General features: G+C 44.2%; 1 protein-coding gene across 6 annotated transcripts; it reads left to right on the forward strand.

Moving 5' to 3' along the window:
- Positions 1-13,411: 13,411 nt before the first annotated feature.
- FAM126A (family with sequence similarity 126 member A) lies at positions 13,412-169,940 on the forward strand. Of its 6 annotated transcripts, none has more exons than XM_044293005.1 (13): positions 13,412-13,658; positions 76,311-76,499; positions 77,923-78,005; positions 80,388-80,489; positions 89,734-89,913; positions 112,923-113,003; positions 122,825-122,940; positions 128,576-128,671; positions 133,390-133,506; positions 139,223-139,310; positions 139,494-139,653; positions 164,519-164,727; positions 165,797-165,960. In XM_044293005.1, the coding sequence occupies exons 3-13, from the start codon at positions 77,955-77,957 to the stop codon at positions 165,809-165,811; spliced, it is 1,215 nt and encodes a 404-aa protein (XP_044148940.1). In that variant the 5' UTR covers positions 13,412-13,658; positions 76,311-76,499; positions 77,923-77,954; the 3' UTR covers positions 165,812-165,960. The 6 variants fall into 6 exon arrangements, with proteins under 6 accessions (XP_044148940.1, XP_044148938.1, XP_044148934.1 ...); XM_044293003.1 differs by having other exon boundaries at positions 164,519-164,805; positions 165,797-165,933; XM_044292999.1 differs by lacking the exon at positions 164,519-164,727 and having other exon boundaries at positions 165,797-169,940.
- The last annotated feature ends 54,764 nt before the right edge of the window (positions 169,941-224,704 follow it).

Raw genomic sequence — 224,704 nt, forward strand, 5'->3', positions numbered from 1 at the left:
CATAGCGCTGTTATGTCACAAGTTCACAACAATACTTAGTGCACCAATCACTAATAAGTAGTCAGACCTGTCAAAATGTGAAGTTGCTTGTATTGCGCCAAAATTTTCGCATCATTAGTGCCGATTTTGCAATCGTGAATATATTGGAGCAAGCTATCGTAATGTTCTGCCGTGCCAACCATTTTCTCCATTCTCAGGAAACTTCTAGCAGCTTGAAAAATTTAGCTATAGTGACCCACGCCTGTATTTCACGCGTATTACGCGAATAATACATTGCCGATTTTTTGAGATCAAGGAAATAATCTCGAATTCACAAATATATGACGAATATTCTACCAAATATTTGCTAAATATCGCGAATTAGAATTTTGCCCCTGCCGCTCGTCACTACTAATCACACTACATGACAAGTTACTTCACAACACTGAGCTAAAGAGCTACCTCATCCTCCTCTCTTACTTGTCAGGGATTGTGATCCTGAATACAGATGATAACTTCAGCTGAATCGCTGTAGGAATGGAGCAGGTGTGGCTAATGAGTGCAGTCTCCATTACCACAGCCCCACATAACCACAGTCTGTCCTATCCATCCTCTCTGTACTTCAAGTCTCCTCCTGAACTCCATTCCCACAGAGATTCAGCTGAAGATCTTATCAGCTGTATTCAGGATCATAATCCCTAACAATTAGGAGAGGAGGCTGAGGCAGCTCTTTATCTCAGTGTTGTGAAGTAACTTGTCCTGCTGTGTGATTAGGACAGGTTTTGTGTATACTAATAGGACAGCGGCCATTTTGTTTCTCCTAATCATTGCTCCCTAGACAAAACGAGCCATTCTAACTAATGAAAGGTACTTGGTAATATATTTATAATAAAGTAATATTTATGTATTTTCATTTTCTTAATTCCCGGAGAACCCCTTTAAGGCACGTGTACTAGGAAACTGGTTGGGGGAGGGAGGGGCCAATACTATGTTTTTCTATAGGGCACTAGAAGATGTGACTACACCCCTGCACACACTAATGGGAAAGTACAAGAATAATGCAAAGTAAAGCTATAGAAATACAGTGGCCCCTTAAGTTACAATATTAATTGGTTTGTAGTTCAAAATGTGCAGCAAAATAGGGATAATGCACAAAATTCTATCACAACGGAATGATGCTGCTTCTCAAACATTCTGTTATATTGTTATGGAATCCATAACAAATGAGTAAATCACTGATGTAACAGATGGAAAAACTGATGTTCCACATGACAGCTTTGTCATCCATCATCACATTTACTTCAAAGTAAAAAACATGAATGGAAAGACATACTGTCATTTTTTTCAATTAATCAACACTGTAGTCAACAGAGCAATGTCAGTTTTGCCATCCATAAATTTTACACTAAAATCAATGGGACAACTGCAGGGAAAAAAAAAAAGGATGTTATGCCATTTCCATCCACTGACGCGAAAATAAAAGATGCATTTCAAGAGAACTGGTTTGACTTTTTCAATAGTTATTTGGTTGTACAAGACAACAGAAAACCATTCTAGATACTTGTTAAGATACCATAAGCCAGCATGTCCAAACTGCGGCCCTCCAGCTGTTGCAAAACTACAACTCCCAGCATGCCTGGGTAGCTTACAGCTATTAGGGCATGCTGGGAGTTGTAGTTTTGCAACAGCTGGAGGGCCGCAGTTTGGACATACCTGCCATAAGCCAATATTTTCTATAAACTCGCAATACTAGCTACAATACAGATAAAATATAGCTTTTCTGGTGACAAGTAGCTAGTCCTTGTGAACCCTGCTAACACTGTCCACTTCCCTGGTGTACGCAAGGGCATCCTACTGTGTGTCCTGTCAAGATTTTTCTTTTTTTCTGGCTTATCTAATGATAACATCAGACACGCAGTGGCAACAGCAGAATTACTCTGGAGTAAAAAAAAAGGCATATTCACAAAAAGTTAGGAATATTTGGCATTAGGGTAGAATTTATGGAAAACTTCTAAAGTTCACACTACAGTGTTATTATATCATGAAGGTAGGGCATTTAGGTAGAAGCATGCAATGGTGATTGCCTCATCTCAACAATTTATTGAAACAAAAGCCAACAACAGTTGTGGGTATACCCCCACAAAAAATATCAATGTCGCAATAACTTGTCATGTGGCCTTGAGTATCAATTACAGCTTGACAACGACATCTCATGATACATGTCATCCCACTCTTCTTGAAGGGCGGCCCTCAGGTCATTGAGGTTCTGGGGTACAGAGTTACGCGCCTCTACAAGGTGACTCAGCTGATCCCACAGGTTTTTAATGGGGTTCAGGTCTGGAGAAAGTACAGGTCACTCTATTTGAGGTACCCCGGTCTCCAGCAAGGTTCCCTAAAGATGCGACCTTGATGAGCTGGCGCATTGTCGACCATGAAGATGAAAGTAGGCCTGTGCTGTGCAGAGGCACAATAACTGGATTAATGATGTTATTCAAGTAGGATGGGCTTGTCACTGTACCATTCACAAAGTGTAGGACAGTTCTGTATTTAATAGACACACCTGCCCACACTGTAACACCACCACCAAAGGCTCATTGTGACAGCAGTGGGTGATGCATAGCGCTCTCCTTGACATCTCCAACACCATTGCATAGCGCTCTCCTTGACGTCTCTAACACCGTTGACGGGCATCATTTCTGCTCAGCGTGAATCGACTTTCATAAGTGAACAGCACTGAGACACACTAGTCCCTTGTCCAGCGTAGATGCTCCCTGGGCAATAAAAGACAATGGCACCTGTGACTGCTGGTGTGAACAGGTACCCTTGCAGGTCGTCTTGCATGCAGACCACGCAGATATAAATGGTTTTGAATGGTCTGACATGACACTTGGGTGCCTCTTACCTCCCTTAAATTTGCCTGTAGTTCTGTGGCATTCATCATCTGGTTCCACAAGGCATTGTTCACAATGAAGCGGTCATCAGTGTAGAATGCGGCCAAAGGATGTCCACTTTTTGTGACTCTTCCAGTCTCCCTGTTGCAACCTGCTGATGACACTCTGTGACACTCTACGCTCAGTGGCCACTTCCATCTGAGAGCATCCTGCTTGAAGCCTCGCAATGGCAAGGTATTGTTTATCACTTGCTAGGTGTTGTCTTGGTCTCATGATGTCAAAATGAGAACAGCATGATGAGAAGGACTGTTTAAATACCGATTCTAATTGAATCAGGAAATGTATTAGGCGATTCATGGATCAAACACCTGTTGTGAATTTTGTTGTTAAGCTCCTTGTTAGATAAGAAGTTGTACAAAAAAGTAATGAAACAATGAGGAAATCTGCATTCAATAGTTTAGAGAAGGTCACATTAAGTTCACTTGTAAAGTTTAGAGTGCATTTTAGGTCCATCCTGAAATTTCACCCACAAGCCAAGTATCCCTAACATTTTGTGAGTAGTATATATCCAAATCCACCAGTTATTGCTGTTTTGATAACCAGAATCTAGCAATGTGTGTTATAAGCAGCAGATATTTCCCTGTTGCCTTATCTTCTCCTGTTTACTAACACTGTTTGGGGCAGTTATTATGCAACTGTCTTACACCAGATCTGGGTCAGACGAAAACCTTGTGTGGCTTGGTTAATGTAACTACTTGCCGACCACCTATTGACTATTTACATCTGGACAGTGGGCATACTGTATATCTGTGTATGGACATTTTAAAACATTTGTGCAGAGATCGCAGCTGTAACTAATCATGTAGCTGTGGGAGTGGGGAGAAAGCGGCAATGCCACTGCTGCTCTGGTCCAAGTGGTTATATGAATGATGGTGGCTGGGAGTCTGCATGAGCTGAGGGGCGTCATATCAGTGTGGTTGTACAGAGATGTAGTCCCCTCTAGGGGCTGTATTCTCCCTGTAAATGGAGAGCCCACGTCAGCCCCAGTTACATACAGGAGAAAACAGCAAAAAAAAAAAAGAAAGTTATTGGAGCACTATCTTCGGCATTTTGTTTCCGCTCAACATGACAACTGGGTACAACTGCTACCTTGGGCAGAATTCTCCTATAACAACCAAACTAATGAGTCAACTGGATCCTCTCCATTCTTTGTCATTTTTGGTCAGCATTATCGTACTTCTTTTCTTGTTTCTGCATCTTCTGGGGTACTAGCTGCGGATTTCTTTTTTAGAGATTTTTTGAAGATTTGGCGTGAAACCAAGATCTGCATCAACAAAGCGGTGACCTGTATGAAGACAAATGCAGACAAGAGAAGAAGACCACCTTAGCTCTTGTCTGGGAATAAGGTATGTCTTTCCTCCAAAAACATCAGCTTATGGGTCCCCATTTTTAAGTTTTCTCCCAGGTTCCTTTGAAGTATTGATGATCAACGAAGTGAGATACAAGCTACGTCTTCCTCCCTCTCTGCGTATTCCCAATGCCTTCCATGTCTCCTTACTGAAACCAGTGGTCCTTAATCGTTTCTCAGCAGCTCCTTCTACTCCAACTCCAGTATCAGAGAATGCTGACGAGGTATTTGAAGTCAAGGACATCAAGAAACGTGCTAGGAAGACCTACTATCTTGTGGACTGGAAGGGATTTGGTCCTGAGGAGAGATATTGGGAGCCACAGGAAAACATTCATGCTCCGGATCTGTCTTGTGGACTCAAGAAGGGGCGTAAGGGGGTACTGTAACAGGGACTGCTGTGTGATGCTGTTCCCCTGCTTATCGCCACAGTCCCGGGTGCCGTGCTCTTCAGTGATCGGTGGCCAGTGCTTCCCAGTTACCGCTGCAGTCAGGGACACTCTGTTTGTGTGAGTGATGTTGCTTGCTCTCCTACACATACTTATGGGGCTCAACTCTTTTCCAAGATGCCTTAGTGTCAAAGTCCTAGTTTGTTGCTAAAGAGCTTGATAACCACTTGTGTTCCTGACCTATACTTTGTCCCTGTACTCAGCTTATCATCTGATCCCTGCCTGCTTGCTTTGTTTCTCCCGTTGCCGACCCGTATTGCCTGACCTGTACCTGCCCTTCTGCCTGTCTGACTACATCTCTGCCTCATCCTTTGGTTCCCTCTTTGTTGCTCCTGGTAACGACCCTGCCTGTCTACCACGCCTGTCCTGCTGGTACCTATTTCAGGTATCTTCTAGTCCGCCTGGACCAGCTGCTACTGACTCTGGGACTGCTCTGGTGTGGCACCTGGCAACTACCCTAACGGCCCAAGTCTATCCTCACCATCAGAGACTCTAGCAAAGACCAGGTAGTTGCTTAGTCACGCCCCTCCAGGGTACAGCCAGTCAGTAGCACAGTGGGTTCACATCAGCTGATCTGTGACACAAATCTCCAGTGGCAGCAGGGTTTTTCTTTGGTAAAAAAAGGACACAGGTCTTCGGCCATGTCTGGATTTTCGTGAGCTCAATCGGATTACCGTCCTTGATCCTTACCCCCTTCCTTTGATTCCTGATTTGTTTATCCAGATTGTTGATGCCAAGGTGTTCTCCAAGTTGGACTTAAGGGGGTCAAGATCAAGGAAGGGGATCAATGGCACACAGCTTTTAATACCCCAGAGGGTCACTTTGAGAACCTGGTCATGCCTTTTGGTTCGACTAATGCTCCTGCTGTTTTCCAGCATTTTGTGAATTACATTTTTCATCACCTGGTGGGTAGGTTTGTAGTCATGTATTTGGATAACATACTAATTTATTTTCAAGATGTGGAGACTCATCAGGATCACGTTAGACAGGTATTATAGATGCTAAGAGATAATAAATTGTATACAAAATTAGAGAAGTGTGATTTTGTTGTACATGAGGTGCAATTCTTGGGCTACCTGTTGTCATCTTCATGTTTTTGAATGGATCCAGAGAAAGTCCGTGCTGTATTGGACTGGGATCGAACTGAAAATCTGAAGGCTCTTATGCACTTTTTCGGGTATTTCAACTATAACTGAAAATTTATTCAGAACTATTTGACAGTGGTGAAAACCTTAACGGACATGACTAAGAAAGGGACGAATGTTTCAGTGTGGACTGATTTGGCGTTGGGAGCCTTTTCTGCGGTTAAGGAGTGCTTCGCTTCTGCCCCTATATTGGTGCAGCCAGATGTATCACAACCCTTCATTGTAAAAGTTGACGCGTCTGAGGTGGGGGTAGAAGCAGTCTTATCACAGGGCACGTCAATTTGTAAATGGCGCCCATGTGCATTTTTCTTTAAAAAACTCTCTGCCGCAGAAAGAAATTACGATGTGGGTAATAGAGAGTTGCTGGCCATTAAGTTGGCTTTTGAGGAGTGGTGTCATTGGTTGGAAAGGGCGATTCATCCGATTATGGTGTTCACAGATCACAAAAATCTGGCTTACCTGGAGTCGGCTAAACAACTAAACCCCAGGCAGATCAGATAGTCTTTGTTTTTCACCAGATTCTATTTCATTGTCACTTATCTTCTTGGGTTTAAGAATGTCAAGGCAGATCACTGCCATTATGAATCCTGTAGCTTTTCGTCTTAAATTTCCTTAGGTTTGTTTCTGCTGTGGGGGTATAAATCATTTAGCTAATGTTTGCCCCTCTAGGAGATTCATGAAGTTTTCTGAGGGCAATAAAAACAAAACAAAACAAAAAAAAAACTATAAAAACTTTCCATTTGCTACTATTGGCAAGGTTGATGCGGAAATTGAAGGTTTGCAGTTTGCTTGTAGTTCCCGTTTTCTCCTACCTGCCAGGGTGGCGCTAGACAGCAAGAACATTGTTTGTGAGATTTTTGTAGATAGTGGAGCAGCTGTCAATCTCATTGATAATCAATTTGCAACAATGCATGGTTTCCAGGTATGTACTTTGGAAAAGGATATACCTGTTTTTGCTATCGATTCCACTCTACTTTCCCAAAGATCGTTAAAGGGCATAGTTCACAATATCCGTTTGACTGTGGGTGACACTCATGTTGAGGATATGTCATGTTTCGTCTTGAACGGATTACCTACTCCTCTAGTGTTGGGGCTACCCTGGCTCAACATAATCCCACCATTAATTGGCAAGCAAGGCAAATAAATGGTTGGAGTGAGTTTTGCAGAGAGAATTGCCTCACAGCATCACTTTCAGAGGTTGAAAGACTGTGCCATCTTTTCTCTCAGAATTTTCGGATGTTTTCTGAGAGTGGCGTCCAGGAGTTGCCCCCTCACCGGGAGTACGACTGCGCTATTAATCTCATCCCAGGCGCCAAGCTGCCAAAATCACGTCTATACAATCTCTCCCAACCTGAAAGGGTCGCTATGCGTACTTATATCTCTGAGAGCCTGAGTAAGAGACACATCCGACCCTCGGAGTCACCTGTTGCCGCTGTTTTTTATTTTTGTTAAGAAAAAATATGCTTCTTTAAGACCTTGTCTGGATTTCAGGGAGCTGAACCGTATCACGATTCATGACCCATATCCGCTTCCTCTGATCCCGGACCTGTTTAACCAGATTGTTGGGGCTAAAGTTTTTTCTAAGTTGGATTTAAGAGGGGCATACAACCTAGTCAGGGTCAGGCAAGGGGATGAATGAAAGACGGCCTTCAATACCCCTGAGGGTCATTTCGAAAATTTGGTTATGCCCTTTGGTTTGATGAATGATCCGGCCGTCTTCCAACATTTTGTGAACAGCATTTTTTTATCATTTAATGGGGAAATTTGTACTGGTGTATCTAGATGACATTTTGATTTTTTTCTCCTGATTTCAAGACTCATCGGGACCACTTATGTCAGGTCTTGCTGATTCTGCAGAGAATAAATTGTATGCTAAACTGGAAAAATGTGTGTTTGCGGTTCCGGAGATTACATTTCTTGGTTTTCTTCTCTCTGCTTCTGGTTTTTGGATGGACCCTAAGAAGGTCTGCGCTGTGCTTGATTGGGAGCTTCCTGAGAATCAGAAGGCGCTGATGCGGTTTTTGCCAATTATTACAGAAAGTTAATTTTGAATTATTCCTCTGTTGTTAAGCCACTCACTGATATGACTAAAAAGGGGGTGGATTTTTCCTCGTGGTCGGTAGATGCGCTTAAAGCCCTTTCTACTATTAAAGAGTTTTGCTTCCGCTCCCATTTTGGTACAACCTGATGTCTCTCTACCTTTTATTGTTGAGGTGGATGCTTCTGAGGTGGGTGTGGGTGCGGTCTTGTCTCAGGGTCCCTCTCCTGCCAAATGGCGACCGTGTGCCTTTTTCTCAAGGAACCTATCATCTGCAGAGAGAAATTAAGATGTGGGAGATAGGAAGTTGTTGGCCATCAAATTAGCTTTTGAGGAATGGCGCCATTGGTTAGAGGGAGCCAGACACCCTATTACCGTGTTTACCGACCATAAGAATCTGGCCTACTTGGAATCGGCTAAGCGTCTGAACCCGAGACAGGCCAGATGGTCTTTGTTCTTTTCTAGGTTTAATTTTGTGGTTACGTTCCGCCCTGGGGTTAAAAATGTGATGGCGGATGCCCTGTCACGTTGTTTTCCGGGAGGGGGGAACTTTGAAGACCCGGGTCCCATTTTGGCTGAAGGGGTGGTCGTCTTTGCTCTTTATCCTGATTTAAAGGCAGAGGTTCAGGCAGCCCAGGCAGAGGCTTGTGATCTTTTTCCTCCTGGGAGGTTGTTTGTGCCTCTCGCTTTATGACACAAGGTTTTTAAGGAGCACCACGATACTGTCCTTGCTGGGCACCCGGGGAGTAGAGTCACAGTGGATCTCATTGCTCGGAGATTCTGGTGGCCGGCTCTTTGTAAGACGGTTGAGGGTTTTGTGGCAGCCTGCAAGACCTGCACTTGTGCCAAGGTCCCTCATTCACGGCCATCGGGTTCTCTCCTCCCGTTACCCATTCCTTCCCGTCCTTGGACACATCTGTCCATGGACTTCATTACGGACTGCCTCGTTCCTCGGGGAAGACTGTGATTCTGGTGGTAGTGGACCGTTTTAGCAAAATGGCACATTTCATTCCCTTTCCTGGGTTACTCAATGCTAAGGCGCTGGCGCAAGCGTTTGTTGATCATATTGTCAAATTGCATGGCATACCTTCAGACATCGTTTCTGATAGGGGCACGCAATTTGTTTCCAGATTCTGAAAGGCCTTCTGTTCTCGCTTGGGGGTTCGATTGTCATTCTCTTCTGCTTTTCACCCGCAGTCGAATGGTCAGACCGAATGTGTTAATCAGAGTCTGGAGACATATCTGTGCTGTTTTGTGGCGGAGAATCAGGTGGATTGGTATTCTTTTTTGTCCCTTGCCGAGTTTGCTTTAAATAATTGTCGCCAGGAGTCCTCTGAAAAGTCACCATTGTTTGGTGCATATGGGTTTCATTCGCAGTTTGGGACATTTTCTGGAGAGGGGTCTTCTGGTTTATCTGATGAGGAGAGATTTTCCTCGTCTTTGCAATTTATTTGGCAAAAGATTCAGGGTAATCTGAAGAGGATGAGTGAGAGATATAAGCGTGTGACGGATAAGAGACGTGTGCCTGGTCCGGACATGAATGTGGGTGATCTGGTGTGGTTGTCCACAAAGAATATCAAACTGAAGGTTCCCTCCTAGAAGTTGGGTCCTACGTTTATTGGGCCTTACAAGAGTCCGTCATCAATCCCGTTGCCTTCCGTCTAGATCTTCCTCAGACTTGGAAGATCCATAATGTTTTTCACAAGTCCCTATTAAAACCTTATGTCCAACCCACTGTACCCTCCTCTTTGCCTCCTCCTCCGATTATTGTTGATGGTAATCTTGAATTTCAGGATTGTGGAATCTCGCATTATCCGCGGTTCTCTCCAGTACCTCGTTCATTGGGAGGGTTATGGTCCTGAGGAGAGGATAAGGGTCCCAGTGGCGGACATTAAGGCCACTCGTCTCATCAGGGCTTTCCATAGGTCTCATCCTGAGAAGGTGGGCTCTGAGCGTCCGGAGTCCACCCTTAGAGGGAGGGGTACTGTCACCGCCACTTCTGTGAGAAGGTCTGGCAGACGTTCTTCTCTACCTCTTGTATGATATTCTTTGTTTTGGTTTCACTTTCTCATCTCCTTTACTTCTGCCAGGTGTCACTTATTTAGACATAATCGTCTTCCTTTATATTCCCTCCCATACTGCCTCACTTTGCGGTTTATACTACTTCCTGGATGAAGTGTTCACTGCTGGAGGCTGCGTCTGCTGTTTGCTCAGATAAGTCCTTTACTTTATTGTATTTGCTTGCTGGCTTGATTCTAGGTGACCCTGACTCCCTCCGTATTAAGTGCAGAGAGCCGGTGGTAATGTCCCCTCACTATTATAGGGTTTTCAGGTGTCACACAGGTTTAGGTACGTGGGCATGCAATCGTCTACCATCGAGACCCTTGTATGTGCATAGCAGCCAGGGAGAGCTCTTAGGGTTTTATATGGCTCACCTAATAGCTCCTTAGTTTGGGATCAAGCCAGTCCCGCGTTTATTTATAAGTTCCAGCTATCTGCAAATCTCATCCATGACACCGGTTCACTTTGCAACAAATGCCGTCTTTCGCGCGGGCAGGTGGTTCTATGTTCAGCGGCTTGTAATGACCTCAGTATCTTTATTATAGATATTAATGCTGTACTGTAATGAAGGCCCCCAGTGGCTGTTCTCGAAACTGCCTGCTCCCGGTGACCGCATTTGTTTCAGACCAGCTCGCGACGCAGTCACAGGTAAGGACTTACCTGTGCCTCGCCGGACTTGTGATTTAAGATGGCAGCCCGCATGTGTTCACGGGTGAACGCGCCAAACTGGCCATCACTGCTGTTTACCCAGCTGCAGCAGTGACATCAAGTCACCTGCAGAATCATGTCGACCGTATGTTGCGGCTGCAGCCAATTACTGGTCTGAGCAGTGCACCAAAGTGGCCAGTGATTGGCTGCTGCAGTCAAAGGAGTTATCCAACCCTATAAAAAGCCCCCCAATATGCTGAGCCCCCCACACTGAATATACTTGCCGCTCCTAGACCCTGCACCGCCGTTGCTGCTTATCCTCGTGGGCGGATGAAAACATCCGATGTAGGGGGGGAGCAGCCAATGGCAGACGGGAACGGGGATGAGCCTCCCTAGTGTCACACAACCCTGGTCCCATAGAAGAGAATGAGGCTTCAGTGAAAAACGCACTGCATCCAGATGTAACCTAGATACAGTCCGGATGCAATGCGTTGTTTGCGTGAAAGAGGCCTAAAGGGACTAAATCCTGGAGAACCCCTTTAAGCCATGTTACGCCTTCTTTGGTTGTAGTGAATAATTTGGAACCTCTTTAGGATACTTTCACACTAGCGTTAATGTTTTTTAAGTATTGAGATCAGTCATAGGGTCTCAATACTGGAAAAAAGGGCTTCCGTTTTGTCCCCATTCATTGTCAATGGGGACAAAACGAAATTGAAGAGAACGGAATACTCCAAAATGCATTCCGTTCCGTTCTCATATCGGAGAGAAAAAAGCAGCATGCTGCGGTTTGCCTTCCGTCCTGGGATATGACCCACATTGCAAGTCAATGGGGACAGATCCGTTTTCTTTGACACAATCTGGCACAATAAAAAACGGATCCGTCCCCCATTGACTTTCAACAGAGTTCATGACGAATCCGTCTTGGCAATGTTAAAGATAACACAACCGGATCCGTTCATAATGGATGCAGATGGTTGTAGTATCAGTAATGGAATCATTTTTTGCTGAACCCTGCCGGACCCAGCAAAAACGTTAGTGTGAAAGTAGCCTTAGGGTCCATTCACATGTCCACATCAGTTCCGCAATTCTGCGGAACAAGTGCCGACCTATTTATTTTCAATAGGTCCGCAAAACACAGAGTCCACATTCGCACTTTCGTTCAGCAGCCCCGCAAAAAAATAGAACGTCCTATTATAGTGCCGGCAATGTGCAGTCCGCAATATGCAGAACGCACATATTTTGCGAACCACAAAATAGTTGCGGACGTGTGAATGGACCCTTAGGGCTCATGCACACGACCGTATGGCTTTTTTAGTGTTTTGCGGGCTGTTTTTAACAGATCCGTTTTTTTTTTCCAGTAGTGTTCCGTTTTTCCATATGGCATATACAGTATATAGTAATTACATAGAAAAAATTGGGCTGGGCATAAAATTTCCAATAGATGGTTCCACAAAAACGTAACGGATACAGAAGACATACGGAGTACATTCCGTATGTATTCAGTTTTTTTTGCGGACCCATTGACTTGAATGGAGCCACGGAACGTGATTTGCGGGCAATAGGACATGTTCTATCGTTGAACGAAACGGAAAAACGGATACGGAATGCACACGGAGACACATGCCGACCCATTGAAATGAATAGTTCAGTATAAGTAATGATATGGCCAGTATACTGAAAGCAAAAAACGCGTTTCTGTGCACACAACCGTATAAATCAGGCATGCTGGGAGTTGTAGTTTTGCAACAGCTGGAGGGACGCAGTTTGGACATGCCTGGTATAAATTGATCCGCATCCGTTCCGCAAATTTGCGGAATGGGTGCGGACCCATTCATTTCAATGGGGCCACAAAAGATGCGGACAGCACACTGTGTGCTGTCCGCATCCGTTGTTCCACAAAAAAGATAGAGCATATCCTATTCTTGTCCGTAACCGCGGACAAGCTTAGGCATTCTCTCTATAGCGCTAGTCATATAATTGCGGAATGCACGCCGTCGGTATCCATGTTTTGCGGATTCTCAATTTGCAGACCGCAAAACACTTACGATCGCGTGAATGCACCCTAAGGGCTCATGCACACCACCGTGCCGTTTTTTGCGGATCCGCAAAAAACAGATGCCGCCCATTTACCTTCCGCAATTTGCGAAACGGAACAGGAGGCCCATTATAGAAATACCTACTCTTGTCCGCAAAACGGACAAGAATAGGACATGTCTCATAATTTTTGGGGGGCCACGGAACGGAGCAACGGATGCGGACAGCACACAGAGTACTGTCGGCATCTTTTGCGGCCCCACTGAAATGAATGGTTCCGTATACGGAACACAAAAAAACGTTAATGTGCATGAGCCCTAAATCTGATTTCCGGTCACTATCCTCCCCTGCCCAAACCTGCGGCATCCTGAGGAGAAACCATTTCTTTACAGGAGGACACAGGAACAACAGGTTAGAGTCGTGGTACTTGCTTCCACAGGAGGGTGCGCCATATTCTCCATTAAACAATCTGAGGACAAGGTATAGCGCCACCCAAAGCTTCACCACAACCCCGTTCACACGTAGCGGAGCTGTAATAAAGCGCTGCGGAATGCGCCACATAAAGCACCGGGCGCAGTCCGCACGGACAATGAAGTGACAGGGATGCGGTTCACTACGCGACAGCTCGCGCCTCACAGCTTGGGGGCGTGTCCGCGTGACGTCACCGCCTTGCTCAACGTGCCCATCGGAACTCGTGGTTTGGTAAGCGCTCCGAGTCACGTGGTGCGCTTTGAGTGACAGCTGCGAGACAGGAGGGGAGAGACAGCGGCGGAGGCTAGGGTGCGGGAGGCAGATCCTCAGCTAGCAAGCAGTGTGTAACGCTGTGCGCTTCATCCTCCCCGGCTGCTGACTCCCCTCCTCTCCAGCCGCTTATGGTTTCTTCTCCTCGGACTTCTTTAGGGTGAGAGCACTTAGTGGGGAGGGGATACTTCCCTTCAGATGTCTGCAAAGTTACTTGTGCGGACCCGGACCGGCCTGTCCAGAGCGGGAGCTGCGCGGCTGTAGTGAGTGAGTACTTTGTTCTGGGGGACAGTGTATTAATGAGGGGCAGCAGCAGCAGCGCCCATAGGCTCCATCCTCCGCGCCACATTCCGGTGCTTTGTGTGCGTGCCCGGGGATGCCCGGGTGCTGAGGGTCTGTGCGGGGCATCATGTGAGGAGTGTGCGGGTTATTGGGGAAGTTGTGCCTCTCCAGCAGTGATGACCGCTATTGGTTTGGTGACTGGGTGACCACTGAGGGCTCATGCACACGACCGTAAAAAAATACGGATGACATCCGTGCGCATTCCGTATTTTGCGGAACGGAACAGCTGCCCCCTAAGAGAACGGTCCCATCCTTGTCCGTAATGCGGACTATAATAGGACATGTTCTATTTTTTTTTGCAGAATGGAAATATGGACATACGGAAACGGAATGCACACGGAGTAACTTCCGTTTGTTTTTTGCAGACCCGTTAAAGGGAATGGTTCCGTATACCGTCCGCAAAAAAGAAAACGGAACAGACACTGGGAAAAAAATATGTTGGTGTGCGTGAGCCCTAATTGTAATAATTTACTGGCGGCGTCTGGGTGCTCAGAGGACGGAGACGTGTACAAAGTGATGAGATTACAATGGAGTCTTCGTTTACGGGAGGTACATTTTGTGACCCCTTATTTTTGAAGAATAAAGTTCTGCTTTACCGGCAAGGGTTTTATTTAAAGGGGTCGTTTGCTTTTTCTGTTTATATATGGATGAGCTATCCTAAGTGATTAGGGTCTGCTACAGAAGTAACTCCGTTCCGATGAATAGTGAGGTCCCTGCTGTGCGTGAATACACTGAGTACCAGACTGTGACCCCGCGTCCACTGACGAGGCAGAAACCCGGTATTTATATGGATGGTCACGGGATGTTCCTTTCCTTCATGGATGTGATAAATATTAGGTGGCGGCGGCGGCTAGTGTGAGCAGAGTCTTACCTATCGGTCAGCCTTGATTAGAAAGGTGTCCTGGCCATAAGCTGGAGGGACCTGTTGTAAGCGCACCACGTGTGAACACGCCTGGTCTGCTAGGAGTGACGCTCTTTTACCGCCGGCTCACTAATTATACGGTGATCCCTATTTTATATCCATGCGTCCAATTGGACACCAGGGAGACCAATGTATTTTCATTTATGGGAAGTGTGATTCATTAGGAGTCGTTTTGCGGTCTGCAAGTTGCGAATCCGAAAAACACCGGCCATGTGCATTCCGTATTTTGCGGACCGCACATCGCCGGCGCTATAATAGAAATGCCTTTTCTTGTCCGTGGCTGCCGACAAGAATAGGATATGTTCTATTTGTTTGTGGGACCGTGGAACAGAAGTGCGGATGCGGACGGCACACAGTGTGCTGTCCGCATCTTTTGTGGGACCATTGAACATGAATGGGTCCGCACCCGTTCCGCAAAATTGCAGAACGGATGCGGACGTGTGAATGGACCCTAAAGGGAAGAAAATGGGTGGATCAGTAGAGACATTGGTGACGTATCCTAGCGATAGGCCACCAATCTGGTTCCCACCTCTGGACCCCCGCCACCTTTCTCCAGAAATAGATCCCAAGAAGTGGGTGGAGAGCGGACTGCACCTTCCATGCATAGGTGAGTGCGCTATTCTCTCCATTCTCCCCCTCTCACTTGCTGGGACCCATTTCAGCTGTAGGTGTAGGCCCCACCCATGAGACCTGCACCTATGCTAGCGATACGCCATTAAAGTGCCAGATGAACCAACCCTTTTTAAATGCCCGCAGATAAAGCCAGCGCATGTGGATAGGTTCACATGGCAAAAAACGGGTATTTTTTTGGGGTGGCCGATTATCTAATTTGGTGGTGGTTTTGGAGGAGTTTTTACAAGCTTTTTTTTTTTTTAAGATTTTTTTTTGGTTTTAGAACCTTTTTTGCCAGTGTTTTTCTAATCCAGTAGGATAATTTAGCAGCAGTTTTGGCAGCAGAACCCCGCTTCTAAGGCTATATATAGTGTTTTGCGGATCTGCAAAAAAAAAAGGATGACGTGTGTGTGTGTGTGTATATATATATATATATATATATATTTATTTATTATTTTTTTATTTTTTTTTGCGGATCCATTGTAACAATTCCGCAAAACAGACAAGAATAGGACATGTTCTATTATTTTTTTGCGGGGCTATGGAACGGACATACGGATGCACACACGGCGTGCTGTCTGCATTTTTTGCGGACATATTGAAATGAAATTAATGGATCTGCATCCTATCGGCAAAAAAACCCGGAACGGACACTGAAACTAAATACGCTCGTGTGAATGTAGCTTAAATCTTCTAGCGTATTTTCTTTTCTGTTTCCCTATTCAATGCAGAATGCACTCTCATGCCACTTCAAAAGCGGATCTCAGTTTAGTGGCGGGGAAAAATTATACCGGGTGCGCCTGCTGGCATTTTTCAATTGAAGTCAATGAGAGGCCGTTGGTGTTTTTAGATGGCGAATTCCGCTCAGGAAAACTGCCTTTTTTTTGCGATGGAATCCAGAGTGGATTTTACTTGTGTGAACGTAGCCTGTAAGTTAGACATATGGACGTTCCAGGGAATGGAGCGTCCGGGACGCCTTTTCTTTTAGCTGGATTAAGATCTAATGTAAAATGTTTGCATTTAATAATTTTCAAAGCATCTCTTCTTAATGATCCGTGCAACACAGATTGCATCTGTGGTTTTCACTGACCCCTAGACTATAATGGGTGTGATGGATCAGTAAACACGGACAAAATAGAGCATGCATCCGTGCTAAAAACACGGACTCGTAGACCGTGCTAAAACACTGATGTGTGAATACCTTAAAATAAATGGGTACGTGTGCTGTCCGTGGAGAACACGGACAGCACACGTCCGTGAAACACTGACGTGTGAATGAGGGTTTACTACTGCTCATGTGGCCATTGTGTGTGTTTTAATTATTATTATATATATTTTTTTTTATTTTTTTTTATTTTATTAATATTAAAGGGGTTGTCCAGGATTTTGATATTATCTATCCTCAGTATAGGTCACAATCCTGTGCTGAGGATAGGTCATTAATATAAAAGGGGTTATTCAATGTCTAACACATTCCCCCCCCCCCCCCCCAATGGCTGCGGGGAGCAGGTAAGTATAATCTATATGAGGGGCCTGGACATTGAGGGGAATGTGTTAGACATTGGATAACCCCTTTAAACTCCTGGACAACCCCTTTTAAAAATATATTAATATAATACAGTAATAGATATAGTATTATTATAAAAAATATATAATTTTTTTTTTTTAATATAAAACATGTACATAATAGAGCTTTTGCTAGCAATGGGTTAGGGTCATGGACATAAAGAATGAGAAGTTCAGTATTTTTCGATACAGAAGGAGTTAATAAAATGGCTTTGCAGTCAATAGCCGTGTATCCGATCTAGCTGTACAGAGCAGCAATTACAAAGTACAGTCCTGCACTCTGAATAGAGGCCAAGACTTGGCGGAAAAAGAGGTGGGGGCGTGTTCTGGCGTCCAGCTTTATAACCGAAATTAACACGGGCCGCGCCGCACGCATCCGAATAGAGCCCCGTTATTGATTCTTCTTTTGCATTCAGAGGTTTTTTTTGGTTGCGAAGGAGCCTCCTGGGGACGTTCATTTCGCAGTCCCTCGTGGTCCAGAGGATTTGCTGACCAGACCTTTGCATTAGCATGTGGCACTTGTAGCCCATCGGCTTGTCCGGGAGCCGGATCCTGTTCAGAGATGATTGTTCACAAATGAGCAATAGGACGAGAACTGGTTTAGCAGAGTCGTCCTGGTTCCACCCACACAGATGTGCCGAGGATGCGAGCTGCTCCATTGTGCACCACCTGAATCTCGGGATTGGGAAAGAGCTCAGGTTACACATGGTAAATCAGCGCCCGAAATACTTCCAGTGCTGTTCTGGCCGTGTGTGCAGTCATTTGACAGTATAGACAGCATTGGGGCGGCTTTCCTAATCCTGCCTAATACGTAGACCTAGTGTGAACCTAGATCAGGCGGTCTCAAGATGCCCCAGATTTATCACATTGTAAGGTAAAGGCGCTGCATCTTGCTACAGTTTAGACACTTTTGTGTTAAAGGGAATGTGTCATCACAAAATGACCTATTGTTTTGATCTTCTTTAATTTTTTTTAATTTTTTTTTTTCCATGTCAATATCTATATTTAAACAAAAAACATAAAATCCTGCAGTTTTCACACTGGCCACTAAGTCTAATAATTGGCGCCAATACTTGGTCTGTACAGATCTCTTTACTGCAGTTACCTGCTTATCTGTAATTCTAATCCTGCCTGTAATGATACCACCTCTGTGTACAGATAAGACAAGGTCCTCCATTTACAATAGGTGATTGTCAGAATGTATCTGTTCTTTCCTTGTACAATGACTAGTGTTGAGTTCGGTTTCAAGTGGTTTTTAAAAATCAACTACAGAAGTTATTCAATGAAGTCAAGCTCAACTTCGCGAATAACTTACTTCGGCTCATCGGAGCCCATACATTCTAATACTGTACGTAGACGGATCTCCGTACAGTTATATTCCGAAGTTTTGAATGAAGCGACTTTCGATGAAGCATCCAAAGCTCACTTCGCTCAACACTGCGGGTCCATTCACACGTCCCAAGTGTTTTGCGGTCTGAAAAACACTGACATTGGCTTTGTGCGTTCCGCATTTTGCGGATCACACATGGCCAGCACGTGTCTGGGGACAAGAATAGGACATGTTCTATTTTTGGCGCAACGGAAATGCGGATGCGGAGAGCACTGTGTGCTGTCTGCATCTTTTGTGGCCCCATTGAAAATGAACGGGTCCGGATCCTTGTCGGCCTCTACATAACTTTGGCGTATCCATCCCAGTCTCAGCTTCCTAGCTGTCTTACATTTAGACCAGGCGTAGAAAATGATGAATGAGATGGACTGCCGGCCCGCCCCCTTCCCCTCAAATGCCACGCCCACATTTTCAGACTTGACGTGAAAGGGGAAAAGTTAGATTGCGGCGCACCTAATTGTTGCACTGCAATCAGTGCCTGAAATATGTCTAATATAGGCAGATTTCAGGATAATAAATGACCCCCATAGTCCGCTCCTGATTCGTGTTTGAATATCTCCTAAATAGCATTATTGCCTCTTAATCCAGCATATGCACAATATTTTCTTTAATATTTGGCATTATTGCGTGTCTCCAAGGAGACTCTGCCTGTAGGAGACATTAGTGTAAAGTCCATAAATGTGATTACATTTCCTAATCTTCCCCTCTCGTTTCGCCTGCGTTTTAGATTTGGTAAAACAGTTTGAGCTTTAAATAGCAAGTTTATTGCATGATATTTCTTTATAAAAAAAAAAATAAAAAAATAAAATATATATATATATATATATATATATATATATATATATATATATATATATATATATACAGGTCCTTCTAAAAAAATTAGCATATTGTGATAAAGTTCATTATTTTCTGTAATGTACTGATAAACATTAGACTTTCATATATTTTAGATTCATTACACACCAACTGAAGTAGTTCAAGCCTTTTATTGTTTTAATATTGATGATTTTGGCATACAGCTCATGAAAACCCAAATTTCCTATCTCAAAAAATTAGCATATCATGAAAAGGTTCTCTAAACGAGCTATTAACCTAATCATCTGAATCAACTAATTAACTCTAAACACCTGCAAAAGATTCCTGAGGCTTTTAAAAACTCCCAGCCTGGTTCATTACTCAAAACCGCAATCATGGGTAAGACTGCCGACCTGACTGCTGTCCAGAAGGCCATCATTGACACCCTCAAGCAAGAGGGTAAGACACAAAGAAATTTCTGAACGAATAGGCTGTTCCCAGAGTGCTGTATCAAGGCACCTCAGTGGGAAGTCTGTGGGAAGGAAAAAGTGTGGCAGAAAACGCTGCACAACGAGAAGAGGTGACCGGACCCTGAGGAAGATTGTGGAGAAGGACTGATTCCAGACCTTGGGGGACCTGCGGAAGCAGTGGACTGAGTCTGGAGTAGAAACATCCAGAGCCACCGTGTACAGACGTGTGCAGGAAATGGGCTACAGGTGCCGCATTCCCCAGGTCAAGCCACTTTTGAACCAGAAACAGCGGCAGAAGCGACTGACCTGGGCTACAGAGAAGCAGCACTGGACTGTTGCATGTCATTCGGAAATCAAGGTGCCAGAGTCTGGAGGAAGACTGGGGAGAGGGAAATGCCAAAATGCCTGAAGTCCAGTGTCAAGTACCCACAGTCAGTGATGGTCTGGGCTGCCATGTCAGCTGCTGGTGTTGGTCCACTGTGTTTTATCGAGGGCAGGGTCAATGCAGCTAGCTATCAGGAGATTTTGGAGCACTTTATGCTTCCATCTGCTGAAAAGCTTTATGGAGATGAAGATTTCATTTTTCAGCATGACCTGGCACCTGCTCACAGTGCCAAAACCACTGGTAAATGGTTTACTGACCATGGTATTACTGTGCTCAATTGGCCTGCCAACTCTCCTGACCTGAACCCCATAGAGAATCTGTGGGATATTGGGAAGAGAAAGTTGAGAGACGCAAGACCCAACTCTCTGGATGAGCTTAAGGCCGCTATCGAAGCATCCTGGGCCTCCATAACACCTCAGCAGTGCCACAGGCTGATTGCCTCCATGCCACGCCGCATTGAAGCAGTCATTTCTGCAAAAGGATTCCCGACCAAGTATTGAGTGCATAACTGAACATAATTATTTGAAGGTTGACTTTTTTTGTATTAAAAACACTTTTCTTTTATTGGTCGGATGAAATATGCTAATTTTTTTAGATAGGAAATTTGGGTTTTCATGAGCTGTAAGCCTAAATCATCAATATTAAAATAATAAAAGGCTTGAACTACTTCAGTTGGTGTGTAATGAATCTAAAATATATGAAAGTCTAATGTTTATCAGTACATTACAGAAAATAATGAACTTTATCACAATATGCTAATTTTTTGAGAAGGACCTGTATGTATATATATATATATATATATATATATATATATATATATATATTTTTTCCTTAGTGGTCAAGCATACGACAAAGTTGTTTATAGGTCCTGTATGGCGGCATATGGAGTCCCCTACTTTTGAGAATTTAAGGTGTTTTTCAGGCTCCTGATATTGATGACCTATCCTCAGGATAAGTCTTTAACCACTTCAGCCCCGCTAGGTGAAACCCCCTTCATGACCAGGCCACTTTTTACACTTCGGCACTACACTCCTTTCACCGTTTATCGCTCGGTCATGCAACTTACCACCCAAATGAATTTTACCTCCTTTTCTTCTCACTAATGGAGCTTTCATTTGGTGGTATTTTATTGCTGCTGACATTTTTACTTTTTTTGTTATTAATCAAAATGTAACGATTTTTTTGCCAAAAAATGACATTTTTCACTTTCAGCTGTGAAATTTAGCAAAAAAAACGACATCCATATATAAATTTTTCGCTAAATTTATAGTTCTACATGTCTTTGATTAAAAAAAAATGTTTGGGCAAAAAAAAAATGGTTTGGGTAAAAGTTATAGCATTTACAAACTATGGTACAAAAATGTGAATTTCCGCTTTTTGAAACGGCTCTGATTTTCTGAGCACCTGTCCTGTTTCCTGAGGTTCTACAATGCCCAAACAGTATAACTACCCCACAAATGACCCCATTTCGGAAAGTAGACACCCTAAGGTATTCGCTGATGGGCATAGTGAGTTCATAGAACTTTTTATTTTTTGTCACAAGTTAGCGGAAAATGATTATGATTTTTTTATTTATTTTTTTTCTTACAAAGTCTCATATTCCACTAACTTGCGACAAAAAATAAAAAATTCTAGGAACTCGCCATGCCCCTCACGGAATACCTTGGGGTGTCTTCTTTCCAAAATGGGGTCACTTGTGGCGTAGTTATACTGCCCTGGCAATTTAGGGGCCCATATGTGTGAGAAGTACTTTGCAATCAAAATCTGTAAAAAAATGACCGGTGAAATCCGAAAGGTGCACTTTGGCATATGCGCCCCTTTGCCCACCTTGGCATCAAAAAAGTGTGACACATCTGGTATCGCCGTACTCAGGAGAAGTTGGGGAATGTGTTTTGGGGTGTCATTTTACATATACCCATGCTGGGTGAGAGAAATATGTTGGCAAAAGACAACTTTTCCCATTTTTTTATACAAAGTTGGCATTTGACCAAGATATTTATCTCACCCAGCATGGGTATATGTAAAATGACACCCCAAAACACATTCCCCAACTTCTTCTGAGTACGGCGATACCAGATGTGTCACACTTTTTTGCAGCCTAGATGCGCAAAGGGGCCCAAATTCCTTTTAGGAGGGCATTTTTAGACATTTGGATCCCAGACTTCTTCTCACGCTTTAGGGCCCCTAAAAAGCCAGGGCAGTATAAATACCCCACATGTGACCCCACTTTGGAAAGAAGACACCCCAAGGTATCCAATGAGGGGCCTGGCAAGTTCAAAGAATTTTTTTTTTTTTCGCATAAGTTAGCGGATATTGATTTTTTTTTTGTTTTTTCTCACAAAGTCTCACTTTCCGCTAACTTAGGACAAAAATTTCAATCTTTCATGGACTCAATATGCCCCTCAGCAAATACCTTGGGGTGTCTTCTTTCCAAAATGGGGTCAGTTGTGGGGTGTTTGTACTGCCCTGGCATTTGAGGGTCTCCGCAATCATTACATGTATGGCCAGCATTAGGAGTTTCTGCTATTCTCCTTATATTGAGCATACAGGTAATGAGATTTTTTTTTCCGTTCAGCCTCTGGGCTGAAAGAAAAAAATGAACGGCACAGATTTCTTCATTCGCATCGATCAATGTGGATGAAAAAATCTCTGCCAAAAAAAAAAAATGGAGGGGAAAGGCGTCTGCCAGGACATAGGAGCTCCGCCCTACATCCATACCCACTTAGCTCGTATGCCCTGGCAAACCAGATTTCTCCATTCGCATCAATCGATGTGGATGAATAAATCATTGCCGGGATTTTTTTTTATATATATATATATATATATATATATATATATATATATATACAAAGTGCTTGCCAAAGCATAGGAACGCCGCCTCCTCCTCAGCTCGTATGCCTTGGCAAACGTATCTGTCACTGCAGAGGAGAAAATCCCGTCTTGCAGCGCCGCATACACCGACTTGCGTGTAATCTGACAGCAGCGCAATGCTTCTGTCAGAATGCACATCGGTGCTGCAGCTAGTAGATCGGTTGGTCCACCTGGAAGGTAAAAAGACAAAAAAAAAAAAAAAAGAAAAAAACAGGCCACAACGCAATAATTTTATTAACTTTGGAACAGAACATGTAACTTTAACTTTTGGAACTAAACATTAACCTGTTTGCTTACCTGTTTTTTTTTTTTTTTTTTTTTTTTTTTTTACCTTAATAGAACAAACCTCTCCTTCCCCATGGGTCAATGTGCAAAGCGCAAATCGCCCAAAGATGTGGCGAAGTGCGTTATGCACTTTGTCCCATGTGAAAGGAGACGTTTGCAGCAGCAGTGAGTGAATGGGCCCTAATAGCCCTGTGTGCCTGTCCTGGTGAGATGATCCCTATGCTAATAGTGTACCTGTGAGTGGTACTTCCGGAAACACTCTCCAAAGCATAGGGCAGGGTGGTCCGGACAGTCAGGACAGAAATAGCGGGTGTCACGCCTTATTCCACTCCTGCTACAGACACGACATCTTTTTCGGGGTGACGGTTGGGTTGAGGTACCAGGAACGACATTGGGGAAATGTCGCTCGTGTAGACGGCTAACTACACTGGTGGTTGGGGCCACGGAACCTCCTGGATACAGGAGGTTCTCGATGATCTCTTCCTGAAATTTGAGGAAGGATCCAGTTCTCCCAGCCTTACTGTAGAGAACAAAACTATTGATTACAGAGCCAATTGAATTAAATATACAGACACCTTCTTATACCAGCGTCTGGTGCGTCGGGAAACTAAATACGGAGACAACATCTGGTCATTGAAGTCGACCCCTCCCATGTGGAGGTTATAGTCGTGGACTGAGAGGGGCTTTTCAATGACACGGGTTGCTCGCTCAATTTGTATTGTCGTGTCTGCGTGAATGGAGGAGAGCATGTAAACGTCACGCTTGTCTCTCCATTTCACCGCGAGCAGTTCTTCGTTACACAGTGCGGCCCTCTGCCCCCTTGCAAGACGGGTGGTAACGAGCCGTTGGGGGAAGCCCGCGCGACTAGTTCGCGCGGTACCACAGGCGCCAATCCGTTCTAGAAACAAATGCCTAAAGAGGGCCACACTTGTGTAAAAATTGTCCACATAAAGATGGTACCCCTTGCCGAATAAGGGTGACACCAAGTCCCAAACTGTCTTCCCACTGCTCCCCAGGTAGTCAGGGCAACCGACCGGCTCCAGGGTCTGATCTTTTCCCTCATAGACCCGAAATTTGTGGGTATAGCCTGTGGCCCTTTCACAGAGCTTATACAATTTGACCCCATACCGGGCGCGCTTGCTTGGGATGTATTGTTTGAAGCCAAGGCGCCCGGTAAAATGTATCAGGGACTCGTCTATGCAGATGTTTTGCTCTGGGGTATAAATATCTGCAAATTTCTGGTTGAAATGGTCTATGAGGGGCCGAATTTTGTGGAGCCGGTCAAAAGCAGGGTGGCCCCTGGGACGGGAGGCGGTGTTGTCACTAAAGTGCAGGAACCGCAGGATGGCCTCAAAACGTGCCCTGGACATGGCAGCAGAGAACATGGGCATGTGATGAATCGGGTTCGTGGACCAATATGACCTCAATTCATGCTTTTTTGTCAGGCCCATGTTGAGGAGGAGGCCCAGAAAAGTTTTAAGTTCGGAAACTTGGACTGGTTTCCACCGGAAAGGCTGGGCATAAAAGCTTCCCGGGTTAGCGGTGATAAATTGTGTGGCATACCTGTTTGTTTCGGCCACAACTATGTCTAAAAGCTCCGCAGTCAAGAACAGCTCAAAAAAATCCCAGGGCCGAACCGATCTGAGCCGTCTCAACCCGAACTCCAGACTGGGCAGTGAAAGGGAAAACTACAGGTGCGGCTGAAGTTGGGGACTGCCAATCAGGGTTTGCCAGCACCTCTGGGATTCTAGGGGCTCTACGGGCACGTCTTTGCGATGGCTGCGACGGGGTCACTACTGCACGTGCCACCGTACCAGCTTCAACTGCCCTTCTGGTGCTCGCTACTTCACCAGGTTGTACGGCAGTGCTGGTACTAGGTCCAGGGAGGGCTGGGCTGCTGGTGTATGCCTCACCACGTAATCCGACAGCGCCAGCCCCACTCTGCTGCTCTTGAAGCGGATCCTGCGCAACCTGCGGTCTAGCGACACGGGGCCGGGTACGCCTGGTGGTATCAGGGACCTCAGCCTCCTCGTCCGAACTTTGGGTCAGAGAGCCACTGCTTTCTACAGGTTCGTATTCTGACCCGCTGGATTCATCAGATGAGGGTTCCCACTCCTCATCCGACTGGGTCAGAAGCCTGTAGGCCTCTTCAGAGGAATACCCCCTGTTTGACATGTGGGCAACTAAATTTAGGGGTATTCCCTGAGACTACCCAAGAAAAAAAAAGCAAGCCTGTCTTACAAAGGGGAGGCTAGCGAAGTACCGGAGGCCGCTGCGGTTGATAAAAAATATCAAAACTGATTTTTTTATCGCAGCAGTGCGTGTAAAGTGAATGTGCAGTGATCAAAAAAAATTTTTTTTTTTGGCACTGCGGTGGGGCGGGTGTGGGCGAACGCACGTGTGGGCGACCGATCAGGCCTGATCGGGCAAACACTGCGTTTTGGGTGGAGGGCGAACTAAAGTGACACTAGTACTATTATAGATCTGACCGTGATCAGTTTTGATCACTTCCAGATACTATAAAAGTACAAATGCTGATTAGCGATACGCTAATCAGCGAATAACGGACTGCGGTGCGGTGGGCTGGGCGCTAACTGATCGCTAACTACCTAACCAAGGGACCTAAACTATACCTAAAACCTAACGGTCAATAACAGTGAAAAAAAAAAGTGACAGTTTGCACTGATCACTTTTTTCTTTTCACTTGTGATTGACAGGGGTGATCAAAGAGGTGATCAAAGGGTTAATAGGGGTTCAGGGGGGTGATCAGGGGCTATAGTGTAGTGTTTGGTGTACTCACTGTGAAGCCTGCTCCTCTGCTGGATCCAACCGACGAAAAGAACCAGCAGAGGAGCAGGCAGCCATATAACAGATCATATTTACAAATATGATCTGCTATCTGGCACTTTGATTGGATTTTTTAAAAATCAGCAACCTGCCAGCCACGATCATTGGCTGGCAGGTTGCTGACGAAATACCTCTCGATGAAATGCCGCCGCGAACTGCGCACGCGCATACTCGCGTCATCTCGCGTATATGCGTGACTGTGCGCAGCGCTGCCACCTCCGGAACGCACATGTGCGTTAGGCGGTCCGGAGGTGGTTAAAAAGGTTTTCTGAGAATTTATTTATTTTTTTTTCTGACGACTTATCCTCTGGATAGGTCATCGGTATCTGATCAGTGGGGGTCCGACACCCGGGAACCCTGCCGATCAGCCGTTTTGAGAAGGCTAAGTTATTCCTGTGATCGCCGCTGCCTTCTCTCAGCTTACTAAATACAGCGCCGTACATTGTATAGTGGCTGTGTTAGGTATTGCACTCAGCCCAATTCACTTGAATGGGGCTGAGCTGCTCCTAGGCCACATGACAAATGAACGAGTTATAACTGACCGAGGAAAAGCGGCGAGAAGGCCACGGTGCTCAAAGAGTGCTGCTGCCTTCTCAAACCGCTGAGCGGTGGGGGTCCCTGGTGTTAGACCTCCGCAGCTCAGATACTGATGACTTATCCAGAGGGGGGGGGGGGGGGGGGGGGGGATCGATCGATCCGTTTTGCATTGTCAGTGAAAATGAAGTTGTCCCCATTGCCTCCACATCGTCAGGCGGACACCAAAACACTGCAAGCAGCGTTTTAGGGTCCGCCTCCAAAGTGGAATAGAGGCGGAACGGAGGCAAATTGATGCATTAAGGGCAAAACTGATCTGTTTTGGACCGCTTGTGAGAGCCCTGAAATGGATCTCACTAGGGGTGGGCGATATAGGCGACATGCGATATAAATTTGTGCCACGATATGGATTTTGTGCATATCGCCGGACCGCGATATGATCGCGCTTTCGGCGTGCACCATGTTCTTCTGAGCCGGCCCAGCGGAGAAGGCGAGAGTCCCTCCCTCCCCACTGTGTGCGGCTGTAATAGGAACAGAGGAGGAGGGGAGGGACGGGACTGTGGCCAATGAATGTGCCGGCCATATCCCGGCCCCTATGATTTCACGCTGCGGGGGCAGTTCTCTCATGTGGCTCCTTCCCAATCGGATCCACCCACCAGCCGGCCGCAACATGGAGATGGTGGCGGGACGTCCACCGAGTTATTACAGAGCAAGACTGCTGTGTCACCACGATAGATTGAGGCGGAGTCCAGCACAGTGAAGGCCTTCACAACGATGTCTGTCAGTGGGCAGTTCCGATCGGAGTCCCAGCAGTGTAATGCTGGGGCTCCGATCGGTTACCATGGCAGCCAGGAGTCGCGCTACTGAAGTCCTGGCTGCCATGGTATGTTAGTGAGCAGCATTATACTCGCGTGCGCCGTGGCCGCTGGGCTCTCCTTCTTCTGTCTGTGCGGCGCATTGCTAATGCTTACGCATTGCTAATGCTTATAGCATTAGCAATGCGCCGCACAGACCTATGAGAAAAAGGAGAGCCCAGCGGCCACGGCGCACGTGAGTATAATGCTGCTCACTAACATACCATGGCAGCCAGGACTTCAGTAGCGTGACTCCTGGCTGCCATGGTAACCGATCGGAGCCCCAGCATTACACTGCTGGGACTCCGATCAGAACTGCCCACTGCCACCAATGATCAGGAGGGGGGAGGGGGACCCTGTGGCCACTGCCACCAATGATTAATACTGGGAAGGAAGGGGTGGGTTTGAGGTACCAGAGGGGGCTGATAAGAGGGAGAGGCTGGGGGGGGCGGATCAGAGGCTGGGGAGAACATGAGAGGCTGGCTGCCATGGTCAGCTCCCTGCTGTTGTGTGCACAGGGCAGCAGGGAGAGTGTAAAGTCCTATTCACCCTAATAGAGCTCTATTAGGGTGAATATGACAAGGGTTCTATCCCTTAAGGAGGCTAATAGTTATTAAATAGGAAAAAAAAAAACGTACCTGTGTAGTTCCGGCGGTGATCGGAACTGGGTGCCTGCTCAAATCATTGAACAGGATTGTGATCGGTGGTGCGATAATATACCACCAATCACCATCCTGCAATCCTGAGAGGTGATGGTGAAATCGCCTCTCGGGATCGGCTCTGATTGGTTGCAGGGGCGGGCGGGCCATTCAAATTAGTACAGCGCTCCTCTCCTCTTCCTTTTGTGTCCTGGAGCCAAGGAGAGAGGAGCGCTGCATCGGATCTCCATAACAAGCACCCCAGCACTCCCGTCTGTGCCAGCACCCCCATTCTGACCCTCCACAATAAAAAAATATAGTCGTTTAGGGTAAGTTCGTGAACACCTGTGCCCCCTCACACACTCACACCAAATAAAGTTTAACACGCATGCACATACACACTCCCCTATGGCCCACCGGATGTTCTCGGCCGAGGAGGCATATGCCCGGCTTGCCTCCGAGTCCGAGAGCCCCATTGAGGACGAGGATTACCCCACTTTACTTTTGTCATCCGCATTCTCATCATCTAGCGATGATGATGAGCCCCCAAGGCGGAGCAAGGGGACCGCCATTCTAGGGTCTTTGTGGCCCACACTAGCACGAGCAGCTCTAGGCCTCGTACTAGTTTTCCGTCCCACCAGATAAGTCCACCTGAGCCCCCTACAGGTGAACTTGTCTGGTGTACCCCAGAGCATTTTGAGCCTGCGATTCCTGATTTTGTTGGTCAACCAGGAAACCAGATTTCCACAGTGGGCTTCACTTAATATGACTATTTTTTTTTTTTTCTTCCAGTGACCACTTTGTAAATCTGATGGTGGAGCAGACGAACCTGTATGCCCAACAGTTCATTGCTCAACACCCGGGCTCCTTTTTGGCTAGTGCCGGTGGCTGGACTCCAGTTTTGGGGCCTCGTGCTGCACATGGGCCTAGTAAAAAATAAATAAATAAAAAACCTGTGTCAGGCATTACTGGAGTGGGGACGTCCTCTACCAGACCCCACTTTACAGTACGGCCATGACACATACCCAGTTTGAGGCCATCCGGAAATGCCTGCCTATGACCGCCTGTACAAAATCAGGCCGGTTATTGATCACTTTGGGGCCAAATTTTTAGAGGCCTATGTACCTGGAAGGGAGGTCGCGGTTGATGAGTCTCTAATTGCTTTCAAGGGGAGACTCCATTTCCGCCAGTATGTACAAACTTTGTGAGAGTACCTCAGGTACACTTACAAGTTTCGTGTGTATGAGGGGCGAGATTCCCGTATTGAACGCCTAGAATGTCCCCCCACTCTGGGTGTTAGCGGGAAACTTGTGTGGGACCTTATACACCCACCCGCCGCCAGATTCACGTCTGCTTGTAAGATCGTGCAGAAAAATTAACGCGGCCTCCCTACCCATCCCTAGGGGTGAGACCCGTGCCCTTACTAGTGGAAACCTGTTGCTGGTCAGATATAAGGACAAGAGGGATGTCCTTGTATTGTCCACAATTCACAGTAATGGCATCACCCCTGTCCCTATGCGAGGTACCGCGGCAATGGTCCTCAAGCCCGATTGTATCGTTGACTACAATTAGTATATGGGAGGAGTTCATCTCTCTGATAAAGTCCTCAAGCCATATAATGCCATGCGCAAAACCCGGGCATGGTACAAAAAAGTTGCGGTCTACTTGGTACAGGTTGCCTTGTACAACTCTTTTGTACTATCCCGGCGCGCTGGCAACAGGGAAATTCCTTCAGTTCTATGAGACAGTCCTCAAGGCCCTGATCTTTTCTGACCGGGAAAGAGCAGACCGGAGTACCTCGGGAACTGGAGGCGCCCGGATCGTCCCTGACCAACACTTTCCAGGTGTGGTCCCCCATACTGGAAAGAAGGGACAGACCCCAAAAAAGTGCAGAGTGTGTCACAGGAGGGGGATACGGAAGGACACCACTACTAAATGTGACACGTGCCCCGATCATCTGGGCCTCTGCATTGACTGTTTCTTCAGGGAGTGCCACATTTCCATGGAGTACTAAATTTATGTTCCCTTTCCCAATACGTTCCCAATTTAGCCACTGACAATCGGATAAAAAACTATGGTTCTCCGACTTGAGACACGAAAACGAAAAAATATTTTTTTCAAAAATATAATTTAGTAAAACTAAAATAAATTAATTTTTTTTTGGGTATCACCGCGTCCATAAGAATCTGCTCTATAAAAATACCCCATGACCTAACCCCTCAGATGAACACGGTCAAAAACATCAAATAAAAACGGTGCAAAAAGTGTTTTTTTTTTCTCACCTTACATCACAAAAATTGTAATAGCAAGCGATTTAAAAAGTCATATTCGCAAAAATTGAGCCCCTACCTAAGACATCAGCTTAAAAAAAAAAGACTTTTTTTGTTTGTTTATAAAAAGATAATATAGTGTAAAACCTAAATAAATTAAATTAAAAAAGTAGACATATTAGGTATCACCGCGTCCGTAAGAATCTGCTCTATAAAAATACCCTATGACCTAACCCCTCAGATGTACACGGCAAAATTTCCATTTTTATCAGTTTTTTTTTTTTCCAGTAACAAAGCAAGGGTTAACAGCCAAACAAAACTTCATATTTATTACCCTGATTCTGAAGTTTACAGAAACGCCCCATATGTGGTTGTAAACTGCTGTATGACCAAACGGCAGGGTGCAGAAGGAAAGGAACGCCGTATGGTTTCTGAAAGGCAGATTTTGATGACTTTTATATATTATTATTTAATTTTTTATTTTTCTGGGCACCATGTCCCATTTGAAGCCCACCTGATGCACCCCTAGAGTAGAAACTCGATAAAAGCGACCCCCATGTAAGAAACTACACCCCTCAAGGTATTCAAAACTGATTTTACAAACTTTATTAACTCTTTAGGTGTTCCTCAACAATTTATGGCAAATGGAGATGAAGTTTCAGAATTTCTATTTTTGGTAACCTTGTCTCACAAAAATGTAATATAGATAAACCAAAAATCATATGTACCCTAAAAATAGTCCCAACAAAACTGACACCTTATCCCATAGTTTCCAAAATGGGGTCACTTTTATGGAGTTTCCACTCTAGGGGTGCATCAGGGGGGCTTCAAATTGGACATGGTGTAAATAAACCAGTCCAGCAAAAATATGCCTTCCAAAAACCACATGGCGCACCTTTCCCTCTACGCCCTACCGTGTGCCTGTACAGTAGTTTACAGCCATATATGGGGTGTTTCTGCACACTACAGAATCTGGGCAATAAATATAGCATTTTCTTTGGCTGTTAACCCTTGCTTTGTTACTGGAAAAAATTGATTAAGGCTGGTTTCACACGGGCGTTGCGGAAAAATGTGCGGGTGCGTTGCGGAAACACCCGCGATTTTTCCGCGCGAGTGCAAAACATTGTCATGCGTTTTGCACTCGCGTGAGAAAAATCGCGCATGTTTGGTACCCAAACCCGAACTTCTTCACAGCAGTTCGGGCTTGGGATTGATGTTCTGAAGATTCTATTATTTTCCCTTATAACATGGTTATAAGGGAAAATAATAGCATTCTGAATACAGAATGCTTAGTATAATAGTGCTGGAAGGGTTAAAAAAAAATAAAAACGTTAACTCACCTTATCCCCAAGATCGTGTAGTTCCCGGTCGGTCTCTTCTCTAGCTGTGGGCTTGGGCTGAATGACCTTTGGTGATGTCAGATCACATGCTCCAATCACATGGTCCATCACCATGGTGATGGAGCATGTGATCTGACATCACCAAAGGTCCTTTAGCCACAGCTAAAGAAGAGACCGACCGGGAACTAGGCGATCATGGGGATAAGGTGAGTTAACTTTTTTATTTTTTTTAACCCTCCCAGCACCATTATACTAAGCATTCTGTAGTCGGAATGCTATTATTTTCCCTTATAACCATGTTATAAGGGAAAATAATACAGTGAATAGACTGTCACCTAGAACCCATGCGTGAAAATCGCACCGCATCCGCACTTGCTTGCGGATGCTTGCGATTTTCACGCAACCCCATTCATTTCTATGGGGCCTGCGTTACGTGAAAAACGCAGAATATAGAACATGCTGCGATTTTCACGCAACGCATAAGTGATGCGTGAAAATCACCGCTCATGTGAACAGCCCCATAGAAATGAATGGGTCAGGATTCAGTGCGGGTGTAGTGCGTTCAACTCACGCATCGCACCCGCACGGAAATCTCGCCCGTGTGAAAGGGGCCTAAAATGGAAAATTTGCCAAAAAAATCTAAATTCTTAAATTTTATCTCCATTTGCCATTAACGCTTGTGAAACACCTAAAGGGTTAACGATGTTTGTAAAATCAGTTTTGAATACCTTGAAGGATGTAGTTTCTAGAATGTGGTCATTTTTGGGTGGTTTCTATTATGTAAGCCTCACAAAGTGACTTCAGACCTGAACTGGTCCCTAAAAATTGGGTTTCTGAAAATTTCTGAAAAATGTCAAGATTTGCGTCTAAACCTGGTAATTTGCAAATTTTTCAAAATTTGGGTAAATTTCGTGTGTGTGTGTGTGTGTGTGTGTAAAATATATATATTTATAAATAAAAATGAATTAATTTTTTTTACTTCATTTTACCAGTGTCAAGAAGTACAATATGTGACGAAAAACTATCTCAGAATGGCCTGGATAAGTGAAAGTTCTCACCACATAAAGTGACACTGGTCAGATTTGCAAAAAAATGGCCTGGCCCTTAAAGGGACACTGACAGGCCCAATTAGCATATTGAGTTATATATATCACAGTACAGGTCATATAAAGTGTATTAGAATCATGTAAGTATCCCCCCCCTGCCCACCTTATAAATACGGAAATATAAAGTTTTATAACCTGCTTGTCCGGTCTCCAATCTGCCCAAGGGGCAGCGTTTCATCTGAAAATGCGCCCAGCCAGCCGCTCCCAACTGCCGTTCTGAAGCCCCGCCCAGCTCATCAATATTCACTTCACTGGGCAGCGGCTACAACTCTCCAGGTCACGATCCTGCACATGGGCAATCGAATCCTCCTGGCATCGTTCGTGTGTAATCTTATGCGCCTGCGCCCCGCCGTGGTTAGATCGCGCCTGCGTACACACCCTGCCTGCGTCCCCGAGCCTCTGCCTCATGCGCATGCGCCTGAAGCGCTGCTGCCATGAACAGTGTCTGGCGCATGCGCATGAGGCAGAGGCTCGGGGACGCAGGCAGGGTGTGTACGCAGGCGCGATCTAACCACGGCGGGGCGCAGGCGCAGAAGATTACAGACGAACGATGCCAGGAGGATTCGATTGCCCATGTGCAGGATCGTGACCTGGAGAGTTGTAGCCGCCGCCCAGCGAAGTGAATATTGATGAGCTGGGCGAGGCTTCAGAGCGGCTGGCTGGGCGCATTTTCAGATGAAACGCCGCCCCTTGGGCAGATTGGAGACCGGACAAGCAGGTTATAAAACTTTATATTTCTGTATTTATAAGGTGGGCAGGGGGGATACTTACATGATTCTAATACACTTTATATGACCTGTACTGTGATATATATATAACTCAATATGCTAATTGGGCCTGTCAGTGTCCCTTTAAGGTGAAATAAGGCTGTGTCCTTAACGCTGGGTTCACACCTGAGCGTTTTACAGCGCGTACGATCGCGCTGTAAAACGCCCAACGCCCCAAGAAGTACATGAGCTTCTTTGGGGCGTCTTGTCGCGCGTTCCCGTACATAGACTTTCGGGAACGCGCGACAACTGTCTCTGCGCGACAACTGTCTCTGCGCGATTGCAAACGCCGGTACAATCGCGCATACAGAGCGCTCCTTTCAGAACGCTCAGGTCTGAACCCAGCATCAGGAGTTAAAGAGACTCTGCAGTCCCAACAGAAAATCTGCTCATACGTTGCTAATGTATAGTCAGCATACCACCATAAATGGTTCGTTTGGAGGACCCTTAGGCATTCTACTTAACAAACTATGGCAGGGATGGCCCACCTGCAGCTCTCCAGCTGTAGGATGACAGCTTTAGTCAGTCTGGTCACGCTGGGAGTTGTAGTTTTGCAACAGCTGGGGAACCTCAGGTTGGCCATCCCTGTACTATGGCGACATGAATCCCTGAGAAAAGGAATACCGTCGGAGCTACAGTAAGGCCCCTTTCACACAGGCGAGATTTCCGCGTGGGTGCAATGTGTGTGGTGAACGCATTGCACCCGCACTGAATCCGGACCTATTCATTTCTATGGGGCTGTGCAGATGAGCGGTGATTTTCACACATCACTTGTGCGTTGCATGAAAATCGCAGCATGCTCCTCTTTGTCCGTTTTCCACGCAACGCAGGCCCCATAGAAAAGAATGGGGCTGCGTGAAAATTGCAAGCATGGTAATTTTTATTTTATTTTTTTTAAACCCCTCCTATTGTACTATGCATTCTGTATTAAGAATGCTTTAATTTTCCCTTATAACCATGTTGTAAGGGAAAATTAAAGCAATCTACACAACACCTAACCCAAACCCGAACTCCTGTGAAGAAGTTTGGGTTTGTGTACCAAACATGCCAATTTTTCTCACGCGCGTGCAAAACACATTACAATGTTTTGCACTCGTGTGGAAAAATCGTGCATTTTCCCGTGACGCACCCGCATACTATCTGGGTCAAAAACATGACGCCCGTGTGAAAGAGGCCTTAAAATAAGCCTTGCGACATGACTTGCATATTAAATAAGCCAGCACCTCATCTTCAGACAGCTGTTTTGGGGTGATTGCCCCTCATCAGTGCAGAGCAGAGATTACTGGTTTAACTGGGTGAGAGGCCTATGTCCGGGTCAGGGGGGAACTAACTCTCCTTAGGCCTCATGCACATGGCCGTGTTCCGCGGCCGAGAGCGGTCCGTGGTAGCACTGCCTGGATTCCTGTTGAGAGCAGGAGCGCACGGCGTGATTGGTTGCTATGACGCCGTGCGCCTCATGCCGCCGCTGCTGTACAGTAATACATTAAGCGGCCTTAATCAGTGTGAGGAGACTTATAGGCCATACAGGCTCCTCTGGAATTCTAGGAGGGAAGGGATGCAAATGAGCTGGAGTGGATGGGAATGTAAGAAATGCACTTTCAATGACATTGCAGCTCGTCTGTTCCCAAGGAAGTTCTGCACTACTAGCACAAATGCTTCCCAAGGTGCAAGACGCACTCACTTTGTCAGATTCTTGCGCTGATCATAACTAGTGTATTTGCCACATATGTAGCAGAAATTGGATCGTTAACACATTTTTGTTTATCCATCTAAGGCTACTTTCACACTAGCGCTTGATCGGATCCGTTCTGAACGGATCCGATCATATTAATGCAGATGGAGGCTCCGTTCAGTACGGATCCGTCTGCATTAATAACTTAGAAAAAATTCTAAGTGTGAAAGTAGCCTAAGCGGATCCGTTCAGACTTTCAATGTAAAGTCAATGGGGGACGGATCCGCTTGAAGATTGAGCCATAGGGTGACATCTTCAAGCGGATCCGTTCCCATTGACTTACATTGTAAGTCTGAACGGATCCGCACGGCCAGGCGGACAGCTGAACGCTGCAAGCAGCGTTCAGCTGTCCGCCTGTCCATGCGGAGGCGAGCGGAGCGGAGGCTGAACGCCGCCAGACTGATGCAGTCTGAGCGGATCCGCTCTATTCAGACTGCATCAGGGCTGGACGGAGGCGTTCGGGTCCGCTCGTGAGCTCCTTCAAACGGAGCTCACGAATGGACCTATGAACGCTAGTGTGAAAGTAGCCTAAGGCTGGGTTCACACCTGAGCGTTTTACAGCGCGTTCCTACGCGCTGTAAAACGCTCAACAAGGAGAAACCAATGATTCCCTATGGGAATGGTTCTCACCTGGGCGTTTTACAGCGCGTACGATCGCGCTGTAGAACGCCTGACGCATAATCAAGTACTTGAGCTTCTTTGGGGCGTTTTGACGCGCGTTTGTGGCCATAGGACACTGCAGTCAATCACACAAACGCGCGTTTACTATTACAAAAAACGCGCATAAAAACGCGCGACAAAAACGCGCGTAAAACACTCGTTTGAGAAACGCTCAGGTGTGAACCCAGCCTAAAAGGGAACCTGTCACCGGGATTTTGTGTATAGAGCTGAGGACATGGGCTGCTAGATGGCCGCTAGCACATCCGCAATATCCAGTCCCCATAGCTCTGTGTGCTTTTGTGTAAAAAAATAAATAAATAATTAAATTGATGCATATGCAAATTAACCTGAGATGAGTCAGGGACAGGACTCATCTCAGGTTAATTTGCATATGTATACATTTTTATTTTATTTTTTTACACAATAAAAGCACACAGAGCTATGGGGACTGGGTATTGTGGATGTGCTAGCGGCCATCTAGCAACCCATGTCCTCGGCTCTATACACAAAATTCCGGTGACAGGTTCCCTTTAAGTTTCAAAACTGATGGCACTATAAGGCCTCATGCACACGACCGTTGTCCGTTTTTTTTCACGGACCCATTGACTTTTAATGGGTCCGTGGAAAAATCAGAAAATGCGCGGTTTGGCTTCCGCGTCCGTGATCCGTTTTTCCAGTCCGTGGAAAAAAATAGGACCTGTCCTATTTTTTTTTCACGGACCCATTCAAGTCAATGGGTCTGTGAAAAATCACGGATGCACACAAGAGAGTCATCCACGTCCGTGATCCGTGTCCGTTTTTCCTATCATTTTCAATGCAAACTTGACAGTTTTTTTTTTTTTTTTTTTTTTTTTTTTTTTTTTTTTTAACTTTTCATGTCCGTGGATCCTCCAAAAATCAAGGAAGACCCACGGAAGAAAAAACGGTCACGGAACAATGGAAATCTGTTTTGCGGACTGCAAAAAAAAAAGGTCGTGTGCATGAGGCCTAACAGATCACTTTTATCAAAATCTGTCCAGCTTGACTTGTGTACTTACTGCTGACATGAACCTGAGTGCGTCCGAACAGGTCTGGACATATCCATTGGAATATCTCCAATATAATGCATTAATATTATAACTGAATAGGCTTTGCATGTATAACTTAACCCTTTAAATACCTCCGCCGTACATGTATGGCAGAAGTCCGATTTCCCCAAACATGGTGCCCGCACATGCAGCAGCCACCATAGCCGCAGCACATGTACATTTTCCCTTTCAGATACCATGGTCAAATGTGACCACAGCATCTGTGCAGTCCGGAAGCGGAAGTCGCGCACTTCTGCTACGGTAACAGCGTTGCCAATTATTGTCACCTAAGGTGACTTAAAAAAAAAAGTAATAAAAAAAAAAAAAAAAAAAAGTTCTAATCAACCACCTTTCCTTAAAATAAATATACTTAATAAAAAAAAAAAAAATCATCATGGGTATCGCCGCGTGCGAAAATGCCCATACTATTAAAATATAACAATATTAATGGCATACGGGGAAAAACAAAAAAAGCAGCCAATTTTGCAATTTTTTTGTTTTGTCACTTCAACGACCCAATAATAATTTTTATAAAAAGTGATCAAAAAGTCGCACACACTTCAAATTGGTATCGCTGAAAAGAACAGATCGTCCCGTAAAGAGTAGCCCTTACACAGCTCTGTACACATAGCTACAAAAAAAGTTATAGGGGTCAGAATATGGTTATAAATGTTCCCCCCCCCCCCCCCCCAAAGGTTTTACATTTTTTTTTCAGTATTAAAGCAAACCTTTCACCTCAATTTCACTTAATAAACTATCAACAGTACCTTATAGATCATCTTCAGTGTGTTGTTATACATCCTTGTCCCGCTTTCCTGCCATGTATATGCCTGGAAAAAAAACGCCTTATAAAGTAATCTTTTCCTGCTCCACAAGTCACGCTAGAAGTCAAGGGGGTAGCCCTTCCCTCACTCCAGGCTGTAACTCCCCCGCCCTAACCCCACCTCTATGCACTCTAATTGACACCCGGCTCAGTCGCCGGGACCGCGCTTGTACAGGCTGCACATGCGCCGTCGTCCTCATTCGCAGCGCGATCCAGTCTATCGGGCGGACTCAAGCGCTATCCTGTAATTCAGAGTGACTTCTAGCGTGACTTGTGGAGCTGGAGAAGAGTACTTTATAAGGCGTTTTTTTTCCAGGCATATACATGGCAGGAAAGCGGCACAAGGATGTATAATAACACACTGAAGATGATCTATAAGGTACTGCTAATAGTTTTATTAAGTGAAATTGAGGTGAAAGGTTCGCTTTAAATAGTAAGAGTAATATCGTAACTATGCTGACCTGGAGAATGAAGATAACAGGTCAATTTTACCGCATGGTGTACAGTGTAAACACATAAATAAAAACCTTTATCAGAATTGCATTTTTTCCTAATTCTACCCCATTTGGAATTTATTCCCGCATCATACTACATGTTATGCAACCGTAAATGGTGCCATTAGAAAGTACAACTTGTCCCGCAAAAAAAAAGCCCTCATAAGGCTATGTGAATTGAAAAATAAAAAAGTTAGGGCTATGGGGAGGCAGGGAGTGAAAACCGAAAACGCAGAAATGGAAAATCCCAGGGTCCATTCACACGTCCGTAAGTGTTTTGCGGCTCCGCAAAACACGGACACTGGCAATGTGCATTCTGCAATTTGCGGACAGCACATCGCCGGCACTATAATAGAAAATGCCTAATCTTGTGCGCAAATGCGGACAAGAATAGGACATGTTCTATTTTTTGGCGGAAACTGGAGCACGGATGCCGCAGTGCGGAACCGCAAATGCAGATGCTGACAGCACATTCCGGCCCCATTGAAAATTAATGGAACGGATGCGGACCCATTTTGCGGATGTGTGAATGGACCCTTAACGCTGGGTTCACACCTGAGCGTTTTACAGCGCGTTCCTACGCGCTGTAAAACGCACAACAGGCAAGAACCAATGATTCCCTATGGGAATGGTTCTCACCTGGGCGTTTTACAGCGCGTACGATCGCGCTGTAAAACGCCCGACGCTCAAACAAGTGCTTGAGCTTTTTTTTGGGCATTTGTCGCGCGTTCCCGCACATAGATATTTGGGAACGCGCGACAATGTGTGCACCCCTGTCTCTGTATGCGCGATTGTAAACGCCCGTACAATCGCGCATACAGAGCGCTCGTTTCAGAACGCTCAGGTCTGAACCCAGCGTAAGGGGTTAAAATCTAGACGGGTAAAGCAAATTCTGAGTGTGTGTATATATAGAGAATATATAGAGATTACTGTTCTGAGGGAGAACATATTTTCCTGTAAAGTCAGCTGACTATCGGGGGTGACACAAACCAGTGACCTCATTGCACCATGATGCTGGCAGCCTGTAGGCCACAGGTCTAAACCTGCCCATAGATCTGTATATTTTAACTTGATCTGCATCCTGAGGACATGGATACAATTAAAAGTGATGCTCTGCTAGGGTTCCACGACACCAGGGCAAATGTCTGGGTTTTCTAAGGAGTCCAACATTTCTATTCATAGTCCTGATGGAACCTTGGTTGTTCCTCAGAATAAAGGAGTCACAGCTTCTTCAAAAGTTTTCTGTACAGAGCAGCCCTTGACCACCCACTGTCCATGGAATTGCAGCACTTCTCTGGTCACTTGCAGAGAGTTGTTAGAAGACCACCACCATGCAGTGTAAAAATCCAAGGCACAATTTCTTCATTCTCTGGATTGGTGGGCTTCCCAAGATCAACCCTAGTCAGGATTTTATGGCACAAACTCTTATCTCTGGAACATTATAACATCGAAAGGCCCTCTTAAAGGTATTTTCCCATGACTAGGGAGAAGTGGTTGCTGTTTGAGGTGATGCTCCATTATAAGCTGTAGAAGATATCAAAATAGTCAGTTTGGCCATTGTCGGGTTCTCAGGATTGATGGGGGTCCCTGCAGTTGCCCCCCAAGTCATCATAATAGTTTAGAAAAGTCTACAAAACACAGACAGAGAAGCAAGAAGAAACCTAATGTTCTGTCAATGAGTTTCTCTTTGTATGGAAAGATTGTGTATGTGATGTGACCATTGATCTTGTGAACATGTAATCTGACCTCAGTTTCTCCACAACTGATTGATGTAATATATTTTTGCTAAAGATTGGTTACTGGCTTTTTTCCTGGGAAAAAAAAAAATTCTGTGCGTTTTGTGTGTAAGTAGGTCAAGTACATACATTAAAATGGGGATTGTGGTATTAGTGCATTTTGTGGATTTACGGTGTATGGATTATCTCTGTATGTTACTGCTCATCAATGTAATCTTTTACCTCTGACAGATGCTTAAGTTGTGTGTGTGTGTGTGTGTGTAATGTAATATATATATATATATATATATATATATATATATATATATATATATATATATATATATATATATATTAGTACAGACCAAAAGTTTGGACACACCTTCTCATTCAAAGAGTTTTCTTTATTTTCATGACTACGAAAATTGTAGATTCACACTGAAGGCATCAAAACTATGAATTACGGTAACACATGTGAAATTATATACATAACAAAAAAGTGTGAAACAGAAAATGTCATATTCTAGGTTCTTCAAAGTAGCCACCTTTTGCTTTGATTACTGCTTTGCACACTCTCTTGGCATTCTCTTGATGAGCTTCAAGAGGTAGTCACCTTAAATGGTCTTCCAACAGTCTTGAAGGAGTTCCCAGAGATGCTTAGCACTTATTGGCCCTTTTGCCTTCACTCTGCGGTCCAGCTCACCCCAAACCATCTCGATTGGGTTCAGGTCCGGTGACTGTGGAGGCCAGGTCATCTGACGCAGCACCCCATCACTCTCCTTCATGGTCAAATAGCCCTTACACAGCCTGGAGGTGTGTTTGGGGTCATTGTCCTGTTGAAAAATAAATTATGGTCCAACTAAACGCAAACCGGATGGAATAGCATGCAGCTGCAAGATGCTGTGGTAGCCATGCTGGTTCAGTATGCCTTCAATTTTGAATAAATCCCCAACAGTGTCACCAGCAAAGCACCCCCACACCTCCTCCTCCATGCTTCACGGTGGGAACCAGGCATGTAGAGTCCATCCGTTCACCTTTTCTGCATTGCACAAAGACACGGTGGTTGGAACTAAAGATCTCAAATTTGGACTCATCAGACCAAAGCACAGATTTCCACTGGTCTAATGTCCATTCCTTGTGTTCTTTAGCCCAAACAAGTCTCTTCTGCTTGTTGCCTGTCCTTAGCAGTGGTTTCCTAGCAGATATTCTACCATGAAGACCTGATTCACAGAGTCTCCTCTTAACAGTTGTTCTAGAGATGTGTCTGCTGCTAGAACTCTGTGTGGCATTGACCTGGTCTCTAATCTGAGCTGCTGTTAACCTGCGATTTCTGAGGCTGGTGACTCGGATGAACTTATCCTCCCCAGCAGAGGTGACTCTTGGTCTTCCTTTCCTGGGGCAGTCCGCATGTGAGCCAGTTTCTTTGTAGCCCTTGATGGTTTTTGTGACTGCACTTGGGGACACTTTCAAAGTTTTCCCAATTTTTCGGACTGACTGACCTTCATTTCTTAGGCTACTTTCACACTTGCGTTCGGGGCTCCGCTTGTGAGTTCCGTTTGAAGGCTCTCACAAGCGGCCCCGAACGGATCCGTACTGCCCTAATGCATTCTGAGTGGATGCGGATCCGCTCAAAATACATCAGTCTGGCACCGTTTGTCCTCCGCTCAGCAGGCGGACACCCGAACGCTGCTTGCAGTGTTCGGGTGTCCGCCTGGCAGTGCGGAGACAAACGGATCCGTCCAGACTTACAATGTAAGTCAATAGGGACGGATCCGTTTGAAGTTGACACGATATGGCTCAATTCTCAAACGGATCCGTCCCCCATTTTTTTGTTATTTTTTTTTTTGTTTGTTTGTTCATGGTAATGCAAACGGATCCGTTCTGAACGGATCTAAGCGTTTGCATTATAGGTGCGGATCCGTCTGTGCAGATACCAGACTTATCCGCACCTAAACGCAGGTGTGAAAGTAGCCTTAAAGTGATGATGGCCACTCGTTTTTCTTTACTTAGGGTACTTTCACACTTGCGGCAGGACGGAACCGACAGGCTGTTCACCATTCCGGCGGTGCACGGCGAAAGGCCGCCGGACTAAAATTGCTGCATGTCAGGCTTTTTAGTCCGGCGGCTTTCGCCGTGCTGCGCTGGAGCTCCGCCCCGTCCCCATTATAGTCAATGGGGATGGAGCAGCGGCACGGCGAAAATAGCCGCAGGACGGATCCGACATGGTAAACAGCCTGTCGGATCCCTCCTGCCGCAAGTGTGAAAGTAGCCTTAGCTGCTTTTTTTTCTTGCCAGAATACAAATTCTAACAGTCTATTCAGTAGGACTATCAGCTGTGTATCCACCTGATTTCTCCACAACGCAAGTGATGGTCCCAATCCCATTTATAAGGCAAGAAATCCCACTTATTAAACCTGACAGGACACACCTGTGAAGTGAAAACCATTTCAGGTGACTACCTCTTGAAGCTCATCAAGAGAATGCCAAGAGTGTGCAAAGCAGTAATCAAAGCCAAAGGTGGCTACTTTGAAGAACCTAGAATATGACATATTTTCAGTTGTTTCACACTTTTTTGTTATGTATATAATCCCACATGTGTTAATTCATAGTTTTGATGCCTTCAGTGTGAATCTACAATTTTCATAGTCATGAAAATAAAGAAAACTCTTTGAATGAGAAGGTGTGTCCAAACTTCTGGTCTGTACTGTATATATATTAGTTTAACCTTTTTTAAGTTGCATTATTGAAATAAATGAACTTTGCACAATATTCAAATTTTTCGAGTTTCCCATGTATATACACGCACAATTATCTGCAGGCAATATCTCTGTGAACTAGATGTTGTGCGGCTAAGTCACGTCTATCGGAAGCTATAGGATATACAGTATGCACTATATGGACAAATGTATTGGGGCACATACACCTTATAACCACGGGAGATTTAGTGGCGTACCATTTTTAATCCATAGACATTATTATGGAATTGCCCCCTCCTCTTTCGCCGCTAAAGCGGATCACAGTTTTCTGGTAAGGCTTTATACAAGATTTTGTATTGTCTCTGTGGGAATTGTCACCCATTCATCCAGAAGACATTTGTAAGGTCACACACTGATATTGGATGAGAGGGCCTGGCTTGCAATGTCCATTCTAGTTTATCCCAAAGATGTTCGTTGAGGTCAGAGCTGTCTGTGGATCGGTCAAGTTCTTCCACACCAACCTCACCCAACCATGCCTTTATGGACCTTACTTTGTGTTCTGGGGCATTGTCATGCTAGAAAAGAAAAGGGCCTTCCCCAAATTGTTCCCACAAAATTGGAAACATAAAAACGTCTTGGTATGCCGAAGGCTTAAGATTTGCCTTCGGTGGAACCATAGGGTCTAGGACCTCCCCTGGTTTACATGTAGCTGCTTGACCATGGAAACCCATGCCAGGGAAGCACCCATCACAGTTTTAGTGTTGATGTTAATAACAGAGGAGGAATGGACTCTGCAGTTATGGAGTCAGCAGAGCGTTGGTGCCTCCTTATTCACTATGTGCCTCAGCATTCGACGACCCCACCCTGTAACATTATATAACTGTATGGAGTTGCTGTGGTTCCTTAAAGGGTTTTTACCATCAGCATATCGCTAGGAAATGTCCCCATTGTCTGATGGGTGCGGGTCCCACCTCTGGGACCCGCACCTACAACGAGAACGGAGTGGGAAAAATGAGTGGAGGGCGCACTGCGCATGCGCAGCCACCCTCCATTCATTTCAATGGGGCCGCCAAAAATAGCCAAGCATTTGCCCAATAGAAATGAATGGGAGCAGGGGCTTTTATACACCTGTGGTTATGGGACTGAATGAAACGCCTAAATTCAGCGATTGAGGCCTCATTTACACTTCAGTGACTTGTGGGCGTGTGTTGTGTTCTCCACAGACAACACGTCGGTGGTTTTCCACTGACCATGGTTCAGTGGAAAAATAATGGAGATGTACACCAATTTGGTCTATGATGTGGACCAGACGCGCCCATTGAAGTCTATGGGTTTTTATAAACCACTCACAGAACATGCATGGCATCTGTGTTCTGTCAAGGGTTTTTAACTGACCATAAATTGGAGACCAATTTTCAGCCTAGCAGTGGACATGGAATACAGATGACACACGAACCTTCACAGACATAAATAAAAGACTGATTGTCTTGTCATCAATGTAGTCACATAAATGTGAATGAGGCCTAAGAGTCGTGTCCCAGTACCTTTTGTTCATGTAGTGTCTTTGATGCTGGTGCATGGCCCAGGAGAGGCTGCAGACTCACCATATGCAGCAGCATTCATGTCACAGGCAGTTTACAGAACTGCAGGAAAGGGTTGAGATGACTGGTCGGCAAGAGTCTTACAGTAAGCCTAGAGGTGATTCAGTGACAACAGGAGGATACACAAATTATGGGATCATATCATATGTGACTTGTTTAATTCAGAAACTGGAGCTTTACTTTAAATGGCATCTGTCAGCAGTTTTGTACCCATGAAACTGGCTGACCTGTTCGATGTGCGTTTGGCAGCTGGGGGCATTTGTGTTTGTCCCATGTTTATATGTGCCCACATTGCTGAGAAAAATGATGTTTTAATATAGGCAAATGAGCCTCTCGGAGTAATGGGGCGTTACTGTTACACCTAGAGTTTCTGCTTTCTCTGCAACTGCCGTACCCTCTCCACTTTGAATGGCAGGGCCAGGCAGTGTAAACCTCAGAACGCCTGGCAATCACAGATGGTGCAGAAGTTGCAGAGAGAGCAGAGCCTGTAGGTGTAAAGTGAGGCTCATTTACATATATTAACCCCTTAATGACCCTGCCATATTTCACCTTAAGGACCTGGCCATTTTCTGCATGTCACTTTATGTGGTGATTACTTTACTTTAAAACGCTTTTACTTATCCAGGCCGTTCTGAGATTGTTTTCTCGTCACATATTGTACTTCATGGAAGTGGTAAAATTGAGTCAAAAATTTTCTTTATTTATAAAAAAAATACCAAATTTACCAAAAATAAAAAAAAATCTAAATTTCAATTTCTAATTTTTTATACTATAGTAATACCTCCAAAAATATGGAGTTATTACTTTACATTCCCCATATGTCTACTTCATGTTTGGATCATTTTGTAAATGACATTTTAATTTTTGGGGACGTTAGAAGGCTTAGAAGTTTAGAAGCAAATCTTAAAGTTTTTACGAAAATTTCCAAAACCCACTTTTTAAGGACCAGTTCAGGTCCGAAGTCACTTTAAGAGGCTTGCATAATAGAAACCACCCAAAAATGACCCCATTTTAGAAACTACACCCCTTAAGGTATTCAAAACTGATTTTTACAAACGTTGTTAACACCCTTAGGCCTCTTTCACACGGGTGAGAATTCCGTGCGGGTGCAATGCGTGAGGTGAACGCATTGCACCCGCACTGAATCCTGACCCATTCATTTCTATAGGGCTGTACGCATGAGCGGTGATTTTTCACGCATTACTTGTGCGTTGCATGAAAATCGCAGCATGCTCTACTTTGTGCGTTTTTCACGCAACGCAGGCCCCATAGAAGTGAATGGGGATGCATGAAAATCACAAGCATCCACAAGCAAGTGCGGATGCGGTGCGATTTTTCACTCACGGCTGCTAGGAGACTATCTGGATGGGGACCTGATCATTATTATTTTCCCTTATAATATGGTTATAAGGGAAAAGAATAGCATTCTTAATACAGATTGCTTAGTAAAATAGGGCTGGAGGGGTTAAAAAAATAAAAATAAAAAAATTATATATATAGATATATATATATATATATATATATATATATATATATATATATATATATATATATATATATATATATTTAACTCTCCTTAATCCACTTGTTCGTGCAGCTCGGCTTCAAAGAAGAGAAGCCGGGCTGCGTGAACAAGTGGATTAAGGTGAGTTAAATTATTTATTAATTTTTACCCCTTCGGCCCTATTTTACTAAGCATTCTGTATTAAGAATGTATTATTTTCCCTTTATAACATGGTTATAAGGGAAAATAATACAATCTACAAAACACCTAACCTAAACCCAAACTTATGTGAAGAAGTTCGGGTTTGGGTACTAAACATGCCGATTTTTCTCACGCGTGTGCAAAACGCATTAAAATGTTTTACACTCGCGTGGAAAAATTGTGCATTTTCCTGCGACGCACCCGCATCTTATCCGGCCCAAAACCATCACGCCCGTGTGAAAGAGGCCTTAGGTGTTCCACAAGAATTAATGGAAAATGGAGATGAAATTTAGGAATTTCACTTTTTGGGCAGATTTTCCATTTAAATCATTATTTTCCCGCTAATAAAGGAAGGGTTAACAGCCATACAAAACTCAATATTTTTTACCCTGATTCCGTAGTTTACAGAAACACCCCATATGTGGTCGTAAACTGCGGTATGGCCACACGGCAGGGTGCAGAAGGAAACGAACGCCATATGGTTTTTGGAAGGCAGATTTTGCTGGACTGTCCCATTTGAAGCCCCCCCTGATGCACCCCTAGAGTAAAAGCTCCAAAAAAGTGACCCCATTTAAGAAACGGGATAAGGTGGCAGTTTTGTTGGTACTTTTTTTAGGGTACATATGATTTTTGGTTGTTCTATATTGCACTTTTTGTGAGGCAAGGTAACAAAAAAATAGAAATTCTGAAACTTCATCTCCATTCCCATTAACTCTTGTGGAACACCTAAGGGTTAACAAAGTTTGTAAAATCATTTTTTGAATACCTTGAGGGGAGTAGTTTCTTAAATGGGGGTCATGTTTTTGGAGTTTCTACTCTAGGGGTGCATCGGGGGGCTTCAAATGGGACATGGTGTCAAAAAACCAATCCAGCAAAATCTGCCTTCCAAAAACCATACGGCGCTTTTTTCTTTCTGTGCCCTGTCGTATGGCCATACAGTAGTTTACGACCACATATGGGGTGTTTCTGTAAACCATAGAATCGGGGCAATAAATATTGAGATTTGTTTGGCTGTTAACCCTTGCTTTGTTACACTTACAGCCACACTTAATTTTTGTCCAGTAATACAGTGTGTATTACACATACAGCTTCCTGCCTGTGAGAGCCAGGGGGCTGGATCTCACAGGCTCTCCCCCCGGAAGGCAGCCCTGATGCCTAAGGAAGGCATCGCGCTGCCTTCCCTGCTTATCTGGTCCCCGTCACAGCAGCACAGGGCCCTGATGGCAGCTCCGATCCCTGCCCAACATCACACATCAAGGGTTAATGTGCCGGTATCCGTGATTTCACCGATGCCGGCGCATGCAACAGGGGTTCGGCTATCGGACTGCCGGACCCCTGCCGCTGATCGGGCGGACACAGATCCTGAACCGCCCGATCACCATGAAGTACATGTAAGTCACGGGTCCTTAAAGGGTTAATACTTGCTTTTTTTTTATCAGCAACCATTTTCTCAGTGCTGGTGTGCGTCACTGTGGCTGACAATACATAAGAAAAAACTCAACAGACATTGAATACTTGGCTTATAAGCTGTGTGAGAGGCAGAAGTTTACCCACAAGGTATATTTATCACGCTGTCTTGACTCCCTGCGAAATATCACACATTGCTTTTCTCCTCTCCCGAGCACATTAATAAAGTAGAATAGCTCTGCTGTCATCGGTGCAGCGTCCAGAGGTTCAGTGACTTGGGAGTATTTTTTAAAACAAATAAAATTAACCCAGTTACCTAGGCTTTCCTTAGGATAAACCACCCTTATTGGATCACCTGTTTGATGGGGCTGCGCAGTATGGAGCAGTGTAAATCATTTAGAGCCGGCATGCTCAACCTGCGGCACTCCAGCTGTTTCGAAACTACAACTCCCAGCATGCCTGAACTGCCTACAGGTATCAGCCTACAGCAGGGCATTGTGGGAGTTGTAGTTTTACAACAGCTGGAAGGTTGAGCATGCCTGATTTAGAGGCTGCAGCACTCCCGGAGCCGCACCCCCAGAGATCTAATATTTTTGGCCTTTCCTAATGCCTTTTGCTTGTATATTGGGGAATTTCGTACACAGCAGTCGGTGTCTGTAGCATGCCTGGATTGGGTATTGGTGGGAAGGAAGCACTTACAGTGTTACAGCGGCCGTGCTGTCTTATTATAGCTTTTCATCCCTACCACTTGAATGGAAGAGGAAGGTTTAATAACTCTTCACCGCAGCTACAAGCTAGACCTCGTGCAAGTAAACATGGAAGAGGATGCAACACTTGTGCAAGCGCCACAGCCTCTTCAAAGAGCTGATCTATAGTCTGGCGGTCATTTATTAAGACCGGCGTTTTAGACGCTTGAACTGTTGAAGTTATGTAGAGGCAGTGGTCTCTACATAACTTCGGCGCATCCACCGCTGCTTCTAAATGACAGCTTCTTTGCTGGCGTAGATTTAGAACGTTTTGTATGCCTAAAACACGCATAGAAAATGATAAATGCCCCCTTCCCTGCCCACACCACACCCCCTTTTATTGACCTGGCATCAGTGGTAAAAAGTCAGATTGTGCTGCAAATAACCTTTGCAACATGATCTGTGACAGATATACGCCAGAAAATTGGTGTATATCAGTTAGCAAATGACCTCCTATGTTTCCAGGGTCTAACAGCACTCTAGAAACATAGGGAGTCATTTATTATACTGAAATACACCTATATTAGGCATACTTCAGGCATGCATGACTGCGCATCGGTTGGCCATCTGTGACTTTCCCCTGTTCACGCCAGGTCTAAAATTGTGGGCAGGGAAGGGGATGAGTCGACAGTGCGGAAGCTGTCTTACATTTTGAAATGGTGCTTAGGGTTGTTGCTGGTATCGAAATTTCGATACCCAACTGAAACTTTTGTCCCGGTATCAATACGATACCGGGATTTCCATTTTTTTAGATACTGGCCTGCGCTGCTGCGCAGTGTATTATCACAGAACATGAGCGCACTGACAGCAGCGTGCTCATGTTCCCTCGGCAGCACAGGGGAGAAGAAAGCAGTCTATCCCTCACCCTGTGCCGCTGCTGCCACCAGTGATGAGAGAGGGGCGGCGGAGGAGGGGCGGGCGCACTGCGCCTCCAGTGATAGCAGGAATTTATTTTATGGGTTCGGACTTAGTTAAGTTAGCAAGACATGTAGAGCGGCACCCAGGGATCTCCCTGCACCTACTATTATTCCTGGGCGCCGCTCCGTTTGCCCGCTGTGCCCCAGTTACAGTCTCCTGCTCCGTATGCTAATTACTAGTGATGAGCGAACTTCTGTTTTAAGTTCGGCGTCTAAAGTTCGGCTTCCGGTTAGCGGAGAATCCCGATATGGTTCCCGATATGGATTCCGACTTCCGTTGTGGTCCGTGGTAGCGGAATCAATAATCGGCCATTATTGATTCCGCTACCAGGGACCACAACGGTATTCGGAATCCATATGGGGATTCTCCGCTAACCGGTAGCCGGACTTTAGACACCGAACATAAAACACAAGTTCGCTCATCTCTACTAATTACTACAATAGGAGCGATGGGGAGGAGACATCAGCTTCTCTAGTGGGCGTTCCTTCTCCCTGGCTGTAGCGCTGTCGAATCACAGCTCAGGGAGAAGGAATGCAGAGGAGAGATGTCTCCTCCCCATCGCTCTGATATAGTAATTAACATACGGAGCAGGAGACTGTAATGGGGGCACAGCGGGCAAATAGAGCGGCGCCCAGGAATAATAGTAGGTGCAGGGAGATCCCTGGGCGCCGCTCTACATGTCCTGCTTAACTTAAGTCCGAAGCCACAAAAGGTCGTCTTTAACATATAATACATGAGGCAGGTGCCGACAGCAAAAATCACATAGCCGGCACCCTGCCTCTGACAGAGAGCTGCGATCAGCGTCAGTTAACCTCTCAGGTGCCGCACCTGAGGGGGTAACTGCCGCTGATTATCTGCCAGTAACCGCCTCTTGTATTAAAGGTTAATTATCATTGGTGGCGCAGTGTGCCCCCCCCACCCCCCAGTTCTAGAATCATTGGTGGCGCAGCGCCCCCCCTTAAACCCCCCAGTATTAAAATCATTGGTGACAGTGGCCACAGGGTCCCCTACCCTCCCTCTCATTGGTGGCAGTGGCAGCTACGATCGGTTACCATGGCAGCAAGGACGCTACTGAAGCCCTAGCTTTCATAGTTGGCTCCCTGCTGCTCTGTGCACTGTGCACAGGGCAGCAGGGAGAGTGTGAAGTGCTATTCACCCTTATAGAGCTCTATCAGGGTGAATAGGACAAGGGATGAAAAAATCCCAGGTTCTAGTCCCTAAGGGGAGAAATGGTTATTAAATTAAAAGTAAAAAAAAAAAAAAACACCAAAATATTAAGTATAAGTTACATAGAAAATAATATAAACAATAAATAAACATGTCACATATATCGCCACGTCCAAAAAGTCCAAACTATTAAAATGTATGCGGTAAACGCCGAAACAGAAACAAATAAATAAAAACTGCGCAATTTGCCATTTTTTTTAACATGCAGAATGCACGTGGCTTTTATTGGTTTATTTTTTTCGCGTGGTATCGAATATCGCAATACTTTTTTATGGTATTGAAATCTAATCAACAACTCTACGTGGTGCTAGATGCACTGGAGTTGGACTAAAATGCCGGTTTTAAAGGGGTTGTCCGGCTTCAGAGCTGAACCCAGACATACCCAGAATTTCACCCAGGCAGCCCACCTGACGAGCGTGTATTATTGTAAATAAGAAAGCCCTTACCCTGCGCGATCCAGCGCAGGGGAAGGGAGCGCATCAGAGCATGACGTGCTCCGATGCTAACATCAGGGGGGCTGCCTGGGTTAAAATATGGGTGTGTCCGGGTTCAGATCTGACCCCAGACAACCCCTTTAATAAATGTGCTCCATAGAATATATAAACTAATTTATTTATTTTATGCACTTGTGTAGCGCTAATATATTCCGCAGCACTTTACAGACATTAGCATCCAACTGTCCCCAATGGGGCTCACAATCTAAGTTCCCTATCAGTATGTCTTTGGCGTGTGGGAGGAAATCTGAGTACCCGGAGGAAACCCACGCAAACACAATGCAGATGTTGTCCTTGGTCGGATTTGAACCTAGGACCGTGCTAACCACTGAGCCACCATGCTGCCCAACTAATGCTATATTGACTATATAAAATAAGATACTTAGCAAATATATTTTGATCAAAATAATTTGTGCCCATCCACCATGGCAAGGTGACCTCATTATGGATGGGAACCTACTATATATGATGCCTCTATGTGCCAGGCTCCGCATGTATACTGTGTCTGTTCTGTTTATCTCTGTGCCAGCAGGCTTTAAGTGACATGTTACATTTTACATAATTTGCGGAATGGTCACGTGTGCATGGCCCCAGGAAATTCGATGGTTCAGCGTGTTATCCGCAAAAACTGTGGCTAACACACGGATGAAAAATGAGTTTATATGCAGCTTCCTCATGGACCCGTATAATTAGGTCGGCATACAGATGACTTCTTGGCTCCTACAATTCTACGTAAAAAGCTGCTTCTAAGTTCTGCAAATAATTAGTTTTCGCGTGCCACTATTGAGCCACCTCATTTTCTACCAAAGCGTTAATCCAGCCAGTATGTGTAAGTAATAATTAGTGCAGCCTCAGAGATGTTCTCATCTTAAATTAATAAATGCCCCGCATGCTTCCCTGCCTCCTTATTATCGTCTAAATTAGTAAGAGAATAATTAAAACGGCACTGCTTGTGTTTTCTGCTTTTCTGGGCCAGCAAAGCTTGCAGTGCGATCTGCTGCGAGACGTCCTGATCGCTGTGACAGCCGTCTTCCCTTGAAATGTTTTCTACGTTTTGTCTTTATAGCAGCTTTTTGTGCCATTACCATACAGCAAGGCTTTGTGCTGTAATAACAGCTGGCGTTGTAGGATAGTAAAATACTGACAGGAGCCATCACAACAGATGCATATAATATTTAGTTGTATTATTTTCTTATTTACGGTATTTGCTTGCATTGGGTGTAAATGGTATATAACACTATGGCCACGATAGCTGCTTTCTGTGCAGGCTTTGATATCCTTCTACGCAGCCAGAGGAGGCATTTCATTTGAGCGAGCGCGCACGCCTTGTCATAAATTTAATGCATTCTCTGGCAGTCGGTGCGCCTGATTGAAATCCGTGCCAGCTTGCAGCTGACGTAGGTCTCAAGTCATCCTTTATGGCAGAAAACTGGCATAAATGATCAATGTACCGGAGACGATGCCCCCCCCCCCCCCCCCCCCATGCGGCATTCTCCCTTTTAGTGGTAAAACGCCATAAAAACACCAATTGCAATGCAAATTAGTCGCAATGGCGATTAAAAAGTTGCAAACTCAGGTTTTGTGATTTTTTTATTTTTTTTTATTTTTTATGACTGAAAACTGGAGTAGGGGGAAAGAGTAAGGCCCCTTGCAGACAAGCATGTCCGTGTAAAAAAAAAAAAAAAATGCACGATTTTTGCAGGCAAAGTCATTAAGTTTTGCCTGCGTTCGCGTTCAGTTATCGTGCTGGTGCAATACGTTTTTGCACGCGTGTGATAAAAAACTCATAACAAACAACATCTTAACAACCATCCGTGAAAAACGCATCGCATCCTCACTTGCTTGCGGATGAGATGCAATTTTCGCCCAGCCCCGTTCACTTCTATGGGGCCAGTGTTGCGTGAAAATCGCTGAATATAGAACATGCTGCGATTTTTCACGCAACGCACAAGTGATGCGTGAAAACCAACGCACATGTACACAGCCCCAATGAAATTAATGGGTCCAGATTCCGTGTGGGCGCAATGCGTTCACACCTCGCATTGCACCCGCGTGGAATACTCTCTCGTGTGAAAGGGGCCTAAATCGTCTGTGTCTTTGCTGAACGCGGACATTTAATGGTGTCAGTGCTGCATTATCGGATAGGCGTCGCTTCAGTGCAGATCATTATCCAGCTTTGACACATATAAAGTGCTTAGTATTAGGATGGATCCCCGTAAGCCAGCGGTGTAGTAATCACTGCGGCTTCTGCTCTAGCTTCTTCCTTTGTAGGACCGACGGGAGCAGATACTTGACTCCATTGTTTAGTGTATCGCTGTGTTCTGTAAATCTATGAACCCTCCTTTGGAGAATAGTGTTTGTGTTTTTTTTTCCTTCTTCTTTGTAATATTTAATGCAGTAATTAAGCGGGAGAGTCTCCCGGGAAGCTGAGTCTGCGTTCTCTAGCGGCACACAGTAATGTAATGTTCTCCAGAGGTGTCTGGAAAGATTTCGGTTCTCGGGCAGTGAAGGAAGTTCTGTTATTCTTTACTTTTCTATGTAGTGCTTGAAATGACTCTAGTACAGACGTCCTACAGCTTCTCTTTCCTTTCATGGTTCCAGGGTTAGGAGAAAAAAAGGGTCTGCTTTGTCTGCAAATAGTCCAGCTGGTGTTATCATCCCCTTTCACATTATAGAGGGTGGGCTGCAATACCAGACACAGCCCCCAGGCAGGAGGGGCAGTGTTTCTGGAATAAAGTAGAACCATTTTTCAGATTTCGGGCATATTTTTATTTATTATTATTATTCTTTAATGCTATGTGCACACTTGCAACGTATGGCTCCATTGTATCTAAAATAAAAACATGTTTTGGTGAAAGTCTTGGTTAAAATATCCTACAGCCTTCTGTATAAAGCCCTAATGCAGACCTATGTGTCTCCCATGGTTACAGACTACAGTCAAATCCTGCGTGTAGTCTGATGATGCAGTCGTGTGTATCTGTTCTTTTTCTTGCTAACCTGGAGGCAGTAGATTGGCAAGAAAAGAGGGCAAATAGCAGATGGTATTAGGCGAATGCAGCATCAGACTACACACAGGCCTTTTGTGTAGTCTGTAACCATGGAGACGGCTATTCAAGCATGTATCAGAAAAGTGTTTCGGGCTTCAGAGTCGACTGATTTACTAAACTTTTCTGACCCTAGACTACGATACACTAGGTCCAGCCTGCTGGTAAATTTCCAGCTTGCACTTTGATAATGAATCTGGCCGCATGCTGTACTGAAGGAGAGGCTTGCAAATGGTTCTTATAGTGCGCCAGTAATAATAAATCTCCCTCTGTGTGTTGGCTGGTATTTTTTGGCTTTTCATGGGTCCTGCTACGCATTTTTTGTAGACACAAGATGTAAATGCAGACATTTGATATATTTATGTGAACACTTCCTGTGTTCTCTTCAGTCAAGCCTGTTAGTGTAGTGTTCTGTATAGGTGTGAATTTTTTTAATTTTTTTTTATGTGTAAGCTAATGCAAAAGTTTTAGGGTATGTTAACTTGTGGCCAATACACCATGGTCTGCAGTTTTATACAGTACCAGCTGAGTGGAAAAAAATCTGCAGCGTCCATAGGCCTGTGGTGCGGATTTGAAATCTGCAGTGGGTCAATTTATGCTGCTGATCTTCACTGTGGATTTCAACCTTTGCAATGAACGGTGAAATCCACAACCATTTCCATGCAGTTTTTGCAGCAGTCTTTGGCGGTATTTGCTGTGGATTCGTGGCAAACCCGCAGTTGACTTTTTCTCTGTGCATACAGTCATGTGTGGATATACTCTTAAACTTTTTAAAGCGACTCTGATCCAAGAAAACAAATTCACATTAAGGCCTCTTTCACATGACCATATGGCTTTTTAAGTATTTTGTGGTCCGTTTTTCACGGATCCGTTCCGTTTTTTTTGTTTCTGTTCCGTTTTTCCGTATGGCATATACAGTAATTACATAGAAAAAATTGGGCTGGGCATAAAATTTTCAATAGATGGTTCCGCAAAAACGGAACGGATACGGAAGACATACGGATGCATTTCTGTATGTGTTCCTTTTATTTATTTTTTTGCGGACCCATTGACTTGAATGGAGCCACGGAACGTGATTTGCGGGCAATAATAGGACACGTTCTATCTTTTAACCGAACGGAAATACAGAAACGGAATGCATACGAAGTACATTCCGTTTTTTTTTTTGTTTTTTTTTTTTTTGTTTTTTTTGCAGAACCATTGAAATGAATAAACGCAAAAAAAGTCCTGTATGCGTTACGCAAAAAACGGTTATGTGAAAGAGGCCTAATTAGGCAGTAAACAGAACACTTACCCTGCTTGTCATCTCTTCAGCTGCTGATCTGCCGATTCCCAGGATCCATCCAAGATGGCAGCACCATTTCTCAGACTACCTGATGCATTCTGTGCATTTGATAGTCACATGAATAGTGCAGGGCTGGTCAAGCGTCAAGTACCGTAGTCTGAAAAGTGGGCAGCACGGTGGCTCAGTGGTTAGCACTGATGATTAGCATTGCTGGGGTCCCAGGTTCGAATCTGCCTGGGTTTGTATGTTCTCCCTGTAGGGATGCTAATGTCTGTGAAATGCTGGGGAGTATGTCAGCGCTATATAAGTGCGTAAGTTGAGTGAGCCTGGGAATTGGTGGATCTGCAGCTGAAAAGGATGGCACTAGGTAAGGTCTCATGCGCATGACTGTATGTATTTTGCGGTCTGCAAATAGCAGAGCCAAAAATACGGATACTGTACGTGATGCATCTGCATTTTTTGTGGTCCAATAAATAGAGATGGAGGCAGCATGTCCGGTATAAAATGTCCCTTTATTGGGAGCCGCTACAGTGAATACACGTGCACTACCTTTTGCACGTGTATTCACTGTAGCGGCTCCCAATAAAGGGACATTTTATACCGGACATGCTGCCTCCATCTCTATTTATTGGACTACATATACAGGAGCCCTGATGGATCTTGGACTCCAGGCAGGCTGTTGCATTCCGGATGACCACAAGTTCTGGTGAGTGCGATTCCACAACATTTCTTCATTCTGCATTTTTTGTGGACACCTTAACTTCAGTGGGTCCGTGTTCCGCATTTAGCGGAAGTATAGTACATGTTCTACATATATATATATATATATATATATATATATATATATATATATATATATATATATATATATAATTATTATTGGCATATGAATACGGAAAGCTAGATAGAGTATGTCCGCAAAATATGGACCACGGACCTATTGAAGTCAATGGGTCTGCAAAATAATGCGGACAGCACTTGTACTGCATCTGTATTTTGCAGACCGCAAGATGTTTTTGGTCGTGTGCACGAGGTCTCGAAAGGGGTTCTTCAGTTTTGCTATATTGATGACCTATCCTCAGGATAGGTCATCAGTATCAGACCGCCGGGGGCCGACTCCTGGCACTGCCACCGATCATCTGGTTGAAGAGAACACTGCGTTCATACGAGAACTGCGTTCTTGTTCTTACCACGGTTTACACTGCAGCGGTGAGCAGTGTAATTACAGCACCTTCGTCCTGTTCTCTTGAATGGGAAGGAACAGTTATAGTTACGCTGTGTCCCACTGAAGTGAACGGGGCCGCCATAGTTGTAATTACACTGCTTGTCGCTGCGGTGTTGACAGCAAGAAGGTGAGCAGGGAAGGTAGTGCTTGTACGAGTGCTGCTTTCTCTTCAAACATTTGATCAGCGGGGGTGCCGGAAGTCAGATATTGATGACCTCGAGGATAGGTGATTTGTTTTTTTCTTGAACTGGAGGGTCCCATCCATTTAATGGCCTATTATTGTACTTGGGCTAGCTTTATGTGCTCTGAACGTTCGGCCCAATGCAGCAATGGTAACTGAATATTGTGTTTTTTAGTTAGGTAGGATTCTGAACTTCTGTAAAACTACAGCTCCCATTAGGCACACTTGCTTGGATCTTCTTGTACTCCCAAGGATTGTGGGAGTTGTAGTTTCATACCAGCTGGGGTGCCTTGGCTGCTGATCCCTGTAAGCTATGATGTCACTGGAAGAATTCCTGGTGCCCATGTGGGGTGTAATGCATAGTTGGCAGCAATATGGTGCAGCATTACAAATGGAAACTATTGAGTGCTACATGTAAATGTTTTTGGTATACTTTTCATGGGTTTTTGAGGATCTCTTGAAGCCAGGCCAAATAGTTAGTGGTGCAGAATGTGCTTTGGCTTTGCTGACGAGACTGGAAAGGGGTTATTTAAGGTGGATCTGTTCTGCGTTTAGTTGTGAGATCTATTCTTATTTATTGCAGCTTAAAAAAGCGGCTCTTCCGCGTGGCCCTGAACCTCCACTATCCACGCCTGCTCTCTGGACTTGTGCTCGGTGTACGGGGCGTTCAGTCCGGAATAACTGATGCCCCGGATGGCTTTGTGTTAGTGTTCATGCCGGGATTTTACGAACGGTGAAGCTTATTTATTCAGCACATTTCACCAGCTCCCGGATGGTCTTCCAGCCAGTTTTTTGCTATGAGGAAATTGATGCAGCTGGTGCATGATAAGAGTGCTCTATTTCCTAATCGCCGGATTCATGTGATTTCAGTGGAATCTGCTGATGGTAGATGCCTCTCAGTCTGTCTAAAATTAGTTATAGGGCTATACAAGTGTGTAGGAATGAGCCGTCCCATTGAAATGAATAGGGCGGCTTGGGTGTAATTACACCTGCTCACTGCTGCAGATGCGACAGCGAGCAGGTAAACAACGAAGAGGCGGCAGTGCTGGCACGGTGCACGCCTTTTCTTCCAACAGCTGATCAGCAGGGGTGCCGGCTGTCAGACCCCCGCCTATCTGATATTGATGACATAGGCCTCATGCACACGATCGTTGTTTTATTCCGTGTCCGTTGTTCTGTTTTTCATGATTTTCTGCGGACCCATTGACTTTCAATGGGTCCATTGAAAACTCGGCTAATGCACCATTTGTCATCCGCGTCCCTGGTCCATGGTTCCAGTCAGTCAAAAAAATTTAACCTGTCCTATTATTTTCGCGGAACACTGTTTGCTGCCTCATTCAAGTCAATAGGACCGCAAAATAACGCGGAGGCACACAAGATTGTTGTCCGCGTCCGTTTTTTTTTCCTATCATTTGCATGGCAAACCTGACTTAGACTTTTTTTTTACTTTCCTTTATGTCTGGTGGTCCTCCAAAAATAAAGGAAGAAACACACGGATCACAGAACAATGGAACCCTATTTTGCGGAACGGAACACAACAACGGTCGTGTGCATGAGGCCATATCCTGAGGATAGGTCATCAATAAATATAACTTGGACACCCCCTTTTAAAGGTGTTCAGCTCTGAACCTGGACATAACCCCTTCTTTCCCGATTCAGCCCTCGGAGCATTTCATGCTCTGGTGTTCCCCCTTGCCCTGTGTTGCATCGTGCAGGGCAAGGGCTGTTTGTTTACCTGTTTTATACTGTTAGGCGGAGTGATCCCGGTGATGTCACCGGCACTACCGGCTAGGGCAGCGCTAAAGACCTCCCATTAGTGCCAGTGATGTCAGTGGGCTCACTGCTAGGTGGAAGCCTCTGCCTAGCCTAGCCCAGTACATCACGGGATCTTAAGAAAAAGCCCTTGCCCTGCGCTATACAGGATAGGGCAAGGGAGAGCATCAGAGCATGAAATGCTCCAATGCTCAACTCAGAGGTGCTAAATGGGGGAAGAAAGGGTCATGTCCAGGTTCAACTCTGGGCTCAACAACCTCTTTAATCAGATGAAGTGGGGGACCATTAAGAAAAAAAATAAAAATAAAAAACACCTACAGATAAACCCTTTCAGTGTTTGACTTGTCCATCTAGGTTATAAACGCCTATGAACAGAATGTATCTTTTACTTCATTTTTTTTAAATTGTGAAGTTAAATATATTGGCTTCTAAATTGTCTGTCTCATTTCTTCTGTGTTGTCTATGTTGCCACTGTAAGTGCTGTTATGCTAGCCTGTAAACCTATAATGAACAGTCGGTGCTTATCTTCCTGATGGCCCATTTTGATATGAGTAGCCATTTAAGGGGTATTCTGGTTTCAGAAAATTATCCCCTATCCACAAGATGGGGGATAAATATTAGACTGGTGGGTCTCTTACAGCTGGGACCGTCACAGATCACGATAATAAGGGAGTAACCTGTGGAGCCCTCCTGAAATGCACTCCGCCGCTCCATTAATTTCTATGGGAGTTCCGGAAATAGCCGAATGCAGGGTAGGGGATAACGTTCTGTAGCCGGAATCCCCCTTAAACAAGATGGGCAAAATAATGGATTCTTCTCCGTCCATCTGGCCATGGGGAGTAATAGAAGCAGACCTATTGTTGACCTTTACCCACCTCTAACTCGGTAAACTTCTTGACTATAAGATACGTAGGACAAGGTTCATGTCTCTATATTAATTAGTGAACATTGTGTGCTAGAGGTTATAACTGGAAGGTTACAGAGTAGCTAAAATTAAAGTGGACCTGTTGCGTCTCCAAGTTCAGCTAGCACCACATCCTTCGTTCCTCCAGGCCCCATGTTTGCAGAGCGTTAATTGTTTTACGTGTTAATTTGTTTTTATGTGTCTGTTCCGTTGCAATCAGCGCCTTATGCTTGCATGGTAAACTAGGCGGCATTATGCCAGTGTTATCCAATACATTCCAGAACTGTGAGGCCTCATGCACACGACTGTTGTTTTGGTCCGCATCCGACCCGCAGTTTTTGCGGCTCGGATGCTGACCCGTTCACTTCAACGAGGCCGCAAAAGATATGGACAGCACTCCGTCTGCTGTCCGCATCCGTTGCTCCGTTCCTTGGTCCCCCCCAAAAATATAACCTGTCCTATTCTTGTCCATTTTGCGGACAAGAATAGGCAGTTATATCAATGGCTGTCCGTGCCGTTCTGCAAATTAAAACATCCGAAGTCAATTTGCATAAAACGTTGTTCCTGTACTGTACAGGGTAGGAGCTCCGTACAATATTAGAATGTATTGGCTCCGATGAGCCGAACCAGAGTTTGGGAAATGTTTTTTTTTCACGGTACAAATCAATTTATGAAGTTATTACGCGAAGTCTTGTGAGACTTTGCGAAGCAATAACTTTGGCTCATCGGAGCCAATACATTCTAAGGCCTCATGCACACGACATATGTATTTTGCGGTCCGCAAAAAATATGGATGACATTCGTGTGCATTCCGTATTTCGCGGAACGGAACAGAACAGCTGGCCCCTAATAGAACAGTACTATCCTTGTCTGTAATGCGGACAATAATAGATCCTGTTCAATTTTTTTGCGGTTTTACGGAAACGGAATGCACATGGAGTAACTTCTGTTTTTTTTTTTTTTTTGTTTTTTTTTTGCGGACCCATTGAATTGAATGTATCTGTATACAGTTCGCCAAAAATAAAAGGAATGGACCCAGAAAGAAAATACATTTGTGTGCATAAGGTCTCTTTCACACGAGCGTGTCAGGATGCATTGCGGCAAACCCGCGCGAGTAGGTACCCAATTGCAGTCAATTAACCCCTCCATCCCTATTTTACTTAGCATTCTGTATTAATAATGCTATTATTTTCCCTTATTACCATGTTATAAGGAAAATAATAAAGATCGGGTCCCCATCCCGATCGTCTCCTAGCAACCGTGCGTGAAAATCGCACCGCATCCGCACTTGCTTGTGGATGCTTGCGATTTTCACGCAGCCCCATTTACTTCTATGGGGCCTGCGTTGCGTGAAAAACGCACAATATAGAACATGCTGCAATTTTCATGGAACGCAAAAGTGATGCGTGAAAATCACCGCTCATGTGCACAGCCCCTTAGAAATGAATGGGTCCGGATTCAGTGCGGGTGCAATACGTTCACCTCACGCATTGCACCCGAGCAGTAATCTCGCCCGTGTGAAAGAGTCCTAATACTGTACGGAACTCCTGCTCCCTACAGTATTGGAACAAAGTTTTATGCGAATCGACTTTGGATGTTTCATCCAAAGTCTATTTCGTTCAATCCGACTAAAGTAAAGGTTCAGATTTTAATTTTATTTTATGCAGTTTAGTACATGGCTTGTCCTCCTTTTTGATGTGATTGGTTGCTTCACTTTCTTATGCCTCACTTACATTTCAGTGTTTTGGTCGGTGATTTCCATCAGTAATTGTGAGCCAAAACCAGGTGCGGTGTAACGTTATATTTCCCTACCTCGTGAGATTTCCCTACCCTCGTCCCTTCCGGTCTCACCGGACATGACGTGAGGAGGTGTGCCGTGCAGGCGCACAACGACTGGTTAGGGAAACATTCACAGCAAAGTGCGCATGCGCTGGGAGCCTCGCCAGCAGTTAGTTTAGGGGAAAATTATGGGCCAGTGCGCAGGCGCGGTGATCGGATGGATGTTCTCAGCTGGACACCGGCCGACACTGCGCATGCGACGGGAGCCTCACCAGTGGTTAGGGAAGGGGAAAAAGCACTGGCCCGTACGTAATTTTTCCCTAACCGCTGGTGAGGCTCCCGGCGCATGCGCAGTGTCGGCCAGTGTCCAGCTGAGAACATCCGATCATTGCGCCTGCGCACTGGCCCATAATTTTTCCCTACCCTAACCGCTGGCGAGGCTCCCAGCGCATGCGCACTCTGCTGTGAAACTTCCCTAACCCGTCGTTGTGCGCCAGCGTGGCATGACACACCCTAATCTCACGACGTAGGGAAATATAACGTTACAGCGGCTCTAAACACAGAACAGGTGCAGATCTTTCCCTTATGTCTGTGGAGGCTCCACTCTTGGTTTCTGCTCACAATCACTGATGAAAATCACTGACCAAAGCACTGACGTGTAAATGAGGCATTATGCCTCTGACACATACGTGTGTTTTCACGGTCCATGAAAACCTGTCCTGCCGTACTGCGTGCACGAGCGCACGGCGTCATTGGTTGCTATGATGCTGTGCGCTTCGTGCTGCCGCTGCTGTACAGTAGTACACTCGTATAGATCATAAGAGTGTATTGCTGTACAGCGGCTCAAAGCGCACAACATCATGGCAACCAATGACGCTGTGCACTCAGCAGGATGGGTTTTCACAGACAGTGGTCCGTGAAAATCCACGTATGTGTGAATGAGGCCTTAGGCTTCAATTCCACCAGTTTTCTGCACATCTTCTTTCAGGAACCACACGTTAATCACACTTGTAAATATATATTTTTTGTCGCACAATCCATGTTACCTTTTTGGGACTTCATAATAGTCCCACAGGTTTTCTATCAGGTTCAGATCTGGTGAGTTTTCAGGTTACTCCAATAATGCGAATTTGTATTGTGCCTGAAATGCCTTGGTCTATGACTGTTCCTAGCCTTGCCGGTACGTGTCATCGCCACTAGGAAACCACTTCTGCAGTGTTGGTAGCAGTTTCGTCTTCAGGGCAGCCAATTATTTTTCTCTGTTCATCATGCTTTCAATAATGTAGAGAGTCTCTCTGGTCCAACAGCTAGAAAGCATCCCTAAAACCTCACCTTCGGTGGGTGTCTAGGGTGTTGTTGGATGTGGTCAGGTCGTAGAGGTTCTCCAGGTGAGCACTTCCACAAATAACTTTGTTCCAGTTGTCCACAGTCAAGTCTAAATGATTCTTTGCACGTGGCAATCACTTGTTCATTGTGGCAGGGGTTGCTTCTTGACAGGTCATCTAGCCGTAAGGCCGCATTCCAGAAGTTGGTGTTGAATTGTTGAGACATGGATGTCAACCCCATGTGATACCGTTTCTCTCTTTTTTTTTTTAAATCAGATCATTTTTATTGTACGAAAATACAACAATGCGGCATTGTTACAAAAATACGCATATCAAGTCCCACAATGTGACATATAAATTAACACCTACCGTTTCTCTCTTGATATCCCCACTTGTCTTATGAGGGTTGATTATGCTTTTTCTCTGAATTAAAGTATCATCTCACGGAGTCTGTTTTCCTCCACAGCTTCTTTTTCCAGGAAGGTTTCTATTGTACCTGATGTAATGATGTAATCTGATATCCTCCACAGAGGACAGCTCATACCATTATGGATATGTAATACTGATGCTGATACAATATGAACAGTAATATGTCCGTATTGCAGATTAATATCACACACACATGCTTAAAGAGAACCTGCCACCAGTTTTATGGTGTCCTAACTAAGGGCAACATAAATAAGTGACTGATTCTCTTAGCAAAATGCTGGGTCACTTTCTTTAATTGACCCAGTCAATCTGCCAACATCCTTTATTGAAAAGCTCCAGCTGATAATGATGAGTCCTGAATATTCATGAGCTCCTGACTCTCCCCGCCCACCTGCTGCTGAATGACAGTTATTTTCCATATGAATCAGCAGCAGATGGGCAGGGTAGTGGCTATAACTCTGAATTAAATATACGCTGGACTCAATGACATCACATCACAATGACATCACATGATTGTATATAATTAGTTAGATTATAATCAAATATCCACATGACAGGTTCCCTTTAAGTTGTCCTCCTGCAAAACTGGTCTTGTGTTAAAGGCTATGGACTTCTTTGGGGGCATTTTTTTAATTTTTTTGCAATCTACTTATTTTAGGCTTATTTCTTTACTCCTGTAACATTCCCTCTCTGCCAGTCACAGAGACACTGTGTCTTGCCACAAGACGGCATAAAAGCGCTTCCCTCGAGTGCCTATAGACAGACTTTAAGAGGCTACTTTTGAGTAGTGCACCTCTTGGTAAGAGATCATTGACTGCTAGACAGGCCTCTACAACTCACTTTAAGACATTTTGCTCTGTTGACAGACTTTGAGAAGGGGCACATCATTGCACTGAGAGAAGGATGGTCATTTTAATGAATTGCCCGCCATCTGAGCCACTCTGACTCTGGCTGTTAGTGTAGCTGGAGGTGTTTAGAGCAGTGGTTAGGTGAGGGCATGCACACATGGCAAGCGTGGATGGTGGTCATTCTGGGCCAATGGAGAGGATCATTTGATCTGCTGAGCAGCTGCCACAGTTTTTGTCCACCATCCAGACACAGATGGTACCTACATTACACACCTCTGTCTCTGCCCGGACATTTCCAGGCGCTTAGCAGAAGGAAGTTTTGGGGTTATGGAACCCATTATGTGCCTGACATTGACAGCCAGCCACTGTTGCCTTCATTTGCAGTGGTGCGTCGAACGAGAAACCTGAACTGCTACAGACTGGAACCGCATCGTCTTTGGCGACAAATCCAGTTTCTATTTGGGATCCCATGATGGTCAGGTTCGAATTTGGAATCTTCGTAGTGAGCGCTTTAATTCTGCCTTTGCTGTCGAGCATCACACTGACCAATCTGCTGGTGTGATGATCTGTGGAGCCAGTAGTGATGCGATATGTGTAGCACATTTTGCCGCCACATGTTTCCTCTCATGGCAGGGCTTCCAACTCGCATTTTTCTGCAGGATAAAGGTTTCCCAAAAATGTCTCCTCCAGATTGCAGCACTTCCTTGGTGTGCCCGGTTGTCAGATTTATTGCCAATCGAGCATTTATGGGATCAGCTGGAATGCAAGCTTCTGCAGACTACAAGTGTGCAGGATCTACAGGCCAGTCTGGGCAACTCTGCCACCAGATACCATACAGAACCTGTATGCCTCCATGCCCAACCATTTCTCATCTTGGATTCAGGCTACAGGCGGATACAGAAGCAACCTAGCTTGTTTTGCTATGATCCTCGTGTAGCATTTATTCACTACAATTGGGGTTAAAGGGAACCTGTCGCCTAGATTTTGGGTATAGAGCTGAGAACATGGGTTGCTAAATGGCCGCTAGCACATCCGCAATATCCATTGCCCATAGCTCTGTGTGCTTTTATTGTGTAAAAAAACGATTTGATACATATGCAAATTAACATAAGAGTCATATCTTGTGTGACCAGAGAAGAGTCATATTTTCAAGCTCTGACTCATCTCAGGTTAATTTGCATATGTATAAAATCATTTTTTAAACACAATAAAAGCACACAGAGCTATGGGGACTGTGTATTGCGGATGTGCTAGTGGCCATCTAGAAACCCATGTCCTCAGCTCTATACCCAAAATCTTGGTGACAGGTTCCCTTTAAGGAAACAGCAGGGCACCTGTCCGCTCAGCTGTTTGCGTAAGCCCGGCCACTTGGGTCCGGCGTTTAGTCACATCTTGCCGTGGAAACGGTGAGATAGGACAACCCCTTTTAACATGCAGCGTCTCCTGTGGCATATCCTGGGGCATGTGGAGGGAAATACTGCAGATCTCCCGAGGTTCAGAATCTTCTGCTAATGGTTATAAACAGGAAACATCTGGAACATAGACATATGCTATGACTTCACATCCCATTGAAACTTCTCTATTGCTTTTTGGCTTTGTTCCTTGTACAGAGATTGTTTTATTGTATGCTGCAGTAGGTTTGACTTACATTAAGAAGTAGGAGATCTGTAATTATGCCACCCCTAGGATACTGGTGAGATACTAGACAGTGTCAGAAATCCGTGACATAACCAGAGTCATTACTTTAAACTTTTGGGTCCTCATGCATCAGGGTTGAGGTGCACCTGCTACTCTACCTCTGCACCCACTATACATCCCTGGGCATATCTCATTATTATTTATTTAGCAGCGACATTAACTCCATGGTGTTGTACATCTGAAAGGGGGTATACATACATAATATAAAACAAGTACAACGAGCATCACAGGATCCACCATTCACAATAGGTCATATCACAGCTCATCTACTCCCTCCTGACCTCTACAAAAACTCTGCCATACAAGTCAATGAGATCCTTTTCAGTTAATTTTGTCTATGGCCCATGGTGGCTGCTGTAAAGCAACTTTCTGAATGCTGAAAAGAACAGTCCAGGCAAGATGGCATCTCCATTATCATGTTCAGGAAATAAAATCTGTCATCAGAATTTCAGAAAATAAAAATCTATTAGAAAAAAAGGATATGCGTCGCCATCTGGTTATAACTGTCAAAACATTTTCTGTGACACATTCTCTTTTAAGTTCATCTAAAAAGGACAGCCACTAACAGATGTAATCGGGAAGGTGGTTCTATATTACTATTGTGATAATTGTGATAACGGGACAGGTTCTGAATATAAAGCTATGTGATCGAATCTCCCAGCATCCTGAGATACCGCTACCGGTGAGGTACCTCTAAATCCTTGCCAGCGTCATTTATATTCAGGGATTTCTCAGATGGAACAGAATAAGATATATGTGTGTGGTTTGTGTAAATCTTTCCAGATTAGACCCATGCTTTTAACCTCCGTCGTGTTGCCTCATATCCCACAGGGCGTGCATTTATAGAAATGCTGAAAAATGTGCCAAGATCATGGATGCCTTTGCATTTTCAAAGATGACACAGCTTTAGAGTTTTGCATTTTATTTGAATAAAGGCTTTTTACTTGTAAATTTGTGCTTTTAGTAAGTACAAGGACAGAGGATTATTTTATCTTTTACTTTTTGGACACTTTTTTTTTCCTTCCAACACAGATCTTTATTTCTGGGCTCCTTTGTACTTAACCCCTCCAAGCTTTCCATTTCTAATTGCATCTTTTTTGTAAGGTTTTCCTTTGTCTATTATGTAGGAAAAAAACAAGCCTAGTGTCACTTGCCGGATGTCCCCAGTGGACCTCCGGGACACCATGCAAGCAGGATATAAGGAAAACAGGCCAAGGACCACGCAACACACAATTTATTACAAAGGAACCAAGACACGTTTGTATTGAAAGGATCGGTGGGTGTGGGACACTAACTAGCAATACTTTGGAGGGGCGTAACTAAGCAGCTATCTGGTCTTCACTAGAGCCTCAGATGGTGAAGATAGGCATGGGCTGTAGGTAGTTGCCAGGGGCTACTCCAGAGCATAAACAGAGTTGGTGGCAGTAGGATCAGGCGACACGGAGATACCAGACAAGGTACCGACAGTACATGGAGTTCAGACAGGCAGGCAGAATGGAACAGCGGCAGAAGCAGGTACCTGTGCCCCAAGCAAGATAGAAGCAAGGTGACCCCAGGAAGAGTTGCATATAACAGGCAGAGCAAAGACAAAAGGAGTTACCTGCACCGCAGGCAATAGAAGCAGAGCTGCACAGAACAGAGAAAGGGCATATGGGCATTCCCCCTCCGGGAAACACAGGAACCCTCTTCCGAAGGCGGACATGGAAAGACATGAACGGAACACCAGAAGCAGTAAAAACAGTAACATAGATCAGGCGCAGATACGCTCTGCTAGCCTATATAGATAAAGGATAGATGCAAGACGAGGTACAGGCCTGAAGACAAACAATAAAGAACCAAGCGGAACATACTGAGGTGTAGATGGTAGGACCCATTTGGTCAGCAGCAAAGGGCAAGACAAACGTAGACTGACTACACATGGCAGAAGGGTGAAACACCCACAAGATAAGATAGAACAGACTGCCCTCCACGCTCAAAGGCAGAAATGGCAGCCTAATGAGCACACCTGAAAGGACACACCCAGGTACCCACTAGGGTAGGTTAACCCCATAAGAACCAAACAGGGAGGTACCAAATCAGGTCAGGAGTAACCAGAAACCACAGCACACCAAGCTGCGATACAGGACATTGCCCCTAGCAACCAGCATGCACAGAACACCGCAGCCAGTATGCAAGAGCGCAAGAGACCTGACATACCCACAGGGAGACAATACAGCCAGAGGGGGTACACAAACACACGGGCAGGTTCACACTAGATACCACAGCCAGCACGCATCCAAAAGCAACCAGCCTACACAGAATCACCCGCAGCCAGTACGCAAAAGGCGTGCAGCCAGCCTGCACGGCAAACCATATCACAGTGAGCCACACTGTGACGCCTAGCTGTTCATAAAAAGGTATTTTCATACAAAACAGACACTTTTTTGGAAGAGTTACTAAGCATAATTTTGCAGGGTTCTGTGTCACCATAATTTGGGTATATGGCATATGACTATTTTATTGTGTTTTAATATGCTTTGGAGGATCTTTATAACATGCTGGTCTTACTGTATCTCCCGCTGTTGTCAGATGTGCCACAATTATTAAAGGGAGACTGTCACATAATTTTGCACCAATATAGCTAGTGGCACTGCCCCACAGAAGATTGCAAACGCCACAATTTTTACAAGGTGGGGGTATAACTAAATAGCATCTCCCCACAGAATATTGCAAACGCATTTCAAACATGCCTGTGTCTTTATTCCATGTCCAGGAAAAGCATTTTTATTCTGCTGAAAAATGTCTCCCAAGTGACTGGCTGGGTGGCCTTTGCTGTTCCCTGTGCCCAAAGCAAACTCTGCCCAGCCGGGCACTTAGGAGCCGTTTTCAGTAGAATAAAAGTGCTTTTCCTGGAATAAAGACGCATGTATGTTTGAAATGCATTTGCAACCTTCGGTGGGGCAATGCTGTTTAGTTATACTGGTGAAAATTACGTGACGGATGTCCTTTAAGAGACCCCCACCTTGTAAAAATTGTGGCCCATATGTGCGGGTCCATGCACCAGAACTGAAATCTAGGCCAGCAACATAGCTGCTGTAGATATCAGGTATGATGTATGGCGGTTTCTTGGCATCCTAATAAATGGGTTGGCTATGCCCAACCCTGCACTGACCACTCCCCACCCCTGCTCTGACCCTTTTCTGAAAAATAAGTACGGTAAATAAAAGTGTTGAGCAGTGTGCAAGACCCCCAAAAAGTCCCCCCAAATTTTTTGCACATGGTGTGTGCCAAATTATGCAATATGAGATCTGTACTCTGCCTCCTCAGACAGAGCAGAGCCGATGAAAGTAGAAGGTGGACCCTAATTATTATTATTATTATTTTTTTTTTAACAAAGGTTTAGTCATCCTTTCAGCAGTGAGACGGAGTAAGGAACTCCAGTGACAAATGTAGTGGAAATGCTGCATCAAAGCACAAGATGGGGATGGGCTTGCTTGTCCAAATACTGTCCTTGACATGAACTCCGAGCCTTAAAAAATGCACTCTAAAAGTAGCCATGAAATCCACACAAAAATTTAGATTTATTCCAAAAGATTACCCAGAGTACCTTTCCACAACATGTCTGCGCTTGGCCTGTTGTGATGCCTTAATAAATCTTATGTACAAGCTGGTTGTTCTCCTTAGCTTTTCCTTGAGTCTTTTTTCTTCGTCGGTGTTGATCTTTCAAACTTGAGCAAATATCTTCACGTTGAAGTGCCAGATCTTTCTCCTACACAGGTGTCAACTTGGGGCACTTTTAATGCTGTACAATAGACCAGCAATGATCGATCTGTGCATCATCATTAATGGTGTAATGTTTACAGTTGATAGGCATTGCATTGCTATTTGGTTTGGTAGGTATTGGTGGTTTGAAATAATAATAATATAATAATAATACAGATACTCACCAGCATATATCGCAGCAAAGTCTTCAGTAGTATACAGTCTAGATTGCCTTTTTTCAAGGTATGTAATCATACTGGCTTGGCAATTTTTCGGATTAGCCAAACTCTGAAAATTAAGTCTAAGGCTGATTTCACATGACCATTTAGCTTTCTATTCTTCTGATTCATCAGAAAGCAGATTCATTATTTTGAGCAACAGTTACTGTACCTATGGAGATTGACTGACTGGAAGTGCTCCATAGTATAAAGACTTATTGGCAATGCTCCATGGGAGACAAATATGCAAAGAGGTATCTCCTAAGAAAGAGAACCATCTTGCCAGTGCCACCTATTGGAAGTGACTCCCTAGGAGTCAAGATCCGACTTTCCAATAAGCCTTGGGTCATTTCTAGTTAGTGACACTGGTACATAGTTCCCCATAAAGCAATGCCAATAAGTCTCCATGAAGTGCTTCCAGTAAGGCTAGTTGCACAGTAGTTTTTAAGAGAGCTCTCTTGATCCGGCATTGTGCTGGATGCTACTTAAAACAGCTGTATATGAATGGATAGCTGGCTTGGCTGTATTCCCTTGTCAAATCCCAAGGCTTGTTGGAAAGTCAGATCTTGATAAGGGGCCACTTCCAATAGGTGGCACAGGCGGGATGGTTCTTTCTTGGGAGATACCTCTTTGTATACCTGAGCATCAGTTATGAACAGTTTGTCACTTCTGTCAGAGATCAGTTATTTTTGACGGGAGAAAAAGTACTTTATGCAGGAGTTTTTCTACTGTCAAAAATAACTGCTCTCTGACAGAAGTGACCACAACTGATGCTCAAAATAAGAGATCATTTTTTTATTATTTTTTTTCCTTCTGCCGGATGAGACGAACGGAAATCTAAACAGTGATGTGAACTCAACCTTATTTCTCCGGGCCCTGCTCCTGCAATGTCCAGGAGGTGGTCCCTCATGGAGAAGTGATCTCTACATCGATCTGCTTCCAGCCCCTCCTCTCTGCTGAGTGACCGCTATAGTGATCTTTGATTGGCAGTTACAGCTGTCACTCAGCAGAGGTAAGGGGAAATATATATATTTTTTAAGGAGAAATTCAAAAATTATTTTCTGTTGTGTTTGGTAATAAAAGCTGCCGTAAAGGTGTGGGTGCTCACTTTCACAGGGTGAAAACTGCTGACAGATCGCCTTTAACATTTTATCATGTACAGAACCTGCTAGAGTATTTAGGAGTGATGTTGATTGCCAGAGCACTGATCCATGAGCTAACCTAAAAATGTCTTACTCCCCTTCTCTATAGTAGGTGAGTAAAATTGGAAAAAAAAGTCTGCTTTATTAATTATTAAAGCCCCAATTATTCCATAGCGCTGTACATATGAAAAGGGGTTATACATACATAATACAGACAATTGCACTAAGCATAAACAAGACGAGTTACAAACTAGTACAGAAGGAGAGAGGGCCCTGCCCGTGAGGGCTTACAATCTACATGGTATGGGAGAAGGACACAGTAGGTGCGGGTGAAGTTGGTCATGGCGGTATATAGGCAGCAGGGTCACAGGTTGTAGGCTTTTCTGAAGAGGTGGGTTTAGGTTTCTTTTGAAGGATTCCACTGTAGGTGAGAGTCTGATATGTTGGGGTAGCGAGTTCCAGAGTATGGGGGATGCACGGGAGAAATCTTGGAGGCGATTGTGGGAAGAGGTGATAAGAGAATAGAAGGAGGTCTTGTGAGGATCGGAGAGTGCGTGTGGGGATGTATCTGGAAAGTAGCTCAGAGATGTTGGGAGACGACAGGTTGTGGACAGCCTTGTATGGATTTGTTAGTACTTCAAAGTGAATTCGCTGGGCAATGGGGAGCCAGTGAAGGGATTGGCAGAGGAGTAATAGGGTGAGAGGTGAATTAGTCAGGCAGCAGAGTTTGAGGATAGATTGGAGGGGTGCGAGAGTGCTAGATGGAAGGCCACAGAGGAGAGTGTTGCAGTAGTCTAGGCGGGAGATGATGAGGGCATGTACAAGCATTTTCGCAGATTCAAAGTTAAGGAAAGCGCGGATGCGGGAGATGTTTTTGAGTTAAGGTACTTTCACACACACTATCGTTTTTCTTTTCCAGCATAGAGTTCCGATACTGGAAAATAACTGATCAGTTTCATCCCCATGCATTCTGAATGGAGAGAAATCCGTTTAGGATGTCTTCAGTTCAGTTACTGAACGGCGTTTTGGACTGAGGAAATGCTGCAGTATTATCTCCATCCAAAATTCCGGATCAGTTGCAGGAATGCCAGATCCGACATTAATTTACATTGAAAAGCATAAAAAATACTGCAATGCCAGATCCGTCCTTCACAATGTGAAAAAAAATATATAACCGATCCGTTTCTCCGGATGACATACGGAGAGACGGATCCATTCTTGCAATGCAAGATCCATTTGCATCTGGATCAGTCTCAAATGCTGTCCAGTTGCATGCAGATTTTCATTTTTATTTTCGTGGTATTGCAACTTAGCTCTATTCAAGTGGGGCATATTTGTTAGTATCAGAGTCAACAATTGACCTCCTCGGCCTTGTTCCAAACTATGCTTTTTATCTAGTGAGCAGGCATATAGTTGGTGTTAGCGAGCTGGATGTGTTCTTCATGAAGTTACCTTCATATAATATCAAAAGAAACGATCATTCAGTTGAAATGACAGCACGTAGAGGAGGCTGAGTGGGCGTGCGGTGGGCTACAGTCGTTAGTCATGACATTTCAGGCTTAGTGCAAAATAAGTTCTACAGCTGCGACTGTCACTCCTCACAAGGTGCATGCATGTCGGTATCCTGAAGTGAACCTCATGCGATGTCTCTTCCTCCAGATGTACAGTGCGCCTGTTGATTCTTCTCAGAAATTGTTAAAAAGATGTCACACTGCTGTAAACTCACAGCTTCCCTTTACCATGATGGCAAATTACTTAATAGCGTGGGCTTATTTGCTTGGATTGATGTCTGAGGTAAATTATGCAGGAGAGGATCAGTGTATAATTAGCGGCGCGTGTTATCATATCAGACGCTCCTTCTTGTGTGAAGGGAGCTGCGGATGAACACATGGCTGTCTTCTGATTGATTCTTCTGATCTTTCTATGGTCTCGAAGGGTTAAAGGGGTTGGCTAGTATCCTATATTGAGGACCTATCCTCGGCTACTCTCAATCTGCTCCTTCCCATTGAAGTGAATAGGACGGCGGAGATGTCATTGCATTGCTCGCTGCCGCAATGTCAACGGCAAGCAGGTAAACAGTGAAGAGAAGGCAGCTGGTTGGCAGGGGTCTTGGGAGTTGGACCATGGGCGATCTGATATTCGTGACCTATCCTGAGGGATAGGTTATTAATATAGGAAAGTGGCCAACCCCTCTGAATGGTAACATCCAGTTTCCCCCTTCACTTATTTTCCAAAATGTTTTCTCTGAAAGGCATTTGATACCATTCCCTATGTCTCTGTGCTTACAGTATGTACACAGTGGGTAAATTGTACTTAAATGAACATGTCGTTAGAAAATGACCTATTGTCTGTTTAAATCTCATTTTTATGTAAAACTTGGTGAATTTTTTTCAATATTTTTAAAAAAAAAATTCAGATCTGTCTTAAAAAATAAAATAAAACTTATATATATATACTGTATTTTTCACCCTATAAGATGCACCAACCCATAAGACACATGTAAGTTTTAGAGGAGCATAATAAGAAGAAAAAATTCATTACACCTCAGGTCAGACCCCCAATGTTAATCAGACCTCAGCTGACAGCCCCAATCAGACCCCAATGTTAAGACCTCAGATCAGACCCCCAATCAGATGTCAGCTCAGACCCCAAGTTAGGCTACTTTCACACTAGCGTTTTTACTAGATCCGGCAGGTTTCAGCAAAAACGCTTCCGTTACTAATAATACAGCCATCTGCTTCCGTTATGATTTATATTCTCTGTAACATAGCCAAGACGGATCCGTCATGAACTCCATTGAAAGTCAATGGAGGACGGACAAGTTTTCTATTGTGTCTTGCTCTGCATCCCAGGACAGAAAGCAAACTACAACATGTTGCGGTTTGCTCTCCGGTATGGGAACGCAACTAAACAGAACAGAATGCATTCTGGAGCACTTTCTGGAGCACTCCGTTCTGTTCAGTTTTGTCCTCCTTGACAATGAATGGGGACAAAACTGAAGCGTTTTTTCCGGTATTGAACCCCTCTGACGAATCTCAATACCGGAAAAACTAAAACGCTACTGTGAAAGTGGCCTTAGATAACTATTCGATCGCTGAAGGTCCTACCACTGGGACGCCCACCAATCAGAAGAATGGGGGCCCCAAACCATGTGGAACCGATCTATAATGAATGAGTCGGAAATATGCTCTGCTATTCCATTCATTTCTATAGGGGTTCCAGAAATGGCAGATTACAGCGCTCGCCTTGCCAGAACGCCTCTAGAAATTAAAGGGGTTGACCGAGTTCAGAGCTGAAACCGGACATACCTCCATTTTCACCCAGGCAGCCCCCCTGTCTTCAGCAACGGAGCAGTTCATGCTCCGATGCTCTTTTGCCCTGCACTAAATCGCGCAGGGCAAAGTTTTTTTTCCCCAGGAGTTCCAGTGACTATCGGGCTCTCCATGGGGCTGCCAGAAAGCCTGGTGACGTCACTGGCTCTGGCCGGGCTTTAGCTTCCCTAGCCAGTAAAACTGCTAGGGCAGCGCTCCTCCGCCCGGCAGTGTGTTATTGTAAACAAAAGAGCCCTTGCCCTGCGCGATTTAACGCAGGGCAAGGGAGTGCATCGGAGCATAAGATGCTCCAATGCTAATATCAGGGGGGCTGCCTGGGTGAAAATATGGGTATGTCCGGGTTCAGCTCTGAACCCGGACAACCCCTTTAATGGCGTGGCCGCTCTCATTTCTGACCATCTGTTTGAGTGCTGAGTCCCCCACCAGCTAAGGCTTGGAGAAAGAAGCGCTCACGCAGAACATTCTCACCTCACTGCTGAAGATAGACTGGAGACGATCTCATAGACTTTCTATTGAGCCCATCTACAGCAGCGAGGCGAGACTTTTGTGAGTGCTCCTTTCTCCTCAACATGTCTGTTGGGACTCAGATTCCAACCAATCACAACCTTAGTTTTGTCATTATGAGTACAGAATGCTTTAACCATGATGATTTAAGAATGCTGATCTTTTCCGCGAGAAAATAAGTAACCTGAATTTACTTGTAATTCAATTTTTGCCTTCGTTCCCATGTATTACCTTTTTTTGTTTTCTTGATTAATTATGGTCTCTGTTTTTCCATTATATTGTTCCCTAAATCCAAAAATGCATGCCAAGGTCTTCAGCTGCCAGACAGCAGGCTGCAGATGTTAGCTATTCATTTGAAGACATTCCTTCATTGTTTCTTCTGAGGAGCCTGAAGGTTTTTTTTCATTTGGGCTCTTGGAATTTTTGACTTGCATCGATACGAAAAGATCAAAATAAAATCAATTTAATGTCAAAATTGTGATGAAGGCGGTATGCTATGGTTTCAGACAATCTGCAGCAAGACCCATTTACACTACACTAATGTCACATCTAGCCGTACAGTTTTTCTACACCTCTAAAGAAAATGCTGAAATCTGCCCGATGTGGAAATGTCCCCTGGCTTTGCTGGTCTTGCACATTTTTCTTGGAGTTTTGGTCAGAAAAATTGTAGTGAAATAGCTTTACACTGAAATGTTCTATATCCCACTGCCTGCAGATTGCACTGCAACTCTGATCTCCAACTGACAGGACAGGAAGTCAGTTACTTCTCTATTCATTCCTAGAAGACTGACATTGAGTCTCCCATAAGAATACACCGAAAAACTGGCTGCCTGTCTACACATAGTGCTGTGTTAGGGCTCATGCCCACAAACGTTATGGCTTAGTGCCCATATTGCAGACTGTAAAGGGTGCGGACCCATTGACTTGAGTAGGTCTGCAATCCGAAACATATGACCAACGATAGGACTTTACCTATCTTTTGTGGAATTGAGGCACGGATCGGAAGTTAATGGAAGAACTACGAAGCGCCTCCATGGGCTTCCCGTCCGTGCCTCCACGACGCAAAAAGGTAGAGCGTATTCCATCTTTGGTGGTATGTTGCGGATCATGGACCCATGCAAGTCAGTGGGTCCACATCCAGAAACTGAGTTCACTCGGCCAATGCCCTTCAGCACGGGGCCCTTATGCTCGTGGGCATGGACCCTTATTTGGAGAGGCAGAGTGTTAGTCGCATGGCACAGCAGAGGATCAGAAGGGAGGTTCTAACTAAAAAATACAGTCACTGGTAAGATTATTTTCACTACAGTTTACATCATGTACCTTACTAACGGGCCAGAGAATAAAAGATTTTGCGGGAGTGTTGACTATTTAAAAGAAAAAAAAACTGCAACTTGAGTAGTTGGGCTCCTGGGCATTTAAAGTCTCCATCTTCAGGCCTCTTTCACACGGGCGTTCCGGATTTGCGCCAGATACGTCGCGTGTGCATTCTGTGAAACCTGTGCGAGTAGGCACGCAATTGCAGTCAGTTTTGACTGCAATTGCATTGCGATGTTCAGTTTTTTCCATGCGAGTGCAATGCGTTTTGCACTCGCATTAGAAAAAACTGAATGTGGTACCCGAACCCGGTAAAGGGTTCTGTCCCAGTGATTCGTTTCTGTTCAGAAACGTGTACAATGTCTAGTATGATGTTTAACCCCTTGATTACCAGCTAATTAACTTTTTAGTTTATCATGCTTCGTTTTATGCGGTAGTAATTTATATATTTTTTGTGTTGTTTGAAGGTACATATACGTTACTATGTAATTTGTATACTTTTTTGTGTTGCAATTAGATTTTTGAAATGTCATATTTTTATTTTATTTTTTTACTTTATTGTTTATACTGTACCTATTTCACATTAAGTAACCTGTTAAGTGATACTAGGGCTAGGCGAGCAGTGGGAGGAGGCGGCTGCAGTGGGAGGAGGCGGCTGCAGTTGGAGCAGTGGGAGGAGGCGGCTGCAGTGGGAGGAGGCGGCTGCAGTTGGAGCAGTGGGAGGAGGCGGCTGCAGTTGGAGCAGTGGGAGGAGGCGGCTGCAGTTGGAGCAGTGGGAGGAGGCGGCTGCAATTAAATAATTGACATGGGCAAGATTATGTTGATTGATCAGGCTGCATTTTGGTTATAATGTATTAGTATACTCCTGTTTGCTAATGGCTTATGTCTGTTTCTCTAGGGCTCAGGCTGTGGTGTGCCCCAATGATAGGATTACTGAATTTGCAGTCCTGGGGTCCTTTCTAGGTCCCCAGGGCCGACTGCAGAGGACTTATCCAGCTTCTGATCAGATCACTGGGACCGAATCAGAGGGAGAAATACCATTTGATCGTGCTCTGGTTACAGACTGCAGCAAACAAGGGGTTAACAGGTGGGATTTGCGCTACCTCCAATCCTGGCTGTAAGGGTACTTTCGCACTAGTGTTTTTCTTTTCCAGTATAGAGTTCCGTCCTAGGGGCTCAATACAGGAAAAAAACTAATCAGTTTTATCCCTATGCATTCTGAATGGAGAGAAATCTGTTCAGTATGCATCAAGGATGTCTTCAGTTCAGTCCCTGTGCGGTTTCTGGACTGAGAAAATACCGCTTCATGCTGCAATATTTTCTCAGTCCAGAATTCCGGAATGTTTGCCGGATCCAGCATTATTTTACATTGAAATGCATTAATACCGGATACGGCCCTAAGTGTTTCCGGATGACAACCTGAGAGATGGATCCGGTATTGCAATACATTTGTGATCCGAATCCGGATCCATCTACAGATGGTATCCGTTTGCATACAGATTGCCGGATCTGGCAGGCAGTTCTGGCAACAGAACTGCCTGCCGGAATCCAGTGATGCTAGTGTGAAAGTACCCTAAGTACTGGAACTGTTAGTTTGCTTATAGAGCAGGAGTTCTCACAGAAGCGCTAGTCTCCCTCTAAGGCCTTATGCACACGACCGTGGTGTGTTTTGGGGTCCGTAAAGCGCGGACAAGAATAGGACATGTTATATTTATTATTTTGTGGGGCCACGGAACGGAGCAACGGATGCGGACCCAAACAATGGCCGTGTGCATGAGGCCTAAGGCTACTTTTACACTAGTGACGATAAAAGACAGTAGGTGATCCTTAAGGGATTATGCTTGATCTTGAAGTATGTAATCGGTCCTCAAGAGGAAACTCCTGTCTTATAGCTGGACTAGTCCAAGGAGCTACAGTCAGGTCCATAAATATTGGGACATCGACACAATTGTAGAATTTTTGGCTCTATACACCACATTGGATTTGAAATGAAACTAACAAGATGTGCTTTAACTGCAGACTGTCATCTTTAATTTGAGGGTATTTACATCCAAATCTGTAGGAATTACAACAGTTTGCATATGTGTCATTGTTTCATTTCAAATCCATTGTGATGGTGTATAGAGCCAAAAATTTTAGAATTGTTGATGTCCCAATATTGATGGACCTGACTGTATATAGTCAATGTGTCTAGAAACCTGCTATTGGTGTCTAACTTTTTAAGGGTGTTGTTTTTTAGTGGATGCCTCTGGAAGTTCTTGTTGCAAAGTTAAAAGTCAAACTGTCTCCAGTATTTTGCGAATCCTTTAGGCTTTAGTTAAGGGCGACTACTGACCTATTTGCCTGAACATGATGTGGATTTGGTTGAAGAAATCAATGTATCGTATTATTTCAAAGCTGATCCATAGTACTAAGTCAGCTTGATGGACTTTCTGATTTTACTTCTTTTTGTAACATCATGTGGTCATTGCTCACGTACACATTTTAATTATTTTCTGTTCTTTCATTAGGTAACCAGCTATAAGCTGCTCGATGCAGGAAGATGCTGACTACAGAGAGAGGAGTTGTGGATGAATGGTTGTCAGAGTTTAAGGTATTTATTTTGAACAATCTTGACCTGTTAATAGGTGGAGGATGATTTACAATGCTACGGTCACGGCGGACAGGAACTCAGATACACAGACAACCAAATACACAAGTGTCTAGGCTAGATGCTGGGGATAGGTCACCTCCTAGCACATCCCCGACTTCTCTCCCTATGTTGCTAAGCCCACATTCAGACCTTGATTGTAGGATTGAAGTGTCCTCGTGCCTGGACCGCAAACACACTAGAATCCCTGAGATGGTGAAAGGGGAGAAGGGGCCTGCCTTCCTTCCTTCCCTCCCGCACGGCCCTCTGGGATTGAAGGCAATTTAAGCCAATGACCCCACCCAGAGCACCTGAAGGAAGGCGGATCCAGCATGATTCCAAAACAAACAAAAGGTTAGACACGTGCTGCCAATCTGACAGACCTCTGCACACCGTCTGAGCAGGGCATGACAGCTACCTGACGTGTGTCATTTATATTTATGGACTTTATCTATAGGTACTGTACTTCCCACTGTCTTTACCTAGTCAATAGTGCAAGCGATTATAAGAAACTTTATAATATATCTTATTAGAGAATGCTTTCTCCACTTGTCCCCCCCCCCCCATCCTCCCCAACTCCTGAATTGATAGTCACTCTCAATGAGCCAATAATTATCATCTCTGAAGATGAATTGAGGCATCATATTACATGTTACCTAGAGACATCTGTGAAGGAGGAGTAGTAGTGAGCTTTAGAAAGAAGACAGAGGCGCAAACACACAGATCCTCCTGCATCTTACCCTAGTGCTGGATTGACAGCTACACTGCTCAGTACTGTTGTCCTTCTTGTGGTGTCTGTTTGCTACAAAGAGGTTCTCTTTTTCTGTGTGTATGTTGTGTATAGGAGACATCAAAGTAGCTAGTCTTCACTCACCCAGCTCTAGGAAAACCTTTGCAGAGTGGAAAACTGGTGATAAACTCAGAATAGATGTAATATAATGGCCAGATATAATAATTTTCCTGAAGTACACACAGAAACGCTTATTCAGTCAGACACGCCCAAAAAGACTCTTGACCTCAGTGAGAGCAGCACTGCAGTGATGATCTCAGTCCACTACTGACAGAGCAGTCTGCTTCCAGTGCTTGAGCTATTGCTAAACAGCGGATCGGGGTGTGAGGTGTCAGGCCTTAACTAACTAATCAGCAGGGGTCTATCCTGAGGATAGTCCACCTATAGCAGACACAAATCAAAATACAATGCAGTGGTATTTTATCTTAAAACTCTGACAATACAGTTAGTTTCCAACAGTCCACACAGACTATTAAAGTGCAATGTTCATAGAATAAAAAGAATTGATACTCGTCGATCACAATGAATAGATATAGTTCATGCGGAGATGGAGAGTCAGTTTGCCCACACGCTCAGTTACGTTTTAGAGAACGTTTCCTGAGTATAGGCCATCACTTAATGAAAGATGCCAAACCCTGTCCTCAGGATAGGTCATCAATATCAGATCGGCGGGGGTCCGACTCCTGGCACCCCTGCAGATCAGCTGATTGAAGAGAAAGCAGCGCTCTTCTGAGCATTGTGTACTCTTCGCTCTTTGCCTGCTTGTCATTGCATCTGCAGGGGTGAGCAGATGTAATTACAGCCACACCATCCCCATTTACTTCTATAGGACAGCTGTGTCCTGGTCACTTCAAGTCCCATTGAAGTGAATGGGACGGCTCAGATTTAATTACACTGTTCCAGTTGCAATGCGAGCAGGTAAACTGTGAAGAGACGGCAGCGCTCATACGATCGCTGTGGTCTCTTCAAACACCTGATCAGCAGGGGTAATTGGAGTCGCACCCCCTCCCGCCAATCTGATATTGATGTCCTATCCTGATCTCAGATCATATTGTATATTCAACGTAACTAGTTCCGTGTAGCAGTAGTCTCGTGAAGACAAACCCTTTGTGAAAGGAGAAGCTGGTATTTCTTGTGGGTCCACACATTGTCAGTGGTCATTAATTGATGCAGTTCATAAACACGCCAGGTCCACCAGAACAGAAGCTGTTTGGCACCTACAAGGGTGTCCTGAGTGATGGTGTTTGTGGAGAGACAACCCCTTTAATAACTGTGGTGCATTCATTTGAGATGGTGCAGCTCTGTCACCAAATATAAAAATCTGCTAGTGAAGTTTTAACGTTGGTATCTCTGCTTGGTATCCTGAAATGATTATCCCAAGTCTTTCCGATGGTTGTAGGTACATGCTAGCCACATTCAAATTGTCTTGCAATTTGCTTAACGAGAATAGAAAACACTTTCGTCCTCGCCTGTGGTGATCTCAGGGATCTAAAAGCCTTTTTTGCATGAGCTAGTAGGAAAATAATTTGGACTTACAGAGAACGTTTTGTCTTTAGACTCTGCCTGAGGCATCTATTACAAGTTATGCTGCAAGTCTGAAGGAGAAGACAGCTTTGGTTTCTGCACTTTATGAAGTCATTAAAGAACCTCAGAGTGAGGTAAGTAGCAAATGGGAACTTCGCAGACGTACCCAAGTGGTCAGAATGTAATACGGATACAAGTTAAAAGGGACCTGTTACCAGTTTTATACTGCCCTATCCGATTGATATGCTGGGTCGCCCCCTTTTGTTTTCCTAAAATCATTGTTCATCATCCCCAACAGTGCATGAGCCAGGCGTCCCGATGTTCATGAGCTCCTGGCTCTCCCGAATCCCCCACTGCTGATTGACAGTCGATAAAGGATAAGTGTTAGTGGGAAAATCCTTTTACTAGAGATGGCCTTGCAGTTCGCCCGGCGGTCGTTTTGCGGCGAACTTTGCTCGTTCGCCGAACATGCACACATATGGCGATGTTCGCATGCGCCATATTCTTTTGCATTGTGCAAACTTTGACCCATGGCACATCCATCACGTGGGACAGGACAGCCAATTTAGACATTTCAGCACATGGACACACCCCCACCCTATAACAGAACCCGATCTGGCAGCCATTTTACATTGTGTGTTTTGCCAGTGTAGGGAGAGGTTGCTGTGTGGAGCAGGGACAGACTGTTAGGGACACCAAACTCTAGCTAATAGGGCCACAAAAGTCATTTTAAGGACTGGTATTGGTGTGTCATACTGACTTGTAATATACTTATTATATACTTTCTAACATAGAATGTATATTATAGTGCATTTGTATTGTGCAGCAGTTGTGTGCGGTTCTGCTGTGATACTGCAGCTTTATAGAGGGACAAACGCTATTGTAATAACTAATTGAAATTGGTGTGATTATACCTGTTTCCCCAAAGAAAACTCATTGAGGGGTGCAAAATACCTGCTTCCACAAAGTACAGATTGAGGGGTGTGATATACCTACTTCCACCAAATACTGAATAAGGGGATTGATATACCTGCTTCCACAAATACTGCTCTTCTCTAGGGACTTTGGCACAGGGTCATTTTGAAAATGACAGGCAGAGCAAGAGGCAGGCTCCGGCCTGGTGCACCTGACCGACCCCTACCACCCTGCGGAATGGCCTAAGTGGGAAGATGGAGAAGGTGCGTGTGATATGTCAAAGGATGCACCAGAGTTTGTTGAGTGGCTCACTCAGCCTTCCGCTTCTGCACCCTCCTCATCCTCTGTATCTACACCCTCCTCACTCTTAGCTGTGTGCTCCCCCAAAGACACCACCATCACTACCATAGCCCCTCCACTCGAGTCAGAGGAATTATTTAACCATCTATTTTCAGACCTTACCGATACACAGCCATTCTTGACATCGGATCAGGAAGACGATGTAGCAACGGCAGTCACCCAGCGGTCTGACCCAGATCAACCCAAGGAGGGTGGTCCCCGCTGTTGTTGCCTACTCAGAGATCTATGTCAGTTTTGGTGAAGGTGACGAAGATGACGTGTCGATGGCTGTCACGTGGGTGCCCACAAGAGAGGAAGAGGAGGGGAGTTCAGAGGGAGTGATGGAGCAGCAGCAGATAGGGAGGAAAAGGAGGAGAATACAGAACTCGCAGTGCACCGGAGGCAAAAAGCAGACTGTAAAGTATTGAGCGAGCCATCCACCATGCACTGTTGCATCTTGCGCTCCCAGGACGCCGGCACACTGCTGAGCAGTGTGGGCTTTTTTTAACGTGTCCGCTGCTGACAATAATGTTGCCATCTGCAGCCTGTATTATCAACGCATAAGTGGCAGTAAGCCCAACACTCACCTAGGGACGACCGCCTTAAGAAGGCACCTGGCCTCCCATCACCGAGCCCAGTGGAAGCAACGCTGTCAGAACCCACAAAGCCAGAATCCCGGCGCTCCACGTCCTGCCTCTTCTCCTTCTTCTCCTCTCTCCTCCTATTTGTCCTCCACTCCACCTGCCACCGTGCTGTTGTCGCGTTAATCTGGCAACAGGCAGGCTTCCGTGGCCCAAATGTTCGAGCGTAAAAAGTTGACGATGCCGGATAATCCTCTTGCCCAATGTCTGACCACTGGCTTGTCGGAACTGCTAGCTCGCTAACTACTGCCATATAAACTGGTGGACTCAGAGGCCTTTAGAAAATTTGTGGCCATTGACACACCGCAGTGAAAAGTCCCTGGAAGGAAATAATTCTCCCAGAAGGGCATCCCAGAGCTATATGGCCACACTCAGCGAATATATATCTGGCACACAGTGTTGGTGCCAAGATATATCTGACCACAGACATGTGGTCTAGCAAACACGGGCAGGGACGGTACATAACTTTTACTGCCCACTGGGTGAAGCTTCTGACGGCCGTCAAGCATGTAACCCGTGGCATCCGTGTGGATTTGGTGTTACTGACACGGATTGCATGCAGGCCTCCCTCTTTTCCTCCTCCTACTCCATCTCCTCCTCTGCTGACTCTTCCTTTTCCACTTCTACTGCCTCTTCCGCTTCACCCCCCTAAGCTCCCCAGAACCTACTCGATGTGGCAGGTGAGACATTGCCATGCTGTGGTGCGGCTGTTGTGCCTGGAAGCCAAGAGCCACACACCTGCACTGCTTTCAGCTCTGCGGTCACAGGCCGATCAGTGGCTAACCCCGCTCAATTTGACTGTTTGTTGGTAAAGTGGTGTGCAACAACGGTGCCAATCTTCTGAGCGTGCTGAAATAGGGCAAAATGACACGGGTGTCATGCATGGCACACGTCCTGAACTTAGTTGTGCACAGATTCGTTGCCAAATACCCCGGGGTTTAGGACTTCTTGCGGCATGCCAGAAAAATCTCTGGCCACTTTAGATCTTACGCAGCCATGGTTCGCCTGGCTGACGTTCAGCGGTGACGCCACCTGCCCATCTGATTTGTGACAGCCCGATGAGCTGGTACTCCACTTTGTATATGCTTGATATGCTGCTCCAGCAACAACGTGCCGTTAACAACTACCTGTACAAACTCTCCAGCAGGACAGGTTCTGGGGAGCTTGGTTTGTTTTTCACCTAGCCAGTGGCTGCTCACGCGCAACGCATGCAGACTTCTGAAGCCATTTGAGATCACTAAACTGGTCAGTCGCAGCCAGGGTGCCATCAGTGGCATCGTACCTTACGCCTTCTTTCTGGAGCGTGCAGAGGAGGATGGTAGCTGGGGGGAGGAGGAAGAGCAAGAAGAGCAGGATTTGAGGGGACTTTAAACTTTTCGGGGATCCTTGGTGTTGTCCATGGCTGGGGGGAGGAGACCGAGGATGACATTCTCCTGGGCGATGAGCAGGAGCCAGGGCGATCTCCGCTTCCAATTTAGTGCAAATGGGGACCTTATGCTCCAGTGTTTGAAGAGGGACCCCCGTATAAAAAGCATAAAGGGCAAGGACCAGTACTGGGTGGCAATGTACTTCGTCCCCCAATACAAACATAAAATGGCGGTCATTTTACCAGCATCACAGAGGGCTGTCAGAATGCAGCATTTCCAGGCCTTGCTAAGAGAAATGCTGCATTCTGCTGTTGTGGGTGCTGGCAGAGGAATTTTCACCCACAGCAAAACAGGTGCGGGTACCAATCCTACCGCACCTGCAAGAAGAGGGTGTTTTGAAGATGTGTTGGTCACTTCGGATATGAGATCATTCTTGCAGCCAACCCATTGACAGACGCCCTCCGGATCCTGCCTCAGGGAACGCCTAGACCGACAGGTGTCCGACTATATCGGGTTAACGGCCAGTGTGGACTCTCTGAGAAGCGAGGAACCCCTGGACTACTGAGTGTGCAGACTTGACCTATGTCCAGAGCTGGCACAATTGAACTCTTGGCTTGCCCCCTCGTCGAGTGTCCTGTCCGAAAGGACGTTCAGCGCAGCAGGGGAGATCGTGACCGATAAGTGCACTCGCCTAGCTCACGACAGTGTGGACTGCCTCACATTTCTAAAAATAAATGAGGCATGGATCTCGGAGGAATTCAACACCTGTGACGACCACGTGTAATTGAATTTCCTCATGCCAGCCCACACATATCCACCACCACCCAGAACAAAGAATGGTCCTTATCTTCTGTATGTACAGCTGCATAAAAGGCCTTTTTATGTCAGGTGAATGCCTATATTGTAATGGAGAGGAAGTGGCGTTCACATGGAGGGCACCCTCCTTTTCAAACAACTGATCGCCGTGGGTGCTGGGTGTCAGACCCCCGACGATTTTATATTGATGACCTATTCTGAGGATGGGTCATCAATATAAAACCACTTCACGATCCCTTTAAAGATAAGTTTGGTACAATTTACTCAAAAAAACGTGTTTAAAGGCCCATGCTTCATAATGCTTTTGTTGCCTCTTGGGTTGTCAGAAAAGGGAATGAAAGAGAATTTTACTGTTGTGTTTTTTTTATTTTATTTTTATTCTGTTTCCTGAACATGATTATGGAGGCTGCCATCTTTCCTGAGCTGCTGTAAAGCAATTCTCTAAATGCTGTTAACATCGTTCACATGGGCTATAGACACAATGGTGGACCTCATTGACTTCTATGGGAACATTTTCTAGGCATGCTGTGTGACCTGTGCAGAGGTCAGGATGTAGTAGATAAGATGTGATATCGCCTATATTGAATGTTGGATTCTGTGTTATATGTATAGAGAGACTGTATCTATCATTCTAATCCTGCCTGTAATAATAAGCAGATAACTGCAGTAAAGTGATCTGTAGAGACCATGAAATGTCACTTGTTTTTAGGCTTAGAAATTGCAGGATTGTGTTTTTGTGTTTAATACAGATATTGGCATGGAAAATGAGAAATAACATCAAACATCCTTTAAAAATATTTTTAACATAAAAACATGATTTAAACAATTGATCATTTTCTGATGACACATTCCCTTTTAAGCCTCCATTGTCTTAGATGCTTAAAATTTTGCTTCACATCCTCGAAATTTGTTCATTTCATACATTTTGTCAGCAAGCCCCATTTAGATGAATAGGACAATCACAGAAACTTGCTCTGTGAATTTACATTAATACTAAATTACTGTTGGGTGAAAAGCCTGTGCAGTGTACGTTCACTGATTCGCTTAAGAGCCAGTTACGTTAAGTTCCTGTTTATTAGACGAATTTTATGAATGTTAGTAAAATGGTAACCTGCTGTAATCTTGACCCTTTAGGCCCCCAGGATAACGGAGCAGTCCTCAAACATTTAGCTGGTTACTTTACCCTCTGCGCACTAGGGTTGTTGCGGGTTTCGAAATTTCGATACCCAATCAATACTTTTGTCCCGGTATTGATACGATACCGGGATTTCCATTTTTTCGATACTGGCCTGCGCTCCTGCGCAATCTAGTATCTCTGACCATGAGCGTGCTGCTGTCAGAGCGCTCATGTTCCCTCAGCAGCACAGGGGAGAAGGAAGCAGTCTCTCCCTCCCCCCCCCCCACTGTGCTGCTGCTGCTGCCACCAATGAGGAGAGAGGGGTGGAGGAGGGGCGGGAGCACTGCGCCACCAATGATAGTACACAGAGCGGCGCCCAGTGATGTCCCAGAACTTACTATTATTCCTGGGCGCCGCTCCGTTCGCCCGCTGTGCGCCTGTGCCCCATTACAGTCTCCTGCAGTCCTGCTCCATATGCTAATTACTATCGGAGCAATGGGGAGGAGACATCAGCTTCTCTAGTGGGCGTTCCTGCTCCCCTGGCTGTAGCGCTGTCTAATCGCAGTGCAGGGAGAAGGAACGCCCTCTAGAGAAGCTGCTGTCTCCTCCCCAATGGTCCGATAGTAATTAACATATGGCGCAGGAGACAGTAATGGGGCACAGCGGGTGAACGGAACGGCACCCAAGAATAATAATAAGTGCTGGGACATCCCACGGCGCCGCTCTGTGTAGCCTGCTGCTTAACAAAGTCCGAACCCATATAAGGTCGTCTTTAACTTTTAATACAGGAGGCAGGTGCCCGCAGCAGAATCGCATAGCCGACACCCTGCCTCTGACAAGGAGCTGTGATCAGCGGCAGTTAACCGACACCCTGCCTCTGACAGGGAGCTGTGATCAGCGGCACCTCAGGGGTTACCTGCAGCGGATCGCAGCTCCCTGTCATAGAGGTCAGGTGCCGGCTATTTGATTCCGGCACCCGCCTCCTGTATTTGTATTAACAGGTCGGTTATCTTCATTGGTGGTGCAGTGCCAATGGGGGTTAAAAAAAATAAAATAAACATAACTTGCCTTCCAATTGATCGCGTGGCTGCCTGTCTCCTGTTCTTTCTTCAGGACCTGTGGTGATGTCACTGAGCTCATCACATGGACCATGTGATGAGCGCAGTGACGTCACTACAGGTAAAAAAAAAAAATATATATATATATATATATATATATATATATTATTTTTTTTTTAACCCCTCCAGCCCTATTTTACTTAGCATTCTGTATTAAGAATGCTATTAAGAATGCTATTATTTTCCCTTATAACCATGTTATAAGGGGAAATAATTACAGCTACACAACCTTGAACCCAAACCTGAACTTCAGTGAAGAAGTTCGGGTCCGGGTACCACAGTCACCTGCGTGATAAAAACTGAACAACGGTGTGGCAAACCTAGCCACTTACAGAATGTCTTTCTTGTCTGTGCCCCCCCCCCCCCGAGGTCCTGTCCCATTGTTTCCCCAGCAGGGTGTTGTCTCAGGGACACTGGGAGACCAGTTTAAACTAGCTGCTCTGTCCCTCCTCAATCTCCAATCAGCCCTTGCTATTGTCTGGCCCCACCCTTCCTTGTACCATAGTAATCTATGTACCCTATTGTACGTAAATGAGGCTGTTGGGGGGGGTTTGAAGTAGATGTGCTATGCCTAAATAAAGTTCATTGACTACCAAGCTATGTGTCGTCTATTTGGGGAAAAAGGGATTATTGTAAGGCTACTTGGATTATTGTATGCTGTTCCTGTCGGAATTATTGTGGATTATACGGCCTCTCCGCTACAAACTGAACGCAATCACAGTCAAAACTGACTGCAATTGCGTACCTTCCCGTGAGAGTTTGCCACAATGCACCCAGGACGCATCCGGAGCCAAAACGTGACGCCCGCCTAAGGCTGCTATCACACTTGCGGCAGTGTGATCCAGCAAGCAGTTCCGTTCTGGATGTGACTGAAGGCATTTGTGAGACTCATCCGGATGTGGATCCATCTCACAAATGCATTGCAAGAACGGATCCGTCTCTCCGCTTGTCATGCGGACAGACGAATCCGTCTTGTATCTTATTGCACATTTTTAACGGTCTGCGCATGCGGATCCGGCATTCCGGTATTTTGAATACATTCCTATGGGGAAAAATGCCGGTATTCCGGGAGGTCTTCATTTTTTTTTGCCGGAGATAAAACCGTGGCATGCTGCGGTTTTATCTTTTGCCTGATCAGTCAAAAAGACTGAACTGAAGACATCCTGATGCATCCTGAACTGATTACTCTCCATTCAGAATACATGGGGATATGCCTGATCAGTTCTTTTCTGGTATAGAGCCCCTGTGACGGAACTCTATGCCGGAAATGAAAAATGCTAGTGTGAAAGTACTTAAATTCTTTTTTGGTGTCCCCCCCGTAGTATTGAGTATCGCAATACTTTTTATGGTGACGAAAGCAAATCAAAATTTTGGTATCGAAACAACCCTACGCCGATCGGATTGGCGTAGAGTTGTCACAATGCCAAAATTTTGATTCGGTTTCGATTTGGCGACTGAAAATTTAATTTGGCTCCTTGAATTTTTCCATTCAGGAGCCAATGCTACTAGGTATTTTTTTTAGTCTGGAGCACTGCCCCCTTTCCCAATTTTACATATGTTTATTTATTGTTTATATATTTTATATTACATAGCGCCACGTCCGAAAAGTCCAAACTATTCAAATAAAAAAATCTGTGTGATTCGCCATTTTTTAAAATGCGGAATGCACGTGGCTTTTTATTAATTTTTTTTGCTTGGTATCGAATGGTATTGAGTATCGCAATACTTTTTTATGGTATCGAAACCGAATCAAAATTTTGGGTATCGCAACATCTCTACTGCGCATGTGTAAATAATCCAGGACTGGTGGGGACTACTTCCCTTTCTTACCCCTTTTCTATGGGTCCTTCTACATACTGCCCATACATCAGAATTCTGCTCAGAAGGGTGGTTTACCTAATTGTACAATTTGTCATAGCCGTGATTGAGGAGGGAAATGGAGGCTAGCTCTGATGATTCATAAAATGTTTATTTTCTTGAAAGAAAGTGTAGGTGGATGAGGCTTTAAATCTCTGCGGCAGCTTAGCAACCCATCCGGCCAGCTCTTATTGAGACTTGTTGATGGTGAAATGTCCGCTTTTCCAGTGATATATTTGATTTTAGCACATTTGCTAGCAGAATGGAAACAATACTGCTTTATGACATGCTAATGGTGCTCTGTGAAGAACACGTTGGATGAGGCTAATTCTGAGCGAAAGGAGCTTGATATAGTAGGATATTGCTCATAAAGCAATTCCATAATATATTTGCTAACATGACTCCAAAACGAGTGGTTCCCTTTTGTCATTCAGATGAGGAGTAGTGTTTTCTGGAGTGAGGAGCCGGAGCAAAATACCAGGATACAAAAAATTGCTATATAAAGTCAGTTTCAAACATCCTTGCTACAGACTAGAGATGAGCGAAGCGACTTCGGATGCTACATCCGAAGTCCCTTCGCTAAAAAAAAAATTGTTATAACACTGTACAGAGATCCGTGTCCGTACAGTATTAGAATGTATGGGCTCCGTTGAGCCGAAGTAAGTTGTTGACAGAGTCGTGCGTACTGCTCCCACGGAGATGATCTCTGTACAGTATTATAACGAATATTTGAGTGAAGCGGCTTTGGATGTAGCACCCGAAGCTCGCTTCGCTCATCTCTATTACAGACGCCTGTAACATTAGATTATTATGGAGTATTTGATATCCAAGTTCAGTTTGGTAGACTCTCCGGGTCTTAATGAAGCTGCCGAATAACTGTCCTATTGGTGATCCATTGTTGTGTGCTTGACCTCAACCAGTATGCTAACGACCACACAGCCCTTGGATCGCAGTATTACGTTACGTGATCCTTCCCACACGCTGGAGACTGTGCAGAAGTCCTCCCCTCCTATGCTTTATTAGAGTCCCTTTGATATTCTGTCTGGAATATAATGAAGCATTACCTTTTATCTACCCAGTCACACCTGGAATATTCCTCTCGTCAGTATTTTTTATTCATTATACGATTATTTTTATGTTGTGATTTTGTAAGTTTTACATATTGTATGTGCCTCCGTCCTTATCAGATTGCTTTTTTCTGTTTGCAGCTACTAGAACCTGTCTGCCACCAGCTCTTTGAGTTCTATCGAAGTAAGGAGAAAAACCTGAGGACATTTACGCTTCAGTTCCTTCCAGAACTAATATGGTGTTACCTGTCCTTGTCTACCAGCCGGGACCTGCAAAGCAGTGGGTGCATCGAGGCTCTGCTCCTGAGCGTCTACAATTTGGTTAGTGCAAAAGAAAGTTAGACCTGCACCCACAAACTATGTATAAAGGACATTCAGGTGCACGCTACCATGGCTGCAGTGTAAAAGCAAACGAGGCTGCACAGACACATGAAAACATTGCAAAACATGATTACGTGTAGACTGCTTCATTGCTATGCTTACTATATGAAAATTTGAAGCTGTTTGCGCATATTTTTGGTCAAGAACATGTCGGGCATTATATATTTGGGGGTGAGGGGGCTTCCCCTTTTTAGACTGTGCACTCCCACCCATCTGACTAGTGCTTTGCTTTTAATCAGAGAAGCCCATAGGTGGCTTCTACATTGCCCTAAATTTTGTAGGCCAAAAGCCCAAGAGAGGCAAGAATGTTAGTGTAGTTCCTGTGTGATAGAGGCCACCTTGTCGCTGGTAGATGGGCCCAACATATTCTTGATCAAAAATGTGCGCAAAGAGCTTTTAATTTTCATATAGTAGGTATAGCAGTAAAGCAGTCTACATTTATTCATGCAGTGTTTGCGTGTGTCTGTACATAAAGCAGTGTGCTGCCACCTGTAGTCCTTGTTTTGTTTTTTAGGATCTGTCAATGTATGGCTTTCCAGTCTTAAAAGGGGTCTTGAGCACAAAACTCCACTACTGCACTCACCAGCTGTCGCATCCAAAGTTGTAAAAATAATTTAAATCAAAATTTTTCCGCTCTGAGAACCTGTCACAATTTTCACTCGCAGAGCGCAGGAACTAAAGTGCTGGAGTCACCATCGTCATCATCCCTATGAATCTACACACGCTGGCTTAGATCCTTTTGAGGTTACCTTTGCTAGGTGGCTGCTGAAATCTCAGGGCAGGGCAGCATAACAAGGTCTATAACTAACATTTTAAAAGGCTCCTTATGTTTAAATACGGTGGAAAGCTGAAGATGTGAGGGGCCCTTTAATTAAAATGTTGAGAGAGTCATGAAAGGGAATCTGTCACCACCCTTAGAGAAGGCAGAATAAGATGGCTATCCCTCGCTTCGTACAGTATTGAAACAGTTTTATGCGAATCGACTTCAGATGTTTCATCCGACGTCTATTCGCTTATTCCTAGTTATCGTCATTGGTCCCTTTTTTATTTTATTTTATTTTTTGTGTTAGTGTGCCCCCAAAAAGTATTTAGCTGCAGGGTTTCCTGCTCCTGGAAGCAAATTGTGGAACCCTTTCAGTCTCACTACGAGAAAAATTACTTTTTTTTTTTTTTTTTTTTCTGTTGAAATCAATAATTTGTCTGAGTATTGCACAAAGGTGTCAACTCCTTCAGAAAAAGATAAACTCTCCATAGCTGCTGCCTGCTCAGGGTAATTGAAAGAAGTCTCCACTCGATTAACTCCAGAATGCTGTAAAAGGGTTTTGCGGACCTGTCACCTCTTCTGACATTAAGTCCAATATAGAGAATGGAGGCAGCCTTGATTCTCCCTATTGGACTACGTGTACGGGGTGAATTGGAACAATTCCCTGAGAGGCGTGCACCTACTCTATTACTATATCTGGGAGTGCTGTTCATTCTGTATTTTACCTCTCCTGACACATCTGTTTAGTACTTGTACTGTTCTTGTGATGTTTAACTATTTGCATCCTCCAGTTACTGAGCATCTATTCTTATGACTCTTTGTTGTGCCATCCTATACTAATTGTACTAGAAGTTAAAGGGTAACTGTCATGTTTTCATCAAAAGAACAATTTTAGCATATGTTACTGCTGCAGCAGCATTATATATAAAGCAATATTTAGTTTCTTCCAGGGTGGATTTGATTTAAATCAAACTGATTTAAATCACGGTTTAAATCACTAGTCAGTAACGCTTGATTTAAATCATAGTTTTCTACATAAAGAGTAATTCTTGCTGGTATAACATAATATGCAAGTAGATGAAGATTTTTAGAATAACAACTTTTTATATTAGTTTGATTAGGTTGATTTTGTATTCATAGGTTTGTAGAAGTAAGAATTAAGGTCTTTTTTCTCAACTCTGTTCATGTTATAACATTTTTGCTGTGAAGAAGAGGCATGTGATCTCTGCTGAGTCAAATTTTGTTTTGAGAACTGCAAAAGTAAACCAAGCATCTGTGATGATATCTTGTAGGCAGAGAAACTGCCCAATAATCTTACAAAAACCTCTGGAACAGCATGACATTGTGAATGGATTAATGGAATTTACCGTATTTTTCTCTTTATAAGATGCACTTTTTCCCCCCAAAAGAGGGTGGAAAAAAACTGTGCGTCTTATAAAACGATGGTTGACTTTTTTTTACAGGGCTGACACTGATATATCGCCGGCCGCTATGCTGCACAGTGTGGCCAGCGATACATCAGTTACAGTGCGGGGAGGGAGGAGGGGCTGGAGGTAACTCACAGCGGGGCCCGGTGCAGTCACTGTATTACACCGGGCCCCGCGCACAGAAGTCTCTTTGTATGTAAAATCTTTCATTAATCCTTTATAAATCGCTCTCCTTTTGATAAACTAGCCTAATCGCCTGCATCAGTACTCACTATGAATGTAGCGTGCGGTCCCTCCGGCGCATGACTTCATCCTGCTCCTGCTTCTTTAATGAAGTGGGAGGAGCGTGACGTCAGTCACACGCCGGCCGGACTGCACGCTGCATTTATAGTGAGTACTGATGCAGGCGATTAGACTAGTTTATCAAAAGGAGAGTGATTGATTCAGGATTAATGAAAGATTTTACATACAAATAATAAAGTACTGTAATGCTGTGAAACATAGGGCCATGAGGGGGACCAGCATAAGATGCTATGTGTGTCACCCATACATATAGCATCTCATGCTGGCCCCCCTCATGGCCCTATGTGTCACAGCACGCATCCCCCATGACAGTGCGTCATCCACAGATTTCCCCCCCATGACAGTGCGTCATCCACAGATTTCCCCCCCATGACAGTGCGTCATCCACAGATTTCCCCCCCATGACAGTGCGTCATCCACAGATTTCCCCCCCATGACAGTGCGTCATCCACAGACCATTAATTCAAAATCCACCAAAAGCACACCTTTTGGTTCAAAATATTTTTTTCTTATTTTCCTCCTCAAAAACCTAAGTGCGTCTTATAATCAGGTGTGTCTTATAAAGCGAAAAATACGGTATTGACCAAAAAAATTCAACCTATACAGCCTTATTCTACCTAATAAAAAAACAAATCTTTATTTCATGATGGAATAACCTTTGGATGGTAATATATTTTCCTCAAAAAGCATTTTATATAAAAAAAAATCTGATTTAAATTTAAAAAAATCATATATATATTAAATTTTTATCCATCCTGGTTTCTTCACATACCACTGTTTTCCTTGAGTTTTTCCCTTAGTTACGGCTTTTTAAACATTTACAATATGAGGACCTTCTCAAGATGGCTCCTCTGCCAGTTCTATGAGACCAAAACTGACTTCCCTCACTTCACATGCACACTTGCTGTAGCCAGCAGCTCCCAGCCAGCCAATCAGATTGGATTACTGAGATACACGCCTCCTCACGCTGAAGCCTAATGCAGGCATGCAGTGTGGAGGACCGCCCCTCTGTCTTCTGTTTATACTAAAAGGAAGACAGACAAGCCATAGCAACAGTCTTTTAAGGGAGCAGTGGAAAGGGACAGAGGACATTAATGAAAGCTGTTATTATAAGGTAACTATAGATCTTTTGACAATCATTGACAGACTCAGGTATACATCCCTAGCTCTAATAAACTAGCAAAAAAAAAGACAGTTACCCTTTAAAGGGATTCTGTCACCTCCCCTAACCCAAAATCGGATTTTAAAGCAGTCATGCAGCACAGCTTACCTTGAATAGGCTGTGCTCTTCTATCTTGTAATCCGTCCAGTAGTTTGAGAAAATCGACTTTTATGATTATGCAAATTAGCCCTGAAGGTGCCCAGAGGGGCGTTTTGTTCCCTGCTGACTGAGGGAAGAGCGAGCATCGGATGTCACTGGGCTCGGCGCATGCCCAGTGACGAGGATGAAGCTCCTGCCCTCAGTCTCCTGCAGATCGCACTGGCGCAACCCTCAGTGGGTACTGCGCCTGTGCGAGAGGGAGGGGGAGGAGAGGGATGAGGGGATGTGGGAGGTTAGGCAGTCGGAAGGAAGGCGGGCTGGGCACTGTAAGAGGGGAGTTATTGGGCACACTAAGGGGAACAAAACGCCCCTCTGGGCACCTTCAGGGCTAATTTGCATAATCATAAAAGTCGATTTTCTCATAAACTACTGGACGTATTCAAGGTAAGCTGTGCTGCATGACTGCTTTAAAATCCGATTTTGGGTTAGGGGAGGTGACAGAATCCCTTAAAGGTGGTGCCTTGCAGCGCTGGGATTCTAGGTTCAAGTCTGACCAAAGACAACATGTGCATGGTCTGTATGTTCTCCCCGTGTTTGTTTGGGTTTCCTCCGGGTTCTCCGCTTTCCTCCCACATCCAAAGATATACCGATGGGGAATTTAGATTGTTAGCTCCACTGGGGATAGCAAGTGATTATAATGTCTGTGCAGCAAGGTCTCTCAGTGGTTGTTAGCACTGGTGCCTTGCAGCTCTGGAGTCCTAGGTTCGAATCTGACAAAGGACAACATCTAAGCTTCTAATAGGAATAATACGGCAATGGTGTGACATAGTCATAAGCAAGGATTCTCCAGAATTATTGTTACACAAGAAATGGAAGTAATTACCAAAACTGACATGTCAGGAGAGGTGACAGGTCCTCTTTAAATACAGAAAGTGGAGCTGAAGCCTGTAGTTGCTGCTTTTGTAGTACATGCAGGCACAATAAATGAGTGTGAACGCTCCTTTGGTTATTGAGAGGAGCTCTGCTAACATTTTTAATGGGGAATAGATTACAACCATCAGTGCAAGGAACACTGAGATCAGCCAGGAAGATATTTTATTTTTGAATTTTAAAGTAAGGTACGACAAGAGGTTCTCTTCACAGAACTAGAATTATGACGTATTTCAGTCAGTGAAGAGTTAAATAAGCTTAATTAAAACGAGAGCAGCAGAAAGGTCGGCAGTAAACTGCTTTACTTGATATGTCTTTTCTGTAAGTAAATGTGACAATACTCATGTCCTTTCCTTGGAGGACATTTATTCCATTTCTGCTGCCTAGGGGTTATGTTCCCATGTTTCACTGGAGATGTGATGTCTACCACGGAGAGATGCAGAGCTTGCTGGACATACAATGGGGACTCATTCAGAGAAGGTGCCTACGGACTTAATTTACTCTGCTCAGGCAGCTCTCGTGCTGATGAGCTACATGGAAGTCTTCCATCTCTGATCAGGAGTCATTTAAAGCAGAGCTGTGTGTGGAAAAACCCTGCCAGACCGCGATTAACGCTCACGCCTGCAAACTGGAATTTATTCTATTAATTTTATTTTCCTGTTGGCCTCAAAGCAGATCTGTCAGGGACCACTTACCGTAAAAAACCTTATCTGTGAGGCACACAGTAACACATGGCTAGCGATTATGAGCTGATTTAACCCTGTAAACTACCACATTCACCGTGTAAGCCAAAAAAGTGTACACAAGGATTTTGTGGTTGGTCCTCTCATTTTATTTTATTTTTTTGAAAAGGGATGACTTATTGTGGTAAGACATGGGCGAAAAGGAACTCTTTCTTGCTGTACTCTGCCTCCATCCTCGTACGCCATTTTTTTTCTTAGTAGTAGCCATGTGTGTACACTCATCTGCCAAAGAATAGAAAAGGGTGGTACTCTAGCTCGTACAGCTTACTTCAAAGTGATTCTGCAGCCAGAATCCTACTCCATACGAATGAGAGGCAAACCTCCCGAACGAGCGCTCTATGGCTGGATATTTGGCTTGGCTGTTTTCCCTTGTCATGTTCCAAGGCTTGTTTTAAAAGTCAGATTTTTGACTCGGTTAACCACTTCCAGAAGGGGGTGCTGGCGAGATGGTCCTCTTTTCTTGGGCGATACCTCTTTGCATATATTTTTCCCCATGGATCATGGTGAACAAGTCTCCATACACAGTGGACCTCTTTAGATCTCTCTTAGTTGCATTTATAAATTGAAAGTTAAATCCTCTCTTCATGATCTTCATCTATAATCCTGAGTGGAAAGTGGTCTTTTGCTCTGGAGGTCCTGTCCTGTATTACACAGATGACCTACTGATTTGAACCAACACTGCAGGGGACTCTGTAGGGAAATTAAAGCCTTACTTCCATGTTTTGTCCTAGTTTACAGCTGATCGCTGGGGGTCACTTTGTCCTTGAAGGGACAACAAGGAGTTGTCCAGCTTTGAAACGTGTTAGTTCAGATCCACACCTTTCCTCCAGATCTGTTGATGGAAGCATACTTATCTGTGCCTTGCCGCTCGGTTCCGGCTCTTTTAGGTGCACCACATTTGGTCCTCCCTTCCAGATGGATGAGCATCACGTGTGCCCTTTTATTGCACTTGCTGAGGTTATGTGGTTTTACATTAACAAGCATCTAGTGCAGAGATGGAAAATGGATTGTAGGTTCAGACGAGCACTAGCGATGTCTGAAGTGTATTGGTGTGCGAAATTATTAGTGTCATGTGAAGTAATAATTGTCATAGGTTCTGGGAGCCAAACCTTTTACAGATGATCAACCATGGTGAATGACTGAGAGAGCAAGTGCCTGCTGATAGTGCCTGCTTCTAAGGCATTGTATTTTCTAGACAAATCTAGTCTATAATCTGTGGTTGTGGGGGTTATCTACACTGCTTCCTCCAGAACATGACCTGGAGGATAGCACTATGATGGTCCCATCAGATGGTAAAACAGGAATATTTCTTTAATCAGATGATGGAAAGGATCAGTGAAAAGTTCTTTCCTTAAAGGGGTTCTGCAGTTTGTTTAAACTGATGATCTGTCCTCTGGATAGATCATCAGCTTCTGATCGGACGGGGGTCCGACACCTGGGACCCCCGCCAATCAACTGTTTGAGAAGGCCACAGTGCTGCTGGACCACCGCTGCCTTCTCAAACAGCTGATTGGTGGGGGTCCCGGGTGTCGGACCACCGCCGATCAGAAGCTGATGATCTATCCAGAGGATAGATCATCAGTTTAAACAAACTGCAGAACCCCTTTAAAGCTTCAGGCACAAGACCATATTTTTTCTATGTCCGATCTGCATTTGTTACAGATTGAATGCGGACCCGTTCATTTCACCATGTGCTGTCCACATCCGTACGTCTGCATGTCCATCCCACACAAAAAAAGGGCCTATTTTTGTCCGTTTTGTGGACAACAATAGGCAATTTTTCAATGTGGAAAATGCAGGGTCCTCTGTTTTCTGACCACAAAATACACAGTTGTGTGCATGAGGCCTAAGCAGAAGTACACCCTAGGTGCAGAAGATTTGAGAACATGTGAAATTAACCATACTTTGGCTACCTGTTAAAGGGGTTTCTGGGTTCAGAGCAGAACTCTTATATATCCCCTTCACCCAGGCAGCCCCTCTGAGATGAGCATCGGAGCATTTCATGCTCTGATGCTCTCCCTTGCCCTGGGCTGAACTGCGCAAGTCAAGATTTTTTCAGCAGTCTGTACATACCGGGTCTTTGCTAGGCGGAGGCTAGGGCAGCGCTTAAGCCCGCCCATTAGTGCCAGTGCTGTCGCTGGGAACACTGCTAGGTGGAAGCCTCTGTCTAGCAGTGTCAGTTTGTAAACAAAAAATCCCTTGCCCTGTGTGACTCAGAGGGGGCTGCTTTGAAAAAGAAGGGGATATGTCCAGGTTCCGCTTTGAACCCGGACAACCCCTTAAAAAGCCACAGGTTGGAGAGAACTACTGAAGACCATGAGAGTGCCTATACTGTCTCTTTTCCAGATTGACGTGAGGGCAGAAAAATGATGGCAAGTCTGTGGCAGCCAAAACTGTAAATATGAAGAGCAGTCACCACATATTAGGCTACATCCACACTAGTGTTTTTGCGGATCCGTCAAGGATCTGCAAAAACGCTTCTGTTATAATATTACAACCGCATGCATCCGTCATGAACGGATCTGGTTGTATTATGTATTCTATAGCCATAACGGATCTGTCTTGAACACAATTGAAAGTCAATGGGAAATGGATCCGGTTTCTACTGTGTCAGAGAAAACTGAACCATCCCTATTGACTTACATTGTGTGTCAGGACAGATCCGTTTGGCTCCGCTTTGTCAGGCGGACAGCAAAACCCTGCAGGCTGCGTTTTGGTGTCCTCCTCTAGAGCGGAATGGTAACTGAACGGAGGCAATTAGGGCAAAACTGATCCGTTTTGGACCGCTTTTAAAACGCCTTAACGGATCTCGCAAACGGAAAGCCAAAACACCAGTGTGAAAGTAGCCCAATAACCACAATGTGTACCAATATACAGTATATAGCCACGGTAATGTATATGACTTGTCGGCCAGCTTCTGTGTAGAAGATTTCTGTCTCCTACTCGAGACATACATGGTAGATAATGTCCTGAATTTCGCGTTGTCCATGCTATGTTAATGAGGTGTAGCAATAAGAAAAATGGCTTCTCCTGCCCCCCCAGGCTTCTTTTTTGCTGGATCCGGCAGGGTTCAGCAAAAACGTTTCCGTTACTGATAATACAACCATCTGCATCCGTTATGAACGTATCCGGTTGTATTATCTGTAACATAGCCAAGACGGATCCGTTATGAACTCCATTGAAAGTCAATGGGGGACGGATCCGTTTTCTATTGTGTCAGAGAAAACTGCTCAGTCCCTATTGACTTACATTGTGGTTCATGACCGATCCATCTTGCTGCTCATCCCAGGACGGAAAGCAAACCATAGCAAGCTACGGTTTGCTTTCCGGTATGAGAACGGAACGGAATGCATTTTGGAGGATTCCGTTCTGTTTTGTCCCCATTGACAATGAATGGGGACAAAACAGAAGCGTTTTTTTTCCGGCATTGAGACCCTATGACGGATCCCAATACCGGAAAATATTAACGCTAGTGTGAAAGAAGCCTCATCCGTTCAGTATCCGAAATCTGCAGCTTAAATCTTCATCAGTCTTGTGCCTCTGAAATCTATCGTCACGTCTGACTACTGTGTCCCCCGAGAGCGCTTGCCTGACACCAGAACTGCTAGTAATCATGCTTGCAAGTTGGGGGTCATGATTATTGCCTTTAATATACAAGACATTCAGTGTTAGCAGCTGTGGACATATAGACCCCTGGCTAAGCATGTGCGTCGAGTTTAATCTTCCTCCGCATTGGGTTCACTGGTGTACAGTTAGCAGATGCAGCACTGCTGCCATAAAGGCGAACCCCTATCTGGTATGATGAGTATAATGCGAGCCGTTTATCCATCATCTGTAATGACTCTGAGCTGCTTAAATTGCCTCTTAAAGAAAATGTAAAGTGTGCTATGCGCACATAGAAATGAAATGACCCGCACCTATAAGACTATGGGGGCATATCCTAGCGATTATACCCCCATTGTCCATGATGAGACAACTCCTTTAATCTCACATTTCATGTCATGCTCCACCGCCGCTTCCTACAAACTACTTCTCTGAGCTTCTACAATACATCCACCTCCTACTGCGAGAGGACAGGTGACATGGACCCCCATACCAGTGAAGGGTTGGGGTTTCAACAAACAAAAATGTATGATCTGTCCTGTGGTAAAATCACTGATGGGCGCCACCTGGGGTTGAGCGATATCAAAATGATTCCCACATAACTGTATTAAGAAAAGTATTGCGATAACTATGTATATCTCTATCAATACCCATTTAGAAGAAATAAAAACACAAGGAGTCATTATACTGTATGGGGATTACAACTTCTAGCCCCCATACAGTATAATTCCCTCATATATAATACTCTCCCCCTCTAGTATTATGCCCTCATATATAACGCTCCCCCCCATAGTATAATGGTACCATGTATAGTGCTCTCTCCCATATTATAATGCACCCATATATAATGCTGTCCTCTTCTGTAGTATAATGCCCCGTATATAATGCTCCCCCCTCTAGTATAATGGTACCCTGTATAATGCTCTCCCCCCTAGTATAATGCACCCATTTATAATGCTGTCCTCACCTGTAGTATAATGCCCCAAATATAATGCTCTCCTCTGTAGTATAATGCCCCCATATATACTGCTTTCCCCTTCTAGTATAATGCCCCCTTATATAATGCTCTTCCCCTCTAGTATAATGCCCCCTTCTATAATGCTCTTATGTTGTCTTCCTCTCTAGTATAATGCACCCTTATTTAATGCTCTTCCCCTCTAGTATAATGCCCCCTTATATAATGCTCTTCCCCTCTAGTATAATGCCCCCTTATATAATGCTCTTCCCCTCTAGTATAATGCCCCCTTCTATAATGCTCTTCCCCTCTAGTATAATGCACCCTTATATAATGCTCTTCCCCTCTAGTATAATGCCCCCTTATATAATGCTCTTCCCCTCTAGTATAATGCCCCCTTATATAATGCTCTTCCCCTCTAGTATAATGCCCCCTTATATAATGCTCTTCCCCTCTAGTATAATGCCCCCTTATTTAATGCTCTTCCCCTCTAGTATAATGCCCCCTTCTATAATGCTCTTCCCCTCTAGTATAATGCCCCCTTATATAATTTCAAAAACCATTTATTTGGGTTTATTACATAGTGAAAAAGGAATGCAATTGCATGAAAAGATTTCACCTAATAGGTGACATAATACAAGTACGTCTCTTGGGTTTGCACATAAAGCATGGTACAATAAGCAATGCATGTTATGGCAGATCATGCAAGAATATATCAATCTGACATACAGAAGCTTAGTTTATAGGGAAATACTGTATCTGATGTCTGGAGAGTGAGGAGAAGCAAGCCAGGGTTCCCACACCCTCTCAAAGGCAGCATACACATCGGTGCGAATAGCCGACAGCTTTTCAAATATCAATATTTTATTGACCCTATCTACAACAGCCGGGAAGGATAACGAGTCAGAGCGCCATTTAAAGGCAATGTGAATCCTCGCCGCCAGAAGAATAAATTGGGCAAGCTTGAACTTGGCATAGGGAATCCTATGTGGCTTGTCACCTAACAAACAGAAGGGCACCGTCTTGGGGCAATTACAGTCTAAGACTGAGGAAATCAAATGGATTACCCTATCCCAGAATCTCTTAACTACATGGCATGACCACCATGTGTGAATCATAGTACCCACCTCGCCGCAGCCTCTAAAACAAAGTGGAGAGACCTCCGGATATATATCGTGTAGGCGTGCAGGAACCAGGTAAGTCCTATGAAGCACTTTTATAGAAGTCTCGGCTAAAGTGATTTGCCATGAACCCTAATTGAGCAATCTGACCATTTGGAGGGTGTAAGTTCCCGACTCATATCCGCCTCCCAAGCTCTCATGTAGGGTAGTTTGCAATCAGGGGGGGACCGAGTTGAGCGCCCCATATATCCTGGATAACAACCCCTGTTTATATAGCGAAAAGTGTATTGTACGTTCAAACGCCGTAAGCTCTACAGGCCGGTCAGGAGGAAGAACCGCCCTAAAAAAGGAAAAAATCTGGTTCATGGTGAGGTATTCTCTAATGGGAGGGGAGAACCGTTCCTTAAAATCCGCAATGGGAATCAGTTTGCCTTTAGACATGAACTTAAACAGTGAGCACAAATTATTCCTCACCCACCAGTCCATATTGCAGGACTGAATGCCCGGCAGGAAAGCAGGGTTACCCACAAGGTATTCTAGTGGTGAGGGCTTACTCTGCAGAGCGGACTTAAACCTGACCGACCTCCACAGCAGTATTGAGTAATATGACAATATGGAGTCGTTGCGTAAAGTCTGAGGGGTGGGAGAGGTAGACCATATCAGTGCCTTCCAAGTGAAGGGTTTAAAACTGTTCAGCTCCATCCAGACCCAAAGAGGATGCGTGTTCGGGTCAAGATGTGTCAAAAACATCTGGGCCAATCTCGCTGCCCTATAGTATTTGGCAAAATCAGGTACGGATAAGCCCCCCTGCGACCTGTGTCTACACATAGTTACCCTAGCTATGCGGTGACGTTTGTTTGCCCAAATAAACCTCAGCACATCCCTCTGTAAGGATCTCAGATCCCCCATAGGGACCAGTATCGGCAGGGTCCTAAATAGGTATAGAAGCCGAGGGAGAACCACCATTTTAATAATGTTTATTCTGCCTATCCAAGACGCCTGTAAAGTCTGCCACGACGTTAAATCCTGACGGATCTTACGGTAAATAGGTAAGAAATTCAATTTGTAGACAGAGTCAAGGCTGTTCGGCATCTGGACCCCTAAATAAGAGATGTGCTGAGGTCTGTGCTGGAAGGGGAAACTGTCCAACAATGTTGATGTAGTAGAGGCAGGTGTATTGCATAGGAGTAGCTCAGATTTGGATTGGTTGATCGCCAGGCCCGAGGCTTTGGTGAAAGCGTCCAGGAGCTTCAGAAGGGAGGGAAAAGAAACAACGGGGTTAGTGATGGTTAATAACAGATCGTCTGCAAATAGGCTCAACTTGCATTCCGTACCCCCCATGGTATATCCCGTGATGTCAGGGTGGGCCCTGATATGAGTAGCCAGTGGTTCCATAGCTAGGGCAAACAAAGCCGGGGAAAGGGGGCAACCTTGCCTAGTACCCCTTTCAATGGCAATGGGGAGGGGTTTCGTAGTGGGGAGCTTGAGGGAGGCCTCTGGTCCAGAGTAGAGGGTTTGGATAGCTGCTAGGAAAGGGCCATTAATACCCATCTTAGAGAGAACCTTATAAAGATAAGACCAAGTAACAGTGTCGAAGGCCTTTTCAATGTCCAAGGCCAGAAGTGCTAACGGGGTCTTCGATTTGTTAGAGGATTGTATAATATTTAAAATTTTCCTAATATTATCAGGGGCTTCCCTATTTGGTATAAACCCGACTTGATCTTTGTGGACCAGTGACGGGAGATAATTTTTGAGCCTATTCGCCAATATGGAGGTGAAAATTTTATTATCGAGGTTTAGTAGGGAGATTGGCCGGTAATTGGACGGAAGCAATGGGTCTCTATTGGGCTTGGGAATAACCGTGATGGACGCTCTCAGGAACTCCTTTGGAGGAGCAGTCCCTTGCATTAAAAAGTTACAGTAGTTTGTTAAGTGGGAAATAATGGCAGTGCTAAATTTTTTATAATACAATGCAGAGTACCCGTCTGGGCCTGGGGCCTTACCTAATTTCAGGGAATTAATGGCAAATGTCGCTTCTTCCTTGGTGATAGGATTACTAAGCTCCGATTGAGCTTCAGGAGTCAATGTAGGAAGTCTTATGGAAGCCAGGAAACTATCGATTTTGGTGCTAGGGTCACCTACAGGGGCAGAATAGAGGGATTTATAGAATCTTTGGAAGGTCGCATATATGGCGTCTGGATTTGAGGTGGTCTGTCCCGTCCTTGTACGTATTTGGAAAACCTGATTGGTCCTTTGTTTGGATCTGAGCTGGCTAGCCAGCAACTTGTCAGGTTTGTTAGCATACCTATAATAAAAGGAGTTAGTCCACCTAAGCGCTTTCTCCGTATTGTTTGAAAGGATTATATTCAATTGCTGCTTCACTTCCTTTATTGCCCTAAGAAGATACAAGGAGGGGGCCCTTTGGTGTGCCCAGACCAGTCTGTTCAGTTTGGCCTCTAATCCTGACTGGGCCTGAGTCCTTTCCCTTTTCCTCTTGGAAGCAATTCCTATCAACCTACCCCTCATAAAGGCCTTGTGGGTCAGCCATAGTGTCATAGGGTTAACCTCAGAATTATCATTATCAGAGAAGAAGTTAGAAAGGTCTTCCTGCAACTGTGAAATGATGGATGGGTTAGTCAGAAGAGATTCATTTAACCTCCAATGGTAGGGTGTAGCGCCCCGCTGCGAAGCCATAAATTCCGAAACAACCAAATCATGGTCCGACCATGATGACGTCACATGTCTGGAGTAGGACATATACGGCAAAAGAGAAGTGGAAGCCAAAATCATATCAATGCGTGTGTAGATCTGGTGGGCTGGCGAGTAGTATGTATAGCCCCTCTGGGGGCCATTGTGTTCCCTCCATGTGTCGGCAATCGCCAATGATTGCATAACCTGAGCAATCAGTTTAGTTTGAGTTGCCGGGCGTGATGTTGTGGGAGGGACAGAGCGATCCAGAACTGGATGGACTGTAAAGTTAAAATCCCCGCACCATATCAGTTTCTGAAACGTGAGCTTCCCAATTATTTTACTGACCGCTTCAAAAAAACTGGTGGGATTCTCTGTGGGTGCATACGAGTTGACAATACGGAGAGTTTCTTCTTGGTGGGTTCCAACTAGTATCACATATCTCCCGTTAGGGTCTATACATGACTGAGTTACAGTATAAGAAAATGAATTTCTTAATAACGTCACAACCCCCCTACACTTAGATGCAAAAGTGGAGGAGTGGAAGCTGGAGTATTGTGGGTGAAAGTACTTCGGGTGAGACGACGGCGTAAAATGCGTCTCCTGAAGACAAATGACGTCAGGAGTGTGTTTAAGATAAATTGCAAAGGCGGTCTTTCTTTTTCTAGGGGAATTGAAACCCCGTACATTGTGAGTCAATAGCTTACACAGCATGGCGGTATATGGCAAATTCCGTATAGTAGTGCCAGCCGCCGTCGCCTGCATCCCAAAGCACCCCCACCCCGGCCCCCCCCTCACCTCCAGACATACATTGATTAGTCTAACAGCATTCCCCAAGAGCACAACATCAATACAACGGAACATAATAACAGCCTGAATAAACAGGCAACATAGAGTGGGACTACATAGCCCCAACATATGAAAAAAGAGTGGCGGGAAATAGGAAAGAGAGCTTAGCCCGGTAACGGCCAACAGCTCCCTCTCACAACATCCCATGTCTGGGACAACATGAAAGTCCGCATTTTCGAGGCCCTATATTAAGAGAACTGGCCCGACACATCAGTTACGGGGATAAAACTAGAGGCCCCGAAGTAGGCCCGTGTAAACAAACAGTACTGTTACCACTCTCAAGTCGAGGAAAGATGAAAAGTCAGGTGTTTCTCAGCCTGGACGGGCCTCCGGAGGCTGACGGGACAGTTGTCCAGACTCTTGCCGGCCTCTGTGGCTTCGGTGATGCAGACGGTAAGTCCTGATGGTCAAACTGGATCCCAGCCCTCTTCAGTGCCTCCAGGCCTTCTGCCACAGACAGGATAGTATAGGGGCGCGAATTCAGCTGGAACGATAGGTTGAAGGGAAATCCCCACCTGTATCTAACGTTGGCCTTCTGCAAGGCCTGTGTGACCGGCCTCAATTCTCTGCGCCTACGGAGCGTGGAGGGCGCTAGGTCAGCGTAGAGGTGGACTGATTGCGGGAGTCCAGGTAGGTCCGGGTTGTCCCTTGCTGCAGCAAGAACTTTGTCCCTAGTATCGGGATGGTGGAATTTCAGAATGACATCTCTGGGGATATCTGGGGTCCTGGGTTTCCCCAAAGACCGGTGGACACGGTCCATCTTAAGAAAATGTGGTTCTGCTTGAGGAAGCAGGGCCGTGAACAGGGCCGACAGAGTGGATGATAAATCGGTAAATGATTCTGGCAGACCTCTAACTCTCAGGTTTCCCCTCCGGGACCTGTTCTCGAGATCCTCGATTTTAAGCTCCAACTCTGCCAGTTGATTATCGTGGGAGTCAATGTCCTCTCGATCGCGGCCCAGGGCGTCAGACAGGTCGTCTGTTCTTGTCTCTAAGTCCGAGACTCTGTTACCGAGGTCCTGTATTTGGCGCGTAAAGTCCGAGACTGCTTGGGACAACTCGGTTTTAAAAAGTGCTGCAATGTTCTTGTATAAGTCGTCCGAACCCACCCGAGAATCTGTGGTTTCTTGAGGCGGATCCCCGCCATCTGAGGAAGCTGGGCTGGCGGGAGTCGCTGGCACGTCCGCCATGACAGTCTGCCTGGTCTGTCGGAAAATCTCCGGCAAGGTCTGCGACGGGACCGGGGTGCCCGGGATTCTTGCTTTCCCCTTCGTGCGGGTCATCTTCGGGGACCCCTGCATCAGATGTTAGGCGTGATGGAGCCTGTTAATAGGCGCTAAAAGCAGGGCAATCTCGAAGTGCGGAGCGGAGCTCACTGAAGCATGACCTCCTCGTGAGCCGCGCGCATGCGCCCCCCAATGCCCCCTTATATAATGCCCTTCCCCTCTAGTATAATGCCCCCTTATATAATGCTCTTCCCCTCTAGTATAATGCCCCCTTCTATAATGCTCTTCCCCTCTAGTATAATGCACCCTTATTTAATGCTCTTCCCCTCTAGTATAATGCCCCCTTCTATAATGCTCTTCCCCTCTAGTATAATGCACCCTTATTTAATGCTCTTCCCCTCTAGTATAATGCCCCCTTATTTAATGCTCTTCCCCTCTAGTATAATGCCCCCTTATATAATGCTCTTCCCCTCTAGTATAATGCCCCCTTATATAATGCTCTTCCCCTCTAGTATAATGCCCCCCTATTTAATGCTCTTCCCCTCTAGTATAATGCCCCCCTATTTAATGCTCTTCCCCTCTAGTATAATGCCCCCTTATTTAATGCTCTTCCCCTCTAGTATAATGCCCCCTTATTTAATGCTCTTCCCCTCTAGTATAATGCCCCCTTATTTAATGCTCTTCCCCTCTAGTATAATGCCCCCTTATTTAATGCTCTTCCCCTCTAGTATAATGCCCCCTTATATAATGCTCTTCCCCTCTAGTATAATGAAAATCGCAAGCAAGTACGGATGCGGTGCGATTTTTCACGCATGGTTGCTAAGAAGATGATCGGGATGGGGAGCCGATCTTTATTGTTTTCCCTTATAACATGGTTATAATGCATAGTAAAATAGGGATGGAGGGGTGATGGACCATGTGATGAGCGCAGTGACATCATCAAAGGTCCTTTACCCAGATCCAGAAGAAAGAAGAGGAGATCCGCTACGGGACCAAGTGGATGGGGTGAGTTAAATGTATTATTTTTAACCCCTCAATGGACATTTTACCTAGCATTTTGTATTAGGAATGCTATTATTTTCCCTTTATAACCATGTTCTAAGGGAAAATAAAATGTACAGAACACCTAACCCGAACTTCTGTGAAGAAGTCCGGATCTGGGTACCAAACATGCCGATTTTTCTCACGAGTGCAAAATGCATTAAAATGCTTTGCACTTGCGCGGGAAAATTGTGCATTTTCCCACGACTCACCCACCTCCTATCCGGCCCCTCACACGTGTGAAAGAGGCCTAACAGTGACCTCCAATGTACCCCACTCCCTTAACAGTGACCTCCAATGTACCCCACTCCCTTAACAGTGACCTCCAATGTACCCCACTCCCTTAACAGTGACCTCCAATGTACCCCACTCCCTTAACAGTGACCTCCAATGTACCCCACTCCCTTAACAGTGACCTCCAATGTACCCCACTCCCTTAACAGTGACCTCCAATGTACCCCACTCCCTTAACAGTGACCTCCAATGTACCCCACTCCCTTAACAGTGACCTCCAATGTACCCCACTCCCTTAACAGTGACCTCCAATGTACCCCACTCCCTTAACAGTGACCTCCAATGTACCCCACTCCCTTAACAGTGACCTCCAATGTACCCCACTCCCTTAACAGTGACCTCCAATGTACCCCACTCCCTTAACAGTGACCTCCAATGTACCCCACTCCCTTAAGTGACCTCACAGTACCCCGCTGCCTTAACAGTGGCCTCCGCAGTCACCTCCTCCCTCAAGTGACCTCCACAGTGTCCGCCCCTTTAACAGTGACCTCCACAGTACCCAATCTCGTTAACCATGATTTCCACAATAACCCGCCCTCCTAACAGTGACCTCCACAGAGCTCAGTTCCCTTAAAATGTGACCTCCACAACACTGCGCCCCCTTAACAGTGACCTCTACAGCACTCTGCTCCTTAACACCGACCTCCATATCGCACCATCCCTTTAATTGTGACCTCCACCGTTCCCTGCCCCTTAACAGACACCTCCACAGTGCCTGCCCCCTTAACGGTGACCTCCACAGCGGCCGCCCCTTTATACTAGAGTAAAGAATAATTATATAATAAAGTGTGTGTGTGTATAAATATTATTCTTTACTGTCACTTTTGCTTACTCCCCTGAGGAGGCCACTGTTTTTGGCCAGGAATTCCAGCCATCACCACAGTTCAGCTGCTATCAAATACCGCTACTCCAGCAGGTGATCACACGGGTACAGCGGCTGTGCCCGAGTAATCACAGTGCAATACATTTATGGTATTTCTCCTAGTATTGTTATACCATGGATGGAGGTTTGGTGCATTGTGTGAGAAAACCAGGGATGAAGAATATAAACTCAAACCTTCTTTTTGCATTTGTTCATATCACATGTTTTATTGCGCATGTTTTAAGTCAATTAATGGAATGAAAAACTCAGATTTAATTGACCTGATAAATGAAACCACCTTGTTCAGATGCATTTGAAGCCGCAATGATGGTAATTAATGGATGTCATTGTTGGATCACGTACTGGGAGTTTCTTGTGTGGGAGGTGTAGAATTAGTGGGTTAATAAGTATATTTTGCAGGGAATCATTGGGGGTTTCCTGCAGAGTTGCATTTGATGTCTTCCGATATCTTGCGTATTCTTCGGTTATAGTCAGTGTTTTCTGAATCTGTAGCCTGTACTGGAGGGGAAGGCTCTGTTCACATGAGTCACGTCTTCAGTTTATAATGGAGCCATTAACACTGTGCCAGGAAATTCTGATGGACCTCACTGGCTTTATGAGTTCCATAGTTTTGGACAGCAGAAAAACTGGAAAGTCTAACACAAGTCCAGACTCTGGATGTTTTTTTTTTTTTGGTGCTTTTTTTGTGTACTATTGCCACAAAACATGTAATCAATGCACACTTTATGGATCTCTGCCCTGAAAATCTGCAAATAATAAGCAATGTGTAAAAAGCATTCTTATGTGTCATTAGCCAACATTTAGTGAAAACAATGTTCAATGAACTAATGAATATAGCCTTAAATAGCCCTGAAATGCATGTGTACAAGAGATGACCTGTTATCTTGGTGTGTTTTATGTATTTTTTATGTAGCAGACATTCTGTAGATGTGTTGTGCCATATTATTTTAGAAGGTTAGTGTTAAGGGTTGTCCAGGTTTTTATATTGATCAGTGTTCGATCATCGGGGTCAGATGACAATCAGTTGTTTGGGAGGATCTCTGGAACTAGAAATACACAGTTCCATCCATTGTGTTGTGGACAGAGCTGGTTACAGCAGCACTGCTCCCGCTCAAGGGAATGGGAGCAGTACTGCAGTAACTAGCTCCACTACAAAGTGAACAGAGCTGTAGATTTTCAGCTACGCTCATTCAGCTGATGTGTAGGGTGTTGGAATCTGATATCGATGGTCTAGCCAAACTCAGGATTCATGTGCTGTCTTTGGAGAACATGAACAGCAGATATCTGTGATTCACTGACGTGTGAATAAGCCCTTAGGCATGTATTTGCAGGGTATTATACCATGTATTTATACAGGGAGTTGCTGCGAACTGAAGCTATTAATTAAAGCAAACATGAGTTGGTAGACCTGTGTCCAAACTAAGGTCGTCTGGGGTGCACTTGTATGTGTACACACCTGGGAAATCTTCTGACATATAAACTGATGTGCTGATGTAACTTTTCCATGGGTTGGTAACAGATTGTCCTGGTGAATGTAAATCCTGAACAGTATGACTTTAGCCTTAATGTCCCAACATTTAATGTATGCCCACTTCATTAGCAAAAAGCGATATAAAAAGTATTAACAGGCCTAAGAGCAAAAAAGGCCATTTTTGTATAGGCACATTTTAGTGCCGTTACCTGTTGCATACATACTGTTATAACCAGCAGTCCTCGTTCTGCTTAGAACACTATCATACTCAGATGGTCTCCTACCATTGAAATTGTGTTTGGCCGACAGGTATCTAATGTGTGTGGCCAGGTTTAAAGGAGTCATTTGCTTTTAAAAGGAAACCGGACAACTCAGAGGATCAACCAGTGATTAAGAATAAGTGATTACTTGCTTGACGATCCCTATGCCACCTCTTTCTTTCTCCTGGCACAGATCTGCTGGTGGTGATGTGTGGACAATTCGTGACCACTGCAGCCAATGACTGGGCTCAGGGGTGCACAGAGCAGGCCAGTAAGTGGTGCAGCAGTCATGTGTTGTTGACGTGACATCACCTGTGCAGCCAAGAAAACAGATCCCAGTTGGGAGAATTGGAATGGTGGTGCAGGATCTATCAGGTAAGTAGTCATCTTGTTTATTGGAGGTCATTACCCTGAGTTGTCTGGTTTCCTTTTGAAACTGGTCAACCCCATAAAATACACTCCACAACATCGAAATTGCAACACTAAGAAGGACAAGCTGTAAGGTTATGGAAATTGAGGAAGTAGCAGGTGGCGCTAGGATAGGCATATGATCAAATTTTCAAGCACCTAGCTCTGATCTGTGGCATGTGGGAGGGGAATGAAAGCCGTATTGAAAGCAAAGTTTTTTTTTTTTTTAGCTACGTGAAATCTCAAAAATTGGATCAAGTCATTTCAGATCATGGTGTAATGTCTCCGGATCATTGATATACCAGTTATTGCCACTTGTCGCAAACTTGTTGTTGGATTGCTTAAAACAAGAGACCTTGGTTTATCACTCTGGCAGATTGCTATGCACCTAGGCTAAGATGTCAACACTGTTCAGCATTGTGCGTCCCGGTGGTTGGAAGAACAATGATGAACTGGAATGACAAGAAGAGGTGCAGAGGCGAACCTCTGCTCTGCACAGATGGATCGTTTGATTAGAAGAATGGCACATAGTGATCCATTCTTTACTGCAAGTTGGACGTCACATCTCAAGCCTGGGGTGGCAATTGGTTTCTACACCAACCATCAGAAGGCATTTGAATGACATTGCGCTATGACTACGAGCCAGTCATCCAGCTACAGGTATTCCAGTGACTTCACCGACCGCTCTCAAAGTCCATCATGGTGCATAGCAAGACTGCAGTGGAGGGTGGAGTAGAGGTCCTCTTCGGCAATGAGTCCCACTTTCGTCTCAGGTGCAATCATAGCCAGAGATTCGTCTGTAGACCATGTGGGCAACACAATGAAGAGGCCTTCACAAGAAAACGTCACACCAGGCCTACTCGCACGATTATGGTGTGAGGTGGCATAATATATGTTAGCAGGACCCCTCTAGTCTTCATTTCAGGTACACTAATAGCTCTGCTTCAAATTGATCTAGTCGTGGAGTAGTACATCCATTTCTCCAAAGTGTCCCAGGAGCAGTTTTTCAACAAGTCAACATGTTGCTTGTGCTACTCTAGGCTGCACAGACTGCTCAATCATGCTACCATGGCCTGCAGCATCTCTGGACTTGTCTCCCATCGAGCGCATCTGGGATGTCATTGGTTGGAAATTGCAAAAGGAACTACCAGCCACAGATCTTGATGATTTGTGTACCCAAGTGCATTCAGTGTGGCAGAACATTCCTTAGACAACTATTAATAATCTCATTGATAACATGCAAAGTCATGTAAGTTGTCTATTTCGATGCATGGCGCTCATACTCGATACTGAATTAATCAAGATGTTTTAAATATATTGGGGAGAATTTATCATGAGGAAAATATTCGAAGTCCGTTTAGCTTGAATCTGTGTTGGAGTACTTTATGCCACATTTATCAAATGTTACAGGTTGTTTGATAAATTTGGCTTGTATTTAAACCTAACACTTCTGTCTAGAAAAGCTACTCCAGTTTTCCTACTTCATCCTCCTCCTGGAGTGAAACTCTTTAAAGGGGTTCTGCAGTTTTTTTAAACTGATCTATCCTCTGGATAGATCATCAGCATCTGATCGGCCGGGGTCCGACACCCGCGACCCCTGCCGATCAGCTGCCGCGTCCTTCTCGCTGTTTAACGCAGGCCCAATGACGTCATGACTAGTATCAGTGGCCTGGCCCAGGCCATTGATACTAGTCGTGACGTCACTGGCCCTGTGGTAAACAGCGAAAAGGCCTCGACACTACTGCCAGCGCCGCTGCCTTTTCAAATAGCTGATCGTCAGGGGTCCCGGGTGTCGGACCCCGCCGATCAGATGCTGATGATCTATCCAGAGGATAGATCATCAGTAAAAAAAAAATGCAGAACCCCTTTAACATAGCTAACCACACCCACTTTTTCACCCATATTACATAACTGGAGTGAGTAGTGTAAAAATGTAAAAAGTCACACATTTTTGCGCAATCGCTTACATTTTGTGCAAGCAAGGGCAAAAAAGTTGCAAAAGCCCTATTTTGCGACTTTATTTGATGCCAGATTTCTGGAGTGAAGGTATGATAAATCAGGGCCACTGTTTCCATTTTTTATCATTTGCATGTAATTAACATTTCTAGCAATCATGTTTATTTTCATAATACCACAACTTTTCCTTTTTGGTGTTTCAATGTTGAGGAGTGTAGTTTGATTCCAGTAATCAATGTATGCCAGTGGTTTGCATTTATTTATTTATTTTTGCCAATCCTCGCGTAGGCTCACATATTGGAGCAGCATTAGGTTTTGGTTTGAAGGGACCCTCACTGTGAATAATATGCACAAATTCTTATCACTTTTACATGCATAACTCTGATTACCACATTTTTGAACTATAGATTTACTTTTTGACAGGAAAAAAAAATCTTATTGTGTACATCATGGATTCTAGAGTCAGAGGGCCTAGAGCATCAGATCACATGACCATTTCCTGAAAGATCAGGCATAGCAATTCCATGACCGTAGACCACCGGCGAAGAAAACCTTAACGTCCCTTTTACCAAGGATGGTGGTACCTTAGACCACCAGAGTAGTCACAAACATTCTCCATTCTTCTTTTTCTGTTCTTTTTTAAAAAAAAAAGTCAGCCTGCGTTTTGTATTCTGTTTTAAAGACCACCTAACTGATATTTTAGGTGAGATGTAATTGATTTCAGATGCGGGTTGCTTTCATTAAAAAAATATTCTTTGTTTTCCTTAGGAAATTATGGATGAACAAGGGCACAGCAGGGTCTTATCTTTCACAATCCCATCTTTGTCGAAGCCCTCCGTATTCCATGAGGTAGGAAATAAGTGTTTTATCTGATTTGCCTACAGGCTGCAGCATCACATTATGCTTATGATCAATTTCAGTTTGTGTTGGAGGACCAGGGTCTACAGGAAAAAAACTACTTCTTAAGGTGGCCATTCACATTAGATTGAAGTTGCCCACACATGTTCAATGAAACCAGACGATGGACGAAAGATCTTTCTGGGAACGTTATTTCAAAGAAAGAGCTTTCGTCTGACTGTTGAATGTTCATGAACATGGCAGGATTATTTTCAGACAATAGTGGCCTATCTTCTGTCGGCTAAAACAATTGTTAATGTTAAACTTCAGCCGATGAATGTTTTGGTTTGATTGAAATAGTCAATTTTGATCATCTTGAGACCAATGTGTACGGCCACCTTTTAAAGGGGTTGTCTCACTTCAGCAAATGGCATTTATTATGTAGACAAAGGTAATACAAGGCACTTACTAATGTAGTACAGTGCTCAGGACAAAAAAAATACCTAGTAGCCATTGGCTCCTGAACTAAAGAATTTCGCCAAATCGAAAGCAAATCAAAATTTTGGTATCGTGACAACGCGGGTTGTTTTGATACCAAAATTTTGATTCGCTTTCGTCACCATAAAAAGTATTGCGATACTCGATACCGCGCAAAAAGAAAAAAAATACACCAAAAAAAACCGCGTGCGTTTCGCATTTTATGAAATGTTCGGCCCATAATAGAACAGTCCTATCCTATTTTTTTCGGGTGACAAGGTGACTAAAAAATGGCGAATGCTCACCGCATAGAAGATTTAATAATTGAATAGTTTGGACAGCGCTATGTAATATGTTTATTTATTGTTTATATATTTTATATGTAAAATTGGGAAAGGGGGGATTTAAACTTAATATTTTAGGGTACTTTCACACTAGCGTTTTTCTTTTCCGGCATAGAGTTCCGTCCTAGGGGCTCTATACCAGAAAATAACTGATCAGGCATATCCCCATGCATTCTGAATGGAGAGCAATCCGTTCAGGATGTCTTCAGTTCAGTCATTTTGACTGATCAGGCAAAAGATAAAACCGCAGCATGCTACGGTTTTATCTCTAGCGAAAAAAACTGAAGATTTGCCTGAATACCGGAATGCACCCGCACTAAATCCGGAGCCATTCACTTCTATGGGGCTGTGCACATGAGCGGTGATTTTCACTCATCACTTGTGCGTTGCGTGAAAATCGCAGCGTGCTCTATGTTGTGTGTTTTTTCACGCAACGTAGGCACCATATAAGTTAATGGGGCTGCGTGAAAATTGCAAGCATCTGCAAGCAAGTGCGGATGCGGTGCGATTTTCACGCATGGTTACTAGGATGAAAGTCTATTCGCTGTATTATTTTCCCTTTATAACATGGTTATAAGGGAAAATAATAGCATTCTTTAATACAGAATCCTTAGTAGAAGGTCATTATAATAAACATTATATACACCCCAGTATAATAAACATTGTGGCGCAATGCGCCCCCCAAATATAATAAACATTGGTGGCGCAGTGCGCCCCCCCCAAATATAATAAACATTGGTGGCGCAGTGCGCCCCCCAACACCCCAGCGCACTGCGCCACCAATGAAGATAACTGACCTGTTAATACAAATACAGGAGGCGGGTGCCAGAATCAAATAGCCGGCACCCGACCTCTATGACAGGGAGCTGCAATCCGCTGCAGTTAACCCCTCAGGTACCGCACCTGAAGGGTTAACTCAACTGCCGCTGATCGCAGCTCCCTGTCATAGAGGTTGGGTGCCGGCTATTTGATTCCGGCACCCGCCTCCTGTATTTGTATTAACAGGTCCGTTATCTTCATTGGTGGCGCAGTGGCCACAGCCCCTCCCCTCCTCCTTCCGTCTCTTCTTATTGGCGGAGGCGCTGCTGAGAAGAAGTGAAGAACATCGTCGGCGGGGCAGAGAACCATCAGCTCCTTTGCCCCGCCGCTGGCTGTATTCAACGTCAGAGCTGCAGCGGGGGGTCTAGTCGCAAATGGCGACAAGACTAAAAAGTCTTGTCGCCATTTGTAAATTCTAAGTCTCATTGGCACCCATTTTGGTCACCATCTGGAGCCCTGTAGTAGGATTGTCCATATTGCCTCCTTTGCTGGCTGGATTAATTTTTTTCCATCACATTATACACTGCTCATATCCAGGGGTTACGACCACCTTGGAATCCAGCAGCAGTGGTCGTGCTTGTACACTATAGAAAAGAATGCTGGCATATGTGCACTCCTGTGGTCCCAGCCACCAGATTGCCTGGTGCCTTCTGCTATAGTGTGCAAGCACGGTCACCGCTTCTGGATTGCAGGTTGGTCGTAACCCCTAAAAATGCTTTTTATTTTGTGAAAGTGATAAATACACATGCACACATATATAATATCAGAACGCATATAATAAAGATAGCATTATTTAAAAGATCCCATGAAACCCGTAAAAAATATGGATTCTAAAAAATATTTTCGGAGGGCCAATAGGAATGCCTGGTGGTGGCCAGACCTAGCACTTCTGACCATGACTTTGCTGGCTTCCTTTTCGGCTGCGTTTACGAGATAGGTGCAGGTCCCACCTCTGGGACCCGCACCTATCCGACAATGGGGGCATATCCTAGCGGTATGCCCTCATTGTCTGAGATGGGAACACCCCTTTTAAGGCTTGTTCACAATCATCGATAGGAAAGGCCAGGTGATGCAAATTTCGAATATCAAACTCCTCTAACCTTGTCCCAAAAAACAGCAGCTTTTTCTGAACAGCTGCCCAACACTCTGAAAATGAAAATAGTTGAGGCCCACAAAGCAAGAGAAGTCTATAAGAGGATAGCAAAGTGTTTTCAGGCTGCCATTTCCTCAGTTCGAAATGTAATGAAGAAATGGCAGTTAACAGGAATAGTGGAGGTCAGGAGAAGGTCTGGAAGACCAAGAAAAATTTCTGAGACAGCCGCTTGTAGAATTGCTAGAAAGGTAAATCGGTGACACCTGCACAAATATGGCCTTAACCCCTTCAGGACCCTGCCATTTTTTGCAAATCTAACATGTCACTTTATGTGGTGATAACTTTAAAACGCTTTTACTTATCCAAGCCATTCTGAGATGGGTTTCGCATCATGTATTGTACTTACTGACTGTGGTAAATTTGAGTCAAAATATTTAATTTTTATTTATAAAAAATTGGAAAAACTTGCAATTGTCAAAATTTCTATTTCTCTGCTTTTAAAACAGATAATGATACCTCCTAAAATATTTATTACTTTACATTTCCCATATGTCTACTTCATGTTTGGATCATTTTGTAAATGACATTTTCTTTTTTTGGGACGTTAGAAGGCTTAGAAATTTAGAAGCAAATCTTGAAATTTTTAAGAAAATTTCCAAAACCCCATCTTTATAGACCAGTTTAGGTCTGAAGTCACTTTGTGAGGCTTACATAATAGAAACCACCAATATATGGCTGCATTTTAGAAACTACACCCCTCAAGGTATTCAAAACTAATTTTACAACCCTAGGTGTTCCACGTGAATTCCTGAATTTCACTTTTTTGGCAGATTTTCAATTTTAATTTTTTTTCCAGTAACCAAGCAAGGGTTAACAGCCAAACAAAACTCAATATTTACTACCCTGATTCTGTAGTGAACAGAAACACCCCATATGTGGCCCTAAACTGCTGTACGGGCACACGGCAGGGCGCAGAAGGAAAGGAATGCCATATGGGTTTTGGAAGGCAGATTTCACTGGGATAATTTTAAGTTACCATGTCACATTTGAAGACCCCTTGATGCACCCCTAGAGTAGAAACTCCAAAAAAGTGACCCCATTTTGGAAACTACGGGATAGGGTGGCAGTTTTGCTGGTACTATTTTACATGATTTTTGGTTGCTCTATATTACAAGGTAGAGGTAACAAAAAATAGCTGTCTTGACACCGTTTTTATTTTGTTATTTACAGTGTTCAGCTGACAGGTTAGATCATGTGGTATTTTTATAGAGCAGGTTGTTACGGACGCAACAATACCAAATATGATTTTGCTAATTTTTTTGTTTGTTTCAGTTTTACATAATAAAGCATTTTTTTTTGTTTCTTCATATTTTGAAATGAAAGCCATTTTTTTTTTTTTGGGCGACTGTCTTATGTAGGGGCTTATTTTTTTCCGATATGAGATGATGGTTTGATTGGTACTATTTTAGGGTGCATATGACTTTTTGATCGCTTGGTATTACACTTTTAGTGATGTAAGGCTTTTTTGACACAGGTTTTATTTTTTTATTTTTACGATGTTCACCTGAGGGGTTAGGTCATGTGGTATTTTTATAGAGCAGGTTGTTACGGACACGGCGATACCCAATATGTCCAGGGTGCATATGAATTTTTGATCGCTTGGTATTACACTTTTTGTGATGTAAGGTGACCCAAAATTGCTTTTTTTTTTTTTGCAGTTTATTTTTTATTTTTACAGTGTTGACCAGATTGGGTGGATTATGTGATATAGAGCAGGTTGTTTATGCAAGCGGTGATGCCTAATATGTCGGTCAGCACAATACATCTGTAATATGTAATATGAGACCCAGCCTTGGCCTCATTGGCCTCCGTACATGCCGGGCTCCAAGGCCTTAGAATGGATTGGGGCTTCCATGGAAACCATCGGGTCCCCATCACCGCAGAGAGGGGACCCAATGGCTAAGGAGAGGGAGCGCAAACCTCCCAAATGTCGCGGTCAGCGCGGATCGTGGCATATGAGGGGTTAATCCACCAGCATCTGCGTGATAACGGATTCTGGTGGATGCCTGCTGATTCCAGGACCGCAGAACGAGAATGCTCGTCCTGTGGCGCAAAGTATCGGCCCTTTTAAGACTAGTATTCTCGTTCTGGGTCGTTAAGGCATTAATGGAAGAGTCAAAAGAAAACCACTCCTGTGTCCACACCACAAAATTCAGCTTTAGAAGTTTGCAAAAGAACATCTAAGGCGTAAGATGAAAGTTTTACCATGGCCCTCACAGTCCCCTAATCTGAACATCATTTTAAATCTGTGAATAAACCTGAAAAGAGCAATGCATTCAAGACTGTCCAGGCATCCCAGAGAACTGGAAAATGTTTGCAAGGAAGAAAGGATGAAAATCCTTCAAACAAGAATTGAAAGACTCTGACTACAAAAAGCTTTTACAAGCTGCAATACTTGCCAAAGGGGGTGCTACTAGGTACTAATCATGCAGATTGCCCAAAGTATTTTGTTTTGGGCCCTTTTTTTTCTTTTATTGTTATTTTGAAAATGTAAAAGATGGAAATAAAGGGAATGTGTATTCTTTAACTTGATGCCTTTTGGAGATCATTTCACCTTCAACTGCCTTAACTGTTAAAGGGGTTGTCCGGGTTCAGACTGAACCCGGACATACCTCCATTTTCACCCCGGCAGCCCCCCTGACTTGAGCATTGCAGCAGTTCATGCTCTGATGCTCTCCTTTGCCCTGCACTAAATCGTGCAAGGAAAAGGCATTTTTTAGAGATACGGTGATGTACCGGGCTCTCCATGGGGCTGCCAGGAAGCCCGGTGACGTCACCGACACTGATGGGTGGAATTTAGCTCTGCCCTAGCCAGTAAACCTGCTAGGGTAGCGCTAAAAGGCCGCCCATCAGAGCCGGGGACGTCACCGAACACACTGCCGGGTGGAAGTTTTCGCCCGGCAGTGTGTTATGATAAACAAAAGGGCCCATACCCTGCATGATTTAGCGCAGGGCAAGGGAGCGCATCGGAGCATGAGATGCTCCGATGCTAGCCTCAGGGGGGCTGCCGAGTGAAAATAAGGATATGTCCGGGTTTAGCTCTGAACCCGGACAACCCCTTTAACTATTGAAACCTGAGTGTGACAGAACCTTCCATTCTTGGCCTAAATATAAATCCATAAAAATCCATTACAAATACACAGCGTTAGTATTCTGATCTCCGCCTTTGCATCGGGTTGGTATGTAACCACATTGTACGATCAACAATGTTAACAAGCAGGTGTTGTATTAGACATGTTAAAGGGGTTGTGCAGCCAGTAGATATTGATGACCGATCCTCAGGATAGGTCATCAGTATCTGATCGGCGAGGGTCTGACACCTGGGACCCCTGCTGCTCAGCTGTTTGAAGAGAAGGTGACGCTGCTGCCTGTTGGTTACATTATGCAGCGGCGGCGTAGTGTTATTACAAGTACTCGTTGCATTCAAGTGACTGGAGCGAGTACTTATAATTACACGGCACTTCTGAGAAGACAGGCAGTGTAAGAGGAAGTGACACAGGCATGAAGCGCCTCCTCCTCTTCAAACAGCTGATCGGTGGTGTTGCCGCGTGTCAGACCCCCACCCATCAGGTATTGAAGACCTATCCTGAGGATACAACGAAAAATAAGAATGGCACCGGCAGCATCTCGCATCATCCAATTTTTATTGCGACCTCAAGACAAATACAACAACGTTTCGGCTGAAACTCAGCCTTTGTCAAGCCTAATAACCTCAACATGACTACACATATATATATACCCCACATAAAAACACACACCCTCTCAATCGCCAATGTTAATCACTGATCATTTCATTTGCCAATCACTTTTGGCCGTGTGTTCACCTAATAGGTTATTACCTTCCACCTGGTCATAAACATAGTATGGCGATGTTGGCCATGTGGGTGTTGTCCCATGCGAAGTGCGCAACTGCGCACAGCTGCACTTACTTAATAGGGTGTATCACCGTGTCCACGGCAACTGACAGCGCTCGTTCGTACAGCCAATCGGCTGTCTCCATATCCACATGACGCGCGCGATCACATGTCATGTCCGCTGACGTCATCAAGACGCGCCCTTGTGCGTCAGATGATCGTAACACGCGAACACTCACGTACGGCGTCATTGCAGCGCAACATCCTCAGTGCCATGGTAACGGGGACTCATCCTCAATTCAAAAAGAATCATTCCCATAACTCCAATAAGACAAACTCATTTAGATCCATCTATCCAATGATCGCATGGGACAGCTCCGATTATCCTAGGCAGAAAAAACGCATGATCAACATGGCCATATAACCTATAATGCATCCATCCATATATCGCATGGAGCAACGCCGATTTGTTATAGGTAAAAAGGTACATGATTAAATGACATATGATGTATACAATACATTCTTTCTATCCACGACACAGATACATTATCTAAACCCCCTACTCGTGGGATTGTGACACATCAGTTAAATTTAAGACATCTGGCCACCCCAAGGAGTAGGGGATGTATCATCAAGGACTATTTTACATATAACATTATTAAAACAAGATGTCCCAATACCAAGGGGACATACTAACCACCCATCTCAGTCAATGGAAGTGACGTTAAATTCTATATTAAGGCCAAATGGTTGAAGGGACCTAAGGGTGTGAATCCATTTTAGTTCCTTTCTTCTCAGGATTCTCTTTCTGTCCCCACCCCGTCTCAAATATCCTACACTGTCAATAGCACGAAATCTTAATTGATTTATGGAATGATTGTGTTCAATGAAATGTTTTGAAAAGTGGCAATTTCCCTTGCCTTTCATGCTGCAACTGCAGTTGGCATCATGGAAGGCGACGGTTTTGCGCACCCATATAGCGGCAAGCTGTTTAAAATCAGAGGACACTATACATGTAGATCCACTGATGTGGTATACATGATACAGTGCCCATGCAGCTTGATATACGTGGGGGAGACCACGATAGAATTGAGAGAGAGAATTAATAAACATAAAAGTACAATAAGAAAGGGTGCATTAGATAAACCGGTTGCAAAACATATATGGGGTATATATATGTTTAGTAATGTTGATGTTATTAGGCTTGACAAAGGCTGAGTTTCAGCCGAAACGTTGCTGTATTTGTCTTGAGGTCGCAATAAAAATTGGATGATGTGAGATGCTGCCGGTGCCATTCTTATTTTCCGTTCATCATATGGCCTGTTGGATCAAGGGTCAACGGTGAGGCTGTTGCATCGTATTTCTACATCGACCAAGGACCGTGTAGTGCTGCTTCTACCTACGTTTTACTGCTATCCTGAGGATAGGTCATTGATATAAACTGCCTGCACAACCCCTTTAAGGGAGAGCTTTCTTACAGTTGTCCATACTTGCACTATGCATCTATTCATTCAGGAGGATAGTTTTATGTTGTGATCTATGATTTTGTATGTGTATTCTGTGCTCTTTGGGGATTTATTCTCCTTGGAGTTTTTAAAGGATTTTTTTTCTATTCAAAATGCAGTAGCTGTAATGTTAAGCAGCTTATCTGGTCATATCAGGCAAACTATATATTCCATTAGTCCAGATTGCTGGAGATATCAGGGAGTCACTAGACTTCATTTTAGGTTATTAACTTATTGCACAAAGACTGAATTAAGCACAGGTGCAGCGATAACGTACAGTGCAGATTATTTCTGAGAGTATTCTGAAAGAAACAGGTTTTTTCCCTCATTTATAAAACGCTTTGCATTAAAAAATATGAAATCCAGCATGGTGTGAAAGCTGCGAGGCTTTGTCTGTGGAGTTGTCAGGCTGATCATCCATAGTCTCTGCTCTAATTCAGATCTTTAGCTCCAGACCCAATTGACGCTGACATAAGGGCAGAGATGGGGCAACAAGCCCTGGCATTACTCAAACAGTGAATGGGACAAAGCTGCAGTACTTTAACGCTGGGTTCACACCTGAGTGTTTTACAGCGCGTTCCTACGCGCTGTAAAACGCACAACAGGCAAGAACCAATGATTCCCTATGGGAAGGGTTCACACCTGGGCGTTTTACAGCGCGTACGATCGCGCTGTAAAACGCCCGACGCTCAAACAAGTACAGGAGCTTTTTTTGGCACGTTTGACGCGCGTTTGGGCCATAGACTCTTTGGACAACACTGCTGTCAATCACCCAAACGCGCGTCAAACGCGCGTTCACTATTAAAAAAAAGTGCATAAAACGCGCGACAAAAACGCGCATAGAAACGCGCGTTTGAGAAACGCCTAGGTGTGAACCCAGCGTACAGGTACAGCATTGTGCAGACCGATGGAGGTCCTCCCAAAGAGGTGATTGGCAGGGCTGCTGAGGGTTAGACCCACACAAATTTAATATTGATTTCCTAAGCCATCAGTCTTTGATAACCCGTTTGATTTATGGATCTATCCTTTTTATAGCAGCATTTTTCTTATAAAAATGAAGTGCTTGATGTCTGCAACCACCACTAGAGGGAGCTAAGCCTGCTGCACATGTTCAGACTTTGAACGCAATGATTCGTTGATATGCACTGAGCTCTCTTGCTCCCTCTAGAGGGAGCTGCCAGGATGTGAGCTTTTACAGAGGATGTGTCACTACTTGTGGACAATTTTCTGATGACTGTATATTGTGCCATTCCTCAGTTATCCCTGCTAGAAGTTTAGGAATAAGGTTACAACTGGGTTCATCCCTGCACAGCCTGACATTGTCCAATCTGTGCTGCCAGTGTTAGACTGTGTGGGGACTCACCCCACCCAACATCCAGAAGGACCTTTATTCATAAACTTCTAGCAGGAATAACATGGAATCATAAGATTAGATGCAACAGAATTATTACATTGAGAATGCAATGATTTACTAAATTGAACATTTCAGGAGAGGGGACTGGTCCTCTTTATACTTGCAGCTATACCGTTGATCAGAAAACCAGGCTTTGACTTCTGTAAAGCTTTGAGATATGGCACATCATTCTAGAGCATACATTGACATGGTGATAAACGGCAGCCATTCACTTCACTCTATAAATTTTCTGGTGGTAAACAACCTAAATCTGTGTTTTGTCCTTAGCCCTCCACTATAGGGTCCATGGCACTCACTGAAGGAGCATTATCCCAGCACGGGCTCACCAGAGTGGTGTACAGTGGGCCTCATCCACAAAGGGAGATGTTAACTGCTCAGAACAGGTAAAGGTAGTGAATGCATTGTGCACTGGTTGTGATCATGTCCTAGTGGCACCATACTAAGGCATGCCAAGTTTACTCTATATTGCTTCTATGAGAGCTTTTCATATGACATGCTTGGAAATGAGGATCTGTTCAGACCTAGCGATGCAGGTGACGGCCTTGAATTACGAGCGCTCACAAGAGACCTCAGGCTGGGTAAGGAAAGGTCATTTAATACCTACTGTAGTGCTAAAGGCTATAATATGGCACCTCATGGAGCGAATATGGACCTGAGCAAAAAAAGGTGTCTTCATATCGGACTTGCTAAGGTCAACCGGAAACCTAGTCATCACGATTTGTCTTGGTTATAGGCATGAAGATTACATTGGTGACGTCTGTGATCTGGAGTCCAGGTTCTGGGCCACCATTGATTTTTAGAACAAAGTGAGCTATAGAAGTCTAAGACCGCTCTCCATTACTACTGATCATCTTACACAATGTCCTAAGAAAAGGGCTATTGATTTCTATGGACTCTTGCTTAATATGCTTTTGCAAGTAATATAAATCTCTGAGCAGTGCCAAAGGGGGCCCTTTCACACATGAGACTAATCCAATGCATCAAGATCATTCTGATCAGATTTCTCTTGTGTCATAGAATGGTAAAAAAAAAAAAGGCATTCTTATTCTCCATCTGGGGCCACTTACTAACCCCCCTCCTATCTGCCATATATGACGCACCTTCATCATACTGTTAAATGTTCCATTTTTCTACCTCAGTTATACGATCAATACAACATATTCTCTTTGAAATTAAATGAACTCGACTGGAACGCGGCTCTAAAGACTTTCCTGTCTTTTGTTGCATCTACACAGTTAATAATTAAAATGCGCTTTTATAATTACACTAAATGGTTCTGAGCAGTAGGAAATCCTGGTTTCCTTTGGGGTGGAAATGCAAAATGTCTATTTCGCTGGGTTTTCTTTCTCATCTCAGCAGAGCACCACTTCTTCATGTTGGTGTCAGCACATTGCAGCAGGGCAGTTATCAAAGGCAATTTTAATCTGCATTTATACGCCATTATTATGGAAACAGAACACTTCAGACAACAAAAGCAATTCATCTCTTGTCTAGCATTGTATGCTGAAACTCCATTATTTGTGTACTGTCTATAAGGAAGGATAATCTTACAGTTCTTTTATCGGAGGCATAAATCACAGCTACTTTGTCATTATGGTTTTATACAGCACAACGAAAGGTGCAACAGGAAAAATGGGATTGACATGCTGAAGGTTAACCTAACCAACATTCAACCAAATCTGCATGGAGTCTGCATGTTATGCCTCAGATGTGTATTTCTTCTAGTTTAAAGGCTATTTACACCTTTGTGGGCGATTTTATTTTATTATTGTATTGTACTCCTTTTGAGCTAAAATTGGTCTTTATTCAAAATTTAGAACCCTTTTCTCTGTACTGCCTTGAGATTCTCTTGTAGCATGCTGTCTGTTTCACTCTGTTCAGTCAGGCGACTCTGCTGACGGCTTTTTATCTCTGACCTTATGAACACTTATTATAGCTCCATTATCTTGCTGATAAGAATATGGCTTAAAAGAAATCCGTCACCAGTTTTATGGTGTCCTAATTAAGGGCAACATCAACTAGTGACAGATTTCCTCAGCAAAATGCTGGGTCACCTTTTTTTTTTATTGACCCAGGCATTTTGCTAAAATCTTGTATTGAACGAGTCCCCATATTCATGAGCTCATGGCTCTCTCCGCCCACCTCCTGCTGATTCATTCGGAAAAAATACTGATCGGAGGCAGGTGGGTGGGGAGAACCGTGAGCTCATGAATATGGGGACTCGGCATTCACTGGAGCTGTTCAATACAAGATTTTAGCAAAATGGTTGGGTCAATGAAAGAAAGTGACCCAGCATTTTGCGAAGGAGATCTGTCACTAGTTTATGTTGCCCTTAGTTATAAAACTTGTGACAAATGCCTTTTAAATGAGTGCTTACGACCATATGCTGCTTTAAGTTTTGTCAAGTAGAAGCAAATGGGTTGTGGATTTTAAGACTTCCCACACACGTTTGTATTTTCAGCCGTTTTCAGAGGGACCACCCAACAATCTATTCTATATGGGGAGCTCCTGACTCTCCCCCGACAGATCATGCGGGGAAGAGATGGATTGGCACATTGCATTTCTGTACCCGAGCCTTTTGCTCTGGAGCCACTTCTAAGAGGTGGTGCTGGCAAGATGGTTCTCTTCCATGGGCGATACCTTTTTGCATATTCCTTTTCCATGGATCATTGCCAATAAGTCTCCATACAGGACTAGTCTCTTTGAAGAGTCACTGTACTTTTACACAATTTCATGTAATATAGAATGGTGTAAATAGCAAATTTCTAAATCGCTTAATTAAAAAAATCTGCCTGCATCCACCTGAAAAAAAGCTGTAAAGTCATATCTGCTAGAGGGTCTCACTTCCACCTAATTTGCAGACCACTGCCTGTTGTCTAAGATCCTTCCTTAGTAACAGACAGCAGAAAGGAAGGGGAATATGTCAGAGCTAGCTGAGATCCTTAGACTGATTAAAGAACTGCTTCTGAATTCGCAGGAGCCTCCTGCCATTTTGTAAGTGTGATTTATGCCTCCCTATCTGTTCTGTAAACTCCGGAGCTGAAAACTCATAGTTGGAAAGTAAGGGAAAGGATGTCACAGCAGTACAGTTCTAGAAGATTTAACAGAAGGGATTTCGCCCCTGCTTCTGAGTGAAATGCATCTAGCTGTGCGACTGAAACAGGCAGTAATATGGTTGAAAAAGACATTGGGGAGGCCCAAAAAACACATTACTTCAGTTATTATTGTACAAAGAAGCACAGCCATTATACAGACTTTTCTTTTTTAAACTAAAGTATGATTTAAGCAGATTGAGCACCCTGCCTAACCTGTTCTCTCAGAAGTTAAGCCGCAGCCAGAGGTGTTTGACTGCAGCTTTCTCCTCCCTACCCATTCAAAATGCATATACGCTTTGATCTGCTTTTTGAAGGTGTACACACATAGAATACATGGGTACAATCTAAATACCATGTCAATTAGGTTAAATCTGGATTTCCTCTGGTTATGGTTGATTAGTTGGCTATGTATATGGTGGAGTATCAGATTTGTAAAACCTGTCTGAGATAGAAACCAATGTGCGCCATTGAAATGCGTTCATACTAAATTAGGGCTGAAACGATTATTCGAATAACTCGATTAAATCGAGTCAAAAAATTCATCGATGCAGTTTCCCTGCATCGAGGAATCGTTTACATCACGTGATCACGGAGCGGGAGTGAAATTAAGCGTCTCACTCACCGCTTCCGTGTCCTCCGGAGGCCAGAGAGGCAGGACTGAGCCGGCCGGCACAGCTGAGGGAGGAGGAGGGAGTCTCTCCCTCCCCACTGTGCGCGGCTGCCGCTGAAGACCAATGAGGACAGAGTAGGAGGAGGAGGGGAGGCACTGTGGCCACTGCGCTACCAATGACTGTGCCGGCCATATCCCACAGGGTCCCCCTCCTCCCCCCCATCATTAGTGGCAGTGGCAGTTCCGATCGGAGCCCCAGCAGTGTAATGCTGGGGCTCCGATCAGTTACCATGGCAGCCAGGACGCTACTGAAGTCCTGGCTGCCATGGTATGTTAGTGAGCAGAGAGCAGCGCATTATACTCACGTGCGCTGTGGCCGCCGTTCACTCCTTCTCATAGGTCTGTGCGGCGCATTGCTAATGCTGTAAGCATTAGCAATCCACCGCACAGACAGAAGGAGTGACCGGCGGCCACAGCGCATGTGAGTATAATGCGCTGCTCTCTGCTCACTAACATACCATGGCAGCCAGGACTTCAGTAGCGTGACTCCTGGCTGCCATGGTAACCGATCGGAGCCCCAGCATTACACTGCTGGGGCTCTGATCGGAACTGACACTGCCACCAATGATGGGGGGGAGGAGGGGGACCCTGTGGCCACTGCCACCAATGATTAATACTGGGGAGGGGGGGGGGGGGGGGGTTGCGTTACCAGAGGGGGCAGGCAGATCAGAGGCTGGGGGGGAGGGGGGCAGGCAGATCAGAGGCTGGGGGGGAGGGGGGCAGGCAGATCAGAGGCTGGGGGGAGGGGGGCAGGCAGATCAGAGGCTGGGGGGAGGGGGGCAGGCAGATCAGAGGCTGGGGGGAGGCAGATCAGAGGCTGGGGGGAGGCAGATCAGAGGCTTGGGGGGAGGCAGATCAGAGGCTGGGGGAGGGGGGAGGGGGGAGGCAGATCAGAGGCTGGGGGAGGGGGGAGGCAGATCAGAGGCTGGGGGAGGGGGGAGGCAGATCAGAGGCTGGGGGAGGGGGGAGGCAGATCAGAGGCTGGGGGAGGGGGGAGGCAGATCAGAGGCTGGGGGAGGGGGGAGGCAGATCAGAGGCTGGGGGAGGGGGGAGGCAGATCAGAGGCTGGGGGAGGGGGGAGGCAGATCAGAGGCTGGGGGAGGGGGGAGGCAGATCAGAGGCTGGGGGAGGGGGGAGGCAGATCAGAGGCTGGGGGAGGGGGGAGGCAGATCAGAGGCTGGGGGAGGGGGGAGGCAGATCAGAGGCTGGGGGAGGGGGGAGGCAGATCAGGGGAGGGGGGAGGCAGATCAGAGGCTGGGGGAGGCAGATCAGAGGCTGGGGGAGGCAGATCAGAGGCTGGGGGAGGGGGGAGGCAGATCAGAGGCTGGGGGAGGGGGGAGGCAGATCAGGGGAGGGGGGAGGCAGATCAGGGGAGGGGGGAGGCAGATCAGAGGCTGGGGGAGGCAGATCAGAGGCTGGGGGAGGCAGATCAGAGGCTGGGGGAGGCAGATCAGAGGCTGGGGGAGGGGGGAGGCAGATCAGAGGCTGGGGGAGGGGGGAGGCAGATCAGAGGCTGGGGGAGGGGGGAGGCAGATCAGAGGCTGGGGGAGGGGGGAGGCAGATCAGAGGCTGGGGGAGGGGGGAGGCAGATCAGAGGCTGGGGGAGGGGGGAGGCAGATCAGAGGCTGGGGGAGGGGGGAGGCAGATCAGAGGCTGGGGGAGGGGGGAGGCAGATCAGAGGCTGGGGGAGGGGGGAGGCAGATCAGAGGCTGGGGGAGGGGGGAGGCAGATCAGAGGCTGGGGGAGGGGGGAGGCAGATGGAGAGAGAGTGGTTAATGGAGGCTGCAAGCACCACCTTGGCATGTATAAAGTTATTGGTTTAGAGAGGGGTTAATGAAGGCACCTCCAAGGTGCTTTCATTAACCTCTTCAAACCAATAACTTTATACATGCCTAATGCCAAGGTGCTTCCATTAACCCCTCCAAACCCAATGGGCATGTATAAAGTTATTGGTTTGGAGGGGTTAATGGAAGCACCTTGGCATTAGGCATGTATAAAGTTATTAACCCCTTCAAACCAATAACTTTATACATACCTAATTACGTACGTTATTTTAAGTAGCTTTTTCTTATTAGATTACTCGATGAATCGAGAAATATAATCGATAGAATACTCGATTACAAAAATATTCGTTTACTGCAGCCCTATACTAAATATACATGGATATAAATAACTGGCTTGAAATATGTATTTCAGTGACTGTTTTTCATGAAATGTCTGTAGTGACGCGGTATTGTATCTGTGTTCCTCTAGATTTGAAGTGCTGTCGTTCCTCTTGTTATGCTATAATTCTGCCTTAAACTTCATGCCAGCACCTTCCCTCCGATCTCTGTGTCATATGTCCTCAAGGTAAGATTGAACATCTATTTATTGTGTGCCTTCATATACGATAATGATTCCTAAATGTCTTTTATTCAGTTACTACCTTTTATAAATTGGACTTCACGGTAATTTTTCACTCTATGCCACCGTCCTCCTCATGCCATATATTTATTGCACAGTGCAAGAACTGCTCCCCCCTGTGCAGTAAATGTACAGTACGTAGCGGTGTGGGAAGGGGTTAAGAAAAAAATTGAAGACTAACACATAAGGAAAATAAATTATTTCCAGTAATAAATGCAATATCTTCATCTTGCACGATCTTCACATCTTTCAGAATAGCCTCCAAGCTATGCCTGTAAAACATGTAGGCAACCAACTGTGTGAGCATTGAGCCTTGACTCCTGTTCTTGCAAACCCTATGCAAAACAGTGGATTGTGTGATAGGCTGCTGTTGAGATCAATTTGGTCTCTGAGTCAGGCAAAATTTAATTTTTGATGGGTCCTTTTTGCCCCTATATACCATTGTAAAAGGGCCCAATCTGTGATTATGTTACTTTATGTACACACAAACCCTGTTGCGATCGTATTTACAGTATATAGGGATTTGTTCAACATATTTGTATACATTTATCTCACATCTGCCCTGTATTAAACGGCTTACTGGGTGCAAATGGTAAAAGAGGTGTTAAAATAATAAAAATAAGTTAAACTCACTGGTTCAAACCACCTCCGCTCCTGTGCTGCTGCTTTTATCTTCTCGGCATTCCTTGGCTTGAGTGACTGCAGATGGCGACATGCCCATATAAACATACATGACTGCTGGAGTCAACCACTAGCCTCAGTTGTCTCGTCCTGTATATTGCTGATGCCAATGATTGGCTGCAGCCATGAAGTGCCCATATACCGCACATGACCACTGCCATCACAGCTGCAGCGATGGGGAGGAGCTGCAATACTGGAGCAGTTTTGAACCAGTGTTTAAAATTTATTTTTATTGTTTTAACACCTTCCTATTTTTGAACTTTTATTTTTTTATTTTTAACTCTGACAACGTCTTTACTCCAATTTTATATACAGATTTCTACAAATCAATAGTACAAGCAAAGATAAAAAACTGTAATATATCTTATTACAGAAAGTGCCTCTTTCTCCACTTATCCGATTCATTTCCTCCTCCCCATCCCCCCTTTCCAGCACTGATCACATACTCTGAATTCACTGATCTGTCTTTACAGAGGAAATTTATTTTTCAGCTTCACTGCCCATAGAAGTCTGCGAAGATAGGAAGGAGAGGAGGGGGCGGGAGCAGGAGACAGCTGTGTGCACCATACAGTACACACTAATAGAAGAGGTGATTCAGATCTTGCTTACTAAAGCCTTCAGCAGCCTCTGTGTGTCTGTGCCTCTTTCACTGTAGAGCTGCCTCCTCTCCTTCCCCTCTACATAGACTTCTATGGGCAGCATGTAACCTGATCTTTCCTTGAAGCTAAAAAGCTGTCTCCTCTTTGAATATGGATTCTATCTTTACATTCAGAGTGAATGAACGGTAAGCAGGGGAGGAGTAGAGGAAAGGAGAATGATAAGTGGAGAAAGACATTTTCTTTTGATATATTACAAAGTGTGTATATATATATATATATATATATAGTATTATAATATTATATATTACAAAGTTTCTTGTACTACTACAAATGCTGTTTAGATTGTTAGACATAAGAGGCATCTGTATGATGATCTAATGGTGAGCAAAGGGCCCATATACCCTTTTCTGCACAGGGGCCCTACTGTCTGTGTCCACCACTCGGTTGGATGTTTGCTTTTAGAAGAACCAGCTCTTCGACCACATGATCCCCAGCTATGGCTGTAATGGTGAAGAATTGTTTCATTCACTTCACTTCAGTTGGTCCTTAAGGGCTAAGCAGTAATTGTGAAATATAACTCGCCCAGCCTGTTAGACGTGTAGATATTCTGACAGATGGAGCAGGGTTGGCATCCTCCAGCCTACAGTCCTTGATGTTCTTCTCTCAGCTTGAATGATTACAGATTCCATGAGGATATTTTCCTTGGCATTCAGCTGAGTGGGAAAAAAATAAAAACAATCTTTCCAGAAATTCTAAAACTCTGAAATTTTAGGTAGATTCTTACATTAAAGGGGTTGTCTCGCTTCAGCAAATGGCATCTATCATGTACAGAAAGTTAATAGAAGGCACATGCTAATGTATTGTCCATATTGCATCCTTAGCTGGCTTGGTTCATTTTTCCATCACATTATACACTGCTAGTTTCCAGGGGTAACTGACACAGCTGCAGCTCAGATACGAGGTGGACGGGAGATTCTGCGCATGCGTGCCTATGTGTCCTTCAATGATTCCAGCCACCAGAGAGGACAGCACTTTTTCCTGTAGTGTACAATCACGACCACCGCTGCTGGATTGCAGGGTGGCCATAACATGTGATGGAAAAATGAATCAAGCCAGCAAAGGAGGCCATATGGACAATCGCAATACATTGCTAATTGCTTTGTATTAACTACAATTCTCTACATGATAAATGCCATTTGTTAAGGTGAGAACCCCTTTAAGACAGTACACAAAAATCACAGAAGCAATTTACACATTACATATTTAAATGTGCCGAGTTATAGAAATATTTATTGACTGACCCACAAAATGAATCTGCCAGTAAAAAAGACCCTTTGCAGTGGACTCTGCATATCCTCATCGATATATACAAATATGCAAAATAAGTTTTCACTGGTCTTGTACTGTATGCCGCTGAAGCCAGTGATTGGCTGCAGCAGGCACATGCCGTATACAGCTGTGTCACCGCAGCAGCTTGTAACCGGTAACCAGAGATGAGGGTCGGAGCTACGGAGCTGGAGAAGATGGGCAACTAAGGGGAAGATTTATCATCTCCCTTGCGCCAGTAAAGTGGCTATAAAAAGTTGCAAGCTGTGCGTTTGTGACTTTTTAAAACTCTTTGGGAGAAAAATAGTCGCAAGTGCCTCTTTTTACACCGCCCCCACCACTTTTCCAAAAGGGGATGGGAAAGGGGCATGGCCAACTGGAGATACATTTACACCAGTTTTTTGGTGCAAATGAAGCCAGAAATGTACGGCAGATTCCTGTTTAGGCGCACAGGCTGCCGGAGGATGCAACTAATTTATGACTAGGCCTGCACTTCATTTGAAATTAGGTGCATTCTCTGGCATCGCAAGGGATACCGGCCGGAATGTTCAGCCCTAATAGGACTGTGCTATCCTTGTCTGTTATGCGGACAATAATAGGACGTGTTCTATTTTTTGGCGGAACAGCTATCCGGACATACAGACACAGAATGCACACAGAGTCATTTCTGTTCCTTTTGAGGCCCCATTGAAGTGAATGGTTCCACATACGGGCTGCAAAAAAACCCAGAATGGATAAAGCAAAAAATGAGGTTTGTGTGCATGAGCCCTAAGTCTTTTGTTTTATCCTGTTCGGGAACACTGGGGGAGTCTTTTTATAATTCCACAACAGAAACACAATCGTATCAATTCTTTGTAATGTAAGTATCTCATTTCGGAATGAGTAAGTGTCCAGGCAGTATCCGCAGTATTTTCTAGCGCTTCCAAAATTAGCTAAATACATTTTATTCTTAAAGCTTTCTGCCCTGAAGCACTGGTTTACATTGTAAATGCCATAGTGGAAATGAGCAGCGCTGCTGAACGATTGCCGACTGGAGTGTATTGATCACTTAACTAATTAAGTGTGGAGTCAGTCAATAGTCCTGGCAATGCTGGACTCCATCCCAATACATTTCAATCATCTCTGCACGGCATGTATTAATATAGTAGCTAATGGACAGAACGGTGCTTGAAAAAGTGCCAGCACCGTTTAATTTTCTGTGTGACTGAGCAAAATAACAGCCTTGTTCAGTAAATGGCGCGATGTGCGCACAGATATGGCCAGCGGCCTCTTACTGCCTTATCTTTTTGGACGGTGTTTCAGGTATTTGACTGGTTTTACCGTTTTCTGCTCATAGCTTTAGTAAGCTGTAACTTTGTGGATTGTGCCGCCTGCATGTCGTGGCAGTATATGGATAATGTAAATGTGTGATTGCCGATTTGAACGGAATGTGCAGTGCTACAGTATTTATGAACTGTCCTCGGCATAGGTTATCAATATCAGATCGGCAGCGGAGAGACTATTGGGACCCCCCGCCGAACAGCTGTTTGAAGGGAGCCGCCGTGGGTGAGCACAGCGCCGTACATTGTGTAGTGGCTGTGCTTGGTATTGCAGCTGAGCCCCATTCACTTCAGTGGGGCTGATCCATAACTAGGCCATGTGACCAATGTACGGTGATGTCACATGGCCTAAGAAGAGGCTGCAGCGCTCATGGAGCACCGGTCTCTTCTCGCAACTAATCGGCTGTGGTCCCCTTTAAACAGGAAAGGAGTCCTTAGAATCTGACCACCACTGATCTGATATTGGTGACCTAACCTGAGGATAGATCGTCAATAATGTAGCGGTGCACAACTCCTTTAAGAAAAATGTACAATGGCACAATGCCTTGTAGGACAAGCTCATCTGAATGCAATGATATCTGTCACTTAGCGATCCATTGCTTCATCCTAGAGAAAAGGTACGTTTAATCCATATTCTAATGAGCAGTTAAGTGCACTGAGGGCGGGCCTAAGCCACTCTGTGCACCCTTGCTCCTCCTGCTTCCCTCTACCCTCATTTCTTATTGATCTTGTTTTTCAGGCTTTGTGTATGTGGATATCCTCGGCAACATGCAAGAAAATACCCAGGTCTCAAGAACAGAATCCCGGTGTCCTCTGAGTTTATGGTGCAGCTCCTGACTGGCATTTACTACTCATTGTAAGATTAGATCCGTTTTCTTGGATGCTGTGTGCAACGCTCTGTTTCCTACCAAGTGCCAGCTCAGAATTTGTATACATTGTGGGGGTCATTTACTAAAGACTATTGTTTCACACGCCAGTCTTAGTAAAAACCCTGCTGGTGGGAGGACCAACCAACTTATTAAGAATCGTAGGCGTCCACGTAAATTTGGTGCTTCTTCCACTGTCCATGCACCAGTACTGAAATCTACTCCAACCAGTTGCTGGAGTAGGTCACCGCTGTAATGTGCTCTAGTTTTCTGACACACATACTGTTCAATTAATTGGGCCACGGAGTTCCCACCCATGGCCCACCTTCTCTCGTCAATAGAATGCTCACTTTTTGGGAAAGTGGGGAAGGGAGTCGGAAAAAGCTAAAAAGTTGAACATTTTGTCGAAAATCAACACTTGTGACAAAATCTGCGACTTTTCTACACCAGAAAAGTTATGTAAGTAAATGACCCCCCTATGTGCCTATAGCTGAACTGGCATCTGACTATTATATGAGATAATACTGGTTTTCATGTGGCTCCTACAGATCATTTGCTGTTTGGATATTATTAGATAATGTAGCTGTGGGCGTAGTGTGCTAGTATTTTATTTATTTTTTGCCTTCTTTATGTTTTTCCAAATTAGCTACTGAAGTTGAGAAGATATATTGAGAACGACATTTAACGGGATTATGTCAGCATAGCATTTATTTTCATAGTGCTCGCTTTCTGTGTCATCGATAAGCCTGCATTGCTGAGCGTTCGCAGTCAAGCATCAGTCATCGTGCAAATGTAAATCAATTGTTTGGACATACATGAAACATCTCAATAAGCTTCTGTGTCTGCAAGTTTCAGACACTCGCTGCACAAGCTCTACTTGCTGCTGGTCCTGCTTAGAGACAGTTTAGGTGGAGCGCATGCACAGTGAGCGCCTGCTGTGGTTCCACCGCAGGGAATGCAGCCATGTGATCTGAATCTTATTCATGGACCAACAGAGAGGGCCACCTTAATTGGGATAGAAATAGAATTGCCTTGTAGGTGTTAAAATTAATCAAATTGTAATATACAGTGTTCTACTGCTTAAACCTAAAAGCAGTAGTAGCACAACCCCTTTTAAAGGCAGCCTGTCTGCAATTTTGACCATACTATACGGCTGACACCACTAGGTAGTTGCTGGAAAGAGCTGGGCAAACATTATCATCAGGAGTAGTTTGAATAGGACGTTTTATTCTGCCCCTGTAAGAAAAAAAAAAAAGCCTCAAAACTGTCTTCATAAAGCAAGTGGCTTAAATGAGATGTTAATACTGATGACTTATCCTCTGGATAGGTCTTCAGTATCTGATCGGTGGAGGTCCAACACCCAGGACCCCCGCTGTTCGAGAAGGCAGTGGCGCTCGCAGTAGTGCCGCGGCCTTCCAGCTGTTTACGCTACTCTAGGCCAGTGACGACACGTTAATCGATCACGTGGCCTAGGAGCAGCTCAGCTCTATAGAAGTTAGTGGGGCAGAGTGTGGTACCAAGCACAGCTCCTATGTACGGAACATTACGACCCTTTTCTTCTTTTTTTTTTTTTTTTTTTTTGAGAGGGTTTAATATGGATTAGCAGTACTGTGTCTTATGTGTGTCTGCAATTAGATTTGAATATTCACTTTCCCTATTGGTAATAGGTCATTTTTTTTAAGTTTTTTATTTTGAAGACTTATTTATCTATGTACAGTGTGACAATGGAGGCTAAAATCTGTAATATTAAAGATTTTCCACCTCCTTAGTTTTATAGAAAGGAAAAACTGCTCTGTAATTGGACTGCCAGTTGGCAAAAGTGAAACGATATTGCAGAGGTTTGCCCATCTCTGTTACTTATGAGAACTGGCACATGTGTATATCAGGTCATGACAGCCGTCCATGAACAGGGCACAGTTTACGAGGGACATTTGTTTATTTAGCTGCATTAGGCTACTTTCACACTAGCGCTTGATCGGATCCGTTCTGAACGGATCCGATCATATTAATGCAGACGGAGGCTCCGTTCAGTACGGATCCGTCTGCATTAATAACTTAGAAAATTTTCTAAGTGCGCAAGATGCCTGAGCGGATCCGTTCAGACTTTCAATGTAAAGTCAATGGGGGACGGATCCGCTTGAAGATTAAGCCATATGGTGTCATCTTCAAGCGGATCCGTTCCCATTGACTTACATTGTAAGTCTGAACGGATCCGCTCGCCTGTGCACGACCAGGCGGACAGCTGAACGCTGCAAGCAGCGTTCAGCTGTCCGCCTGTCCGTGCGGAGGCGAGTGGAGGCTGAACGCCGCCAGACTGATGCAGTCTGAGCGGATCCACTCCATTCAGACTGCATCAGGGCTGGACGGAGGTGTTCAGGTCCGCTCGTGAGCTCCTTCAAACGGAGCTCACGAGCGGACCGACGAACGCTAGTGTGAAACTAGCCTTATAATGTTCTTTATGCGTGACCAAACGACTGACCCGTTCTTCACCAAATTTGGCACACAGGTACTTTTTCCATAACAACCCAGCCATTTTTCTTCACTGCTGTAGGTCAGCTTTAGGCTAGGGCTACAGGATGACAATAAGTCACACGACACACAGGGCACAATTACGCTGCTACATGCATCCATCTTGGGTGGATTTTTTGCGACTGTCGCAACATGTCACATCCCGCAGTGCGACACCATAGCCAATCATTATAAAAAATGTTTAGACAAAATGTCGCGCGGCACATGACGTCGTGTAGCCGTAGCATTAAAGGGGCAGGGCTCTGTGGAGGTCACTGTTAAAGGGGCGGGCGCTGGGGAGGTCACTGTTAAAGGGGTGGGCGCTGGGGAGGTCACTGTTAAAGGGGCGGGCGCTGTGGAGGTCACTGTTAAAGGGGCGGGCGCTGTGGAGGTCACTGTTAAAGGGGCGGGCGCTGTGGAGGTCACTGTTAAAGGGGCGGGCGCTGTGGAGGTCACTGTCAAGGGAGTAGGGTGCTGTGAAGGTCACTGTCAAGGGAGTAGGGTGCTGTGAAGGTCACTGTCAAGGGAGTAGGGTGCTGTGAAGGTCAACGTTAAGGGGATGGGCTGCTGTGGAGGTCCCTTTTTAAAGTGGCGGGGCACTGGTGGGGTCAGTGTTAACGGGGCAGGGTGCTGTAGAGGTCACTGTTATGGGGGATACTGTCGATAATTGTCGATTTTTATATTTTAACGACGCACAAACATTAAATGAAATAGATTAAATATACCCGTGCGAAGCCGGGTCCTTCTGCTAGTGTTTTATAAAAGTGGTCGCTTTCTAATCGGGCAGACTGATTTCTGCATTTTGATGGCAATCTGTTCCAGAATAACTGTTAATGCCTCCGATTTTAGCTCATTGCTGTAACGACATGATAAGTACAGTGCTCTTAAAGAAAGTGCTGACTCCATGGCAACCAATCTGAACAGGTACCCACAGCCAGAGATGGCAGAGCCATTAGATGAGCGGTTTTCAGTCCTACACCCACCTGTCTACTTATTTTTCATGGTAGCTAATCTAACCAAGGCCATGTGCAAGGGGGCGATGAATTTATTGCGTTCGGTGTAAATTGTATCTCAGATCTGGTATAATGCAGAGAAACTTGAGTTAACCGTTTGACATTGAGGTTTTTTTTGTCTACACTTTACGAAAATAAGGAATACGAGGAGTATATTTTGCATATTGTGATATTCAGCATATTAAAATGGTTTTCTGAGGTATTTTAACTGATGGCCTATCCTTTGGATAGGTCATCAGTGTCTGATCGGTGGGGATCTGACACCTGGGATCCCCGACGATCAACTGCTTGAGAAGGCACCGATGCTCGCGGTAGCGGCCTTCTCGCAGCTTTGCCTAGGCCATGTGATGTCACGTTCTTCAGTCACATGGCCTAGGGTCAGCTCAGTCTCATAGAAGTGAATGAGGCTGAGCTGCAATACCAAGTACAGCCACTATACAGTGTACGGCACTGTGCTTGGTGAGCTGAAAGAAGGCCACTGCGAGTGCCTGTGCCTTCTCAAACAGCTGATCTGTGGCGGTCCAAGGTGTCAGACCCCCACCAATTAAATACCGATGACCTATCCAGAAAATAGGTCATCACTTTAAAAAATCTCAGAAAACCCTTTTAATCACCTAACTGTTTTGCCTGAGCTCAGCTCAGGCTGTGGGAAAAGGACTTAACTGTTCTGCTGGAGCTGGGCTCGGGCAGAAGTGGAAAGGGGGGCTGCTTTAGCTGCTGATATCTCCTGATTGGTTGCAGCTAGAAGCCGGCATTCTAGGCTTGCATACAAGAACAAAATGACAGCATTAGCCCAAGATAAGCAGGAGATATCACTGTTAGAAATCTAGTTGGGAATAAATGTGGTAAAACCTGCTAATGCTTTCACTTTACGGTAAGTTACATTGACTGCATCCTTATTTCGAACAGTGATATCTTCCCGTGTAGCGAAGATAATGCTGTTTTGGTATTGTTTGAAAGCTTGGAATGCCAGCTTTCAAACAATACAAAGCCCATATATCTAGCTCCTACCAATCCAGAGCTATGAGCAGATAAAACAGCTGCACCCCCCCCCCCCTCTCTTTCAGTCTGGGAGAGGAGGGGGAGCACTTGCAGCGCTGACAGCCTGCAGAAGGAAAGGAAAAATACAAAATGTATAGAAATGTGGTATTATCATCATTGCACTGACCCACATAATAAAGTTATGTTATTTATACCACACAGTGAATACCATAAATTCTACAAAATAATGTTAAAATTGCTGTTTTTTTATCTTTCTCCCTGAAAATAAAATAAAAGCTATCTACTACACTATATATACACCCTAAAATGGTTCCTTGAAAAAACCTACAGCTAATCCCGCAAAATAAAGAGAGCATTTATAAGAATAAATTTAAAAGTTATGACTGCTGGGACACAAAGGGGGAAAATATTATTGGTTCTTAAGGCTAAAATTAATTGTCACTAAAAATGCAATAGTGTCCGCTGAGTTGTGCGCCAACAAGATTTACTTCAGACACCTGTTAAAAACCTCCAGTAAAAAAGTTACATTTTTGGGAGGGTTTTTCCAATTTTAATGTGACTAAGGGTACTTTCACACTTGCGTTATTCTTTTCCGGCATTAAGTTCCGGCATTTTGAGTTCATCTCCGTCCAAAATTCCGGAACACTTGCCGGATCCGGCCCCGAGTGTCCCGTCAAAATGGATCAGTTTTTGCGGTCTGCGCGTGCTCAGACCGCAAACAAATGTGAAAAAAATAAATGCTGGATAGGTTTTTTTCCGGATGACACGGAGAGACGGATCCGGCAATTCAATGCATTTGTCATTGAACCTGATCCGTCTGACAAATGCCATCAGTTTGCATAAGTTTTGACGGTTCCGGCGAGGTAACTGCCTGCCGGAATCCTCTGCCGCAAGTGTGAAAGTACCCTTAGGAGGTTAACCTCATCCAGGAAAGCATATTTCCAGAGATATGGATTAAAATCCTATTTGGTGTATTTGCCCATTGGCTGCTATGAAATAAAGATGCCAGATATAGTGCATTCCAGGGCAATCTACTGTAAGAAAGAAAAGATGATGGATGAATTGGGATAACTGTGTGCCAGACCTGTATTTGTCAGTTCTCTTAGGACAAGTTATTTTATAATTGCAAATGACAGATTGCTTCTAGAATCCCTTGGCATTAACACGTTCATGTCCCTTTTAGCTACAATGGAGAGTGGGACGCAGCACGTAGAGCACTGGATGATGTTCTATACAGGGCACAGCTGGAACTATTCCCAGAGCCAATACTGGTAAGTGTATGGATTAAGGGATTACTCTTCTCATAGGAACACACGTTTAATCCCTAGTACCATTAGTTCTTCATGCCCCCGACATCTCCATTAGCACCACCAGGTGCCCGATGTTTAAAATTTGCGTATCGTATCCGATAACAATTCTGCAAATTTTCAGCATTGCTTTACTTCCCATCTCAGGTTGCCAATGCAATAAAGGCGTCATTACCACAAGGAGCTATTAAGGGAGCTAAGGAAGGCATTAAGTGTATCCAAGTTGAAATTGCCCCTACGTCATCTAGGATATCTAGGAATGCCGTGACCAGTTTGTCGATACGAGGTCATCGATGGAAGAGGAATGGTGAGACTCTACGTTTCTATATAATTTTTGTTATGCTGTTTTACGGGTTGCTCAGGGTTCACACAAATAATGAGAGATCAATACAAATGTTTTCTTCATGGTATCGGTCAGACCTCTTTACTTTACTGTAGAGAATTAAAATGTCTGTCATACTGCATAAAACCTTTTCGAGCTACCCTTGTTGATGACAGTATGGGATTATTTTCAGTTTAAAGAGTCACTGTACTTTCACACACTTTAATTCCATTTAATAGAGAATGCAGATCTCTAAATCACTTCATTTAAGGAATCTGCCTGCATCCACCTGGAAAAAAAGATGTAAAGTAATGGCTAGGTGTATCGCTTCCACCTAAGTTGCAGTCCACTGCCTGTTATCAGGCTTGATCCGTCCATGGTAATAGACACAGAAGACGGCTCACAGGAAACAGGGGCATGTCAGAGCTAGCTGAGCTCCTGGGCCTGATAAAAGAACTAATTCTACACGGCTTCTGAACATAAAAGGAGCCTCCTGTGTGTCTAAGTTTGATTTATCCCTCCTTATCTCTTCTGTGAGCTATACAGCTGAAAACAAACATACTGGGAATTAAGAGAAATTATATCACAGCAGTACTGTACTGGAAGAAGGGAGATGCCTCCTGCTTCTGGGTGAAATGCATCTAGCTCTGCAGCTGAAACAAGGAATAATGTGGCTGAATTAGGGAAGCTCAAATAGAACTGTTCCTTCAGTTAGGACTGTACAAAGACGCACAGCCATTATGCCAACTTTGTGGGTTTTTTTTTTGTTTTTTTTTTAAAACTCAGGTACGCTTTAAACCATCACAGGAACATTAGCTTTTTTTGACCACCTCTGTTAGATGAAAGTCTGTGTCATTCATGGAGGAGGAGGAAACTGGACTATTCACATATTGCATACAGCGTTGATAGATGCTTCATGTGAAGGAACTGGTCTTTTAGTTGGATTTGATTGGCAGCTTATCGATATATATATGTTAGGGCTGCACGATATGGAAATTTTGTGCGATTGCATTAGGGCCCTAAAAATTGCGATAACGATATGCTATGTGGGGGATCAGTGGAGGACGCACTGTTATGTGGGGGATCAGTGGAGGACGCACTGTTATGTGGGGGATCAGTGGAGGACGCACTGTTATGTGGGGGATCATGTGGAGGACGCACTGTTATGTGGGGGATCTGTGGAGGAGGCACTGTTATGTGGGGGATCTGTGGAGGAGGCACTGTTATGTGGGGGATCTGTGGAGGAGGCACTGTTATGTGGGGGATCTGTGGAGGACGCACACATAGCATCTTATGCTGGTCCCCCTCATGACCCTATGTGTCCCCTTCATGTGTCCTAAACTGTGCACATAGCTGGCTTTGTGTGTAAAGTATTTTACTACTGTGTGAAACAAGCTCTCTCCTATTGATAAAATGGCCAGCCTCTGTACTCACTTTCACAGTACTAAGAATGCACTGCAGCGAGCGGGCCGGAAGCAGAAGCGTTACTAGTGACGTCAGTCACGCGCTGGCCGGCCAGCTTGCTGCCGTTCGACGCAGTGCATTTATCGTGAAAGTGAGTAGAGGCCGGCCATTTTATCAATAGGAGTCGGAGAGAGCTTGTTTCACACAGTAGTAAAATACTTTACACAAAAAGCCAGTTATGTGCGCGGGACCCCTTCATATACAGGTCCTTCTCAAAAAATTAGCATATTGTGATAAAGTTCATTATTTTCTGTAATGTACTGATAAACATTAAACTTTCATATATTTTAGATTCATTACACACCAACTGAAGTAGTTCAAGCCTTTTATTGTTTTAATATTGATGATTTTGGCATACAGCTCATGAAAACCCAAAATTCCTATCTCAAAAAATTAGCATATCATGAAAAGGTTCTCTAAACGAGCTATTAACCTAATCATCTGAATCAACTAATTAACTCTAAACACCTGCAAAAGATTCCTGAGGCTTTTAAAAACTCCCAGCCTGGTTCATTACTCAAAACCGCAATCATGGGTAAGACTGCCGTCCTGACTGCTGTCCAGAAGGCCATCATTGACACCCTCAAGCAAGAGGGTAAGACACAGAAAGAAATTTCTGAATGAATAGGCTGTTCCCAGAGTGCTGTATCAAGGCACCTCAGTGGGAAGTCTGTGGGAAGGAAAAAGTGTGGCAGAAAACGCTGCACAACGAGAAGAGGTGACCGGACCCTGAGGAAGATTGTGGAGAAGGACCGATTCCAGACCTTGGGGGACCTGCGGAAGCAGTGGACTGAGTCTGGAGTAGAAACATCCAGAGCCACCGTGTACAGGCGTGTGCAGGAAATGGGCTACAGGTGCCGCATTCCCTAGGTCAAGCCACTTTTGAACCAGAAACAGTGGCAGAAGCGCCTGACCTGGGCTACAGAGAAGCAGCACTGGACTGTTGCATGTCATTCGGAAATCAAGGTGCCAGAGTCTGGAGGAAGACTGGGGAGAGGGAAATGCCAAAATGCCTGAAGTCCAGTGTCAAGTACCCACAGTCAGTGATGGTCTGGGGTGCCATGTCAGCTGCTGGTGTTGGTCCACTGTGTTTTATCAAGGGCAGGGTCAATGCAGCTAGCTATCAGCACTTTATGCTTCCATCTGCTGAAAACCTTTATGGAGATGAAGATTTCATTTTTCAGCACGACCTGGCACCTGCTCACAGTGCCAAAACCACTGGTAAATGGTTTACTGACCATGGTATTACTGTGCTCAATTGGCCTGCCAACTCTCCTGACCTGAACCCCATAGAGAATCTGTGGGATATTGGGAAGAGAAAGTTGAGAGACGCAAGACCCAAAACTCTGGATGAGCTTAAGGCCGCTATCGAAGCATCCTGGGCCTCCATAACACCTCAGCAGTGCCACAGGCTGATTGCCTCCATGCCACGCCGCATTGAAGCAGTCATTTCTGCAAAAGGATTCCCGACCAAGTATTGAGTGCATAACTGAACATAATTATTTGAAGGTTGACTTTTTTTGTATTAAAAACACTTTTATTTTATTGGTCGGATGAAATATGCTAATTTTTTGAGATAGGAAATTTGGGTTTTCATGAGCTGTATGCCAAAATAATCAATATTAAAACAATAAAAGGCTTGAACTACTTCAGTTGGTGTGTAATGAATCTAAAATATATGAAAGTCTAATGTTTATCAGTACATTACAGAAAATAATGAACTTTATCACAATATGCTAATTTTTTGAGAATGACCTGTATAATCGCGGCATTTTTGGGTCAGCCAAATCGCCATATCGCATTTGGCAATTATCGCGATTCGATTATTTTTTCGATATATCGTGCAGCCCTAATATATCTATATCTGGATCAGTGTGGCTTGGGAAGACTTGAGGATAGTATAGTCTTCAACCAATAACCCTCTGGAGCCATTGTCCATAGCATCCATATTTATATACTTCTCAACATGTTGGATTATCCCTGGTTACTGCTAACAGAAACTACTCCATGTTTTTTCTACACTGCGTTTTACACATTAGACCCATTATCTATAACGCTATACATATCACTTGGAAAACACTTTTCACCACCAGCTGGTCGGGCAGTTGTATTAGCCGTGAAACCTATTTGGAAAAAAGCCATTGCTCATTGCAATTCAATATCTTCATAATGAAACTTCCCTTAGAGATGGCAGATGTTTCTTAGTAATCCTGCTCTGCAAAGAGGTGATGCTGCCACTCCTCTAATAGCCCTAATTTCCAAATATTGGCAACAAATTTATGCTTGAAGCAAAGGTCCAATATAGAGCATTTTGACTTTTCCAAACAAACATTTGACCTTTATTATTGCTACAATCATTGCTGAAAGGGCACCTAAAGCGATTCATTGTGGAAATTCATGTTCCTAAATTTAAATGTAAGCAATGCTTACTGGCTGCAGTCTCCTTTAAATAAGGGGCAGAATAGGGGGACTTGAATTTTTGCAACCCACTACTTCCTGCATGTTACAAAAGCAAGAATGAGTTAGAGAGAAAGATATAGAGATAATAAGATATCTAAAATAAATTCTTGCTAAAATAGAATTATAGGCTGTTTCTATGTTTGTAGAGAGAACTTGCTAGCTACTAAGATCCTGTGATCACAGCAGTATTGGCATTGATTTAGGCAAGCAGTGTTAAAGAGAATCTCTCACCATGAAATGCAATGTGATCTTCAGGCAGCATGCTATAGAGCAGGAGGAGCAAATAAAATATACAGAAAGTCATCAGATCGTTTCACATTTTGTTACGTTGCGGCCAGGGGCGGACGGAGAGCTTAAAGGGACACGGACAGGCCCAATATGAATATTTAGGTATATATATGACAGTACAGGTCTTCTAAAGTGTATTAAAATCATGTAAGTATACCCCCTCAGTAAACTGAAGTTTTATAACCTGGTTGAATCGTCTTCATTCTGCCCAAGGGGCGGCGTTTCATCTCCACTTGCGCCCAGCCAGCCTCGCCCCAACTGCCGTTTTGAACTGGGTGGCGCTTCAAAACGGCAGTTGGGGGCGAGGCTGGCTGGGCGCAAGTGGAGATGAAACGCTACCCCTTGGGCAGAATGAAGACGATTCAACCAGGTTATAAAACTTCAGTTTACTGTATTTATAAGGTGGACAGGGGGTATACTTAGATGATTTTAATACGCTTTAGAAGACCTGTACTGTCATATACACTCAGCTAAAGAATTATTAGGAACACCATACTAATACGGTGTTGGACCCCCTTTTGCCTTCAGAACTGCCTTAATTCTACTTGGCATTGATTCAACAAGGTGCTGATAGCATTCTTTAGAAATGTTGGCCCATATTGATAGGATAGCATCTTGCAGTTGATGGAGATTTGAGGGATGCACATCCAGGGCACGAAGCTCCCGTTCCACCACATCCCAAAGATGCTCTATTGGGTTGAGATCTGGTGACTGTGGGGGCCATTTTAGTACAGTGAACTCATTGTCATGTTCAAGAAACCAATTTGAAATGATTCGAGCTTTGTGACATGGTGCATTATCCCGCTGGAAGTAGCCATCAGAGGATGGGTACATGGTGGTCATGAAGGGATGAACATGGTCAGAAACAATGCTCAGGTAGCCAGTGGCATTTAAACGATGGCCAATTGGCACTAAGAGGCCTAAAGTGTGCCCAGAAAACATCCCCCACACCATTACACCACCACCACCAGCCTGCACAGTGGTAACAAGGCATGATGGATACATGTTCTCATTCCGTTTACGCCAAATTCGGACTCTACCATTTGAATGTCTCAAAAGAAATCGAGACTCATCAGACCAGGCAACATTTTTCCAGTCTTCAACAGTCCAATTTTGGTGAGCTTGTGCAAATTGTAGCCTCTTTTTCCTATTTGTAGCGGAGATGAGTGGTACCCGGTGGGGTCTTCTGCTGTTGTAGCCCATCCGCCTCAAGGTTGTGCGTGTTGTGGCTTCACAAATGCTTTGCTGCATACCTCGGTTGTAACGAGTGGTTATTTCAGTCAACGTTGCTCTTCTGTCAGCTTGAATCAGTCGGCCCATTCTCGTCTGACCTCTAGCATCAACTGGATGTTTTTCCCTTTTCACACCATTCTTTGTAAACCCTAGAAATAGTTGTGCGTGAAAATCCCAGTAACTGAGAAGATTGTGAAATACTCAGACTGGCCCGTCTGGCACCAACAACCATGCCACGCTCAAAATTGCTTAAATCACCTTTCATTCCCATTCTGACATTCAGTTTGGAGTTCAGGAGATTTGTCTTGACCAGGACCACAACCCTACATGCACTGAAGCAACTGCCATGTGATTGGTTGACTAGATAATCGCATTATTGAGAAATAGAACAGGTGTTCCTAATAATTCTTCAGGTGAGTGTATATACCTAAATATTCATATTGGGCCTGTCAGTGTCCCTTTAAAGTGGCCCTGGAAAAAATAAAAAATAAAATCTGAAAGAAGCCCCATGTTGTAGGCGGGGCAGTACAAGTAGACAGGGACAAAAGAAGTAGGCAGGGCCAGCTGGACCATAGAGCAGCACAAAATACCACCCCAGAAGAACCAAATACTACAGTGCAGCATAAAATACTGCCACCCCCTCTGCTATATTCAACTATATCACTGTTCTGAGTGTGGCAATACAGTGTGGCCAGGTATATAGGTACCTGATGCTCCTAGCATTAATTAACAATGCCGAGACAGACCATCGGATCATTATGTTCCTGGCTGACTTTTCATAAAGAATAGATCTGTACTTTGCTCCATTCAGCTTTTCCTCAACCCTGACCAGTTTCTCTGTCCCAGCCACTGAAAAACACCCCCACAGCATGATGCTGCCACCACCATGCTTCACTGTGGGGATGGTATTGGGCAGGTGATGAGCAGTGCCTGGCTTCCTGTAGATATGTCACTCAATCTTCGTTTTATCAGACTAGCGAATCTTTTTTCAATCTAAGGCCTCATGCACACGATATGTATTTTGCCATCTGCAAAAAAGCGGATCTGCAAAAAATACGGATGACATCCGTGTGCTGTCAGTATTTTGCAGAACGGAATAGCTGGCCCCTAATAGAACAGTACTATCCTTGTCTGTAATGCGGAAAATAATAGGACATGTTCTATTTTTGCGGAACGGAAATACGGACATGCAGAAACGGAATGCGCACGAAGTACCTTCCTTTTTTTGTTTTTGTTTTTTGTGGACCTGTTAAAATGAATAGTTCCGCATATGGTCCGCAAAAAAACCAAACGGAACGGACACTGAAAGAAAATACGTTTGTTCATGAGGCCTAAGAGTCCTTTAGGTGCTTTTTTGCAAACTCCAGGTGGGCTTTCTTGTGTCTTACTGAGGAGAAGCTTCTTTCTGGCCACTCTGCTAAAAGGCCCAAATTGGTGGAGTACTGCAGTGATGGTTAATCTTCTGGAAGTTTCTCCCATCTGCACACAGGATCTTTGGTGCTCAAAGAGTGACCATAGAGTTCTTGGTCACCTCTCTTACCAAGGCCCTTCTTCTCAGATTAGTTAGATTGGTGGGGTGGCCAGTTCTAGGAAGAACTTATTCCATTTAAGAATTATGGACACCACTGTGCTCTTGGGAACTTGGGAAATTTTTAGTACCCTTTCCCACATCTGTGCCTCTACACAATCCTGTCTCTGAGCTCTACAGGAAGTTCTTTCCTCCTCATGGCTTGGTTTTTTGCTCTGACATGTATTGTCAGCTGTGAGACCTTATATAGATGGGGTGTGTCTTTCCAAATCATGTCTAATCAACTGAATTTAGCATCGGTGGAGTGGACTCCAGTCAAGGTGTAGAAGCATGATCAAGAGAAATGGGAGGCCTCCAGAGCTAAATTTGAAGTGTCATAGCAAAGGGTCTGAATAGTTATGTCCATGTGAAATTTTAATTTACCATTTTATATTAAATTTGCTAATTGAATTCTCTTTTCACTTTCTCATTATGGGGTATTGAGTGCAGGTCGTTGGGGTAAAACTTGAGAGAGATAGATATATAGATATAGACATATATTATAATATATATATATATATATATATATATATCTATGTCTATATCTATATCTATATATCTATCTATCTATTTATTTATTTTTTAACACAAGGCCGGAACATAACAAAATGTGAAAGTCTGAACACTTTCCAAAAGTATTGCATAGCTTTGTGGTGAAAAGATTCAGTGAAACTTGTAATTTATACATTTAAATAAACCTCTGCTCTTTCTGAACTTAAAACCACCCCCATGCACAACTGTCAGTAACTGACAGCTATCTCTGTATACACACAGAGAATGCCATCAATCACTGACGAGACAGCACCATGTACAACTGAAGTCAGAAAGAACAGAGATTAAAATGTGTAAATTACAACTTTTACTGAATCTTTACCCTCAAAACTATATATCAATCTGCTTGGCTCCTTCTGCTCTGTAACATGCTGCCTGCAGGATGCACTGCATTATGTGGTGGCAGGGCCTCTTTAAAGGGGTTCTCTGGGAATAAATACTTTTTATATAATGTCCGCAGCCAGTTTCCATAAACAGAAGATTCATACTTATCTGCTTCCCACCGTTCCGGTCCTCCATAAGTGGAACATCACCACTGAAGCCGGTTATTGGCTGCAGCGGAGCATGTGACCTTGTCCATGCAGCCCGTTATGTAAACAGTCCGGGGATCAGAACACGGACGTGGGGGACAGGAGCGTCGCGGAGCAGGTAAATATAAATCCTCTATTTATGGAGGCAGGCAGAGGGCAGTAGATGTCTTTATTCCTGGAGAACCCCTTTAAGGGAGAGGGAGTGGCTAGTGTAATTTGAGCTAGCAGGTTAGTGAAGATAGTGACCAGGCTGCAATTCTGTATTTGTAACATTGCAAACAATTATGTCAGTTTCCATAATTAACAGAAAACTAAGAGGTTCCTAGCAGAAATGGCTGAGCTCTTAAGATTAACATGTACTGCTTATGAGGATGTAAGAGCATGGTGACGTTAGTTTGTCACTGGAGGCACTCTTCAACCCCTTCCTATCTCCCCCTCCCCAACACACACACACACATATTAGCAATTTCCATACATATTTCAGCACTGAAATGTCCCTTTTTTCCCTTTAGAAAAGTACACTAAATAAGCCTCCATTTCCCTAGCATTAGTGCGCTCAAGAACGTACAATTGTTTTGAGACTGAAAAGAGCTTTGCGTAACTTCCCTATAACAACCTAATGAGCGTTGTTAAAATTGATCTGTTTCCATTCCCTTCGTGAGCTGCTGTGGAAGATACGCTAATTGCGTGATAATTCAGCAAGTGCGATTTCATTCAGGGAAAATGTTATTGATGTCTGCAATTTGAAAAACCAAATCCCTCCATGAAATGGCTTATTGTCTACATGATGTGCTGGAGGAAGTGGAAATTGTATCTTCCTTTATGATCGGTGATGTTCCAGGCCACAATGTCCTCCTTTCTTAATGCTGCAAAATGGCTAGGAATTTGTAACAAAGCGAACATTGAGCCTACAAGTTCTGCAGGTGGAAATATTTTTATTCCAGCTTAGTGTCTCTATAGAATGTAATGAAGTCATACCGGTATGTTTGTTAATGCTCTAGGTGTAATGGCAACCATCCCCCCCCCCCCCCCCTGTTGCTCTTAGAGGCTCATTTACATATATGAAACCATCATTTTTGCAATGCGTGCACATAAAGAGCTGAAATCTGTGTTAAAAAGTTGCTAACCTAACACATCAGCTAAATCCGCATCGGCTAAAAGGGGGAATAAGCGTGCCAGTTCTTGCGGGTAAGCCAAGACTAAATCCACGGCAGAGCAAGCGGCAAAACTGTTGCAAAAATCCGTCATTTGAACATACCCTAAGGCCCCATTCACAAGTCCGTATTTTTGGTCCGCATCCGCTCCACATTTTTTGCCGATTGGATGAGGGCCCATTGATTTCAATGGGGCCACAAAAAATTCAGAGAGCTAATCAGTCCTGTAAAAAAAGAACATGTCCAGTTCTTGTCCGTTTTGCGTACAAGAATAGGCATCGTTACAATGGGTCTGCAAAAAAACAAATGCAACATGGATGCCATCCGTATTTTTTGCTGATCTGCGTTTTTGCGGACCGCAATACATAAGGTTGTGTGAATTGAGCCTTATTCTGTAGGCTCCATCCATTTGGGGGTTGTCCAAAAGAGCTAATCCGCTTAAATGAATCTTACGTTATAATTGAGGTCCATGAAGCTCCTTATGGATTGTAAAATGGATACGTGAGCAGTCCCCTTCTCCTTCAGATACAGATATAGGCCGCCTTGCCCCATGTTGCCCGATGGTGCTGTTAATATTCATGTGCATCTCTTGTGCTATTGTTTTCTTATTAAGGGTGCATTCGCACAACCGTATGTATTTTGCGGCCCACAAAAAATATGTATGACGTCTGTGCATCCTTTTTTTTGCGGATCCATTGAGACAATGACTATCCTTGTCCGCAAAATCTCTTTCATATGGAACGGACACGGAGATACGGATGCATCCTATCCGCAAAAAGTGCAGATAGGATACGGACCAAAAATATGGTCATGTGAATGGGGCCTAAAGGGGTTATCCCAAAAAAAAGTATATTATTATAGTTAGAATAACTATACTTTGAAGAAAACTTTTGATATGTCACAGTAACCCATCAAAGGTTTTCATGACTGAGACCCCCCACAATCGCTAAAAAGGGGAGACAAAAGAAATCGGCTTGGTGCTGTCACTCCTCGGTGCTGAAGACAGACATGAGATGGCTTCATATCATTTCTACTGAGCCCTCTTTTCAGGAACGAGGAGAGAGCACTGTGAGCATCTCATCACACAGACCCCGCTAACTGATATTTCACTATTGCAAAGTGCAGTTATTGTTAAAATCCAGACCATTATTATTTAAACCCAAAAATTTTTAATCTTGCTAAAAAAAAAAATTGTGATCCCTCGAGATATGACCTCAGGATACAATATTTTCAGCTTACAATGGTCTTTCCTGGGACATCATAAGTTGAAACTAGACTCGACATACAATGCCTCAGACTTGTATCCAACCAATCAACATGAACATTTCTCTGGTAAAACCCCTGTATTGGTCCTTAGCGCCACCTTACAGTACAGTGCGGTACTACATGTCTTGTACCGCCCTCGGTCTGCATCAGGATGAGCTCCTCTTTTGGATGTCGGGGGAGCACATTGTGCTATACAGGACCCTGAACAAGCTCCTGTCCTCATCATAGAGTCATTTACAGCTTCCTGACTGTTACATGTAAGGACTTGCATTATCTGTCTTAGTTATCTGCATATTTTTCTTGTCTTGTGTGCATGTTTTCTTATCTTGGGATGACATTTTGGGGCTGTGGAACTAATTATTATTTTTTTCATAGCGTTATGGACTCTGGTTACAATGGTTTTAACTTACAGTAGTCTTCCTGGAAGTGATTCATATTGTAACTTGAGGGACCACTGTATAGCGGCAGATAGTTCAGGAACTGTTAGAATAGCGCCACCTACTGTTTTTATTAAAAAGCCTTTCAGTGTTTATCATAGTAAGGCCCCTTGCAGACGAGTGTGTGCAGATTAGGTCCAGATGCGTTCAGTGAAAAATCCACGATTTCGCAAGTACGTTCAGTTTTGTCTGCGATCGCGTTCAGTTTTTATCACGCGGGTGCAATGCGATTTAATGCGTTTTTCATGCGCGTGATAAAATTGAATGTTTCCAAACAACATCTCTTAGCAACCATCCGTGAAAATCGCATCCGCACTTGCTTGCGGATGCAATGCAATTTTTATGCAGCCCCATTCACCTCTATGGGGCCAGCGGGGGGGAGGGGAGGGAATCGCAGAATATAGAACATGCTGCGATTTTCACGTAACGATTTTCACGATGCTTGAAAAACATCGCTCATGTACACAGCCCCATTGAAATGAATGGGTCCGGATTCTGTGTGGGTGCAATGCCTTCGCAGCACGCAACGCATTGCACCCACGCGGAATACTTGCTCGTCTGCCAGGGGCCTAAATGTGTCAAGGTGGACAGCCATGCTCAGTCTTGCTTCTCTTTTTAGTGTGCAAGGGATGTCTGGTGCAGGGATTCGGCTGCTTCTTGAGCGGCAGCGTCTTCTCTGCTTCTAAAAGCAGAAGCGTAGTAAACGAGAAGACTGTGTTCAGGTGCTGCAGTCATGCCATGTACTGTGCTGCGAATTTCCCAAAGCACACAAGACATGCCTTGTTTTTTGGGAAATCCCAACAAATCCCACAATGCTACTGCAACGTGTGAACATTTTCCTAGAGAATGAGACCGTTACCGCAAGTATCTCTTCTGAGAAGACGCTGCAGCCTCAGAAGCATCTGGCTAATCAATCCAAGGATCTATCCGCATATCTGAATGAGCAGATACAGAGAGGCGAATTGAGAATTTGTGTCCAGCTTGGAAGAATTACAGAAGTGGACACGGCTTAGGTGGGGTACTGGCTCTCCTTAAAGGGAACCTGTCACCGGGATTTGGGTATATAGCTGAGGACATAGGCTGCTAGATGGCCGCTAGCACATACGCAATACCCAGTCTCCATAGCTCTGTGTGCTTTTATTGTGTAAAAAAAAAAACGATTTGATACATATGCAAATTAACCTGAGATGAGTCAGAGCTTGAAAATATGACTCTTCTCTGGTCACACAAGTAAGATAGGACTCTTATGTTAATTTGCATATGTATCAAATTGTTTTTTTACACAATAAAAGCACACAGCGCTATGGGGACTGGATATTGCGGATGTGCTAGCGGCCATCTAGCAACCCATGTCCTCAGCTCTATACCCAAAGTCCCGGTGACAGGTTCCCTTTAAGGAGACCTGTCTTGTATAGAGAATTACTGGAAGAGCTCAATGGTATGGAGACTTATTGGCAGTGCTCTAAGGGAACTTGATCTTTAAAGAGGACCATCCTGCAACAATATGCAAAGAGGTGACCGCAAGATGGTTTTCGTTCCTTGGGAGAAACCTTATATGCATATTGTTTTCCCATGAAGCATTGACATACCATGGAGCACTGCCAGTAATTCTCCAAAGTTGGTCTCTTAACCCCTTAAGGACTCAGCCCTATTTCACCTTAAGGACTTGGCCATTTTTTGCAAATCTGACCAGTGTCAATTTAAAGGGAACCTGTCACCCAAAAATCGCCTATTAAGCTGTTTACAGTACCTTATAGTGCTGTATAGTCGTTTCCTGATGCACTTTTTGTTAGTTTTGCAGCATGTATGCTCAGTCAGAAATCGATGTTATATTCAGCTGCTGCCCCGTGCTTCAAGTCAGGCTTGAAGTCACGGGGGCAGCGGCCTCGGCGTCTTACATGGCCCTCTCCCCGCCCCCTGCCTCTGTGACTGACAGCCGAAATCCGATTCCGGGACCGCGCTCAACGGCCGCATGCGCAGTAAAGGGCGGCAGGAGCGCGGTCCCGGCTGCCGCGCGTACTATGCGCCGTCTTACTTTCGCCGCACTGCGCATGCGCCCGACATCCTGTATCAAACGCGCCCGCGCCCGGCATCTGCCGCCCTTTACTGCGCATGCGGCCGTTGAGCGCGGTCCCGGAATCGGATTTCGGCTGTCAGTCACAGAGGCAGGGGGCGGGGAGAGGGCCATGTAAGACGCCGAGGCCGCTGCCCCCGTGACTTCAAGCCTGACTTGAAGCACGGGGCAGCAGCTGAATATAACATCGATTTCTGACTGAGCATACATGCTGCAAAACTAACAAAAAGTGCATCAGGAAACGACTATACAGCACTATAAGGTACTGTAAGCAGCTTAATAGGCGATTTTTGGGTGACAGGTTCCCTTTAAGTGCTCATAACTTTAAAACACTTTGACTTACCCAGGCCGTTCTGAGATTGTTTTTTCGTCACATATTGTACTTCATAACACTGCTAAAATTGGGTCAAAAAAGTTAATTTTTTTGCATAAAAAAAATACAATTTTTACCAAAAATTTCGAAAAATTAGCAAATTTCAAAGTTTCAGTTTCTATACTTCTGTAATACATAGTAATACCCCCAAAAATTGTGATGATTTTACATTCCCCATATGACTACTTCATGTTTGTAGCATTTTGGGAATGATATTTTATTTTTTGGGGATGTTACAAGGCTTAGAAGTTTAGAAGCAAATTTTGAAATTTTTCTGAAATCTTCAAAATCCCACTTTTTATAGACCAGTTCAGGTTTGAAGTCATATTGTGGGGCTTAGATAATAGAAACCTCCCAAAAATGACCCCATTCTAGAAACTACACCCCTCAAGGTATTCAAAACTGTTTTTTCAAACTTTATTAACCCTTTAGGTGTTCCACAAGAGTTAATGGCAGATGGAGAAACAATTTCGAAATTTCTATTTTTTGGAAAATTTTCCAATATAATCAATTTTTTCCAGGAGTAAAACAAGGGTTAACTGCCAAACAAAATTTAAAATGGGTTGCCCTGATTCTGTAGTTTGCAGAAACACCCCATATGTGGTCGTAAACTACTGTTTGGCCGAACGGGAGCACATAGAAGGAGGGGAACACCATATGGGTTTTGGAAGGCAGATTTTGCAGGACTGGTTTTGTTTATACCATGTCCCATTTCAAGCCCCCTGTTGCACCCCTAGAATAGAAATTTCAAAAAAGTGACTCCATCTAAGAAAGTACACCCCTCAAGGTATTCAAAACTGGGTTTAGAAACTTTGTTAACCCTTTAGGTGTTCCACAAGAGTTAATGGCAGATGGAGAAACAATTTTGAAATGTCTATTTTTTGGAAAATTTTCCAATATAATCAATTTTTTCCAGGAGTAAAACAAGGGTTAACTGCCAAACAAAACTCAAAATGGGTTCCCCTGATTCTGTTGTTTGCAGAAACACCCCATATGTGGTTGTAAACTACTGTTTGGCTGAACAGGAGCACATAGAAGGAGGGGAACACCATATGGGTTTTGGAAGGCAGATTTTGCAGGACTGGTTTTGTTTATACCATGTCCCATTTGAAGCCCCCTCTTGCACCCCTAGAATAGAAATTTCAAAAAAGTGACTCCATCTAAGAAAGTACACCCCTCAAGGTATTCAAAACTGGGTTTACAAACTTTGTTAACCCTTTAGGTGTTTCACAAGAGTTAATGGCAGATGGAGAAACAATTTTGAAATGTCTATTTTTTGGAAAATTTTCCAATATAATCAATTTTTTCCAGGAGTAAAACAAGGGTTAACTGCCAAACAAAACTCAAAATGGGTTGCCCTGATTCTGTAGTTTGCAGAAACACCCCATATGTGGTTGTAAACTACTGTTTGGCCGAACAGGAGCACATAGAAGGAGGGGAACACCATATGGGTTTTGGAAGGCAGATTTTGCAGGACTGGTTTTGTTTATACCATGTCCCATTTCAAGCCCCCTGTTGCACCCCTAGAATAGAAATTTCAAAAAAGTGACTCCATCTAAGAAAGTACACCCCTCAAGGTATTCAAAACAGGGTTTACAAACTTTGTTAACCCTTTAGGTGTTCCACAAGAGTTAATGGCAGATGGAGAAACAATTTTGAAATTTCTATTTTTTGGAAAATTTTCCAATTTAACCCTTACTTTATTACTGGAAAAAATGGGTTAACAGCCAAACAAAACTCAAAATGAGTTGCCCTGATTCTGTAGTTTGCAGAAACACCCCATATGTGGTCGTAAACTACGGTTTGGCCGAACGGCAGGACATAGAAGAAGGGGAACGGTTTTTGGAAGGCAGATTTTGCTGGACTGGTTTACTTACACCATGTACCCTTTCAAGCCCCCTGATGCACCCCTAGAGTAGAAACTCCATAAAAGTGACCCCATCTAGGAAACTACGGGATAAGGGGGTTGTTGTTTTGGGACTATTTTAGGGGTAAATATGATTTTTGGTTGCTCTATATTACTCTTTTTTGAGGCAATGTAACAAAAAAATTCTAAAATTGTTTCTACATTTGCTATTTAGTTTGTGGAACACCTAAAGGGTTAACATAGTTTGTAAAGTAACTTTTGAATACCTTGAGGGGTGTAGTTTCTTAGATGGGGTCACTTTTTTGGAGTTTCTAGTCTAGGCTACATCAGGGGGGCTTCTAATGGGACATGGTGTCAAAAAAAAAACTGTCCATCAAAATCTGCCTTCCAGAAACCGTATGGAGTTCCCTTCGTTCTATGCCCTGCCGTGCGGCTATATAGCCATTTACGACCACATATGGGGTGTTTCTGCAAACTACAGAATCGGGGCAATAAATATTGAGTTTTGTTTGGCTGTTAACCCTTGCTTTATTACCGGCAAAAAGGATTCAAATGGAAATTTTGCCCAAAAATTGTTGTTTTGGCACCGTTTTTTTTTTTTTTTTTTAACACCGTTCATCCGAGGCGTTTGGTCAAAAGTTATTTTTATAGCGACGACTTTTACGCACGCGACGATGCCCAATATGTATGGCTCTCAGACTTTGGAGACACTAAGCAGGCATCCTAAAACTGCGGCCCACCAGATGTTGTAAAACTGCAATTCCCACCATGCCCTGCTGATGGCTGTAGGTTTTTCTGGGCATGCTGGGAGTTATAGTTTTACAACATCTGGAGGGCCGCAGTTTGAGGATGCCTGCACTAAAACTAATATTTTTTGGGGAAAAAAAAAATGTTTTCGTGTCTCCAAAGGCTGAGAGCCATAGTTTTTTATGTTCTCTAGTGGACTGTTGGGGATTATAAAAATTTAGTACTCCATGGAAGTGTGATACTCCCTGAAGCAATCGATAACGCAGAGGCCCGGATGATCGGGGCACGTGTCGCACTGAGTGGTGGTGTCCTTCCGTATCCCCCTCCTGCGACACACTCTGCACTTTTTTTGGGTTCGTCCCTTCTTTCCAGTATGGGGGACCACACCTGGAAAGTGTTGGCCAGGGACGATCCGGGCGCCTCCAGTTCCCGAGGTACTCCGGCCTGCTCTTTCCCGGTCCGAAAAGATCAGGTCCTTGAGGACTGCCTCATAGAACTGGAGGAATGTCCCTGTGCTGCCAGCGCTTCGGGATAGTACAAAAGAGTTGTACATGGCAACCTGCACCAAGTAGACCGCAACTTTTTTGTACCATGCCCGGGTTTTGCGCATGGCGTTATATGGCGTGAGGACTTGATCAGAGAGATCAACTCCTCCCATATACCGATTGTAGTCGACGATACAATCGGGCTTGAGGACCGTTGCCGTGGTACCTCGCACAGAGACTGGGGTGGTGCCGTTACCGTGGATTGTGGACAGCATAAGGACATCCCTCTTGTCCTTATACCTGACCAGCAACAGGTTTCCACTGGTAAGTGCACGGGTCTCACCCCTGGGGATAGGTACCTGGAGGGGGTAGGCAGGGAGGCCGCGTTGATTTTTCCGCACGGTCCCACAAGCGAACGTGGATCTGGCGGCAAGGGACCTGAACAAGGGAATGCTGGTATAAAAGTTATCCACGTACAAGTGGTAACCCTTATCCAGCAGTGGGTACATAAGGTCCCACACGAGTTTCCCGCTAACACCCAGAGTGGGGGGACATTCTGGGGGTTGAATACGAGAATCTCGCCCCTCGTACACACGAAATTTGTAAGTGTACCCTGAGGTACTCTCACAAATTTTGTATAGCTTCACGCCATACCTCGCCCGCTTTGTGGGAATATATTGGCGGAAACTGAGTCTCCCCTTGAACGCAACGAGAGACTCATCAACCGCGACCTCCCTTCCAGGTACGTAGGCCTGCTGAAATGTGGCCCCAAAGTGATCGATGACCGGCCGTATCTTATACAGCCGGTCATAGGCAGGATCACCTCGGGGTGGACATGCTGCATTATCGGAATAATGCAGACATTTCCGGATGGCCTCAAACCGGGGACGTGTCATGACCATACTGTACAGTGGGGTCTGGTATAGGACGTCCCCACTCCAGTATTGCCTGACACTGGGTTTTTGGACTAGACCCATATGCAGCACGAGGCCCCAAAATGTCCTCATTTCGGCTGCACTGACCGGCGTCCAGCCACCGGGTCTAGACAAAAATGAGCCTGGGTTTTGAGCGACGAACTGTTGGGCGTACAGATTCGTCTGCTCCACCATCAGATTCACCAGTGGGTTACTGAAAAAAAAACTAAAATAGTCTATTTCAGTAAACCCCACTGTGGGAATCTGGATTCCAGGATTGCCAGCAAAATCCGGAATCTCAGGCTCAAAGTCCACTGGGGGACACCAGCTAAGTTCATCGGCAGGGGGCTCCGGTGAACTTATTTGGTGGGCCGGGAAACCAGTACGAACCCCAGGGCGGCTCGTACTAGGGTGGGCCACAGGATCCCTAGCATGTGGGGCCCCTGGCTCCGCCTGGCGGCGTCTCCGCCGCCTTGGTGGCTCATCGTCATCCGATGATGATGAGGAGGATGCGGATGATAAAAGGAATGTGGGGTCATCCTCATCCTCACTGGGGCTCTCAGAGTCGGAGGCAATCTGGGCATATGCCTCCTCGGCCGAGAACACCCGGCGGGCCATGGGTGTGTGTGCGTGTAGGTGTGCGTGTGTGGCAAACTTTATTATATGTGCGTGTGTGTGGGGGCAACGGGTGTTCGCGTACTAAAAAGCAAGAAAAAAAGGGCAAGTGTTAGGAAAAAAAGTTAAAACTTGCTGATCAGCGGTGGGGTGGTGGGGCGCTAACAGTGGGGTGGCGGGCGCTAACAGTGGACGGACGCTAAAAAGTGCCGACCAGTCAGTGCACGCAGAAAAAAAAAAAGGGGGCTGGGGAAGGGGGTGGGGGGCTGGGGAAGGGGGTGGGGGGGCTGGTAGGGGGGGGGCTGGTAGGGGGGGGGGGCAAGTGGCAGGGGGGAGGCTGGGGTCTGATAGATGGATCAAAAAAGTTAGGAATAAAAGTTTTTTTTTTTTCTAACTTTTCCCTTCTTTCCCTGCCTAACGGTGCCTCTCCCTCACTGACCCTAACCTACCTGGGTGGCGATGGGTGCAGGAGGGTGATGGATGGCGATTAGGGGGACACAGGAGCTGGTGCTGGACGATGCTGCCGGGTGCTCGTGCAGAACAGGAAGAGGAGGGGAGAGAGGAGCGCAGGAAGTTTGAATCTCGCGCCTCTCTCCCCTGCACCAATCAGCACCCTGGACAGCAGTGTTCAGCACCAGGGCCAGCACCGCCTCCTCAAATCCTCGGACTGCGATTGGTGGTGTATAATTACGCCACCGATCGCAGTCTTTTTCCGGTTCATCGGGTCACAGGACACCCGAATGGACCGGAAACGCAGAAAACCGCAGGTCTGAATTGACCTGCGGTTTTCTGCGATCGCCGATACGGGGGGGTCAAATGACCCCCCCCTGCGTTGTTACGGGATGCCGGCTGAATGATTTCAGCCGGCATCCCGTTCCGATTAACCCCCGCGGCGCCGGAATACCGATTTAAAGTTAGGACGTACCGGTACGCCCTGCGTCCTTAAGGGGTTAAAGGAGAGCCAGTACCCTACATAAGCTACATCCAAGGCATCACACACAGCCAGCCAGAATCCTACTCCGTACTGATGAGGGACAACCTGAAACAGCTGTCTATGGATGGATATTCGGCTTGGTTATTTTCCCTAGTCATGTCCCAAGGCTTGTCTCACTTCAGGAAGTTAATGCAAGGCACTTACTAATGTATTGTTATCTTCCATATTGCTTCCACTGCTGGCTGGATTCATTTTTCCATCACATTATGCACTGCTCCTTTCCATGGTTACGACCACTATGCAATACAGCAGTGGTGGTCGTGCTTGCACACTATAGGAAAAAGCACCAGCACTAACTTTCTCTACATTATAAATGCCACTTGCTGAAGTGAGACAACCCCCTTAAAGGGGTACTCCCATCTTAGACAATGGGGGCATATCGCTAGGATATGCCCCCATTGTCTGATAGGTGCGGGTCCCACCGCTGGGACCTGCACCTATATCGAGAACGGAGCGGGGAGCTGGAGGAACCCCAGATTTCCCAGGGTCCGTCCACCACCAAGCGCTAATTCACGCCTCTCCCATAGAAGTGAATGGGAGCGTGCCGGGCATGCGCGGCCCATGCTTCCATTAATTTCTATGGGGCAGACGGCAATAGATCGCCTATTTTTGGTGGCCCCATAGAAATGAATGGAGGGCGGCTGCGCATACGCAGTGCGCTCTCCTTCACTTTCGAGGCTCCATTCTCGATCTAGGTGCGGGTCCCATCGATGGGAGAGGCGTGGATTAGCGCTTGGTGGTGGACGGACCCTGGGAAATCTGGGGTTCCTCCAGCTCCCCGCTCCGTTCTCGATATAGGTGCGGGTCCCATCGGTGGGAGAGGTGTGGATTAGCGCTTGGTGGTGGACGGACCCTGGGAAATCTGGGGTTCCTCCAGCTCCCCGCTCCGTTCTCGATATAGGTGCGGGTCCCATCGGTGGGACCCGCACCTATAAGACAATAGGGGCATATCCTAGCGATATACCCCCATTGTCTGAGATGAGAGAACCCCTTTAAGTAATTTTTGTCTTCAGGTGGGAAAGGCCATAAGTATGTTGTTATAATTATGTTTTTCACTAAAAGATAAATGTTAGAAACCATGATGGCTTGTCCTGTTGAGCAGCATCTCAAGGTCAAGCAATGTAATGTGGCGTGGGTTTGGATTATCTTGTTTGGGGGCATAAGAAGGTTGCTAATGTGACCAAATCTAAAACACTGCAGCTGAACAAAATCCCTAGATAAGTTCAGTGGAAGGTTTCCGAGATGAGCTTAATAAAAGATAAGCGTTTCAAAGCTGAGATTTGGTTTGCGTTGAGAAGATTACTAAGTGATTGCAAGCTAGATAAACCTTACAAGTCACAGGCTGTAATGCTGGGAATAGAGCGACTCTTGTCATATCTCCATTAAAAAGAGGCATAGGATTGGTAAAACAGTGCCACCCCTGTCCACAGGTTGTGTGTGGTATTGCAGCTCAGCCTGTTCACATCAATGAAGCTGAGCTGCAATACCTCCCACACTGGGGTGAGGCTGTTCCTGGAATAAAGCAGCCATTTTTGTTTTCTTTTTAATCCAGTGCAGCCCCTTTAACCACATTTACAACGCACAATTAGGGATATTTAGGTCAAGCCTAGAGTCCATCTTTACAGAAACCAAAATTCGATTTTCCAGTTGTGATGTGTGCAGTCTTTTGTCGCCCCCAGTATATAGAACATTAGTATGTGCGTGTAGTTCTCATGTCACGTAAAATGGCAGTTCTGCTGCAGTCTGTAGTCCTTTTAGGTTCTCCTCCGTAGGGTGGTCATATTTACATCTATACAAGTTGACAAGCATTCTGGGAATAGATTTGTAGCTCTGGCTTCTTTTGTCCCTGCCTCTGTGCAGGATTATATTAGCACGGAGTGATGACAGTATTAGAGACGGGTGTATGACTGATGCTCTATCATTACACTGTAATGTGCTGGGTAGAATGTCTGCTCAGGTCCTCGTTCTAAAGTAGAAACAGAAGCTCATTAAAAAAGAACACCGTCTTGTCTCTGAAGGTTCTTCTTCATCCAGGTCATGGTATATCAGTAGTTACATATAAGGGCTCATGCACTCCGTGCGCATTCCGTTTATGTATGTCTGTATTTCCATTCCGCAAAAAATAAGAACATGTCCTATTATTGTACGCATTACTGTTCCGTTCTGCAAAATACGGAATGCACACAGCTTTCATCCGTATTTTTAGCAGATCCGTTTTTTCGCGGACCACAAAATACATAGTCGTGTGCATGAGCCCCTAAGGTTAAGTTCAAGTAAGTGTTCAGCTTTTCCGTTCTCCTGCTCCATTATAGGTCTATTAGGGTTCACTCTGAGGAAGAGGTTTGAAGCTGGAGGACTTTTGTCTCCGCTTCAAAAAGGTTTCCGCTTGGAGGAACATAATGGACACCATTATAGTCTGTGGGCTTAGTTATGTGCCAAATCCATCCTTTCCGTTCTCCTGCAGAAGAACTGGAAAAGCTGAACGCTAATATGAACTCCGAGCAGCTGGACTTGTGTGTGTGTGTGTGTGTGTGTGTGTTTTTTTTTTGTTTTTTTTTTGTTTCCTTTCCTTGAAGACATTTTGGTAGTTGTCTGACTCAGTTTCTTAAAGGGGTTCTGCACCTTCATTTAACTGATGATCTATACTCTGGATAGATCATCAGCTTCTGATCGGCGAGGGTCCGACACCCGGGACCCCCGACGATCAGCTGTTTGAGAAGGCAGCGGCGCTCCAGCAGCACCGCGGCCTTCTCACTGTTTACCGCCGGGCCGCCCACCCACTGACATCACGACTTGTATCAACTAGAGTGGGCGCGGCTAAGCGCTGTTCACTTGAATGGAGCTTAGCCGCGCCCACTCTAGTTGATACAAGTCGTGACGTCAGTGGGCGGGCGGCCCGGCAGTAAACAGTGAGAAGGCAGCGGCGCTGCTGGAGCGCCGCTGCCTTCTCAAACAGCTGATCGGCGGGGGTCCCGGGTGTCGGACCCCCGCCGATCAGAAGCTGATGATCTATCCAGAGGATAGATCATCAGTTAAATAAAAGTGCAGAACCCCTTTAAGTCCAGGTGCTCTGATGGCCTCATACACATGACTATATGTATTTTGCGATCCGCACTGCTGTCCATGTTGCATCCGCATTATTTGCATACACATTGACTTTAGTGTTACGTGGGGCAGCCAAGTATAGGATATCTTCTGCTCTGCTCTTTACGGAACGGACGTACGGATGCAGAAAGGACACAGATCATCTGTGTGCTTTCCGCATCCATATGTCCGTTCCGCAAAAAGATATATTATGTCTGCAAAATGCAGTCCACCTACCCATTGATGTCAGTGGGTTTGCAAGTAAAAGTGCAGAATGGATCCGCGATTTGCGGACCACAAAATGTATACCGTGATGGCCATGAGGCCTTATTATTACAACTGATACAACACTGTCTTCACTTTGAGTAGATCATCAGAGGTTCTCTGGTAAAATTCTGAATTTTTGTCTATAAAATGCAATGTATCTTTATTGAAAATGCATGTCTAGGTGACACTGATGCACACAAATTCAATACCTCTCAATCATGCAAATATACCTGAAAGCAAGGATTTCTGAGTTTTGTGGGTTATTGACGGCTTCAAATTTTTGGAGATATGAAATTGTGTAGAAATTGTCTGATTTAGGCCTCATGCACACGACCGTTGTTTGGGTCTGCATGCTAACCGCCGTGTGCTGTCCGTGGCTCCGTTCTGCACCCCTGCTAAAAAAAATATAACATGTCCTATTCTTGTCCATGCTTTGCGGACAAGAATAGGCATTTATATTGCCGGCTTCCGTTCCGCAAATTGCGGAAGGCAACAGGGGCGCCTTCCGTTTTTTGCGGATCCGCGGTTTGCGGACCGCAAAAACGGCACGGTAGTGTGCATGAGGCCTTATACCTTTTATGTATTTTTGTCCTAATGTATAATTTAGTGCAGGACTGTACTAGTGTATCTAGAAATAATTAGGCTTTGTTCACACTGACCTCATAATACCTGCCCCCATAACTTATAATAAGTTCGTCAGGTTTATTTATTTGTTCTTTGCTTCAGTGGCTCTAATTAAAGGGTTACACCCATCTCATACATTGGTGACATTTCGCTAGGATATGACACCAACATGGGGTGCAGGTCCCACCTCTGGGACCCACTCCTACCTCCAGAATGGGCCCCCAAAAGTGAAAGGGAGCACACATGCTCTCCATTCACTTATATGGGAGTTCCGAAAATAGCCGAGCGGGCACAGCTATTTTTGATGGGCATGCAACTTTTGCAACAATGGACTCAAAAGTTTTAGAGTAAGCTCTCACGGTTCACCTGCATAACAAGGGTGAAACCCCACCAATCTCCAGTGGCGGCACAATTTTGTGGTCCTCTTTCATCCTATTTTGATGATTTTATGCAGCTGCTGTTTTTTGTGCCTGATGTTTTCACCTCTTCTTTTACATGTGTGGTTTTAGGCTTTGTGTAACATTTCTTATAGGGTTTAAAGAGGACCTCAGCTCTTCCTGCTCTGTAACTTGTTGTCTACAGATTGCATTGCATTTTGTGGTGTCAGGTCCTCTTTAAAAATCATCAGTAAGCTCGATTGACACGAGGCGGCTTCCAAATGCGTCAAAATCTGCCCACCCACAGTGACCAATGACCGCATGATTTTGCGGGTCTTGTCTTCAAAATTGTGCCCTGTGTGAACCAGACGTTCAGGCAGCATATAATACGTTTTTAAATTAAGAGGGTTCAGCTATTTTCAGTCGGGTTTAAATTTAGATTTTTTTTTTTTCTCATCTGAAGGCATTTATTCATGTATCTCTAACCACAACTAATGTTAATGTGTGTTAAGGCTATGTTCACACTGGCGCTTGTGTCCCCCCTCCAGATGTTTTGCTTATGCTAGTTTTCATTGATCCATTGTGAAACAATAACCATTGACATCATTTGCTGCCCATTGTCTTCCAATTTATGACTGATTCCAACTGCATTGTGAGATTTTAAGACTTCGCATTTTGCAACTTACTGTACAGGAACGTGACTGCTGCGCTTTTTACTGTATGCCTCATAGAAATCTTCTGTTACACATACGCGGCAGATAAAATCTCATTGAACGAAGCGGGATCTGTCTGGTCTTTTAGAGTACAACCCAACGCTAACCATTGCTGCACAATTTCGTGGTAAACTCTTTTTACCATTGGCTTCCATAGGTGGAGCGTAGCTTGACTTCATGCGGCCAGGCGTACCCATAGATCACATGACAATGGATCAAAAAACTGACAGGTTTGGACAGAGTCTGGAGTGGACCAGGATTTTCTCATTTCTCATGTAACTTTTGTATTAAAAGGTTATACCCATCTTATACATTGGTGGCATGTCGCTAGGATATGCCAACAATGTCATATAGGTATGGATCATATAGGAATGTCTCCAGAGCAGGCCACCCAAAGTGAAGCGTGCTCGGCTATTTTCAGAAGTCCCATAGAAGTGAATTGCGATGCACGGCCACCTCTCCATTCACATCTATAGGAGTGCCAGAAATAGCTGAGCTCCCATAGTGGTTAATGGAGGGCGGCTGCTCTTGCGCGATGCCCTTTCCTTCACATTTGGAGGCCCATTCTGGAGATGGGTGCAGGTCCCATCTCTGGCATCCGCTCCTATTTGGAATTGGTAGCATATACTAACAATATGCCACAAATGTATGAGATGGGAATACCCCTTTAAGTGTTACATTTTTATGTCTTTCCCCAGCAGTCTCATCATCATCCTCATCATCATTTCAGCCACCACTTTCTTTTTGTTTGTTTTTCTCATTTAGAACAAAATGACACAAATAATGACTCCTCAGATCCAGGAAACCTTGTCATTCCCGAGATTAATATCACAAATGTGTCCGGAGACAGAATCGGGAATGGCGAGAGAGTGAAATCTCTAACAGAGAATGATGCTCAGCATATTCAGGCAATGCAGGATATCTGTTCAGAAGCTAGAGCTGAGGGCAAGTCCGAGATCAGAAGGCAAAAATCTGTAAGGAGATTGATGGAGGACGGAATGACTTCACCTGGCAGAGTGCAGTGTTAAATCATTTGGTAGATGGGCGTCAAGGTACCTGCAAGTGAAAGGGTCACAATGCATGGGTGCACACACAAGAGTGTTTAGACATGAGCAAGCATGCTATACACTCTACACAATGCTCAGTCTTGCTTGATTTGATTGAAGACTAACCTAGAACGCACGAGAGCATATATCTCTTCGGCATACTATTATATAGAGGAATATATGCTGTTAAGGGTCTCTGCTATATTCTTGCAGTAGTGTGTTATGAATTGGTGGGGATGTTCAGGGATTTTCATATTGATGGCCTATCCTCAAGAGTTCATCAGTATGAGATTTCTGAGGGTTCGACTCCTGGCACATCTGCTGATCAGCTTGAGGCCACGGCTCTTGTTGAGCACTTAGGCCTCTTCCTAGACCATGTGTTATCACTTTCACTGGTCAAATGGCCTAGGCGCAGTTCAGTCCCATTCAAGTGAATGGGACTGAGCTGCGATGACTAGCACAGCCACTATCAAATGGACAGTGCTGGTCTTGGTAAACTGCCAGGAGGCCGCGGTGTGCACTGGAGCTCTGAGCGCCGCCACTTCCTCAAACAGTTGATCGGCAGAGTGCAGGGAGTCTGAACTCCCCCCGCCCATCTCATATTGATTAACAACCCTGAGGATAGGCCATCATTATGAAAACCACTTTAAATTAGTGAGTTGCATCATGCATCCTACGACCTTTCCATTTGTTACCTTCTAAATCTCGAAATTAGTAGAATTTGCTATGACTTGGGGGATCGTGCAATCTACTTTCTTGCATGCTTCACAACTGAACTTTCCTCACAATCAACTCCTGCATGTCTCTTCAAACCCAAATACTTTTATTAGTATATCTGCACAACCGAATTCTTAAACTATGCTTTGATTGACCGCTGGGTAAGTATTAAATGAAGCCGCTCTCAATGATTTGGCTTTGGTTGGCACTGTAGCATTCGTGTGTGGTGTTTTCTCGCGCATAGAGCTATTATATTAACTTTCATTTTGTTTTCTCCCAGACTCTGCAGATTTAACAGTACAAGATGAGCTGAGCGAAATCGCTGAGGTGGATGAAGGTTTTTGTTCGAGGGCTGCCTCCAGCTCCAGCCAGTCTGCCCTGTCTCACAGCAGTAGTGGCAGTTTCAGCAGACCAGCCTTGGTGAAGGCCCAGAGAAGATCTCTTGGATCCCGGGCTGGGGTTAAAGAAAGGGATTCTGGGGGAGACTCTTGCCGCGAACATCTTAGCAGGAAGCAGAACCAGCGAGCCATGAGTGAAAACCTGGAGCTAGTGTCTCTGAAGAGACTGACCCTAACAACTAGTCAGTCCCTCCCCAAACCTGGGAGCCACAGTCTGGCCCGAACTGCAACATCTGTGTTCAGTAAATCCTTTGAGCAAATGAGTGGGGCGGCTTCTTTACATAATGCCATGGGTGTGAGCAATGTTGGCACAGGCTCTTGTGTGGAAACCAATCGGTTTAGCGCATGTAGCCTACAGGAGGAGAACCTGGTCTACATTTCTGAGAGGACTGAGCTTGCAGTGCCTGGTAAACCCCAACCAAATCTCCATCAGAGGTCCCCAAGTATCTGCATTACCATGTCTACCGACTAGACCTGAAAGCCATGTCGGGTGGAATATGAATGGGGATTCCTGATTTTTGTTGTCCCTACGTTTTCTAAACTGAATGGTGAATCTTTGATATTTCATTGACTTGTATACTATAACTTGCCAAAGTTTTTACATGCTACCTAGCAGAGCGTTCAGCAGTTTCTATACAATGGATGAGTATCTAGCCATAGATTTTTAATATTGTACTATTTACTTGAAAGTGTACCTTTTTAACAGCCTGCCACTTTGGTGGCCATTTTGGGGATGACCCAGAAAATGCAGTTGTTTAGCTTGCTAGGGGCTGTCTACACAGCACTTGAGGAATTAGTGACTATGGAAGTGAAGAAATGGCGTCCTCTACAGTATACAGTTGATATAGCACTTTACTGTGGATTTTATTGCCCTTAAGTGGCCTACACTGAAGTACATACCACAAAAACTACCTGATTATGCCCGCAGGTGGCAGTATAATGTACCATGTGCTAGTATTTTCAGGGCCGTTGCCCATAAAACTTTGTAACTTTTAAGTTTTTTGAGACTATAGTTGTGTTCCAAAAAGTCACTTTACAGTTCCGTCAGGCTTTTTTTTTTTAAACTATTTTAATGTTTTGGAAAGTCCTGAATATTTTATTATCAAACCTTTTTTTTTTATTATTATCTGTTGGGGGGGAAAAAAACACTCCTCCAAGGCACAATGTTAATTTAATTTACAGATGCAGCTTGGTGCTTGGAGATAAACGTAAGGAAATAAGGGAAGGTTACCCCATAGTCTGTATTCCTCAGACTTATTTGGCAGATCACAAAGCACATCCTAAATATGAAATGGCACAAATATTTCAGTCACTCACTGCCAACCTGACACAAAGGTGTTATAATGGAAGCTGGCATATATTTACTTGGTTGTAGGAGAAGGTATGATGATGAATAGTTTTCATGTACGTGTTCAGAATTGATGTGAATATTGCAATATTATATATATAGGTGGATATAAAGCAAGTGACCAGAACATATAGCGGATATATAATGATTTGGCTTTTCCATCATTTCAAATGTTGTGTGGGTTTTGTTTGTCCACAGTTGCTGTAATAAACTACACAACACATTTTTTGGGGGGGAGCTCTCTATATGACTGAGATAAGTGAATATGCCTTTGTAACTTCTGAAAAGTGCAAGGAAAAACCGTATTTTCACACCAACATTTCTATCACCATAGTCATTAGATAAAATAAATGAGATTACCTCCACTTATCAGCTGTTTTAGACTGGCACTGTGCCGGGGACTATACAGTGAATGGAGCTGGAGGCAGACTGCTTCCTAAACTATGTAGTGACCATGCCAGGGTACTGACGCTCAGCTCCCATTCACTAGTTTCAGTACTCCAGCACTGGAAACTACATAGTGTAAGGAACCTTCTGGTTCTGGGTGTCGGAACCCCATCAATCTGATATCAATATCTGTAGCCCAGAGAAATCTAGTGACTATGATGATGGAAAAGTCGTCAATATCGGTAGCCTAGAGAACCCCTTTCATATGAAACATAACACAATGCAAGCAAAAACCGTGAAGTTGTAACATTAGAAGCCTACCAAAAACATTTCCTTGCCACTGGATATTCCTTAAATGTCTTTGGGTCTCACTGTGCTGTTTTCATATCTCCCTCAGACTTTAATGGACAGTGGTCAAAAAAAATTCTGCCAGGGACAGGAGAGGGCATTTCCATTCTTGGGTACAGTGGGGGTCCCAGTGGTCAGACTTCTAGTGACTTAAACTCTTATGTGCAGTTGGGTTTTCAGTGGTATGACGTTCTAGAATGGTTAGATATAGGGAACTAATCATTCAAATATTTTTTTTTCTAATGTAGGGCTCAGTGTTCCTACTGTATCCCTTCTCCAGGAAACGAGAGATGCTGCATTGACTTTATAGAAATGGAAGTGAAATTAAGGCAATCTGAAATTAGGAGGAGACTGTATATCGGAAAGAATTTATGTAGCTAAACGTTTTGATGAGGACATTAAAAAAAATTCTAAATAATGTACCTAGAGCATCAGCTCAAATCATTGAGTGCATGAAATGTCCATATGCTAACACCTCATACTTCTACAATCCATTGACTACTTGCTGTTATTGGACTATTAATCATCTTCATAATATTCTTGCATCACAAAAGCACAATCTTCTCCAGGTGTTCATTTATTTGATAGGAAACCTTTAAAAGATGGTTGATCTTGTTGAATTACAAATCTGGTGTTTCGGTAAAGGTTATGGACACCATGTTAGTCTTTTTTTTTTAGTTAAATTAATTAATTTTATCATTGATTTACATGTATTTTGGGCCAAAAAAAGTTATACGTCTTTTGCTTTGGGGATAAATCGGCTTAGAAGATAAAGTCAGAAAGGGGCTGGAGAGCGAGCCTTCAGACAACTTTCTGTAGCTGATTTAGTAGTATAAAACCTGAAAGCTACAGAAGTAAATTGAGGCAAAAATTTTAATACAAATCTGTTTAAGAAAAATAACATTTAGCCCAAAATGCATATAAATCAATAATAAAAAAAATGGCTGTAAAGGTGCTCATATCCTTTATGAAGAGTAATTCTTATCTAATGTCTAGTTAAAAACATGAAAGAACAGGTACAGATTTGCTTTTAGGCCTCATGCACACGACCGTATCCGTATTTTGTGGTCTGCAAAACACAGATTCCTGCCATGTTCATGCCACCAAATTAGTTTTTTTTTTTTACTTCTGTAGAAATATCTTTTTTTCTTTTTACTACTGTAAAAATGTCCTATCCTTGTCCACAAAACGGACAAGACTAGAACACGTTCTATCTTTTTGAAAGAGCCTTGGAACAGACATATGGATGCGGACAGCACACGGTGCTGTCTACATTCTTTCTGGCCTCATTGAAATGAATAGGTCCTATGCGGACTGAACTACAGACGTGTGCATAAGACCTTAAAGGGGTTGTCCAAGATCAGAGACACAGGTTTGCTTTCTTCCAGACACAACCTGTGAACAAAGAACTCCTACTTTTCTACCCATTATACTTTGCTGGTCCACTCATAGGCTTATACTCTGGACATCTTGCACTGGTCATTAATATAAGCACAAGTTGCTTGATGCTGGGATCTACAGTCGCAGGTCATGCCATGGTCTACATGCACCGCACTATTATATTTCATAGGATATTTATAACACAGCTACAATTATAGAAAAGCAGATAAGACTGGACCGGATTATCAATGGCCTTGTTTTTAATTCAGTTTATATGTTGTGTTGTCATTTAATGTTTTATTATTTTGGTGTTCATGTAGTTTTGTAATAAACTTTGGATGTGCCATACAGTGTAGTTGCGGATAAAGTTTGCAATGTCATCACTTTTTGACTTATAGCCATGTTTTAATGTAAATTAAGCTTTGTCTTCTATCAGGGTTGTTTTTGCTTTGTTATATGATAGGATTAGTGGTGTTTACTTTTCCTCATTTTTTTCACAGCCTTGTAACGTATTTAGTATTGCACATTTGTTTGTATGTTAAAATAAATACTTGTAAAATTTGTTCATTGTGCACTTTTAGTTTTACGAAAATATTTAGACTAGCCATTAATGATGTTAATATGTAGGGAATGTGAAGTTCTGTTTTCCTTTTAAATCGAATGACTCCTCAAAGAACGATCTATTGCATGAAGAGTACTTACAATTTCAGGTTATTTTTCAGAATATGTATATATAAGTGATAGCACTATATCTGACTATTATATTACTTGTATCTGGTATTTTTTTTAGCAGTTTTCCTCCTTTACATACGCCCTGACATGCTGTAGCATTCCCTGTAAACACAATCACCGCTACTGTCCACCCCACACATAATGCCTCCCCATCTCACCAGACCTCAGTGCCCGCACAGCATTATCTACATCGACCTGCATCAGGATGTTCTGTGCAGGTGGAGCTAACATGGCTCTGCCCCCATCCTTTGCCTGCACTTTGTTTCTGGCTTCAAGGCCCAAACTTCAGATTGGGATGACTGGGTCTTCTACTGCATCCGCCCCCCAGGCTCTAACCTCAGCTGCTGGACTGCAGGGTGCTACCAGGACCATCTCTTCTCAAAGCACCTGCGATGTTCCTTCTCCAGCTAGTGTCCATGCAGTAAGAAAACATGCAGCAGTGTCTGTGAAGGAGGGGATGCAGAGCTGCTGGGGTCACACTCTCATTGTAACGGCCCTGCACTGCCCCTCAAGTACTGATGGTCACTGATCTGTGAGCTCCGTGTTTCTCTGTGTCCTCTATCTGAGCTCTTTGTGTCCCGTGGGCTCCGTGCGACTCCAGTATGAGCTAGGTCTGCAGCACTTTTAGGGCACAACCAAACAGCATGCTCGTGTGGTGCTTGTGACACGACCGTGCTTTGTTCAATTACCTCATGGCTGTCTGTGCCATAGAGGGCTCTAGTTAAACTAATGAAGATGGCATTGTTTATAGATTAAGATCCACATCTGGGTCCAAATTAGTCCCAGATTCTCCCCCCCCCCCCCCCCATAACAGTGCATCATCCGCAGATCCCCCTCATTACAGTCAATTCACATATCCCCCCCATAACAGTGCATTATATGCAGATCCCCCATAAGTGTGTCACCCACAGATCCCCATAATAGTGCATCATCCATGGATCCCCCATAACAGTGAATCATCCACGGATCCCCTATAACAGTGCATGCGCAGTATTATCGCCATTCACTGCGATGGAATTGCCAGTGATCAGCTATTTTTAGAGCACTCATAACATAATGGAGGTTAACCATGCATGCACATTGTACTATCCCTTCACTTCAGGGGCCCGGATAGGACAGTCCCTATTTAAGCACAGAAAATACTCCATAGGTTACAGGATCAGCAGCTTACAGTGGAAAGGCTAAAGAGATACAGATATGTGGCATTCTACAATCGGCTGCTGTGATTTCAACCGCTGTCCGTGCCTACAAAGTCCTGTCAGACTTCTGGTCCAATATTTCACGATTTGGGGCCCCACTTTGTCTAAAAACTGGTCCTGGGTGGAGAATAGCTGCTGTTATGTCTCCCGTACACCGAACACAGGAGAGGGGATCATGCTTCCTAACGCAGAAGCAGATGTAATGAACAGTATTGTATGAAGCACTATTAGCTACAGCAGTGTGTGTATATGTGTGTATCTCTGCATCTTTCTCACTCGGCTCCTCTTTACTCTCAGACAGGGTAGTGTATAGCTGTGCCCCTCTTCTTCATGGACTTTTATGGGCATCATGTAATCTGGTCCCTCAGTTATTGGACAGTATGTATTAGGAAACCAAGACTGACTTAGGTCTCATTCATACATCCATGATGACATCAGTGACAAGCTCGTGAGTGGCTCATCAGTGAAGGACCCATTTTCAGTCGTGTGCCTGTTTGTCGCGCTCTGTCTATCATCTGTATTCCACAGATACGGCTCAGCTCTAAATTAATTTCAAGAGCACTTTCTAGCAACGATCCATGAAACACAGATACCATCCTTGTTTTCTGTGGGGGGTTTTCATGGACCCATAGACTATAATGGTCGTACAGTAAAGGGTCCTTGAACATGGACAAAAATAGGGTGTGTTTCTGAAGTAACGGCGGTCCCAAAGACCATGCCAATTCTCAGATGTGTGAATACACACATTAAAATCAATGGGTATGTGTGCTCTCTGGTGAGAACATGGACAGCACACGTCTGTGAGTCAGTGACTTGTGAATAAGACCTTTAGCAGAGAATTCAAACACTCTGACATTACAAAATGTCTTATTTTCCTGTACACTTGATTGATGCAGATTTTGCTGAAAGTGTAGTGACTATTTAAATTATATTTTTATGTTAAAAAATTTTTAATGCAATTTTTTCCCCCAAATTTTAATTTCATGATTTAGATTAAAAATCCCAAAATCTGGCACCCTGGCCACTAAGCCTTACAATAGCCTGACTCTTCCTGTTCTTTAGATTACAATGAAGGATAACATGATCCCTGGTATGCGATAAATAGGCCCAATACGGTAGTATGAGAAACATCCCGATATCATGATGCTTGCGCCCCCATGCTTCACTGTCTTCACAGTGTACTCTGGCTTGAATTCAGTGTTTGAGGGTCATCTGACAAACTGTCTCCGGCCACTAGACCCAAAAAGAACAATCTTACTTTCATCAGTCCACAAAATGTCTCTTTAGGCCAGTCAATGTGCTCTTTGGCAAATTGTAACCTCTTCAGCACATGTCTTTTTTTTTCAACAGTGGGACTTTGCGGGGGCTTCTTGCAGATAGCTTGGGTTCACATAGGCATCTTCTAATTGTAACAGTACTCACAGGTAACTTTAGACCTTTGATCTTCCTGGTGCTGATTGTTGGCTGAGCCCTTGCCATTTTGGCTATTCTTCTGTCCATTTGAATGGTAGTTTTTCGCTTTCTTCCACGTCTTTCAGGTTTTGGTTGCCATTTTAAAGCATTTGCGATCATTTTAGTTGAGCAGCCTATCATTTTCTGCACTTCTTTGCATGTTTTCCCCTCTCCAATCAACTTTTTAATCAAGGTACGCTGTTCTTCTGAACAATGTCTGGAACGACCCATTTTCCTCAGAATTTCAGAGAGAAATGCACTGTAACCAGCATGTACAACATTTGCTGCCTTCCCTCCTTAAATAAGGGCAATAATTGCCACCTGTTTTTCAAAGAATGAATGACTTCACTAATTGAACTCCACACTGCTATTATTTTGAACATGCCCCTTTCAATTAGTGATTCAATTACATGGAATCAGCAGCATGCATGTCATAACTGTTGGGTCTATTGGATTTCTTTTACTCTACTACACCTCCTAGTAAATTATTTGCCATGTAGAAATATCATTTCTACCAAAAATAGTGATTGATCTGGTTAGTGATGGCTGACTGCTATTATTTTGAACACAACTGTATGTCTGACACATCCCCTATGTTGCAAAAGTGAGACCAGCACTTCCAAACTATGTATAAGGGGAGTTCAGGTGCATGCTACCATGGCTGCAATGCAAAAATAAGCAAGGACTACAAGTAGCAGCACACTGCTTTATGCACAAAGACGCATGCAAACATTAAAAACTAATAAACGTAAACTGCATTACTGCTATATTTAAATTAGAAGCTCTGCGCATAGAGGCTCAGCTTTTTCTACAACTGCCACACCCTCTGCAATTTTATTGACGGGGACAGGCGGTGTAAATGTGATCATGGCTGCCTGGCCTTGTCAAAATTCAGAGGGCACAGCAGTTGCAGAGAGCTGGCAATGCCCCCATTGCTTCTAGAGGCTCATTTGCATATATAAAAACATAATTTTTCCCAGCAATGCGGGCACATATGAACATGGGACCAACGCAGATGCCCGCAGATGCCAAGAGCACATGTAACAGGTCAGCCTGTGTCATAGATACAAATCTGCTGAGAGATGCCCTTTAAAGCAAAATACATTGTTGAAGCCTTTTTCATTGAGTACTGGAAAGTTTTAAGACCTACATAAGGCTACTTTCACACTCGCATTTAGTGCGGATCCGTCTTGTATCTGCACAGACGGATCCGCACCGATAATGCAAACACTTGTATCCGTTCATAACGGATCAGTCTGCATTATTCATTCAAAAAAAAGTCTAAGTCAAAACTGATCCGTTTTGACTTACATTGAAAGTCAATGGGGACGGATGCGTTTTAAATTGCACCATATTGTGTCAGTGAAAAACGGATCCGTCCCCATTGACTTACATTGTAAGTCAAGACGGATCAGTTTGGCGCCGCATAGTCAGACGGTCACCAAAACGCTGCAAGCTACGTTTTAGTGACCGTCTTGACTTACAAATTGATGCATTCTAAACCGATCCTTATCCATTCAGAATGCATTGGATCCGTTTTGGACCGCTTGTGACAGCCCTGAAAAAGGATCTCACAAGCGGACCCAGAAACGCTAGTGTGAAAGTAACCTTTCCCACTCACAAAGTTGTCAGTCATTCTGTGTAGACCAGAAAAGCAGGACTTTGTCACTTTCTCTAAGAGTTTTTTTTTTTAAAGACTGATTCAAATAATGGAAAACTATAGTCTCTGAGCTCAGTATCTCCAATCTACGTATGTTGCCATTAGAGCAGCCTAGAAGACCTTACTGATCTGCTTTAAATGAGCTTCTGTATCAGAAGTGAAAATGGAAAGGGTGGCATGACTGCTCTCAGGAATGAACACTTCTTTCTAAGCTGCACTGGAAACATATCACTTCATATATATATAATATATAGATAGATAAAATTCAGACTATCTCATATGTACTGGGTTATTTTGGGAAAATGTACATGGGGGGGGAGAAACAGAACTGGATCGCACATCCACAATGCTATGCTTTGATCTAACTCGCTTATTAGCGCTATATTAAAGTGTACAGCCCCCCACATGGTGCAGTACTGCGTGGTGGCCTTTGTTTTTGTGGTGCTGGTCTGGTGGGTTGGTGGGACCCAGTGCCATGGGTGGCATTGTCAGACAGCAGGCCTCTTGTACAGCATGCAGTATGGGGGGCTGTACACTTTAATATAGCGCTGATAGGCGAGTTGGATCAAAGCATAGCATTGTGGATGTGCGATCCAGTTCTGTTTCTCCCCCCCCCCCCCCCCCATGTATATTAATGGTCTATTTTTTTCTTTACTGGTATCAGCACTCCTCCCATTCGGCACAGGTGGTTTTAATCTGCATATAGTGGTCATTGACCTGTAGCTCCTGATAGCAATGGACATGTTGTGTTAGACAACTGTTCACATGGTGCAGTACTGCGTGGTGGCCATTGTTTTTGTGGTGCGGTTCTGGTGGGCTGGTGGGACCCAGTGCCATGGGTGGCATTGTCAGACAGCAGGGTTGCAGTTTTGACTCCTGGGTCCCGCCTCCTACCAGGGTATTACTGCTTTGTCACCGCACTGCGCTGTGCCCTTTTGTCAGAGTAGGTCCCACTCAAAAGAGGCGACCTTGGCGTGGTGAGTGGGCTTATGCCTTTTGATCAAAATGTACACTAATGCCTCTTGTACAGCATGTAGTATGGGGGGCTGTACACTTTATTATAGCGCTGAGAAGCGAGTTAGATCAAAGCATAGCATTGTGGATGTGCGATCCAGTTCTCTCCCCCCCCCCCCCCCCCCCCCCATGTATATTTTGGGAGAATGGCAGAGATGCTCAGCAACGGGGACCGTGGTCAATGTGGACCAAGGGGTGGTAAGGGTCTCAGCGATGGGTATCCCGGACAGTCTCCAAATAGTCCCAATAGTTGATGGTTTATATGCACTGCTCAACAAATCAGCATAGGCTCATCAAATGGATTATACTGTAAACACCAATCGACTTGGGATGTGGTTGATCCGACAAGTAGTAGACGAAGCAGTTAAAAGGTCATGTGCAAAAAAAGGTTGTGCCTAAAAAAGGGTATTTGTAAGAAGGATAATTATAACCATAAACTGGGTGATTCCACCTATAAAAGAGATGATATAATTCCACCTGTAGAAAAAAATCTACTCCAGCAAATAGTTCATCCACAGTATTACCACAATGGGTTAAAATGCAGAATAGAGACTATAATTTCACCTGTAGAAGCTCTACTCCAGCAAGTAGTTCATCCACAGTATTACCACAATGGGTTAAAATGCAGAATAGAGACTATAATTTCACCTGTAGAAGCTCTACTCCAGCAAGTAGTTCATCCACAGTATTACCACAATGGGTTAAAATGCAGAATAGAGACTATAATTTCGCCTGTAGAAGCTCTACTCCAGCAAGTAGTTCATCCACAGTATTACCACAATGGGTTAAAATGCAGAATAGAGACTATAATTTCACCTGTAGAAGCTCTACTCCAGCAAGTAGTTCATCCACAGTATGACCGCAATGGGTTGAAATGCAAAAGGTTTAAAATTTGTTTGATTTAATAATTCATCCAGCAGGTTATTCATCTATTGAAAAACCGTGTTATTTCTTGAAGTATATAGCTGTGAGTGATTCATCTATTGTACTCCCGTTTGTGCAACAATGTAACATTTCATTGCTCCAAATGGGGTAACAGAAACATTGTAAATGAGTCTATAGGAATATATGTTGCTCATTATAGATTCCTTGTATATTTCTGCCGTTTTCCTAAACTCCATCAATTTTCAAATACCGGCTTGATAGATTTTGACTATGTACGCGATAAGGCTGGATAGTATAACCTTACTCACGGTTAGTAGCATCACGATATTTGGAGTGACACGGTAGTGAAGTTAATGTCTGTAGCCGCGGCGTCCCACGTGCCTGCAGAACTCACGGTGTCTAAGTCTAGTCAATGACAATCTTTGTCGCTCCCCGTCCTAATTGCAATAGTTACACTATTTACATTGAGCTATTTGGGCTGCAGAAGGCACAAGTTACTGTGTGACCAAGAGAATACTTTGGCGCAAATGTATTACAACCACCCTTTTACACCAGTATTTGATATCCCCTGCCCAGTTGGAGGACACGCATAATTTATGACGAGGCGCTCACTCTTTTGGCTGTCCGTGTGCCTAAACCAAAATCTACGCCTGCCCATAGCTGGAATAGACTTCAGGCATTATTTATGCCAGAAAACTGGTGTAAATGTTGATAAATGTTCCCTGGGCAGTGTAGAAACTCTACTTGCACCTAGATTTAGGTGCAATGGCATTTAAAAAGTTACAAATAAGAGGTTTGCGACTTGTATGCCAAAAAATTGGTGTAGGTGGATAAAGCTAGGAGAGGTTTCAACAATATACGTTAATATATAATTAGGCTGAAGTAAAAAGATTGCTTTGCTTTCAGGCGCCGTTTGCTTTGCAACCCGAGGCACATTATATACGAGAAATACTGAGCATGCATCTGGGAAACCATTTGATAGGACAAACCTAGCGCATGCCCTATAGGCAAAAGCAGCGGAGGCTGCAACCCAGTAACCTATGAGGCCGGCAGCCTGCTGTGCTTTTACTGTACTTGTTCTGCTGCCCTTTTTGTGTATATAAGAAGGACCTTGTTTTTACAATTACCTGAGGAAGGGTCTTGTCCCCGAAACACATCATATTAGCCATTTGAAATTCTAATAAAGTTGCCATTATACTGGATGACCGCTAGTAGAAAGAAAAGGAACATGCAGAACGCAACATAAGGTGAAACCCGCCTAATAAAGGGACCAATAAGGGTGGAATTGGGGGCTCACCTAATAGTGGTGTGTTTAGCCATGACAGCTGAACAAGCGTAGAACAGATGTGAATTGACACACTGTGGACTTGCTCTTGGACTCTATGCATCAACACCAGTATTGGGGACCAAATTAGGTCTGGGCATTTGAAGTACAGTAAAGATGGATTCTGGTGCGACTGCTTTCTAACAAAAAAAAAAAATGCTTTTTATGATGCCTTATTTACATATTGGTGTTTTAGTCAGTAATTTCCTTAAGTGACTGTGAGCCAAAACCAAGATTGGAGCCTAAACAGAGATGAGGTCCAAGGGAAAGTTCTGTACCTGTTCGGTGTTTAGAGCTGCAGCTGGTTTTGGCTCACAATCACTGACCGAACACTGACTGTGTGAATGAGGCCTTAGATGCATGCATCTCGGAAGCATGATCAGCCCCTCCCATACAATCCGGCCTCAGAATACTTACCTACTTTCCATCAAACTTTAAGTGTTCTAACAGCAGCTGCAAATGCTATCTCAACATCACCAACAAAAAGGTCATTTAGGAGCCACGCCACCTTGAAGTTTTCGATCACTTTTCATTTTGATTGCTCATCACCATACTACATAATCTATCTTTTACAATGCCCCTGTGGTCTCCAAAATTTCGGCCGAGCCACCATGATTTGTCATAAGCAATTGAATTAACACAGATGTAATGTGAACAGTGGTTATCTAAGGCTTGTTTAAAGAGGTCGTCTCACATCACTAAGTGGTATTTATCATGTAGAGGGAGTTAATACAAAGCACTTACCAATGTATTTTGATTGTCCATATTGCTGCTTTTGCTGGCTGGATTCATTTTTCCATCACATTATACACTGCTCGTTTCCATGGTTACAGATCACCCTAAAATTCATCAGTGGTGGTCCTGCTTGCACACTTTAGGAAAAAGCATCATCCTGTCTGGTGGCCAGGACCATGGGAGCGCACATAGCCTAGTGCTTTTTCCTTTATTGTGCAAGCACGACCACCACTGGTGGATTGCAGGTGTTATCGCAATTCATGCGATTCTCATCTTTGTGTGGTGCCAAATCAATTAGAAGTGTAGGTATGCACGTGCTATACTGCTTTCATAATGAGACCAGACACACAAGTTGGTTCCATGGAAAAGCACTTCCTCATCCCACTGAGCCAGAACAAGAGAGCTTTATTCAATTTACATTCACTTAAATAGCAGACATGACATCACAAAAGGGGTGTTCCTTAAGAAAAGACTATTGGCTCCTTAACTTGATAGGAGTAGTTTCCACAACTTCAACTCTTGAGTTTCATTGGCACTTTCAAAAATGGCAAAATCACAAAAATATAGTGGCAAATATGGGGGAACTGCTCAAACCCCAAACACTGTAGCGTGTTTCTCATTGGGGGAGCAGTCCCACCGCATGTGGACCGCAGCAAACGACCATCCCTAGCAAAAAATGCATACAGTACAATGGAGGATGCCGGCGCGGTCCACATGCACCACAAAGGCATCCTACACAAAACGGAGCATTGTGCGGATGAAACTATAATTATATAAATCACAACAACAACAAAAAAGCACCAAACGGATATGCCACTGACTATACTAGCTATACTGAGTTGGATTTCATATCTGCTTGTATGACTAGCTAGTATAGTCAGTGGCATATCCGTTTGGTGCATTTTTTTTCTGTGATTTATATACTTTCAAAAATGGCAACCTAACTCCCCATCCCCCAGTGACCTTAAGACAAAGGAATGCACACGTGGCTCATACATCTGGTTTGCGGCCATCTAGTAGACGAAAATGTGCACTACAGAATGTTCACATTATATATATATATATATATATATATATATATATATATATATATATATATAGAGAGAGAGAGAAAACCTATCTCTCACAAATCCCTCCTTTTGCAGGAAATAGACCAAAGGTGAACAGGCAAAGTGAGGTACTCTCCCAACGCCCTAAACAGCGAAAAGCTGGACTTTTCTTATTGCTTCACCAGGTCCCCTCAACTCCCTTTCGGGTTTGCCGTCACCTTGTCCTATTTACCCCGCAACCATCAACAAGGTTTTATTTACTTCAGGGTAGAATAATCTTAGTCTTTGACAGGGGCACAGCACATATAAATAGTGTGGGCATGGATGTATTAAACATTATTTTTTAAGACAATTTTCCTAAAATAGAGAACTATATAACAGCCTGTTAAAGCCAAATGCTAAAAACACTAGTCACTGAACCAGTTCCCAAAACATTCTGGCCATGATATGATTATTTTCAGAATTTTTCCCGTCAGTTCATTTGATAAAGTCCATCAGTTTCTTCAGATCCTTGGTGATCCTTCCATCAGGGGCAGTGTTGTCTGGAATGTAGATGCAGAAGGAACTTCTAACGATCTTGTAGACCCCTCCTTTTTCTGCTGTCAAGGACCAGTCTGTTCTGTAGAGTCATTACCGGAAAAGAGCTCAGTTCCACAATTCCCTTTGCAGCATCACAAGTGTAATTCACAAATCTCTGTTGAGGACAATAGCGATGTTAATCAAATCTACATTTTTCTTATTACTACTAATCGTGGGAATTAATGACTTAAATCCTGCAGCTATCTGATTTAGCTTTAAATTTGTCAGAAATTCTTCAACAGACTCCTATGGCATCCATGTATACATGTGAGTCAAAAGATGTAGGGCGTGACCTCCTTAGTCATGACCGGACATTGTTTTGCTTACTGATTTAATCCCACTCAGGAGGTGAGAATAGAACAAATAGCATCAGTACTTGATCAGGGTACATTGGCCACTTCATTCTACCTGCATCCTGGGTCGGAGTTTCAAATCTCCACACAATCACCAGATATCTGCGTTTTGATCATTTTGGTTGGTAAACCAACTGTCAGGAACTATCAGAGTCACTACTTGTCTTATTCAGCTGAATTATGTAAGAACAATATCCTGGAGGGAAAACACCAAAGGGCTTTCCTGTATAAAATCCTGTCTCTAAGGCCAGTTTGTCTTTATATTTTTAAATTGGCCAAATAGTTAATGCCAATTATAGGTAAGGATGTAGGAGCCACAGATGCAACTGAACTTTGAGTTTTTTTCCTTACCAACATTCTAAATTCACTTAGGGGATCTATGTCACTTACACATGCTCCTAAAACATATATCCCCGAATCCTGTTGAATAGGATTTCTAATGGACAGGAACAGGGGATTACACTCATTATGTTTACAACTGTTTGGTGGTGTTCCCTTCAGGACAGTCATGCTTTGCTACAGATCTTCACCTTTGCTGACTCTAGAGGTAGTTTCCACTGGTTTATATTCCAAACACTTTAGACTAGTGTTCCATTCTGTTCATCTCCAATACCAACAGTTGGTATGGTCATATTTAAACACAATTACTATAGACTGGGTTAGTTACAGTCACACAGATGTACTTAGACCAAAACCAAGTTTCCTACCTGTCATCTGTCTTACAGTCCACTATATTGCAAAAGTCAACTTGGTTGTTCCTGACTCATCTTGATAATATAACACAGTTGGAATTTGATTTGAATGTGATTTCCCCCTTGTACAATATGAAACAAACAATACGACATGCAAAAACATTATGGCTCTTATAACCCTGGGGGGAGGGAGGGGAATGTTGGGCAATTCAGGTTCTTGCAGAATAAATACTTATATGGGATGTTTCAGGTGTTGGCATTCATTTGTAGGGTGGTAACTATGTGATATCCTCGTCTAGGATCTTGATAGGACTTCCCCAACAAGACTATCTATCTATGGGGGCATTCTCCCCTATCCAACCCCATGGAAATCTAGCACCATCAGGAAAAAAAAGAAGGGGGGGTGGAGGTCAGGGATAGCGATCTTCCGGGAGATATATCATGGGAACCCTGTTCCGTCCTTCTTTTTTTTATTTTTTTATATGGCTCTACTTCAGGGACAAAATCCTTTTATTTGTTTTCCATGGGCCCCATGTTTTCAGAAAGCTAGGCCTGGAATGAGTTTCCCAATGAACAAGCTCCTCGAAATGGAGAAACTGGTCCACTTTCTCTATACAAGATGGCAGAGAAGGGGCTACGTTGTTTTTCCACATAAAAGGGATAAGCAGCTTTGCTGCTGTCAATAGCATAGTAGGTAGATTGTGTTGGTGAGGTGTGAAGTCTGCCGACAGGCACCAGAGGAGGACCCGCTTAGGGGCTAAAGACAGGGTCAAGGGACATATTTAGTTTATTACCTTCTCTATCTCGGACTAGAATGGTTGGATAACGGGGCAGTCACACCAAATGTGAGATAGGGTCCCAACTCCTTGACTGCATCTCCAACATGCCTCCGGAATATCCGGGTTTAACCTGTGTAGGAACACTGGGGTCTTGTACCAGCTCGTGAGTAGTTTATATGAATTATCCTGTATCTTAATACATCTACTGAAACCTTGAGAGTGGGCAAGTATAAAGACTTTTTTTGGGTTCTGATAGGCTAATTCCCAGTTCCTTTTCCCATGCGTTGAGGAAGTAAAAAAGGTTGGGGGGCACTATGGACAAGAGAGATTTGTATGTAAGGGACAGTAGTTGTTTGGATATTTTGTCTATCACAGTTAATTTCTCGAGCCAGGTGGGATTGCCCAGTGTCGGATCAGTTAGTAACAAGCACCTTACGTCCCTAAGGAAATTCAGCAGGTGTAGAAAGGGTGCTTCTAGAACCTTTGGAAGATTCAAGATCCTATCCCAGTCTAGGCTCCCGTCTGGCTTAAGAATTTCCTTCATCGAGACCTTGGTCAGCCTAGACAATACTTCAGAGGGCTCAAGGACCTGAGGGTGAAGATATGCCTGCAGGCAAGCTAGGGGGGTATTGGGAAGTTAACTTATTTGGCTTTGTCATAGGATTAACTTTTCTCCCACTGTCAGGAGATGTTTTTCTAAATCTGTGCAAAGATTAAGGTGGTGGGGTGTGATTAGGGCAATGCCTCTGGAGACTTGTGTTATATTGTAGTATGTAAGCATATCGGAGAGCCCAAATCCTCCAAATCTCTTTTCTCTCGTGAGGATGGAAAAGGCGATTCTAGGGGATTTTCCCTCCCAAAAGAGTGAGGTAAAGAGTTTACAGACGTCCGAGAAGTATGAAAGGGGAAGCCATATAAGTAGGATTTGTAGGAGGTAGAGGAATTTGGGGACTATATATGTCTTTAAAAAAGTTATTCCTTCCAATCCATGAAATAAATTGGATTTTTATGGTTTTAAGCTGTGCCCTAACTGCTTGTAAAAGGGGTATGTAGTTAAATAGAAATATAGAATGTGTCGGCAGATAAGAACCATTTGGCCCATCTAGTCTGCCCAATATACTGAATGCTATGAATAGCCCTTGGCCCTATCTTATATGAAGGATGGCCTTATGCCTATCCCATGCATGCTTAAATTCCTTCACTGTATTTGCAGCTACCACTACTGCAGGAAGGCTATTCCATGCATCCACTACTCTCTCAGTAAAGTAATACTTCCTGATATTACTTTTAAACCTTTGCCCCTCTAATTTAAAACGATGTCCTCTTGTAGCAGTTTTTCTTCTTTTGAATATTCTCTCCTCTTTTACCTTGTTGATTCCCTTTATGTATTTAAAAGTTTCTATCATATCCCCTCTGTCTCATCTTTCTTCCAAGCTATACATGTTAAGGTCCTTTAATCTTTCCTAGTAAGTTTTATCCTGCAATCCATGTACCAGTTTAGTAGCTCTTCTCTGAACTCTCTCCAAAGTATTAATATCCTTCTGGAGATATGGTGTCCAGTACCGAGCACAATACTCCTATTGAGGTCTCACTAGTGCTCTGTAGAGCCGCATGAGCACTTCCCTCTATACACCCAAGCATCCTGCTAGCATTTCCTGCTGCTCTGACATTGTCTGCCTACCTTTAAGTCTTCTGAAATAATGACTCCTAAATCCCTTTCCTAAGATACTGTGGTTAGGACTGTATTACTGATTTTATATTCTTCTCTTGGGTTTTTACGCCCCACATGCATTATCTTGCACTTATCAACATTAAATTTTAGTTGCCAGATTCTTGACCATTCCTTTAGTTTTCCTAAATCCTTTTCCATTTGGTGTATCCCTCCAGGAACATCAACCCTGTTACAACTCTGTGTCATCAGCAAAAAGACACACCTTACCATCGAGGCCTTCTGCAATTTCGCTGATAAAGATATTAAACAATATGGGTCCCAGAACAGATCCCTGAGGTACCCCACTGGTAACAAGACCATGGTCTGAATATACTCCATTGACTATAACCCTCTGTTGTTTGTCCCTCAGCCACTGCCTAATCCATTCAACAATAGGAGAGTCCAAGCTCAAAGACTGCAATTTATTGATAAGCCTTCTATGTGGGACAGTATCAAAAGCCCTACTAAAGTCTTGATAAGCAATGTCTAATGCACCGCCGCCATCTATTATTTTAGTCAAAAAATCAATAAGAATAGTTTGACATGATTTCCCTGAAGTAACCCCATGCTGTTTTTCATCTTTCAATCCATGGGATTTTAGATGTTCCACAATCCTCTCCTTAAGTATGGTTTCCATTAATTTCCCCACTATTGATGTCAGGCTTACTGGCCTATAGTTGCCCGATTCCTCCCTGCTACCTTTCTTGTGAATGGGCACAACATTTGCTAATTTCCAATCTTCTGGGATGACTCTTGTTGCCAGTGATTGGTTAAATAAATCTGTTAATGGTTTTGCTAGTTCACCGCTGAGCTCTTTTAATAGCTTTGGGTGTATCCCATCAGGCCCCTGTGACTTATTTGTATTAATTTTAGACAGCTGACTTAGAACCTCTTCCTCTGTAAAGACACATGCATCAAAAGATTCATTAGTCTTCTTCCCTAACTGAGGTCCTTTTCCTTCATTTTCCTTTGTAAAAACTGAACAGAAGTATTCATTGAGGCAGTCAGCTAGTTCTTTATCTTCTTCCATATACCTTCCTTCTTTTGTTTTTAATTTTGTAATTGTTTTAGTTTCCTTTTTTCATTTATGTATCTGAAGAATGCTTTATTGCCTTTTTTCCCCGACTGAGCTAATTTCTCTTCTGCCTGTGCTTTAGAAGCTCTTATAACTTGTTTGGCCTCTCTCTGCCTAATCTTATAAATTTGCCTGTCATCCTCGTGTTTTTTTTATATTTTTTTTATAATTCCTAAATGCTATCTTTTAGTTTTTAATGATTTTGGCCACTTCTGCTGAATACCACAGTGGTCTCTTCCTTTTTTTGCTTTTACTGACAAGCCTAATGCAATTTTCTGTTGCCTTCAATAGTGCCACTTTTAAGTAGTCCCATTTCTCCTGGACTCCAATGAAACTGTTCCAATCTGATAGAGACTTGTATACCACTAATCTAATTTTAGAAAAGTCAGTTTTTCTAAAATCTAAAACTTTTATTTTTGTGTGGTGTGACACAGTCACTGTACTTATAGTATACTACACTGACTGGTGATCACTAGATCCCAAGCTTTCCCCTACAGTAATATCAGAATAAAAATACCAGAGAGAACCCTGGTATTGTTATATCCCAGTCATTACTCCCATTGAACCACATCTCAATAACAGCCACTACATCTATATTCTCAGATGTCATTATAGCCTCAAGTTCATTGATCTTATGCCCTAAACTGCGAGCATTTGTAGACAAGAATCTGAGCTTGTCATTTTTTAACCTTTGTGCTACTGGCATCTTCTGCCATTGTTCCGGGGGGCAGTTGGACTGCTGGATTATCACTCTTTTGCGTCGCTTTCCTAGTTTAAATGCTCCTTAGCAAATACTTGGAACTGTTCACCGAGGACATTCGTTCCCTTGAGAGAAAGATGCAAACCATCTTTCTTGTATAGTTCTTTTCCATTCCAACAAGAGCTAACATGAGACACAAAGCCAAACCCTTGGTTCAGACACCATTCACCAAGCCATACATTGAATTCCTTAATGCGCATCTTCCTGTCATGCTGAAGGTTATGCACAGGCAAAACTGCAGAGAATGAAACAGTTGATGCAACCTCCCGTATACCCTTTCCAAGTGTGTGAAAAGCTTCTTTCACCTTTGAAACCTCATTGCAAGCCAGATCATTTGTCCCAAGATGGACAATAACATCCACCTCCCTTTCCTGCTTTGCTTGCCTAACAATATTAAGGATCCGTCGTCTATCCCTGCTAGCGGTAGCACCAGGGAGACATCTCACAACACCATTCTCCTCAAACTTCACACCTCTTATGATGTCGCCCACCAACAGCTGCTTACTATCAGTCCTCACCATCTCCTTTTTGTCTTTGGCTGCAGTCTTGCATACTTTAGGCATGGGAGATGATTGTTCCTCACCCACTATGCTTGAGCCATCCTCCATGTTGCTCTTGCACTCTAAAAGTGCTGCAAATTAATTATGGAGAGCCACAGACTGTGGGACATGTCTTCTATCCACAACTCTCAGTCTACCAGAACCTGCAGTAACCCATCTTCCATTTCTAGGGGGCCTCTGTGGCAGTGGCATTGCAACGTTCTCAGCCTGAGTTTGTTTAACGGTTAATTTACAAATCTCATATTTCAAAAAGGCATTTCCTGCTGCATTATGGAGAGCTGTCTACAGATCAGACAGTATCCAAACCCCTGAAGAGTGGAACCTGAAATAAAAGCTCAACAATTCCTGCACAGAACCAGGTGTGTTGTAAAGATTTTAAACAAACAAATCTGACTTGTTTAGATTGTATCCACCTCCAAATTACCTCCTGAGTATCTCCTGAATATCTCCAATGCACTTATAAAAATCAGCACTTGGAAAAAGCAGCAAGCCATCAACTCGTTCGCGTTCACCGAGATATGTAATCCCAAGAATCTGATGCTTTTTGTCGCCCAGGTAAAGGGGGTTGTGCGCTTAAGTGTTTGGATAGTGGAAGGATGACAGGAAATATTTAGTGCTTCTGACTAGTAATTTATTTCGAAATTAAATATAAAGCCGAAATCCTTAAAGATGTCCACAAGTATTGGGAAGGATGTTAAGGGATTGGAGGTCAAAATAAGCAAATCATCTGGAAATGCTGCTGTCAGGTGGGTATGTGTGTCTACAGTGATCCCCTTGATGCATGGGTCTTGTCTGATCTTTTGCAAAAGCGTCTTCATGACTATGATAAATAGGGCCGGGGATAGGGGACAACTTGTCGGGTGCCATTCCGTATCTAGAACAGAGGGGCCAAAGTACCGTTGGTTTTGACTCTGCCAGAGGGGTTGGTATATAGGGAGAAGATGGCAGTAACGAATATCTGCGGAATGCCAAATCTTAGCAAGGCAGACTTCATAAAATGGCAGTTTATCGAACGCTTTCTCAGCGTCAGTGCTGAGTAGTGCTAGGGCCATATTAGTGTGTTTGGCCCAAGAGATTAAACGTGCTAAGCGTACGGTGTTTTCTTTACCCTGTCTGTCAGAGACAAAACCCACTTGTTCACTGCCAATGACATAGGGAAGTATCTTTTGGAGGTGTTGAGCTAAGATCTTCGCCCACCACTTGACATCAGCATTGAGCAGTAAAAATCGGCGGTAGTTCCTGCAGTCTAGGGGGTCTTTTTTTCTCTTTATGTATAATAGTAATGTGAGCTTCTAGGGCTTGAGGTGGGCGTTTGTTACCTTGGAGTAGGGAGTTGCACATGTTATGGAAATGTGGGGTTAGGATGTCACTAAAGGTTTTGTAGTACTGGATGGGAAGGCCATCTGGTCCAGGGCTCTTACCTGTTGGTATAGAAGCCAGGACACTCCGTAGTTCGTCCTTGGAGATAGGTGCGATCAGTTGCGCTACCGCTTCTTGTGAGAGTGTAGGTAGTTGCAGGGATGAAAGGAAATTATCCGTGGCTGAGGTTACAGAGTTAGGTGACAATGTTTCTGGGGAAGGAATATTATAGAGGGCTGCATAAAATTGTTGGAATGCTTTTGCTATATCTGAGGTGGATTTAGAGATACCGCCGTTGGAGTCTCTTATGGCAGAGATAAAGAAGTCAGAATGCTGCTTCTTCACCCATGCAGTCATTAGCTTATTACCCCAGTCGCCATGGGCATATGCCTTAAATTTGGCCCGAAGTAGCGTTTTTGCTGAAGAAATATTAAGTATATTTTTAAGTTCGGTGCGTAGTTTTGCAAGTTCCAAGGCCGCAACCTCGTTGTGGGATTTTTTATATGTTTCCAGCTTGGCGATGTTGGCTAATAGAGAATCCAACGCTGTTGAACGTTTATTTTTCATTCTGGAGCCGAGGGCTATGAATTCTCCCCAAATTACAGTTTTGTGGGCTTCCCACAGACTGGTGGGGTGTGGAATTTAGTTTAAAGTACTCTTGTAGAGAGGCTCTGATCTGGTTGGTGTGGGAAGGATCTGCAATCAGCGTCTCGTTGAGACGCCAGTTCCATTACCTCCGGGGGAGATCACTCGGGGATATGGTAAGGAATATTGGTGCGTGGTCAGATAGCGTGATGTTCCCTATTTTTGCCGATTCCAGAGCTTTTAGATTGGGAGATGATAGGAAGAGGTAATCTAGTCTGTGGTAGGTGGAGCTAGTGTGTGAGAAAAAAGTGTAGTCTAGTGTGGAGGGGTTTAAGGTCCTCCAAACATTTGTCACTTGTAGGTCCTTTAAAAACCCCTGGAGCCTGCCCAGTAATTTCTATGTGATTTGAGAGCGTTTGGTGGAGGAGTCCAGTGAGGGCTCCAAGGGGAGGTTGAAGTCTCCACCCAGTATAACAATTCCCTCCTTAACAGAAGAGAGAAATTTGAGAGTCTGGACGAGCCACTGCACCTGGTGTTTATTAGGGGCATACAAATTTGCAAGCGTGACTTAGGTACCCGCAATTGTACCCTTGACAAAAAGGTATCGACCTTCAGGGTCTGTTATGCTAGATTAATGCATAAAGGGAATTTGTTTGTGGATAGCAATTCTAACTCCTCTACTAGCAGAGGTGTGGGTGCTGTGATACCAATGGGAGTAGTGTTTGGAGGGAAGGTGTGGTACCTTGGCAGTCTTAAAATGAGTTTCTTGGATGAACACGACTGCAGCTTTGTCCTTGAGCAGGAGTGAGATAACTTGAGTGCTTGCGTGGCTCGTTCAGACCTCTAGCATTTAATGATTCCACTACTACAGTTGCCATAATGGAATATAGAAATAATGATAGTTAGTACATGAGCCCAACACATGAGGGAGGGGGGGAGGAAAAGGAAGAAAAAGGCATTTCAAACATAAGAATAAGGCAGGTAGGAAATAAAAGCAAGATGCATGGATAACAGCTACGGGTCGGGTAGCTCGGGGAGGGGGTCACTCTAGCAAGCACCTGTGGGGTGTAACAGCATCCATAGTATCAACCCAGTAAGATGTCTTCTCAGGTGGCGGGACTTGCAGAGCACCCGAGGGCCAAATAAGAACCATCAGGAGGGGGAAACAAAAATGTACAATAAACCATAGTGATGGCGATGGTCCCTCCGACAGGGACCTGGAATAGAGATGAGCTGAGAGGGTAACAGGGCCAGGTTTTAATGGTAGTCCGGTCCTAAACCAGTGTAGGGGGTTGACTTTGCCTGGGCCAAGAAGGCACTTACGGTGTGTGCAGTCTTGGTAACTGTCTCGTTCTGAAGGGTAAGTCCGACTGTATATCGTCTTTAGGTAAAAACTAGTAAAAACGAGCCCTAAATAGGCGTCACCACAACTTCAAGGAGGACAATGTCCCACATGTGAATATGGGGTAGCTTGACTCACTCAGGTTTTGACTTCGTGCAGACCTCTGCGGCTAACTCTCTCCGCTTTTCCTCGGGAGACCAGGAGCCATGTTTCACGCTGTGGAGGTGATGTGAGCGGGCCTCCTTGATCCGCAGGCATCCAGGATGGGAGGTCTATGGGGCAGATACCTAGAGGTTCCCAGGCTGCGCACAGGTCGGAAGGGGATCTGATGGTGATCTTTTTGCCATTCTTTGAGATGGCTAGGCCGAATGGATACAGCCAGTGAAAAGGGGTGGCAAAGGCCCTCAGTGCCTCTAAGAGGGGCTGCAACAGTCTGCGCTTCACCTACGTAGAAGCCGCTAGGTCTTGGAATATCAGTATATTGGACTTTTCATACCTGAGCTGGGGAGCCTCTCTGCTACTTTTCAACAGGGCCGCAGTGTCCACAAAGCTGAGTAGGCCGCAGAAGACATCTCTTGGCGGCTCGTTCAGCTTGGGTTTCGGGCGTAGGGCTCTGTGGATTCTCTTGACCACGATTGAGGTGGCTTTGTCTGGCCCTAGCAGAGAGCTGAAGATTTCTCTTGTGGCCGCTGGTAGTACCTCTGGCGCCACTGATTCAGTTAAGCCCTGCAGCCGTAGGTTCCGTCTGCGGCTGCGATTTTCTTGATCTTCTAGCTGTAGGAGGGCTTCATTAAGAAGGTTCTTGTGAGTCTGTAGCTCCGTTTTGGTCTCTTCCCCGAATTGGAGGATTTCTTCCTGGGTGCTTTCAAGCGCCACAACTCTATGTCCCAGGTGTCTTAGGTCTTCTTTGATCTCGGACAGGTCCCATTTCAGGGGCGAGAGCGCAGACTCTAGGACATCCCCGAGGATTGCTTTGGACACCGGAGGGTCTTTTTGAGTGTGTCTCCCCTCCGAGACATCGGACACACTACCCGTCTCTGAGCAGTTCTTCCTGCGATAGAGCAGTCCCTCTTTTAAGAAATTTCTCCAAGTCAGGTTGTTTAGTCCGGGCTGGGGTGTTATCTCTGTTAGTTTTCCCCATATTGAGCCAGAGGGAGAGCGATAATTAGGGTTAGATGGCCAGATCTTTCAGGAGCTCAGACACATGCGGCCATTCAGCGGCTCCGTCAAGCTCCGCCCCCAGTCAGTATCTTTTATCTATAGCCTTTGCTACAGGCCAAATCTCCGAATATCCTGGAAAGAGATCAATACAGACACAGATATATTCACACTGTTCCACCTTTGTTCTGAATGTAGTTAATCCGCAGTCTCTGAAATGGGTAAGATGACCTTGGCATATGCCTTCCTGAAACTCCCATAGTTTTCCCCTCATTATTACAGCATTCGCCTTTAACTAACCTAGTGGCAGCATTGTTGTGACCCAGGAGCCATCCACCACAGAACCCAATCACACCTTCTGTCTCTTGATTTGCCCATGTTCTAAATCCATCCTCTTTAGGTGTGCCCTCTGAAGGAAAAGTTTCTTACCAACCCTCCAGAGTCCATTCTCAATCATCACTTCTACCTTTTATTCTTTTGATGTTTCCTTTCAGCCTATGTAGCCTGTATCTGAAAAAGACAAACTTTTGGGAAGTCCACTGGCCCTAAGCCATCACATATCACATAGACTTCAGGTAATAGTTTAGCCTCAGGGCATCAAACATCTTTCATACACTCAGCATTCATTATTGATGGGCTTACCTATGGATCAAACAAAATCTCTGCTTCACCAGATTAGGAAGAAAACAGTGGGGTTGCGTGGAAACGCTAAAAAGGACCACAGAGAGGCGCCAAAATCCCTAGTATCTAGGGTTGTGATGGTATATACCCAAGCTTGAATTGTTAGATACACATAAGTGGGGTGACAGTACTTTCACACTCACCAATTTATTTATTGTGATTCTCACGGTCAATTCGTATATGATGTGCAATTAGCAAATGTAGTATTAGGTAGATATAGATATATATATAAAACCTTTGGCAAATATAAAATCTAGATATAAAATCAAGATATAAAATCAAATCAAAATTTTAGTGACTCACTTCACCCAGGAGGGTAATGTGGGATAAAGCACAAGACACCCACATCACACCTCCTGCGCCTGGATCGCCAGTAGAGTCTCACGGATGAACAATGATCACTCAGGAATTCTTGTTCATTCTTTATGTTCTTTTATTCCAAAGCCAGGGTGGGGGAGTGAGCAGCTCGACGCGTTTCGGGGCCTCTTAATGGGTCCCCTTCATCAGGAGCATATAAAATCGTAATACAATATAATGGGGTTTAAATAACAAGTAAAACACAGAAAAAAACCGGCAAAAACGGCTTCCAATTCCGTCACTTCCGGTACTGTATGCGCTCCAAGGTGGAACGCACCGGAAGTGATGTCATATTTGTCCTTTAGAATGTCGGCTATACTACCGATAAATATTAGAGAGACATCACAGTATAGGAGCATGGTGAGGTCCTGTAGGGCCGATGGGGGGCACATACCAGCTGGTCCAGGCTGTTTGGGAAGGATCGTGTCCTTTTCTCTATTGTGTTCACGGTGGAACGCATCCTGTACTTCCGGTGCGTTCCACCGTGGAGCGCACCCGAAACCGGAAGTGCCTCTCAAGACGGGAGTAACAGTTTTACCAAAGGAAGCAGAGAAGAAGAGAAAAAGGGGGGGGGGGGAGCTGCCTAGATAATAGGCTTACACAAATGTGAGATGTGGATATTATGGAAAGAGATATGTATATAAGTTTATAACAAAAGTATCTTTAAAGTGAAGGGGAAAAAAAGATCACATGACCAGCTCCCTAATCACATGATCGGGGGTTACATTTCTGTTATTAACAGAATCGGATATATATCTATACATTATTCTGTTGAAGTAATGGGAAAGTGTTTATAAAAAAAGGATGAGAATGGTGTTGAACAAGTGATAAAAGAGAATAATATTGGTATTACTAATATTTGACAGCATTGATCAGAGTACCATATAATATGTATTGATGATAATTAGTAAAAGTGAAAATAATAATAATGCATAATAAATAAGGATAATATTAATGATCAGTTAATAGCATCGAGTGAAGTAAAATCTATTACTAAAAAATAATAAATATATAATAAATATACTGTGATTTAATAAATATATATATAAATAAATAAATATATATAAAATCTCCATATATATGTATAGTAGAAAAAAAATAAAAAATTGTCCCCTGAAGGGCAGATGCTACATTGCAAAATATAAAGTATGGCGACGGTACTTCTTTAGTAATTAGAGTATTCTAAGCTTTCATTTAGGCCGAAAGGGGATAGGGTATTTAGTGTGAAAATCCAGTACATCTCCTTTCGGCATAGCTGTTGATATGATGAGGTGATAGTTTCTAGAGGAGTAACTGTGAGACCGATTATGGAGCCCTCATGTCGTTCAGAGAAATGCCGTGATACGCTGTGTGTCGGGACTTTTCGTTTAATGTTAGTTCTGTGTTCACACATTCTTTCCCTAAGGGTTTGGGTAGTTCTACCGACATATTTTAAACCGCAGGGACATCTGAGGAGATATATGACATTTCTTGTCCCGCAGTTCAGGTCTTGTTTTATTGTCCAGGGGCCCAAGGGACCTCCTGTTTCGATGGCCCTAGTATCATGTGTGATCATCGCACAACATTTGCATTTTTTCGTGCCACATTTAAAACACCCTTTTCTTATTAGCTGTGGGAAGATGGTTTTCGTGGGGGCTTGAAGTTTGGGACAGGACGGGGCGATGATATTTTTGATAGTTTGTGCCCTTCTAAATGTTATGGACGGTAATTGGGGTAGAATATTTTTGAGGATGGGGTCTTTTAGTAAGATGTTCCAGTGCTTCATAACTACCTTTCTAATGTTCTGGTGGTCTCTATTGTACCTGGTAATGAGATTGCATTGGTATCCTTTTGGGTCAGTAGTTTTCGGGGGTGGTGATTTCAATGCTTCTCTTTGGTCTAATTTTAGAACCCTCTGGGTGGATGCTTTAATTAAACTTTTTGGGTAGCCCTTTTCCAAGAAGCGATCCTTTAAAATTCCCAATTGAGTTTTGAGGGTCTTTTCATTGGAGCAGTTTCTCCGGATTCTTTTCATTTGCCCGTACGGTATGTTTCTTTTCCATTTCGTGTAGTGGCAGCTGGAGTATTCTAGGTAGCTGTTGGAGTCCACTTTTTTAAAATGGGTGCTAGTGGTGATCTTATTCGTGATAATTTCAATATGTAGATCTAAAAACGTTGATTTCTTGGGGTCGAATTCATGTGTAAATTGTAGGCCCCAGTCATTCTGATTTAGCGTTACTATAAAAGACGTGAGTTCTTCAACGCTGCCACCCCAGATGAAGATAATATCATCGATATATCGACGGTAGAGGTGTATATCCTTATGGTGTTGGAGACCTAGAGACTCCTCGAAGAGGCCTACGAACAGATTAGCATACGAGGGTGCAAATTTTGTACCCATAGCGGTACCCCTTGTTTGAATGTAAAAGGTGTCATTAAAAGTGAAGAAATTATGTTCTAAAATAAATTGTATTGAATTTAAAATGAAATCTTTCTGAGGGGGGGGGGGGGGCATCTCGTGATCCAGCTCAAGGAAATGTTTCATTGCGCGTATTCCTAAGTCATGTCGGATATTACTGTAGAGGGATGCTACGTCCAGTGTGACCCAAATGTAGTGGTCCTTCCAAACTATATTATTGAGGGTGTTTATGAGGTCTGTGGAATCTCTTAAGTAGGAGGGGAGTTTTTGTGCGTATTTTTGTAAGAAAGTGTCGACATACGCTGAAAGGTTAGATGTAAGGGAGTTTATACCAGAGATGATGGGTCTGCCTGGTGGGTTGGTAAGGGTTTTGTGTATTTTAGGCAAAAAGTAAAAGCGAGCGGTGGTGGGATGATTATGGGTGAGGAATATTTTTTCTTTTTTGTTTAAAATATTTTGATTAAAACCAGAATCTACAAGTTCAAACAGTGCTTTCTTGAAAATAGTCGTTGGATCATCTACAAGGACTTTGTAGTAGGTTCGATCAGACAAAATTCTTTTTGATTCCTGTATGTAATAGTTGAGGTCCATGATTACGACCCCCCTACAATCCACTGACCGATACAATAAAAGTAACCAGAGGAATATTTAACCTATCAAAATATGAACTCAAACCAGTTGAACTCAGTGTGCTCAGTAAAGGACTTTCCTTTTGTCCCACCAACAACTCCGACCCCTTCGAATTATTCGTAGACATTAATCAGTGGATCAGAAAATTAACACTCAAAAGACATTTTGCCATTAAAGATATCATCTCAGGAGAAAAGGAAAACCCATCACCAATAACTGTCACCAATAATAGCATTTCACTCATCCAGCCCCCCCCCCTCCACTATAGAAGACCCGTCACTATCCATCCATAACGAAGATCCAATAAACACCTTCATTCCATCAGGCCTAAAAAATAAATCATCTTTCTATCCCCTACACAGTAGGGGTCCACATCTAGAGAGTTTTCTCAATATAGTTTTAAATGACCTAAAAACCCCCAAAAAAACCCGAACCCTTACCATTCCAAATAATCTCAGTACCCAAGAAAAAAGAGCATTGACAGAACTTAAGAAAAACAAGGACATTGTAATAAAAAACGCTGATAAAGGAGGAGGGGTCGTAATCATGGACCTCAATTATTACATACAGGAATCAAAAAGAATTTTGTCCGATCGAACCTATTACAAAGTCCTTGTAGATGATCCAACGACTATTTTCAAGAAAGCACTGTTTGAACTTGTAGATTCTGGTTTTAATCAAAATATTCTAAACAAAAAAGAAAAAATATTCCTCACCCATAATCATCCCACCACCGCTCGCTTTTACTTTTTGCCTAAAATACACAAAACCCTTACCAACCCACCAGGCAGACCCATCATCTCTGGTGTAAATTCCCTTACATCCAACCTTTCAGCGTATGTCGATACTTTCTTACAAAAATACGCACAAAAACTCCCCTCCTACTTAAGAGATTCCACAGACCTCATAAACACCCTCAATAATATAGTTTGGAAGGACCACTACATTTGGGTCACACTGGACGTAGCATCCCTCTACAGTAATATCCGACATGACTTAGGAATACGCGCAACGAAACATTTCCTTGAGCTGGATCACGAGATGCCCCCCCCTCAGAAAGATTTCATTTTAAATTCAATACAATTTATTTTAGAACATAATTTTTTCACTTTTAATGACACCTTTTACATTCAAACAAGGGGTACCGCTATGGGTACAAAATTTGCACCCTCGTATGCTAATCTGTTCGTAGGCCTCTTCGAGGAGTCTCTAGGTCTCCAACACCATAAGGATATACACCTCTACCGCCGATATATCGATGATATTATCTTCATCTGGGGTGGCAGCGTCGAAGAACTCACGTCTTTTATAGTAACGCTAAATCAGAATGACTGGGGCCTACAATTTACACATGAATTCGACTCCAAGAAATCAACGTTTTTAGATCTACATATTGAAATTATCACGAATAAGATCACCACTAGCACCCATTTTAAAAAAGTGGACTCCAACAGCTACCTAGAATACTCCAGCTGCCACTACACGAAATGGAAAAGAAACATACCGTACGGGCAAATGAAAAGAATCCGGAGAAACTGCTCCAATGAAAAGACCCTCAAAACTCAATTGGGAATTTTAAAGGATCGCTTCTTGGAAAAGGGCTACCCAAAAAGTTTAATTAAAGCATCCACCCAGAGGGTTCTAAAATTAGACCAAAGAGAAGCATTGAAACCACCACCCCCGAAAACTACTGACCCAAAAGGATACCAATGCAATCTCATTACCAGGTACAATAGAGACCACCAGAACATTAGAAAGGTAGTTATGAAGCACTGGAACATCTTACTAAAAGACCCCATCCTCAAAAATATTCTACCCCAATTACCGTCCATAACATTTAGAAGGGCACAAACTATCAAAAATATCATCGCCCCGTCCTGTCCCAAACTTCAAGCCCCCACGAAAACCATCTTCCCACAGCTAATAAGAAAAGGGTGTTTTAAATGTGGCACGAAAAAATGCAAATGTTGTGCGATGATCACACATGATACTAGGGCCATCGAAACAGGAGGTCCCTTGGGCCCCTGGACAATAAAACAAGACCTGAACTGCGGGACAAGAAATGTCATATATCTCCTCAGATGTCCCTGCGGTTTAAAATATGTCGGTAGAACTACCCAAACCCTTAGGGAAAGAATGTGTGAACACAGATCTAACATTAAACGAAAAGTCCCGACACACAGCGTATCACGGCATTTCTCTGAACGACATGAGGGCTCCATAATCGGTCTCACAGTTACTCCTCTAGAAACTATCACCTCATCATATCAACAGCTATGCCGAAAGGAGATGTACTGGATTTTCACACTAAATACCCTATCCCCTTTCGGCCTAAATGAAAGCTTAGAATACTCTAATTACTAAAGAAGTACCGTCGCCATACTTTATATATTTTGCAATGTAGCATCTGCCCTTCAGGGGACAATTTATTTATTTATTTTTTTTTTTTTTTTTTTTTTTCCTACTATACATATATATGGAGATTTTATATATATTTATTTATTTATATATATTTATTAAATCACAGTATATTTATTATATATTTATTTTTTAGTAATAGATTTTACTTCACTCGATGCTATTAACTGATCATTAATATTATCCTTATTTATTATGCATTATTATTATTTTCACTTTTACTAATTATCATCAATACATATTATATGGTACTCTGATCAATGCTGTCAAATATTAGTAATACCAATATTATTCTCTTTTATCACTTGTTCAACACCATTCTCATCCTTTTTTTATAAACACTTTCCCATTACTTCAACAGAATAATGTATAGAATATATATCCGATTCTGTTAATAACAGAAATGTAACCCCCGATCATGTGATTAGGGAGCTGGTCATGTGATCTTTTTTTCCCCTTCACTTTAAAGATACTTTTGTTATAAACTTATATACATATCTCTTTCCATAATATCCACATCTCACATTTGTGTAAGCCTATTATCTAGGCACCTCCCCCCCCCCCCCTTTTTCTCTTCTTCTCTGCTTCCTTTGGTAAAACATGTTACTCCCGTCTTGAGAGGCACTTCCGGTTTCGGGTGCGCTCCACGGTGGAACGCACCGGAAGTACAGGATGCGTTCCACCGTGAACACAATAGAGAAAAGGACACGATCCTTCCCAAACAGCCTGGACCAGCTGGTACTGTGCCCCCCATCGGCCCTACAGGACCTCACCATGCTCCTATACTGTGATGTCTCTCTAATATTTATCGGTAGTATAGCCGACATTCTAAAGGACAAATATGACATCACTTCCGGTGCGTTCCACCTTGGAGCGCATACAGTACCGGAAGTGACGGAATTGGAAGCCGTTTTTGGCGGTTTTTTTCTGTGTTTTACTTGTTATTTAAACCCCATTATATTGTATTACGATTTTATATGCTCCTGATGAAGGGGACCCATTAAGAGGCCCCGAAACGCGTCGAGCTGCTCACTCCCCCACCCTGGCTTTGGAATAAAAGAACATAAAGAATGAACAAGAATTCCTGAGTGATCATTGTTCATCCGTGAGACTCTACTGGCGATCCAGGCGCAGGAGGTGTGATGTGGGTGTCTTGTGCTTTATCCCACATTACCCTCCTGGGTGAAGTGAGTCACTAAAATTTTGATTTGATTTATATCTTGATTTTATATCTAGATTTTATATTTGCCAAAGGTTTTATATATATCTATATCTACCTAATACTACATTTTCTAATTGCACATCATATACGAATTGACCGTGAGAATCACAATAAATAAATTGGTGAGTGTGAAAGTACTGTCACCCCACTTATGTGTATCTAACAATTCAAGCTTGGGTATATACCATCACAACCCTAGATACTAGGGATTTTGGCGCCTCTCTGTGGTCCTTTTTAGCGTTTCCACGCAACCCCACTGTTTTCTTCCTAATCACCCACCTTGAGGGCATCAGGGTGGGTCGAGACCATTGGCAGCCTGCCCTCCTTTGTTCCACTAAATTTTTAATTTAAATTTTTTATTTATATATATTTTTCTATAAATATATACATATACTTGTTTTCCAAAAAATTCTGGTACAAACGAACTACACGTACTTTTGACCTACCTTTGGCGCCCTGCGAAGTTATCCCTGGACCATCATTCTGAAAGGCCCAGTGACTAACCCTCTTTTTTTCTTTCCCTGTCTCTGACTCACCAGATTAGACCATAATAATAAGTGATACCGAAGGCATACCTGGATTTATATTGATGTTATCAGTCTTACCCTCAGCCATCTTACAAACCTCAGTGAGTGTCTTCAGCTCTGTCTCCTGCACTAACATTGCTGGATGGAGTGGTTCTTTCTTGACCACATCAGATCAAGTAGGAACAGCATCTCCTGTCCGAGATGATCCATCTTCCAAGAACCTGAAATTATCTACCAGAAACTCAAAAATGTGGTTATTAATTGGAGACAGTCATGGGAATTAGAATTTTTATTTTTATTTATAGAGGTGGGAAGGCACTACTACTCCCTCCCCCCTCCAGAGGCAGCAGAGTAGTCAGATCTAAATTTGTACACCCTTAAGGCGGTGATTAGTTGCCGAGAGGAGTAGGAATTGCATTACTATCTACTCCTACACATGTGATACTACCCTTAGCCATAAGAGATCATTGAACATGTTTGCTGTGAGGCAATGGCAGCAGATTCTAAGGATTGTATAGATAATAGGGATCCATCATTTGATTCTGGGTTGTTAATTCCCTATGGGCGTTGCACTTAAAGGGCTGAACATTTGTAGCTCCTCCCATGGGCAACGAAGTGGGCAAGTACATACAAATTCTTCCTTCCCCCTTCTTGTGGGGAGGACTGATTGGCAGCCAGGCCTGCCTTAGGCCTTTGTTCAATTCAATTTCAACGAAATGAAGGGCTATAGTGAACTTCACTCAGGCCTAGCTAATATTAGACCTTTTCAGATGAGCCTTAAGACCATCAACAAAGGCAGCACTTGAGATTTTCTCATGCATATCTAAGGTAAGCTCAAAAACCCAAATCTTTACTGGAGTCTAGTGAAAACTTTTTCCATACTCTCGGCCCTGTCCTGATGCATATTTAGACAATGTGACTGACTAATGGCCTAAATGCTTCCTCCCAGACTCAATGATCTTCACTACGACAACAATGTAGTATCATCCCCTTCACAAATATCCCACAGCTGAAGCTACAATCTTGATAGAAAGAATCCCCAGCTCTACATTGGACAACATATTTTCCAAATCTCACCAATAACAGGAGAAAATTCTCCATAATTTAACTAATTAGCTACAAAACAGCATAAGTTAGTCCTCTGGATTAGGAATTCTACTCATCATGGCATCTCAGTAGGGGACCAAGGACGATCTATTGGTTCATCAGGGCCATTATTTGGACCTCTGGGAGAAGCAACTTCAGGGGTTAAGTGCCTAGGTGTACAATGGGGTAGAATTGGTTGAGGTAGGGCAGATGTGGATGTTACTACTAGTGTTGGGCTCGAATATTCGAATAGTGAATATTAATCACAAATATCGGCACTTTGAGAATTCGCAAATATTTTGAATACAGTGATAGATATTCGTAATTTCAATAGTAACCTCCCTTCTTGCTTGTGGGCCAATTAGAAGGCTGCAATGTCTTTGTCTGAGCTTAGCAACATCCCTAGCAACCAATAGGAAAGTTGCCTACCCCTTACTATATAAGAACCTCCCCAGCAGCCCTTGTATGCAGTATTTTGCAGATCTGAGAGAGACAGCAGTGTTATTGCTGTGCTCTCTGCTTTCCTGTGTCATTACATTAGCTAGTTAGCTTTTTTATATATATATAATATTACAGATAGTGGGAGATAGTCAGTCAGTGTAAGTTAGATAGTGATATAGTGTAGCTGATAGGTTCAGCTGTCCATACATACATAGTGCTGTATGTATGTATGCTACATACATACAGTACAGACCAAAAGTTTGGACACACCTTCTCATTCAAAGAGTTTTCTTTATTTTCATGACTATGAAAATTGTAGATTGACACTGAAGGCATCAAAACTATGAATTAACACATGTGGAATTATATACATAACAAAAAAAGTGTGAAACAACTGAAAATATGTCATATTCTAGGTTCTTCAAAGTAGCCACCTTTTTGTTTTGATTACTGCTTTGCACACTCTTGGCATTTTCTCGATGAGCTTCAAGAGGTAGTCACCTGAAATGGTTTTCACTTCACAGGTGTGCCCTGTCAGGTTTAATAAGTGGGATTTCTTGCCTTATAAATGGGGTTGGGATCATCAGTTGCGTTGTGGAGAAGTCAGGTGGATACACAGCTGATAGTCCTACTGAAAAGACTGTTAGAATTTGTATTATGGCAAGAAAAAAGCAGCTAAGTAAAGAAAAACGAGTGGCCATCATTACTTTAAGAAATGAAGGTCAGTCAGTCCGAAAAATTGGGAAAACTTTAAAAGTGTCCCCAAGTGCAGTTACAAAAACCATCAAGCGCTACAAAGAAACTGGCTCACATGCGGACCGCCCCAGGTAAGGAAGACCAAGAGTCACCTCTGCTGCGGAGGATAAGTTCATCCAAGTCACCAGCCTCAGAAATCGCAGGTTAACAGCAGCTCAGATTAGAGACCAGGTCAATGCCACACAGAGTTCTAGCAGCAGACACATCTCTAGAACAACTGTTAAGAGGAGACTGTGTGAATCAGGCCTTCATGGTAGAATATCTGCTAGGAAACCACTGCTAAGGACAGGCAACAAGCAGAAGAGACTTGTTTGGGCTAAAGAACACAAGGAATGGACATTAGACCAGTGGAAATCTGTGCTTTGGTCTGATGAGTCCAAATTTGAGATCTTTGGTTCCAACCACCGTGTATTTGTGTGGCGCAGAAAAGGTGAACGGATGGACTCTACATGCCTGGTTACCACCGTGAAGCATGGAGGAGGAGGTGTGATGGTGTGGGGGTGCTTTGCTGGTGACACTGTTGGGGATTTATTCAAAATTGAAGGCATACTGAACCAGCATGGCTACCACAGCATCTTGCAGCGGCATGCTATTCCATCCGGTTTGCGTTTAGTTGGACCATCATTTATTTTTCAACAGGACAATGACCCCAAACACACCTCCAGGCTGTGTAAGGGCTATTTGACCATGAAGGAGAGTGATGGGGGGCTGCGCCAGATGACCTGAACCCAATTGAGATGGTTTGGGGTGAGCTGGACCGCAGAGTGAAGGCAAAAGGGCCAACAAGTGCTAAGCATCTCTGGGAACTCCTTCAAGACTGTTGGAAGACCATTTCAGGTGACTACCTCTTGAAGCTCATCAAGAGAATGCCAAGAGTGTGCGAAGCAGTAATCAAAGCAAAAGGTGGCTACTTTGAAGAACCTAGAATATGACATATTTTCAGTTGTTTCACACTTTTTTGTTATGTATATAATTCCACATGTGTTAATTCATAGTTTTGATGCCTTCAGTGTCAATCTACAAATTTCATAGTCATGAAAATAAAGAAAACTCTTTGAATGAGAAGGTGTGTCCAAACTTTTGGTCTGTACTGTACATACATACATAGTGCTGTGATGTCACAAGTTTATGACAATACTTAGTGCACAACTCACTAATAAGTAGTCAGACCTGTAAAAAATGTGAAGTTGGACGTATTGTGCCGAAATAGTTGCATTATTGGCGCCGATTTCGCAGTCTTGAATATATTGGAGCACTCTATCTGCATATAAAGCTATTGTAATGTTCTGCCGTGCCAACCATTTTCTCCAGTCTCGGGAAACTTCTAGCAGCTTGAAAAATGGAGCTATAGTGACCCATGCCTGTATTTCGAACGCATTACACGAATATTACATTGCCGATTTTTTTGCGATCAAGAAAATAATCTCAAATTCGTGAATTCGCGAATATATAACGAATATTCTACCAAATATTTGCGAAACATCAAGAATATTGCCCCTGCCGTTCATCACTAGTTACTACTGGGGGTGGTAGATGTCATACATCATACAATGATGCAGATATCCCTACACTTTTCTCTGACTGCAACCCAAATAAGTCTGAATAAGGACTAAGAATCCCTAGATTGATAGGATTAGACATAATTGGCATCATGGGCAATCACTGCGGGCACTTTCTTAACTAATGAAACATACAATTAGGAAAGGTTATTTGCAGACATTATTGGATCTAATCCAATGCTGGGACCCATACCATGAATGGAACCCTCTATGGAAGATCTATAAATAATACACATTAGTATCTTCACAGTCTGCAGATGCATTACCAATTATCAGCTCCCACCATAAGGGGGGGGGGGGGGGGGGTTGGCAAGGAAAGAGCAGAATACACGATGGGAGGTGTTCCTGTTGGAAAGGAGCACATTCTACAGGGAAAACAGGAAAAGTTACTGTGGACAGCAGATTTTGAGAAAAGGGGGATGGGATGCACATGGATTCTTCTTTGTTCTCTATAGGATTCAAAATCCTCCATCTTGTAATATAAATGCTGACCATTTTTCTCAACGTCCTTCAACTTTCTATCAGTCACTTCCATAGACTATTTCCACCATAACTCAGCTTGCACCAGCCTATTATTATCCTTCAACCAACTTCTCTTTTCTTTCAATATACTTTCCACAATCCTTCATATAATCTACCGGTTTCTGGCATACCAATTGCACAAATTTTAACTTAATAACTAAAACTTTCCCTTCTTATGCAGTTTCGATATGCAGCCTCTAGGGGGAACTCTTACGCAATACTATGCATTTCCAGATAATACCGAATATCTCTGCTACACAGTATCACAAAATGCTTTCAACTTTTTTTTAACTGGAACTTTTCCTCACTTTCTTGCATTTGCTGAGCTGCTGTTAACATCTCCTCATTATATCCTGTAACATTAGAATTGCCCAGTTTTTGTGGTTGCACAAAGATCAAACAGTATTTGATTACTATCGAACCTGCTAGAGCAGTTACACAAAGATCAAACTATTATCTAAACACTACAGAACCCACAATTCTTATGGTGAAGACCCCTGGTCCTATTCACTTCTGTAGGGATACAAAATCTTAATAACTGCCAATTGCTTATTATTCTTCCTAATAGTGACACACAGTCTTAAAGATATGCAGATGTTATCAACCCTTCGGGACTCATATAGTCTTAAAGATATCCAAGCAATATCTTATCCTACGGAACACACAGTTTTAAAAATATTTGGCTGCTATCTAACCTAATTAGGGTACACACAGTACTATGCAATTGGTGTTAATCCTACTCATGACCGTAATCGGCATTAATACTCAATTCCCATCACGAGGACCCCTGGTCACTACTCGTGAATCTCCAAAAACTCATCCGAGCTTGGCTTAGATCCAATTCTATTTTACGGATATCTGACTCAGCTGTCTATCAATTCCTGCTTAGTTTCAGCACGTCCTACCACATGAAAAGCCACACAAAGAAGGAATATTCAAATGGGTTCTCTCGTCCTAAATGACAGATCAGCTATAATTTGAACCCTTCTATTGTGGTAACACCAATTCAGCTCTTGAGAATCTACTTGGGCAAAAGGCTCAGAGAAAGTATTGTAAGAATAAAACTTCTTACCTTTGCTGCAGCTTGTGGCCTCGTCTGATGGTTTAGCACAAGTCCTCTCATGGCGTTTGAATCAGAAGATATGCAAGCTGTCTGCCCACCCAGGGACGCCAAAATGTTATCTCAATTCATGCGATTCTCATCTTCTTTGTGTGGTGCCAAATCAATTAGAAGTATAAGTATGCATGTGATATATTGTTTTCATAATGAGACCAGACACACAAGTTGGTTCCATGGAAAAGCACTTCCTCATTCCCCTGAGCCAGAACAAAAGTGCTTTATTCAAGTTATATTCACTTAAATAGCAGACATGACATAACAAAAGGGGTGTTCCTTAAGAAAATACTATTGGCTCCTTAACTTGATAGGAGTGGTTTCAACAGCTTCAACTCTTAGGTTTCATTGGCACATTCAAAAATGGCAACCTAACTCCCCATCCCCCAGTGACCTTAAGACAAAGGAATGCACACGTGGCTCATACATCTGGTTTGCAGCCATCTAGTGGATGAAAATGTGTACTACAGAATGTTCAAATTATATATATATATATATATATATATATATATATAGATATACATATACATATAGTGAAATAAAACCTATCTCTCACACAGGGTGGTGTGTAACTATGGAAACGAGCAGTATATAATGTGATGGAAAAAGGAGTCCAGCCAGCAAAGGAAGCAATGTGGACAATCACAATTACTTTCTCTACATGATAAATACCACTTACTGAAGTGAGACAACCCCCTTAACACTTGTGTTGACAGATCCTGCAGGCTGTTCCAGCTGAGAACAGACTGCCGGATCCGGCATTGCCAGACGCCGCCGGAATGCTGTCTGGCCTCATTAACTGTAATTTGGCCCTGCGGAGATTTGGCCAAAACCCAGCAAATCAGTAGTGTGAAACAAGCCTCAGCCATAGTATGTCTAGGCATGCAACTACAGTACCCATCACACAAAGGACTTCACAGTTTTCAAAGTCATTCCAAAAGATCTGGATTTTTAAACTGAACATGTTGTTCCCATTAGGTAGCCCATTCACATCCCCCCCTAAGTTTGTATCCTCATTGGTCCTTTGTCCTTGTCCTTCTCTTGTTTTCACTCCCACAAATTTTCCCCCCATGCAGCCAGGTATCTCTCAGGGAAAGAGAAACATTTTGCTATCACCACCTTCTGGAAGTAGCTCCCTATGAGTCACAGTCTGACTTTTTAACAAGCCTTGAAACATGACAACGGAAAATAGTCAAGTCAAATATCCATCCATAGAAAGCTGTTACTGGGGTTCTTGCCCCTCATCAGTACATAGTATGATTCTGGCTTGCTTAGACTGGGTGCTGGCTCTTCTTAAAGATACCATCTGTGTAGGGAGACTTTTTGCAGTGCTCCATGGTATGGAAATTGGAAACTTCTTGGCACCAAACAGCAGTTTGTTCAATAGGGCGTGTGGGGATCCGCTCTGGTAGGCAGTGGTAGCGAGTGCAGTATAGAGGCAACACAGAATGGTCTTGGTGTAAAACACGATGCTTTGTTTATTCACACGGTGCATACAAGTGAAAGACGGTGCAGTTCATAGGGAGGGTGGCCACACACAACAGCAAAATAATAATTCAAACACAGCAAGTCCCTGCTGCCGGCTACTTGAGGCCTGTTTCAGTCACATAAAGCAAAGTCTATTTAAAGCCAGGAGTAATGTCACCTTTTTCTCCTTGGTGAAGTAAGTCCATGGGTCTTGCTTCTAGCCACAGGACACGGATCCCTCCTGGGTTCAGCTGCAGGATCCTGCACAGTCCTCCACAGGCCTCAGCACACAGCCCAGCTCACCTCCACTTCTCACTCTCACAGCCAGAGAACACAGAAGCTTCACATTGCACACCACACCCTTGTTGCTGGTCAGGTTTTTAACCCTTCCCTGCAAAACCTGGCCTGGACCGTGGGGAGACAGGCACCCGCCCGCATATCTGCCTGCTCCCAATAAGAGCCGGCCCGGATCCGCTGTGTTAACAGCATAACCGCTGCAATATGCACTTTTCTGGCTCTTACTCCACCGGTGCCAGGACCCCCGGTGGCACGTACCTGCCATCTATTACCACCCCAGGTACTCTCCTACATATCCCCCCCCTTTGTTCAACCCTGAAGGGTTGCACACCCTGTTCAATCCTGAGGGGTTGGACACATGTACAACAGTGTACCCGGGAAAGGGCATCGGCATTCCCCTGTAAGCGGCCTGCCCTGTGTTCGACACTGAACTTAAAATTCTGGAGGGACAAGAACCATCTGGTGACCCGGGCACTCCCCTCCTTGGCCCGGCTCATCCACTGGAGAGGGGAATGGTCGGTCACCAGACGGAACCTTCTCCCTAACAGATAGTACCTAAGGGACTCGAGGGCCCACTTAATGGCCAGGCATTCTCTCTCTACCACACTGTACCTGGTTTCCGCTGGGGTGAGTTTGCGACTCAGGAAGACAACAGGGTGTTCCTCCCCACTGATTTCCTGAGAGAGTACTGCCCCTAGGCCCACTCCAGAGGCGTCCGTCTGAACGACAAATTCCCGTGTGAAGTCGGGTGTCACCAAAACCGGGGACCCACACAGAGCCGACTTCAAACGGGAGAATGCCTCTTCCGCCTGCTCATCCCAGCGGACCATCACCGTCTTCCTCCCCTTTAAAAGTCTTGTTAATGGGGCCGCTATTGTGGCAAAGTTGGGGATAAAGCGCATGTAATATCCTATCATCCCTAGGAACGAACGTACTTGCTTGGTGGTAAGAGGTCTGGGCCAGCTCTTGATCGCCTCAACCTTGTCTACCTGGGGTTTGACAACTCCCCGCCCAATCACGTATCCCAGGTACCGGACCTCCTCGAACCCGAGCGAACACTTTTTTGGGTTGGCCGTCAGTCCAGCTTTTCTAAGTGAATCGACTACGGCCTGTACCTTGGGCAGGTGACTCTCCCAGTCCTGGCTAAACACGATGATGTCGTCCTGATATGCCGAAGCATATGGACGATGGGGCCGTAGGATGACGTCCATCAATCGCTGGAAGGTGGCTGGAGCACCATGTAGGCCAAAGGGCAAAACTTGGTACTGAAATAACCCCTCGGGGGTGACAAAGGCAGTCTTCTCCTTTGCCGCCTCCGTGAGAGGCACCTGCCAATATCCTTTTGTGAGGTCGAGGACCGAGAAATAGCGAGCTTTCCCTAGCCGTTCTATGAGCTCGTCTACCCGGGGCATGGGGTAGGCATCGAATTTCGACACTTCGTTGAGCTTTCTAAAGTCATTGCAGAAGCGCAGAGTACCGTCAGGTTTTGGGATGAGGACTATGGGGCTGGCCCACTCGCTCCTTGACTCCTCAATCACCCCTAACCTCAACATGGACCTTACTTCTTCTGAAATGGCCTGTCGCCGGGCCTCCGGTACACGATACGGCTTTAACCGTACCCTGACGTGGGGCTCGGTGACGATGTCATGTCGGACTACCGAAGTTCGACCAGGAAGCTCAGAGAATACGTCCCTATTTCGACTCACCAACTCTTTGGCTTCCTGAGCTTGTTTAGTCGACAGACCACCCGCTATCTTTACTGCGGAGGTGCCCTCCCGGACCTCGGGTGGAGCTGGGATCTTCCCCGCAGACAAGACAGTGCTTGGGCTGTCCCCAATGAGACACTCCCTATCTCTCCACGATTTCAGTAAATTTACATGATATACCTGTTCTGGCTTCCGCCGGCCTGGCTGGGATATCTTGTAATTCACTGGCCCTACCTTCTCTTTCACCTCATAGGGACCTTGCCACCGTGCCAAAAACTTACTGTCAATGGTGGGGACTAGCACCAGTACCCGGTCACCCGGGTTAAATGTCCGGAGCTGGGCACTCCGGTTGTATACCCGGCTCTGTGCCAGTTGGGTGGCTTCCATGTGTTCCCGGACGATTGGTAGGACTGTCTCTATACGGTCCTGCATCTTTTCTATATGCTCTATAATACTCTTGTGGGGGTGGGCTGTTGCTCCCACGCCTCTTTTGCGATGTCCAGCAACCCTCTTGGCCGTCGACCGTATAATAGCTCGAAGGGCGAGAATCCCGTAGATGCCTGGGGCACTTCTCGCACTGCGAACAATACGTACGGCAGCAACAGGTCCCAATCCTTTCCGTCTTTGGCTACGGTTCTTTTAAGCATAGTTTTTAGGGTTTTGTTAAAGCGTTCCACTAGTCCGTCGGTCTGAGGATGGTATACGGACGTGTGCAACCGTTTAACCCCTAAAAGCTTGCAGAGCTCCCTCGTCACCTTAGACATAAAGGGCGTCCCCTGGTCGGTCAGGATCTCTTTTGGAATCCCCACCCTTGCGAACATACCCATGAGTTCTTTAGCTATGAGCTTAGCAGAAGTATGACGTAGTGGGATCGCTTCAGGATATCTGGTGGCATAGTCTAAGACCACCAAGATATGCTGGTGCCCTCTGGCCGACTTGTTTATGGGGCCTACCAGATCCATCCCTATTCTTTCGAAGGGGACCTCGATGATGGGCATGGGTACTAGGGGACTGCGATAGTGGGGCTGGGGGCTCGTCATCTGACACACTGGACAGGATTGGCAAAACCTTTTGACCTCCTCATAAACCCCGGGCCAATAGAACCTTTGCAGAATCCGCTCTTGGTTTTTTTTTACGCCCAAATGTCCTCCCAGCACGTGGGAGTGGGCCAAGTCCAGTACCACACGGCGGTATGGCTGGGGTACCACCAGCTGCTCCACTACCTCGTGCTGCACTTTGTCCACCCTATACAGCAGGTCCTGGTTAAAAGCCAGATGGGGAAACACAGAGTCGGCCCCTGGGTGCTGAGCCACCCCATTTACCACTGTCACCCCTTCCCTCGCCCGTAATAATGTCGGATCCTGGAGCTGGGCGGTCCCGAACGTGTCACGGGATACCTCCAGGTCCGGGATGGACGGGGTTTCTACGGATTCGCCTGCCAACACCTCTAGGGGAAACCTATCGGGATGACACTCTACGGGTGATGTGGTGACCCCTACAGCTGGTATCCCTGCATCGGGATCCTCGGGCACTGGGCCCGATTGTCGTCTGTCCCTAAGGGAAGGCATATTGCTCTTCCACAGAGTCCAGAACAAAGGAAAATCCCTTCCCAGTATGGCGGCATAAGGGATTTGGCGTCCCACTCCGACGACATGCTGCACCTCTTTGCCCAACACGGACATGGTAACCCTGGCAGTGGGGTACTCCCGGCGGTCCCCATGGATACAGACAATGGACAGGGTTTGCTTCTCTGGGAGTGTCTCAGACACTAAGGACTCATGCACTAGGGTCACCAGGCGGCCAGAGTCCAGCAAAGCATTAATCAGATGCCCATCGACCAAGACTTGGCACAGAGGTGGCATATCGGTGGTCGGCCTGGCATCCGCGGTACATACAGGCCGGGCAAAGAAAGAGGACCGGCGAGCGAACCCGCAATCCATGGGTTCAGGTGTTTGAGGACAGTTCGCTGCCCTATGTCCCAGGCCGTGGCAGTGCCAACATTGAATCCCCGTGGTCCCTCCCCGGTCTCTCTTCCCTGGAGTAGGACTAGCCTTCCCCCCCCCCTTTGTGGTTGGGTCCCTTTTTCCGGATCCCTAGCCTGAGAGGGAGCCCGACGGGATTCCTGCGCCTGCGTTGAGTCCCGCACCAAGTCCTGGGTTGCCACATACCTCTCGACAAGGCTTACTAACTGATCCAGGTTGCCGGGGTCTCCCTGACCAACCCAGCGCTGTATGGCCCTTGGCAGTGTGCGCACCAAACGATCAACCACCACCCGTTCCACCATCTGCGAGGGGCTCAATGTCTCAGGCTGCAGCCATTTTCTTACCAGGTGTAACAGGTCATAGGCCTGGGACCGAGCAGGCCGGGACTCGGAGAAGGCCCACCGGTACACTCGATGTGCACGCACATAGGTATTAACCCCAAGACGAGCCAACACCTCCCCCTTCAGCCTCTTATAGCTTTTGGCTTCCTCCTGACTGAGGTCGAAGTAGGCCTTTTGTGCGTCTCCCACTAAAAATGGCGCCACTACTTCGGCCCACTGTTCTGCCGGTAACCTTTCTTGTTCCGCAGTGCGTTCGAAGACCATCAGGAACGCCTCGATATCCTCTTCGGGGCCCATCTTTCTTAACGTTGAGCGCACCTTATCCCGGGCAGCAGGTAGGATTGCGGTCCCCCCCGGGACGGCTTGTTGTTGTAACACCCGCATGGACTCCTGCATAGTCGCCAGTTGCTGGGCCAGTAAACTATTCAACTGCCGCTGGTCTCTCAGGGCTTCCTCATGTCTCCGAGTAGCCTCCTCATTACTTTGCACCAAGTGTCTAATAGCCTCCTCCATCTTGTCTGGAGCCACAAAACTTGCTGGCTTAATATGTGACATACAGTCCAAACAGCACCATTTTCAGCCTCACTGCCGTTTGCCCGCTGAAGCCACCAATTGTGGGGATCCGCTCTGGTAGGGAGTGGTAGCGAGTGCAGTATAGAGGCAACACAGAATGGTCTTGGTGTAAAACACGATGCTTTGTTTATTCACACGGTGCATACAAGTGAAAGACGGTGCAGTTCATAGGGAGGGTGGCCACACACAACAGCAAAATAATAATTCAAACACAGCAAGTCCCTGCTGCCGGCTACTTGAGGCCTGTTTCAGTCACATAAAGCAAAGTCTATTTAAAGCCAGGAGTAATGTCACCTTTTTCTCCTTGGTGAAGTAAGTCCATGGGTCTTGCTTCTAGCCACAGGACACGGATCCCTCCTGGGTTCAGCTGCAGGATCCTGCACAGTCCTCCACAGGCCTCAGCACACAGCCCAGCTCACCTCCACTTCTCACTCTCACAGCCAGAGAACACAGAAGCTTCACATTGCACACCACACCCTTGTTGCTGGTCAGGTTTTTAACCCTTCCCTGCAAAACCTGGCCTGGACCGTGGGGAGACAGGCACCCGCCCGCATATCTGCCTGCTCCCAATAAGAGCCGGCCCGGATCCGCTGTGTTAACAGCATAACCGCTGCAATATGCACTTTTCTGGCTCTTACTCCACCGGTGCCAGGACCCCCGGTGGCACGTACCTGCCGTCTATTACCACCCCAGGTACTCTCCTACAGGCGCTTACCTGTGATCCATGTCCTTGGGTGCAGGCAAGCTCCCCTGGAGACAACCCATCTTTCTGTTCAGACACTCTTCTATTAAGCGTTCCCCTTTTCAATGGTAACTCAGCCCAAGGCCCCTCCCCTGTGATCCTGGTCCCAAGTGGAGGCACATCCTCAAAGCACTTGACCCTGCTGAGCGCCATGAGCACACAGTTCTGGTAACCCACAGTTCTGAAAGATTTGGCACACTGGCCTACAGCATTGGAGAGTTGCATATGGCTTCCCCATTGTTATGGCAATACCATTAGGTCCATGTGTTGTCTGTCTTAGCCAAACCATTGCTTTATGCTAAGTATTCACAGCTCTTTTCTTGTATTAATATAACTTTGGCCATGTATTGTTTATATCAGTGATGCCCAACCTACGGCCCGCGGACCGTGTCATGCGGCCCGCGCAGTAACAAGACTTTATCAGCGCAGGGAGCGCTGTGAACAGCACAGGCAGCAAAGCGATGCTGCCTGTGCCTGCAATCTCCCCGCCCAGCGTCGCCTCCTAGCTAATTTATTCATTGCACTTGCCTCTGTGAAATTGAAGAGAAGCGCCGTAATTTTGCACAGGTGCACTGGCAGAGGCACCTGGTTCCGGCCAGCGAAATTTATACCAAGTCTAGTGCGGCCCTCAGACGAAAAAATGGTTGGGCACCACTGGTTTATATAATATGATTTTAACCCTAAATGGCCCAGTGCCAGCCCACCCCTTGTGGGCAGAGTTTGTGCCAGATTGCTGCATTCTTGTATATTTACAGGTATATCTCTGCATCACATGTAATGATCTGTCCTGCTCTAAAGAGGAGGCTAGTCCCCGAAACCTGTTATCAGACTGTTTTATTGCTGATTCATTCATGATAAAAATCAGTTTTACTTGGAAAGAGCTGGCACCGGGATAGTTTTATCTTTTTTTATTATGCTGGAAGTGGCAGTGCTAGTGCCATGGAATTATTCCTATTTACTCTGCATCTAGTTTATCCAATAGACATATCCCCATTTTCACCCTCCCCATATTATGATCTGATGCTCTCCCTTGTCCTGCTCTGGATCGCGTAGGGCAAAGGCTTTTCTGTTTGTTTTTAAAACTACTAGGTGGAGGCTTCCGCCTAGCAGTGATACCGGTGATGTCACCGGCTATAATGGTTGGGCTTTAGCGCTGCCCTAGCCGTTCTCCGGAAAAAGCATGGCCGTGCAAAGGAGAGCCTTGGAGCATGAAATGTCAGAGAGGGTACAACAGTACCTAGTGCTTCGGTACCAGAAAAACTTAGAAGGGAACACATTGCTACATTAGCGCCATGGCCCGTTCATTTCAGTACCCTCACTAATCATAGTGATGCCACGTACTAGTAATATGCCTTCACTTTATGAGATGAAAATAACCCTTTAACTGAAATAGACATGTCAGGACAGCTTATAGGTCCTCGTTAAAGAAAATCTGTCACCTCCTGCAAGTCCTATGAAGTGCAGTACTATTTGAATGAATCATCTACCGCTGACCTCAGATCAGCAAATTGTATGTCAATACTAACCCCTTTCTCCAGCTGTGTGCCCAAAAACTGGCCCTGGAATGCATTGTTAGGACTTGTAAGCTCACATAATGTAGAGGTCTACAGAAAAAGTCCTCTCAATTAGTTCTACATACATTGACATACAAATTGCTGATCCAAGGTCAGCTGTAGGTGGTCCATACATGTATTGCTGCTGAACTTGGTAAGGCTTGCAGGAGGTGACAGAATCCCTTTAAATAGAATTTTCACATATATACTTTTATGCACATTTATGTACTGTGTTCTCGTGCCTTTACATCTAGTTGTATTCCCTGGATCTCCTCTAATATTGATGCTAATCTTTATATAACGCCAAAATATTTAGCAGCACTTTACAATCAGGGGTTCATGTACAAAAAGTCATAAATTACATAGCACCAAATGAGTCACTGATTAAAACAAGAGGAGTGAGGGCCCTGCTCGCAAGGGCTTACACCAGCTAAAATTTGTAGCACATCTGAGTGCATGAGGTGTGGATGTTTAATGATGAATTAGGTTCAGAAGAATGATGATGAAGGGGCAGTGAATGGAGAAGAGTTAGATTGGGGGATTGATGGATCAAACTAAAAATATGTGTTTTTAGGGAGCGCCTATGTTCTGTCTTCATACACGTTCACACAGTATGCAGTCTGACATTCAGTATAAACCATTCCTGTCTTCCAAATAAGAGGACTGTTTTCTGTAGTCTTACTTGTTTATTGGTGAACATGATTGTGAATTGGTAAAACTACAAGAATACAAATGACTTGTATAAGTAAAACATACAGTGAGGAACAGAAGTATTTGAACACCCTGCAATTTTGCAAGTTCTCCCACTTAGAAATCATGGAGTGGTCTGAAATTCACATTGTAGGTGCATTCCCACTCTGAGAAACAGAATTTAAAAAAACTTTAAAAAAAACAGGAAATCACATTGTATGATTTTTATATAATTTATTTGTCTTGCACTGCTGAACATAAGTATTTGAACACCTGAGAAACAGCAAGAATTCTGCCTCTCAAAAATCTGTTTCTGTGCCTTTAAAAATTCCACCTCTACTCCACTCAATAATCTAACTTCGTAGCACCTGTCTGAGCTTTTTAAAGATACCTGTCCACCCCACAGTCAGTCAGACGCCAACTACTACCATGGGCAAGACCAAAGACAAAATTGTGGACCACAAGGCTGGAAAGGGCTACGGGGCAATGGCCAAGCAATTTGGTGAAAATAGATCAACTGTTGGAGCAATTGTTAGAAAATGGAAGAGGCTAAAGACGACTGTCAGTCTGCCTCGGACTGGGGCTCCATGCACAATCTCTCCTCGTGGGGTATCACTGATGATAAGAAAGGTGAGGAGTCAGCCCAGAACTACAAGGGAGGTGCTGGTCAATGACATAAAGAGAGCTGGGACCACAGTTTCAAAGGTCACTGTCGGTAGAACACTACGCCATCATGGTTTCAAATCATGCATTGCTCGGAAGGTTCCCCTACTCAAGTCATCACATATCCAGGCCCGTCTGAAGTTTGCCAATGACCATCTGGATGATCCAGAGGAGGCATAGGAGAAAGTCATGTGGTCAGATGAGACCACAGTAGAACTTTTTGGTATAAACTTCACTCGTCGTGTTTGGAGGAAAAAGAAGGATGAGTTGCATCCCAAGAACACCATCCTTACTGTGAAGCATGGAAGTGGTAACATAATGCTTTGGGGGTGCTTTTCTGCGAAGGGGACAGGATGACTGCACTGTATTAAGGAGAGGATGAATAGGGACATTTATTGTGAGATTTTGAGCAACAGCCTCCTTCCCTCAGTCAGAGCATTGAAGATGGGTCATGGCTGGGTCTTCCAACATGACAATGACCCGAAGCACACAGCCAAAATAACCAAAGAGTGGCTCCGTAAGAAGCATATCAAGGTTCTGGAGTGTCCTAGTCTCCAGACCTAAATCCAATAGAACATCTTTGGAGTTAGCTGAAATTCCGTGTTGCTGACAGATCTAGAGGAGATCTGTGGGAGGAGTGGGACAAAATCCCTGTTGCCGTGTGTGCAAACCTAGTCAAGAACTACTGGAAACGTTGGACCTCTGTAATTGCAAACAAGGACTTCTGTACCAAATATTAACACAGATTTTCTGAGGTGTTCAAATACTTATGTTCAGCAGTGCAAGACAAATACATTCTTTAAAAATAATACAATGTGATTTCCTGAATTTTTATTTTTATTTTGTCTCTACAATGTGAATTTCAGACCCCTCCATATTTCTAAGTGGGAGAACTTGCAAAATTGTAGGGTGTTCAAATACTTCTGTTCCTCTCTGTATAGAATAGCATGTACAGTAATACATTGACAGAGAAAGCATATGTCCAAAATGGCTACCTATACATAGATTTCATGGCTAGCTAACAGAAATAACTCCCTGAGTGACACTTATACCTAGCTAAACAGCTCTGTATAACATAATGTCCCTGAAACAAAGTAGATCTCACTCACCAGATATACTTACACAAAGATGGTGGAGTTTAAGAAGGAGAACTGCAAGGAACAGCTCTGCTGATGTCCTGTTGTCTGTACGTGGACTGAAGACTCGACTTCTCATTTCCAGAATGCCTTGCACTACCCACAATTCCTATCACCTCCCACAAAGCAATAATATTTATTAACAAGAAAACAAGGTGCAATACATTTTTTACCACCGCTAGATGGTGCTGTTACCTAACTAATAACTACAGGAATACAGAAATTGCAGCAGAATGAATTAGAAATGAAATGGACATAAACTGAAATGAATCTCCCTAAATCTGTGGATTTTGTGAATTAATCTAATTGCTTCCAGTAGGGCATTCCAGAGAACGGGTGCAGCTCAGGAGAAATCTTGGAGACAGGAGTTAGAGCTTTGGATTATGGTGGATGTTAGTCATAAATCATTTTCAGCACAGGTAGGATAGTAGTCAGAGATGAGGGAGGAGATATAGGGGGTTGCAGCACTGTAGATAGCTTTGTGGGTGAGAATGATCAGTTTAAATTGAATCCTATAGTGTATTGGCAACCAGTGCAATGACCAAAGCCTATGCGGTAGTGAAATCCCGACGCAGGCACGCGTGATAACGTCATCGCTCGCGCCTGTGCCGGGACTCAGCAGGAGTCCCAGCAAGCGCAGGTAAGTATTTAGCTTTAGGGTTTCCTTCTTTTTTTTTTTTCTTTCATGTGCCAACTTTGGGGGACATGAGGGGGCCGGGGTGCACAGAGGACGTGTGGGGGCAAACTTTTAGTTTATATTATAATGTGGCAACTTTGGGGGACATGAGGGGTCCGGGGTGGACAGAGGACGTGTGTGGGGGCAAACTTTTATTTTATTTTATAATGTGGCAACTTTGGGGGACATGAGGAGGATGCACACAGGAGGACGTTGGGGGAATATGGTGGGATACTACTGTGTGGCACAGTGGGGGGGCAATTTATTATGGGAGGGATAGCAATGTGGGGGACACTACTGTGTGGGGGAAATTACTGTGTGGGGGACACTACTGTGTGGGGTCAGTGTGGGGGAAATTACTGTGGGGGGCAGCGTGGGGGACACTACTGTGTGGGGGATACTACTGTGTGGGGGGCAGCATGGGGGCCTTTCTGTTGGATAAGCACTGTAGAGGCCAGTCTATTATTTCTGGGGACACTATAGAGGGATTATTACCTGGAGCAAAAAATAGGGGGTTATTATTATTACTGGGGGCACTCTAGGGGACATTATAGCTGCTGTAGACACTATAGGAACATTTGGGGTCATTTATCAAACTGGTGTAAAGTAGAACTGGCTTAGTTGCCCATAACAGCCAATCAGATTCCACTTTTCATTTTTGACAACTCTTTTGGAAATCCAGTTCTACTTTACACCAGTTTGATAAAGGACTCCAATTATGTCTATTAGGGTCACTATTTTTTCAGCAGTATAGTACCTGGGACATTGGGGTGCACAACGGGCACAGGTATTAGGGGTGGCAGCAGGATGACACTGTGGTGACACCAAGAGGGGGAGGTTGATGGAAAAGAATTTCTTATGGTGGTCTAACGGAGGAGAAGAGGAAAGAGAAGGTCTACATGACAGGAGATGTCCCTGGAGGTAAGAGGTATGTGGTCAATTATTTGGGAGGGGGTGCCAGAGAAATGACTCGCCCCAGGTGCCAAACACCCTGGGCACGCCACTGAGTTAATCAAGACGGGAATGGATCAGGGCAACAATGAAAGTTTTAGTTGTTTCCATGGTAAGAAAGGGGCAGATTCTAGACATTTTTTTAAGGTGCAGTCGGCATGAGTGATCGAGAGATTGAATATAAGGGGTGAATGAAAGATCAGTATCAAACATAAGACCGAGGCAGCAGGCATGCGGACTAGGTGTTATGGTAGTGCCACACATTAAGAGGGAGATATCAGGTTTAGGTAGGTTAGTAGATGGAGAAAACACATAGAGTTCAGTTTTTGAGTGACTCAGTTTCAGATAAAAAGAGGAAATTATGTTAAAGACAGCAGACTGTCACTTATGTTCTATAGCACAGCAGGGGTGATGTCACAGGATGACGTGTATCATTGGGTAATGAAAAAATGATCAGCCGGCACTCTGGTGAAATGGCGTGGTGCACGCGTCCGAGATGACGATCTCACATAAATGATAAAGAAAGACCGGCACTCACTGTAGTCTTCAAAAAAAAGGATGATGTCTTTATTGGTCACATACAATAATCTGTGACGCGTTTCGACATCAGGAGCCTTTCTCAAACGTATGGATATGGATGTGGTATACAAACATAGTGAAAACACAGAATTTAAATAGACCGCCAAAGCGGAAGTGACATCACGTAACCATGGTGATAGAGTAAACAAGGCAAATAGAATCCGAAAACAACTGAAGAAAAGATCCCAGCCGCAATAGTCGTCATAATAATTATGTTAATATTTGAATACTAAATATTTCTTTGTAGCGTTAGCAGAGCTAAGCGGTGATGCAAAATTATAGTAGTGCCGCTGGGATGTCTTCAAGTTTTCTGGAAGCAAACAGAGAAAATGATATTAATTTACAGCAAATGGTACATGCTATTATATAAGAAAGCGATTATAACAGATATATAATATATATTCGAGCCTGGAGATTTACAAGAAACTATTAAGATCGTACTCCCGGTTCAAGCCTTTGGGCTCCAATATTTGCAAAGTGTGAATCCAATAGGATTCACGCTTCTTCAACATCTTAACCCTATCCCCACCTCTGCGAGGTTGCGGCACATGTTTCATGATCTGGAAGCGCAGCTGCGAAATATTGTGGTTAAAGCGATCAAAGTGGTGCGGGATAGGTAGAAGCAGGTTCTTTTTTCGTATGGTCGATTTATGCTTAGAGAAGCGATCCTTCATCCGCATGGAGGTCTCGCCTATATATAGTAGACCACACGGACACTTCAATAAATATACAATAAAATTGCTGTTGCATGTATAGAATCCCTTAATAGGAAATTGCTTTCCTGTGTGCGAATGTGAAAAATGTTCGCCTTTAATTACACTTGAACAGTGTATACATCCCAAACAAGGGAAGGTGCCCTTTTTTGGTGTAGATAAAGTGCTTTGTCGTTATTGCCTATATCAGCCCCACCACCATGTCGCGTATATTCTTATTGCGCTATACAAATAAGCGGACGACTCTGGAATTCTTCAACAGAGGGATATGCCCTAGATAAGATATTTCAATGTCGATTAAAAATTAATCTGCATTTATGGACCCAAGGATGAAATTTGGAAACAAACGGAATGCGTAATTTTTTAGTAATTTTGTCACATGCAAAAGTAGCCTTATTCCTCTCCTGATTGAGTAATGAAGTGGGGTAGCCACGATATTTAAACCTATCACTCATCTCATTGAGGCGAGTTTCCTCAGCCCCAGCATCAGAGATAATTCTGCGAATCCTCTGGAACTGGGAATGGGGTAATGCTTTTTTAACCGTGGGGGGGGGGGGGGGTTGCTTGAATAATGTAGAAGAGAATTTCTGTCAGTACTTTTAATATGCAAGTCAGTTTCTATCACTCCATCTCTCCCTTTGGCCCTTTGGTAACAACAGTATCCAAGAAACTGATCCCCTTATCATCATAATGCAAGGTAAACTGCAGTTCACTCCACACAGAATTCAGATAATCTGCAAACTCAAGAAGGGTCCGAATGCCGCCACGCCATACACAAAACACATCATCGACGAATCTTCGCCAAAAGATACAATGAGACTTCATTTGAATAAATATATTTATCTTCGAACCATGACATGTATGTGTTTGCGTACGGCGGTGCGGCATTCGAACCCATCGCGGTCCCACAGCACTGTTTATAAAATGTGTCCTGAAAAAGAAAATAATTTTCATACAAAATAATTTCCAATAAACCCAAAAAGAAAGTTTTTTCACGTGCAGTATAGGAGGAGCGGGATAATAGCCACTCAACAGCCCGTATACCTTTAGAGTGGATAATAGAGGTATATAGGGAACACACGTCGAAGGTTACCAACAAATCATCATCCTGTAACGTCAATGTCCTAATTTCATTAAGAAATTGATTAGTATCAAGGAGAAAGGAAGGCATAGTTTTAGTCAAAGGTGTCAAAACCTTGTCAAGCAAAATAGCTGGAGGGGACAAAATAGAGTCGGTCAAAGCCACAATTGGACGATCAGGGGGCTGAGTAAGGGACTTATGCACCTTGGGAAGTGTAAAAAAAAACATGCGTAACAGGATGATGATTGATCAAATACTCGCCCAATTTGGGATCTATAGTCTTATCATGTAGATATATGTCCACTATAGTACAAAGCTTATTTTTAATAGCATATACAGGATCCCCTGGTAACGGTTGATATACCACAGTATTAGCCAATTGCCCCAAAATTTCAGAGATATAATAGTTCTTGTCCATAAGGACAAGGGCACCCCCTTTATCCGCAGTTTTGAGAATTAAAGTGTTATCCTGCATAAGATCCTCGATAGCTTGTTTCTCAGTCCGTGAGAGGTTATGGGTTAAATGACACCCACTTTGTCTCAAGTCCTGCAATGCTTGCGAAATGTCGCGTTGAACTAGAGCAACAAATGTTTCGACGGGATGGTAAGATTTTGGCGGTTGAAAATTGCTTTTCAACCTTAAACCAAAGTCCTTCAGAGTGAGAGAAAATTCATTAACATTAACATTCGTATTAACAATTTTGTCAGGATTTGAAAAATGTGCTTTAAGCCTAATGTTGCGAAAAAAGCGCTGACAGTCCATGTCAAGTTCAAAACTGTCTAGTGGAGCGGTCGGACAAAAGGACAAGCCCTTTTCAAGCATGCAAAGTTGTAATGGACTCAGGCTTTTAGAAGAGATATTAAAAACTAAAGTTTGACTTGTTTCTGTACCTGAGAGCGCGTTATCCTCGGGGCATCGAGGCCGCCGATAATGACGTCCTGCTCTTCTAGTATTCTTTTTGATGGAGGTCTTTGTCGTCGTCTTCCTAAAAAAGTTGACCGTGGTGCTCCGGTAGTGGAATCGCTGCCAGACCCAGGAGACATGGAACCTGTACGGCGTTGTGGACGGGTGAACAATGGAGTTGCAGTACCTGACAAGTCCTGCCATTTGTAGATGCGTTTGTTCTGGTAGTCCTCAGAATCCCTGATGAACTTCTGGCGTTTGGTGCCTTCGATGTCCTTCCTCAGGTCGGTGCAGATTTTTTCAACTTTTAATTTCAAATTGGTTAATTCATCTGCCGGTAGTGCGTCTTTTAATTGAGATTCAATGGACGCTACTCTTTGTTTGCTAGTAGCTATAGCCTCTGTGAGGAATTCAATGGTTAACACCATAAGGTCCGTAGAGCATTTATTAAGAATATTGGCAAAATGAGTACAATATTCAATATTGTCGCAGAAGAAAGTGGGTCGTAGATGAACCCTTAGTCCACGTGGAATACGTTGTAAGCGGCAATATTCAGCTATGCAATTCCCAGGAGGTTAATCTCCTTAGTTCCTTCTCCAGCTCTCTCCCCCGAAATTCTGTAGGAGGTATTTTTACAAAGTCCACATTAGCGGTCACATTGGACACGATTTCCTGTGCCCGTTCATCCGTATAGGAAAAGGAACTCATTGGAAGAAAATCCACAGGTGCTTGCGCTGAAGGCAGCGTAGATAATGAAATAATGATCAGCTGGCACTCTGGTGAAATGGCGTGGTGCACGCGTCCGAGATGACGATCTCACATAAATGATAAAGAAAGACCGTCACTCACTGTAGTCTTCAAAAAAAGGATGATGTCTTTATTGGTCACATACAATAATCTGTGACGCGTTTCGACTCACATCAGGAGCCTTTCTCAAACGTATGGATATGGATGTGGTACACAAACATAGTGAACACATGGAATTTAAATAGACCGCCAAAGCGGAAGTGACATCACGTAACCATGGTGATAGAATAAACAAAACAAATAGAATCCGAAAACAACTGAAGAAAATATCCCAGCCGCAATAGTCGCCATAATAATTATGTTAATAATTGAATACTAAATATTTCTTTGTAGCGGTAGCAGAGCTAAGCGGTGATGCAAAATTATAGTAGTGCCGCTGGGATGTCTTCAAGTTTTCTGGAAGCAAACAGAGAAAATGATATTAATTTACAGCAAATGGTACATGCTATTATATAAGAAAGCGATTATAACAGATATATAACATATATATATTCGAGCCTGGAGTTTTGCAAGAAACTATTAAGATCGTACTCCCGGTTCAAGCCTTTGGGCTCCAATGTTTGCAAAGTGTGAATCCAATAGGATTCACGCTTCTTCAACATCTTAACCCTATCCCCACCTCTGCGAGGTTGCGGCACATGTTCCATGATCTGGAAGCGCAGCTGCGAAATGTTGTGGTTAAAGCGATCAAAGTGGTGCGGGATAGGTAGAAGCAGGTTCTTTTTTCATATGGTCGATTTATGCTTAGAGAAGCGATCCTTCATCCGCATGGAGGTCTCGCCTATATATAGTAGACCACACGGACACTTCAATAAATATACAATAAAATTGCTGTTGCATGTATAGAATCCCTTAATAGGAAATTGCTTTCCTGTGTGCGGATGTGAAAAATGTTTGCCTTTAACTACACTTGAACAGTGTATACATCCCAAACAAGGTGCCCTTTTTTGGTGTAGATAAAGTGCTTACCGCACACAGGAAAGCAATTTCCTATTAAGGGATTCTAGACATGCAATCCTGTATCATTGGGTGTCATCAGCATACAGGTGGTACTGAAAACCAAATATGCTTATAGTCTGTCTGATAGGGGAAGTGTAGAAAGAAAAGAGGAGAAGACCTAGGACAACCCTGAGGAACCCCAACAGCAAGAGGGAGAAAGGGGAAGTAGAACCAGAAAATCACATGCTGAAAGACTGGCCAGAGAGATAAGAAGAAAACCAAAACAGAGCAGTGTCCTTAAGGCCAATAGATTGGAGCATGCTGAATAGGAAATGGTGATCTACAGTGTCAAATGCTGCAGAGAGATCCAGAAGAATTAGTACAGAGTAGTAACCATTGCATTTAGCTGTCAGGAGGTCATTTGTCACTTTGGTGAGGGCAGTTTCTTTAGAAGATAGAGAGCGGAAAAAAGATTGTAAGGGGTCATGGCGAGAGCTAATAGAGTGACGATATATGAGATAAGAGTAGACCCTGTGTTCCAGGAGTTTAGAGATAATGGGGAGATTGGAGACATATCTGTAGTTATTTGTACAGAATAGGTCAAGAGAAGTTTTTTTTTTAATAATAGGGGTTATGACTAAATGTTTTGAAGAGGAGGGTAAGATACCAGAAGAGAGAGAGAGAGGGGTTTAATTTATTAGTGACCACTGGGGAGAGAGACTGAAGGAGGTGTGAGGGAATAGGGTCAATAGTGCAGGCTGTAGGGTGAGAAGATAGGATCCTGGAGATTTCTTCTGTGACTGGGTCAAATGTGGAACATAAATCAAGTGAAGGAAATAAGAGTTAGTAAAGTGAGAGGCGGACGAAAACAATATATTACACACAGGTAGCAACCATCCTTCCCTCCTCAATCCTATTTTTGAAACTTATGTCTGACAAGAAAATAAAGTCCTCTTTGCTGTAAGGCTTACTTCATGCCTACTAACAAAGGACAACCTATTTACCCAGACTCCATGCAAGAACTGTATAACCCAAAATTACAATAAAAGATGTTAAAGCTATACACACCATCCACCGATTTTTTTTTTCTATTGTTGATTTGCTTCTTAAATGCTAAACTAGGCAACTTCCTAATTAGTGTTTAATAAAATGTCCTACCATTTTGCTTCTGCGGTGTGTAAGTCCTTCACCATGCTGGTGGTGCTGCATTTGACCTAAATCCATCAGAGCACTTATTCTCTTTCTGATTGTTCTCTCTCTCTCTCTCTCTCTCTCTCTCTATCTCTCTCTGCTCTCCCACTCCCTCTCTCTTTTCTCAGTGTTAGAGATAGCACTAGGGGGAGGATGAGGTTGTACAGGACAGATCAGAGGGGAGCATCCAAGGAGGACAGCTCACAAAGGCTGTAGATAGGAGGAAAGCACCCACACAAGGATGTTTTGGAGGGGAAGAATCACATAGGCTATGTACAAGTGTACAGATAAAATGGAGCACCTGTGGCAATCTCTGCAAAGGGAGGAAAATCACATAGTTCTCACCATCACTGAGTGTCAGCACAAGGGAGAGGGGACCTCTTGTGAGCTATAGAAGCAGGAATCAGTCCAAGAATGAAGTTATGCCGATGCTTTAGAGTTAGTGAAAGTAGAAGCAACCTGGACACACATACCTCATATCCAGCATGTATTACTGGGAGATCCTCACATATATGAAAAAATGTTTGAACTAGGAGCATGCTGTATTTGGCAAACAATATTTCATAAGTATTACAGTCTTTGCATGTTGCTGTTGGTCCCCTTCAAGATACCCCACAGACCCCAGTGTGAGTGTAACCTCTGCACCCACTATTGACATACATTTTTTTTTCTTATTTTGATGATTGGAAGATTTTTACACCAGCTCAAGTGTGGATCAGGACATACTGAAGATGTATATTTAATAGAGCAGATTTCAGTTTGTGCAACGTTTCTATGTTATCCCTAAATTGATATAAATATCTGCAGAGGTTCTTCTCACAGGCCAAAACTTACAAGTAGATTATCTTCTAGCTATACTGCTGCAAATATGATAAAGTCATATTATAATGTCGACGGAGCCAGACTGAACATTCCTGTATGATATGATGATACTATTGAATATACCTGAGATTTTTACTACAATTTACCCCTTTAGGATTATGGATGGTAAAATGACACACAGCCATAAGTGCTGCAGGGAGAGGAGAGGCTTGTGTCCATATAATTGACTGATTGCGTGCATTGGCCCAGCATTTTTTCCCATTGTGTTGTAAAAATGAAATCCCAGGCTGTCAATGCATAGCCTGTCTCCAGCCGCTGCTTTCCCATAGCTCAGAATGACCCCGGATACAGCACATTGTACTAGCCTGTCACGTGTGACAGAAAGTGCTGGCTGTCCTTTTCACAACAAACATGAAACATTTGCACCTCCAGCATTTTCACACAATGGGGTACATGTTAGCAAGTGTACATGTAAGTTTCATAAAGTGATCTCATCCCTTTTCTTTTCCTTCACCTTTTTTTTTTTCTTTTTGGAAATTTCATCTTTCCATGCCTGGGAGGTCCTCTCTCCGTTTGTCAAACAGTTTCCAGCAACGGTTTGGAAAAACACATTAGGACACATGAGAGTTTTGATGCTGTGTGTGGATGGTAAGTACCACAGAGATGTTCTTAAATTTTATAATATACCTCTAATTTTAATTAGTAGGTAAGTGCTAGACATTACGTAGTTAATCGAGTTCCTAAATGATAACTATTTTAAAGACCGGACTTGCAAAGTTCGAAACGCGACTATAAGATTA

This window comes from Bufo gargarizans, chromosome 5 (genome assembly GCF_014858855.1).
Source record: "Bufo gargarizans isolate SCDJY-AF-19 chromosome 5, ASM1485885v1, whole genome shotgun sequence".
Taxonomy (NCBI): domain Eukaryota; kingdom Metazoa; phylum Chordata; class Amphibia; order Anura; family Bufonidae; genus Bufo; species Bufo gargarizans.

Excerpts from the sequence above, each read along its gene's own strand:
- FAM126A (XM_044292999.1), top strand. The coding sequence starts at position 77,955 with ATGCTGACTACAGAGAGAGGAGTTGTGGATGAATGGTTGTCAGAGTTT. Across the intron at positions 80,490-89,733 it reads TTAAAGAACCTCAGAGTGAG|CTACTAGAACCTGTCTGCCA; the intron begins GTAAGTAGCAAA and ends TTCTGTTTGCAG. Across the intron at positions 133,507-139,222 it reads ACTGGCATTTACTACTCATT|CTACAATGGAGAGTGGGACG; the intron begins GTAAGATTAGAT and ends TGTCCCTTTTAG.